This window comes from Odocoileus virginianus, chromosome 23, assembly GCF_023699985.2.
Source record: "Odocoileus virginianus isolate 20LAN1187 ecotype Illinois chromosome 23, Ovbor_1.2, whole genome shotgun sequence".
Taxonomy (NCBI): Eukaryota; Metazoa; Chordata; class Mammalia; order Artiodactyla; family Cervidae; genus Odocoileus; species Odocoileus virginianus.
This window is the reverse complement of record NC_069696.1, coordinates 32370716-32590876: the sequence shown is the minus strand read 5'-3', so window position 1 is coordinate 32590876 and position 220161 is coordinate 32370716. Positions and strand designations below refer to the sequence as shown.

Genomic DNA, 220161 nt, shown 5'->3' with positions numbered 1-220161 from the left:
GCTTTTCTGCAGTTTCTTGAATTAAAGGAAGTCTTCAGCTAATGCAAGTAATGCGCTTTAAGGAGAGAGGCAGTATCCAATAATAAGTAAAAGGATGGCTTCTTGAGCCAAACTACTTAAGTACAGTTCAGTCTCTCCCTGGTATCCAATTCTTTGTGACCCCATGGGCTGCATGATGCCAGGCTTCCCTGTCCATCAATCAGTTCCCGGAGTTTACTCAAGACTCATGTCTGTTGAGTCAGTGATCCCATCCAACCATCTCATCCACTGTCCTCCCCTTCTCCTCCTGCCTTCAGTCTTTCCCAGCATCAGGGTCTTTTTAAATGAGTCAGGTCTTTGAACCAGGTGGCCAGAATATTGAAGTTTAAGGTTCAACATCAGTCCTTCTGTTAGGGGATGCACACTGATTGAAACCGGCCACCCTGGCCAGGCACCATAGTAACCATTTCCATGAGTTTTTTTTATGACAGGAGATCCTGATAAGGAATATGGAACTAATAAGCCACCACCAACCAGAAGAGTTCAGGAAAGGTTGAAAGGAGACACTGCATGTCCATCCACTTCCCAGAATCCCTCTCACTAGCATCCATCTTGGCTGAGTGATGGGTGCGCCACCAGGAAAGACTCTGAATTAGAATGATTGGCCAAAGACCACCCGGAAACTAATCCCATCACCATAAAACCCGAGACTGCGAGCCACATGGCAGAGCAGTTCTCCTGGGTTCCCTTACCCTGCTGCTCTCCACCCGGGTGCCCTTTCCCAATAAAATCTCTTGCTTTGTCAGCACATGTGTCTCCTCGGACAATTCACTTCTGAGTGTTAGACAAGAGCCCAGTTTCGGGCCCTGGAAGGGGGTTCCCTTTCCTGCAACACTCCCAATTAATATTCAGGACTGATTTCCTTTAGGGTGGACTAGTTGGATCTCCTTGCAGTACAAGGGACTCTCAAGAGTCTTCTCCAACACCACAGTTCAAAAGCATCAGTTTTTCAGTGCTCAGCTTTCTTCACAGTGCAACTGTCACAGCCATACATGACCACTGGAAAAACCATGGCCTTGACTAGACGGATATTTGTTGGCAAAGAAATGTCTCTGCTTTTAAATTAGCTGTCTAGGTTGGTCATAGATTTTCTTCCAAGGTGCAAGGATCTTTTAATTTCATGGCTGCAGTTACCATCTGCAGTGATTTTTGGAGCCCCTAAAAATAAAGTCTGACACTGTTTCCACTGTTTCCTCATCTATTTGCCATGAAGTGATGGGACCAGATGCCAGGATCTTAGTTTTCTGAATGTTGAGTTTTAACCTAAGTTTTTCACTCTCCTCTTTCACTATCATCAAGAGACTCTTAAGTGCTTCTTCACTTTATGCCATAAGGGTGGTGTCATCTGCATATCTGAGGTTATTGATATTTCTCCCTGCAATCTTGATTCCAGCTTGTGCTTCATCCAGTCCAGCATTTCTCATGATGTACTCTGCATATAAGTTAAATAAGCAGGGTGACAATATATGGCCTTGACATACTCGTTTCCAGACTTGGAACCAGTCTGTTGTTCCATGTCCAGTTCTAACTGTTGCTTCTTGACTTACACACAGATTTCTCAGGAGGTAGGTCAGGGGGTCTGGTATTCCCATCTCTTTCAGAGTTTTCCACAGTTTATTGTGATCCACACAGTTAAAGGCTTTGGTATAGTCAATAAAGCAGAAATAGATGTTTTTCTGGAACTCTCTTTCTTTTTCTATGATCCAGCAGATGTTGGCAATTTGATCTCTACTTCCTCTGCCTTCTCTAAATCCAGCTTGAACATCTGGAAGTTCACAGTTCACCTACTATTGAAGCCTGGCTTGAAGAATTTTGAGCATTACTTTGCTAGCATGTGAGATGACTGCAATTGTTCGGTAGTTTGAGCATTCTTTGGCATTGCCTTTCTTTGGGATTGGAATGAAAACTGACCTCTTTCAGTCCTGTGGTCACTGCTGAGTTTTCCAAATTAGCTGGCATATTGAGTGCAGTGCTTTCACAGCATCATCTTTTAGGATATTAAATAGCTCTACTGGAATTCATCACCTCCACTAGCTTTGTTCCTAGTGATGCTTCCTAAGGCCCACTTGACTTCACATTCCAGGATGTCTGGCTCTAGGGAAGTGATCACACCATCGTGATTATCTGGGTCGTGAAGATCTTTTCTGTTTAGTTCTTCTGTGTATTCTTGTCACCTCTTCTTAATATCTTCTGCTTGTTAGGTCCATACCATTTCTGTCCTTTATTGTGCTCATGTTTGCATGAAAAGTTCCCTTTGTATCTTTAATTTTCATGATGAGATCTCTAGTTTTTCCCATTCTATTGTTTTCCTCTATTTCTTTCAATTGGTCACTGAGGAAGTCTTTCTTATCTCTCCTTGCTACTCTTTGGAACTCTGCATTCAAATGGGTATATCGTTCCTTTTCTCCTTTTCCTTTCACTTCTCTTCTTTTCATATCTATGTGTAAGGCCTCCTCAGACAACCATTTTGCCTTTTTGCATTTCTTTTTCTTGGGGATGGTCTTGATCACTGCCTTCTGTACAGTGTCACAGACCTCCATCCATAGTTCTTCAGGCACTCTATCAGACCTAATCCCTTGAATCTATTTGTCACTTCCACTGTATAATCATAAGGGATTTGATTTAGGTCATACCTGAATGGTCTAGTGGTTTTCCCTACTTTCTTCAGTATAAGTCTGAATTTGGCAATAAGGAGTTCATGATCTGAGTCACAGTCAGATCCCAGTCTTGTTTTTGCTGACTGTATAGAGCTTCTCCATGTTTGGCTGCAAAGAATATAATCAGTCTGATTTCAGTATTGACCATCTGGTGATGTCCATGTGTAGAGTGTTCTAATATTTGGAAGAGGGTTGAGTTTAAAACTCGACCTCACCATCTTTAGAGTGTGATCCTAATCCATCATATATCTGGGTATAATATTAGCATATTGATCCCCTGTGTCATTTAGGCTTTGAAAATTAGAAAGTGGAAAAGTTAGTCTCTCAGTTCCGTCCAACCCTTTGAGACCCCCATGGCCTGTAGCCTGCCAGGCTCCTCTGCCCATGGAATTCTCTAGGCAAGAATACTGAAGTGGGTGACCCTTCCCTTCTTCAGGGGATCTTCCGAACCCAGGGATTGAATCTGGGTCTCCTGCATTGAAGGCAGATTCTTTATGCTCTGAACCACTAAGAAAGTGCCTATAGGCTTTCACGATAATCAGTGATTCTGTTAGCTTGTTTGCAGATCAGGTTAGAATTACAAAAAGGGAGAACTCATCAGGACCTAGAAAATGATGGTAATCCTTAGAGGAGCTCTCTTATTTTCTACCCTAGGATGGATTAACATACAACCCTTAATAAAATTATCCTCTATTTTTTTCAATCGATGTGTATAATACTTAAAGTACATGATTATAATAAGAACAACTGGAAACAAACAGAACTGAGCCCTGTTAAGCGTATCAGGTAGAGCAGGTGTGGAGGTGTCCCATAGTCGTCTAGCTGGGAACAGTCAGTGTGCTGTGGGCATCAGTAAGCATGCAGCATGATAACAAGAAGTATTTGTAGTGATCACCTTCCTCATCTTTTCTGGCCTCTTTATCGTCCCATTATTGTTCCAAAGTGGAAGTACGGTGTATTAGATGTGTTTGTTTCCTAGGGCTGCTATAACAAAGAACCAGAAACTGGGTGACTTAAAACAACAGACATTAATTCTCTCACAGTTCCGAAACTAGAAGTCCAAAATCCAGGTGTTGGCAAGAGACGGTTCCTTCTGGAGGGTCTGACAGAGAATCTGTTTATGCCTGTCTCTCTCCTAGTTTCTGACAGTTGCTGGCAGTTTCTGGCATTCCTTGGTTTGTAGACACATGACTCTAATCTCTGTCTCCATCTTCACATGGTATTCTCTTGTCCTCCATTTTTAAGATTTAAAGCTTGGCCTTTAAGTCAGATGGATGTGGGATTTGAATCCAGACTCTGTTTCTTTGTGATCTTGGGCAAGCCCACCTAAACTCTCTTGAGCTTCAGTTTCAGAGAAAATGGGAACAGTATCATCTTCTTGAAAACCCCTGTGATTAGGTGAGTAATGTTTTCAAAGCCATAATATAAGAGGTGGCCATTCAAATTAAGCTTAGGGTCAATGCAGCAACCACTTTTTCTCTCAATTTTGTATATTTTAGTAGAATAAAGTGCAAGTCCTATCCCATAGACATTTAGGGACAAATGTGAATGAATCCTTAGAGAATTAGTTCATGTCCAGAGACTTCTCAGTTTCTAAGCAAGACGTTAAGAGATTCAGTTCCTCGTTCAAACTGCTTATGATTTCTTCCTTTTGTTTTACTCTCTTCCTAAGACTAAAGTAGATCAATGTAACTGGAATTAGAAGAGCCAGAAAATTCTTATTGTTTTCTCTGACATCAAATACTATGAAATTTGTTCTATATTGAAAGTCAAAATGTCACTTGTAAAGCTATAAATGGGCAATAATGCTGTTTCATGCAGTATGAAGAGTAAAGCATGTACTATCATGTATATAGTAGTAAGAATAACATAATTTTTCAGTTAGAAAAGATGTTGGAGGTATAATCACTCAATCATGATAAAAAATCTTTTTTTGACCCTTCATGACCAAATAACCCAACAAAATGTAGAAGTCAGGTCAGTTTCGTGGGCTTGTGACTTACACATAGAAGAGCCCTGTGCTTGGCTTAATATTTGTTGTCTCTGTCTTGAAATTTTTTACAAAGGGCTCTGTATTTTCAGTTTGCCTTTGGTCCCACAAATTATGTAGCCAAGTCTGTGTAGGTCAATTTTAAATATTGTTTTTTTTTTTACAGTTGGTTTTTGCTATATTTGAAATCTGCATTAATCCAATGACTGTCAGGGAGCTATTTTTAATTAAAAAAATAACATAAAAAGTAAGTGAATCAAATTTACAGTTATAGGATAAATAAAGTACTAATGATGTAATGATGTAATGATAACATGATGATTATAATTAACACTGCTGTATGGTAAAATTGAAAATTGTGAAGAGAATAGATCCTAAGAGTTCTTGTCACCTGGAAAAATTTTTTTTTCTTTTTTCTTATATCTCTGAGATGGATATTAAGTAAACTTATTGTGATAATCATTTCATAATGTATTAAGTCAAATTATGATGATGTACACTTAAACTTATCTTGTGCTGCATGCCAATTATATCTCAGTAAAGCTGGAAAAATGAATTCAAAAATAAATACATGCTTACCAAAAAAAGACAGCGAAGTATGTTGATTCACAAGCATGTTAAATAGACAATATGTAAATATCCAAGTATGTGGATAGACTTCGGAACCCAAATATCCATCCAGATAGTACACATTAAATATATCATGGTGTATACATACAACAGAAAGGACTACTTAGGCATATCTTAATCCTAGTTGAACATTATAATTACTTTAGGAGATTAAAAAAAAAATCTGTCTTGGTTCCCTCTGAGATACTGATCAGTTAGTCCAGGTGTGTTTGCAGCCTTGGTGTGGTTTTTTTTTTTTTTTTTGGTTTAAGTTTCCCAAGTGAATCTAATATGCACGCAGGGTTGAGAACCATTGATGTTAGCCCAGAAAAGAAGAAAGTGAATATAAACGTATTAACGTGGAAAATTGTCCACAATATTCAGTGAAGTTTTTTTTTTAATGTAGGTTATAAGGCATTTGTAGATCATATGATTACACTTGTGTAAAATATGTTTAATACACAATACAAGTTCTGGAATGGTAAACAGTAAACTGGTACAGGGGTCAGTGTAAGACTCATGAAGAAGTAACTTTCTATTCTTCTGTACTTAAATTTTTACACAAAAATGCTGATTTAGAAAAACATGAGAATACAGTATTTTTAAAATCAGTAAAAGTTTCACACCTTTATTTTCATTAAAAAAAAACATGGTGAGTCTTTGATTTATATCTTCCAGCTCTTTATCACATGAATACTTACAATTTGTACTAGACACATCAAAATTTTGGTAAGCTTACCCTTCAATAAAATAGAAAAGTGTTGTCACAAGCATTGTCTCTTTTGAATTAGCTGAAGTCATTCACCTTTCACAGATAAAAAAAGAGTTAAACCTCTAGATTCTACTTTTAGAAAGAACTGAGACTCAAACCCACATCTGATTCCAAGTTGCATACTCTTTTTTACTCTATTATACCACCTCCTTGATAGCTTGCTCTACACAGCACTGATGCAGACAGGGGTCACTCTGTACAAGGAAACAGAAATTGACTGAGTAGTATAACCTTCCAGGCATATTCCAAGTAGGAATCATTATAGGGGTATTTGTACCTATTTATTGAAGACAGAGGGCTAAAATATTTTCCTTGAACTTTTGGTTTCCTGGAATGAAGCAATGTCATATTTAAGAATGTCATATTTAAGAAGTTTGGAAATAAATGTTCTAATTGTGATATATTGCATCCAATCATCAGCAAATGATGCATGCTTTACCATCAACTGTTCCTAATCTGACCTCTTCACACCTTCTCTTCGGCCACTTTGCTTGAGGCCACTCTTTTCTCTCATATGTGTATGTGACTGTGTGTGTAAGCATGCATGCATGCTCAGTTGTGTCCAACTCTTTGTGACCCCATGGACTGTAGCCGACCAGGTTCCTCTGTCTATGGGATTTCCCAGGCAAGAATACTGGAGTGGGTTGCCATTTCCTTCTCCAGGGCATCTTCCTGACCCAGGGATTGAACCCAGGCCTCCTGCATTGGCAGGAGGATTCTTTACCACTGAGCCACTTGGGAAGCCCCAGGTCTTTTCTCACCTGAGTTATTAGAATAGTTTCCTAGCTTCCCGTGGGCTCTGCTGCTACTCTTTCCTCCTTACAGTCTAGGCTCCACCCAGCAACTGAGTGAGGGTTTTAGTGTCTAAGTCAGATCACGGCCTGTCTGTCCCCATAGCACTCAGAATAAAATCGAGTCCTTACAAGTGTGATCTGCTTCTCCTGTTTGCTGGCTCCTTCCCCGACCGTCTCCTGTCAGCCTTCTCCCTGCTCACTCTGCCTGTTACTGTGTCTCGAACACATCAACTCCACTCCCAGGTCAGGCCCTTGGCATCTGCAGATGCCTATGTCTAGAACACTTTCCCAGATACCTGCACTGACGATCTCTCTCCTTTCACATTTCTGGTAAATTGCCCCTTCTCTCTGAGGCCTTCCTTAACCACCTTATAAAATAGTTATCTCCTTTTTCTTTACACCACCCCTGACATTTATTTAAATATGCATTTAAAATACATGCAGGTATTTATTTATCGTCCATCTTCCACCATTAACAGGGAAGCTCCCTGAGAGTGGGGACTTTGTTCTTTTTACTGCTGGACTGGCAAGGCATAAAACAGGACCTTTCAAGTAACAGGCATTTAACAATCATGTGTGAATGAATCAAGCTTCCCTTTACACTTTTAAGCATTCTTTTTGCTTCTGTCCTCTAGAAGCAGAGGAAAAATTATTTTTCCTTCCAAAGAGTACTGTTTTAATTCACCCCAGCTTTTAAGTAAAGATAGTTTTTATATATGAATATAGTTTCCTTACTACAAATGCTAAATAGATATTAATCATTATTACAAGGGATTGTGATCTGGGTTAAAATCTTAAGTAAAGCTAACACTCAAACGAGTCCCAGAGGGATCCCACCAAGGCCCTCTCTGCAGAGAGCAGGCAGCTTGGGATGAGGTGGGAGCTTGGGTAGAGAAGAGAGAGTAGGCTCAGGTTTGCTTATGTGTCCTGAATTGAAACTGGTTTTTATTAATAAATACAACTAAACCTGTTCTGTAGTCATATGCACCCCCTTGTCCTCCCCACCTCCCAGCCACAGCAGTCAAAACCCATTTTACACTTTTAAATGCTAGACTTACTCTTATCAAACACAATTTGTTTTCAAGTTGAACCTGAAGGGTGACTTTATTATCCTTTTCTCCCACTTTTATTGTTGAATAATAAATAAAAGATTAAGCTAAATTTTTCCATTTTCCCTGAAATACAGGTAGGCTTTTTTTCTGTCCATAATCATGACCCTAGGATGCTTTGACCCAGGAGGTGGTTTTCATACAATGTGGGGTAGGGGGGAGGGGAGGGAAAAATCCCATGAGGGGATAAACTTGCTAATTAGAAGAAAATATTTTTGTTTCCTTTTTATCTTACAGGCCAGTCTCATCTCACACGGCCAGTTCAGAGGATGCTAATATAAACCTTGCCCACCTCTCTCAGCCAGTCTTTCTTACTCAGACAGTTTCCAAGCAGCTCCCTGATGGAGATACAATCTTCGGTTTCCAGAATGAATCGCGCCACAGCTGTCCCTCCTGGCAGATGACCCTTCATTGTCTCTCTCTTGACACTGTCCAGGACAACTCCTCGGATGTCTTTAGGGTTTCCTGGCACACCAAAGATGATACACAGGCCAACGCAGTCCTCTCCTATCAGGTTACAGAATTCTTCCAGCTTGTCAAACCTACTTGTCTTGCTGGAAGACTCCTCTGCCTTGGACTCTGGGTTGGAGGGGTCAGATTCCACAGGAGGAAGGGAAGCCATCTGCAGTGTCTGCACGGCCAGCTGGAGCTGTATTTGCTTATCAGATCCCCAGAAGGTCCAAACCCAATCTGCCCCGAACATGAAGGCCTGGTGCGTGGTCATCTTGGTGGTGGTGAGCCACTTGTCAGCTCCTTTCTCTTGGCAGAAAGTGACAAAGTGGATTAAGAAGATCTCATTGAGAGTGTTTGGAGCTGGGCACAGATTGCTCAGCGTGTCTTCAAATCCAAGATAGGCCTTCAGTTTCTGAGCCGCGTGGATGATAGCTCCACTGACCACCTCACAGACGCCGAGAACCTCTTTGTCCTTTGGAGCCAGCTGTTGTGATGGTTTCTGCCCCATTTCCCTGCACACGCTGAACACTGCTTCTAGATATTGAGCATGTGAACTGTTCTTTTTCAGAGTAAAAATTTTGCAGTGAAGTCACATCTGTGAACGTGGTCCAAGTTTTCGAACTCTACAAGCAAGCATATATACACACAGCTAAACAAACATGTTAGGTCTTCCTGTTTGCCAACTGGGTGTGTTGGACTCATATTGAGTCCTGCTGGCTTATTAAGTCAGAGATCCTAACTTTCACAAAAAATCATATGTCTTCTAGTTATATTCACCTAACTTTAAATATTCGGTAACCTCTTCTGAGACAGGTTTCCTTTTTTCAAGTTTTAGTTTCATTAAAAAATACTATTTAGTTCTTTAAAGAAAGAAACATATGTATATAACTAACTTCTTTCCACAACTAACTTCTTCAAACTTGTAGGCAAGTCATTTCTGTTTGCGTTTCCGATACCCCTTTGCCATGATTCCTCATCCCCCAAGCTCAGCTGCCTGTGTTTCCTTTCATGAGAAAGTTTTTGAAGCAAAGGCTTTAAATTTTCACCTGCTGATACAGGCTATGCATGCCCAGTGGCTTCGGTCGTGTCCAGCTCTTTTCGACTCTGTGGACCGTAGCCTTCCAGGCTCCTCTGTCCATAGGATTCTCCAGGCAACAGTGCTGGAGTGGGTTGCTGTGTCCTCCTCCAGGGGGTCTTCCTGACTCAGGGATTGAACCCGTGTCTCTTACCTCTCCTGCTTTGCAGGTGGTTCTTGACCGCTGAGCCACCGGGGAAGCCCTGATACAGGTTATAGACCCCCCTCAAACAAATTTCTGAGAGTTTGTGAGCTGTAAAGAGTTGGTGTTACTATTCTTTAGATCTAAAATAAAGGCGACTTGGTTATCCCCAGTAAAGGAAAACAAAGTAACACACAATGAAAATATGAGGCAGGTATCAATTGACTTTATTTCTTTTCATATGGTAATACCAGCAGTGTAAATATCTTGTAAAAAGAATATATATCATCAAAAAAATTTAACCTTATCACATATCATCAGTGATGTTATACTGTCCTGAATAAGGAATATCTGGCATCTGTAACAGTCTCCTGGTATTTTTAACCAGGATTGAATAACAAATGGTTTTTCAAATGGTGACATATGTTCACATTAAAATAAAACACAAATACAGAACGTCCAATACAGTTACCAAATAGTGCATAACAGGGAGCAAAACTATTATTAGCAGAGTCATTTTACTTATGAATAAATAGTAATTTAGTATCACAGGGTTCCTTGATAAGAAACTTGGAAACTTGCTAACTTGAAAGGTCATACCACTGACATTCAAATAATTTATTAGGCAAGTCTTTGGACATATATTGAACTGCCCACCCTACGCTAATTTTTCAAAACCTGTCTTTACCACCACTGACTATCATAAGTAATGACACAGTAGTGAACCAAAAACTGGATATTTTTCTGATTCCTCTAGAAAATAATAAACACAATAACAGTTTTTATTGCAGCTTTCGATTTTCTTGATAAAGAATATTTGGAAAAAAAATATTTGGGCCCTGTGCTACAGAAAACATGAACTGCATTTTATCATCACACTATAGCTATTATGAAACTAATTTTGCAGTCTTTGAGTTACTGAAATCTGAGATAAAATGTTCAGACAAGTATTCAGCTTTTTAAAAAAAATCCATTTGCTGATAGTCTGAGAAGTATGCAATTAATAACATTAGGCAGACTGTTAGTATTTTGATGCAATGATATGTTTAGCAAAGATCAGAAGATAAGAAGCTCAATACTGTAAAGGGTTTTGTTTTGGTTTCTTCAGGAATTATTTCTACAAATTTTGGGGGAGTTTCTTGAATGCACTCAGGTTACTAGCACTTAAAATGTCCCTCAGATTCTTCCTTATGAGTTAAGAGGATCCAAGACTAAGGCTGAAATTCTTAAAAAGCTATTCAACAATTTTGTGAGGTGTCATCAAAGAAGGGGTATTTCACATATGTTAATTTAGTCTGAATGATCAACATGATTAGAATTCAGTTTGGGGAAAAGAAAGATCATTTGAACCTCTCCAAGAAACAGCTGGTATATGAAAATTTTGATCACTGTATTTTTTTAACGTGATCTTTTTAACATCTTCCTTATGTTACAAAATAAAAGTTCTATTTTCTATGTACTAAGTATATACATATATTTAGAAAAATATATAAAAAATAGGATAATGAGAGGCAAGTGGAGGTGTGGCTGGCATATAGTGGGCACACGGAACACCTAAGAAATCCCACAATTTGATTTTGAAAGCATGTAACGTCCTGCTTCGAGGGCCGCAGTGGTGTCACATCAACAAGACAAAACTCATTCACATACTGGTCACTGCTTCCCAAATCCTCCATGGTGTGAGTGTGGATGGAAAGACTATGGTAAAATACTCATATTAAATGCAACACTTTAAATATAATATATCACAGATTTTTTTTTTTACATTAAATAGAGGAGAAACAATTATACTCTCATTCACCAGTGTCTCAATTGTCATGGCAACTTTAGAATCAGCACCTATTCCCTGCTTTCCATCTCCACTTCCACATGAGAAGTGGGAATGATAAACAATATACAGTCTGTGGCTTGCTGTCGATACTGTGAGTGTCCGAGGGATAAAGTGGAACAAAGATGAAGGGCTCCCTGCTCTCATCCAGGTGCTATGGTCAGACGTTTGAGTCTTCATCAGTGATGCTGGCACTGGGGGAACGGGCAGCGAAATCTTTAAACATGTCATCTTCCTTTAACATGTGCTGGAAGACAAGGAGGTGGGAGTCACACACACCAGGCACCTTGAGCTCTCCGCGACACAGGCAGTCCCCTTTGGGGTGACTGTCAAGCTTATTTTTAGAACATTTGAAATTCGTTTTACAACTTACAGTTAGGTTGTTGATGCCCTCAGAGAATGCACCTATCTGTCTCACTGTCCCTTCTGAGTCTTCCATCTGCAATGAACACACCATGACACGACAGACGCATTGGCACAATTTCAAGAAAAATGCAGCAAAATGAACACAAGTCTAAGAAGAAACAGTGCAAGTGGCACTGAATGGGGTGGGAGCAACAGAACACTTCCGATGCCATCTCCTCCTACGAAGGCAACTGGACGTTAAAAATGAGAAGAAAAACGCTTTGCTGGCACATGGAGCCCAAAGCTCTGATGGTGACAATGGCACCAAAGAATATTCATTTGAAAGCAATACTCAGATCCATGACCTGATACTGAAAAGGCTAAGGAGTATGCGGTGTCCATTCCTGACTTGTTCTAGTATGCAGACTTCCTTAATACTGAGATAGGCATAACACAAGTAAATAGTACAAGCTTTGAAGCCAGGCTGGCAGGCTGGAATCCCAGCAATTCTACCAGCTCTTCTGTCTTAAGTTACTTAACCATTCTGTGCTTCAGTTTCCTTATCTCTAAAATGGGAATAACAATGCTCCCTATATTTTAGGATACCCTGAACATTAATACATGTTATATGCTTAGGATAGTACCTGGGATGTAGCAAACAATCTGTAAAAGCAAACCAAAGCAAAGCCACTCAGTCGCGTCCGACTCTTTGCGACCCTGTGTACTGTAGCCCACCAGGCTCCTCAATACACGGAATTTTCCAGGCAAGAATATTGGAGTGGGTTGCCACTTCCTTTTCCAGGGGATCTTCCCAACCCAGGGATCGAACCCGGGTCTCCTGCATTGCAGGCAGACGCTTTACCATCTGAGCCGCCTGAACTGTGGTAAACAATCTGTAAGTGCTTGCTATTATCTTACTATTATCTTTATTATTAGGTATTTGAGGAAAACATCTTTAGTTAGTAACAGCACACAAACTTTTCATATAATGTTTAAATACTGAAAGAACTTTGAAACAGGCCTATGGTGTTACGTTTACCTGCTCTAATCGGTCCAGGTCATCCTCATCATACAGGTGTACATCCAAACCAGGCTTAAATCCTTTCTTAGATGTCCCTCCTGATGCCTGTCCCAGCTCCATCGGACAAACATATTCCTCCCCATCTTCCTGTTTCTTCTTTCTCAGGTTCCCCAAATTGCTGAAGGTAAGCTTCTTTGGCTTTAAAAGAAAAGCAAACAAAAACAACCAGGGACTTGATAACATTCACATGACAAAGGACCAGTAACACATATAATCTAAGTATTCACACCACCAAGAGAAGCAATCCGATGACTGAATGGGTATAAGAAAAACAAAGACATCTCAGGCATATGATTCACACCCAAATATGATAAATGATCCTCATTATGAATCTCAGAAAGTTAAGCTTGTTCTCCTTACATCACTAGCTGGGTAGTCACTGCTGAAAAGCCAAGAGCCTTAATTGTAATTGACCTTAATGCAATGAGATTTCTCGGGGCTGAATCCAATTTTGCAAGGTCAAAAAGAGACACGAGCTATTACTGTATTTTTTTTTTGAGTGAGGCTATGATTATCCATACCAGTAACTGCTGAAAGAAGCCCTCATTTTCCGGGAGAAAACTTTGAGAGAAGAAAACAATCCATCTTTTCACTGGATAGTACCTGAGACTGTATTTAAAGGAGATGCTGATGTTGAGAATTTATACAGAACAGACTCAGAGGTTTCAAATCTGATACATTTTTTAAGGGAGAAAGGGAGCTAAAGAGAAGGTACTGAGTGGGTGGAGGGAGTGGTTTTGTTTTTCTTTTAAAAGGGGTTAGTGGAGGGACTTCCCTGCTGGCCCAGTGGTTAAGACTCTGAGCTCCCAATGCAGGGGGCCCAGGTTCGATCCCTGGTCAGGGAACTAGATCCCACATGCTGCAACTAAGACCTGGTGCAGCCAAATAAATGAATAAATATTTTTTTAAAAAAAATAAATAAATAAAAATAAATAAATAAATAAATAAATAAATGTGGAGGAGCCACATTTGTGGAGGAACTGATAAACCCTATCTTCACATTAACTTAGTTGATATAACAGACTCAGAAGTGTTCACAGAAGAGTGATTTAAAAAACAAAAAGTGATCTGAACTTGGTGTGATCCATGAATCCAGGTAAATCTGAAGATATCTACTCTGTGCTGGTCTACCTTGAATCACTGCTTGAGTATCCCTTCCTAACTTGCAAGTCTGGTTATTTATGAGAAAAAAAAAAAAAATCCTCCTCTTATGTTTGATTTATCCATAGGATAACAGCAATCAATATTGGGCCCAAGATATGGACTTTCTGCATTGGCAAAAAAGTCAATGGTAGACGTCATATCATGTTCTTTACTCCTGTTAACTCTAATAAAATAAATAATTTGAGCAAAGATCCCTCCAGGAGGAAGCCTTCAAAAATGCATTTTCCTAATTACTCTTAAAGAATCATTTACCTTCAACTCATCCACAAAACTTAGAAAACCTAAGAAAATGGGATAGCCAGGTAACAGCCAAGACTGAGTCTTTGCTATAGGCAATTATAAAATGTGAGCCTGAACCAACCTTCACTTTGGCGGTTGCGGTTAGAAGCACGTAATCTGGTAACTCCATGGCGTCCCGCTTCTGGTGCTGGGCCTCCGCACCGATCAGAAGGTTGAAGTGAGTGGCCAGGTGTCTTCGCAACAGGGTCTTACTTGGTGGGATGTTCAGTAACTGAGCCATTGTTTCTACATTAAAACGAGGTTCTAGAACCTACAGGAAAAATTAAGATTGTTGAAGGCACCATGGATCACACATGCCTGGATCGTGCTTTATAGTCTGCAAAGCTCTTTCATTTAGTTATCTCCAGTGACTCTCCGGACAGCCTGGTGAGGACAAACTGTGGACTTTGATCTTCAATTTAGGTATCTTTTCTTCGTTTTGCCTAAGCTAGTGAGCAGGGCTGGTTCTGACACCCAAGCATTACAAAGTTGGGGCTTCTACCTCTGCAGTGGCACCTTTGGGAACCAACTCCTCAGGCAACATCAAGGTGCAGCAATGCAGTATCCCTCCAAGGGTCTTAAAACAGGATCGTGTGCAAGCCGATGGCCAGGCATTATCCAACATCAGTGAGGACAGTAAAAGAGAAATCAGCTTAAATTCAATCCAGATTATATGGTGGTGTTAATTTTAAAATATGGGGAAGAATCTTCTCAAAGTAAAGATTCACTAGAAATGGTGCCGAAAGGTTCAGTTAGGTGACTTCAGGATTATGACAATCAACTGATAATCTCCTACTCATTAGACTAATGGAAACAAAATGATAAGGAGTCAATTTTAAATGAAAGCAGTTTTACCATGAGCCCACCATGGACACCACTGCCTCTGAGGTTGGGGGCATATTCTGCCAGGTCCACAGAGCGCAGCCACTCCATCACTCGATGATTGGTCCACTGCTGAACTTCCGATGGGGTGATGCTGTTCTATGGGGACAAACAACCACCCAGAGCTTTAGTCACTGACTACGGGATTCCAAATATTAAACCTGCCTGCCAATTCTACAGAGCCTGCCTCAGGGGAGGAAGCCTCTTTAAGAAAACAGGTTAAACATTTTGTTAAAATTTTCCATCTTAATTCATTTCTGCAACAGCTGATATCTAGCTGTCCTTTTTATAAGAGTGAGAACTTTCTCTGTCGTATCTGATAAACGTTGTCTAGGTTCCATTGCCAACAATGTGTTATCCAAAATGCCAATTTAGTTTGTAAAGATGGAACTCCAGGTTTTAAGTATGTATGCCAGACAAATAGAAATGGTGAGAAGATAAGAATATAATGTGAAATAAACTCAGTATTTTAATAAAGTAAAAAAAAAAAGTAAAGAACCTGCCTCATGGAGAGGAGTTTAGTGTAAAGGTAAAAAGGTTGTTTGCTAACTTGAACACTCCTTTAATGAATCTATGTCCCAGAGTTTTAAGTTTTTTACATACTAGTAAAGCAGTGTTCTAGGAAAGGAAGTCTTCATAGTGATAGTTAACTTTGTGGCTTAAAGAGGCAGAAAAATAAAATGTTCCCAAGAAAGGAGGAAGTACATCTAAAACACAGTTCAGTTACCCAGGCAGAACCATCGTGGGAGAAAGGAAGAAATGCGTGTGTGCTCGGTTGTGTCCAGCTCTTTGTGACCCCATGGACTGTAGCCCACCAGGCCCCTCTGTCCATGGAATTCTCCAGGCATGAGTACTGGAGTGGGTTGCCATTTCCTCCTCTAGGGGATCTTCCCAACCCAGGGATTGAACCTGGGTCTCCTGCACTGCAGGAAGATTCTTTAGTGATTGAGCCACCAGACAAGCCAAAGGAAGGAATACAGAAGTACAAAGCCTAAGAAGTAAACGAGGCTGGATTTGAGGCTCTGAGGGAGCCAGAAGTCTCCCTTCTGTGTAGGCATCGAGAAGAAAAAATGGGTCTTAGTTTTTCCACCCGGCCTGTCACACACTGGAAAGGAGGGGCTGCGGAAACCTCAGCCTCAGGTGCTACCTCGTCAGAGGGTCGCCTCCGTAGACAGTTTGGCTCAAAGTTATTGATCCTTAGGACCTGGATGGCCCTTTTGATACTGAGATGGTGCAGCACACTCACGACCTTCAAAGACAGTAAGTCATCCTGCAAAACAAAACCAAAAAACTGAGATGGCCTAGAGCAGGAGCACCTTCTCGGGAAGATCTCAGAAAACTCAAGTAAAAATAGAAGGGCCCCTCCAATGGGTCTCGAGGGCTCGTCAGGTTTTTCAAAGTTTTTATTTGGTAACAGAACCCTTTTTCCTGTTCTGAACAAAATTTTCTCCAGGACACCAATATATTAATAGAAGAGAACCAAAATTCACATTGTTCCAACTGAACTTGACTTCTACCTGTTTATCTCTCTTCTGCTGAGGTAAGATGTTAGGCCCAAACAGCTCTGAAACACGCAGTGTGAAAAGCAGTAGCTAAGCCACTATGAAAAGTGACCTGCTTTGACGTGATCTGATAAAGCAGATAACTGGGTGCAAGTGATCTTCACTGATGACTGAGAGCTGGTTCTCTGAGCTGCGGCATAGCACAGTTTGGAGGGAAACCAGAAGACTGTTCCTGTTATACCATCCCCCAGCCTTAAGAAATCTCTGGTTCTAGATTACTATGCTTTATCCAGCGGACAGTGTGAACAGTTTGGGAAAAGTTATCTTAATCAATGCAAAGCTTTTGGTGAGAGGTAGAGAGAGAAGAGAAATGAAGATGTTATAAGTAGCAACATATATCGCCAAGCAATTCCTTTAAGGAATAACTTTCACCAGTCTGTGGCTATAGGGAACTTCTCAAACACACCAAAACAAAGTATTTTACAAGAAGGTGATGGGGGAGGCAGTGTCAAGGTAAATACCAGTCTACTTCCAAACCCACCCAGAAAATAAAAAAGGAAAATGTCCACTTTAGGCATACTTTACAGAAAACACATTTGTTTTCTTTTCTTTAAAAAACAAAAACAAAAAAACTTTTTATTTTGTATTGGGGTATAGCCAATTAACAACGCTGTCATAATTTCAGGTAGACAACAAAGGGATTCAGCCAAACACATGCATGTATCCATTCTCCCCTGAACTCCTCTCCTATCCCGCCACCACATAACATTGAGCAGAATTCCATGTGCTATATAGTAGGTCTTTGTTGGTTATCCATTTTAAATATAGCAGTGTGTACATGTCCATCCCAAAGTCCCTAACTGTCCTTTCCCCATCCATCCTCCCCCCTTGAAGTTCCATAACTTCAAGAACACATATCCTATATGGGAAAAATTAACCTATTACAGAGATATTTTAAACATAAAATGATAAGACAGCTTAAATCCAAGCAAAAATAATTTCCTGAGCTTTCTTCTAGATTAAGTTCTTTTTTTTTAATGTAACTTTTATTTTATATTGGAGTATAGTTGTGTATCTTTGTGTTATTAGGCTGACTTCTTAAAAGCAGTGCTTGATGATAAGTCAGAAAGGGCCTTTACCATATTTTAATCTAAGATTGACACACCTATTCAAAACATTTCCACGTGGGCTATTCTCAACCAACTGAAGTCTGTCAGATTGAAGAGAAAAATCAAAATGCATAATGTTTATAGTGTAAATAAAATGTTAATTATTTTAGTTTAAGGGATTTTAAAAGTCGGGACCATTTTTCTTTTCAATCAAAACACACTTTTTTGAGGGGAGGATTTTTTTTAAAAATCCTTTATTTTTAAGTGATTTTAGATTCACAGAAAAGTTGCCAAAGACAGTACAGAGTCCCACACACCCTCTGCTCAGCTTGCTCTAATGTTAACTCTATATGCCATGCTCTATACAACCATGAGAGTCAGCAAAACTAAGAAATTAACACAGACAAGAATGAAATTCAATTAAACCCAGGCTTTACACAGACGTCTCCACTTTTTCTACTAGTCCCTTTTTCTGACCCAGGATTCAATACAGGACACTATACAAACAGATTTTTTTATCACTTAGGATTTCTGGGGTCAAATCTTCTAAGGCAATTTATTCTTTCATAGACATGAAAATTATGCTTGCCTTTTGTGATTTTCAGTCTGAATTTGCTCACATTCACACTGTTCTCAGTCTGAACATCCTCATTCCTAAGCAGGCAGGCCAACGGCCACCAATGCACTCTGACTTTCCACTACTTTCTAACAGTGGCAACATGATTCAGTTACCTGATTTCTCAGTCTTTTGTTTCCTCATCTAAAAGCTGGGCATAACAGAGTGCTAACTCGTGTATTGCTGATACCTGAGCATTAATGATGAGTAGAGTTTAAAAGAGTGCCTGGCACACAGCAAATGTGCAACACACCACACGTTGGTGTTATTTCACCTGTAATTTACATGATGTGCCCACCACGGTTCAAACTTTTGTTTCAGTGATGGAGAAGAAAATGAGCTGGACCCCAACTTTCTTTGATATTGAAAAATTCCTCAATAAATTAGCTCTTTGAAACTTTCCACTTATTTTAAAAAGATACTTGTCTGAATTGAGAGAATATCATCGATATATATATATACACTGCAATGTGTAAATCAGAAAGCTAGCAGGAAACTGCTATATAATACAGGAGTTCAGCTCAATGCTCTGTGATGACCTAGAGGGGTAGGATGGGGGTGGGAGAGGGAGGTCCAAGACAGAGGGGATGCCTGTATACCTATAGCTGATTCAGTGTTATACACTAGAAACTATACAGTAGAAACTTTACAATACAGTAGAAATTGTAAAGCAATTATATTCCAATTAAAAAAATAAAGCTATTATATAAAAAATAATGGAAAGTTAATATGGGTATATGATTCTTATACAAATTAAGATAAAAATATACTATGACTTTCATATTTAATTTTAAAATTTTGTTCAAAAGTAATTAGAGCAATTTTTAACAGCTTTCACCAAATAAACAGCAAGGTCCAAGTCAATAAAATTAACAGTTTCCACTGTTTTAAAAAAAAAAAAAAAAGACACTTGTGGTAGCTGGATCCATATCCTAGACCACAAAAAAGCCATTTAAAAAAAAGTATCTTAAGCAGGACACTCCTAGTACCATGGAGTCTAAAACAAGTTCTCCTGCAACCCATCTCTCCCTGCTGTTGTAAAGTAGGGAAAAGTTTTTCTATCCATTGGACAGAAGGCTAGAAGTACACAACAGTAAGGAAGGAATCCGAGTGAAGTCCTACCTTTCCCTGTCTCTTCACTCCAGCAGAACTGGGCTGAAGTGAGAAGGGCTAGGGGGTTTCAGGAAATAGTTCTCAAAAGTGGAAGGGAAGGGAAAAGACAGTTCTAGCAGAACTGTCAGAAGGGCAGCTTTTCCAGTGGTCACTACTAATAGGAGTGTACTACTTAGAAAGTGCCAGGGCTGCAAAACTCTACTTTCAATTTTAAATCTTTTTATGGGATTGCTATTCTATATCATAAAACGCAACCATTCAGAAGTGTACACATCAATGTCTACGTTGTTGAATATATATAAAGTTTTATGTAGCTTAAGTCAGGGTTTCAAAATTTCCCAAGCCTACTACAATCACCAAATCCCACAACATAGAAAAATCTGCCTGCCCCTCTCCTCAAGTTAAAGCAATACCTTCAAAATCTGGTAGAACCATTGTGAAAAAACTGTATTTTGCTTACTCGATTTCTGTACTTTTCAGAGAAAAGCAACTTTAGCCTCCCCAAACCCCAGAAGTGAGTCACTTACAACAGTCATGTAATGAAGCATTCGACCATCTACCCGTCCTTCATCAAACTGGGTCTTGTACTGGGGGAGGCCAATATCATCCAACCATCCTATGGATAGAAATGAGTTCCGTTAAGGAGACAAAGAACATTGGTTCTTGTGATGAAAAAGAAAGAGCAGCTACATATGTGTGTGTATGTGTGTGCGTGTGTATACTTTTATACACACTCATTCATGAATTGAAAACCTCTTACTGGTGACCCAGTTGAAATCCAGCTTTCCATGATTGGTTTCTTCTTCAGATCCCAGGGCTTGCAGTGCCAGCTGGAGTTTCTTTCGATGAAGGGAATGCTTGATTCCAAGCTCCTGAAATAGTGAACAGAAACACCAGCATTATAGCTCTGTCAACATAGGCGGGCGGCCATTGGCAAAGGATGCCAGTACCTCCCAAATCAAGCTAGTATTGAAAACTCAATAATTACATTATTTAATTACATTAAATCAGAATACTAACTCCAGCTATAAAATGTTGCTGAATAAAAGGCTCCTGGAAAGCCAAGACCACAGAAGTTGATTTAGTGGTATGTTAGACATTCCCACTAGGTTCCTTCCTTTGCAAGACTGGAACTGCAGGATGCATAACACAAATTCTACTACTCATTTTGTGCGTGTGTGCTAAGCTGCTTCAGTTGTGTCTGACTCTTTGCGATCCTATGGACTATAGCCCACCAGGGTCCTCCATCCATGGGATTCTCCAGGCAAGAACACTGGAGTGGGTTGCCATGCCCTCCTCCAGGGCATCTTCCCAATCCAGGGATTGAGCCCACATCTCTTATATCTAACATGCATTAGCAGACAGGTTCTTTACCACTAATGTCACCTGGGAAGCCCATTCTTATTTTGTACCAGATGTTAAATAATTGGGAAGAAATGTTAAATAACTGGACATAAAATGTGGGGCTTTTCTCCCTTGTGCAAAGTGCAATTGAATTGCACATATTACATTGAGAAGATGGACCAATGATAAAGCCACAGAATGGTTTTAAGAATATGAACTGAAACTTTATGATTATGGCTCTACAATTATTCTTTCATTAAAATGCCCAGTGGCTTAAGTGTCTCAAGGGAATCATTAAGACCGGGTCCTCCATTTTTAAGTCCACGAGATAAAATAAACACAAAGCAAGAAACTCAAGCTTTTTGCAGAGTACTTACTAGACCTACCCACTTCCCTTTCTAGAAAATAAAACAAGCCAATATTCACATTTTCTCTCTGTCTTCACTGCATAAACAAAATAGAGGCATTCACCTTCTCTAGGTCTTGTTGAGAAGCCTGCAAAAGTGTCTGGCCAGATGCAATCCAGTGCTTGCCAGAATTCAGGTAGGACCCCAAACCCTGTTCCACCAGCCAACTGCAAACCTGATCCTTGGTCCACTTGGCAAATGGCATATCCAAGTCACTATGGGAAAATGAATAATCATATGAAAAAACAATTCAAAGCCAATCCTGTAACTTATCATGAGGGCAGAACAACTGCATGTTCAATAGATACAGAGATTCCCAGCTGACTATGAAAAGTCTAATTTTGAGGATGCATTTGGTGAAGGAAATGATACTTCCTCACAAGGGAGATGAACTCTCCCTTGTGTCAAACAAAGCCACAAAAGATTCAACATGATTAAACAAGACCATGTCCTATGGAAGAAGACGGAGTTAAACGAACAGATCAAGGTTGTATACTAGTATCAACCAATGTTGTTTAGAGGTTGAATCTTCAGAGAACACTAGATCAGACTGAAAGAAACTCAAGTCTAACCTGAATTAACTTTAGTAGAACTACGATTTCTCTCCACATGGTATTCATTGAGAAGAGGGCAATGTGCCATTACTGAGTATGAGAAAGTGCAATCAAAGTAAATTTTTGCTTTCTTTTGCTTTTTTAAGTTAATTTTTAATCTGGAATCTAGTTGATTTACAATATTGTATTAGCTTCTTATGCTATTTTTACAAATAGCATTCTTGTTTGGAAAAAAACAGTGTGGCAATGAACAAGGAAACTTCTTTTTAGAACAGCACAAAGAGTTCCTCTACTGTGTACAAAGAGAACATATGGCAAACGAGACTGCAGTGTTTGAAGAAGGCCAAAGAGAGTTTCCTCCTTGATGAAACTGGTGCCCAGTGTTCTGCCTGGGTGGGAGGGACCATGTGTAAAAGGTTTCAAGCCTATTCTCTTTTTAAAGATTTAGTATCAATGACTTGTGCTATATGTTTGCCAACCACACCCTTTGATGTTTAGCGAGTCTGTGGAGCAGTTCCAAACCAGCCCTAAACTGGGATAAAGGTGTAGGAAAAGTTCTTAGAGTCTTAACAGATAAAACATTATACAGTCCTGGTAAAGTGAATTCCAATAGAATGTATGTCTTTTTAAGTGCTTTCACAGAATCTATTAACGGTTAATGTTTGGCGGTTTAGTTGCTAAGTCGTTCCCCACTCTTGCAACCCCACGGACTGCAGCCCGCCAGGTTCCTCTATCCATGGAATTCCCCAGGTAAGAATATTGGAGAGGGTTGTCATTTCCTTCTCCACAGGATCTTCCTGACCCAGGGATCAAATCCAGGTCTCCTGTGCTGCAGGTGGTCTCCTGCATTGCAGGCAGATTCTTTACCGACTAAGCCACCAGGGAAGCCCTGTTAATGTATACTGAACAGTTATTTTTTTGCCAGATACTTAAAGCATATTCACTCATTCAATCACCACAATAATCTTTCTGGGGTAAGTACTAATTCATACTATGGGAAACAGAGGCAGACAGCATGAAAGTAATTGGTTAAGGTCACTCAGCTTACAAGAAGTGGTGAAGTCAGAAATCAGATCCAACCAGTTTATCTCTAGAACATATTCTCTCTTTTTTTTTTTCCCCTTAATTATAGTTGAGTTACAATGCTGAGTTAGTTTCTGGTGTGAAGCAAAGTAATTCAGATATATAAATATATATATATACATATATATATATATATATATATATGCTTTTTCATAGTCATTTCCATTAGTTTATTATAGGCTTTTGAATATGGTTCCCTATGCTATACCGTAGGACCTTGTTGTTTGTCTATCATATATATAATAGTTCGCATCCGCTAATCCTAAACTTCCATTCCATCCCTCCTCCTCCCCTTGGCAACCACAAGTCTGTAGAACCTATTCTTACTACACTTTCCCATCTTTCCACAGCTACACTTTAGAGTTCCTATAATGATTTTTTATGTAAAATTTAAATCCAAAAGCCATTCTAGTATGGATGTTGCTGACATCTCAGCTCAGGTTACTCGCCTAGCTCACAGAGCCCTCACCTTCTGTACAGTTTCTCATTAACCACAGTCAAATGGCACCGCTCTAAAGATGGCAGAGGTTTCCACAGGCACAGCAGTAAGCAAAGGATTCGGCTGTCTAGCCCAGGGTCAATAATAACACTGCAGATGCTCATGAGACCTTGATGCTTGGGAGGTGATGCACATGTCCACGGGTGTGGCTGTTCCTACCTGTTAGACTGTCCCAAATCACGAGACCAACCCAATCGGGGCCCCGCAGTTGCCCTTGTCCCTCCTCTTTTGAATTCAGACTCAGACATGTCATCTGGGTTGAATGTAGTGGACTGACTTCTCCTAAGTCTGTAAAGAAGACACATCACATTAGACCTGAAGACGCCTTTGACTTTAATTTGAACATTTTAAACTGATGCTTGTATATGTATGGTTAGAAAGGACATTTGGATTTAAACTTTGAGACTCAATGAGTTAATGAATCCCAAGTCACAATCTTCCCTCTGTAAAAGGATCACAAAAGCCCCGAAGTTTTGTAACCATTTTTAGCCAGTTTTCCAATCATCCCTACATTTGAGCCACATATAAGACAAAGCTCTGTTACTTACTTTCCGAAGAGTCTCATAATACCCCGGGATTTCTTCTTGGAATCTGGAGATGGTGGAGACATCTGGAAGGGACTACTTCCCTGGGAATTTTTCGGCCGAGAAGATACACCAGCCAGATCTAAATGCTCGGGTGTCTCCTTTTCCGTTTCAGCTATTCCAAGAACAGAATACATACTTGATGAAATTTAAAATATGAGATGAGCATGCCTAGATGTTAACCTCCTTGGTTTAAGCAACTGTTAAGAATTCTTCTTCTGTTGATCTATAAACTGGTGACTTATGAAGAGCACCCTGTAAATATTAAAAATGGAACACAAATCTACATCCTTCTCTACCATCTACTTTGTTGTGTATCAAGTTTATTAACTTGGAAATTACATCTTCTTTGAGATAAAAGGTAAAATAGCATTACCATACTCTTTCCTTGACTGATTTGAATCCATAATGAAATTATTTTCAAAATTACTGCAGTACTCGGTACTGTTGACTACTTCCTACAAAGCCATCCTCTCCTTTGGCTTCCTGACACGACACGTTCCTAGATCTGTCATCTGAAAGTTTCTTTGCTGTAGTGCTGTTTTCTCTTTCTCTTTCACTCCAAGATTCTCTCCTGGGTTCCTTCTGCAGGATCTTTTGACAGACTCACCCACTCTATGCTCAGCATGAAATGATGGCTTTGCTCATTTCATGAACAAAGCAACGGGTTATCAGAATCTCTGAGCCTGATAATCTCTCTCCCCAGCTTCAGTATCTGAATGTCAGCGGATATTCCCAATTTGGTGTGCCAAGAGTACCTGGGACTTAACAAACCCATCCAATTTTCCTGAGAGTCTTCTTTTACATTTTCTTATTTCATATTTCATTAATACCAGGTAATTTTCTCCCTGTTACTCCAGTGCAACATCTTTGTCATTTTCTTTTCATTCCCTTCTCCCCTTTGGCATTTACATCAAATTGGTTACCAAGTTCTAGGAATTCTTTATTTAAGAAATTTATTCTTAATTATCACCTGTTATGTTCCAGGAACTGAGAAAAGAATGAATTGGATAGTCATAAATTTTTCTTATTTTTTATTAAATTTTTTTTATATGAAACTAGTGCCTGTTGATTTTGCCTTAAAAGAATAACATCCAAATCTGCTATCCTCAGACTTCCCAGCATCAACTCTCCTCATTTGTTTAGCTGTCGATCTCACACTAGCAAAGACAAGGATGCTGATTCCTCGATGTGAGAATATGCACTTTTACAGAGCAAAGTAAAAGTTGTACAAAAATCACAGGGACAGTGTTTCAGCAAGATCTAAAAGTTGCAGAGGCTGACTTGTCTATGAAGCAGAGCTGTGACTATAGGTTATGGTAAGCAGCACTGATTGGCTTCTCAGCATCAACAATACATTTCTCCTAAGAAAGATGCAAACACATTTGAGAACAGTTGTCTGGATAGATCATTTTCATTCACCCTGTGTATACGCTGGACATTTAAGTCTATGAAGAGAGAGAAGTCACTCTTGTTGACCCATATTAATGTGTATATTACCTACACAAGGTAATAGGACCTATTGGGAAAATCCAATGTAATCTATCCATTCAAACCCTATAGCCATGAGAGAGGTACTGGGGTCTCTGAAAATGCTGCCCAGCTCCCCCTCATTTTAAAAGCATTGTGTTTTTATTTATTTTGAGGATAACCTCCCTACCACTGTATTCTTTAAAAAGAAAACTGAGCTTTCCCTCTCCTAAAATCGCTTTGGGGGTGACTCCTCAGATATTGCTGTAACTAAATGTCACCTCCATCTTCAAAACAATATGTCAGAAGGATGTTCCTCTGAGAGAAGTAAGTCTAAAATGATCATTTTTGGTGTCTTCCACAGACCTCTTCAGCTAAAAACATGTCTTTCTGGAGTCTGGGGAAATGTTACCGACAAGGAGGAGCTGCAAGGCCCTGGGAGTTAGAGTGATGTGATGTACTTTGGGGTGAAGGAGCTGGATTTATGACGCCAGGACACTCCTGCCCTGCACTCTGCCAGGCGCTGGGCACATTTGGTCCTCAGAGAGCTGCTTGCAAGGTGCCATTAGCATGGGTTACAGCAGCATTTAGGCTTAGAAGCGGAGGCTCTACAGAGAGTCCTGGTGAGCGGAAGGTGGAAGGAACACTCTGGAGCATATTGTGATGCTGCCAGCTCACTGTCTAGAGATCAAGATGCCAAGAGCAGGGATTAGCTCGGTTGGGAGCACAGCGCTGGCGAAGGCAGGCATGCAGGGGTACGGTACCTAAGGTGGGTGCACTGGCACTTCGTTTACGATCTTCAGAAATCCCAACAACGCACACAATCACACGCAGCGCAATGGAGAGAACACAGGGGAATGACAAAATGAAACACAGATCAAACTCCTACTCACAAAACGCACAGTGAGAGGGAGGGCGGGCGCCACACTGCGCTTCCGACGCTACACAGACTCTACTGGTGGTGTCAACATGGGGTGAATCTATCCGGTTTCAGAGCGGATGGGAAGCTGTTTGCAATGACGTCAGAGAGAGCCACGGGTTTTGGTTTTTCCTCTAAGTTTACACCCAAAATTGGGAGCAGAGTAAGAGAGTCCACACCAAGCTATCTTTACCTCTGAATTAAGCCTGTGGAAGCATTCTTTGTTGACTTCCCCCCCCCCCAAGTCATTCACCTTCATTTCTGAGAAAAAGAAATGTACAAATAGATGAATAAGGGAAGAGACTGATCTTTTCCTGACTCTGGAAGAATTAAGGAAATGGCATTTTGGCCACACATACCCAAGTTTGGCGCGCTTGCTGTCCTCTTGTTACTTTTAATTTTAAAAAAACCACGACCAAAGGAAGATCTGGCTTTCCGAGTGCCAAAGGGATTGTCATCCCCGGAGGCATCATGTCCTGGAGCTTTGGGAGGCAGGGTCCCAAAGGGACTGCTCTCTACTGGAGCTTTATCCTGAGAGAGAAGTAGTGATGAATGTGAAACAGCATGAACATGCGTAATTACTGGTGCAGAGCAGTACTAAATACTACACACGTGATTTTAGCTAAAAAAGGATAACTGAACCAACACATTCATTATGAATGTCAAATGTCCTGTTAGGAGTTTAAAAAGTCAATTCTGATTTTTACTTAAGGAACAACAACAAAAACATGGTCATCACCAATCTTAATCCATGTGTTTAGGGCTTTAAGTATTTAGGATAGATATAGACATTCTCGAATTTTATTTTAATTTAATTGCCTCATTCCCTCAAAGACAGAGATAAAACATTACATCACTGGAGTAGCAGCAGATTTCCTACTTTCCTAATAATCATGACAAAGATCTGGTTATGATATAGTTCACAGTCTTTATAATTACAACAATAAAATCCCAATATAATGTAATTATTCTATAAAGTAGACATTAGTCCTGACCTTCTATACCAGCAGTATAAGAACTCCAGTTATTTCTACTCCACGTATTTTAAATATTTTCTCTCAAAGAATTAATGATAAAATGAAAGCACAAGCAGCAACTATTTAAGGTATATAATTTTGAAATGGGATTTTGGGTTATATCTCATATATCACCTGCAAGTCATATCTCACCTGCAAGCTACTAAACATGGATCACTGGTTTTCAATGACTGTGATAGATTCAAATATGATTAACCATTAAAACGAAATACACTGAAATTAAATTTATCTTGATTGATTCAGAAGCCACTTGAGATCCTCACAATATTTCAAAATCCTTTTCAAGAATTTTAACTGTGATTTTAAATACAGGTATACCTCATTTTATTGCATCTCCCTTTATTGTGCCTTGCCGATATTGTGTTTTTAACAAACTTCAAGTGTGTGGCAGCCCTGCATTAGAGCTATTTTTCCAACAGTATGTGCTCACTTTGTGTCCCCATGACACATTTTGGTAATTCTCACAATCTTTCAAACTTTTCCGTTAATATTATGTTTGTTAGGGAAATCTGTGATCGGTGACCTTTGATGTTACTATTGTAAAAAGGTGACAGCCTGCTAAAGGCTCAGATCATGGTTAGCATTTTCCAGCACCTTTTAATGAAGGTATGTACATGGTTTTTGTTCGTATCATGCCACTGCAGATGTAATAGATTATGGTAGTATAGTGTAAATGTAGCTTTTATATGCACTGGGAAGCCAAAATGTTTGTGTGACTCACTTTATTGCAATATTTGCTTTATTGTGGTGGCATGGGCCTGAATATATAATATCTCCGAGGTCTGTCTGTAACTTAATTTTGAGCTTTCTGGTTATTTAAATTGGTAATTATACTGTTTTTAGTATTATCCAAGGATTCTTTTGTCTGCATGTTCTCATTTCTTGAACATCTCTTGTCCTCTCTCTTTTCTGCAGAAATAGAGAGAAGGGCAAGGAGCAACAAGCTTTTAAGGTGGATATTTTTCTCTACATTTCTACCATTCATAGTAACCAAACATGTACCGATGGCACAATTCAGTGATTCTCTTATCTATGTCTCAATGCCCTATGTCAACATCATTTCACACCACTTACTGAATTAGCAAGACAAAAAGAACAATGACATGAATTGTGGCTGGATCTACTTTCTGTGCTTTGTTAGTTACACCTACTCATGACTCAAGGCAGTTAAGAGCCAACAGTGAGAGACTGCATCTGGAGAGAGTGCTTACCAGACTGTGCAAGGTCAACATTTGAAAAAGAGAAGAAAGAAGAGCCAGAACCCATGCTGACGATGTCTTTAAAATACCAGAATGTCTGCTGTGGATAGACCCTGGTTATATAATACAAACAGCTGGTGACCTTTCTAAGAAGGGCTTTTTGTGAAGTGTAAGGAAACCCAGGTTTGGTTGTTATTGTCATCAAGTAGCATAACCAAGAGTTTGGAGCTTCGCTTTTATTTTGTTCTTATTGACGTGAAAGTCATATAACATTAAAGTAACTATTTTAATTTTTGGCTGTGCCACATGGCTTGGGGGATCTTGGTTCCTCAACCAGGGATCAAAGCCATGACTCCTGCATTGGAAGTGCGGAGTCTCAATCACTGGACCAGCAAAGTCAAAAGTAACTATTTTAAAGTGAGCAAATGCAGTCGCATTTAGCACATTCATAGTGTTGTGGAACCAACACCTCTACCTAGTTCTAAAACATTTCCATCATTCTAAAGTAAAACCCCTTATTCACTATGCAGTTTCTCCCCATCCTCTCTCCTCCACCCCTGACAACCACAAATTTGTGTTCTATCTCTATGGATTTACCTATTCTGGTATTTTACATAAATGGGATCATATAATATGTGACCTTTTATGTTGAGATTCATTCATTTGGCATGTTTTGCAGGTTCTTAGAATTTTACTTTATTGAAGACATTTAAGTAGTCTTATGTTTTATATATTAAGCAATCTTATGCATTATGTATTAAGAAGTCTGATGTATGTATTAGAACTCTCAAACATTTCTACATTGTAATCTGGACATAAAACTTACTTCTGAAGGCTTTGGAATAGACTCCTTTTCCTGTTCAAAACAACAACAGTAGTTAAATATTGTTATAGGAATTAATCTATTTAGAATTTCTCACATATAATTCAACAAATTAAAATAAATTTACATCTATTTCAGGGCTACAAAATCTCATCTTTACTTAATTTCTACAATACTTTATTAATGTCTCCACATTTGACTTTATGTATTACTTTCAATCCTTTACACACATATTCCTTAATATTTATCATTAACTGCAGTATCTAATACTTTTCCATTACTGAAACCACAAATGGGACAAGATGAAGATCCCTAAATATTTCGCCTCAGGGTAACAGACAGAAAAAAACACAGGACCAACCCCGTCTGATGACTCTTTCTTCAGATTGCCCAGGCTGCTAGATTTCTGCAAACTTGAAGTTCTAAAAATAACAACAATAATAATTATGATTAATAGTAAGTGGTTCTGGTGCCATTGCTTCTAAGTAGAATGCATTGGAAAGAAACTAAAATTGCATGTGAATGGAGTCCTGGTAATAAAAGAAAATCTGGATTCAGACAGTCATTTATGTACTTAACTAAATTATAATGTTTAGTTCTTTTAAAAGCAGGGGTGGTTAACTGTCCCGCCAATAACTGTAACTGTCTTGCGCACGTTAGAATGGCTGGAAAAACACTTAGGACTATCCTGTGATGTCAATATTCGAAAATAAACCAGTGTTTTCCACAGGCTAGTGGTGCATCCTTTGCATATACACATTTACACCAGGAACTTTTAAAATGGTTGTGTACTTTTTATATTAATCCTTCAAATGAGGTTAAAGGATGAAAAAGTATTACTTTTCAGTTCACAAAGGAGTCAGTTTTCTGAGTCTGGCAAAGCACTTTATTTCCAGTCCTAATCAAGCATAATAGAGGAATCCCTATTGCGATAACTCGTTTAAAACCTTAGTGAAGGCACAGTGACAGTGTGAACACCTGGGAAAGTCTTGCTCTTCTCATAAGTTGCATTCAATTATACGCAGCTGTTGTTACTCAGAAACTGAAGGCAGGAATATCTGACCAGTTTAAAAACAAGAGCGAATAAATCACTTTGCTCTAAGATACAGGATAATGGAATATACTAACAAACTTTAAAAGGCATTTCTCATGTATTTATGTGTAAATACGTTGCTAGAAATGTCAACTACCAAATAAAGAAAAAGATAATGGAGAAAAAAGATCTCATCTTTGAGTATGGCTCTGAAAATATTTTCCTAATTTCATCCAGACTTTAACTTGGATAAATGTAACCATTAGGTCAGCTTATTAAGCTGAAAGTACAAAATACCATGGCAGCCTTACCAGCTGCTGTGATGCTTTTCTAAGACATACTCAAACTACAGGTCAGTACAAAAATGAAATTTAAAGCACTGAACTTCACATGAAAACTGATGAAGGCAGGCTCAAGATCAGCAGAAAGCTGGTATGAAATAACGGTAAAAGAGCAAGTATTTATTTGTTTCTTTACAACCCCCACCCCCACCCGCTCTGGTCGTTACGGCTGCATTCACTCATGCAGGCCTCAGGGTCACCTGCTTCTAATACTAGTCATTGTTAGTGTAACAGACACTTTTTGTGTCCCAAGCAGCAAACATATTTTTCACATTTGATAAAACAGAACTTACGCAAGACTATCACACAGTTGAGCTTCAGCAGCAGAACCAATTCCATCACTAAAATATTGTAAAAAAAAATTTTGATGAGTTTCATGAAGAAAAAAAAAAGACTATATTTCAAGCGAACAAAACTGTCAATAACAAAAAATTGTTCAAGAACAGTTACTTCTCTCTCTTCTAATATTCTACTTAATTTTATTTAGTCTAACTGGAAGATTAGGCAATTAATTTGGGAACATATTCCCCCCAAATTCTATTTGCCTAGGGAGAGACTATCGGATCCTCATCTTGGCTCCTTGACAACATCTTCCAAACAGCCTCAGGAACATGACTGTTGCTATTCTCCTTGCAGTCCTTTGATGACCACCTGGGACCTAGGATATACAAGCCAAGTTCCCTCTCTAACCTGATCAGCATACTTCCCCAGCCGAGCCTCCAGTTACTTCCTGCTTCACACCTCTTATTTTAATAACAGAGAACTGCTGTGGGGCTCCCTGGCCCGTGTCTTGCTGTTTCTTGCTTCTCTGGGTTAAAGATTATGTCTATAAATAAATGCAGCCCACTCCTGCTTTGGTGGATCTACTTTTCTGAGTATTCATATTGCAGTGTTAGGTCATAAATGATTTTTTTTTTTTTGAAGTCGCTCAGTCATGTCCGACTCTTTGAGACCCCATGGACTGTAGCCTACCAGGTTCCTCAGTTCACGGAATTTTCCAGGCAAGAGGGCTGGAGTGGGTTGCCATTTCCTTCTCCAGGGGATCTTCCCAACCCAGGGATCGAACCCGGGTCTCCCACATTGCAGGCAGATGCTTTACCATCTGAGCCACCAGGGAAGCCCAATAAATGACATACCTCTCCTCAAATGGAGTCTCTGGCTTAGAAGGCAATTTTGCTTTTTCAGAAGTTTCCAAGCCTTTAGATGCTGGCAATAATGAAGGCATTGAAACTTGCAAGATGCTTGTGTTGAACTGTAATGTAATAATAAAAAACCTCAAATCAATCCATCAAACAGAATATAATGCACAGAGTAACAAGGAGATAAATAAGACAATTGAGTGGTCTACTGCTAAAATTTCATACACCTGTGTTTAGAACTCTATCCTTATATTGATAAAATGGTTTTAGGACATAAACATCCAGACGTGGTAATCAGAGGAAACATTCAGAAGAAGGTAATTTTTGAACACGTTTTTGAAGACGACACTGAATATTGAGAAGAAGACAATAAATACCATTAAGAAAGTTAACAGAAAATCCTAACCATGTTAAGTCCTGATTGACATCTTGGCCCTGACACACCTGACTAAGTGAATTTGACCTTAGGTAAGTTAACTGTACACTCATTTTCTCCCCTGTAAAATGACAACGTCAATGCCTACCTTACAGGGTTGCAATGATTGTAGATGAAATTTGGTTAAAGAGTTTTGTAAACAAAACACTATTTGCACTTTAATTTCTACCATTAGTTTAATATGGTAGTTAATTATTCTATACGTGCACAGGTTAACTAACTTCAGTTAACAGAACTGATGAAAAGTGTCATTAAAACAAATTATAATAGATTTTGTGGCAACACTACTTAAAAAAAGCTTAGTAGTAACAATATTATAGCAAAAACAACAAAAAAGCATAATACATTTTACCCCCCCCCAAATGCTTTGTATATCCTAAGGATGGATTGTGTGAAAGGCTTTCTAAACACTGGTTTTCAGTAATTTCTGACAACCAGAGAGCAGTTAGATTGTGAGCCACACCGTGAAGTAATAAATGAAGCACTTTAAAAAAAATTCCAGTAAAAAATGAAAAAAACTTGCCTCAATGAACTCACTTTTGAAAGTCAGCCAATCCAAGACAGCTCTTGGCTTCTGGGAGTAAGTTAATCAGGTAGGGACCCACACCAGGAACACACTTCTGAGTGTCAACCAGTCAACAACAGCCTCGCCTTCACAACCACACACAACTGATGCCAACTCACTCCTGCCACTGAAAGCCCAATGTCCTTGACCAACCAACAAACTCAAAAATAAGCAATGAAAACAGCTTTGTGAGATTTGTTTCAGTTACTGAGCAGCAGTCCCAACCTGTGATACTAGAAAAAGTTATAAAATGTGAAGTCTGTTAAAGATTGGGCACAAGATGGAGTCATTCATGCTAAGCCCTATATTAGCAAGCCTGGACGTAACTACATTTCCTATGCTCAGCTTTCCAAGAAAAGGAAGGACTAGGTCAACCAGTCAGCACTTCCTGTTCAGGACAAGTTACCTGGCTGGGGCCCAAGACCTCTATTCTATGTAAGGGAATAAACCTTCGTTAACCAATCAGCACATGCCAAGTAAGATTTCCCTTTTCTGCTCCACTCTGCCTATAACAGTTGATGGGATGCTGCTGGATTCATGAATAAAGCCAACAGATCTTTAAAATTTACCCAGCTGAATTTTGTTCCTTAACAAGTCATATTATTATAAAATAGGTGATTAGTTCACTATCACTTTTTTCAGTTTGAATTTTTATGATTCATTCTGGGCAATTTATTTAACCACCATACCCATTTTCTGATGTGCACTCACTTCCTTGGGTTCCTTCCTTGGGAAAAATAGCTGCACTAACAAACTGACCCATTTTCTAGATTTCTTTCCAAATTTAGGGCTTTCACTCCAACCTCAAATTGCCCTCCTGACTTTTCTTTAAAAATGTGGCTGAACATCTTCAATCATCCTAAAATCATTCTTGTTCCAAACTTATTATCTGTCATTAAACTGCAATTCACACAGTGAAGACTTTTTCTTTTTGGTAAAGATATGAGGTTATCTGGGTATGTCCCATATGGAACAGCACCTGCTCTCAACAAATAGGGCACATGCCGAGGCCATCATATTTTTTCTTTTAGTGTAAATATTTAACAACTAGAGAAATTTTCCCTCTATACTAATTCTTATTCCTTAACTAATTCCTTAGGTTTTTTCCTTTCAGTTTTATTGAAAAAAAAGCTATGACAAACCTAGACAGTGTATTAAAAACTAGAGATATCACTTCACCAACAAAGGTCTAGATAGTCAAAGCTATGCTTTTTCCAGCAGTTATGTGCAGATGTTGACAGTGGGACCAGAAAAAAGGCTGCGTGCCAAAGAATTTACGTTTTCAAATTGTGGTGCTGGAGAAGTCTCTTGAGAGTCTCTTGGATTGCAAGATCAAACCAGTAAATCCTAAACTAAATCAACCCTGAATATTCACTGGAAGAACTGATGCTGAACCTGATGCTCCAATACTTTGGCCACCTAATGCGAAGAGCCAATTCACTGGAAAAGACCCTGATGCTGGGAAAGATTGAGGGTGGGAGGAGAAGGGGGCAGCAGAGGATGAGATAATTGGATGGCATCATCGACTCAATGGACGTGAGTTTGAGCAAACTCTGGGAGATAGTGAAGGACAGGGAAGCCTGGTGTGCTGCAAGTCACAGGATTGAAAAGTCTTGGACACGACTTGGCAACTGAACAACAACTGACATATAGCCACTGTGAAAGTTTTAGGTGTACAGGATAATGACTTGACTTACATACACTGTTATATGATTGCCATAGTTAATTAAATTAACATTTATTACCTCATATAGATAGGTGAAGAAAAAGTTTTTCCCTCATGACGAGGACTTCTAAGATATACTCTCTTATCAACTTTCAAACACACAATACACAGTGTTAACTGTAGTCATCATGTTGTACATCACATTTCTAGTACTTACTAATAGCCTTTGTACCTTTTGACTACATTCATGCAATTCCCCTTCTCATTAATACCTTTTTAATGACACATTTCAGCTAAGAGAAATGTTGTTTTCTCATTGAACTCTTTCTCATTCAAATGAAATTTCATATTTTCATTATGTAATTATGAGCAACATATATAAAAAGATGCCATTTGATTCCTTCTCACAATTTCCTATAATAAAATGTTAGAAGAGAGATGACCAAAGAAGGATCTGTTAAATATAAAGGAGCGAAGATTTAATTGAAAAATCAAACTGTTTCTCATTCCTAGTTTCCCTAGATGGAATACTACATATCAAAATTAAGAAATGGTTTCAAGGCAAAGATCAAACACAGGTGTTGTCAGGAAAACAGCCTTAAGATGAAGCCACAGGTGTGACTTTGTTAAGAGAGGAAAATCTGAGGTGGTGCTCTCCTTGAACCTTTCTAACAGGTCAAAAAACTCTAAAGATAAGGGGCTATCTCATAGCGGCCTCACAGGGAACCTAAAGTAATGAAGGGTTTTTTTGTGAAGATATTTGTGGATATGATTTTATCTAAAGGAGTGAATTATACATTGATTCATAAGAAATTCCAAATGTTTAAAATATTCTGTCAATTTAGACTGAAAGGAATATAGCTAGTAGAAAATGAGAAGAAATGAAGGCTTTGTGACCTAAATGGACACTCAGCAGAAAACTGCTCATCTGCAAATACAGGCTTCTTCTTATTAAAAAGAAGGATGGCTCAAAAGGAAGCCAAGAGCCTAGAGGACTAGCCTCCATGGAATTGCTAGGGACTAGTGACACATGTCTGCCTTGTATTTCTCTATTTTTCAATGGGTGTGCCTACAGCTGCTGCTGCTGCTAAGTCACTCAGTCGTGTCCGACTCTGTGCGACCCCATAGACGGCAGCCCACCAGGCTCCCCCGTCCCTGGGATCGTCCAGGCAAGAACACTGGAGTGGGCTGCCATTTCCTTCTCCAATGCATGACAGTGAAAAGTAAAAGTGAAGTTGCTCAGTCATGTCCAACTCTTCGCGACCCCATGGACTGCAGCCCACCAGGCTCCTCTGCCCATGGGATTTTCCAGGCAAAAGTACTGGAGTGGGGTGCCGTTGCCTTCTCCGGCCTACAGCAGCTACATTATGTCTATCCCACCACTGTATACTGGATGTGTGGGGGACAGACAGCTTGTCCTTTAAGTTCCAGGTTCCTTAAATAGAATGGGATGGTATTCACAAAGCTGTGCCCAAGGTAATGTCCCTAAAAGCTTCATCTATAACTTGACCTGATCGGTATGACAAGATCCAGGGATACTGATGCCAAACTGGAATGAGGCTGAGGGGTCTCTGAAGAGGGGATGAATGTTATTTTCCATGGGAGAGGGATATAAATTTTTGGAGCCAGACAGCCAAATACGGTTGCCCCAATATATCCCATCCCGTGTATTCTTATGATATTGGCACTTGTTCATCAAGAGGTAGAGTGTATGTTCCCACTCCTTGAATCTGGATGGGCCTGTGACTACAGGAGAAGAGATTCTACATGACTTCTGAGATACATCACAAAAGGTGGTAAAATCTGCCCAGTCCTTTCCTTGGGAAGCTCATCCTTACGACCCACCACCACACTGAGAGGAAGCTAAGCAATCACATGTAGTTGTTCCAGTCTGAGTCTCAGCTGAGGTCCTAGTCAACTGTCTGCCTCAACCACCAGACACGTGAATAGAGTATCCTTCAGATGACTCAAGCCCCTAGGTTTCTCACCATTCCAGCTGATGTCCAAGGGAGCAAAGACAAGATGTTCCTGCCAAGCCCTGCCCAAACTGCAGATTCATCAGCAAAACCAATGTTGTGGTTCAAGCCACGAAGTTTTGGGGGTGGTGTGCAACAGATAACAATAATAGATTTTGGTGCCACTTTGAAGTGAAAGTAATATAAGCGAGTTTAAACTGTTCATTCCCCTCTAGCTGCTTTTTTCAAGTTTAACAAATTGAAGGGGAAATTTTCTTCTTCTTTGTTTTTAATTTGAAAGTAGTCACTATTTATTAACTGATCAGATTACAAAAATAATCATGGTAGACACCCTAGTTCAAAAGGCCTGTTGATCTGGTCTACTGTACTGCCAGCATCTCCACCTTCTATGAAATAGGTGTCTTTCTCTTCATTCCACCTTGTGAAGATAATTAGCAGGGCTGTAGGAAGGTGTTTCGGAGAAGGCAATGGCACCCCACTCCAGTACTCTTGCCTGGAAAATCCCATGGATGGAGGAGCCTGGTGGGCTGCAGTCCATGGGGTCACTAAGAGTCAGACACGATTGAGCGATTTCACTTTCACTTTTCACTTTCATGCATTGGAGAAGGAAATGGCAACCCACTCCAGTGTTCTTGCCTGGAGAATCCCAGGGATGGCGGAGCCTGGTGGGCTGCCGTCTATGGGGTCACACAGAGTCGGACACGACTGAAGTGACTTAGCAGCAGCAGCAGCAGCAGCAGCAGCAGCAGGAGCAGGAAGGTGTTTGCTGCTTTAAAGCATTCTCCAATACTACAGATCCCATGAAGCAGATCCTCCATGCAGATGATACCATATTTACCAAGTGATCAAGCAACCGATGTGTAATCTGTCAAGGCAATTTGCTTCTTATTGTTTTGCCATAACTATGCTTGTAGATAACTCATTTGCTGACTTCCAGTTGGGATACCTCCACGAAATACATGACTCCACAATACCCAGCTTGTTAACCGAAGTCCATCATCTTTCTGTGTTACCATCACAAGTGACTAAAACTTATATAATCTCACTTTGCCCCTACTTTATTCATTGCCTACTTATTTTTTAGTAAGTAGATTATAACCTCATATTGAAGACTACATCCATCTCCAAAGGATTCATATGTCTTCCTTGAATTATATAAGTGATTTTGACATTGCCCAAGTCTTTATTTGTTTTTTTCCTTTTCAAACTTTTTATTTTGTATTGGGGTATACCCAATTTACAAACAAGGTTGATAGTTTCTGGTGAACAACAAAGGGACTCAACCATACATATACATGTACCCATTCTCCCCCAAACTCCCCTCCCATCCAGGCTGCCACATAACACTGGGCAGAGTTCCATGTACTATACTGTAGGTCCTTGGTGGTTATCCATTTTAAGTATAGCAGTGTGTACATGTACATCCCAAACTCCCTAATTATCCTTTCCCTGATCTTTTTCCCTGGCAACCATAAGCTGCTTCTCCAAGTCTGTGAGTCTGTTTCTGTTTTGTAAGTAAGATCATTTGTATCCTTTCTTTTTGGATTCCACACATAAGGGATGCCATGTGATACTCCTCCTTCTCTGTCTGACTGACTTCACTCAGTATGACACTCTCCCGGTCCATCCATGTTGCTGCAAATGGCCCAAACTTTTATTTATTAAAGAGGAGGGGGGGAAGATGTTTCAAATAAAGACCCAGAGGTCATAATGACTGCCAAGACAAAGCAAGTCAGTGATCCAACTCAGAAAAGAACTCAAGTCTTTGATGTTGTCAACGGCACTTTAACTTTCAATGACAGAGTCTCTTTAACATGGAAAAACAATAAGGCTGTAAATACCTCTTCTGGAGCACTTGTGTTAAATGGGTCATGACTGGGAGAGCCCCTTACTGGCGTCAGCGACAGGTTTTTCTCCAGATCACTAAAGACCTGCGGGTCCAGCAGAGTGGAGAAGGAGCCGGACGGAAGCAGGTCTTCCAAGTCGCCATCTTGGCCTAGGAACAACAAAGCAGAGAGGACACCAACAGCTTTTCACTTTGGGAGGAAGATAAGAATCTTGAACATAAAGAGTTTTCTGATCCTTAAAAATCAGAGTCAACATCTGGCATCCCTAAGAACAACAACATGGGCCCTAGGAATAGCATCTTAAACCGGGAGCACCTAAGGCCCAGGGGCTCTTGGGCCATGTGAGTATCCAGCACTGGTATTGATAGAGGTAATCAATTAATCAATAGTGGTTTAATAAATGTAACTATGGACTCACAGCATTGGCATTAAAGCTAACTGAGTCTGACAACCCTTCTATAATTTTGTGTCAGCACGTGGGGCTTTAAGTATTTCACTTCAGAAATAACCTATGGAGGAATTCCAGTAGTACAACTAAAGTGATTCTAAACAGCAACAGAGTCACACTTAACTCCATTTCCATCACTACTTTGCTCTTGAAAAAAAATATGCAAAGCAAAAAGGGAAAAGAGAAAAGATGATGACTCTTGGTCCCTCTTGAGAGGGTTCTTTATGCCATTCATTTCATTTTAAAGCAGAAAGAATAATGACATAATGGAAAAAAGCAACCACATAACCAGCAAAGTAGCAACTCTGAGAATTTTTTTTTAATGTGTTTAGAAATGAAAAGGATTAAGTGCTGAACAACAGTGCCAGACATTCTTTTTTAAAAACAGAATGGTCCTTCCAACTAGTCTTTAAATAACACAGAATGGCAAATCATTTACTTGTTTAAAGATACTAACCAGACATAGCTTTTAACTTAGGTTTTATTAGATTTTTACTCTAATTTTATTAGAATTGAGGTATTCTTAGAACTGCCTGAGGATTTTCTAAATAAACATAAATCCTACTGAGAAAGCACTGTTGATGAAACTCTTCATTAGAACAGGACATAATTTCCAATGGTTTATAAAAATCTTTCTGTACAGGGTTAAAAACTCTCTCTTTTAACTATACTATTATATGCATAGATTAAAAAGGCACAAAGAATTACATGAAAATGCCCGTAGTGACCATGCCAGTGCAGTTATGAGTGATTTTTACCCCTTTTCCCTATTTTCTAAATGTTTTACAATATAGTCTAATTGAAGAAATTAATCTGCTCTTTTTTAATTTTGAAACATTATAGTATTGAGATTCTATAAAATCAAACAATGTTACAAATACTATGACTATGCAAAAATACTATGTAAAATATTTGCATAATTTTTATGTAAAAATTAATTAGAGAATCTGTAATATTCCTTAAAAGATACTCTTGTGAAGGCATAGAAAATGCTGAGTAATGAGAACTGTCATGACAATTAGAGGTTTATTTGCTCATTCAGATAACTATAAAGTCTTAATACATGCCAGGCCTCATGGACAAAAACATGAAGATCCATTTTGTTCAAAGATCCTGGTCCAAAGGATTTTCTTTCTTTGTGAACCCATAAAAATTAAAATTTCAAAATCCCAAATGTTCCACAAGTACCTTCCCAAAGACTTATTTTCATCACTTACTTTTAAAGTAAATAGCCCCACCTATGCAGTGCTAATGAACAAGAGAACTTCAAAGTTCTTAACATTTTTGCTTGTTTTGAATGACCCCCAAAGCTTTGTTGTATTTGAGGATGGCCAATTGGCCCATCAGCAGATAAAATAATAATAAATACAACAAAATACAGGCTATTTTTACTTAGATGTTTTACAGACTTTTTAAAAAATATATTCAAAGCTGGACACAATACCCCTCAACCCTGGCAATGTTTCTCCTCTAGATTCCCCCCTCATGGTAAGTGGAAACATCCTCTGCTAGTTGCTTTAGCCAGAAATATTATCTTTCCTGATGCTTTCTTCTTCTTCACTTTGCTAATCTAACTCATCATACTATTAAGTCAAGGATAACACCAAAATAGATTTCCAATCAGCACTATCACATCTTCCCACTGTAATACTGTAAGGTTATCTTGATTGGTTTCCCTCCCTTCCAACACTGCTGGAATAGTCCCAGTGGTCCATAGTCAAACACTCCATCTGTCATGTCACTCCATCTGTCATGTCACTGACTTGTTAAGACCCTTCAGTGGATCCTCTGGGCTGGAATGAGAGCTGAACTCCTCACCTTGCATGATCTGGCTGTGTCTCTTCTATTATCTCATCTGTCTCACTCTGCCCTCTGCCCACTACCTTTCAGGCACATGTGTCTCTTTTTTTTTTAAATTGGAGTAGAATTGCTTTACAATGTTATGTTAGTTTGCTGTACAATGAAGTGAATCAGCTCTATGTACACACACTGAGGTCCTTTTCCACCAAGGCTCTCGCACATGCTGTGATTCTCTCTCTCTCTCTAGAATATCCCCTATACATGGGGAGGGCTCTGTCTGAACAATCAAACAACACTGCACTCAGCAGCCTACACTTTTTCTGGCAGAGAACAGATGCCTAATAACACTGCTGAATGAATGGATGAGCCACCTAATTTGAAATAATAGCAATTGAGGCCAAATGTAAAAAGTTTACAGCCACGTAAAATCAACTCAAGTAGAAAAGCTCTTAGAGCTACATACCTTTTTTACCTGGAGCCAAAACCACTGTTTCTTGCATTTTCTTGTACCTGTTCAGGCACTGTCGAAGATCTTCTATTTTCCGATCCTATATAATAAAGTAATAATTTTTAATATTATGATTTTTAAACAATAAAAGTAATTGAAAAGAATGAGCAGACGTGACTTATTTACATTATTCAAAGAATAGTTCTAAACTTTAGTAAAACTGCTAATGTCTAGAATATTTTTCCTACATACATCAGAGATATAGAAAAAGTACCTCTAAATTTAGAGATCCTATCCTTCAGCTGCCATCTTTAAAAAACAAAAACAAAAACAAGGTAATAAGATACAAAAAAATGCCGAGAAAAAAATCAACTTTAATTACTCTCCTCTCTACAATAAGTCAGAGCTGGAAAGGAAGATCTATACTTGCTATCTTCATCAGCCACCATTAATCTCCATCTGGTTTTTCCCTTCTCACAACATTCCGTCAAAGTTTCTTCAGTTAGTCATCAGGGACCTTTCTCTTCGGGGCTTCTCAGGTGGCACAGTGGTAAAGAATCCTCCTGCCAATGCAGAAGCCGGAGGAGACACAGGTTCGGTCCCTGGGTTGGGAAGCTTCCCTGGAGTAGGAAATGGCAACCCACTCTAGTATCCTTCCTCGGGAAATCTCATGGACAGAGGAGCCTGGCGGGCTACAGTCCACGGGGTTGCAAATGTCAGACACGCTGAGCACACACACACAACCTTCTCTTTACTAAAAACAATGGACACTTTCCATCCTTTTCTGAATTTGATCTCCAGATGGCACGTGATTGACCCCCACTTTCCTTCTTTCACTCTTCTCTCCACTCTTTCTTTTCTTCTGTCTTGATTTGTTAATCCTTGAGCAGATGAATATTCTACTTCCATTACCCACCCCACTCCACCTCACGCTAATGTCCCGAACAGAATATGAAATGTTAGAGCTTCAAGGTTTTATCCTTTACCCTCTTGTCTTCTCCCAGGCCCTCAGAGTGGTAGATTATAAACACAGGCTCCCGGCTCCCTCCAACATAGATTTGGGGCATGACCATATGACCTACTTAGGCTAATGATACATAACAAATGAGGTTCAAAGCAAAGGCTTGAAAAGTAGTTGCACGCTGGGGCGTGCCCTCTCTTGCTGCCCTAGGAACTCTGAGACCACTACGTGAAGAAGCATAGGCTAGCCTAATGGAGGTAGGGAGATCATTTGGAGAAGACATAACCCAGCTGGGATCAACCTAGACCAGTCTGTCAATCATCAGACATGTGAATTACACCATCTTAAACTATCCAGCCCCATCCAAGCCACCAGCAAATGGCAGGGGATCAGCAAAGTCAGCCCAGACTAGAAGAACAATCTAGCCATTCTACAGAAGTATGAGAATTAACAAATATCATTTATTATGGGGCAAAAGCAAACTGATATATCAACTATAGTTTCGTCCCCACCCATCTATATATTTCAACTCTATGTTTCTCCTAAAATTGACAGGGTTCTCTGCCCACTAACTTATAATCCTACATTAATCCTGAAATATAGATTCATTTTCCAACTTTCTACGAGAAATCTTTTAATGTCCCACAAACACATCACAAATTGAATACATCTAAAATGAAGCTCATTATTCACCCCTAGTACTTGAGTCTCTGCTTGGATTCCCATAACTCTTTTATGGGTACCCTCATTCAACCCACTGCCCAAACCAGAAAATTTTCCCCAAATCCAAAGATTTAAAAATCTTGTTAACCAGTGAATTTCTCTAAAATCCGACCCTCTTATCACCTCACTGCCACTGCCTTCTTTCCACAGCTTCATTTCTCACCGATTTTAAAAGCCTCTTAATTGTTGTCTTCATTCTCTTTCTTTTATTCTTGCTTCTGCCACCAGAATTGGCTTTCTAACATGGCAATTTAATTATGTCACCGTTCCAGGTCTAAAGCTGAGACTCCAAATCACTAAATCATCAGCTTCACTATAGCACCCCCTCATACACCCACGTCCTCCACCTGTATCTCATGGCTCCAGAACTTTCCCAGTATGCAGTGGCTGTTTCAAGACTTGGTTTTGACTGGTGATTTTGCTCATGGATCTTGTGCCCAGAACATTTCATTTTCTTGATGAATGACTCTTGCTCTCACTCAGGATTTGCCCAAATATGTCCTCTTTGAAGGCTTCTTGGAACCACCAAGAAGTTAGGTCACTCTTGGTGCTCTTAGAGAAGTCTGAGCATCTAATAAGCCCTCATTCAACACTGGGAGTTTTGCTTGTTATTGTTGCTTTTTGAGGGAGAGAAATGAAAACAAAACGAATTTTAGTGTTGTTTTTGGTTTTTTTTCAAATTCAATCTATGTGGACAGCTTGCTAATGACTTTTTATTTGATGTGGGGAGGACTAACACACACAAATAAACCTATATATGGGTGGGTGGGTACAATGAGTTTATTTCCATTGAATAAAGAACAAAAAGTGTGAAAGGCAATAAACAGAGTTAGGCAAGAAAGAGAAGGAAGCTTATGATGAGAGAAAAAGATCAAGACAAAGTTCTTTAGCATTGACTTGGTTTTTATTTCCTTGAAGTTACTCTTTTTTGTGGGAAAATGTCTCCTTGTTCTACTCATTAAGGGACATGACGGGGGGACAGTTCTGGTGACAGGATCTGAACCTGCCTGCTGGGTATGTGGTTGGTCTGGGAAGCCATGAAGAGACACGTTACTTTATTAAGACCCCACGTCCCTGCTCTGAGCAGAGTGCAGTGAGGAGAAGCCCTCCTGGAGACGTTGGCACTAGGCCAGTGCATCTCAAACCAAGCCTAGTGCCATCTTGATTACATGGTGCCTGTGCCTGTTTCCTGGCATCTCACCACGCAGGAGAGCAGAGACAATCCCAGACGTGAAAGAGGCCAGCAGTGTGAAGGAAGCAACATGTTCACAGAGATTAAAGTCAACATGATGCTGAAGCTAAAACTGCCATGGCTACCTCCTTCAGAGTTCATATGGTGGCCCAGAATTTCCAGGGACCACAGAAAGGATGTACTATGGACTATGTCCTTTCTCTCATTTGTCACTTGAATGTAGAAAGCTGATCTGATAGCTTGAACACTTTCTAAATTCAAGATGGTGGGCTGTTGAGGGATGGATTCTCAGTAGAGCCAGAGCTGCTGGTCTCCATTCCTATCCACATAGCACAAGTATGTCACTGACCCGCTGAGAGCAGGTCCACTTGGGCAGGAAGGGAGAATCCATCCCCTTAATGTCAGTTGTTTAGGGGATGTTCTTTCAAACTAGGCTATCTGATGAAAATGCATGGAACGATCAAAATGATGATGCAACATATCCAAATAAACAGTTAAATTTCACCTACGTACCTTTTCTTCATTTGCTGCCATCAAAGACTCCACGGCCTTTTTCATTTTTTGTACTTCAATATCTGAAATATCACAGTATCAAGTCAGAAATCTGTTTTTTTTAAACATGTGTGAAAATAACAAGAAACTACTGACTCTTCACGTTGAAATGTTTTAAGGTAAAGATGTTAATAATTTATTCTGCTTTTTTTTTTTTTAAGGCACATTTACCATTTATATTCTCTTTTAGGGAAAATCTGAAAAATGAACACTTTCTATTATAGCTCACCTTAATCGTCGTCATTCTAGAAAAAAAAACAACTGCCCTCTCTCAAAGCAAGGACAAAATCCTGATAAGAACGTTGAAGATGAAATTTCAGTGCCATAACAATAAAAACATGGAATTTTCAAAGAAGAAACTTATAATAAAGCAGGTGAAAGTGATGAATGGCATATATATATGACAAAAGCAGAGAAAATGTTCAGTTATAACTGAGACAGAGACACAAATGGTAACAGCCTGATGGAATGTGATATTTACATGAATGTCATGCTAAGAAGCTAGCTGTAGATTCCATACAGAAGGATAAGTACTTTGCTTCATCTATAAACTTCATTTCCAATACCATCTTAAAATACAAGGGTCAAAGTAAGTGATTCTCCTTAATACTTGATATTCAAATAGAAAAGCATGCTACTTTAATCATAAAAACAAATATTTTAAATATGAAGTCAATCCCAAATGAGATCACAAATTAAAAAAAATTAAAACAGAGAAAAAAGTTCAGCTAAAGTTGTCTCCTTCTAAGAGAAAAAAATACTACTGAAGGTGAATTTTAACACAGTGATGAGTCATCCAGCAGAGATATAACACTTTCAATTACGGTATACTCTGTAGGAACTGCTTTTATTATTTTTTAAATGGCAAATTTCCTGAAGAATTTAACATCTGGAGGAAAGTCCACTAAGGGTTTATCTTTATCCTGCATTAAATAATCTAGACTCTGTTAGTCAGCCTGGGTACAATTTCTTTTGTAACACAAGCGCGTACGTACGTTTATAGAAACCCCTAATATAGATCTCAGTGAAAAAGTGGGCTACAAAACACTGGAAAGCAAAAGCAAGTTTAAGATGATTGTTAACTGTGGTAAATTTTAAAAACAGTAGGTTTTGACTTTCCTGGTGGTCCAGTGGTGAAGAACCCACCTGCCAATGCAAAGGACACGGGTTTGACCCCGGGTCTGGCAAGATGCTACATCCTGAGGAGCAACTAACTCTGCGCACAACTACTGAGCCCAGGCCCTCAAGCCCCACTGCAGCAGAGAAGGCCTGCATGCAGTAACAAAGACCAGTGCAGTCAAAAATAAATAAATGTGTTGTTTTTAAAAGCAGATTTTCACTGGAGTATAAACACTGTTTTCTCCTCTGAGCCTGTATCTCAGGCCACAGAGAAAATGCTTCCTCCCCTCCACCAGTCTGGGGGCTCTGCTGAATCCTGCAGAGCAAGGGGGCTGACTCGGGTACAATCTGCAGAATGGTCTTTGACTCCTGCTTCTATCATCGGTTAGTTACCCTCTATTTGGTACATCCTGAAGAAATGAGGAGCTTATTGATGAAGCAATTTTACATCTCTGGTGAGAGAAATGTTTTAAAAATGCATGCAAAGAACAGTCCAAGTAGTACTTTGGGTGAATGTGAAGGCTGATGGAAATACACCAAAAACCTTACTTTTGTCTTTGAGCTTCTTTTTAAAATTTTCATCTGTGCAGGAAAACCCATTGAATTGGAAGTTAGCATATATTACAATGATAATATTTTAAAAGCACTATAATTTGGTCTCCTTTTACCTAAAATAAAGAGACTTTAATCTCATAAAGACTGAATAGGAAGCATTACTTTATGACTTTAGGACTGGCACTATAATGCCATAATGCTTTCTGTGAGGTTAGAACCTCATGTAATTAATGAGAAGATGTAAATCCGAGTTACTACCTCTGTTACTTCATCTTTCTGAGACTTGATTTTCCCACATTAAAGTTGGGCCTTCCACGTACAAGTGCTTCTTAAACACTGTGATGAAAACACAGCTAAAGTTGCATCAGCTGCTTTTTATATTCCCATTAGAGCCTGATCTATGACCCTCCTGAACATGATGAGGACACTGCTTATGTCATCTCCATCTCACCATTGAAGTTTAACAGCACTGAAATGATCCACCTCCTGTTCAACAAAATCAGTCCACTGATCATGCAGTTAGATGTTATGTTAGCATCAGATTCCATGAAGTTTCTAAACACTAGCTCTTAATGCCTGTACCTGTCTGGTACTGCTAACAAGTGGTTCACAGACCAGTTCACTTCAGTCCAGTCACTCAGTCGTGTCTGACTCTTTGCGACCCCATGGACTGCAGCTCCTCAGGCTTCCCTGTCCACCACCAATGCCCGGAGCTTGCTCAAACTAACGTCCATCGAGTTGGTGATGCCATCCAATCATCTCATCCTCTGTCCTATCCTAATCACAGACCAGTGCTGGCCCTCAGATCTGACTTTGGGTTGCATTACTCTGACGTAGCCTCTGTAGTTCACAAGTCCTATGAATCCATTTTTCTCTTACAACTCGTGAAAGCATAACGTGCCTGTGAATGTCCCTGAAGAAAGTACATCCTATACACGCAGAAACAGAGAGGAAAGACGCATTTCCCTCAATGTTGGATGGACTGAATTTTCAGATGGACAGGGAGTTGTGATACCTGCAGATAAATAAAGCCGGGGCAATCTAGAGCCAAGAAGACTATGGAGGTAATCTAATTCAAGCCCCTCACTGTACAGACAATTGTAATTTGGACAAGAACTCTCTCATGATGAGAATTTACCATGTAATAATTAACCATGTAGGCTTCCCTGCTCGTTCAGACAGTAAAGAATCTGCCTGCAATGCAGGAGACCTCGGTTCAATCCCTGGGTCGGGATGATCCCCTAGAGAAGAGAATGGCTACCCACTCCAGTATTCTTACCTGGAAAATCTCACGGACAGAGGAGACTGGTTGGCTACAGTTCATGGGGTTGCAAAAGAGTTGCCCCAAGTGAGCAACTAACACTTAGACCAATGATTAGGCTTAATCTAAAATAAACATCCACAAAAGTACAGAGGTGCCCTCCTCTAGCTGCTCAAGAGGAAGCTGACGGATGCCCAAGCACAGTGAAGAGCCTCAGAGGAGTCCCCGGGCTCAGATTGCTGTGGCTGCTCCTCTCTCTCTTTGATGCTAATGTTACACATCATCTAACATCAACTTCTTTTACAGACTGTGATGGTTTTAACAAAAGAAAAAAACAAATGTTTGATACATATTCTTACCTTGATCAAGAATTTCAACCCCTTCTCCTTTCATCTGGCAAACCAATTTTTCTTGTAGTCTTCTCACTTCAGATTCCTTCTCTTCCAGTTGTTCTTTTAGAGATGCCAGCTCCTCCTACAAATGATAATTCATTCAAAAACAGTAGATTATGACTAAAAGGGAATATTCAGAGAGTCTGTTAACTCTTGAGTCAATAATTAGTTTTCATGAATGAAACAAAAAAACTACAAGAATTTAGACGCAAACTTCAGAAATCAGTGGCAATGATAAGCAGGAAGCAAGACAATTAATGAAAGTCCAATTTATAATAACTATGGTATAATTATTTCAAGTTTCTTTGTGGCCAACTTAAAAATGAATCTTTAAAAGTGTAATTAGGACTAGGGAAGCCCTAAGGTTTAAGTCTTACGTTAAAAAAAATATCTGAGCAAGTTAATCAAAGAAGATAATCAAATTAGATGCTTAGTGTCATAAAAGCAAAACAAAATACAAATTTGAAAAAATATCTTAGACTTGCTTGACATTTATTCAGCATTTCAAGATGGTACTCATGTTCCCTAGACAAGATAGAACTTAATTAGTGGATAAGGCAGCAGGCAATAAACAACTTTAAGTCATGGGACTAAATAATTCCTTCTCATCACTAAGGTAAAAGAATAGAATCTTCTACAACAATGGGAAAAAAAGAGATTCTTTAATCTTAAAAAAAAAAAAAACTACACAACTATTTAAGACCTTAAATCCAATGTTCTATTTACTGAAGTTTGTTTCAGCTTCATTTTGGTAAAGAATTACTAGCTTTAGCAAACTTAAGTTTTGCTGGTTATATTTAACACAGGAAATAAAGCTATGCAATGCTAATAAGTGTGCCTTTATTTTCAATATAACATTTTTTCAGTTGGTAAAGATATCTATTATGTTCAGCATTATGAGAAGATGTAGCTCTCCAAAGCAGCTAAGTTGGCCTATTATAGTTTTTACTTATGGTGGGAATGGACACCAAATATGAGGAATTTTTAGTAGCATTGTCAAGAAGTGCTGCCATGAGCTCACTATGCTTCTAAGCAGTAACATCTACTCACTGCCATGATAGAGTTAACTGCTGTATGCATTTACCTTTGAGAAAGTCTTGAAAGAACAAGACTGTTTATTACTGATACCAAAGAGAAGTCTTTCCCAGGTGAACTTTTGCAATTTTTTTTTTACCATGCTTGGATCTCAGTCTAAGAGAATGAGATTTAATTTATAAACAAATACTTTCATTTTACAAGTTTATTACTTTTCACTATTTCATATGCTTCTGAAAACAATGTTAGGGATCGCAATGTCCCTTTAATTAGCTTTACACATATTAAAAAAAAAACAGGGGACACACACAAAAAAATGAATGCGCACACCACTAAAAACACCATCACAGCAAAACAATGCAAGCCAGAAAGCAACAGGCCATGGACCCATTACCCAAGGTCTACTACACCTTCAGTGACTCCCACTTTTGTTCCATCCGCTGCTTTTCATACTGCATCTGACCCACCTTGATTTTCATGCTAGAAAGTTTGGCCATTAAAGACTGGTAGAGAGACAGGAGTGAAAGAAAACTACAGATAGAAAAAGACAAGCTAAGTAACCAAGAACACAGTATCAGTTTATAAAGGAGGTTAGATAACCGAGAGAAATGACAGGTTATGTTCTACCAAATTAGTTAAACCCTGATTCTTATTCAGAATTGTTGCTGTTCAGTCACTAAGTTGTATCCAACTCTTTTGGGACCTCATGGACCTACAGCCTGCCAGGGTCCCCTGTCCATGGAATTTTCCAGGCAAGAATACTGGAGTGGGGTGCCACTCCCTTCTCCAATTATTCAGAACGTTAAAGTCACTCAGTCGTGTCCAACTCTTTGTGACTCCATGGACTATATAGTCCATGGAATTCTCTAGGCCAGAACACTGGAGTGGGTAGCCTTTCCCTTCTCCAGGGGATCTTCCCAACCCAGGGACTGAACCTAGGTCTCCTGCATTGCAGGCAGATTCTTCACCAGCTGAGCCACAAGGGAAGCCCAAGAATACTGGAGTGGGTAGCCTATCCCATCTCCAGCAGATCTTCCTGACCCAGGAATTGAAACAGGGTCTCCTGCATTGCAGGTGGATTCTTCACCAACTGAGCCACCGGGAAGCCCTTATTCAGAACAATAGTGTTTAAATTCTAGATGGTCTCCAGCTTGGGGAAAAACTTTGTTCACTTGTAAAATGCCTTAAAATGTCTTCTTTATCACATTCTAGTAGAAAATGTATTTTATCTATATTATTGATCATGGATGAGTAGTGGAGCCACTTATATAAAAATTTTTGCCATTATGAAACCTTACCTTGGTAGATTTCAGCTTTTTCTCATACTGAAGTCTTTCATTTTCCATTTCACTGACTCTTAACCTCAAATCATTGATCTCCTGCATTAGGCCCTGTCCAAAAAGAAACAAGGAAATACATTAGGAAAGCAGTAAACACCTATTTACCTACCAAAATAGCGGTTTGGAAATCCTCAGTCAATGGCTCTTGGGTTATAGCTGGATGAATGAGATTAGACAAATTGGAATGAATGAGCCTCCTTGAGAATCTTTCCACTGAATCTTCCCATGGATCCATTGAAAGATCCGTTGAATCTTTCCATTGAAAACATGGCCTCCACCCTAAAATGATGGGATTGATTACGGAAATGAAAAGTGATGATAATTTTTAAGAAAGGGATGGTGGAGCCTGGTGGGCTGCCGTCTATGGGGTCGCACAGAATTGGCCACGACTGAAGCAACTTAGCAGCAGCAGCAGCAACTGATCACTTGTTATCACTGAGCAAATATTTCTAGATTAAAAATCACTATATGAACTCCATCTTTTTAAAATAATCCAGAGAAATTTTCTTTAGTAAAGTCATTTACTTTTAGGGCCTTTTCAGCAATATATGGGTATTTATAAAAATATTTTTCTAATTTCTTAATTTGCCTACAAAAGATACATATTGTTCCTCAACTCAATCTGGGAGAAATGAACGAAATTTAAATACTTTATACCAAGGATTCTAAATTTGAGGGTAGATGAGAGCCCTGTCATTTACAAATATATTCAGTATCATAATATAATTTTATGTTTGGAAAAATGCAAAAGAAAGCAACCCTAATGTTTTCATAATACAATCACACACCTTCTCTACTTTCATTTTAAAAAATCTAATTTGTTTGTAAACATTGTCTAAATATTCTGAGCAATAGTGACATTTTTGTCCACAGGCCAGAGAGTAGGAAAAAGAAATTAGAATGCAAAACAATACAAAGTCATCCAGAAGCAGGACTCAAATAATCCGTGAAGACGCCTTTTCTCTAACAACAAGGTATGAAGCTTCCACCAATGGTTAACATGTTTTTGTTCCTCTCAAGACATTTATTCCTGAGCCACAAATTCACAGGTAACAGAAAAGAATTACACGAGAATGCTATAAAAAACAAACAGAACAATGCTATTAAAGTGTAATGAGTCAACCTCACAGAGGCCAGGAAAAGGATGCTCTAGTGAAATACACTTCTCAGAAAACCTACAGGTTTTTAAATTGTAGTTTCTTATAAAATGGGGGAAAGTACTACCTAGTATTACATAATATTTATAAATATTATAACTATTAATACAATGTTTCAAAAAGAAGCTATTTTCTGTTTATGAATGACATAAATGTTTGATATCATTTAATAACATTTTAACTGTGATTAAGTTGTGATTTAGTTTACCTGTAAGTTCAAAATTCAAGTGAAAGGAAAAAGTCAGTTTCTCCCATTCATTTATCTACCACTTATTAACCACTCTTGCATAATACGAGTTCTTAGTAATCTTCTTTAATCAATCTGGTCTTCCACAGATATATTTTCCCACTTATTGTTAAAAGTGAATTCTATTTGGATTAAAATTCTATTTGGATTGTTTCAATTCTGTTGTTGAATTGCTGACTGCTGGAATTTCTCAGCTTTGAATTCTATTTGGATTGTTGTATTTCACCACTTCCTTTAGAAATAGTGGCAATTTGTAAAGAAGAAACAAACGAAGAAAACAGAATTATAAATTGGGGTCATTTTTCTATTAAAAAAGAACTATCCAATTATCCCTTGAGGTAATACTGTAAGTATGAACATAAATTTTTAATTTGAAAGAAGCCCTATCGTTCCACGATAACTCAAGCTAGAAAATCTGGAAGCAGCTCCTAAATATGAAACCTTAAAAAATGTAATACAAATTATTTCCAAATAATATCTTATCAGAAGTTCATTACTTTTAAAAGTGAAAATCTTTGTTATCTTTCCCTTTTCCTTCGCAGAAAACTAGGGCTCCACAGAAGCTCATTTCTGATATCTGTATTCTTACCAGAAGGGGGCACTGTTGAATGATGCTAACCACCTATCAACAATTCCTGGGCTAGGCAAGTCCTGTCTTCCAAGGTTTCAAGACTTCTACCCCTCATCTTTTGGAAGTGCCTATACTTCTACTTCTTCCCCACACTCCACTGGTTTCTTAGAAACTAATCTCCAGATAACCTAAAATCTTAAGACAAAGTTAAAGAATTTTGGATTCATGAAACAGCCAGAGAAACATTTCAACTAAGGGGAAAGGGTAGGAAAATGAGCATATTCAATTTTAAGTTTTTTAGTTTCAATCTTAAAGACTACTTCAATTATTTTCATATATAAAAGCAGTTTATAATATCCCATAATCTCTAATCTCTAAAACGCATGCTACATCTTACCAATAGTGCTGAATGTTTATTAGAAAGTTATCAGGGATTGAAGTTTACTAGAGTTTTGGTGACAAGATCACCTCACATATGATTGAGGCCATGCAAAAGTAAAGCAAGAAAACACCAAAAGAGGTTTTACAAAAAATGCAGACAAGCTCAAGAGATAATAAATATTGCTCTGGGACCTTACCAAAAAAAAAATCATAAAACAGCTAGCTACTTCAACTTAGTCCTAATGGTTGGTTAACATCTTGTATCCAAATTAGCCACAGTGGTATGAGTTAAGACTTTCCCTAAACTTTGTATGTATAGTAAGCCCACTCCTTAATGCTTCAAAACTACTAACTTCTTTCCTGACACCAGAGTTAGCTCTACTGCACCTTACCTACCTGTTGACTGAATTCTACCACCATTTTACACAGCAGCTGTGGAGTCAGGGAAGGACAGAAAGGGAAAAGAAACAATATTCAAACAGATTTTTAAAGAAGCACAAAAGCAAGAATTTTAAGGAAACTAAGTAGTTTTCTAAGCTTTAAGACCTCCAGTCTCAGTTAAATGAAAAACGTACTAACATAGGTGACTGATAAAGAGTTTTAAGATTAAAACGTGAGCTAAAACCCAGATGCCCATCAGCAGACGAATGGATGAGGAAGCTGTGGTACATATACACCATGGAATATTACTTAGCCATTAAAAAGAATTCATTTGAATCAGTTCTAATGAGATGGATGAAACTGGAGCCCATTATACAGAGCGAAGTAAGCCAGAAAGATAAAGACCATTACAGTATACTAACACATATATATGGACTTTAGAAAGATGGTAACGATAACCCTATATGCAAAACAGAAAAAGAGACTCAGATGTATAGAACAGACTTGTGGACTCTGGGAGAAGGCGAGGGTGGGATGTTTCAAGAGAACAGCATTGAAACATGGATATTATCTAGGGTGAAACAGATCACCAGCCCAGGTTGGATGCATGAGACAAGTGCTCGGGCCTGGTGCACTGGGAAGACCCAGAGGGATCGGGTGGAGAGGGAGGTGGGAGGGGGGACCGGGATGGGGATACATGTAAATCCATGGCTAATTCATTTTAATGTATGACAAAAACTACTGTAATGATGTAAAGTAATTAGCCTCCAACTAATAAAAATAAATGGAAAAAAAAAAATAAAACGTGAGCTAAGCTGGGATTTCCTTCTGCTACTGAGGAAGTAATACATATACCAAGACTTTCCCGTATAGTTATATATTTGACAGAAAATTTAACTTTAAATATAGCAATGGAGTATTTACTGTTGTTGTTCAGCCACTAAGTCATGTCTGACTCTTTGCAACTTAAGAGTATAAACCTTATTAAATTCAGATCTATGAAGGACTTTCATACAGTGGAAAACATATGTAATATAGCTCATATCATGATGGCATGCAGTCAGCATAAAATAAATACTTGATATGAAAACAGAGGGGAAGAGTAAGTAAATAATTTCTCTTCTCTCCTTCTTGGTGCCCATTTTGTAGCTAAGTATGATACTTCTCCATACCCAACCAAGCAAACAAAATAGAGAAAAATGAAGAGAAGTCCCTAGGAGAGAAAAAAATTTCTACAGCTCTTTATATTTCTTTTCTAATGAGTAGATTTCATATGTTCTGCATTGCACCTCCTGAAAAAAAGCAGTTAACCAGAAGACCTAGAGTAACAATAAACTAAGTTGAACAAACAAGAAAGCATGTTTAGCCACGAAAATGGGTACTTCAAGGTGTAAAATCTACCCTGAATTTCACAAAAGTATAATCGGCTGTATTTATTAACAACTGGAATGACTTACATGTGGAATAGACCAAAAGTAAAAGTCCAAATTAAATGACCTCTAAAATCTGTGATTCCATGAGTACATAATGAAAGCATGTTTGCTATACCTACTTAAAAATTTATTATACAGTGAATAATCAATGTGCCTAAATAAAAACTATTAGTAAAGTCATGCACTTGAATCCATTATTTCCACAATGAAGAGAATCAGTATGGATGAACAGATGAACGGACAGACAGACAGATACATGAATGGCAAAGAGATAGACAGAAACTCCAAATGTCCTAAAGTCAAAAGTATTTTTAAAGGCGAGTGAAAGGATTAATATTTCATATCAAAACTCTCAAAATAAAAATTACTATTATCATTTAGTGATAAAAAGTCAATGTAAGCTTATTCTTAAAAAGAAGTATGGATAATGAGGGCATATAGTAATTAACTGCCTCTTCTTCACAACTCCAAGGAATTTTAACTTGTTCTAGAAATATATGTGTGTGAGATATATAAGTATGCATATATATAAATTAAAATGAAAATGTTAGTCGCTCAGTCATGTCTGACTCTTTGTGACCCCATGGACTATAGTCCGTCAGGCTCCTCTTGTCTATGGAATTCTTCAGGCAAGAATACTGGAGTGGGTGGCCATTCCCTTCTTCAGGGGATCTTGCTGACCCAGTGATGGAACCTGGGTCTCCTGCTTTGCAGGAGATCTCCCTATGGATTGTAACCCACCAGGTTTCTCTGTCCATGGGATTTTCCAGGCAAGAATACTGGAGTGAGTAGCCATTCCTTTCTCCAGGGGCTTTCCTAAGCTGGGAAATGAATCTGGGTCTCCTGCATTGCAGGCAGATTTTTTAACTGTCTGACCAGGGAAGCCCTGTATCTATATATATACGTATGTGTACATATATATGCGGTTAAGTCGCTTCAGTCGTGTCCAACCCTTTGCGACCCCATGGACTGTAGCCCACCAGGCTTCTCTGTCCATGGAATTCTCCAGGCAAGAATACTGGAGTGGGTTGCCATTTCCTTCTCCAGGGGTGTGTGTGTGTGTGTATGTATATGTATATAAAGCGAGAGAAAGGGCATCACTTACCTCCGTGTCTCTGAATCTATCTTCATAATCCAATCTGTCCTTCTCTACAGCTGTCAGTTTTAACTTTAAGTTAGATATTTCAGCCATCAGGTCCAACTTCTGAGTTTCTAAAGATGTCCTACTCAGAAGCTCCTATTAGGATTGAAGAGATACATGCAAAAGCTGCTTTATTATAAACAGTCACATATGGATGTGTCTTTCTTATGACCATAAAACAGTATTATTAAGTAGAGGATGTGAAGATTAATTCTAAACAGAAACATCTGGAAAAATTATTTGCTTAATTAACCTTCACTGAGGTTAATTAAACTCAATGAAAGTTAACCTTCATTGAGCCAAACTAGTGTTCAATAAGCAGTACATGTCTGCTTTGTGGGAAGACATATGTTCTATTGACAAACACATATATGAACTTAAATATTCTTAAGCCTGTGATAATACTGATGATGATATTATGTTTGCTATGTGAAAGGTACTGTTCTTACATGTACTAAGTGGGTCAATCCTCAAAACAACCTTATGAGATAGAAACTCATTAGGATAACCCATGAATTATCCTTGTTCAAAGGTTGAGCCTCTTGATGAAGGTGAAAGAGGAAAGTGAAAAAGTTGGCTTAAAATTCAACATTCAAAACCTAAGATCATGGCATCCGGTCCCATCACTTCATGGCAAATAGATGGGAAAACAATGCAAACAGTGAGAGACTTTATTTTCTTGTGCTCCAAAATCACTGCAGATGGTGACTGCAGCCATGAAATCAAAAGACGCTTGCTCCTTGGAAGAAAAGCTATGACCAACCTAGATAGTATATTAAAAAGCAGAGACATTACTTTGCCAACAAAGGTCTGTCTAGTCAAAGCTATGGTTTTTCCAGTTGTCAGGTATGGATGGGAGAGTTGGACTACAAAGAAAGCTGAGCGCTGAAGAATTGATGCTTTTGAACTGTGGTATTGCAGAAGACTCTTGAGAGTCCCTTGGACAGCAGGAGATCCAACCAGTCCATCCTAAAGGTAATCAGTCCCAAATATTCACTGGAAGGACTGATGTTGAAGCTGAAACTCCAGTACTTTGCCCACCTGATGCAAAGAGCTGACTCATGTGAGAATACCCTGATGCTGGGAAAGATTGAAGGCAGGAGGAGAAGGGGTCGGATGAGATGGATGGATGGCATCACTGACTCAATGGACATGAGTTTGAGCAAACTCTAGGAGTTAGTGAAGGACAGGGAAGCCTGCCATGCTGCAGTCCATGGGTCACAGAGCGTCAGAAACAACTGAACAACTGTAACAGTTGAGGAAGCTAAGGAACAGAGAGGTTAAGAACTTGCAGAAAGTCATTACAGCAAAGAAATGGCAAAGCGCAGGACTAAACAGTCCTATTCCACGTGCAGTGTACCCACTGTATTACAGGTCCTCTAGTAGACAAGCATCATACATGTGTGTGTGCCCATATACGTTATAAATTATGTCCACTAAAAGTCATATAATGTACTTGTGTGTTAGTCACTCAGTTGTGTCGGACTCTTTGCAACCCTATGGACTGTAGTCCCCCAAGTTCCTCTGTCCATGGAGTGAATAGCCTTTCCCTTCTCCAGGGGAATCTTCCCAAGCCAGGGATCGAATCTGGGTCTCCTGCAATGCAGGCAGATTCTTTACCAATCTGAACCACCAGGGAAGCCCTTTTTCCTAATTCTAAAATATACATTCATGGTTGGAAATGAGGCAACCGTATGAAAGCATAAAGAGGAAAACTGAAATCATGTACAATCTTATTAATATTTTACTCTAGACACTAATTGCAATGAACACTTTCTATTGTGTGTGTTTGGAGACCCACAACTCTAGGTTTTTGCTTCTAATAAGCCAGTCTAAGTGAATCATGAAATTCACCACTGTATCAGAGCAAACACAACATATAAATGTAGCATCTCCAACAGGTCAGCAGGGAAACCCTACCTCTGAACATACCTGCTGCAGCATTTCCTCTGTGGCATTCAACTTCTCTCTGTGCTCTTCAAGGCAGAACTCCAGATCGCGTATCTTCTCTCCTTGAGCCTCCACTTGGTCTGTCAGCACACTCACCTGTACACAGAGCAAAACACTGTCACGGATTAGGAAGAATCTGGGTCCCACTGTCAACGTTATTTGTCTACACAGAACAAAAACTGGGATGATGTTACCAATCATTTGGTTGTTAAAAAAAAAAAGAAAGAAATCTAAGCATTAATAAGAAACCAGCCCTTCACACGCTTATTCTTATCATGCATGTTGGTTTGGGGATTCCTCTTCAATTTTTAAGGAAGTTCGGGCTGAACTGGGGATGTGCAACACTTTCTAGGATAAAAACACTGCAACTCTTTATGAGAAAGAGCATGTACACAAATTATCTTTTTTGGAGGGGCCGGTGAGGATGGGAGACAGTATTAGAGATTAAGAGAGGAAATGGAGTTAATATTTGAAACAGAAGTCCTCAAGGACTAGTTCTGTTTTATTTCCCAAAGCGGTCCGTGGAGGGCTTCCCTGATAGCTCAGTTGGTAAAGAATCCACCTGCAATGCAGGAGGTCTGGGTTCGATTCCTGGTTTGAGAAGATCCCCTGGAAAAGGGAAAAGCTACCCACTCCAGTATTCTGGCCTGGAGAATTCCACGGACACGGAGTCGCAAAGAGTCAGATATGACTGAGCAACTTTCACTACCGACTGAAAGTGGTCTATAGCATTTACTTACTGAAGTAAAATATTATAACATTATATTAGTTTTAGGTGTACAATGCAATAATTTGATACTTGTACACACTACACAGTGATCGTAACAAGTCCAGTCACCATCCACCACCATACCATTGACGCCCTTCACTCATTTCAACTATCCTCTGATACCTTTCTTCTCTGGTAACCATCAATCGGTTCTCTGTATCTATGAGTTTTGTTTTTTGCATTTGTTTTGTCTTTTCGATTCCGCATATAAGTGAAAACAATTGGTAGCTGCCTTTCTCTGTCTTGACGTTTCATTTAGCCTAATACCCTCAAGGTCCATTCACATTGTCACAAATGGGAAGATTTCCTTCTTCTTTTATGACACAGTAGTATTCCACTGTAAATATATATATACTATATACCACATCTCCTTTTTCTTCTTTTTAACTTAAACTTTTTGCTTTGTACTAGGGTACAGCATATTAACAACGCTGTGACACTTTCAGGTGAACAGCAGAGGGACCCAGCCATACATATATTAATACATGTATACATTCTCCTGCAAACTCCCTTCTCAGTCAGGGCTGCCACAAGGACTATTCAATTTTGATACTTGACAAGGAATACAGAAAAGAATCCTGGGAATCCAAATTCTGTGAGGTCTTTCATGATCCCACCGTCCACAAACGTGTTCAAAAGCCAGGATGCAGCTCAAAGGTCCAAGAGGAGCCACTAGGTTGGTCTCTCATCCTCAGTATTTACTGCAAATCTCTGAGCTTTCCTTCCAAGGATCACCAGCCTACTAAATAAGCTTGGTTTTTTTTCTCCCCTACCACGCAGCTTGTGGGATCTTAGTTCCCTGACCAGGGATCAAACCCAGCCACAGCAGGGAAAGCATCGAATCCTAACCATCAGGCCACCAGGGGATTCCCTAGGCTTCAGTTCTTTTAGTTCAAAATACCAAAGTAAAACTCTTTGTCAAGGATTTAAAAGACGGTGAAGGAGAGGAAAACTCAAATTTAACCTACAAACAGGACTCCACTACCCACTTTGCTTTGTTTGGTCCATGGCATCATTTTTCAAATTGAAAAAACTAAATATATATTCAGATTCAGAAATTCTTATTCATATTTATGAAATAGATATATGAACATACAGACACACACATATATACATATATAGTTACAAAGTCAGAATTTCTGCCATATATATGTATTTTTTAAAAAAAGATCATTTATCAGAAAATCAGATGACATTGTGGCTATCACCAAACTGGCCCTTGAAGAGCAGAGGCTAAGGGCCGCTCACTCTAGACGGGGTATGCATACCCTTGTTCCGTCACAGTCCTCACCGGTCCCTAATGTGTATAGATGGCCCCGTACTTATTTCTATTAGCAGTCTGGCTCCTGTAAGCAACTGAATTTGCCACCCCAATTTAAAATGGTCTTTCTAAGTTAAGTCATGAGGGGAAAAAAGCATTTAAAAATCACTTGCCTGAAGGACGAGGGATTCTTTATCATTTTCTAAACGGGCCAGTCTTTCTTGATACACATCTCCGTTCCCAGGGAGGTGTCCATTCGTCTGAAAAAGGAAGTGATACATGTAAGCCTGACCCTCTTTAACACCGAACTACTGTGGGAAAATAAAAACTGCGTATGTTTTTAATCCAAGGAACCTGAATCGAATTCAGCACAGCTGTTACTATTAATACAAAATATTAGAATGCAACATAGTTCATATAAAAACAGCAACAACAACAACAAAGCCCTTCTCATCAAGCAGAAAACCATGACCCAAAAGGGACAGTGACTCCTGAGAGTCACTGGCAGTGAATACCCACCTGAGACATGCAATGCTTTGTGAGTGTGTGGTTGGGCACAAAATCCCTCTTTCTCCTGAATGCCATGATCAATGGGAATGTACTGAGGGGGCCGTCCGTTCCTCCCCTCTCCTCTCACAGTCCCAAATCCAGGGCTGCAAATGCGAGACTGCAGGCTTCTTCCCGCTACTCCAGTCTCCAGATCACAGAACAAGTGTTCCCTTTCTCCCTGAAGCACTTCTCTGTTTTTCTTTTCAAGACTTTAAACATTGAGTCCTCCACTGGCAGCACGGGCCAAGCTCACTGTCGATTTATCATGTTCTGGTACAAATGCCAAAGGAAATACAGATTGGGGGTGGAAGTGTGGATTTTTTTCTCAGCCATCTTATATGTGCAAGTGATTAAGGAGACACATTGAAAAGGCTTACAGAGTGCAGACAACATAAAAACGTCATTTTGAAACACAGCAGTATATGTGATGTGTCCCTTGGTATCTCATTTAAATAGTTCATAATCACATAATGTGTAATCCCAATAGAATTTTCTGATTACTCATTCAAATACAACAGAAATACAAACCAGTGGAGTCCAAAATGGTTAAACGGGGCCAACCAGAGTTCAACTGGAAAAGCAAATAAACCACCCCAGACTTAGAATCAGAGAAAACACACACTCTACATCCTTACTGCCCAGAACATAGCTGATGTGACAGCCATTATTTTTCCAGAATCAACTGCTTTTATCATTCTACCTTTCCAATTAATGCATTTTCTAGTATAAATTCTGGAAATACCAAAAGCTATGTATTGGGAAGGAAACAAATACAAACAAAAATGGAGAAATAATGAAAAAGAAAATTGCACAGCATTTCTTCTAAAAATATATACATCCCATAAGACCACAAGAGAATCTGAAACTAGGTAGTAAGCACACACTATATGGGTGCAATTTTTAACATCAGCTGCTTGACCACATACCTGCACAATAACCACAGCATAATCACAGCCAGAACTAAATTACAAGTATTAGAAGGAGACTGATGGAGTGGCTAGGACGACTTCCATCCCTGAGGACTACCAGGAAAATGAAATTTACCTTAACCTCTTGAGGATTGCTTTTGGGGAAAGAAGCAGGATGTGTAATGCATGTTCTCAATCTGAGAAAGTTGCTAAGACTCACCCTACATGACTTTAAATCTCCCATTTTGACCATGAACATTAGCAGGCATCTGCTTTTAAAATTACACAAGCAATGCTTTATCAACAGACATGTTCTCCTGGGTAGGAAAAAAAAAAAAAAAAAAGCTTTCTGCTTAGTGAGGACAAAAAAGTAAAAGTCCTCTTTCTCCTGACTGAAGGAAACTATAGCAAGATCAGAACTGTTTCTAGAGCAAGTTCTAGAAGTGTTTTTTGAAGCTACTGCCTATGATATGGAAATAAGCTGTCCCCCAAACCAGTTCTACAAAATGATCCATTTAAAAAATACTAAAAATTGACCACAATGAGCTCATGTTTCTCAACACTGTATTTACAAGCAGTCGTAACACTCATGAGTAGTTTATTTTTAAACACTAAAATAACTTAAGGAATAAAAGACAAATGAGCCACCACAGGAATAGTTATGCACTTCTGAAGTATTCTGTTGGTATATTCAAGTAGATAAAGGTCTGTTCTGGTCACACTTAATTTCTGCCATTTTTTGTTGCCTTTGCCTCAAAAATGCTAGCAAGAGGCACATCCCACTAGGCAAACGCCCTGCTGTCTCTATCCTTCCTCCATCTGCTGCGCCCTTCCTCCCAGATCACTCCATGCCTCCCCAGACCCGGCATGCTCTCTCAAACACTAACTCTATTCCTTCTGCATGGACTGCATCTCCCACGCCTTCCCTCCTTGTTCCATCTCATTCCTTAGGATCCAGCTCAACGGGGGCTTAGTCTGGAATGTCTCCCAGGAGTTGCCTGTTCAGTTATATGCTAGTTAACCACACCCAGACAACCCTTTGTTGCAGCAGGCATCACACTGAATGGACTAGGCTAGACTTGACTGCATACACAACTCTCTGTACCAACAGACTCTGAATTCTTTGTACAGTCCTCTCAATCTGATGCACAGTGGGTGCTAACCGACTGCTGAATGAACACTGATCGATGTTCAATAAACACCAGGCAAATAAAAGATGAATGAATGTTTGGTTTTATCCTGGCCTTCTTCCTTCTGAGCAAGGCATTTATTCACATTTCCTCTACTACCTGGTATGCACACACCATGATCACTAGCTCCTTTCCCCTCAAGTCATATCCTCTCTTCCTACCATATTTAAGAGGTGACTTCATAGCTTTTTTTTTTTTTCATCCATGCCGCAAGACTTGTGGGATCTGTTTCCTGACCAGGGATTGAAGCTGGGCCCTTGGCAGTGAAAAGTGCAGAACCATAACCATTGGCCCTGCAGAGAATTCCCTCCAGAACCTTTTCAACGGTCAGTAGTTGAGGCCCTCTTGCACGAACTCCCTCATATACTTCCTTCTTCGACACACAGTATTGCATATCGCCTCCTACATCTTCCCTGTCTTTCTTCCTGCCAGTCTCGGGAGAACTGATTCTTAACTCCTTCTTACAAGCTTACCATTCTTCTACTTTGGATCCTTGACTTTCTTTTTTCCCTGTGAATTGACCTACACTTATCGCCTCCATCCTTATCTCATCAGTTTCTTTCTCTCAATGAATTTTCATTCTCCTTTCCAAGATCTAACTCCAAGGCTCTGTGCCCACCTCCGTACCAGCTCCCACTTCTCTCTGCCTACAGAAATCCACCTTTCACAGCTGCTTCCCACCTCCTCTTTCTTATACCATGTTATTCTCTTCTCCTCTACTGAATTCTCTTCCACGTCTTGCCTTGAACTTCATGATTAGCTTTTCAGCATATTCTGCCATATTGTAAGGGAGGGCTTACAAGTGATTTTATGCATCAGTCATTTATTCTTCCTAATAGTCTTTCAGTGCTAATAGAAACTTTATTACATTTATTTTGATTCTCCCACAATGCTTATGAAATTCTAAGCCTATAATTAAAAACATATTTGGTATAAACTCTTGCTGGGTGAATTTAACATCCAATGCATTGAAGACCAGCCAGCCCAAATTATTTTACTCAAAATCCCAGAGATGCCTTCAAAAGAACTCTTTCTAGTGCCACTCACGATGCAACCCTTTACTGACCACATTCAATCCAGCTGAGAGTTTAGGTCATAACTGGATCAATGTGCAGATTTTACCAATGCAGTCTTCAACTAACAGTGGGTGTGGAGGGGCGGGACTGGAATACACCAGGGAGGGCGGGGCAGGAGAGGCAGCTGGACTGTAATAGTGATACTTTAATTAAGGGACTTAAGGAGTTTGCCAGATTTTCCTGACATTATGTCAGGATGTGGAGGGATATGTCTAAAAAGCTTTATTCCTCACAGAATTATAGAATCCTACGGCTAGGCAGAAACCACACCCAAGAACATGAATTGCCTGAATTCACATGGCAGGTGCTACACACACCATCTACTTTACCCTTCACCATCTAAATAGAAGCTCTTCTCTTTATATTAATTTCCCTGTAATCATCAAATATAAATACACAATCAAGTAAAAAGATGTTACAAATGTTAACATTTTGCATTATATGATTCTCTTCTTTAAAATGTTTTATTACAGAAAGCGTCAAAATATATATAAAAATAAAGACGACAACGACAAGACCCTTTGTTCTCAAACCCAGTTTCAGCTTCACAACAGGTGGGAGTCTTCTGTTATTTTTGTAGAAAGTACCATGTTGTGTTTTTGTCTGAGTTTCTTAGTTTTATTGGTTTGCACTGGCCTACACCTAGCTCTCTTTTCTCCCCAACCTTCACTTTTGGTTTGCTGTTCTTTCCTGAGCTCTGTTGTCCTGTAAAAATCCAAAATCAATACACCAGTCGTGATTTGCTATGATTAAACTTATTTATCTTATAATATAGAACTCCTTTGGAATACAGCATTCCCATATCAAAATGGTAACAGAATTAAAATGGAGAAAAGAAAATCAGTCCAATTTAATAGATAACAAATATTTAAAAAGAGTTGGATTAGCACCATCTCTTTCTCTCACACACACACACACACACACACACACACACACACATTCACACTCTTCTCATTCTAGCTCTCTCCCCACCAAGTAAATATACTAGCCTCTTTTTTTTTTTGGTCTAATCTTTTGGCCATACTATGTGGCATGTGGACTCTTAGTTCCTTGACCAGGGACTGAACCCGCAACCCCCTGCATTGGAAGGTGGAGTCTTAACCAGTGGACTGCCAGGGAAATCCCATAAATATAATAGATTTAAAACTGCCATACACTTATGATTTCATGATTCTATTTCTTAAAATTCAATATCAAGAAAGGAAAGTGGGGAGTTCCCTGCTGGCCTAGTGGTTAGGACTCTCGGCTTGCACTGGCGTGACTCAGGATCAGCCCCTGGTCAGGGACCTGAGAGCCCTAATCCTAACCCTAACCCTAGGCCTAACCCTAACCCTAGGCCTAACCCTAACCCTAACCCTCCCACAAGCCACACGGTATGGCCCCCCAAAAGAAAGAAATAAAAAGGAAGGTGTGTTCAACTAAAGCTCATTTAATTAAATGTTATCTTTAGCTGCCAAATGATATATCTAATACAGGGTCTTTCATGTCCTAATCACAGTATTAATATTTCTACCACTGCATGCAAACATCCATTACCTGCTTTCCACTAGAGGAAAGACTGAAATAAGACTTGAATCTTTCAGCCACAAATATCACAGTCACATTTCATTTGGGTCCAACACACAAGACAGCATCTCACACTCTTGTACAAAGAGTCAACAATGTTGGAAACCAATCCCCCAGGCAGGAGCAGGGCTCTGCTGTCTGGTCCTCACACTCGATGTGGTGTGATTAGGATGGAGAGGCCTGCTCCTGGGCTGTAAACAATCATCTCAGGGCAACATCGCTACCACGCAGGGCCACTGGAGCAGCCCCTCCGCCTGGCCAGCGCCCCTTTGTACTATGGCACCTCTGACTCCAGGGCCATCTTGCAAACGCCCCACTTACATTTTCCTCCTAAATTTCTACTGAAGTTCAAAAGAACAGCCTCTTCAGGAAGCCCTCTACTTATTCCAAAATCTCACCATCTCCTCATTTGCTAAGAAATCCAAAAGGGGAACTAATCTCACATGCATTTTATCATACCCCCAAAACTCAATCATGACCCTTCTCCTAGAAAGACATCAGTTTATTCAATGTTGTCAGAAAGTACATCAAAGACTGAAAAGCAGAATGATCCTGAATATATGCTGTACTTTCCAAGTCAAGATTACAGACATGACAGAATCAGACTATGGCTTCGGGGTTTTGTTTTTCTGGGTTTTAATTTTCACGATGCTTGTTTCCCAGAGACAGAAGGCATCTTCTTAACTAAACAGTCAGCTGGAGCAAAAACAAGTGCTCTGGAGCAAGAAAAACCACAGGAGTAGGTCAGCCTCTAAGACTCACTACTCCAAAAATGTAACTATATCTGAAATGCTGGCGAGAACAGCAGATGCCAAGGGCTTTCATTTGCCAGTCTTTTCAGAAGTATCATGAGTGCGCTTCCCTCGGAGCATCTATGCCACATTAAACTATTCACGGCCACGAGCAGCGGCTGTCCTGTTACGTGGCCAGGGCCCGCCTGCATCCCCGTGTCTGTGCATCCACGGCCAGCACCGGGTGAAGAGACAGACTGCTTCAGTGTCTCCTAAAGAGTTCTTTTAGATCCCTGAGAAGGGAAGATGGGCTCTACCCCTTCCTCACCTTATTTTCAGGCCTATCACGACGCTCCCGAAGCTTTTGTAGCGGGCAGAGGAGTACACACTGAGACTGCAACATTATCCCAGTCACAGGTATGCTCCCAAGCCCCATGAGTTCCAGACGTGTGGAAAACAGAAGTCCCCCAAAGCTAAAGCCAGCTCCTATTCTAGGAACAAAACACATTCATTTGTTCACCCATTGTTCATTCCTATATTCAGCATTTATAAAAATCCAAGACACAGACATAGAGAACAAATATATGGAGATCAAGGGGTTAAGGGAGGGTGGGATAAATTGAGAGACTGGGATCAACATATATACACTATTGATACTATGTATAAAATAGATAACTAATGAGAAACTATTATATAGCACAGGGAACTCTACTTAATGCACTGTGGTGACCTGAAGGAAGTCCAAAAGGGATGTAATATATGTATATGTATGGCTGATTCATTTTGCGGTATAGCAGAATCTAACACAACAATGTAAAGCAACTATACTCCAATGAAAGCTTATTTTTTAAAAACCCAGCTATGTGACAGGCTGCAGACCTAGCAGAAGAATCTCTTTTACTTTGGGAAGGAGAACTTTGAGATCAAGGAAAAATGCTGTGTCTACTTTTTTTGCCACTTATTCTTTCAGGGATCCCTTGGAGGAAGGGATGGCAACCCACTCCAATATTCTTGCCTGGAGAATTCTATGGACAGAGGAGCCTGGTGGGCTACAATCCATGGGGTGGAAAGAGTCAGACACAACTGAGTGACTAACACTATTCTTTTTTAACTTACTTTTGTAAAAGAATAGAGGAATCTTTCTATTCAATTCCAACAACTACCGGCAGCCTGGGATTTCACTGAAAGCGCCTCTCTCACTGTTCACACACTGGCATCTTTTGATGGAGAACTCTGCTGACTTGGTCCATGTGCTTTCCTGTTTCTATGGACCCTTTCCATGGGAGTTTTCCAGAAGCATAAGGGAAAAACAGGTTTAACTTCAGCTAGGATGTCTCAGTGAGAGAAGAGGCACAGCTCGTATAATTGTGACCACACACAGGATATAACCTTAAGATGTATCTTGTTTGCCAAGGCTGGAAAAACATTCCCTGGAGGCACACAGGAAAAGAGAAAGAAGCTGGCCAGAGACTAGCAGGGATCAGAGGGTGGCGGGGTGGGGATGGCGTGTGCAGCTGGGGGTCAAGGACTTGGGGAGAACAGCTAGAAGCCCTGGAGAGAACATGCCCCGTGTCTGAACTCTTTAAATAAATTATGAGTATTGGTATTTTTACGAAACATTTAACCCAAGGGACACTTAGGATTAATATTATCTTTTTCAACATAGAGAAAAGATAGAAATGCATTATAATGGTTTAACAGTTCAGAAGTCAGTCAAGAGCACTTCATTTCCCCCACTGATATACTACTGGGTTATTATGCCTGATTTGCAGTTTTTACCATGAGTATTTTCATTCACTTTGTTGAAAACTGTCTTTTTTTTTTTTTAAGGGGATTCTTTTTTAAATTAATTTATTTGACTGTGTCGGGTCTTAGTTGCAACATGTGGGATCTTGTGCTATGTGCATGGATTCTCTAGCTGTGGCACGTGGGTTTAGTTGCTCCACAGCACGTGGGATAAGTTCCCCCGACCAGGGATCAAACCTGCATCCCCTGCATTGCAAGGTGGATTATTAACCACTGGACCACCAGGCAAGTCCCCCAAACTGTCTTTTTCTGTAATTTCTGCTGACTTTGAGATTGTGTCATAATTAAAGCTCCCAAACAACCAGACACTTTCGGATTTCAGGATCCAGTCAAGGTCATGAACCTTGCCTCTATCTATTGGAAAAAGCATTGTAAGGATGTTCTAGGGCAGTGCATCAAGTTAGATCTAAAGTAAACAAAAACTACTTGCTAGGCTCAAAAAATTAAGACTTTTTTCTATTTGCCCTCTTAAACTTTGAGCTTAATAAAGTACATAATTCTCTGTTATTAATATTTGTGTTAACATACATTTCACAATTGAAACAGAGAATTATACCTCAGTAGTTGAACAAATATGTCATATTTAACCAATTTGTTGCTGCTGCTGTTTTACCACAGGAGACAAATCTCAAGTCTTAAAAGAAACTTACTTCTTAGAGAGCTACATGTTTAGCTACCCAATTAAAACAAATTCATTTTTATAGATTTAACTTCACTTCACTGTAACAGTCTTACTATTTTCCATTTTCTTATCCCGCTTCTGATCATCTAAAACAATTAACAGGGCAGCAGAAATTAGTAGCGAAGAAATAACCTGCACCCTGCAGGAAACCAGGGCATCTTCCTGGCCTGGGTAAAATAGTAATTAGAAACGCAAAGGCCCAGTTGCACTAATGAGAAGCTTAGCATCAGTCAGTCTTAAGTAAATGGACTTTCAGGTTGGCTGTCACTAAGCATGAATGAAATATTAATTATGTAACTTGTATCATTAATAAGTTCTTCTAAAACATTGTGGAAGCTTCTCCATAGTGGGAGAAATGTCTGCACTCTTCTGTGAAAGAAGTAAACTATATAAGTAATTGGTAACCGTCACCCCGCCCCATAACCAGGCTCAACTCCTTTCTTTCCTTCGTTGTAAAAGGTCCTGCTAAATGTTTCCCTCTACTCTCTACAATCCACTCTTCACTATGACCTTTTTGACTAATCCTCTGCCAGGCTCACCGACAAGCACTCAACATACGTTAGCTAATAGGATCTTCACAATCCTGTGTGGCAGAAGCCACCATTCCCATTTGACAGATGAGGAAACTGAGACAAACAGCTTAAGACACAATCGGGAGAATCCTGTGTTCCTTCAATTCTAAGATGCCACCAAATTTTAACAAATTTCTAATTTAAAATTTTTTGATTAGGATAAAATACACATAAAAATTTACTATTTTTATATGTACAGTTCAGTGGCAATAAGTACATTCACAGGTCTGTGGAATCATCACCATCATCCATCTACAGAACTCTTTTCATATTGCAAAACTCAAGCTCTGTATCTACTAAATATTAACTCCACATCCCACCCTTTCTCCCGCCAATGCAACCACTATTCGATTTTCTCTCTCTATGAATTCATTTGACTACTCTAGGTATCTGCATGCATGCTCAGTCATGTCCGACTCTTTGTGACACCTATGGACTACAGCCTGCCAGGAACCTCTCTGCCCGTGGGACTTCCCAGGCGAGAATACAGGAGTTTGTCGCCATTCCCTTCTCCAGGGGATCTTCCCAACCCAGGGATCAAACTCAGGTACCCTGCACTGCAGGCAGATTCTTTACCTTCTGAGCCACCAGGGAAGCCCAAAACATGTACAGATACCACTTTTAAGATCATAAAACACATCACAGCTTCTTAGATATCAAATGGGAGACATCTATACTATCAGCAAATCATTAAATTGCAAGCATAAGACCTTCTACCTGTTGGATTCTTAATACTGCCTCAATTCCCTTTGGTTCTAAAATTAAAGTCTACAATAGGCTAAGCTCTGACTATTCATGTCACACCCATGCCTTTTTGTTTAGCTTATTTTTTATTGAATTTATTGTAATTGTTCAATTACAATACAGTGTTAGTTGCTACAGTATAGCCAGGTGACTCAGTTATACATATATATACACACAAATTCTTTTTTATATTCTTTTCCATTATTGATTATCACAGGATACTGAATATAGTTCCCGGTGTTTATGGTAGCTGGGACTGTTGTTGGTATTAAGTCACTAAGACATGTCCAACTCTGTGATCCCATGGACTGAAGCACATCAGGCTCCTCTGTCCTCCAGTGGGGATTAGCAGATGTAAATTGGTATATCCAGAAGGATAAACAACAAGGTCGCACAACCTATGTCTTCATTATTCCAAACACTCACTCCCACTCTCTCCTTCTTGCTTTGGGCTTTGCCCTTTGTCATCAATCTTTTTTTTTTTAATTTCATTTTCTATGTGCTTGCAAAAATACATGTAATTTGGAAGGACTGGATTTCACATGAGGGGATGGATATAAATCAGTTGTACAGATATAAATAAGTTTAACCCAAGAAAACTTACCCCTCTGGAGTTAACATTTAGTTAGTTTTTTAACTGCCATTGTTTGGGATAAAAACTGAATCTTTTTAAGGTGTGTAAAGTATTTGTCCATTTTGTGGATACATAACTTTAAAATGTTAGATATTAACACAAAGAGCAACCAAACCACAAATTAACAAGCTATTATCCATCAAGTCAATAAATACAATAAATAAATGCTATTTTAATAAATATTAAATTCAGTTCATTCAAATGTATATACCATTTTATCATTCATGGAGCAACATTCATCACAAATGTAATTACTGACCATCTACTGCATGCCAAGCATTGTTCTAGGAACCACTGATGCAGTGGTTTTGTTTTGATTTGTTTTAAATACAGTCAAAAGTCTCAGTGATACTTCCATTCCAGTTGGAGAGACAAAAAAATACAGATAAATATGGAAAATACACAGTACATAAGAACGTGGTACATTCATAGTAAAAAAATAAAAGTAGGGAGATGTACTATGAAGAATAACTATGTGAAATTTTAGATCGGGTGGGCAGGAAAGGCCTCACGGAGAGCACAACTTTTAAGTAAATGCAATGAAGCTAGTCATCCAGATAATCTGAGAAAGGAATTTTCTAGGCAGAATAAACAGCCAGTGCAAAGGCCCTGAGGCCCAGTTTCACCAACATGTTTGAGAACCAGTGAGGAAGCCCACGTGCCTGAAGTGGAGCAAAAGAGGACAATGAGCTCTGAGGTCAGAAGGCAACGAGGAACAAGTGCTAAACTAAAGGGCTTGCAGTCCAGCAAGCACTGTGGTTTCTAAGCCACATGTGACTACCACCGTAGGTTTCTCAAAAAGGCATGGATGACATGATTTACGTTTCAGGAAACACCACATCACTTTCAATCTTTTCCAGAAACACTTTAACAGACTGAGCACCTTATTAATGGAGATACTTTGGACACGAGTGAAACACTTAACCACAGTGCCCTCATGTTCTGGCTGCACTGGCTGCCTCTGAATGCAGGGTGGGGATGGGTTCCTCTAAGTTCCCTCCCCAGAGTGTGCTGAATGGTCAGGAAAACAAGCAGTAAAGAAGGGGCAAGGGAGGAGGTAGAAACAGCCTGAGAAATATGCCAGGAAATCTCTGGTTTCAGAGCATGAAGCAATTCCCCAAAGAAATCAGCAGACCTGGATACTTAAATCTCTAGAGGAGAAACTTGCAGAAAAACTAAAGGTGCAATAATTAGGTATTGTGTATTACACAAAGTAAAAGATACAAAGAAAATATCTAAAATACTAGCATACAAAGTAAACTATCTCAAAGTAAGACATGCAAAGTAAAATACTTATGCGTATTTTACCCTAATCAAGGTTGCGGAGATGCGCTAAAAGATGGACTGTACCATTGCGCTAAAAGATGGACTGTACCATTTGCACTTGAAATGGGGAGGTACGCTGGCTGGAACAGGGGGGCATTGGTGTTTGTGTCACATCACATGAAAATGCTTTAGGTGCAGGATATACTGATACCATTAAGCTTCCCAAAGCAAACAGCTGACATTGGCATCACAGACCAAAAATAGATTTTCATTCTTTCATGCAATTTTCATTAACTTTTATATAAAGACAATTAACTTATAAGCTTATTCATGCATTTTCCTGAAAATCTATCCATTAAATATTTACAAACTAAACACTTTTTCTAGCTCCTCTTTTGAATATTTTTGTGACATTCTGTGGATTTTGTGTGTTTAACACATACTAAAACATAGCATTTACCATTGTTTTCAGGGGAAGGGCAGATCTGCCATGCCATCAGTTTTCGAGAAGGATGCCTAGAAAGAGGCTCATTGTTCAGTGACTAAGAACACCATTCAGAGCCCAACCCACAGACTCACTCATGTACTGGCATCGAGATGACTGTCACAACCACTAGATGGCGCTTGACACCACATACTGCCACCAACCCGTCCCTTATTAGAATCTAATCACTGCTCCCGCTGCAGTCCACGGGGTCGCAAAGAGTCGGACATGACTGAGCAACTCAACTACAACATTCACTGCACTCCCTATTTTGAATCGCTATCGGGCCCTTTCAAATAAACTTCCCAATATTACCAGTAAAGCATCTATTAAGTGCAAAACTCTTTCCCTCACAGGACTATTTGTTTTAAGCCACAGCAAATCATTCGAGAACAGTTCAAATGCTAGTCTACCTTTAAGGGCAAAATCAGGTGACCAGCTGGCACATAGGAAATGTATACCAACATCAATTTGTAAAAAACTATCTTTAGAGTCAAAAGGAAATCAGAATCTCTTAATGGATAAAGTTGGGGCAAACTTGTTGCCCTGTAGCTGTTTTTTCTTGTTCGGATCAGCTACTTTGTCTTCTAAGTTTTGGACTAAGCAATGGAAGATTCAGGGTGTGGGGCTGGTAATGAGCGGATATCTACCATTTGACTCTGGAGCCACTCAATGAGCGTTTCTGCCGTGGAGTCCGGGATCTGACACCTCAAGCCTTCCTTCTCGTCTGCTTCCATCATCTCCAGCAACCCGCGCAGGTCTTCCACAAGGTGCAGGGCTCGCAAGCTTCCCATGAATGGGGAGGTGGGGGACTGGCAATCAAAAATCCCATTGGAATATTCCAGGGCCTTAGAACCTAGGTTTAAAAAAAAAAAAAATCAGAGAGAGAGCAATGGGATTTATGCTGGATAATATACCAAAGCTGAAGGTGGCAAGCAAGTCTAGTCACAGTGAGGAATGACCAAACAAGTAGGGAAAAGAGAATTCAATCACGTAAATCTCTCCAAGGGATAGTCATTTGGTGAAAAAGTAAAAACTATGTAATTGATGAGAGATTGTTGCTGTTTAGTTCTTGTATCCAACTCTTTGCGACCCTGTGGACTGCAGCCTGCCAAGCTCCTCTTGCCAAGGGATTTCCCAGACAAGAAAACTGGAGTGGGTTGCCATTTCCCAAATATCAGTGGTAAATACCTAACAGGGAGGCCAGCTGTGTGGCATAGTAAGAGTAGGATGGGTCTTGGTATAAGATGAGCTGAGCTCAAGAGACACAGGCTAAGAAGAGAGCAGATCAGTTTGTGTGGAGCCATGTATTCCCCAAAATAAAAATTTTAGAAAGCATAAAGTTTTTAAATCCCCCTAGAAAGAAGCTGCATATTGAGGTGGAAATTGCAAAGCATAATTTCAAAGGTAAGAGAGCCAGCTCTCAGTTAACTGCCTAGAATTTAATGTCTGAAGTTCAATACCTTACACACGTACGTTGTATATGTACAAGGGAGCATGTGTGGATAAACACTTTCCCCCGCAATTTTGTTTGCAGCCTAGCATCAAATGCTCTTGCTAATGTTAGCTTCAAAATATAGTTTTAAAGCCATTTTTATTTTCTATCACTTCTTACGGAAAACAGTCTACTACTTAAATACATACACTGACTCACAGTGCATTCTGAAAGCACCCATAGACACCTCTACATCTCTTTGATTTTTAGTTTTTGGTCTATCAAACATACCATCAAATATATATATTAACTTTATGCTTAAATTTCAGCAACTATGATATTTAGGCCATCACCTCACAAATCCGGGCTTCCCTTGTGGCTTAGCTGGTAAAGAATCCGCCTGCAATGTGGGAGACCTGGGTTCGATCCCTGGGTTGGGAAGATCCCCTGGAGAAGGGAAAGGCTACCTACTCCAGTATTCTGGCCTGGAGAATTCTATGGACTGTACAGTCCATGGGGTCACGAAGAGTTGGAACCAACTGAGTGAATTTCTCTTTACTTCTCACAAATCTAAAGGTCTTACAACTGGATGAGACCTGTTAGCCAATGTGTAAGTTCTCTCCTCAGCTGGCCACAGGGTTGATCAGTTCTAACAATGGGGAAAGGAATTCTCTTCCAGCTATTTAATGCCATTGATGTCCCTGATCAGCGGACTACAAGATTTGGATCAAACATCTACCAAACTATGATAACGGTAACCACTGATATGTACAGTGATGAATGCTAATGGAGCCACACAACCATCTAAATCAGCCTCCTCAGGAAACCCTGCACAGTTGAGATGAGAAATCAGAAAAAAAAAAAAAAAAAAATAGAGGTGAGAATGTCAGGAGGGGGGAAAAACAGAAAAGCAGCAAAACCCAGACAGATTATAATGTCCTATATTCCAGCACTTTTAAGTATTAGGATCATGCAACTTAATGATTTAAAAAACATGTGAGCCCATGGTAACCCTCTGTTCTGTTCGGTCTTCAACACAAAACAAAGTGGGAAAAGGGGAGAGGTGTGTATTTAGAAAAACTCCCAAATGTTTGTTGTCAGTTCTCCTCTTCTCCCTCTTACCTCAGTTGGAGAAATACTGATGGTAATTTGAAAACATAAATCCAGATCCCACCCACAAAGCTGTGACTGACTTAGTGTGAGATGAGAGCTGGGGAATCTTGTCTTAATAGCTCTAGTATTGCTCCTGGGGCCCTGCCAGGACTGAGGAACAAGGACACAATCTAGTGGAATGTGCGACATATAATCCCTCAGAAATATCACTTCCCTTGATGAGAGGTAAGGTTATATATAATCCCTGGGAAGAACCTAAAATTGGTTCTAATTATTTTATTTTCTGAAATTGTGACAGAGTAAATCTATTCTCATTCCCATATAACAGGCCTTAAACTAATTAAAAGCATATATCATAGAAAATGGGGCTTTCCTGATGGCTCAGTGGTTAGGAATCTGCCTGCAAAGCAGGAGATGCAAGAGATGGAGGTTCAATCCCTGGGTCGGGAAGATCCCCTGGAGGAGGAAATGGCAACCCACTCCAGTATTCTTGCCTGGACAAGGAGACTGGTGGGCTACAGTCCCTGGGGTCCCAAAGAGTCGGACACAACTGAGTGACCGAGCGCACACACATCCTAGAAAACAAACACAACAGGGACCCACGTAGAGCACAGGGAACCACACCCAATACCTTATAAAAACCTATAATGGAAACAAATCTGAAAAAGAAAGTATGTGTACGTGTAACTGAATTACTTCATTGCATACCTGAAACTAACATACCACTGTAAATCAACTATATTTCAATTTTCAAAAAGGCAGTTAAAACAGAAAAAAATTTTTTTAAGAGTTAATAAAATAAAACCATATATCATGCCCCAAGCAAGAATACACTTTCCTAGATTATACATAACTAGTTCCTTAGTTTGCTAAACTCTTCACCTTCATGCTTACCTTCTCTAGATAAGTTTTAGTTTGCCAATGACACTGTGAAAATAATATTCTAAGAACTGAATATAGTACTCAAAATGTGGTCTAATCTACAAAGGAGGTCAAATTGAAAGAAGGTCTCCAAGACATAGAAGTATAATAAAGAGACCATGCAGGTCACTTCCTTGAAGAGAAGAACCTTCGGAAGAGGAAAACACCTTTGGTTTCTCCAAACCACCGAAGTTGAGTAGGGTCCAATTTGTGACCAGAAAAGAGAAGCAGCTGGGGCCAGGACAACTATATCCTGACCCTGGTCACTGGTCAAGGCCAACTCTAACAGGACCCTGACCACCAGGTGCGTGCAGGCCAACCCATTCAGACATCTCCTCGTTGTAATTGGTTCATTCCCAAATACATAAAAGTCCCTCTCTTGAGACAAGACACAAAACGTGACAGAAGAGCTTGGTTTAGTGGTGGTTTAGTCACTAAGTCCTGTCTAACTCTTGCAACCCCGTGGAATGTAGCCTGCCAGGCTCCTCTGTCCATGGGATTTTCCAGGCAAGAGTACTGAAGTGGGTTGTCATTTCCTTCTCCAGAGGACCTTCCCAACCCAGGGATTGAACCTGGATCTCCTGCACTGTAAGCAGAATCTTTACCTACTGAGCTACTAGGGAAGCCCATGGAAGACAGAAGAGCTTAGGTAGCCCTACTCCTGGGGGATCTGCCAGGGGATGAAGGGGCTCATCTACTAGTCAGTCCCCTCACCAGGATGAGAAAACAAGGAGATAATAGTCTACTTCTTTTGCTCAGCTTCTGTAACAGAGAATTGCTGAAGATTCTTAAGGAGGATGATCAGACTGGCATTTTATTTATTTTTTAATTTATTTTTAATTGGAGGATAATCACTTTACAATACTGTGCTGGCTTCTGCCATAACCAACATGAATCACAGGTATACATATGTCCTCTCCGTCTTCAACCTCCTTCTCACCTCCCACCCCCCTAGGTTGTCACAGAGCACCAGATTTGAGCACCGAATTGAATGAATTAGCCATTCAGCAAATTCCCACTGGCTATCTAGTTACACATGATAATGTATATGTTTCAGTGCTACTCTCTCAATTCACCCCACCCTCTCCTTCCCCCACTGTGTTCACAAGTCCGTTCTTAATGTCTGCGTCTCCACTGCCGAGACTGGCATTTCCGAAAAAAAGATTCTGGTGGTCTGGAAAAAACGATGGACTAGAGCAGGAAAGCAAGTGCGCCAAGGACATCAAGTGGGAGGGTTATTTAGATAGAGCAGGACAACGGTAGCACAGACACAATAGATTTTAGAGAGGATAAAAGGGACTGGGAGAATTTGGTAGGAGGCAGAACTGACAGAATTTGACTAAGTGGGGGAACACATGGGTTGTGTCTAGAATGACTTAAACTGCTTTGTGAAAGTGTATAAGAGGGAGGACTATGAGATTAGCCAAGATAAAGACACCATATGTGAACTAGATCGCCAGTCCAGGCTGGATGCATGAGTCAGGGTGTTCAGGGCTGGTGCACTGGGATGACCCCGAGGGATGGGATGGGAAGGGAGGTGGGAGGGGGGCTCAGGATGGGGAACACATGTACACCCATGGCGGATTCATGTCAATGTATGGTAAAAACCACTACAATATTGTAAAGTAATTAGCCTCCAATTAAAATAAATTAAAAAAAAAACAACTAGAGGGGCTTCTGAGAGAAGACAGTGAGCTCAGTGTTTCAAATGATGACACTGATGCATCTATAATAAGACACTGCAGTGGGGGTTATCTGGTTGGCTGGTAGATATAGGGACCTGAAACTTAGCAAAGAATTGGAAAAATAAATAGATGTGAGCGTCACTGGTGGGAAAGTGAAAGTCGGATTTAAGGGAAAAGATGAGAACATTCCCGAATATTGGGTAGAGCAGTAATCCCTCCCTCCAAGTGCAGTCCACAGACCACCTGGACCAGAGTCACCTTTACTCTGGATTGGAAGCCCAGGAAGGTACCACAATTTTTTGATGTTTTAAAACAAAATTTAAGAATGATTCTGGCAGAAACTGGAGAAGGACAAAGACTGAAACCATGGGGAACCTAAAGGTACTGGAGAAAGCCAATAAATGAAAATATCAAAGTGGAGAGGTAATAAAAGAGTTGCAATAAAAAAAAAAGCCAAGAGAGCCAAGTAAATGCCATGACTGCATCTTTTAGAGGATGCAGATTACCTGCTATAATCCCATCCATCTGCTCCAGCGCTGCAGCCAACATGTCACTTGCATCACTCATCATCTTGTTATTTGTCAAGGGCAAATTCCAACCTAGATCTGAAAAAATAATGATATTTATCATTACATCCTTCAAATGATATATGCTTCCTGGCAGGTTTGATAATTCAACATTAAACTGTAACTCCACCTAGCAGTGACATACAGAGAATTGTGAAGTATCAGAGCTGAATTAAGTGAATCATTTAATAAACTGTGACCAGTCACTGTGTGCCTACTCTACCGCTGGATCTCAGGCTATGCCCGATCAGTTAATAAAGTAAGTATGACTCAGTTCTTGCACCCACAGTGTTTAAACTCCAGTAGGACAGTTTCCATGCTGTCCTCTGGAGAGCTCTAGGTCTCTGTGAGGGCAACAGAGGTGGCTGTGGAACCCTGCTCGGGGCCATGAGAGATTGCTAGAGAGATCAGACTTGGTTCTATCTGCCCTGGCTCCACCCAATCTCTGCTCTGTCAGTTTTGCCTTTATTTTTATTTTTCTCCTCAATAAGGAATTACCATGAGATTTGTCTAAGAAAATGATTCAGGAACATACATAACAAGTACACACACACCTACTGGCATTTTGCACTGTAAAAATGACTATCCTGTATTGAGTGTCTATGAGTGCCTATTCTGTACTGAGTCCCACACATTAACATAAATTACCATAATCCTTAGTCATGAGAGGAACCCTATTAAATGCACAAATCCCTCTTCATTTTATAATGATCTTTGCCTATAAAGACTGCAAGTAAATATAACAAAAACAAGTTTACAAAGATCAGTTTTTGAACTAGAGCTATCTGATTTCCACTGTAATATTAAATTTTTATTTCTCTGATCCTATCAGAAAGAGTAAGGCTGAAATTGTGTCACAATCTACTCACTCTTTTACCAGCTAAAAAAATAAATTAAAATTATTCTTGCGAAAAAATTGGCCATTAACAGGAAAAAAGGCAAATTATGTGATTTTCAATATTAATTAATGCATTTCAGGTACCAGCTAATCATCCAAATAAATTCTCCCAACACACTCAAATAAAGCTCCTACTACTTAGCAGTTACTGTGGTGGAGCAAACACCTGGGAAATAAAGCATATGCTGCTTAACAGAAAACTTTGCCCTCTGTTTCCAAGCAACCTAGGCCTTACCACTTTATTTTTACAAACATATTTACAGTTCTGATAAACAGCTGCTTAGATCAATTCTCTATTATGCATTCACTCTCATAAAATGCCATTAATCATTGTGAAATCTTACTCTGATTGGATAGTTTTCATATATTTCATTTAAGAATTTCAAAGGTTAAAGTCTCTGGCTATGTGGATCACAACAAACTGGAAAATTCTTAAAGAAATGGGACTACCAGACCACCTTACTTGTCTCCTGAGAAACCTGTATGTGGATCAAGCAGCAACAGTTAGAACTGGACATGAGACATCTGACTGGTTCAAAATTGGGAAAGGAGTATGACAAGGTTGTATATTGTCACTCTGCTTATTTAACTTCTATGCAGAGTACATCATCTGAAATGCTGGGGTGAATGAATCACAAGCTGGAACAATCTACAGCTTCCACAAGATTGGTGGAAGAAATAGCAACAACCTCAGATGTGCAGACAATACCACTTTAATGGCAGAAATTAAAGAGGAAAGTGAAAAGCTGACTTGAAACTCAACATTTAAAAAAAAAAAGATCATGACATCTGGTCCCATCACTTAATGACAAATAAAAGGGGAAAAAGTAGAAACAGTGGGAAATTTTATTTTTTTAGGTTCCAAAATCACTGTGGACAGTGACTGCAGCCTTGAAATTAAAAGATGCTTGCTCCTTGGAAGCAAAGCTATGACAAACCTAGAAAGAGTATTAAAAGGCAGAGACGTCACCTTGCTGACAAAGGTTCACATAGTCAAAGCTATGGTTTTTCCAGTAGTCATGTATGAGTGTGAGAGTTGCATCATAAATAAGGCTGAGCACTGAAGAACCGATGCTTTCGAGCTGTGTTCCTGGAGAAGACTCTTGAGAGTCCCTTGGACTGCAAGAGGATCAAACCAGGCAATCCTAAAGGAAATCAACTCTCAATATTCATTGGAAGGACTGATACTGAAGCTGAAGCTCCAATACTTTGGCCACCTGGTACAAAGAGTCGACTCATTAGAAAAGACTCTGAGGCTAGGAAAGATTGAAGGCAAAAGGAGAAGAGGGTGGCAGAGGATTAGACGGTTAGCTAGCATCACCAACTCAGTGGACATGAATTTGAGCAAACTCCAGGAGATAGTGGAGGACAGAGGAGCCTGGTGTGGTACGATCCATGGGGTTGCAAAAAGAGTTGGACGTGACTTGGTGACTGAACAATAACAAAGAATTTTCCAGAATTCACTCCCTTCAGAAGGTATAAAATATCACTACATTTTATGTAGAAATACTACACCACAAAAACACCCAAGGCGTGCATTTACAGTCACCCAGAAATCAAGGGGCTAATAAGTTAGGTTATAAACCTAGGTGTTCTCAAAAATCTACTAGCACATTTAGCTAGTGCACAGTGCAGAGAGGTAGGGCAGAAATTTAATGATCACACTTCAGGCTTAAATACTCAAGAAACATGAAGGATTAAGCCAAAGTGTGTATGGTCCTTGAGTTCCACATAATTAAGTGGCCTACATTCCCTTTCATTTTAAAGTTGAACTTCAAAGAGCTCTAGATAGATGCTATCTATCTATCTGTATTTGTGTGTGTGTGTGTTTATAAATAAGAGAGACAGACAGACACATGCCAGGCTCAGCTATAAACATGGGGAATACCAATAAAATTAAAATAATGCTCACATTAGAAAAACTCTCATCACCCCACTAAATCTTTGCGGGTAACTGTAATTTGTGTAGAGCAAGAACACTTTTTCAAGAAAGACAGGTAGTTATCTATTTCTTCTCTGTTCCAATGAACCTTTCAAATGCTAAGACACGGAGGTACAAGAACCTAGGCAATGCTTTTCAAAATGGTGGAGAAGAACCAATTTTTTAAAAAAAATTTCCAGTTTATTAGAGAGCAAGTCTTTGTTTAATATAATATGATGAAAACATTAAAGTGTTATAGAAGTTTATAGATGCTTACTCTCAATCTCTATACCTATCACATAGCAGCCTACATGTAATAAGGAGAAGACAGTAAACACAATTAATAAATATGTACATAATATGGCGAAGGTGGTAGGTGCTAAGGGAGAAAATTTGAGCAGTTATCCTCAGGGAGGCAAGGGGTCAGGAATGTGGAGAGGTCCCTGGTGGCTCAGTGGTAAAGGAACCCGCCTGCCAATGCAGGAGACACAGGTTCTATCCCTGGGTCGGGAAGATTCCCTGGAGGAGCAAATGGCAACCCACCCCAGTATTCTTGTCTGGAAAATTCCATGGACAAAGGAGCCTGGCAGGCTACAGTCCACAGAGTCTCAAAGAATCCAGCATGACTGAACGTCTGAGCACACACACACACACACATGCACACAAATTAAATCGAGTTGTCAGGAAGAATGACAGACTCAAAGATCAAAGACGTCTTTAAATTTAGTTAAATATAGGTGGTAGTTCAGTGGTTTCCAAGTATAAAATCACTACAAATTGATTTAAAAAATGGGAGAGGTAAAGACATGAACAGACATATAACAAAAGGGAAACACTTTCACCAATATAAAATATGAAGAGATGCTTAATATTAATACTCAAAAAATTTAAGATAGCAATGTGATATCATTTTATATTCAGTCAGTTGGCAAAAAAATGGACACTACTAAGTACTATACAAGGATGTGAATTCACAGAATCTCTTACAGAATGGTAATGGGAATGCAAAATGGGCTAAAACGAAAACAAAAACAGGTAGAATCTATGGGGAATTTAGCTCTTGAGTAAAGGTAACTGTGCATAATGAGTGAGGGTCACATTCACACATCTTTTCACTTGTGGGCACTCCCCCGTCCACATGATGCAGAGTGATTTGAGTTTACGGAGGAAATCACAATCTTACTGGCTCAATGGATAGAAGAGGGTAAAGTTCTTACACTATCCACAAAGATGCTCAATACCAACTCACAGCAGGCTATGATAAGAATATGTAAAACAATCCATCCAAACTGTACAAAGTAAAAAGCCAGTTGAGTTGATGAGAGATAGAATACTAATAAAATCCTCAATTAATCGAAAAGAAGGAAGTAAAGGTGAAACAATGCTGGGAGAAAAAGACATCAAATGACAAATGATAAACTTAACAATCATATAATTTACTACTACATTAAATGTAAATGGAATAAACTTTTAATAAAAGCCCAAGACTGTCAGACTGGTTAAATGTAAAGACATATAAAATATAAGAATGAAAAATAAGATATTACGCACACAGTAAATAAGTGTGGGGAAGGAGGATTGGCCATATTAATGTGTGAAAAGTGACTTTCAATCAAGTATTACTAGAAAGAAGGATATTTTATAATGATAAAGAGTCAATTCATCACAAATGTTTCTGCAACTAATAACAGAGCTTCAAATAACATGAGGCAAAAACTGATACAACTCAAGGAGAATTACACAAATTCAGTCCATTTATATTTAATAATCAATACAGTTGGATTTAAGTCTACTGTCCTGCCATTTTTTTCTGTTTATCCCATCTTTCATTTGTTCCTCCTTTTTAACCTTCTTTTGGAATGACAGACAAGATAGGAAAACAAATCAGGGAATAATACAGACTTTAGCAACACTATCACCCACCTTGACCTAATTCAATTTATAGAACAAAACATCCAAATGCAGAACATATTCTTTTCAACCCACATGTTATACACACTAGGCCAGGCCATGCGTGTATGCAAGGCTACAAAATAGGTCTCAATAAATTCCAAATGGGCATTAAAGGATTATACAGAAGAGTAAGAACAGCAACCGAAAGTGGTAAAGTACTAATATTAAGAACAGAGCTTCCATATTTATTAAAAGTCTGACTTGTCCATGCCTGAGCTATTTTAGTGGCCTCCTAACTTCATTGAGCATCTGTGTTAATAAGGTTATGTCAATTTTTATGCCTGAGTCAAAGTATTTTAAAAAATAGAAAAATAAAAGGCTTCAGAAAAATCTCATGCTATATCAAGATCTTCCTATATTCTCAGAAACATTTCTGAGAGGAAGATTCTCCTGGGCATCTTCACATACTTAATACAATAGAATATTACTGCAATACAATGGAATATTCCTCCACAGTGAAAAAGACTAATAAATATAACATTACTTGGAGCAAAAGAAGTCAGACATAAATGACTATGTATTGTGTGATTCCTTTTATGCAAAATTCAAAAATAGGTAATCTATGGTGATAGAAAGTAGAGCAATAATTACTTGCAGGAAGTGGTAAATGATTCAAGGAAATTCTGGGGACTTGCTGTTCAATATCTTGATGGATATATACAAGCTTATACATTTGTCAAAACTCCTCCAACTGTACATTTAAGATGTGTTCATTTCCCTGTATGTAAGCTTCACCTCAAATTTTTAAAATTAGGGTTGAAGATGGCTGTTAGAAATTAGAAATGAAACAATATTTTTATTTTTTAGAAACAATATTTTTAAATGAACCAAATAAATGAATGAATGTAAGTAGGATATGCAGGCCTTATATGATAATATATCATGAATAAAGAATAATGAATAATCCAATTATATGCACCTGAAGTCTAAAATTAAACTCAGACTATCCAGACTCTTTCCTTACCCAGAAACCTGCTGATTACAACTTCATCTTTTGGACACACAAAACCACTTTGAAAGTAAAAACTTTAATATCTAATAATTCCCTGGATTCTAAATAGCTAATATACACTTATTTGAATGACTTGTTGAAGGAAAAGGCACCAGAAAATACAACTACCAACAACAAAAGAGTGTGGTTTGGGTTCAAGGTCATAGTTCAAACTGGAGAAAGCCCTTACTATTGGGTGATGTAAACAGAGATCAGTTCCACTTTAAGGAGTCCTTAATGAAAAGAAGTTCAGAAAAGTTTTGGAAAAGCAAGCTCCTGGAGGTAACATTCATACAGTAATGGTAAAGGAATACCAATGAAGAAATATTTTGGGTGTATTTCAAGCTTGGTCAGGACCCATTTAGAGTAGATTTGAGTAAGGTAAAATATCAGGGAAAGTTCCAGCAATGGGTGTGGTGGCTTAAAGGTTGGCAGAAAACCACAACTTTTACAGGGTTGTTGACTAACTGATGTTTTAGGTCAGAAGAGCTACGCAGTCTCTCCGTGAAGTATGAAAGAAAGACTATAAGAAAACTACAGAATCTGTTTCTAAACTTTGGTGAGAATGACATTTGTCCTAACTTTCTCAGCTTTCCTTAGGTAAAATGTTTTAAGTTTGAAAGAGAACTTTGAACCCTGTGCCCAGAGACAGATACCAAGGACACTTAAAAGAAGAAATCCCTTCAGTGAAGGAGAGAATGTTTACACACATTCAACTAGGCTGGTGGAGCACCATGTTATTATGTGGCCATTATGAAAACAATATAGTTTCATGTAAATTACCCAAGATCTCTCATCAATTTTTTCCCCCAAGATGCTCATGAGGGACGTCAATCAATTACAAGATGATTTCCCATGCAGGCAGCAATACAACCTTAGCAAAGAAATGTCTTAAAAATTGGAGTAGGAAGGACTGCTGAGTGGTTCTCAAAGTGTGGGGACTGCCCAGCAGTGGCCCAGCGTCAGCCGTGAGCTGGTTCAGACGTAAATCCTTGGCCAAGATCTACCGAATCCGACCTCTAGGAGCAAGGTTTCGTGAGCTGGCACGTGGCTCTGATGCCCACTCAGGCACTGTGCCAGAGCACAGGCAGGCCTCTTTCCTCCTGGAACACCAAGCCCCACCCAGACGGGTCGGGAACAGGCTACCAAGGTAAACAAGGGCCGAGCTCCTCTCCCCACCTCCTGCTTCTACTTTTGATCTGAAAAAAAAACAGCTCTGAAGAGGCAACTCAGGTTTTAACCAGTAAAATCTCTCCCTTTAACTTCAACTACTAAGTTGTTATACCTAAAACTTTTAAGACTCATAGAATCCTTGTTTCCTGGCTCTCTGCTATGTATACATTATCACATATTTCCTCCTCCACACTGTATTATTAGTCCAAATCCTCTCACCTCCAGTCTGCTCTAACGTCCCTAGAAAATGAATTCAGAATCAACTGAAAAGGGCAGCAGGGTAAGAAGTGCGGGTTGAGGGGGCAGGAAAAGTGCTGAGAACAGCAGAGATGTTGGCAGTGGGGCTGATGTCAATGTTACAACACACATGTAAAAAGTCTGGTCAAACTGTAAAAATAAGGATAATACTGATGACAGAACTGGAAATATGAACATTGTGTATTTGGCGATATTAAGGAATTATTTTAGTGTTTATGGCACATTAGGGATGACCAAATATTCATGGATGAAATGATACGACATCTGGAATTCGCTTTAAAAGAATAAAGGAGAACTTCCCTGGTGGCCCAGTGATAAGACTCTGTACTTCCAATGCAGGGGGCATGGGTTTGATCCCTCGTTGGGGAACTAAGATTCTGTATGCTGCAAAGCACAACCACAAAATTAAGATAAAACTAAAATAAATAAATACAATAAAAAGAAGGGAATAAAGGGTAAAGATACAGATGACACAAGATTAGTCATGATTTGATAATTGTTGAAGATGGGTGATAAGTACATAGGGTAACACTATACTATTTTATCTACTTTTTCATATATTTGAGATTTTCCATAATAAAATACTTAAACTTTTTCACCCATGTCTTCAGACAATAGGATTTTCTAACACCCTTGACCCTGATACAATTGGCTTAAATATTTTATTTTTCTAGCATAACCTCAAGCATACCAAGAGCTCACCAAATATTTACAAATCAAATAAGAAAGTACATGTTATGTTAACCACCTGCACAAACACAAACACATACTCAGAAAATGGAACAGCCTCTCACAGAGAGGTAAGGCAAAGCACAAAAGAGGGCATGCTAACGACTGCGTGTTAGAAAAAAATTACTCTTGTGCTCACTAAAATGAAGAGCCATGAAAAATGGTTAAGTACTCAAAAAAACAAAGCAGCAAGGAAAACAGGACAAAATTAAAGGAAACGAATGTTCTGGCTCTTTGCTATCAATATTTAGGAATGATAACAAGAAGGGAGATGATTTCAAAAGTTCATTACAATAAGCCAAGATCTTTCACTTCTTGCATAAAAGGATAATGCTGCTATTTGAAAAACTAACGTGTATTAGATGCCCATAAATCTGAAGATCTTGTGATAAACTGAAAGGATGTCCTATTTCTCTCTGCTCCTGCTGCTGTTCACTCAGTCATGTCTGACTCCTTCCACCCCGTTGACTGTAGCCTGCCAGGCTCCTCTGTCCTCCACTATCTCCTGGAGTTTGCTCAAATTTGTGTCCATTGGGTTGACGATGCTATCTAACAATCTCATCACTCTACCCCATTAGCTATTATGATGACTGCACTAAATCATGGATTTGCCCAATGTCACTCAAGGAGAGAGATTTAAGTCCAAAACCTAAGTATACTTCTCATTCATTCAACAGGTGCTTATCAAATAGCTATTATGCCCTGACTAGGACCAGCAGCTTTGACCAGGATCACGAACCTTGACCTCTCATTCGCTTCCAGTCCACATTATATACCACCTCCAGGACACCCACTCCTGCCTGCCTCTCTGCACAGCATACCCTGCTCTGGACACACCCTGCTCTCTTATCTCTGTATTGTCACCTCTCTCCTTGAACCATCCCTTCTATACTCTGGGGCACATACTGTCAAGACAGCTCAGGCATCCTTTCCTCCAAGGCCTTTTTGAGCCCACCACGAACATTCTACCAGGATGACGTCACAAGAGCCCTAATTTTACAGCATCTGTCTCTGTGACTGCACTGTGAGCTCCTTGATTACAGAGACTGTATTCCTGATCTCTGCATCCCCAGGGTTGCAAGTGATGGACATCAAATGCTTGCAGCACAGATGCACATGCCCAGGGGCCCCCAAACGTGCACACTGTCATGTGAGAACTAGCCTTGCTCCTAGGCTCCCCGGTTTGGAGAATAGTGTGAGCTTCTTCTGAGCTGCACAGGCCAGAAAACTATCTTCTCACTTTAACTTTTAAGATAAGTCTTGATAAATTTGATCACTACTATCACCCTTGTTAACTACAATCTCACAAAATGAATGTTCATGCTTTTCAGGAGGTAGATGAACCAAGTTTACTGTGCTACTGTGGAATGATGTTATTCCTTTAAGTCTATAAACTTTGTTCCCTGTATGATGGAGAACTATTTGTGGCCTGAGCGGTTTCAACTTCTAATTTTTTCACCCACTCTAATTTCTTCATTTTAGGTCTTATAACCTCGTGACTCATCTCTCTCCTATTTTCCCACCCAGATCTACCAACCTAGCCTCAGCTGGCTCAGAGGAAAGCAGCTCTGGGGTACATGAGATCCAGACTTATACTCCTAAGGAAGGTAGGGATGGGTAACAGCTACTCAAAGCTCCCAAAGGGAGGGAATGGACAAGGGGCCTATACATGAGCAGTCTCTGAAGTAGTGTGTTATAAACCCTCAGATTAAAAGGTAATGAAAAAGTTTAGTCTTATCATCATTTATTTTAATAAAATAGAAGTCATCAAAATGTCTCACAAGAAGTAAAAGTATAATTTTGTGAAACTTCTGATTTTGTTTTATATATATACCTGCCTGCAACAAATACTGATGGAAGGCCTACCATGTGCATGGCCTAGAAGCAATAGTGGAAAAGAGAAGCAAGAAGAAAAATCACTCTGCCTTTAGGCAGCTGACATTCCAGTGGTTTCTGTGTGTGTGTGTATGTGGACATACATGCATATGTACTGCATCATGAGATAAGATAGTGTATCTTACATTGGGTCAAAAACATTTGAAAATTACTTATTTCTCTTTGCAGGTAGATTCTTTACCTTCTGAGCCACCAGTGAAGCCCCTCTTTCTCCTAAGTGGTGCTATTTAAAACATGGTCTATGAACTGGTGCTAGTTCACCAACTGTTACTGGTCTATTATAAGTACAGAAATTCAGAGTAAGTATTCAGAAATTTTATAGCAACATGATCTTGCTGTGATATCCAATTTCATGATAATTTCGCTGCTAAACCCAATTATTTTCAAACTGAATTTAAAAAAAAGAAAAGAATCAATCCATGATGGACTGAAAATAAGAAAAAAACAACAAAAAAAACCACAACCTTCATCTTCACCAGAGATGGCCAGAGAAGCACTGCTATGAAGGACACGCTGGGTGGGGGTCTGGGGGACAGATGTGCACACAGGACTTTAAATAAGAACTGTGGCCGCGGAGCACAGACAGAAGGACACATTGGCAAGAGGACTCCAACAAGCAGGGAGAATAGTTCAGGTCTGTTCTCTTTCCAAACACGTCAAATGGTTAAAATAACTAAACGGAAAGTAGAAAAGTGTTAGCACTGACAACGATGCTATATGGCTAAATTCAGAAGAAGTGAAACAAAACACATTTGTGTTAAAGTAACATCAATGGCAGGCATACACAGGCATGCCTCTTTAACTTGCTTCACTTTTATTGTGCTTCACAAATAGCAACAGCTTTGTGTTTTTTTTACAAACTGAAGGTCTGTGGCACCTCTGCGAAGAACAAGTCTATCAGCACCATTTTTCCAACAGCATTTGCTCATTTCATGACTCTGTGTAACATTCTGGTAATTCTAGCAATATTTCAAATCTTTTCACGGTAGCCCGCAACGTTACTATCAGACTTGCTCTGGGGCACCATGAACTGCATCCGTGTAACATGGAAAACATAACTGACAACTGTTGTGTCTATTCCGGCTGCTCCACCGACGGGCCTTCCCCCATCTCGCTCTCCTCCTTAAGGCTCCCTATTTCCCAAGACACAACAATATTGGAATCAGGCCAGTTAATAACTACAGTGACCTCTTAATGTTAACAAAAAGAAGAGTCGCATATCTCTCACTTTAAATCAAAGGCAAGAAATGATTAAGCTCAGTGAGGAAGGCATGTTGAGAGCCAAGATAAGCTGGAAGCGAGGCCTCTTGTGACAAACAGCCAAGTTGTGAATGCAAAGGAAAACTTCCTGAAGGAAATTAAAAGTGCTACTTCAGTGTACACACGAATGATAAGAAAGCGAAAGAGCCCTATTGCTGACTGATACGGAGGAAGCTGCGGTGGTCTGGATAGAAGATCAAACCAGCCACAACATGTCCTCAAGCCAAAGCCTGACACAGCAAGGTCCTAACTCTCTTCAGTTCTACGAAGGCTGAGAGGTGAGGAAGCTGCAGAATTTCAGTCTGAAGCTAGCAGAGGTCGAAGGAAAGAAGCCCTTTCTATAACATACCAGTGCAAGGTGAAGCAGCAAGTGCTGATGTAGAAGCTGCAGCAAGTTTTATCCAGAAGATCCGGCTCCGATTATTAATGAAAGTGGCTACACTACACAACACTAATGAAGATGAAACAGCTTTCTATTAGAAAAAGATGGCATTTAAGATTTTCATAGGTAGAGAAAAGCAGCCAACGCCTGGCTTCAAAGCTTCAGAAGAGAGATTTTCTTTCTAAGAGCTAAAGCAGCTGGTGACTGTAAATGGAGGCTAATGTTCATTTACCATTCTGAAAATCCTAGGGTACTTCAGAATTATGCTAAATCAGCTCTGCCTATGCTTTATCAATAGAACAACAAAGTCTAGATGACAGCACATTTATTTACAGCATGTTGCACCGAATATTCTAAGCCCATTCTTGAGATCCATTCTTCAGCCCATTCTCGAGAAAAAGATTCCTTTCAAAATATTACTCTTCCTTGACAGCATACCTGGTCACCCAAGAATTCTGATGGAGATGTACAATGAGATTAATGTTGCTTCCATAACACAGCAGCGATTCTGCAGCCCATGCATCAAGGAGTCATTTTGACTTTCAAACCTTATTATTTAAGAAACACATTTCATAAGCTTATAAAGCTGCCACAGACAGTGATTTCTGGGATGGATCTGGGCAAATTAAATTGAAAACGTTCTGGAGATATTCACCATTCTAGATGCCATTAAGAATATTCATAATTCATGGAAAGAGGTCAAAACATCAACATTCAGAAAAGTTTGGAAGAAGCTGATTCCAATCCTCCTGAATGACTCTGAGGGATTCAAGACTTAGCGCAGGAAGTCACTGCAGATGTGGTAAAAACAGCAAGAGAACTAGAATCAGAAGTAGAACCTGAAGATATGATTAAATTGCTGCAATCTCATGAAAAAACATGAAGAGATAAGGAGCTGCTTCTTCTAGATGAGCAAATAAGTGGCTTTTTGAGATAGAATCTGCTCCTGGTAAAGATGCTGTGGATATTGTTGAAATGACAACAAAGTATTGAGAATATTACATAAACTGAGTTGATAAAGCAGTGGCAGGGTTTGAGAGGATTGACTTCAATTTCAAAAAGGATTCTACTGAGGTTAACATGCTATCAAACAGCATTGCATGGTACAGAGAAACCATTTACGGAAAGAAGAGACAATTGATGAGGCAAACTTCACTTTTGTCTTATTTTAAGAAATTGCCACAGCCACTCTGATCTTTACCATCCACCACCTGATCAGTCAGCACCCATCAACATCTCACTGAGGCAAGACCCTCCACCAGCACAAACATGATGATTTGCTGGAAGGCTCGGATGACAGCATTGTTAGCAACAAAGTGCTTCTTAATGTATGTACATTTTTTTTTTTAGACCAAATGCTCCTACACATTTAGACTATAGTCTACTACACTATAATATAGTGTAAACATAATTTTCATATGCACTGGGAGAGAAAAAAATTTCTGTGACTCACTTCATTTCAATATTTGATCTAATGCAATGGTTTGGAACTGAACTCACACTATCTCCAATGTACACCTGTAAGGAACCACTTACATGTCTAATTACAAAGCATCACAGCCACAGAGAATGTATCCCAATCATCTCTGTTTTAATAAAGCAATAAAAGCTATTATATTTTTCACTAAGATTTCACAGACTGTCATTTCAAACAACACGGCTAAAAAAAAATTTTTTTTTAATTTTAAAGTGGAAGAATCTTGCCAGCATACCAGGAAGAGTGGTAAAAATTGTGGGCTTGGGAAATAGTTTTATACAGAAACAAGACTATAATAATTTTAAAAACTAAACTGTTTGTCTAATAGGTAATTTCTATTGCTTTTCTATTTCAACTGAGTTGCAGTTACATTCTTAGCTGTATGAAAAATAGAATGTCATCATTTTTTTCCTTTATAGCATACATAATCGGCAGTACAGATATGTCTCCAGCTGTTGTAGAAAAAAAACTGAAAACCAGAGCCCTGAAATTATACAGTTGAAAGTATAAAATATATTCTTAACACTGTTATTCACTGTTAAGAGATTGCCCCAATACAAAATTAAAAGTTTAAAAAAAAATAAGACATATGGAAACTGTGTACAATTAATGAAGATTGAGACAAGTAATTGATCAAAGATTGAAGGCACAAGAAGGGGACAAGAGAGGATGAGACAGTTGGATGGCATCACCGACTCAATGGACATGAGTTTGAGCCAGCTCCGGGAGTTGGTGATGAACAGGGAAGCCTGGCGTGCTGCAGTACATGGGGTCACAAAGAGCTGGACATGACTGAGCAAATGAACTGAACTGAGCCAAGTAATAAGAGGTAATATAATGCTTTTCAAATTACTAATACTCCAGGGTTGTGTGACTAGCATTAATCGCTGCAGTAGGAGATTTGCTTAAGGAAGGGATGATGAAAATGAGGAAAGCAACACTCCCAATGCAGGCGGCCCAGGTTTGATCTCTGGTCGGGAAACGAGACTCCACACGCCACAACTAAAGATCCCACGTGCTGCAACTAAGACCCAGGGCAGATAGACAGATAACAAATAAATAAAAGCAAAGCCAAAATTTATTTCCCAGCCCACGGGTTAGCAAACTATAGCCCATAAGCCAAATCTGGCCCTCTGCCTGCTTTTGTAAATAAAGTTTCCCTGAACACAGTCACACTCATTTGTTTCTGTAATCCTTTAGGCCACTTTCATGCTACAACAGCAGATTTGAACAGCTATAAACACAAAGCCTAAAATATTTACCATCCGGCCTTTTTACAGGAAAAGTTAGCAGACCTCTGCCCCAACCCCTTTCCTATTTGCACATTTTCTCATTGATAGAACAGTATTTACTGACAACATATAATATATCAGAGGGCTTTACAGGTGGCTCGGTGGTAAAGAATCCACCTGCCAATGCAGGAGACACAGGAGATGAGGGTTTGATCCCTGGGTTGGGAAGATCCCTTGGAGCAGGAAACGGCAACCCACTATAGCATTCTTGCCTTGGAGAATCCCATGGACAGAGCCGTCTGGTGGGTTACGGTCCAGGAGTTGCAAAGAGTCAGACACGACTGTGGACTCACACACACATAATATATCAGGCACTATTCTAAAGGAGGAGGGTAAAGCAGTAAAGAAAAAGAAAGAAAATGGAGAAAGAAAAAAAGGAAATAAAAGGCTGGTGCTCTGAGGAGGCATATATTCTAATGGCAAGAAACCATTAACAAATAAGTGGTTGAACTCTATAGTAACTCAGATGATGATAAAAAATAAGGGTAAAACAAAGCAGGTAAGATCACATTAGCTTACAACATATCAGGGACTGTTTTACATGCTTTTAATGTATGAATACATTAAGCTTTCACAACCCTACTGACATGAGATTCATCTCTCTTGTTTTTGTTTAGCTGTGCTGGGTCTTCACTGCAATATGAGGGCTTTCTGAAGCTGCAGCATACAGGCTTCTCTAGTTGTGGTATGTGGGATCTTAGTTCCCACATCAGGGGTTGAACCTCCGTCCCCTGCACTGAGACGCAGATTCTTAAGCTCTGGACAACCAGGGAGTGCCCTCATCTCTACGTTATAGGTGGTAAAACTGAGGCACAGAAAGGGTACCTGAGTCAAACAGCTAGAAAACAGATTTGAAACCAGAGCCCATGATCTTAATTGCACATCCTGCTGGCTCTTTGTGCAGAAAGAGACTGAGAGGAAGCTACCATTTTAATATGATAATCAGGGAAGACCCCACTGACAGAATGATACTGAACCAAGCCCTGAAGAGGTGAAAGAGAAATTCATGTGAATATATAGGAAGAACCCCTAGGTTGCAACAACAGCCAGTGTGAAGGCCCTGAGGAAGGAGAGTTTCATGTATTTGGTATTTGAGGCCCAGGTGGGGAGAGGGGAACCAAGAAGTGGAATTCTGTTGTTGTTGTTTAGTCACCAAGTCATGTCCAACTCTTGGGTGACCCCACGGACAGTAGCCCCCCAGGCTCCTCTGTCCATGAGATTTCCAAGACAAGAATACTGGAGAGGATTGGCATTTCCTTCTCCAAGGAATCTTCCCAACCCAGGGATCAAACCTGTGTCTCCTTCATTGGCAGGCAGGTTCTTCACCACTGGGCCACTACGGAAGCCCAAATGGCAATTTACATAGAGTGAAAGGCACAGGGCTTAACTTCATAGTTTGATGAGTTCTAAGGAGTACACACCTAGGTAACACACACACTAACAAGGTAACAACTTTCCTAACATTTTGTGTTTATTTTGATGGAAAAGCTAATAGAATTTGATACATGTTTAGGAAAAATAAAGAACCCAAGTCAGTGGCCTAATCCATAGAGAGATGGATTGCCATTTACTGAGGTGAACCACTTGCTCCCAAACCAAGCGTGACAAGTAGTCCTTCCATCTACTTAAGGAAGGAAGCAAGAACTATAAAATGATCATCCATCAAGAGTCATCCCCACCATCCTTTACACTAAAGCCTAATGAAATAGCCAGATCTTGTATATGAAAGCTGTGTATCATGGCAGATTGCCCAAGGAAAACCCATACGTCAGCATCAAGCACTCCCATAACACTCTTTTGTTTTTAAACCTCTATAACCAGGTACCACATGCACCACTGGTTATCTTGACAAGACACTGCACTTGGCTTAAAAAAAAAAAAAAGATGTCTTTGAAGGTTGGGCTCACTTGATTAGGTCCGTGAAATGCTGTTTCTGCCAGACTGAATTTGTTTTTTTAAAAAAAAAAGTCCTGGGACTTCCTTGGAGGTCCAGTAGTTAAGACTTCATGATTCTTCTTGCAGGGGACATGGGTCTGATCCCTGACCAGGGAATTAAGATCCTGCATGCTGCACAGTATGGCCAATAAATAAATAAAAATGCTATTTTAAAAAGAATTAAGGTCCTGCTCTTAATAATAAGCTTCTATACCAAGCTTAGCTCATATCATGTACTTAATAAAAGTGAAGTGAGTGAAAGTCACTCAGTCGTGTCCAACTCTTTGCCACCTCATGGACTATACAGTCCATGGAATTCTCCAGGCCAGATCACTGGAGTGGGTAGCCTTTCCCTTCTCCAGGGGATCTTCCCAACCCAGGGATTGAACTCAGGTATCCCACATTGCAGGTGGGTTCTTTACCAGTTGAACCACAGGGAAGCCCTGTATTCAATAAAGGTTTGATAAACAGCAACCAGCCACTATCAAACATCCATCAACACAAAATTATTCATTAATCACCACCAAATGTGCTATAGAGTATTACATATTAAAGAACAGTACATTAATGGACTTGTCTGGACAACCACTAACATGGGTGGGACTGTATGATAAACAGCTCAGAGCCTTGCAGTGGCTTCCTGTGGCTTTCAGGACAAGCTTAGGGCTTTTAGGGTTTGATGAGCTCTTCTTCACTCTGGCTTCCCTGGTGGCTCACTGTAAAGAATTCGCTTGCAATATGTTTCAGATCATCAGCAGAGTTTTTTAAAATTTACTTTTAATTGGAGGATAATTGCTCTACAATATTGTACTGGTTTTTGCCATACAACAACATGAATCAGCCATGACTATACATATGTCCCCTCTCTCTTGAACCTCCCTTCCTCCCGCCCCCTACCCATCTCACACCTCGAGATTGTCACAGTCAAGCCAGATTTTTTTTTTTCATTGTAATAAAAGTTCTGGCAATCCAACAACTTTCAGGAGAGAGTGAATGGGGAGACAGAGAAGAAAAGTGGAACAAATAAAATATGTTGAACTGTCTCAACAGGAATCTGAAAGCTTGCTTTCAGTGTAGCAGTAAGTTGAATGCCTAGGGTAGGGCTACCAAATAAGCAATATAATCAAGATTCTCCATACTTTATCAAGTAGAACTACTACTTCAAAATGACATGGCTAATCCATCCATTCATTCATACACACATATATACACTTATTCAAAGGATACTGGTCATTCACCCATCATGTACCAGGAATTGTACTAGGCACTGAGGAACTTTCATTCCAGTGACAATCCCCAACTGCTACCTTTGCTTTCCAATAAAGTCCATCTCACGCACCTGGTTAGGTGAGCCCACCTGCCAGACACATACATTTTCCTTAGCCAACTATAGCACTGGTCTTATTTTCAAGAGGCAATCCCAAACTAGGGCATTCTACTTAACCTAATGATTCGAAGAGCTGTCTCATTGGAAAAGACCCTGATGCTGGGGAAGATTGAGGGCAGGAGGAGAAGGGGACGACAGAGGATGAGCTGGTTGGATGGCATCACCAACTCAATGGCCATGGGTCTGGGTGGACTCTGGGAGCTGGTGATGGACAGGGAGGCCTGGTGTGCTGCGGTTCATGGGGTCGCAAAGAGTCGGACACGACTGAGTGACTGAACTGAACTGACTCAACCTAGTGACTGCCTGAGCTTAAAAACAAAGCAAGGGAATAACATACTTTTATAAATATAAAAAAATACCTTTTTACTATATATTCAACAAAATATACTATTTTTACAAAATATAAAATATATAGTGTTTGTATATTTGATCAAGTATTAAACTACTTTAATATGTAAAAGTAATACTTTTTACATTTTTGCTGTTTAAACCATGTGTATTGAATGTCTTAATCTCAGGATGCCTTCAAGTTCTGCCTTCTGCCAGAACTTGATAGAGCATTAAAAATGTATTGCTCTTTATGAAATGCCCAGTTGTGTCTTGATTTCATTCTACTGATCTGTTAGAGGAAGCTAGGTTGGCTCCACTTCAAATGCCTGCTATCTAATCTCAGCAGGGCCCTTACTGTTACTCAATGATCCTTTATTCACCACTATTTCCTGCCCTATCACATTTCTCATAATGGCTGTCTCTCAAAATTCCTACCAAACTCTCCCCTAATCTATTCCTATTCCTCTCTACCCTTAATCTCAGTAGATTCCCTCATAGCCTGCCTTGCTGAGAATCCCAGGGCACTCTCCTCTATCTAATGTTTCTGTATACAACCATTTGCCTGTTTCCTTCTGTCATGGGAAAACTCTCCACCGTGTTCTCAATGACATTCCAACCTTTTCACATTCACTTCCTCATTCCCTCATATCTTCAGTCTTTGGCATTCATCTGTTTCCTTCTGCTCAACCGATAAACATTTTAAAAACATTCTAGACCTAAAAATAGCACTCAAAAAACAACTCAAAAATTCTTCACTACCCTTCAGAAGCTACAGATCTATCTCTGACTCTTCACAATTGCCCCAGGCCTCTCTCTACTTGGGGATAAGTCAATAGCTCAAGTTTCTGTAAATAAAAAGAAACCAGCCAGATACAGAACTTCTGGGGTAGAAATCTGTTTTTAAAGCAGGGGTCCCAAACCTCCAGGATCTAATGCCTGATGATCTGAAGTGGACCTGATGTAATAATAATAATAGAAATAAAGTGCACAATAAATGTAATGCACTTGAATCATCCTGAAACCATCCACCACCGCCCCTGGTCCATGGAAAAATTGTCTTCCATAAAACCTGATCCTGGTGCCAAGGAGGTTGGGGACCACTGTAAATGAGAGCTAAGATGGCTGATACCTTTACTAATAAATAAATACATTTCTTAAATTCTATAATATTCTACTTCATCTTAGTAGTAAAGATTACTTGGACCTTTCACACAAAGTCAGAAAATACTGTTGACCCTGGTCTCCTTCCACGTTGCGAGAGATGATGATGATGCCATGCAGTATCTGTCCTTTGCTACTCAGTTGTGTCCGATTCTTTGTAATCCCATGGACTGTAGCCTTTTTTAGGGATGGGAATGAAAACTGACCTTTTCCAGTCCTGTGGCCACTGCTGCATTTTCTGAATTTGCAGGCATATTGAGTGCAGCACTTTCACAGCATCGTCTTTTAAGATTCGATATAGCTCAACCGGAACTCTATCACCTCCACTAGCTTTGTTCGTAGTGATGCTGCCTAAGGCCCACTTGACTTCACATTCCAGAAAGTCTGGCTCTAGGTGAGTGATCACACCATCATGATTATCTGGGTCATGAAGATCTTTTCTGTATAGTTCTTCTGTGTATTATTGCCACCTCTTCTTAATATTTTCTGCTTCTGTTAGGTCCATACCATTTCTGTCCTTTATTGAGTCCATCTTTGCATGAAATGTTCCCTTGGTATCTCTAATTTTCTTGAAGAGATCTCTAGTCTTTCCCATTCTATTGTTTTCCTCTATTTCTTTCCACTGACCACTGAGGAAGGCTTTATCTCTCCTTGCTATTCTTTGGAACTCTGCATTCAAATGGGTATATCTTTCTTTTTCTCCTTTGCTTTTTGCTTCTCTTCCACACAATTGCACTCATCTCACATGGTAGCAAGGTAATGCTCAAAATTCTCCAAGCCAGGCTTCAGCAATACGTGAACCATGAACTTCCAGATGTTCAAGCTGGTTTTAGAAAAGGCAGAGGAACCAGAGATCAAATTGCCAACATCCGCTGGATCATCAAAAAACCAAGAGAGTTCCAGAAAAACATCTATTCCTGCTTTATTGACTATGCCGAAGCCTTTGACTGCATGGATCACCACAAACTGTGGAAAATTCTGAAAGAGAAACCTGTATGCAGGTCAGGAAGCAACAGTTAGAACTGGACATGGGACAACAGACTGGTTCCAAATAGGAAAAGGTGTACGTCAGGGCTGTATGCTGTCACCGTGTGTATTTAACTTATATGCAGAGTACATCACGAGAAACGCTGAGCTGGAGGAAGCACAAGTTGGAATCAAGATTGCCGGGAGAAATATCGATAACCTCAGATATGCAGATGACATCACCCTAATGGCAGAAGGCGAAGAACTAAAGAGCCTCTTGATGAAAGTGAAAGAGGAGAGTGAAAAAGTTGACTTAAAGCTCAAAATTCAGACAACTAAAATCAAGGCATCTGGTCCCATCACTTCATGTCAAATAGATGGGGAGACAGTGGAAACAGTGTCAGACTTTATTTTGGGGGGCTCCAAAATCACTGCAGATGGTGACTGCAGCCATGAAATTAAAAGACGCTTACTCCTTGCAAGCAAAGTTAGAACCAACCTAGAAAGCATATTAAAGAGCAGAGACAGTACTTCGCCAACAAAAGTCCATCTAGTCAAGGCTGTGGTTTTCCCAGTAGTCATGTATGGATGTGAGAGTTGGACTGTAAAGAAAGCTGAGCGCCGAAGAATTGATGCTTTTTGAACTGTGGTATTGGAGAAGACTCTTGAGAGTCCCGTGGACTGCAAGGAGATCCAACCAGTCCATCTTAAAGGAAATCAGTCTTGAATATTCATTGGAAGGACTCCAATACTTTGGCCACTTGATGCAAAGAACTGACTCATTTGAAAAGACCCTGATGCTGGGAAAGATTGAAGGCAGGAGGAGAAGGGGATGACAGATGATAAGATGGTTGGATGGCATCACCAACTCAATGGACATGAGTTTGAGTAAACTCTGGGAGTTGGTGATGGACAGGGAGGCCTGGAATGCTACAGTAAATGGAGTTACAAAAAGTCGGACACGACTGAGCAACTGAACTGAACTAAACTGGAGTGCAGCCCTCCAGGCACCTCTGTCCATGAGGATTCTCCAGGCAAGAATACTGGAAGGGGTTGCCATGTCCTCCTCCAGGGGATCTTCCCAAACCCAGGGATCAAACCCAGGTCTCCTGCATTGCAGGTGGATTCTTTACCATCTGAGCCACGAGGGGAGCCCAAGAATACTGGAGTGGGTAACCTATCCCTTCTCCAAGGGATCTTCCTGGTCCAGGAATCAAACCAGGGTCTTGTGCATTGCAGGCGGATTCTTTCCCAACTGAGCTATCAGAGAAGCCCTAACCAGCTCTAAATTCCGCTTCCTGCAGGGATGGGTAGTTTTATTAGCAGACTGCACAATGTGTCACAGTTTATCACAATGATCTGCCAGAAAATTCCGCCATAAATTCCTGGAATACACAGTCAGTCCAAAGGACTGGAGAGGTTTGAGTGTCAAAACCACTCAGCTAAACAAGGCTTATGGGGAAAATAAAGTCTATGCATAAGCAGTGTAGCTAAGGCAAATGTCAGGTTACAAACACACTATAGATCAACATGTTACAGGACTTTAAATTTTGCAAATGTGGAATGGGTTAGACAGTTTACTGGTGGTGGACTTGGGTGAAAAGGGTGTGTCAGAAGTCCCCTCCTAAAAAGCGCTGCTCTCATATTTGCTTTAATTTATCCAACACTTTTTGACCTCATGACTCATGAAATGACTGAGAGAATTGTTAACTGCAGAAGCAATACCACCAAAGCTAATTCAGCTAATTTACAGATTTTCTTTGGTGATTTAAAGAAGATTCCAAAGTAAGTATAGCTTGATTTCTGAGGCTCATCTGTATCAAAGCTCAGCTATAATTATTGGTGGGATGGGTTGAAGTGTTTCTATCCCAAATTCCTATGTTGAAGTCCTAGCCCCCAGCTCCTCAGAATCTGACCTCATTCGGAGAGAAGGTCTTTATGGAGATAATGAAAGTAAATGGGATCATTCAGGTGGGTCATGTTCCATTCTGATTGGCATCTTCATCAGTTCAGTTCAGTCCTCAACCGTGTCTGACTCACTGCGACCCCATGAACCGCAGCACACCAGGCCTCCCTGTCCATCACCAACTCCCAGAGTCTAGCCAAACCCATGTTCATTGAGTTGGTGATGCCATCCAACCATCTCATCCTCTGTTGTCCCCTTCTCCTCCTACCCTCAACCTTTCCCAGCATCAGGGTCTTTTCCAATGAGTCAGCTCTTCGCATCAGGTGGCCAAAGTATTGGAGTTTCAGCTTCAGCATCAGTACTTCCAATGAACGCCCAGGACTGATCTCCTTTAGGATGGACTGGTTGGATCTCCTTGCAGTCCACGGGACTCTCAAGAGTCTTCTCCAATACCACAGTTCAAAAAGCATCAATTCTTCAGCACTCAGCTTTCTTTATAGTCCAACTCTCACAACCATACATGACCACTGGAAAACCATAGCCTTGACTAGACAGACCTTTGTTGACAAAGTGATGTCTCTGCTTTTTAATATGCTGTCTAGGTTTGTCATAACTTTTCTTCCAAGGGTAAGCGTCTTTTAATTTCATGGCTGCAATCACCATCCGCGGTGATTTTGGAGGCTCCAAAAATAAAGTCTGACACTGTTTCCCCATCTATTTGACATGAAGTGATGGGACCAGATGCCATGATCTTAGTTTTCTGAATGTTGAGCTTTAAGTCAACTTTTTCACTCTCCTCTTTCACTTTCATCAAGAGGCTCTTTAGTTCTTCGCCTTCTGCCATTAGGGTGATGTCATCTGCATATCTGAGGTTATTGATATTTCTCCCGGCAATCTTCATTCCAGCTTGTGCTTCCTCCAGCCCAGTGTTTCTCATGATGTACTCTGCATTTAAGTTAAATAAGCACAGTGACAATATACAGCCCTGATGTACACCTTTTCCTATTTGGAACCAGTCTGTTGTTCCATGTCCAGTTCTAACTGTTGCTTCCTGACCTGCATACAGGTTTCTCAAGCGGCAGGTCAGGTGGTCTGGTATTCCCATCTCTTTCAGAATTTTCCACAGTTTATTGTGGTCCACACAGTCAAAGGCTTTGGCATAGTCAGTAAAGCAGACATCTTCATATAAAAGGGGCAATTTTGACAGAGAGACATGCATAATGGCAGGTGATAGGAAAACACAAGGAGAAGACCGTCATCTATGGGTCAAGGAGAGAAGCCTGAAACAGATGCCATGCTCCGAGGACTCCCACCATGCCCACATGCTCATTTTGGACTTTCAGCCTGCAGAACTGTGAAAATGAATTTCTGTTGCTGAAGCCACCCAGTCTAGTTGGCTTACTGTATCACAGCAGCCTTAGCCAACTATCTCAAGTGGTGAGGCCTAGCATGAGATGCTGGACTGTGGCAGGAGCAGACTGACCAATGGTCAGGGTAAGCAGACACAGGATTACCAAGGTACAGGGCTTCCTAGGAGGCAGAGTTTAGAATGCAGCAGGCCTGAAAAATCCAGCTACACCTCTGTATATGAGTGAGTTTTCTAAGGCCACGATGTGCTGGCCATGTTCTGCTCTTTTCTGTGACAACATTCAACAACAGTCTTTATGACCCAGTAATGAGCATGATACACTAATTCAATTAGATACAGAATACTCAGCAACTGCAGTATCATAACAAACATTTACAGAGCAATCGCTTGCTCTCAGACTCAAATTCTATTCCTCCTGAGAGACCCAGTAACCATCTGCAGGGAACGTCCATAAGTCTTTTGAAATTACGAAAGTATCAAGTATACATGATTGTTTTTCTTTTATACTTTCTTATACTCCTCCCCAAGTAAGATTTAGAATTCCCATAAATCTGAAAAAAGATGCACAACCACCTCCCCTGAATATTCAACACTGACTTTAAACACAAGAAACAAAACTGCCCCCCAAATCAAAGGCAAAATTATGGTAATAATATGTTTTCAGCATTTGTTCAGGGAGAGGTCTATGCTAGGATCCTGACAGAGGACATGTGGATACATAACACGTACATCAAAGCAATCTAGGATTGAGGAATAGTTTTGTACCAACAATGAAATTGCTTAATAAAATCATCAATTTAAAGGTATAATAAGATGACTCATGCCCAGCAAGAATTAGGTCCCCTCCCATCTCTTCTGCTGCCAGCTTTCAATTATTTCAAGTCACTTTCACAAGAGCCAACACGTCGTATGAAGGAATGCTGCACCTCTCCACCAGGTTGGAGGCCTTCCTCCAAACAGGAAAACTACAGTAGTCTGGGGGTATCACACATTCACTTCCAAACTTAGATGCTAACAGATAGCTACATTCTAGATTGAAAGTTCCTCCTGAGCTTCAACTATGAGACAAGGCTCCAATCAGGCAGCACAGATAGAACCATGCTGGCTTGAAAAGACACATACATGTCATCCTGATTATGCAAAGAGCAATTTCTACAGCTTTGTGGTAAAAAGCCTTCTTAATATTTAAAATTATTACTAAGTCACTGGGCTATCAGGGATTTTCAGAAGTTGTCCAATTTTCTGCTTCTCAATAGGACAAAGAGACTTATTTTAATTTGGAGATAAACCAAGTGACATCTTCAAGTCAGGTCACCCTTCTGGCTGTGCAGGTTGGGTCCTGTACACGGTTCCCTGCCCCAGTGAGTGGAGGCTGAACCCCAGCCTGTTCCAGCCCGGAGGGCAGCCATTTTCTAACTGCACAGAAGCTCTCTAAGACCAGTGCCACATTCACCTTCTGCATGGGTACCCTTGGGTATAAGTCTAGGATCACTGCAGTGAACAGCGGTGGTTTTAAACATATTTAGTTCAGGAAGTGACATACCAGTGTGCCTGGAATTTAGAGAATAAAAAACAGTGGCAGGTAGCACTAGTGGAAAAGAACCTGCCTGCCAATGCAGGAGACTCGGGTTCCATCCCTGGATTGGGAAGATCACCTGGAGGAGGGCATGGCAACCCACTCTAGTGTTCTTGTCCAGAGATTCCCATGGACAGAGGAGTCTGGTGGGTTATGGTCCACAGAGTTACAAAGAGTCGGACACGACTTAAGCAATTTAGCATGCACACATGCAAAATGAGGAGGTGTTGGCCTGGGCCACGATCGGCAAGTCATGTGGGCCATTTTGAGAATTTAGAGATTATCCTACATCCAGAGGGATGATTCTAAATGGTCTTAAGCATGGGGATGACCTGATACGATTTGTGTTCCTAAAACAAATCTCCCTTGCTCCACAGGGAGCCAGAGAGAGTGTGAGAAGGTCCAGGTGAGACCTGGTGGATGGATCAAGTGATGAAAGAGAAGTGGACAAACTATACAGGGAGACTGAATTGATGGGACTTTGGGAATGATTAGATGGAGGCTGAAAGTATGAAAGAGAAGGAATACCATCCTGGATGATGTACAAAAAACTGGGCAGATGATGGATGTCATATATAAAAAACACTGTAGGAGGAGTAAGTTTGAGAGGTTATGGTCATAGGTTCAGTTTTAGAGATTTTCATAAAGCAGTGGGTGAATATTCTAGTAAATGCTCGTCTTCAAGTATGATACTTACATGTATTTAAAATAAAATCTGACAAATACAGTTTCAACCAGGGTTTTGGAAGTATTCTGGGCTGAATATAAGGTTATAGTTCTCAAATTCTTCTCTATGACCACATTCCTAACCCCACCCCAGGGTATTTTCGGTTTGACCACTTGCTCTGAGGGTAAAGAACTCTCTGAAGAAAAACGGGGTAAGACAGCCTACTTGTAGGCATTCTAGGCACAACATGCTGACAGCCATCCCCTTCTGTCTTGCCTTCATAACTTGTTCCAGTCCTCATCTGTGGACTACTGATAAATCAAGACACCAAATTCACGAAGAACAGCAAGTCTCAGGGTATGGTTCCCAGCCCAGACAGCATCAGCAAAACTTGGGAACAGAAATGAAAATTCTCAGGCCCCAGCCCTGACCCACGAAATCAGAAACACTGAAAGTGGACCTGAACAATCTATACTTTCACCAGTCCTCCCAGTGATTCTAATGCACATTCAAGTTTAAGAACCACTGACAAAAACCAATCAGATTTCCTCCAACTGTTTGCTTCCTAAGTTTCATAATTCTATTTCGTGCAGCAATTTCCTCAGTCCTCCAAAATTATAGTCAACATCTAAGTTAAGACTCCTTCCCCAGGTGAGGCCATCTCCCTTTTGGGTCCCACACTATCTCCCTCAAGGTGTCCAGACACCCAGTTTTGCCTCCACTAACCTGAACCCTACCTACACCCTCGAGTCCACTGTTGGTGGCACTGCCCTCCTGCTCTGAGCTCTCTCACTTCATTCCAGCTGGACCACTCAGAATGTTGCTTTGTATTACACACTATGTGTAATACACACTACTGGGATCCTGCCTTTTAATGGAATTCAGCACAGTGTCTGATATAAACAGAAAACCTAATCAAATCTAAACGGTTGTTATGGATCAGTGTTTCTCAAGGTGGGGTCTACTGGCAAGTGTATGTTGGTTGAGAGGTCAGGGTCTCAGCCCCATTTCTAGTCTATTAAACTAGCAACTTCTACACACGGGGGTCTGCTCCCTCAGCGCACACTGGAATTCCCCTGCTGCAGATGAGATTCACTTGTTAACTACAGGCTTAGAACTGCTTCTTGAGTACAACACTTAATGAATCCCTGAACTAAAATAAAACGAAATGACAAGAGCTTATCTTGTTCCTAACCTGTGGTCCACACCGTAAATGTATTCTTCAAACTGTAAAGTTTTAAAACAATGATAATCACACTTTATCCTCAACAAATACTGTGGAATAATTTCTGACCAGGGTCTCTTCCCGGCCTACACTCATGGAACGGATTTTTCAGTCCTAATGAATTTTATTTTTCAATTGTTGGTCCAGATACCAGGGCTTTAAGACCACTTAGAAAAGATCTTTTTCATCTATTTCTCTTAGAAGTATTCATTTGTAAATTGTTAATGTAAGCTTCAACAGAATGTAAACATGGAATTTTAAGTGTAAAAAGAAAATACCAAAATAGCTGTCAAAAGGCAAATGACATTATTTATAACTAGTGACACATCTTCCCCCGGCCAAAAATATTTCCTGGCTTTAGTTATGAAAGTTAAACTTAGTCCCCACAACCAACTGCTCCACCACTCCCTCACATCAAGTGGGTACATGAGCTTCACCCCTGATCTCCCCAACACCCCCAAAATGCCTGCAGACCGACAAACCCAAGGTCAAAACAGTTGCTACAGAGCATGTTATATAACAGAAGCAGAAGGAAAAGACATGTGAGTTTTAATAGCATTGTAAGAGAAATGGCTATGAAACAGAAAATGACAGGCTCTTTCCTAGAATTAGCGTTGGGTCTTTCTTAAAACAATTTGTGTTCATCTTTATTTTGTCAAACACATGCAAATCCTTTGCTTTTAAACTGTACTAATTCAATTTTCACGATCCCTTTCTAAACTGAGGTACAAAGTGGAAAACACACACACATCTGAAATCTAAAATAATTAACAGCCTTGGAGGTTCTGATGTACGTTAACTTTTATTCTTAAAAAATTGCCAAATTCCATTTCTGAGATGTATTTTAAAAGAAGTTTTATAGTTGTTCATGGATGGAACCTATTTTTGCTCATTCTGGCAAGCAGGAAAATGTTTCTCTTTTTAATGGATACACAATTTAAATAAAGTAAAAGTAATCCTTTTTAGGTACACAACTCAATGGGTTATTTTAAATGTTCATAATCATTATTTTTTTTATTTTTATTTTTTATTGAAATATAGTTGACTTACAATGTTTCAGATATACAGCAAAGTGACTGTTATACATACATGTTTTCTTTTCCAGATTTCCATTATAGGTTATTACAAGATATTGAATATAGTTTCCTGTGCTAAACAGTAGGTCTTTTATTGTTTATTTATTTTATATATAGTAGTGTGTATCTGTTAATCCCTAACTCTTAATTTATCCCTCCCCCACCCTCTTTCCCCTTTGGTAATCATAAATTGGTTTTCTATGTCTATGAGTCTATTTCTGTTTTATAAATAAGCTCCTTTGTATCTTTTTTTTAAGATTCCACATATAAGTGACAACATATGATTATTTGCCTTTCTCTGACTTACTTCACTTCACATGATAATCTTTAGGTCTACTTTGTTGCTGCAAATGGAATATTCATTCTTTGTTATGGCTGAATAATATTCTGTTGCATATACACCACGTCTTCTTCAGCCATTCATCTGTCCATGGACGTGAGCTTGTTCCCATGCCTTGGCTCCTGTACATAGTGCTACTATGAACACTGGGGTGCATGAATCTTTTTGCAATTCAATGAGTTTTGATAAATGCATGCAGTTATGTAACTACTACCAAAACAGTATTGAGCTGTGCTGCCTGGTACAGTTGCCACAGGTAGCTAGTGAGCCCTTGAAACACAGCTGGCCCAAAGTCAGAGATGCAAAATATAAGACTTCAAAGACTTGGTTTTTAAAAATGCAAATGCATATATCTTATTAATATATGGTGAAATAAATATAATATTTTTCATATACTGGGTTAAATATAGTACAGTTTAATTCTACCTTTTCCCCCTTTTTTAGTGTACTTACAAGAAAAAAAAGTTAAACGTAACTGGCTAGCATTTGTGGCTCAAATCACATTTTTATTGGACAATGCTGATACATTAATAGATTATTTCTGTTCCCCAAAGAACGCCCTCGGTCTCCTCACAACACATACCATTTCCCCTTTCCTGGCTCCTAATAATGACTGATTTCCATCCCTAAAATTTTGCTTTTAAAAACAATGGGTTGGTCAAAAAGTTTATTCGTGTTTTCCCCTAATACCTAATGGAAAAACCAGAATGAACTTTTTGGCCAACGCCAAATTTCCTTTTTGTGTTTCTCCATAATTATTTCATGATGTTTTTAGAGCTTTTAAAAAAAACTACTTTTAACATTAACATTAAACTTTTAACATTAAAAGATTTGAAAAAGTCTTACCCGACAATTTCCTATAACTTTCATTAACCAATATCCTTTTCATTAACCAGTTCCAAAGCCAGCAGGGCACCACAAATGCATTCTGGGTAATAAACCATCTTCCAGAAGGAGATGTGCACAAGTGGTTCATAACTGAATGGAAACTATTGTGCAGACACACAACAGCATCCATTCACAGATGCTGCAGGAGGTGAAGAACCTCCCATAGCATAATTGTATTCAGCCTCAGGGAAGTGGAGAGAAAGCCTTATCTGTGCTAAGAAAAGACTGGACAAAAATGTAAGGCACTGAATGGGTAAATCATTTAAAGGTGGGAGGAGAAACAGAGACAGGAAGTGGGGGCTACAGGGAGTTTCCACTGGTGGGAACTCTGCAGCGGCTGATGATAATGGCCAAAGAGATGTAGAGAGACATCCAGTCCACAACCCACCCCAGACTCCACTGTTCCCATTCTGCTTTTCTTCTGATTCCCTTCAAATTAAACTGAAGTTAATTAGTATTTATAGCAGGCTTTCACATTTCCTGCTCCTATTCACATTCACAATTCATTCCTTCTTCAGACACTGTACACCATCTTTCTGATTTTCCAAACGTAAGAACAACACTGTAGATGAGCTCCTATCCATGTTTTCCCCCACTGAGTTACTTAGACTGCCAGTCTGTCTGTCTCTGAACTCTTAGGGTCCTTCTGGATAATCAACCTTAGGCACATCTCCTTAGACTTCTACCCCTGGCTCCCACCTCCACTCCTTTCCTTTGCAATCTCCTAGAGAATGTGAACAAAGGTCTTTGCATGTTGAACATTTTACTGCAAGTCCTTCAAAGAAAGGCAGTAAAATGCTAACTAGGTTCTTTGAGCTGGGGTTTCTTTTTCCCTCTGAGATAACTAAAAGCACCTGTGGGGAATCCCCTGGTGGTCCAGTGGTCAGGACTCTGCTTTCACTGCCATGTTGTTGCTGTTTAGCTGCTAAGCCGTGCCCAACTCTTTGTGATCCTAAGGACTGTAGCCCGCCAGGCTCCTCTGCCCATGGAGTTCTCCAGGCAAGTGTACTGGACTGGGTTGCCATTTCCTTCAATCCCTGACCCAGCCATCGAGCCCAGGTCTTCTGCTTTGCTGGCAGATTCTTTACTGATGGACCAGGTTCAATCCCTGGTTGGAGAACTAAGATCCCACAAGCTGTGTGGTGCGGTCAAAGAAATAAATAAGAGCACCTGCAGAGATTACGTCTTCCCACCTCTCCCCCATAGATTTCTTGTGGAAATTTCCACCAAAGGGACTCTACCCGTTCAGAGCGGATGACACTCATTTTACCAGAGCTCAGCCCCAAAAGATCCTTCTGCGTATTTCCACCCCAACTGGAGAATGCACTAGAAATGGAAAAGTCTTCAGGGTGGCTCCCATGTTAGTGGCACCCTGGGAAAGGAGGGTTACCCATGACCACAGAATCCCAGAGGGGTTCACAGATCTGCCACCATGCTGGCAGATGCAGACACTACCCAGAATGACAGACAGGGACCTGCCCTGTTCTCCTGGAGGCTCCAGTTCATTTGGGGGGGGGATATTCAGAAAACCAAGTATGGTATTAAATGCACACATGATTTTAATAGACAATTAGAATGGGCAATGGGTTTATTTTTGAAATTTTAAAATAAAACCAAAACATTTTGCCCATAGGGGCAATGCCAGTGAAAGAGAAAGATGTTTCAGGTTCCTCAATTATGGAATGAAAACAACCATCTGCCATGCATCCCATATATACAATCTCTAATCATTATAAAAACTTGGCAAGGAAGATATTATTGTCTCTAGTGTATGGATGAAACAAAGCCAGGTTAAAAATGACTTAGATGCTGCTAGAAGTGGCCTGAAACTTGGTAGGCTCTCAACTGGAAATGTATACAGTTGTTTATTTCCAAAATATTAAAAAATAGAGGACATATTTTAACAGAGAGGTAGGAAAGGACTATAGGTTCTCTGTGTTTGGTGTTGCACAAGGCACTATCAGTCTTGGCCTGAAGTAGGTATGAACCTTGACATTAAGGAATAAAACAAGAAAAATTATACATTTACAGTTAGCAACTGTACAAATGATTTGTACAGTTCTCACTCAAGAAATAAAAAAGCTGATGCTATCATGTAACAGCCTGGCCACAGGACGTTGGGGAATTCAATCAAGCCACAAATGGGGTTAATAACTGCAATGCCTGCCTACTGGAAAGGGATGCTGTAAAGACTGAATGAGACAATCTATACACAAACTGTTCATACTGTCTGCAATGTTTCAAAATACTTCAACGTGAACAAATTAGCAAAGCTGATGATTATTTTTAACCTGTACGCTAGGGCAGTTGGCATTTGAAGAACTAATCAAAAGCTCATATAGCTGACTATAAAGTCAACTATAGTTCTCTTTGATGAAAACTACAGGGTTTTTATTTAGCATAATGGCTATCGCACATGATTTTTCATCAATCAAATGATCTTCATGATGGACTCTAAGTACTGTTCAGACATTGCCACTCTTGCATAAACTGAATGTTAAGACTCTATGCAAACCAGCTGTCTAAACCTTTCAAAACAGTGCCCTGGGTGGGCTTCCCTGGTGGTTCACTGGTAAAGAATCTGCCTGCCAATGCAGGAGACACCGGTTCAACCCCTGGTCTGGGAAGATCCCACATGTCTTGGAGCAATTAAGCCCATGTATCACAGAAACTGAGTCTCTGCTCTAGAGTCCAGGAACCCCAACTACTGAGCACCCTTGCCACAACTACTGAAGGCCAAGTGCCCTAGAGTTCATGCTCCAAAACAAACAAGCCACCCCAGTGAGAAGCCCATGCACTGCAACTAGAGAAAAGCCCACACAGCAGTTAAGACCCAGCACAGCCTAAATACATAATTTTTTTTTTAAAGCAAAACAGGGTCCTCATCTAAAGATTCCCACTAGTTCTGTTTCTAGACACTTTGAAGGAAATTTTGCCACTCAGTCCTAACAAAAAAGTTAACTAAATCCCAATAGATTAGCTAGAGTATTGTTCCATCTGGCTCTAACAAAACTTTCTTTCACAGTGTTATCCAAATGAACAACAGGACAGACCACAGGATCTTTCAGAGTAGCTCTGTCCAAAAGAACTTTCTATGATGTCAGAATTTTTTTTTTTTTTTGCCCAGCACAATAAGGTAGCCCACAAGCTACTAAGATTCATTTCAGTTCAGCCACTCAGTTACGTCCAACTCTTTGCGACCCCATGTACTGCAACACACCAGGCTTCCCTGTCCCTCACCAACTCCCGGAGCTTGCTCAAACTCATGTCCATTGAGTCAGTGATGCTATCCAATCACTTCATCCTCTGTTGTCCCCTTCTCATCCTGCCCTCAATCTTTCTTTTCCAGCAACAGGGTCTTTTCCAATGAGTCAGTTATTTGCATCAGGTAGCCAAAGTATTGGAGTTTCAGTTTCAGCATCAGCCCTTCCAATGAATATTCAGGACTAATTTCCTTTAGGATTGACTGATTTGATCTCCTGGTCCAAAGGACTCTCAAGAGTCTTCTCCAACAGTTCAAAAGCATCAATTCTTCGGCGCTCACCTTTCCTCATGGTCCAACTCTCACATCCATACATTACTGGAAAAACCATAGCTTTGACTAGACAGACCTTTGTTGGCAAAGTATTGTCTCTACTTTTCAATATGCTGTCTAGGTTGGTCATAATTTTTCTTCCAAAGGAGCTAGTGTCTTTTAATTTCATGGTTGCAGTGACCATCTGCAATGATTTTGGAGCCCAAGAAAATGAAGTCTGTCACTGTTTCCATTGTTTCCCCATCTGTTTACTAAGAAGTGCTGGGATGGGAGGCCATGATTTTCATTTTTTGAATGATGAATTTTAAGCCAGCTTTTTCATTCTCCTCTTTCACTTTCATCAAGAGGGTCTTTAGTTCCTCTTCATTTTCTGCCATAAGGGTAGTATCATCTGCGTATCTGAGGTTACTTATATTTCTCCTGGCAATCCTGATTTAAGCTTGTGCTTCATTCAGCCCAACATTTCACATGATGTACTCTGCATGTAAGTTAAATAAGCAACGTGACAATATACAGCCTTGACATACTCCTTTCCCAATTTTGAACCAGTCTGTTGATCCATGTTGGTTCTAACTGTTGCTTCTTGACCTGCATACAGATTTCTCAGGTGGCAGGTAAGGTGGTCTGGTATTCCCAACTCTAAGAATTTTCCAGCTTGTTTTGATCCACACAGTCAAAGGCTTTAGTATAGTCAATGAAGCAGAAGTAGATTTTTTTTTTCTGGAATTCTCTTGCTTTTTCTATGATCCAATAGCATGTTGGCAATTTGATCTCTGGTTCCTCTGCATTTTCTAAATCCAGCCTGAATATCTCAAAGTTCTTGGTTCACATACTGTTGAAGCCTCACTTGGAGAATTTTGAGCATTACTTTGCTAGCATGTGAGCTTGCTGTAAGGTAGCAGTAAGGAGACCTACCGCTATTGTTAGTTACAGGTAGTCACTGAGCACTTGAAATGTGATGAGAATGAATGAAAAGCATTTTTATAACTTTAATGGTTGCATGTGGCTACCCTGCTGCACAGCACAATTCTGGGGCTTACCGATCAAGACTGTACGATGTTTTTGTGCCTGCCATTAAACAGTTGTATCTGTGGCGGAAATTCAATCTATGAGCTGCTTTCACGGCAACACTGGTTGGTGAAGTTGTGGGAGAGGAGACCTATAATTCTCACCACTGTTATTGTCGACTAACAATATTCAATATTTATGATGGATAAACAGATTCCTTGAAGTTGGAACCCAGTAGCAGCAGCCTGGCTCTAGGGGACCACTGGACTTCAGAGGCAGACCTGGGTAATATAAACTGCAGAAGCTAAGACTGGGGTGAAAATACACAACTCAGAGGACTGTCATGAAAATTAAATCACCACACCTGTGAAAGCACCGCTGAACTTTGCTAACACCAAAATGCTATTTTCACCACCGTTCTTCTTTAATTAAGTACAGGAGCTTCGATAAAGCTTTATCTGTTTGGGAATGGACATACAAATAGAACATAGGAAATTACACCCATCCTCTCCCTAATCCCTTAAGTAATTTCAGCTAAGAATTCGATCTGGAAAAAGGATATCCTTGTCACAATAGTTCTTTTTTTTTTTTTAGTTCTACCAGTTTATTGCTACCAACTCACTCCACCCTCGTGCACACATGCTCAGTCATGTAATCCCATGGACTTCAGCCCGCCAGACTCCTCTGTCCGTGGATTTTTCCAGGCAAGAATACTGGAGTGGGTTGCCATTTCCTTCTCCAGGGCACAACAGTTCTTATAAGCAAAATAAACCATGGGGACTTCCTCTTTTTCTAAAGAGTATGATCTGTGGTCCATTTAAGTTATATTTATGTAGTCCAAGTAAATCTATATTTATGTTGGTTTTTGTCTCCAAAGGTAAAATAATACATTAATATGTAAAACCACATTGTAGCAGCACAAGATAAATAAAACAAATTCAGGACAGTGATCCTGGGAAATGTGGGGAAAAATGAGGATCAGGGAAGGAATACAAAGGGACTTAAGTTTCATCTCCAACATTTCGTTTCTTTTCACAAAAACAATGGGTTAAATATGCCAAAATGTTGACTTGACCAAATTTAGTTGTAAGTATTATAGGTATTAAATCATTGACTATAGTTTTATCTATTATATTTCAAAAATTTATTTTGACCTAATTTTAGATGCACAGAGAAGTTGCAAATACAGTATCCATGTATCTTCACCATGCTTCCCTTAATGTTAACATCTTATGCAACCATAATACAATAATCAGACCAGAAATTTAACTTCAGGACAACACCATTAACTAAAATTAAAAACACACTGAAGTCTCCCCAGGTTTCCCACTCATGTCCTTTTCCCATTCTGATAATTCCATCTAGTTATTTTTCTCTAGTCTTCTGCAGTTTCTCAGTCTTTCCCTGCCTTTTATGGCCTTGACACTCATTATTTTGTTGAGTATCTCAAAAATGGGGTGTGTCTGATATTGTCTCATTATTAGGCTGTGATTACACATTATGGGCAAGACTACCACAAAAATGACGCTGTGTCCTTAGTGTACTATATCACAGGTTTGTGATATCTTTTTATACTGTCAAAATATTTCATAATTTCAAAAGATGAAAAATCAGTAGCTATATTAGTCTCAGTTCTCCAGAGAAACAGAACCAATAGTACACATATGAATGTGTATATATATCAACACACACACACACACACACACACACATGAATGACAGAAGAGGTTTATCGTAAGGAATTGGCTCATGTAAGTTAGGGAAGTTGAAAAGTCCCAAGGTGCACCCTTTGCAAGCTGGCAACCCAGAAGAGACAATAGTGCAGTTCCAGTCCAAGTCCAGTGGCCTAAGCATCAGGAGAACTGATGATGTAAGTTCCAGTCTGAGTCCAAAGGTAGGAGAAAACCAATGTCCTAGCTCAAAGACAGTCAGGCAGAGAGAGCAAATTCTTCCTTCCTCAGTCTTCTGTTCTATTCAGGTTTCAAAGGATTGGAGGCCAACCCACACTAGGCAGGGGCCATTTGCCTTACTGAGTCTACTGATCCCAAAGTTAATCTCATCTGGAAGCACCCTCACAGACACACCCAGGATAATGCTGAACCAAATATCTGGGTACCCTGTGGCCAAGTCAAGCCAACACATAAAATTAACCATAATAGTAGCTTAATTTCTAAGTCAGAAACTTGCCACTTTATATATTTAGACTCTAAATCCCATCAAGTCAAATGGATTTGAGGAAGCATTCCAATTTTTAAACTTATCATTATTGGCTTCAGTTCTAAAACATTGTAAATTCACCTCATACTATCATTTTTAAAACCTCAAGAGCTTTATTATAGATGATTCTGCTTCAAGAGAAAAGTAATGAGCCAGCTATACTATTTAGATAATATACCTGTGATCCAAGGAAAGGTAGGTCACCAAGTCAAAATAAGGCCCTAGGAAAGAAATGAACACAAGTGGTATTGTTAATGAGGACCCTGAATCCTCTGATTTGTTATCAGATGTAAAAGCTAAATCACCTTTTAGAATTGATTACACTCCTCAGCATGGCATCCTAAATATGTGTTGTTACTTCAATGATGCCTTAGGAAAAAATATCAGAATAAACTATGTAATATATGGGGGTGCCCTGGTAGCTCAGACAGTAAAGAATTTGCCTGCAATGCAGGAGACCCAGGTTTGATTCCTGGGTCAGGAAGATCCCCTCAAGAAGGGAATGGCTACCCACTCAAGTACTCTTGCCTGGAGAATATATAACAAGCAATTAACACTGATTATCCTTTTTCTGGGGTAGGTGAGAAGGCAAGTTTCAGGGACTTTGAGCTGTATATGAAATATATACATAAACATATGCATTTAAAATGAAATATATATGTATACATATATATACAAACACACATATACATATTGAGAGAGAGAAAGAGTATACTAAGAAATGGCAGTATGTACAAACATATAAGATTTCAAGTTTTCTCTGATGCTTCCCCTGTGTGAAACTCTTTGCTCTTCAAGATGATTCTATAGTAGTTTAGGCTGAGAAATAATTTTTTCCCACTTAAATCTTTATGTTTAGTTCAAAGCATTCCATTTGCATGGGTAACGGTATAGCACACAGCTTCTTCCAGACCTTCACTCCAGCTGCATGGAAAGAAAGCTACTCATGAATCCTTTTCTAGGCTCCCAGCGCCCTGGGAGGCAGTCATAGAGTTTTTATGAAAAGCCAGAGCAGAGGAATCCAGATCTCATCATGCCAAAGAGGAAGCTGAATATTTATTTTAAATCTCATTTTAGTCTGCTCCAAATGTGGATGCCATTGCTTGGGGCCAATCCTGTGGACTACATACTTAGAATACACAGTTCCACTCAAAGGAGTTTCTTCCAAGGCACCAGAACACAGGTTTAATTTTGGCCTAAGTCCCAGGAATTTTTCAGGAAGGAGGCAGGTGGTCAGCCTCCCGAGAGACAGGAGTGTGTAGAGGGTAAGGGTACGAGCTCTGGAGCCAGACTGCTTATGTCTGAGCCCAGGTTCTAGGGTTTATGGTTTGGAGATGTGGGGAGGGTACATAACTGCTCAGGCCTTGGTTCCTTTGTCTGTGGGTGGTGGTGGTTTAGTTGCTAAGTCATGTCTGACTCTTGGGACCCCATGAACTGTAGACCACCAGGCTCCTCAGTCCATGGGATTTCCCTGGCAAGAACACTGGAGTGGGTTGCCATTACCTTCTCCAGGGTTCTTTGTCTATAAAACAGGGCAACTAACGATGCTTAACTGATTGGGGAGCTGTGAAGATTAAACAATAAGCACATACAAAGTGCTTAGAACAGGGCCTGGCATGCAATAAATGGCCAATAAATGTGACCTGAGCTCCCCAGAATTAACCTAGGACCCCAAACACTCATGGAATGTGTGGCATCTGTGGTCACCTGCCATGTGACCTCTGTAGAGTACAGATGGCATCTCCCCAATTCCAATTCTGCCTATTTCTCACACCAGGACATCATAACTCCTGAAACAGACTGACCAAAAACAATCTAACTTAACAAAACCTAGAAATTTAACCAGTGGGACTGACCAGGTGGTTCAGTGATAAAGAATCCACCTGGCAATGCAGGAGACCTGAGTTCAATCCCTGGGTTGGAAAGATCCCCTGGAGGAGGGCATGGCTACCCACTCTAGCAATTTTGCCTGGAGAATCCCATGGACAGAGGAGCCCAGTGGGCTACAGTCTATGGGCTGCAGAGTCGGACAGGACTGAGTGACTAAGCAAGAGCGTGAGAAATTTAACCAGTACAACAGCAAAAGCATTGTACTGATACAGAGCAAATGTAGCAAACGTTAAATATAATCTTGTTAAATGGAAATAAAGACAGAAAAATGTTTGAAAAAGATCTTTTAGCAACTAATAGATTCCAATGAGCTCAAGTTCTTTAAGTCAGATCAGTGTTTCTTGGCTTTTCTCCTTTTCGTGTGTGTGTGTGTGTGTGTGTGTGTGTGTGTGTGTGTGTGTGTTGAAACCTATGCTTTTTGTTTGGATAAATATAAAAACCGTATGGTTTCTTTTAATGCTGTTTGTAACTTGAAAATTTTTTAAAAAGTGACCCAAAAAAGTTCTAAGCAATATTAATTTAGGAACATGCCTTTTCAACATTGTAAATCAACTATAGTTAAGTGAAAAAAAAATTTTTTTTAAACATAACATGTACTTTTTCCAACTACGTACGCACTCCATTCCTTGGAAACTCTGAGTGGAAGACCTACTCCCTTCCTGAGAGTCACTGATTGACCCAGAAACAGTACCCCACAGCCCCACAGTTTAGACCAGGCTGGCAGTCGCTGTAACTACATTTGTTAAGATGATTCTACTGTTGGAAAGGTTAATTTTTGTTTAGCCTCTGCAACCGACTGACTGCCTTCAATCCTATATGACCCACAGCTGTCCTCAGAATTTGCACATTTGGGAAGCAGACAATGAAAGACTTACTGCCTCCACCCATAAAGTGCCCCCAGAGACCTCACCAATCCCCTCATAATTCCATGATGCCATTGGGAAGGGGAGGGCAGACCAGGAAGTGGGAGGACCCAGTGAGGTCAGCAGGGGTCTCAGCAGAGGAGGATGACAAGGAAAAGCAAAGCTCCAAGTCTAGAAGAAACCAAGACCCCTCCCTCATGTTATTGAAGAGACTGTCAAAGGAGATAATACAGAGGACAAGGACAGAGATCCAGGTAACAGAACTGGTGTAAAATAATACAGACAACCTCAGGAATAAGGCCGACGCCCAGCTGGGAAGCTCAAAGAAGAATATAGAGGTCCTCAACAATGCATTCCTCTATACCTGTCCACATCCATCCTCACTTTTTTTCTTCTAACACCGGGAAATAACCAAGTATTATTACAATCAAGCCCCCTGCCCATGCCACGTATCCCACCCTTACTCTCCGAAAGCAGCAGCCAACCTTTTAAGTTTTGAAGCTGTCCCCCAGTACTGACTGGGCCCTCTTCTGGATGTGGGGAGGGGGTGCAGACACTAAGCTGCCTCTGCCTCCTCCCTCACCTTCTCACTCAGACACGGATGAAGTAGAGTCCAGGCCCACTGGTACCACCTCGTCTCCTCCCATCCATTTCTCAACCCAGGGCAAACCTGCTGACTCCATTCTCGTGGAAGCCAACCAGTAACATTCACGCTGCCAAGTGCACTGAAGTTTTGTTGTGTTTGCTTGTTTTCATCATGTTGAGCATTCAATATACTTTGAGTTAACTGGAAGAACACCTAATAAATGAAACCACTACCTGAGTATGTGCTCATAGGATAAAAACCATCTTCCCTAACAGGGGTGAAAGGCTTTCCATGATCTTAGTGACCCTGTTTACCACTTCATGATTGATCTCCACCCCACACCTGGCTGTTTCTCACCTGGGAGTCCTTGCTCACGTGTCTCATCTGCTTGTAAGGTCCTCTCCCCCAGTCACTCCCTCCTTTTCAGCTAACTTCCACACCCCACTAAATACTGAGACCAGAGGGACTCTCCTCTAGGAGGCTTCTCCTGATGCCCTCTCCTGAATCTCCACCCTGGCTGCACAAGGTACCTCCTTCCGTTCTCCCATGACATTATTTTTAAGTTCTGTTGCTGCAGTTACCATTCAGTCCTATAAACGGCTGTTTATGTCCATTTCACCAAATAGGTTCTAAATTCCCTCAAGACAGGAACCATCCTGGACACCGACATGACAAGAGGAAAGGAAGTGTCACGGCGTTTGTCCTTCTGCCATCGAGAGGGAGTCTTGTCAGCTGAGTTGATGAGGGGATGGGATATTTTGAGAGCAAGGCACTGGCTCCTGTAGCTTTCGATCCCTTTCTTCTCTCTGCCCACACTTCTGGCTATAACTTGGGTTCTTGTGTTACCATGGTAACCAACAGTCCCAGAACACAGACTTCCGGCAGTTGGACTTCTAGCTACTGAGACTCAGGACCTGAAGAACTTCTCGTGTCCCCAGTCTATGGCTCAGGAGTTGGCAGCACCCCTTTCACGTGGGCAGCCACCAGGGCAGAACCTTACAGAGACTACAACAGGTGCATGCACGTGTGCGTATGGATTCCTACCCTCTCCCCCGGTTTCTATGGGACATCACAGAAAACGTGCTATCAGATGGTGGAAGGATATGCATCTAAGTTGCTTCTGGGAAGCAACTTGGTATCAACTATTAGGAGCCTTTAATACATTTGTGGTCTTTGATCGATTAAACCCACCTATAAAAACATAAAGGGAGACACAGAGACTTATTAACAAGGGGTTTTACTGCAGATGTATCTATTAAAGACAATAACTACCTAAGTCATTAATAAGAAAGCGGTTTACAATGACAGAAGGGCCATATACACGTTTAATGCAGGCTGTGCCATCAGTTCAGTCAGTTCAGTTGCCCAGTCGTGTCCGACTCTTGGCGATCCCATGGACTGCAGCACGCCAGGCCTCCCTGTCCATTACCAACTCCCAGAGCTTGCTCAAACTCATGTCTATCGAGTCGCTGATGCCATCCAATCATCCCATCCTCTGTCGTCCCCTTCTCCTACTGCCTTCAGTTTTTCCCAGCATCAGAGTCTTTTCCAATGAGTCAGTTCTTTGCATCAGGTGGCCAAAGTATTGGAGCTTCAGCTTCAGCATCAGTCCTTCCAATGAATATTCAGGACTGATTTCCTTTAGGATAGACTGGTTTGATCTCCTTGCAGTCCAATCTGCCTGCAGTGCGGGAGACCTTGGTTCAATCCCTGGGTTGGGAAGATTCCCTGGAAAGGGGAAAGGCTACCCACTCCAGTATTCTGGCCTGGAAAATTCCATGGACTGTATAGTCCTCAAGGTCACAAAGAATCGAACAGGACTGAGCAACTTTCACTTTCACTTTCAGGTTGTGCCATAAAATATAATAATCTCAGTTTCAACTGATGTGACTTTCATATCTACATATACACATGACTGTACATATATATGTATATATGTACACATATATATATTATTGTATACACATAAGTACATATAAATAAAAAGAAAAGATTATAAGGAAATCCACCAAAATGTTTTCATGATGATTATCATTATCTCTGGACAGGGGAATCACAAGCATATTTATTTTCATCTTCATACTTTTTTATATTTTTCAAATTTTACACCATGATCATTTTTCTTTTATGATACAAGTTTTTTCAACTGTAGTAATAGATGATACGAGGCATCCAGTGAAGATGCTTAGTGGAGAGGGTTGTATAGAGCAGGTTCTTAAAGGGAGAGGGCTGCCTCCTTTGTTCTTCATTGGAGATTGTAAAACAGATGAACTTCTCTCAGAGTGGGATAGTTCCAAACAGAAAAAAGAATGGATAATGTTATTGGGTAAGTACCATATTACCCTCCTCTTCTCCCCAGTCCCACTTAGATTTTCTCTTTTGAAGATCCCTGGGATGAGGGAGACCTGAGATTTGAACCTTCGAACTCCATGGTGCACTCATTCTCCAGCAGCTCTGAATCAAACCTGAGTCTCTCTGTGGGCTATTTCCCCTGTGAGGACATCTCCTCCTGTGAGAACACCCTCTCCTGTGAAGACTCATCTGCTGAAGGTCCATCAGTCCACTTTGTCCCTCCTATCCAAGGGTCATGGTGGACTGAAAACACAGGGAGGCTTCTAGCGAGACGAGACCAGACACAGGACGGCCCAGAACAGTTCTGCAAACTCAGCATCACCCTGGCCTGGGATGTTGACGTGGCCTCTAACAATTCAGACTCGGCTGCTAACTGTGACCTAAGTGGAGGCAACAGAGACAAGCACCCCAAAGAGAAGACAAAGATGACTCTCAGCAAACTGGACGGTCTTGTGCAAAAGCTTGAGAAATTTCTAGAGAACCAGAAAGATGACAAAGATGATGACTCTGTGTTCCCTGAATCTGCTCAGGAAGAAGACTCCCAGCTGCCTAGCAGCTCCCTTCCAGGTATGGCTCAGGTTAGTCATCAAGAACATGGTAGCTGTCAAGATTTGGCCAAGTTCAACCCACTAGAACATGAAGATGTTATCCAGTTTCCACAGATTCATCCAAGGCATCAGAACCAGGAGCTTGCTAAGGTGAGCAGAGAGGTGCCTCACAGGCAAGCACAGGACAGGCTTGGTGGAGGGTCCAGGTGGGAACGCATGGAGCATTACTCCCCACTATAGAAGGGACAGCACAGAGGTGAAGGCAAAATACCAAGGAGCCCTGAGAGAGAGAAAAGGGTAGGAATGTAAACCAACAATTATGACCAAAATACGAGTGTGTGTGTATGTGAATATTAATGAGTACTGAAACTCAGCATATGCTGGGTTGTGTATTAGTCATTCAGTCATGTCTGACTCTTTGTGACCCCCATGGACTGTAGCCTGCCAGGCTCCTCTGTCCATGGGGTTCTTCAGGTAAGAATACTGGAGTAGTGGGTAGCCATTCCCTTCTCCAGGGGATCTTCCTGACCCAGGGATCAAACCCAGGTCTCCTGCACTGCAGGCAGATTCTTTACCCTCTGAGCCACCAGGTAAGCCAGTTAAAGGATCTGAGCTCCCTAAATGGACAACACTGGCCCCACTGTCGCCCAGGTTGCACAATATCTAACACTCGTCCTCTTGGCAGACAATAAGCGAGGCAACTGGCAGCCAAGGGACAGATATTGCAGAGATCTCCTCAGTCTTATCAGGTCTACCAGAGGAGGAGGACACTCACTCCAGCACAGAAGCCCTCTCATGTCTGAATTTCGGGTGCGTCTTCCGCTGGCTAAGGCACCAAGTCCTCCCCTCACTTTTGGGGAGAGAGGATCCCAAGAAGGCCACTGAGCGTCCTCGTGAACTGGCACAAAAGAAGAGATTCTCTCACAGAAGCAAGAGAATCCAACCTCAAGAATCCTTCGAATTAGGACACCCCATACCACCAGATTTTTAAACTTTCTGATAGTCCCTATTCTACAAGCCCCACAAGTTGTTTTTCCCAATAAACAAAATATATATTCTTTTAAAGAATTTACTTATTTAGTTATTTATTTTTGGCTGCCCTGGGTCTTCATTGCTTTCCAAGGGCTTTCTATAGTTGTGGGGACTGGGGGCCTCTCACTGCGGTGGCTCCTCTTGTCTCAGAGCATGGCTCCAGGGCACACAGGCTTCAGGAACTGCTGCGTGCGGGCTCAGTAATTGTGATTCTTGGACTCTAAGGGCACAGTCTCAATAGCTGCGGCACACAGGCTTAGCTGCCCAGCAGCATGTGGGATCTTCCCAGGCCAGGGATCGAACCAATGTCCCTTGTATTGCAAGGTGGATTCTTAACCACTAGGCTACCAGGGAAGCCCTCCAGCTGACTTATTATTTAAGAGAAAAGTCATGTAAACACATGACTATAAAGGGTTATGGCAAGTAAGAGTATGCACGTGGTCCATATTGAATACTAAATAACCAATTCAACACGGGTAGGTTGATTTTAAAAGGTTGCATATATAAGGTTCTTTGAGTCACAAATACGGTTAGTCTAAAATGGAGGATTTTACAAATTGGCATGGAGTTTAAAGTGTTCAATCCTGGCAGGTTATACATGACAGACACTGACAAGAATGTTGTCCCAGGAAAAAGATTACTATGGGAATGAAGAAATCAAAGAATAGTGCATTTTTAGCAATCTATGCCCATGGTTACACCCTGAGTCTCTGCACAGCCGACTCCTCACTTTATCTACCTCTGAGAAAATTTCCCATTCAACTAGCTCACCCGAATGCCCTCGTTCACCTTCCACTGCTCCCTGACTTCACCAAGACTTTGAGTTCATTACCCCATGAATTTCATTCACTTCCTTCCAGGAGCAGACTTTGCCCCTCCTTCCCAAGCCATGGCACATCCACCACATCCACGGGCACTGGCAATACTGCCCTTTTCTTTTCCCAGATCTTTTCATCTATATTCTCCAAATTCCCCACAACAGTCTTCCTTCTCTCACAAGAGCCAACACACAAACACAGAAATTACCTTCTCCACTTTTCTGGAGAATTCCCACAATGTTTTCTCAAGTCCCCCATGGCCTGAGACACTCATCCTTAAAGACACTGCTCCAGGGTTGCTAAGAGGCCAAAAGTGATTCTTCCAGTTGACATGGTCAACTTTACTTAAGCTGTCCCCCAGCCCCCACCTTCACACCATGACTGGTATGTTTCAGCTCTCTGGATATGACTGTTTTACCTACAGACTCTGACCTCTTGAAGACAAGCACCACGTTTTGGTTTTTACTGCAAGATCTTAACAGAGTCTGCTATAGAGTGCCCTATCTCTATATAATCATTTTAAGATCTGAATATATTCTATTTCTCTTTTTTCTCCTACATAATTTTTTTAAAAAATGAAATACAATAGCTTAGACTTGCTATTCCTTAAGTCAAAAAAGTTACTGGTCAGCAGGTTTAAGAGTAGGAAAAGAGGGTTGGGGGAGATAGGAAGAAGAGAAAATGGCAATCTGCAGAAGGTCAGGGGAGGTAGTGACCTACAGACTGAAAAACTAAGGCCAGAAGAATTTAGCAACTATTATTAATTTGAAAATTTAATTCAACAAATATACACAGAGCCTTATTGATTGCTTTAGATGAGACACTAGAATACACCTAAAAGAAAGATGACAACTCCTACCCTCGTGGAACTTGTAACCAGTCTTATTGTCTGCTCAATTCTTTATTAAATAAGTCAACCTCTAAGAAAAACTCACCCCAAGTGAACTACTATAAGATTGCCCACATTAATAAGAAGCCCTGTTCATTCGTAAGATTTCCAACATATTAGTGTTTATTTTTCAGTGTTTGAAAACCTGTTTGACAAGTATGAACCCACCCCTATGACTCAATGTACTTTACAAGACTTTATAATAAATATTCTTTATAAAAAATTGTAATTCCAAATACTCTTTGAGATTGTTCTGCTACATCTTAGAAAGTGATTCAAAGTGTTTAAAAACAGGAAATATTTCAGCACCTCCTCATTTATTATAGTGTCAAATATGCTACGAAGCTCTCAGTTGCATGCCAAACTAGGACCAGGTTCTCTGCTCTGTGTTGTATCCAAGGGACTGGGCTGGAGGAGACTACCACAAGGCCAGAGAACTGACAGCAAATTTGGCATGGTCATGGAGAGACTCCAGCTCTGCAGAAACCTCCAGACTCTAGGAGAATGGCTGTTCTTGCCAGGCAATGTGCTATTTTCTTCAAGTGCACTGCTCAGTCTTGTGATAAAGTTCAGATGCTTGAAATTAGCAAGGTTTTGCCTTATTCATATTCTAGACTCTGTAACAACACAGTAATACAATGCAAGGTGAGAAATTATCAAACAAATGTAAGGAATATTCAGCTGTCTCCAAACATAGAATTAGGATAAGTTAATGTAAATTTCACAGACCACCTCATGCCACACCAATTTCTCACTCAGCAAGATCTCAACAAGACAAAAAAGTATGTGATCATACCATACCAGCAAAATAGAGGCAAATCACTTTTCCAAACTTCAAGAACATAACATGAAAATGCTCAAAAGAAGCAAGGGGTCCAAGGTCTACCTGATCACAAAAATAATGTCCAAAATCCTCTTACAAAACAATGAAAAGAAAAACAAAGCAAATTATAAATGAATTCATAGAGTTCTGGTAATGACCCCAGTATTCAAGAATAGTTTTGTCTAGGCAGGAATGATAGTTAACGAGCTTCAAAAATAGGTCTTTTCATCAAGAACTGCAAGCAAGAGAACTGATACTGCATTCAGGGTACTCGTTAATCTCAAGATGGATGGGCGGGTTTTCAATTGCAATGTCCAGAGTCAATCTTTTCCTGCCTCCTCTTACTACCTCAACAAAGAGAACAACACTTTGCTTTCAGAAGTGAAATGAGATCCTCATCAGATAACACCAAGTCACTGAGTGAGCTGCTCATGAGCAGGGTAGGTATAAAAGCTTTAGGATAATTCTTGAAAGAATTCCAAGCCTAGATCAAAGGATCTCCCCTCCTAAACAATTTGTTTACTATCTACCTTTCACAGGAATTTCATGGTTGAGATGCCCATTTGATTTCAACTAACATGCCTTTACTGGAGAAGGCAATGGCACCCCACTCCAGTGCTCTTGCCTAGAAAATCCCATGGATGGAGGAGCCTGGTGGGCTGCGGTCCATGGGGTCACTAAGAGTTGGACACGACTGAGCGACTTCACTTTCACATTTCACTTTCATGCATTGGAGAAGGAAATGGCAACCCACTCCAGTGTTCTTGCCTAGAGAATCCCAGGGACGGGGGAGCCTGGTGGGCTGCCGTCTATGGGGTCGCACAGAGTCGGACACAACTGAAGTGACTTAGCAGCAGCAGCAGCAGCAACATGCCTTTAAAGAACTATTTATAAAGAACATTTTCAGACAGGAGGGCAGACATGAAATATCTTTTCAGATTGTGGCTGTTGAATGAAAATTCATCTCATTATTAATTGAATGCTCTCAGTCTAGAAGGAAATCAGAAAGGTGATTTGTTTTGTTGTTCTTCATCTGCACCAACAAAGATTTATTACTTTAAGGGCAAATCCCCCAAACTAAAAGACACACCTCTCTCCCTCTCTCTTTCCCAGAACTTTCTTCCTATACATCCACTCACAAAATAAAACACTTCTGACAATGAAAATAATAATAATACGTGTTTGCATAGTTGTTTCTGAGTTTCACTTTTGTCGGCTCCTCAGCCGCCTGTCTTTGGGGTCTAGATTTTTTCCAAACAGAGATGGGGGTAAAAAGGAGAAATTTTCTTTAGTAAAGTAACTTTCAAAAATTCAGTTAGTACCATATTGCAACCACCAACCTGGTCACTGATTCACATAACGATCCAAGATGAATGTGAAAAACACTGGATGAATGACTGAGTATGGGGGAACAAGATATGCACATGGTCCTGAAGAATTACCCCACAGATAACTTATTAAGGGGATTAGGTACCTGTACAATGAGAGGTGCCGTGAACACCAACTTAATCCAGGGATTAAATCTAGCCTAACCACTATCACATACTTTCTAAAGAGAAGCGGTATACTCTTCCTAGCACTGTTGAATCTGAATCTGGTCATTAGGAAACCAACAGTCAGATGAACCCAGATTGAAAGACATACTTTGAGATAAATGTTTTAGACTTTTCAAACATGTTACTGTCATGAAATACAAAACAAGAAAAAACAAAAAAGGGAGGGAGACAAGATAATTCAAAAAAGACAAAAAGAGATCTAACAACCAGTTTCTATTTACCATCCTTATTGAATCCTCCAAATCTACAAAACTATGATAAAAGACATTTTTTAATCATTGGAGAAATCTGAATGGGGGCTATATATTAAACACTTTCAAGCAATTCAGGAAAAAAAAATATAAAGTAGAGAACGCAAAAACAAAGATGGGGAAAAAAAAAAAAAACTCCAGTAAGTAGGGAATCCAGATCTCTGTTATTAAAGTATCATATTTGCTGTGCCTGTGTGATGTGTTAGTTGCTCAGTCATGTCTGACTCTTTGCGACCCCATGGATTGTGGACCACCAGACTCCTCTCTCCATGGGATTCTCCAGGCAAGAATACTGGAGTGGGTTTCCATTTCCTTCTCCAGAGGATCTTCCTGACCCAGAGATCGAACCCCAGGTCTCCTGCGTTACAGGCAGATTCTTTACCATCTGAGTTATCAGTGATAGTAACATCTTAAAGGTGTATATATTTAAATCATTAATATTTTTCACTCTGAACAAAACTTAGGTATTATTCTGATTTCTCAAGTGATATAAACCAGGCAGTTCGTTAATGTGGATTCATTCATCTGGATACCTGCCTTTGAATTCACTGCTGGCCACAAGGAATTCTCAGTCTCATGGATTAAAAAATATTCGTCCCCTAAGTCCCTCTAACTGTAAAAAGACAAACCGGAACAGTTGAAAGAAGATTAGCATCTAGGCATTTTTCAAAAACATTTCAAATTCCAGGAGTTCATTTAGCTTTTGTAAGAATGATGTTTGTCCAATGGAGACCCAGGCTTTCTGCCTTCAAATTATCACAAATTTTGGGACTTCCCTGGCAGTCCACTGGTTAAGACTTCACCTTCCAAAGCTGGGGGTGTGCGTTCTATCCCTCGCTGGTGAGCTAAGGTCCCACATGCCTCACGACCAAAAGACCAACATAAAGCAGAAGCAATATTGTAACAAATTCAATAAAGATTTTAAGAAATGGTCCACATCAAAAAAATCTTTTAAAAATTATCATAAATTTTAAGGTCTGGATAGCTCATGTTTACTCTCCAAAGAACTTCGTGAGCATTTTCCATGTTTCTCACAGATCAAGAAGAGCTTGCCACTCTAATACTATAATAACAATTCCTACAAACTGTTGTGACATTTCATTTTGAGTGGTGCTATATTCTTCTGCTTCTTCCAATGTAAGAAGCAACGTAAGCCTAAAGCCACCGTTGAACATCCTGAGGGACTTCTGAGAGCAGAAGAGAGGGCTACCATAGTCTTTATTAATTAAACTTTTATGGAACATACTTTTTCATATGATTAAAGCTTTAGATGTTCTCTTAAACAAATGCACACATTCATATATACCAAACACTTTGCAAACAACTGAGAAAGTTCAGACTCCCTAAATTCTACACATTCAGGTTCACAACCGAGTTCTTAAATAAAACTTGCTGGCTTCGAGTCCCAGGTCCACCACTTCTTTGTGGTAGATCCCAGGAAAGTTACTTAAATTCTCTGGGCTTTCCATTTGATCTGTAAAATGTGATACTAATAGTACTCATCTCAAAGTGCTGCAGTGAGGATTGAGTAAAAGTGCCTGACACCTAGTAAATGTTGACAAATTTTAGCAGCTGCTCTGGCCGTCTTATACTTCCTTTGTTTTAAAACTCTGCATGGCTCCTAACGACTACAGCATTAAGTCCAAGCAAACTGCCATTCCGCTTCTTTCCACCAGATTATGATGTGCTTTCCCAGTCTTAGTTAACAATGCTCCTCCCTCACCCCTGCGATCCCAGCACTACTTGTCCCTGTATTTATCCCTGCTGTTGCTCCGGGTACTTTCCTGCCTCAATGCCTTTGTTCACACTGTTCCCTCCCCTTGGAACCGCTCTCACATGCTCTTCCTTCAGTCTGCCCTGCCACCTACCTACTCCCAAATGCACCCTTTAAGGCTCACCTTAAATCCAAGCTCTTCTGTGGAACTGAGCAGGTTGAAAATAAGTCTCAGCTTTTCTTGTGCTACCATCACTACCTGCAGTAAGTGTACAATTTATCCTGTTTTACAGAAATGTGCTTCCACGTCTTTCATCCCACTAAACAAAAGCCCCTGCATCCTGCTCATCTTCTCAGGCGTCAGAGCCCCTGGCCCAGTTTCTAACACATAGTAGCTCCATGATGAATATTTGGAACATTTGAAATGGTTAATCTGCAGGAAATAATTGAAACAGATAATATCTGAAACTGAATGTCATTTCCGCACACATAAAATTTCACTTGCTTCTGCTTTAATTAAGTCTAGTCCCTGGATGTTTATACTGGAGGCTGTGGAGTGTGGCCGAGTGTAGGTGTTTCCTGAGTGGAAAAGCTCAGTTCTGTACAACAGACAAAGCTAGTTAACAAAAAGGCAGCCACAGCTTTTTACTTGCCTTAGTAGAAACTGAGGTCTAGCCTCTCCTTTTTATTTTAAAGACCTTTCAAGCCTTCCTATTTCCTCTAGATCAGGGGTTCTCAACCTCTCCCTGAGGACCTGTACCTCTCTTCAGATCAGCAGAAGCATTAGATTAGAAATAAAGTACACGACAAAAGTAATACACTTGAATCATCCCAAAACCACCTCTCACCACCCCCCCGCCCCCCACTCCCTGGAAAAGTTCTCTTTCACCAAATCAGTCCCTGGTGCGAGAAAGTTGGGGACCACTGCTCTACATAATATTTAGATGCACTGACTCATTCAAATATGTTTATTGAACATTAACATGTGAGTCTACTTAGGGAGAGATAGGTATCTTGCCAGACATAGCACAAGGGCTGTAATTTGAGCTAGGACTGAAAGGAAGAGCTGGGTGAAGGAGCAGACAACACTATGCAACAACTGTAAATCCTAAAGGGCATGGCTGGGTTCCAGTGATGGGTCCAGTTTAGCTTGAGCATGGGTGCAATGATAACAGACTGAAGTCTGAGGTAGAGGGATAGAGCCAGGTCACTAAAGAGCTTTGAATTGGTTCTTAGGGGAGAATGGAGTTCTTGAAGCAAGAGACTGACATGATCAAATCCATGTCCTAGAAAGAAGTTTCTAATAACAGCAGTGTGGGAGTGAGGTTAAAGTGGAGAGAAGTTGGTATCAGGAATATTAGAGAAAAAAATGCTGCCAGCCTAGCTCCACAGTGAGATGGAAGAAGAAGTCCAATGCAGTTCCAGCTCTTTTTAGTAGTTTTCTCAAAATGGTTGGTGGTACTCCTGTTCCATCCTCAGGCCCAGCTACGATGCCAGATCCAAGACACTACTCTCTCTGATGGTTAATAAGCATTTACGTGAGTTAATCAACACAATGGACAGGAAATTATCTAAGTTGAAATGATGCATTAGATTCCTATTGTGCCCTCAAGCACCCAGGCACCATGGAGCAGATTTCTCCTGGCTCTTTCGTTTATTTAGTGTTCATTCACTTACTGAGGTTCCACTATGTATTGGCCATTATTACCCTTCAGGCCAGGGACAGGAAGATACACAAGACGCTGTTCCTATTCTACAGGATGTTCAAAGTGCATCAGAGGCGTTAACTGTCATTTATATTCTACAAAAGGAGTCATTAATTAGCCTTCATTTTACTTGAAGCTGGGATTACCTGGTGGCTCAGATAGTAAAGAATCTGCCAGCAAATGCAAGAGAGCTAGGTTCGACCCTTGAGTCGGGAATATCCCCTGAAGAAGGAAATGGCAACCCACTCCAGTATTCCTGCCTGGAGATTTCCATGGACAGAGGAGCCAGGTGAGCTACTGTCCATGGGGTAGCAGAGTTGGACATGACTAAGTGATTAACATTTTCATTTTTTCACTTTTACATGAAGCTGTTTAAAAAATGTGTTCTGGATATTGGTCATAGCACCAACTTGAAACACATTTTTACCTTGAATGACTGGTTTTCTACAAGAGCTATGAAGCTGAGCTGAGGGAGATTCCTGCTATAATATCTGGGATTATTTTGCTTATACTATACAGTAGATGTTTATGAATTTTCCCACTAGCTAAAATTTATTTGTAACCCCAAAACCATTATCAATGGTGCTTCTGCTGTTGTTCGTGGCCATACACAGAGCAGCAAAAAATTTGAGTGCCCGTGCACAACCCCAGCTGAGGTTGAACAAGGCCATGCTCTGCCTTCTTGTTTCAGCTCAGCTCTCCTACTACAAATAAGTGTCCCAAGGACTTCCCTGGCAGTTCAGTGGTTAAGACTCCAGGCTTCCACTGAGGGGGACACAGGTTTGATCCCTGGTCAGGGCACTAGGATCCCACATACCACGTGGTGCGGCCAGAAAAAAATTAAATAAGTGTCCTTTCCATGGTCTATCCTGTGTCATGTTTCACACTCACATGCTTTTGGTTGGTGATTTCAGTGTTTAAGATGGTTCCCAAGCACTTCAGCATTTCTAAGTGCAAGAAAAGCTGTGATGAGCCTGGTACAGAAAATGCATGTGTCAGATAAGCTTAGTCCAAGCATGAGTTACAGTGCTGTTCATCATGAGTTCAATGTTTCTGTATCAACAACATAAAATAAGGTCCCTTTTAACAGAAACAAGGTTATGCATTGGTCAGTTGGGAACAGACTGTGACAGAAGCTCACAGGCACCTAAGCCTGTGTATCGCCTAGGAGCAATGGCTCAGTAAGCACTAATTCAGAGTTCTGGCAACTTTACAGAAAGTAACTACTACAAATAACAAGAATCAGCTGGATTTTCAGTGCAAAGAACGAGCCATAACACACTGATTTTTTTTTCCCCCCAGCTCTACCTCCTGAGGATTGATTAAAACCACAAAGTAAGGAAGCAGAAATCACTTTCTGCCAAGTGAAAAAAGTCAAATATCACATAATCTCACTTATATGTTGAACCTAAAAAACAAACAAACAAAATGAAAACAGACTCAGACATAAAGAGGACGAATGGCTGGCTGTCAGAGCAAGAAGGATGTGGAGGTGGGTGAAATCGGTAAAGGGGATTGAGAGGTACAAACCTCCAGTTATATATCAAGTAAGTCTTGGGGATGTAACACACAGCATAAGGAATATGGGCAATAGTGTTATAACAACCTAGGGGACAGATGGTTCCCAGACTTATCACTGTGATCATTTCACTGTTGTTGCTGTTGTTCAATTGCTCAGTTGTGTCTGATTCTTTGCAATCCCATGGACTGCAGCACACCAGGCTTCCCCATTCTTCACTATCTTCCAGAGTTTGCCCAAGTTCATGTCCACTGGTCACTTCACAATGTATGCACATGTCAAACCATCTTGTAAGTATATCTAAAACTAACATTATTGCATGTCAACTATATTTCAGTTTTTTTTAAAAAGAAATGACAATAAAGAAAAAAAGAAACCACCTTCTGGGTCTTATAACACTTCAATAGAATTAATTGGTTTTTTTCTGTCCCCGGAGAGTCACTCAGACATAATCTCTCAAAGAAGGTCAAAGTAAATGGGTATTGGGGGCATTACCGTTTTCTCTTGAGAGATGTCTTATGCTTAAAGGCCTGATACTCCTTGAAGACCATTTATTTTCTGCTTTATACAATACTTGGTTTTTTAAGAACCCCAATAATCTGAGTGAAAGCTCCCTGAAAGGAGTGGTCTGTACCAGACCTCAGCTAAGATCAATTTAGACCCTGAAGAACCAAAAAGCTCACTTTTTTAATCAAATAATCATTCTTTAATTTATAAAAATTTATAAACAGTAAAACCATTTAAGTTCCACCAAATTATGCAAAACTTTTGAGAATGCCCCAGAATCCCACATTTCCCTTGTAAAAGCTAATCTCAAAGCATGAAACAATTTCCCGACATGAGTATACTATACTAAGAAGCCAGACACCCTGCTCCAGGGATTTCATGCCTTAGATCCAGAAGCATTAATGGAGAGTTCCATCCTGTCATCTTGACTCTCTCCCAAGGTTGAGATAGTGTTTATCTGTTAAACAAAACAGTCATCCAAACAGATCTCTTGAAACGCTTCCAGGCAAGATGAGAGGCCAAGGCAAGGAGAAGGAACAGCTAATCAGAAACCAAGAGCAAGAAAAGCTGGGTCCAAAATAAATATAGTACAAAATGCCCAGAATAGCTCAGAAAGACAGCTGATGACCTTTTCTTTTAAAATCTCTTAATATCATAGTATCAAATGGCACAAGTATCCAAAGCCAAGCATAATTACTACTACGAAGGTAAGAGAATAAAGTAAAGATGAACATACAAACAAGAAAAGATGATGGTACAATAACAACTTGTGTTTTGAAATACAAAGTTAAAACACAGACAACAAACACAATTATTGTACCGAACTCAGGAGTCAGTTATCAGCAAGTCATTACACCTCGGTTCAAGGTAATGGTCACAGGAAGCTGTCAAGGCTATTTCAAACTCTGAAAGCAACCATAATATTTAAAAGAAGATAGAACACTTTCTTTTTGCCTGAAGACTACATGGATCCTGCTACAATGGCTGTGAACTGCCACACCCCTAATTTAAGTCTCCTCTTGGTTGGGGCATCTCTGGGAGAGGCCAGCATTATAGCATGTAAGGAACACTGAACACATCCTGAGGATCCAACTTCAGTTCTGTGATTCTGATGCACAAAGTCCTGTGCTTGTTATTGTTCAGTCCCTAAGTCACGCCTGACTCTTTGCAATCCCAGGGACTGCAGCATGCCAGACTTCCCAGTCCTTCACTATCTCCCGGAGCTTGCTCAAACTCACCCATTGAGTCAGTGATGCTGTCCAACCATCTCATTCTCCACCGCACTCTTCTCCTTTTCCTTCGGTCTTTCCCAGAATCAGGGTCTTTTCCAACGAGTTGGCTTGTCACATCAGGTGGCCAAAATATAGGAGCTCTAACTTCAGCACAAAGCCCTGAGCTATTGCTAAGTAATGCATTTAAGAATGACTGAAGACACTTATCTCACTTCTTCACTCTCAAAGCAATGGAGACCCTGGCTAACTGAAATTCTGGTGCCAGAACCCAGGTTTCCCCAAAACATCACGATTTTATTTATTTTTGTTTTGTATTGGGGTATATAGCCCATTAGCAATGTTGTGATAGTTTCAGGTAAACAGCAAAGGGACTCAGCCAATACATAAACTTTTATCTATTCTCCCCCAAATTCCACTTCCATCCAGACTGCCACATAAAATTGAGTAGAGTTCCATGGTCCTTGTTGGTTATCCATTTAAAATATATCAGTGAAAATATCATAATTTTAAACCATAGATCCAGTAAAATAAGAGTCAGAACTCCCACCAACCCGCTTCCTCCTTAAAGCACTGATTAAACTACATACCTGAGTGCCATCATAGATGCTAGGGCCTCCTCGTTAACTGTGGATATGCATGGCAACTTACAAGAAACAGATACCACCAAGCAGTTACAGAGCCTGTGCATGCACAAGCCTGCACACACATGCCCCCTACATATTGGTTATTTAAATATGTAAACATTTCCTTCTCTCTGTCAACAGTTACCCTCTTGCATATCTGGATTAAGGAGAGAAAAAGTCAAAGGCACTGACCACCAGTTTCCCAAGAGATGAAGGGGAAAGGAACAACCAAGAATAGATGACTATGACTTCAGCCAGTTGAGACAAGAACTCAGAGCAGCCCTTGAACTCTATCTACTCACGCTCACACTCAGGGATGCTTAAGGGATTCTAACAGCCCAACTACATCTCCATTTGACTGCAAAGGTGATCTTAGATACTTCATGAGACAGGGAGAGATTACTAGAGGGAAGAAAAATGGAAAGGAAAAGCTTTTGTAAATTTAATGAATAAACTTATTTATGTATTATCTCAAGCTATGATGAATCAAAAAAGCACAAGACAAAACCAGATATGTGACACATGACTCCAAACAAGATAGTCATCTCCAAGCAGTATTTTCAGAATGTTTAGTACAAATTGTCTAGAATAAGGAATATTTGGTCCAAAATATGTAGTCAGGAGCTAGAAAACTTCAAATCCTATGAATAATTAAAGTGATAGGGACCTCCCCTGGTGGTCCAGAGGTTGAGTTCACCTGCCAATGCAGGGGACACAGATTTGATCCTTGGTCCAGGAGGATTCCACATGCCTTGGGGCAACTAAGCTCATGCACCACAACTACCAAAGCCTGCACGCCTAGAGCCTGTGTTCCACAACAAGATAAGCCACTGCAATGAGAAGCCTGCGCACCGCAATGCAGAGTAGCCCCCACTTGCCACAAGCAACGAAGAGCCAGCACAGGCAAAAGAAAAACAAATAAAATGATAGAGACTGGAAGAAGGGTACAGAGAGAGAGCACAAAGGGGCAGTTCTTTGGGAAAGGACACTGTCTCAGTGGCTACAAATCGCCTCTTAGAAACCACTGCACAAGCAGGTAGAATGATCCCATGGGAGGCCTGAGGAACGACCTGCACATTCCCACAGCCTTCCTCCGCCTGATGAAGAGGTCTTGATGAGCCCCCACCTCATTCCTGTACTTGGTCTATTCAGCCTCAAGGCTGGTATAACCAGACAGCTTTCACCACCATCACCCGTGATTACATCAAAGAGACCAGGGTGTTGCCTGCACACTAGGCAAATGGTATTTCTTCTGTTTGCCAGTTGCCAGAACAATTAAATGGGTCAAAGCACAAATATTCCAAAGTTCTGTTTACTTTAAATATTTCCTATATGTCCTCCTGCATCAGCTATTAGCATACACCTGGGTGTACAGATATGAGAGTTGGGCCATAAAGAAGGCTGAGTTCCCAAAAATTGATGCTTTCAAATTGTGGTGCTGGAGAACTCTTGAGAGTCGCTTGGGCTACAAGGAGATCAAACCAGTTAATCCTAAAGGAAATCAACACTGAATATTCACTGGAAGGACGGATGCTGAAGCTGAAGCTCTAACACTTGAATACCTGATGTGAAGAGCTGACTCATTGGAAAAGATTCTGATGCTGGGAAAGACTGAAGGCAGGAAGAGAAGGTGGTGACAGAGGATGAGATGGTTGGATGACATCACAAACTCAACAGATACGACTTTGAGTAAACACCAGGAGATAGTGAAGGATAGGGAAGCCTCACATGCTGCAGTCCCTGGGGTTGCAAAGAGTCAGACACGACTTATGGACTGAACAACAAGAACCCTTGGGTATAAGAAGTTAGAGCTCAAAACTTAAAAGCAATTATTTTGTGTATTACTTAAAAGTAATAGTGATATGTTTACAATAGCCAGGACATGGAAGCAACCTAGATGCCCATCAGCAGACAAATGGATAAGGAAGCTGTGGTACAGATACACCATGGAATATTACTCAGCCATTAAAAAAAATTCATTTGAATCAGTTCTAATGAGATGCATGAAACTGGAGCCCATTATACAGAGTGAAGTAAGCCAGAAAGATAAAGACCAATACAGTATACTAATGCATATATATGGAATTTAGAAAGACGGTAATGATAACCTGATATGCAAAACAGAAAAAGAGACACAGATGTACAGAACAGAATTTTGGACTCTGTGGGAGAAGGCGAGGGTGGGATGTTTAGAGAGAACAGCATAGAAACATGTATATTATCAAGGGTGAAACAGATCACCAGCCCAGGCTGGATGCATGAGACAAGTGCTCGGGCCTGGTGCAGTGGGAAGACCCAGAGGGATCGGGTGGAGAGGGAGGTGGGAGGGGGGATCAGGATGGGAAATACATGTAAATCCATGGCTGATTCATGTCAATGTATGACAAAAACCACTACAATATTGTAAAGTAATTAGCCTCCAACTAATAAAAATAAATGGAAAAAAAAAGTAATAGTGATAACATTATTTAGGATTCTTATTTTATCAATTCGATTGAATCCAGTATTTCATTTTCAAACATCATTTTTAATATATAATTTCTTCAACATGGGGAACAACAAAACAAACTCAAATTTGTGACACACCCAACTGTGACACTGTAATGTGAGAACTGAGAATTTACATATATACATGAGATAAAGCCAAAGCAGTTTCCATAATCCAGTTATGCCATAGACAATATCTTGAATATTTATTTATGTTGTTTAACATAAACATCCTTTCATGAATAAAGCAAGTATATGAAAGCTGGTTAAAGTTAATGCCACTGTGTAAGTGAATTTATATATACTCACATAAGTTTACATCAATCACAACAGTTGGGTCGTTTGTTTTTTACCTGCAGTGGACATTAACTGTTTTGTGAACTTAGGTCATATCTTAAAACCGCTCCTTCCTCTACTATCGTTAAGTGCCAAAATCAGCTGTTATAAGACCTTCTGACTTGGGAAAACCCATGAAAGAATTCAGCTTTTAGAAAAATAAAACTACACTCCAAACTAGATACTACTAAATTTAGAGATTCACAGAATCTTCCTTTGCCTCAAAGTCTAACTTTCTAATTTTACGAATGAGAAAACTGAGACCCAGGATTAACACTATACCTGAAGTGCCACAGATCATCTGTAGAGAAGTCAGAACTAGAATTTCAGAGTCTTGGGTCAAATGTTGTCTTAGACTCAACTCACTCTAAAAGTTTCCTTCATAGAACAAATATTCATTTGTGAGGTCATAATCTAACCGAGGGCAAAATTACACTTAATCTACAACAGATGCCCCAATAGTTAGTCCAGAATTTACCAACAGGTGGAAAGGTGTCACTAGCTACAGTCAGTTGGAATGGACACCCTATACCAGCTGCGCTCTGTAGGGAATCACCCACAGAGCCTCTCACTAAACCTCCCTGCTACATACATACACTTGTTTGCAAAATGCCTGTTATGAGTTGAGAGTGAAATAAATAAAATCATGACTTCCCTTTGTGCAAAATGACCCAGCTCTCTTGTGAATCTTAGCTCATCTGGTCTCTTCTTGAAACAACCAAGTAAAGCAGTTGCAACAATCAGAAGTGTCTTTACTGACTCACGCTGGGGAGGGACCTGCCAAGGACACAGACAAATGTTTCCCTTCAGCTTTCTTCTGAGTTTCAGTTTAAGGCGAGGCAAGTTGGAAAATATTTTTGTTAGTGTTCTCCACACTTTAAAAAAAAAACTATGTTACTCTCATACTTTAAAAAAATAATCTGAAAGCTTCTACCAAGTATCCAATGCAGTCAAACACATAATCTCAGTCACAGTAAAAATCAGAAAAATAATAAGAATAATGGCTATCATTTTTAGTGCCAGTGCAATGCACCCAGCAGCACACTCCTGGTACTATGGAAGTACCCTGTCACAGGAAACCTACAAGTTGGGTGTGTCAATATCCCCATTTTACAGATCAGAAAGCTGGTGGGAAAGATTACAGGGAAAGAAAGTGAAGCTGTGATCTGACACAGAACAGTCTCTTGGCAAAGCCCACATGCTCACATTCTGTATTTGCTTGAAAAATACATTTGTTCTTAGTTTGGTAATTTCATTAAGTTCATTCTTGACTCAAGATTCATACTTTAGGAACTGGTTTTTCAAAGCTTCCTTAAAGCAGGAGTTAGACTTAACAAGGGCTTCCCTTGTGGCTCAGACAGTAAAGAATCTGCCTACAATGCAGGAGACCTGGGTTCAATCCCTGGGTCAGGAAGATTCCCTGGAGAAAGGAGTGGCTACTCACTTCGGTATTCTTGCTTGGAGAATTCCACGAACAGAGGAGCCTGGTGGACTTAAGTCCATGAGGTCGCAAAGAGTCAGACACAACTGAGAGACCAACAGTTTCATTAGACTTAATAAATTTGTCTAAAAATGCTTTGAGAGCTCCTGACTGCCTGCTGAAATCAATTTTTATTTCTCTGTTCATTTCCTAGACTCTTCAGGTCTCGTAAGCTGGTTCTTCCCCTGGGTTATCACTTTTCCAGATTCTTGATCTGGCGGGTAACATACCCTAACCATTTCTAGGGTAGCCCAGACACATTTGTCTTCTGGATCTATCTTCTCTCCTCTGTAGTCCCTTCCTGAAACGAATCAAACCCCTCCTCTGCCAGGAGAGTAAACCTTACCACATCACCCACTTGCCCAGCCACACCTTCAAGAGGAATCCACATTCCTGACCAGCAATATTCAGAACATCATGCTGAAGCAGACAAATCACCTGCCTTCCTAAAATCCACTTGTCTGCTTTCAAAGACGCTTACCTCAACATCACTCCACAGGGCTGCTGAATTCAAATTACTTGAATTTAGTCCCTGACCAAAATAAAATCGTTACTAAAAGAAGTACACAAAAACATCCCCTGGAGCACTACCTGTAATACATCCAAACTGGAAACTACCGAAATGGCCAGCAACTATAAAATACATGTACAACTGAATACCATGATAGTTAAGGAGAATGTAATAAATTAACTATATACAATATCATACAGGAATTTCACAAACATAATAAGCAAAATAAGCCAGACACAAAAGAATATAAACTATATGATTCTATTTATATAAATGATAAAAACAGGCAAAATTGTATCAATGGCATTAGCAATCAGGAAACTGGTTACTCATGGGAGCATTAGGGGAGGAGAGTTGGAGGGGCTGCTAATTTTCTATTTTCTTGCACTGGTTACACAGATGTGTGCACTTTGTAACAATCATTCCATCAAGCCATCCACTTACAATTTGTGTACTTTGTTCTGTATATAAGATACTTCAATAAAAAGCCTACTGAAAGAGACCCTGGAGAACATCTGGTCTGTTCTCCTTAACAGGCATAATAGTAACTGTCTCCTGTAGATGTTAAGTATCCCAAAGACACACAGAAATTCATGGAAAGGTCAGTCTAGACATTAGATCTCTTAACTCCTCCTCCAGATACCAAAAGTACCTCTCAAACTTGCGAAGACATTTCTCTAACTTCCTTTCTTGTTGTGACTACAGCCAAGGTTTAGAAGAATCAGGACTCCATTCCTATTAAGAACACAACCCAGAAGGTTCCAGTCTCCAACAACAACTGAGCCAGGATGAGGATTTCAACATTATTTAGAAAATGGCAAATGAGAAAAGTCAGACAGCATGGTGTTCACTCTAGGTTCCTCCCCTTCCTAGCTGTGTGATCGTCTGTAGCCTCCTCACCTCTCTCTGAACCTCAGTATACTCAGCTGGATCACCATCACTAAAATATGGGCTCCTACTTTGCAAGGCTGCCTCAAGTGTAGCACAAGGTGATGGTGTCAGAGCAGTGCCTGGCACATGACAAGCACTCAGAAAAAGCATTTGCTGAATGAATATTGATTGAATTGAATCAGTCGAGTGCTTGTCTTTTAATAGAAGTTCAATACATAGCTAAGTATCACTACCAGCACAGAGCAAAAGACACAAGGAGGAAAGGATAGATACGCTTATACTGGAAACACCTCACTTCTCTAAGTCTGTGGTTGACCATCAATTCTCACTGACTTACATGGTGTGCTAAAAGAACCTGCAGGGTAAGGAGCAACAAAAGGTTTGAGAAAAGGGCGGTGCTTCTTATGTGCTGCCAGGTCTACTTTCCCTCTTGACACCAAAGAAAGATTTACTCACTGACTGTCACAACATGTCTAAGTTCGACAATCACCTATGTTAGTCATATTACTTTTAGAATTTAAAAAATTGTAAGCAGAGGAATGGGTCATGAATTATCATACTCTTTATGAGTAGACTATGCAAACAAGCAGCTTTACTACTGGCAAAAAAATTTACATAATGAAAGTACAGAAAGGTAATTGCAGGCTATGAAGATGACACAAATGAATAATCGTGAGGAGACAGTTTACTCACATTTTAAAAAACAAGTTTAATGGTGAATTTTTTTTTCTTCAGCTCTTCAGATCTTCCATGTACTTATTAGCAATATGATCCATGAAGCTCTTTTATACTGAAAAGAAACAAATATAAAGGAGATAAATTAAAACCAACTTCAAACTATGACACACCATAAAAAAGACCCTATAGATGGGGAATTATTATATAAGCAAAGAACATCAAACTAGATAACATGTGTGCAATTAAAAAAAAAAAAACAATAAAATGTGGGACTTCCCTGGTGGTCCAGTGTCTAAGACTCTGTGTTCCCAATGCAGGGGATCTGGGTTTGATCCCTGATCACAGAACTAGATTCCACATGCTGCAACTGAAGATCTTTCATGCCACTATTGAGATCAAAGAATCCATGTGCCACAACTAAGACCCAGGGCAATTAAACAGATATTTTTAATTAAATAAAAATTAAAAATGAATAAAAACAATAAAATGTGTTAAGGACCAACAGATTTAACTAATTTCCTTCCACCTATCCTTCCACTGTTCCTTCCTCTCCCATCCTTTTCTTCCTTCCCCCCTTCCAGCATTCATTCTTACTTCCTCAGTTACTGGCCACAACTTCATATATTCCTTGAAACCTGAATTTCAGCAGAAAACTACTGTCATTAATTTTTATACCACAAAGTACCTGGAATAGGTTAGCTACCTTATGTTTCCTGAATAAATGAATTAATCATAGTTCACCAATGCTTACTTGTTAAGGTTTTAAAAAAGGAAGAAACTTTATTATTTTCTTATCCAACAAGAATAATACATAAACAGTATGTAGAAACACATACACTGCTTTTTAGACTTGTGATTCTGATTCTCGTATTTCTTTTAAACTGCATATACTTAGAAATAAATTCCCAGTACTATATATTTGGGCATGAATATCCTCACCATTACAGTAGTATCATACATTCTGGTCATGAAGGAATATTGAGGAATAGTAAATGTCCCAATATCTCATAACTACTTTCAACCAAATGAGAAAGTTGAGTGTCTCCATGTCAAATGCTAGAGGCATGATCTCACATGTGCTTTTCAAATGTACATATGATCAGGACCAGTTCTAGACAAAATTGTGAAGTAGGAGTTTAACTGTTTCCTTCTCTCTGTCCTTTTGAGGAGCCAGTGACCTCACATGCTTAATTAAGCAGAGAAGCAATGGGATCAGCTCAAAGATTCCAACAACTTAATGGATATGGATCTTGAGAACATTTTCATTAAACAAACAAACAAAGAGCTTCAGAAGAGGCAGGTGCTTAACACTGAAATAAAACCAATGGAATTCAGGCATGAATGGGTGGATAGAGGCTGTCTTGAAGGAATTTCTCAGCTCAGGTAAGCTTCTGTCCATTCAACCTCCCCAAAAGCTTACTTCATATATACACATACACTTCACACATACACACCAATCCAGGTAAATTTTAAGCAATTAATGATGCATACATAAACAAACCTGATTTTAAGACTACTGTGTGCTCCAAAAGTGAACAGGACTCTTCATCAGCAGTTTTTAAAGTGAGTGTCTGGGAACCCTATCCAACAGGTGTTTCTAAGAACAGAGGCGGAGATGAATAGATGTGTGGTAGCGGGCAGAGTAACTGCACTTTTATCTGTTTTATACTTTAATCCAAGATTTAAGTTGGAGAATTGGTTCCTTGAGCTGCTTACAGAAGGGTTCAAACTAAGCAGGGATTGCATTAAAAGCTAGGGCAGAAATCCCAATGAGCTGATAACACTGCTGATCTAGAAGCATAATCACACCAAATCCCAACCACCATCTCTAACAGAGCCCCTTATGGGAAAATGTGGGTTCCAGCCAGAGTCCCAGAGCACAGGTCAGCCTGTGTCTGAGCCGACAGGAGCCAGGCCTGCCTTTCCTTCCCACCCAGTGCCCTGAACAAAGAGCAGAATGAGGGCACAAAGCCAGGCTGGGGAGGACTCGTGGATACTGCAGAGGTGGGGAGACCGGCAGTGGAGGGGGGTCCTTGTTAGAAATTACATGTACAAGGTTTAGATGCTTTCCATGTCAGGACTACCTGAACAGGAACAAAGAAGGAGAAAAAATAGTGAAACAATTTAAGGAGAAGAAAAAGACATAGCTATGTTCTATAAGACTCACCTCGAAGTCACATGTAAAATCAGAAAATGATTTTTTAAAGAGAGTATTATAAGAAAGTGCTGCCTGAACTTGCTCCAGAGGAATTCATGCTAACTATTAATAAGCAGCACTGGGAACATTCGAGCGTTCCCTCAGCACAGAATTCTTGATTATTGGCCCAACCAGGACTGAATACATAATAACATTTATAAACATGAACTATGAGACTTTTTTGAGTTTCCATCAGTGAGCCTTGTTTAAGTAAGTCAAAGATACCCTTTGTGATGCAGTTTTGATCAAATTCAAGAGACTTTAGTCATTTCCTCAGAAACAGACGTAACTATAAATACAAACTAACCAACAGTCAGCCGCTCACAAAGAGGCTGACTGACAAGTTTAATTTAAAAACAAGAACACATTATTAAACTGAAAAGTTAAGCCATCAAAAAATCGAAACCCATGCAAACTACATTCCTAGCAGAAAAACCCTTAGTGTAATGACAAGGATAATTACAAACAACTTTTTATATGACTCACAAACCTTTCCTTTTCAGAGATTACAAAAAAAACACAAAAAATAAAAAAAGCAAAACCCAGTATATTTGCATCCATTTAATAGTACAAACCCGAACATCCTGCCCAAATCTCAGATTTCAAATGCCAAGAAAATTCTCCAAACCACTAAATAAATGACTTCTGTATATCCCTTTGAGATGGAAAACACATTTATCACGACTGTTTATCTTCTAAATCCCTTTGATCTTGCAAAGCATGACCATCATAATGGAAAGTAACATGTCAGACTAATAATCGTTAGGAAGGGAAGTGAAAGTGTGAAAGTCGCTCAGTCATGTCCGACTCTTTGCGACTCCATGGACTGTATGGTCCATGGAATTCTCCAGGAGTTAGGAAGGGAAGTTACTGCTTATTATAATAATGCCACATGCCATACTTTAAATGAAATTTGAAGCTCTATTCACATTAGACAAGCATCTAAAGCAGGAGTCTGTATGCAGGGCAATGTGGTCTGCCACCTGTTTTTATAAAATTTTATTGGAACACAGTCAAGCCCATTAATTCACATATTGTCTATGGCTGCTTTTGCAGAACATAATGACAGTGTTGAGAAGATGCAACAGAGACAGTAAGGTCTACAGAGTATAAAATATTTGCTATCTGATCTGGCCTTTTGAGCAAAAGTTTCCTGACCTTTGAACTAGGAAACAGCTATTTCTGTGGACCAAATCTTGAAATGAGAAACACTAATCCTAGAGTGGGGCTTCCCAGCTGGTTCAGATGGTAAAGAGTCTGCCTGCAATGCAGGGGACCAGGGTTCAATCACACACCACAGAGGATCAGTTCTATCAGTTTGATCACGGGGTCGAACTCCACCACAGAGGAGACTGGCAGGCTACAGTCCATGGGGTTGCAAAGAGTTGGACACAACTGAGTGGCTAAACAACAATCTAGTGTAGTAATCTTGTTGGGTACCTTCACCTTTAGCTGCTTTCCCTCATTTACAACACAATAAGAAGTCATATGTATTGATACCAGATACTATTCTAACAACTTTTAGTAAATGAACAATAAATTCATTCATTTAATTCTGGCAAAGACAGAGAAGCAAATTATTATCTCCATCAAACAGATGAGGAAATTGAAGGAGAGGGGTTAAATAACTTACAAAAGATCACATTGCTGTTAAGTGGAGAAACTGGGATCACAACTCAGGCAACACGGGTCCTGAGCTGGTATAATTAATCTCTGTGCTGTACTGATAATAATTTTAATTTCATCAAAGTCACAGATAATAAAAGGAAACCTCAAATGGTTTGTTAGTTAGAAATATTACGCAAGTACAATGAAGTATATCCTGTATGGTTTAGGATAAGATACCTAAAATAACAATATAAATGTACAGCCATAGACATTTAAAGACCTTTCTGATTTGCTAGCCTTGGCATATTGGGAATATAAAAGCTACAATACTCTTTATTCTGTACCATGACTAATGAAAGAATCAAATGAACTGACCAATGTCTATCTTTCCCTTGGTGAATAAGGCCTCTCCAGGTAGTTCAGGCCCTTTAGAAAGCCTTCAGGATAAAAACTTACCAGAGGGATCCTAGGGCTTCCCCAGTAGCTCAAACGGTAAAGAATCTGCCTGCCAATGCAGAAGACCCGGGTTTGAACTCCTGGGTCCAGAAGATGCCCTGGCAAAGGAAATGGCAACCCACTCCAATATTCTTGACCTGGAAAATTCCAAGGACAAAGGTGCCTGGTGGGTTACAGTCCATGGGGTTCCAGAGAGTTGGACAGGACTGAGTGACTAACACTTTCACTTTCAGAGGGGATCCTAAATCTTCCAAATTTGTTCCCATCCCATCTTATCCTCCACCTCTTTTCCATTTGGGAAAAGGCTGAGGGAACATTAGCAGGAACTTTGGTATGACTACTTTTCACACTGGCAGCAAGACAGCGCTATCCAGATATCCACCATCACATGACTCAGGAAGACGTCCATCCCCTTAATCAGTTATCTACCACTTTCAGAAAATCTCCAGGAAGTCTAGGGGAAATGTGTCACCTAAAATGTGACCCAGTGCTCTTTTGTACTGAATGACAGGTTGAAATGATCCAAATAAAATAAGGGGAAAATATACTGCTAAATTCCTCATCATCAATTTCACACTTAAAGATGGTCTTCATCATCTTCTTAATCAAGCCAGTTTTCGATTGGTTCCCACATCTGCAGAGTAAAGTCCAAATCCTCATTTTATCCCTTACCTACTCTTCCAATCTCACTCTGTGTTTGGTCTTCTGTGTAACCTGGACGGTCTTTTCTTTCTCTTTCATGTCAACTCCTGCTTCATCCTACCGACTCCTGCATCTGAGGCAATACTCACATCATATTACCCTTTTTTCTCTTCTACTGCCAACTCTCACATCCAGCGTTCAGGCCAAATCTCTGTACTAACTATTACGGGATATAATTTGTATTTCCCATGAAGGTTGGATCTTCACAATCCAGGAGGGGAAACAAGTACATAAAGACTAAACTAAAGCTGTATGTTAAAGGGCCAAAGTGGTACAGGACCCAGATCAGGCGATCTGAAAAGACTTTGGGGAGAGGCCATCACTGTGTGGACCTTGAAGGAAGTGTTGTTGTTGTTCAGTTGCTCAGTTGTGTCCGACTCTGCAACCCCATGGGCAGCAGCATGTCAGTCTTCTCTGTCCTTCAGTCTCTCCTGGAGTTTGCTCAAACTCACATCCATTGGGTTGATGATGCCATCCAACCATCTTCATCCTCTGTCGCCCCCTTCTCCTCCTGCCTTCAATCTTTCCCAGCATCAGGGTCTTTTCCTGATGTAGGAAAAGTAGGCTCTTTGCATCAAAGTGGCCAAATTATTGGAGCTTCAGCTTCAGTCCTTCATTACAGACTGGTTGAGTATATAAAGTTATAGGAGTCACCACATAGGATAAAGCTTTACATCATAAACTTTAAAGTCAGATAGTCCTAGGTGCAAAATCCTGGCTCCCTTTGACCAGAAATAGGGTGTGTAGGAATTACAACCAAATAAATCAGGTGGATGCTTAACCATGCTCAAAATCGTGTTTGTAACCAGTCCTCACATCTTGTTCAAATAATAAAGGCTTTCATATTATGCCCCCACGTCATCTTCCCATCTCTCACTGCCAATAGCATTTCATGTTTCAACCCATGCATTCATTTGAGCATCTAATGACACATTGATTTCCACTGTTTATACATCCCTGAAGTATGTTTTGCCTCCTCAGTAAGACTTGTTGTCAAAGAAGACCCTTGGCATTTTCAAATTTTAGGTGCAAGGTCCCTGATGAGTAAGGCTAGTTGAGCTGAGAAGCAAATGTAAATTACAAGCTTGGGCTGTTTGGCTAGTTACATGGGGCCCAGCCAACCATAAACATCTGTATTCCAGCATGGTTTTGTTTCCAGTCTATCCAGTAACTCAGATGAACAAACTGAAAACATTTCTTTGTGGGATGGTCAAAAAGCTCATGGCTTAGGGCTACTAACAGAAGTAAAGATCAAGTGAAGCAGTACAACAAAGTGATGACTCTTGGCCAAAAAATAAACAGATATTAAAGAGCTGAAGAAATTATATGTTATAGTTGATTCACAAATCTGAAGTTGGACAAAGAGCTTCAAACTAATCTTTTCAGTGTTAAAAAGATTAAGTGTACAGTTTTTTGTGTCTTCTCAGTACCGAGCACTATGCTGTAAATACCAGGTGAATGAATAATCTGATAATCTCTGATGTCCCAAAGTCCTCAATGAACTCACTTTCCATGCCAAAATCAAATTTAATACAGTCAAACTTCCCTTGAGGTTCTAAAACTGTAGCAGTCACAGTGTCTACTGACATGTTACATCAAATAAAGGTCACATGTTTTTAAATTAACATGTTGCTTCACAATCATATTTGCAGTGTTTAGTAATGGCTTGCTGTTTATCTAATTCTAAAGTTTTATGCCCAGCTTTTCCAATATTGGCAAATTATTTTTTTACTTCCCACAGAAAGATTCTAATTCAAAGATTCTAAGCAATTCTGGAATTCAAAAGTTGTTATTCTTTGAACACTTTTACTGAACTGATTGAAGTGATGAAAATCCACCATGAAGTTTTATATAAAAAGAAATCTATGTACAATTGCATGTGTTATGAGGCAGGGGGTGGGGATGAGAGAATGAACATAGCTCAGCTTCCAAACACACCAATTTTCCTTTGTGACAAATATTTAAACTTCATTTTTTAAATAACAAATATCATGAGCCACAGCAAAAATCTTATGTAACATATTAAAACCCCATATGAAAAACATTATGAACTACAAGGTAAAATACATTTAAACAGTGGGTTCCAATTCACTTGGGGGCAAGAATTTTAGAGTAGATGTTCCCATTATTTGCACAATTCTTTTATTTTTAAATTAATTAATTTATTCTAATTGGAGGCTAATTATTGACAACATTGTGTTGCTTTTTGCCACATGTCAACATGAATCAGCCATGGGTATACATGTGTCCCCCCATCCTGAACCCCCTTCCCACGTCCCTCCTCACACCATTCCCCTGGGTCATCCCAGAGCACCAGCTGTGAGCGCCCTGCTTCATGCGTTGAACTTGCACTGGTCATCTATTTCACATATGCTAATATACATGCTTCAATGCTATTCTCTCAAATCATTCCACCCTTGCCTTCTCCACGTAGTCCAAAAGTCTGTTCTTTACATCTGTGTCTCTTTTTCTGTCTTGCATATAGGGTCATTGTTACCATCTTTCTAAATTCCATATATATGCGTTAATATACTGCATTGGTGTTTCTCTTTCTGACTTACTTCACTCTATAAAATAGGCTCCAGTTTCATCCACCTCATTAGAACTGACTCAAAAGTGTTCTTTTTAATGGCTGAATAATATTCCATAGTGTATATGTACCACAACCTCCTTGTCCATTTGTCTGCCGATGGACATCTAGGATGCTTCCAAGTCCTGGCTATTATAAACAGTGCTGCAATGAACACTGGGGTACATGTGTGTCTTTCAATTCTGGCTTCCTCGGTGTGTGTGCCCAAGAGTGGGATTGCTGGGTTGTATGGCAGTTCTATGTCCAGGTTTTTTAAAAATCTCCACACTGTTTTCCATAGTGGCTATGCTAGTTTGCATTCCCACCAACAGTGTAAGAGGGTTCCCTTTTCTCCACACCCTCTCCAGCATTTATTGTTTGTAGACTTTTTGATGGCAACCATTCTGACTGCGTGAGACGGTACCTCATTGCGGTTTTGATTTGCATTTCTCTGATAATGAGTGATGTTGAGCATCTTTTCCTGTGGCTTCTTTGGAAAAATGTCTGTTTAGTTCTTTGGCCCAATTTTTGATTGGGTCGTTTATTTTTCTGGCATTGAACTACATGAGCTTCTTGTCTATTTCAGAGATTAATTCTTTGTCAGTTGCTTCATTTGCTATTATTTTCTCCCATTCTGAAGGCTGTCTTTTCACCTTACTTTTCATTTCTTTCACTGTATTTGCACACTTCTTGAAGCAGAGGGGTAGTTTGGTAGAAATCAGACTGCTGACTATAGTCAGTCATGTCTTCAGATGGAAAATATTTTATAAATATTCTGAAATATGTTCTTTTTCAAAAATGTAGGAAAACAACCATACTACCCCTACAACTCTGGCCTCCATACCCAAGAAATGCTGGAGAATCAAGTCCTTCCACTTCTATCTTTATTTAATGTGTTACTGCAAATATCACTCAAAAAATATGAAGTCAAACCACTTCTATCCCATCACATTCTGAAAGAGTATTCTGAACCAGTGTTAAATGTGTATAGTGATTGTTTGAATAAAAACAATAACCAGCTCAGTGATATATAACACTTTATCACACCAATAGAACTCTGTGAACCAACATACCCCAGTGAGGTAATTATAGCTCTAAAAAGTGGGTTGGCCCATTATGAACTCTATCATTGCTGACCCAGCAGTAGGGGCTCTTCCCATTAAACTGCCCCACAAGGAATAGATGTGTTTGCTTTACCAGACTAGGAACATGATCGCTGCATCATCTGTGTTTAGAAAGAAATGGATTGGTGGCTTCACTGACCTACGTCCCTGAGAATTACACTCCTGAAACACAAGTTACTGGATATATATATATATTCTCCAATTTCTCCATCTCTTTTTTTTTTTTTGTTGCTCTTTCTCAAGCCTTTATCTAGTAGAGAAAAGCTTTTGTATACATACATATATATAAATATGTATAACATGTATTTTAGAAATCTTATGAATTTTTGCCTAAGAAAATTATGACATTTTGATTCCATTTGTTTGATTTAGTATGAATAGGATGCTAGATTATCTAATTAAAAACAGATATGCAATAAGCAATAAAAATTTACTGTACAGCACAGGAAATATAGTCAATATTTCATAATAACCTATGATGGAAAATAATTTCAAAAATAATATGTGTATTTGTATAACTGAATCACCTTTCTGTGCACCTGAAACACTGTAAATCAACTATACTTCAATAATATATATATATATATATTAAACATATAAATAATTTAAAAATTAAAAATTGATAGAGAAATCAAAAGCGTTTCAGACACACAGAAGTTTGGAGCATTCAGTACCACTAAACCAGCTTTACAACAAATGTTAAAGGAGCTTATATAGTCAGGAAATACAAGAGAAGAAAAAGATCTACAAAAACAAACCCAAAACAATTAAGAAAATGGCAACAGGAACATATATATCAATATAATATTACTTTAAATGTAACTGGATTAAATGCTCCAACCAAAAGACACAGACTGGCTGAATGGATACAAAAACAAGACCCATATATATGCTGTCTACAAGAAACCCACTTCAGACCCAAAGACTGAAAGTGAGAGGATGGAAAAATATATTCCATGCAAATGCGAAGCAAAAGAAAGCTGGAGTAGTAATCTTTGTATCAAACAAAGTAGACCTTAAAATAAAGAATATTACAAGAGACATGGCAGGACACTATGTAATGATCAAGGAATCAATCCAAGAGGAAGACATAACAATTGTAAATATATATGCACCCAACATAGGAGCACCTCAATACATAAGACAAACACTAACAGACATAAAAGGAGAAACTGACAGTAACACAATAATAGTAGGAGACAATAACACCCTGCTCACACCAATGGACAGATCATCAAGACAGAAAATTGATAAGGAAACACAAGTCTTAAATGATACATTAGACAATATGGATCTCATTGATATCTTCAGGACATTCCATCCAAATGCAAAAGAATACACCTTCTTCTCAAGTGTACATGGAACAATCTCCAGGATAAACCACATCTTGGGTCACAAATCAAATCTCAGTAAATTTAAGAAAACTGAAGTTGTATCAAGCATCTTTTCCGACCACAACACTATGAGACTAGATATCAATTACAAGGAAAAAACTGTAAAAAACACAAACACATGGAGATTAAATCATACATTTCTAAATAATGAACAGGTTATTGAAGAAATCAAAAGGGAAATCAAAAAATTCCTAGAAACAAATGACAATGAAAACATGACAACTCAAGACCTATGGGATGCAGCAAAAGCAGTTCTAAGAGGGAAGTTTATAGCGATAACAATCCTACCTCAAGAAACAAAAAAAAAACATCAAATAGACAACCTAACTTTCCACCTAAAACAACTGGAAAAAGAACAAAAAAAAAAAAAAAAACCCAAAATTAGCAGAAGGAAAGAAATCATAAAGAGCTGAGCAGAAATAAATGAAAAAAAAATGAAAGAAAAAATAGTAAAGATTAATAAAACTAAAAGCTGGTTCTTTAAGAAGACAGACATTGACAAACCTTTAGCCAGACACACCAAGAAAAAGAGAAAACTCAAATCAAAATTAGAAATGAAAAAGGAGAGGTGACAATAGACAATGCCGAAATACAAAGGATTATAAGAGACTATTATGAACAACTATCTGGCAATAAAACGGATAACCTAGAAGAAAAGGATAGATTCTTAGAAAAAGTTCAACCTTCTAAGACTGAACCAGGAAGAAATAGAAATTAATGAACATCCCAATTACAAGCACTGAAATCAAAGCTGTGATCAAAAATCTCCCAAAAAACAAAAGCCCAGGACCAGAAGGCTTCACAAGAGAATTCTATTAAACATTTAAAGAGCTAATGCCTATCCTTCCAAAACTCGTTCAAAAAATTGCAGAGGAAGGAACACTTCCAAACTCATTCTATGAGGCCACCATCACCCTGATACCAAAACCAGACAAAGACAACACAAAAAAAGAAAACTACAGGCCAGTATCACTGATGAACATAGATGCAAAAATCCTCAACAAAATTTTAGCAAACAGAATTCTGCAACACATCAAAAAGCTCATACACCATGATCGAGTTGGGTTTATTTCAGGGATGCAAGGATTCTTCAATATATGCAAATCAATCAATGTGACACACCATATTAACAAAGCGAAGGATAAAAACCATAGGATAATAGATGCAGAAAAAGCCTTTAACAAAATTCAGCATCCATTTATGATTAAACTCTTCAAAAAATGGGCACAGAAGGAACCTACCTCAACGCAGTAAAGGCCATATATGATCAGCCCACAAAAACATTACTTTCAATGGTGAAAAACTAAAAGCACTCCCCCTAAGATCAGTAACAAGACAAGGGTGCCCACTTTCACCACTATTATTCAACATAGTTCTGGAAGCCCTAGTTACAGCAATCAGAGAAGAAAAAGAAATAAAAGGAGTCCAGATCAGAAAAGAAGTAAAGCTCTCAGTGTTTGTAGATGACATGAAATTGTATATAGAAAACCCTAAAGATAGTATCAGAAAATTCCTAGAGCTAATCACTTTAGCAAAGTTGCAGGATACAAAATCAATACACAGAAATCACTTGCATTCCTATAAACAATGAAAAATCAGAAAGAGAAATTAAGGAATCAATTCCATTCACCACTGCAACAAAAAGAATTAAATATCTAGGAATAAACTTACGTAAAGAGACCAAAAAAACTATACAGAAAATTATAAGACATAGATGAAAGAAATCAAAGATGACATGAACAGATGGAGAGATATATTCCATGTTCCTGGCTAGGAAAAATGAATATTGTGAAAATGACTATAATACAAAATGCAATTTACAGATTCAATGCAATCCTTATCAAATTACCAATGGCATTTTTTTTACAGAACTAGAACAAAAAATTTCACAATTCACATGGAAACACAAAAGACTGCAAATAGCCAAAGCAGTCTTGAGAAAGACGAATGGAGCTGGAGGAATCAGCCTTCCTGACTTCAGATTATCCTACAAAGCTACAGCCATCAAGACAGTATGGTACTGGCACAAAAACAGAAATATAGACCAATGGAACAAGATAGAAAGCCCAGAAGTAAACCCATGCACCTATGGGTACCTTATTTTTGACAAAGGAGGCAAGGATATACAATGGGGCAAAGGCAGCCTCTTCACTAAGTGGTATTGGGAAAACTGAACAGCTACATGTAAAAAAATGAAATTAGAACACTTCCTAACACTATACACAAAGATAAACTCAAAATCGATTAAATATCTAAATGTAAGATCAGAAACTATAAAACTCTTAGAGGAAAACATAGGCAGAACACTCAATGACATAAATCAAAGCAAAATCCTCTATGACCCACCTCCTAGAGTAATGGAAATAAAAACAAAAGTAAACAAGGGGGACCTGATTAAACTTAAAAGCTTTTGCACAGCAAAGGAAACTATAAGCAAGGTGATAAGACAGCCTTCAGAATGGGAGAAAACAGCAAATGAAACAACTGACAAAGGATTAATTTCCAAAATATACAAAGCAGCTCATACAACTCAATACCAGAAAAACAAACAACCCAATCAAAAAGTGGGGAAAAGACCTAAACAGACATTTCTCCAAAGAAGACATACAGATGGCTAACAAACACATGAAAAGATGCTCAACATCGCTCATTATTAGAGAAATGAAAATCAAAACTACAATGAGATATCACCTCACACTGGTCAGAATGGCCATCATCAAAAAGTCTACAAACAATGCTGGAGAGGGTGTGGAGAAAAAGGGAATGCTCTTGCACTCTTGGTGGGAATGTAAGTTGATTCAGCCACTATGGAAGACGGTATGGAGATTCATTAAAAAACTAGGAATAAAACCACCGTATGACCCAGCAATCCCACTCCTAGACATATACCCTCAGGAAACCAAAATTGAAAAAGACACACATATCCCATTATTCCTTGCAGCACTATTTACAACAGCTAGAACATGGAAGCAACATAGATGTCCATTGACAGACGAATGGATAAAGAAGTCGTGGTACATATACACAATGGAATATTCAGTTCAGTTGCTCAGTCGTGTCTGACTCCTTGCGACCCCATGAATCGCAGCATGCCAGGCCTCCCTGTCCATCATCAACTCCCAAAGTCTACCCAAACCCATGTCCAGTGGAATATTACTCAGCCATAAAAAGGAAAGCATCTGAGTCAGTTCTAATGAGGTGGATGAACCTACAGTCTATTATACAGAGTGAAGTAAGTCAGAAAGAGAAAGATAAATATCATATAATAACACACATATATATGGAATCTAGAAAGGTAGTACTGAAGAACTTCCTTGCAGGGCAGCAATGGAGAAACAGATATAGAGAACAGACTTATGGACGTGAGGAGAGGGGAGGAGAGGCTGAGATGAATGGAAAGCATAACATGGAAACTTACATCACCATATGTAAAATAGACAGCAGGAATTTGCTGGATGGCTCAGGCAACTCAGACAGGGGCTCTGTATCAACCTAGAGGGGTGGGATGGGGAGGGAGATGGGAGGGAGGTTCAAAAGAGAGGGGATATATGTATGTCTATGGCTGATTCATGTTGAAGTTTGATAGAAAACAACAAAATTCTGTAAAGCAATTATCCTTCAATTAAAAAAAAAGAAGTGTCCAAGTATATCCAAAGCCAAGGGTTTTTTACCTAAGGTAGGTCCAACTTTGCTACCTCCTGTTAAAACTCTTGTCAACCAAGATAACACCTTGCAGCTTAGTATTATTTTAGAAAAACAGCAGTTAAAATACCTAGTTGATTTTCAGCTTCCATAATCAGAAAGACACAATGACCTATAAATTTTCTAAATCTCAAAAGAGAATCCATAGCAATTCTAAAAAAGGACATAGGAGAAAACATTTAGTACTCCAGTCTTCACATACCCCTAACATTCAATAAAAAAGAAAACAAATACAAGGAACAATATGCAGTTCACCTCTATCATGAGAGGTTCCAGTTCACAAAAAGGCAACCCCACTTCCTTCAAATCACACTATCCAAGGCTGACACCCTGACTTTCCCATCTTTTTTCATGCCATTAAAATATTGTTCCCTTTCTTTTCCTCTCCTTTCCTCTTTCTCATTTTAACGGGAGCCAAACTGGGAGATAATTTTTCCTAGGGAATATTGGCAACTGGCAATGGTTATCGTAGGCCTTAAAAATGTAATAGTCTTTGATCCAGCACTCCATACTAAGCTAAACTAAATGTTTCAACAAGTGAGCAAAAATTTTTGTATTTAATTTTCACAATATTATTTATAATCTTAACAAGAAAAATGGCAACAATTTAATTGTGTCTAGCAATAGGTACACTGAAGTACATCCATCAGACAGAACACCAAGCAAGCCAAGGTTAGAGGGCTATGGTTACCAATGGTTAATGACACCAAAGGACCTTCATGATGCATTGATTGATTTTTGTAAATACACAGGTACACAGGGTGAACAATCAGGAAGGATAATCATCTACGGTTTTCAATATTTTGTTCTTCCTCTTCATCACTGACCCTGCAGAAGTCTACTACCAGTCACATATCTTTCACTAGAGAGAAAGGGGAAGCGGGGTATAGTCGCAAGGGCTTCCCAGGTAGAACACTGGTAAAGAATCCACCTGCCAAAGTAGGAGATGCAAGTTTGACCCCTGGGTAGGAAAGATTCCCTGGAGGAGGAAAATTGCAACTCACTCCAGTATTCTTGCCTGGGAAATTCCATGGACAGAGGAGTCTGGCGGGCTTCAATACTTGGGCTTGTCAAGAGTCACACACGTACACACACACAATGGCAAATGAAGGGACAGGTGTTCACATGTTTTTTATGGGATCTCGCTAGTGGTTCAGCAGCTAAGACTTCAAGCTTCCAATGCAGGGAGCCCAGGTTAGACCCCTGGTCAGGAAACTAGATCCCACATGCCGCAACTAAAAGTCTGCATGCCACAGCTAAAGATCCTGCATGCTGCAATGGAGATTGAGGACCCCACATGCCACAACTAAGACCTGTCACAGTTGAATGACAAACAAATAAATATATTTTTTAAAAAACCCTCTCCTACTCCCAGAGTCTGTCTATGATAGGTCTTCTCTCTTCCTCTGCGATATACTATCACAGCCTAACATGCTGACAGCGGTGGAATATCAGATAAATATAACTTTATTCTCCTTTTTGATTATCTGTATAATTTTACAATAAAGATCATATATTATTTCTGTCAAAGGGAGCAGAACATGATGACTAAAAGTGTAGACTCTGGAATAGATCAGCCTGGGTTTTAATATTTCATGTCCATAACTTTTTATCTATATGATTTTGGTCAAGTTACTTAACCTAAGTAAGCCTCAACTTTCCTCATCAATCAGATGGAAAGAATAACATTATAGGCATCCTCTTATTAGAGATGCTAGTACAAATGCCATATTGGATAAAAGAAACGACTACTATAGATGATATAAAATACAACTTTATTTATTTATTTATTTAAGTGTTTATACATCTAAGGAAAAACAAATTTAAGCCCCAATCTCATAGGAGAAAAATATAAATTAAAACATGGGAAATTTTCATTCAAAATGGTAACCAAAAATGTATATTAAGCAGACTTGAGTTACCATTTTACACATATCAAAAGAAACAATCTGTCTAATCTTGTCTTAAAGTACAAAATTAAGAGTTTTAATTTTTAAAGCCCTACTAAAAGTAGGAAACTGAGGCATATTCCCATTCTTTTTTAAAATAATTCATTAACATTAAAGAAGAAGATAATAGCTACCACTTATTGATGGCTTACTGTTTATGGATCAGGCATCAGTGCTTGATATGTGTTAATCATTCAATCTATCCCAGATGAAAAAACTATTATTTCCTCATTTCACAGATACAAAAACTAAGATACAGATTAAGCAAAGTACCTAATTTAGTAAACAGCCAAGTCAGGATTCTAGTCTTAACCCCTCAGAATACTACACTAGACTGCAACTGACTGGCTGACTTCAACCAAACTTTTCTGGAGTTGATGGATTAAAAATGAACAAGTAGTAGCCACTGCATGTCTCCCATCTGGATCTATATGTACCTTATAAATTAACTTTTTCAGTGATGACAACTTAAAAATTTATAACTACATAAACAAACTGAACTTTGAAACAGATGTTAAAATTACTGTACAACAAAGTAGAAATAGATTTTTTTTTCAATAAAGAAGGATTCTTCTCACTAAAATTATTACTGATTCAGAGAGAGAAAAAATAAGAGCCAACAATTTTAAAAACAGAGTATTTACTTTAAAACATTATATCCTATTAATTCCTACTGCTATGTGTTTATAATATCCAATACATTCATGCAATAGTATGTATATTAATTATAATAAATATACACAGACAGGAAGAGATGCTCACAAATTTAGTGACAGCAGTTTCCTAACAAAGTTTTAGAGACAACTGTAAAAGGCTTTAAAGCTGGAGAAAAACATAATCAAATTTCATTTTTAAAAGATCATTCTGGAAACAATATCAAATTTGGAAGTAAGGATGCAACAACTGGCTTCCAAAGGCGTGAACTAGCAGAGAAAATGGAGGGGAGTGGCAGGCTGAGAGAAGCTTTAGGAGACTTATCAAAGGATGAAGCAGCAGGGTCAACAACGGCTCTGTGGTTTCTGATGTACGGTGACAGAATGCGGAAGAGAACAGAAAACAAAGTGTGTGCATGTGTGTGTCATATGGGGGGTGACAATTAAATTCTGATCATGCTGCAACTGCAATGCCCATCGAGCCACAGGGTAAACACATACAACGTAGTTGGCAGAACAGGTGTGGAGTTCAAGAAAGAAGCCTGGGCTCATCTGTGGTTGGGCCTCATCAGTTTGTAAGTGGTCACTGACAAGATGGCTTTAGCGAAGTGCCAGGGAGAATACCTAAAGACCAAAGGGTGCCAGCACTGCAAAAACCAGCCGTGATAACAAAGCCACTGAAGAATTTTACTTGCAAACAAAAATACAGACATGGACAGTAGAGAACAGTATGTATGGATACCAAGGTGGAAAAGAGGGACAGAATAAACTGGGGACTGGGATTAACATACATACACTATTAATACTGTGCATAAAATAGATAACTAAAGAGAACCAACCTCATAGCTCAGGGAATCCTACTCAGTGCTGTGAGGATTAAATGGGAAGGAAATTCAAAAAAGAGCAGGTACAGGTCAGTTGGTAAAGAATCCAACTGCAACGCAGAAGACGTGGATTTGATCCCTGGGTTAGGAAGATCCCCTGGAGGGGGGCACGGCAACCGACTCGAGTATTCTTGCCTGAGATAATCCCATGGACAGAGGAGCCTGGCGGGCCACAGTCCATGAAGTCTCAAAGAGTCGGACATGACTTAGCAGCTAAACCACTACTACTATATGTAAACATACAGCTGATTTACTTTGCTCTACAACAGAAACACAACATTGTAAAGCAACTCTACTCCAATAAAAATTTTAAAGAAGACCTTAGGAAGGAAGGAAGGGCCTGGGAGAAGGAAGGGGTCCTGGGGAGGGAGGCATGAGAATTAGAGGCCAGGAACCAAAGGATGCTGAAGGCTGTTGGGAGAAGGCTGTGCAGCTGTGTGACCCACCACACCCACACACCATCAGTGAGCAGAGAACATCTGGCATCACACCTGCTTCCAGACCAAACTGAGGCCCCTCGGCCACCACTCCTCACCCCTTAACATGTTTAGGAAGCTGAACGAGAGGAGCTCGGTAAAGAAAGGCATGATGCTGTCAGCTTGATATTCTACAGAAATGAGTGAGGAAGCATAATTCACAGTCAGAATCAAGATGTTGGAAACCACTTTGAGCAACGTGTCATTATTAGAAAAAGAACATTTTCCTTAAAAACCTTGATTTTTAACAGTCAGCAATAAAAAAAATATATAGAAATGCTTTCTAAGAGAAAGAATGAAACCTGCCCAAGACCCAGAAAGTGAAAGTCACTCAGTGGTGTTCAACTCTTTGCGACCCCATGGACTATATAGTCCATGGAATTCTGCAGGCCAGAATACTGGATATACTGGAATACTACTGTGGGTAGCCTTTCCCTTCTTCAGGGGATCTTCCCAACCCAGGGATCGAACCCAGGTCTCCACATTGCAGGCAGATTCTTTACCAGCTGAGCCACAAGGGAAGCCCAAGAATACTAGAGTGGGTAGCCTATCCCTTCTCCAGTGGATCTTCCCGATCCAGGAATCAAACCAGGGTCTCCTTCATTGCAGGTGGATTCTTTACCAACTGAGCTATGAGGGAAGCCCAAAGACCCAGAAAACATGAAGAAAAAAAAAAAACTTCTGATCCTACTCTTGTTACGTATGCTCAGCTGCCTGACCAGCCGTAACTGATTCCTCTTTCCCATCAGACCCTAACAACTCTCCTTCATGATGTGAGGATAGGCTTCAGGTTTTGGAAGCAACTGTGAGTCTGTTCAGTGTCCTCTCTTAAGAAGAAATAGAAGCCAGACTGAAGGCAAATTTTACTATTTTTCCAATGCCCTTAATTTTTTTTTTTTAATTTGGAGTTTCTCCATAATGATCAAGAGATATAAACTTTATCTTGGGTTTGAATCAGTGTCTGATTCTACTTGGTCTGAATACTGAGTCAGGATAAATCCTGAAGAAGGCTAAACAACTCCTTGGACATAGAAATAGTACCATAAGTTGAATTTACCTGTTCACTTCCCCCCCAACTTTTATTATGGAAATTTTCAAAGATATAAAAACATAAGCAGATCAATCCAATGAGTGCCAGGTGCCCATTACCAGCTTCAACAATCAAAACCCACAGCCAATCCCATTCTATCTACACTCTCTTCCACCCATATTACCTTGAATTCCATATTACCTTGAAGCAAATCCCAGAAATTCTAACATTTCATCCATGGATATTATTGCATCTCTAAAAGATAATATAACTATAAAACTATTATCACATCCCCCAAAATTAGCAATACTTTTTATTGTTAGGAAGAGGAATTTCTATTTCAATACCACCACATTTCCAGTTAATCATATTTCCAACTGTCTCCAAGAAGTCATATTTTAAAAGACTATTTCTTTGTTTGCATTAGGAATTCCTCAGAGTCCACCATGGTGATTGGTTGATAGGTTTCTTAAGAATTTGGGGAGGTGTGCATTTTTTTAAAGACTACTTTTTAACAGTCATTGTAGGTTTTATAACAAAATTGAGGAAAGGTACAGACATTTCCTATGAAGCTTTCCTAAGAATTTTTAATCTATAGGTTTCCTCCTTCATCTCTGTACTTTCTCCTGATAAGTTATTTATTGAAGAAACTGGGTTGTTTGTCCTATAGAGTGTCCCACAGTCTGATTTTATTCCCAAGTTCAATTTTAACATGATCCAGTTCACTTTAAACATTCAAGTTGGTTAATTTTTTCCTGCCCTTTGTTGATAATTAGGTAGATACAGGTATCACATGGTACAAGGAAGAAAACCAGCATGAGGTGGGCGGGGGCTGGGGGAGCACGACTCTAGAACAGGCTGTTGGACTGAATCCCAGCTCCACCACTCTCCAGCTGTGCGGCCTTTAACCAGCTTATGTCTCTTACTTCAGGGTCCTATGTGTGAAATGGAGATAATGCTTTACAACTGGGTTTCCCAGGTGGCTCAGTAGTAAAGAATCTACCTGCTGACATAGGACACGCAGGTTTGATCCCTGGGAGGGAAAGACCCCCTGGACGAGGAAATGGCAACGCACTCCAGTATCCTTGCCTGGAATAATCCCATGGACAGAGGAGGCTAGTGGGCTGCTGGCCATGGGGTCGCTAAAGAGTCAAACACGACCTAGCATGCATACATGCACAACTTCACAACTACTGTGGGAGATTCTTTGAGTTCATTGAGAAAAAGAAGCCAGCACACAGTAAGCTCTCAAACAAACAAACAAAGCTGTCATTATTATCCTTTTTAAATCATGATTACCTCTAATTAAAGTGAAAGTCTCCTCCTCAAAATTAAAGCTCAACCTTAAAGTGTCCCCTCTTTTCTTCCCCAACTAAGTGACTACTCTAAACTGTTGAGTTCTTGCCAATTTCTGTTTAAACAGCACTTCTGAACAAAAACTACCCCTGCAGTGTGATAATGTATTTTCCATATTTTGCAAACAGTAGGCAGAATCAGCTCTCCTTGAACAGCCACAGAACTCATCTACTTGCCCGTCTAGGAAGCATTCAAGTGACGGGCAGCAACTTCTGTTTACTTTCACAAAGAGCCTATCGTGTGTCAAGCATGATGTTTATTTAGCACAGACACTTCACGAATTATCTGCTGAATTTCAGTGGGGAGGGGGGCATTCAATGGTCTATGTTTTAATTAGTAATAACCCCAAAGTTCTCATTTAAAATAATATTCAGTACCTACCACTGGGCTACGTGCTGCAGGGAATGAAAACTTAACAGTAAAGCACAGTCTTTAAAAAGAAGTTTATAGTCCATTAGGAGGGAAGAGAAGTACACTAATTATCCGTAATGTAATGTAACATGAGAGGGGCAGATAAAATGGTAGGAAAAAAATCAGGTGGGGCAAGTAACTTAGAGTTAAGGGTAGTTATGGGGGCACTTTTTAAAAAAGAAGATGATGGGTAGGATGAAAGTTTACACAATGTGTAGAAGTTTAACAGACCACAGAAAGGAGTAGAAGAAACAAGGAGACAGAATTTCAGAGAAAACAAGAGCACGGGGGGGTTCAGAGAATGGCAGTAGTTCTGACTGGATGGAATGAAAGGAATGAAAGGACAGTGAGAGAGGTGGCTAGATTCTAAAAGCCTCTGATGAGCAGTAGTCAAAAGACGGGACCAGATTTGGCAAAAAAACAGGTTTTCTGAGCCAGTGAGTGGCATGGTCAGAGTTTCATTTTATGTAAATTAACATGGACGTGCGAGGCAGGAGGAGATCACCTCTATCCTAATTTAGTCAAGTAAAAGGAAAGAAGACATAAATATCAGTTATATTATGTATGGAGAAAATACTACTATAACCTAAGAGAAGAGATGGAGGAGAACTCAAACATAGCAACAAAGTTTGAAGCTAAATGTCTGGGGAAAATAGTGGTGCCACTAATACTGATAGAAATCAGTTCAAAGAGCTGCGGGTGGGAGAGAAGTGATATAATAAATTCTATTGGAATATGTTGAATCTGATGGACCAGCACATTACAAACTGTGGGCTACAGAACCAACAGAAGTGTCGAGAGCGGGCCAGTGAGAAAACCTCAGAGGAAACATGTTTAGGGTATAGCAAGGTGGGCTAGTGAAAACAGATGAAGAAGCATTGTTTAGAGAAGAATACTCAGGTTAGTACAGATGGTTGAACCCAAAGATGAAAGAGGTTCAGAGGAATCGTGAAGACAACGGACAGATGGGAGAGGTTAAAGGAGTGAGTGAGGAGGTAAAAGCAGTGAATGTCACCACTTGTTCAACAAACTCAAAAAGAAGAAAGAAAAGATGGGATATAGACAAGAGCACTGAAGAATTATTTGTTCTTCTGGAAGGGGGACTTTCTGAAGGTCCTTGTGCAGATCAGAGGTGATATGGAGTTAAGTTATACGTAGAATCAAAAAAGAAATGACACAAATGAACTTACAGACAAAAAAGAAACAAACTCAGACTTGGAGAATGAACTTATGGCTGCCGGGGGAAGGATGGGGGAAAGGGATAGTTAGGGAGTTTGGGATGATCATGTGTACATGGCTATATTTAAAACAGATAACCAACAAAGACCGACTGTAGAGCACATGGAATTCTGCTCAATGTTATGTGCCAGTCTGGTTGAGAGGGGAGCTCGGGGGAGAATGGATACATGTATATATATGGCTGAGTCCCTCTGGATGTCCACCTGAAACTATCACAATATTGATAATTGGCTATATTCTAATATAATATAAAAAAAAATTTTTTTTAAAAAAAAGGTGATGTGAGGAAACAACTGAATACTCAAGAAAGAAAACAAGTGACCCTGGAGATACAAAAAAAAAAAGAGAGAGAGAGAGAGAGGCAAATGAAAAGACAGAAATATGTTAAGGCAGAAAAAGAAAATGAAGCTTCAAAGTAAAGACGATCAGCTGTCAGATGTGCTTTTTCAGCCTCCAAAGAATTTTTAAAAATATGACTTAAATTGTAGAGATTTCACCTAGAAAACCAGACTCTTGATTTTTCTAGAGAAAAGAGAAAGATGGGCAACACAGGGCCAGGCTTCCACAGGACAACTACCGTGGCTGTCACCTGCCCATCTCCTCTTTCATTTCAGTAATTCAGAAGGCCTCTCTGGGCAGTTGAGTCTGTGATCCCTGACCTACATCCTTTCAATTAAAAAAAGGAGATGATGTCATCCTTAGATAGTGAGGACACTAGACTGAGACTGGAAAACTGTGAAAAGCCATTGTAATAGTCATCGAAGGAAATGGGTTAGGAAGTCAAACAGGAGATGAATAACCAAAGAGTTATGGTCTATTGGTCCGCTAAAGAGAGCAGGGATTCATCATGTTGCCTGGCAGGGCCTACAGCCTGAAAGCAGAGACCTCAGGACAGTTGTGGCAGAAGACAGCAGGACAAAAGGTCCTAGGGTGATGGGGGACCTCAGTGAGAAGACCGGCCCTCGATGGAGAGTCCAAAGGGGTTGGTGTCCTGGGAGAGTGAAGAGGAGATATTGTGGGAACACAGAGTGGATTAGGAAGGGAGGGGGGGATGGAGGAGACCTGGAAGGCAAGATAAAAAGAGTCTTCCTGGAATTTTTCTGGCAGGAACTTGAAAGTATCATCTGTATAAAAATATTAGAGGACAGATCACATATCAAAGGTTAAATGGAAGAACTGGGAGACTTTGGGAGGAAAGTAAAAGCTAGTATGATTAGTACAAAAGGGAAAAGTTAGCTCTGCAAAAATTTGCCTTTAGTACATCTTCTCCCTGCTATTCAATTCCTAGAAAAAGTGAAAATATAACTGAGCTTGGTAACCAATGATAAATTAAGTTCAAAGAATTATATTTTTGTGAAATGAGCCATGTGAATGTCAAAGGCTTTTCAACTAGACACTTGACTTCCTTTCAAATATGATTTTGGAGATAAAAATACACTCATTCTTTGTTCTTATATGCAGAGGACTGTATACATTATCTCAAGTTCTCGAGAAGAAAGGAGACCAAAAGTTTGAAGTTCAGTAAGTTCTCGGTGTCCCCCAAAGCACAAGCATGTATAGAGGGAAGGGACCCAGTGCTCACACCTGCTGGCCCGGTGCCTCAGCCTATGGAGTCTACATATGCCCTAAGTACCTTTATGTTAAACAGAAACACACACAAAACAAAATGACATATTAAATGCAGAGACTAATCCTACAAAGTTAACCCCAACTGGCAGCCTAGCACCTCCGCCGGGAACAACAAGCACGGCAGTACCACCAAGGAGCAGGGGTGGGCTATTAAGGCTTTATCTTCAATGTCTGGGCTATTTGCTCTTATGGTGAGAATGTATTCCTTACTGAAAACAATCTTAATTAAAATTCAATGAAATGAAACTAAATCAACCTTTCTAATCATCAAAGAAATTACATTTAGATGAGATCTCTTATTTCAACTATCACTAAAGAGACTGGTGAGGCAGAATACCTGTAAGGTGTGGGACCAGAGGAAATGCAATGGTGTGGCCACTGCTGTTTTTCTCTGAAGAGATGATGCATGCCCAAAGCACAACATTTAAAAGATACGAAAGAACCTGTTCTAAAAATTAAGTGTCAGGACCTCCCTGGTGACCAACGGTTAAGAATCTACCTTCCAATGTAGAGTACGTGAGTTCAGTTCCTGGTTGGTGAACTAAGATCCCACATGCTGTGGAACAACTAAGCCTGTGTGCTGCAACTAAGACCCAACACAGCCAAAAATAAATAAAACTTTTTTAAAAAAATAAAAGTTTTCATCTGTCTCCTATACCCTAGACACCAGTTCCTCCTCTTAAAATCTACTATTACCAAGTTTCTTAGGTGTCCTTCAAAGAATCTACTAAATCATGGGCAGGAGTGTAAATCAATACACCTTACTGAAAGAAAGCTTAGCAGTATCTATCAACACTTTAAATACACATACCTTACTAGCTTTCAACTCTACCCATAAGATTCTACCAAAAAAACGATCTATGTACCTAAATGCCCATGGCAACATTTCAGAGGTAATGAATAATTAGAAACAACATAAATATAAAAAATACAGCATATATGTCCAATAGCTGGAGAAGAATCCCATGGACAGAGGAGCCTGGTGGGCTACAGTCCATGGGGTCGCAAAGAGTCGGACATGACTGAGCGACTCACACACACACACACACACGTCCAACAGAACACTGTGTGTGCGTGTGCACTCAATTATGTCTGACTCTGCAGCCCCACAGACTGTAGCCCACAAGGCTCCTCTGTCCTTGGGATTCCCCAGGGAAGAACACTGGAGTGGGTTGCCACTTCCTTCTCCAACAGGACACTGGAGAGTCATTATCAGACCTGAGAGCTCTATATACAGCTGACCCTTGAGCAACATGGAGGTGGGAAGGTTAGGGGCACCAATTACCTGCACATTTAAAAATCTGCATATAACTCACATTCAGCCCTTGGGATCTGTGGTTCTGCATCCAAGGATTCAGTCAACAGGGGATCATGTAAACAGTGTGGTACATATTTAGTGAAAAAAGTTCCTATGGTTCCTGTGTAAGTGGACCTATGCAGTCCAAACCCATGTTGTTCAACAGTCAACTGTATACAAACATGGAAAGATGTTTCATGACACATAGGAGAAGGAAAAAAAGGGAGCTTCCAAGAAAACCAACAGTACAACAGTGTTTCTGTAAATTAATAAAAAATTCTGGATTTGCATTATTTGTATGAATGTTGCATATGTCTAGGAGGATATTCAAATAATCTTTAATTGTGTTAATTACAGAGGATTTGGAAGGGGAGAAGAGTGGAAAAAAGAATAGGGAATGGTTTTAATTTTTTAATACTATGATATTATTTGCATTACAATGAGCACATAATACTTTTGTAACTTAAGAGTTTTAAGAATTAAGGTAAAAAAATAAAGCTGACAGAAATCAGTATTACATGGATGAAAATCATCATCTGTAAAAACAGTTTTGCATGCATGTTATTAAAAAGACTAAGATATGACAGGTAAGGATTTAACTGCCAAGAGCTGCCCCGAAGGCCCAGGCATGAACTAACATATGATTATATTGAAGGATGAATAAGAATCATGCATTCTAAGAGCTGCCAGACACAGAGTCCCAAAGCTGTGGAGCGAAGTCAGAAGGGCCCAGTCATCCCAAAAGGCAAGTTCTTTTCTCTTCTTATAGACCCAAACTCAGTAAAGAAAGGTAATGGACATGGAAAGAAGGAGAGCTAAGTAAATAGAGGTATTAAAAAATCCAGGAATTTCAGATTATCTACAAGAATAATCCTAAAATCCAGGAATAATCCTAAGGTCCACTTTCTAAATTTCAGCCAGAAGCCAAAACTTATTTTCTGAAAAGGTGGGCATCAACTGTAGAATTTAAACTTTAATCCAAGAACACACAGTACACTGGTCATGAGAAAGGAACACGATGAAAAAGCTGACAAAAAAGGACAGACAATTAGAAGGCATGGAGTGTCCTTCTATCTCCAGCACTGATCATGAGAAAGGATGCACTCACTGATTCCATGGAAGTTTCACAGCCTTTCCAGCAGATAATCCTCTGGAAGGAGAAAATGCTGAGACAACGTTCATTCAGAAATGCTACAGCTAAAGATTACAGCAGCTGTGGCCAAACCTCCTTCCAATACTGGCCTTATTTCTCAAACTCACAATGCTAGTTTTCTACTGCTCCCACAACAAATGACCACAAATTCAGCAGCCTGAAACAACACCTATCTGTCATCTCATAGCTTCTGTGGATCAGAAGGCGGGCACCGTGTGGCTCGGCTGGGTGTCTACCCCAGGGTTCACAGGCAGAAATCACGATGGCGGCAGGGCTGCGCTCCTCTCTGGAATCTCTGAGGATGAGCTCATTCAGATTGTGGGCAGACTTCATTCTGTGGTTGCAGGAGTGAGATCCCCATTTCCTTCCTGGCCCTGGGCCAGGGATTGTTCTCAACTGCTGGAGACCACTTGGCTTGGTGCCTCACACAAAGTCAGCAATGGCGGGCCAGGTCCCTCTCAGCTGCCCTCCTGCCTCGCCTCTCCTCCTGCCTCCTCCTTCTGCCCCATCTCTCTGAGTCTTCCATTCGTAAAGGCTGAAGTAATTACTTAAAGTTTGCCCACCTGGAAGGTAAACCGCTGCAGCTACTATGTAGTATTCCATGAAAATTCCATAAAGAACTAAAAATAGAGCTACCATATGATCCAGCAACCCCACTCCTGAGTATATATTCAGAAAAGACAAAAACTCTTTTAATTCAAAAAGATACATATACCCCATGTTCACAGCTGCATTAGTTACAACAGTCAAGACATGGAAGCAACATAAATGTCCACTGACATGATGGATAAAGAAGACATGGGACATATACAAATGGAATACTACTGAGCCATAAAAAAGAATGAAATAATGTTATTTGCAACAACATGTATGGACCTAGAGATTATCACACTAAGTGAACTAAGTCAGAGAAAGACAAACTATCATTTGATAGCACTTATAAGTGGAATCTTTAAAAAATGGAACAAAAGAACTTCTTTACAAAAAGAAATAGAGAGCAGAGGTAACTACATTCAGTATCTTATAATAATCTATTATGGAAAAGAATCTGAAGAATATATATTAACATATGTATAACTGCATCTCTTTGCTATACATCTGAAAACTAACACAACATTGTAAAATAAATATACTTCAACAAAAAATTATTTAATGCTGAATTCTGCCACCTGGACAATTGAGGCTACTCTCCCTACCTTACAGAATGCTATTCCTTCACAGCTGTACTTGGATTAGTGCTGACTGAACAATCAAATGACAGGAAACCTGGGAGGACATCTTTAGGATTATGCCTACCATACTCATTTATATTCTGAGGTTAAAAAAAAAAAGATGACACTAGTAATCCAATCTAACTGGATTTATCAGTGTATAATAATGACCTGGCACTGCTCTTGAGTTATTTCAATTAAACCTGAAAATAACTCAGCTAAATAAATTATTATCATAACCATCTTCATAATCAACAAAACTATGCCTCAGTGAGAACTGCATGCAAGTGAGACAAATCAGAATTAAGCCCAATGCTGGCTTCTAAAGAGCCCATTTCCTCTAATATTTCTGAAAACATGGCACAACTATGACTTCAAACAAAAGAATGGCTAAGTTAATAGTAATGAGAATAAGGAACAGTGATGTTTAAATTGGAGAGGGAGGAAATCCAATAGGAGTTAGCAACTAATCGGTTCTGTGAATTAAAAGTAAAGGAAAAAATAAAATCAAAGTCAACTACTATCTGAAGGACAAACTGAGGTTTACAAATCATGTAAGTCCAAAGAAACTTGAGTAATTTCTACCCAGAGGATGTGGAAGACAATTTACATTACCAAAAGTCCTAATAATTTTGAAAATTACAAAATAGTCATACAATGGAATACTAGCCCTAACATACTAAGGAGGCTACAAAACACCATGTCCAAGACTGTGCACATTTGTGTATGCACGCACATGTGAACATACTGACACACTTTCCATTTATCTTATTCAATAAATATGTATGGAGCATCGCTTGTGTGCTAAACATGTGTCTAGCTGCTATGGATATAGCAATAAACGAAACAAAGTCCCTGCCTAGAAACAGCAAACACACAAATAAACAAGTGAAAATATAAGAGATAGTGATAATACCATGGAGAGAAGAAAGCAGTGTAAGGAAACAGGGAACTCACTGAGAAGGGTTGTTATTTTGTGTGAGCTGGTCAGGGAAGGTGACTCTGATACGGTGACATCAGAACACAGCTCTGATGGAAATGAATGAGCCATGTGGTTCTCTGGGGGTAAGCTTGCAGTAAGCCGAGAAAACAGCAAGTCCAAGTGTCCAGGGGCAGGAGAACTAGAGGAACAGACAGGAAGCAATTGTGGCTGCAACCAAGTAAACCAGGACGGAAGGAGAAGGGGGAGAGGTCAGAGAAGGCCAGGACTTCTGCGCTATTTTAAGGACTTTGGAAATGAGAAGGCACCAGAGGATTCTGCATATAAGAAAAAATATACAGTTTATCCATAAATAAAGAACTGAAGGGACTTCCCTGGTGGTTCAGTGGCAAGACTCCATGTTCCCAGTGCTGGGGGCCCAGGTTCAATCCCTGACCAGGGAACTAGACCCCACATGTAGCAACTAAGAGGTTGCATGATGAAACTAAAGATCCAGCATGCCACAGCTAAGACTTGGAACAGCCAAACAAATAAAATATATAAATAGCATTTAAAAAGAGCTGAAATTCAAAAATACTAAGTGTGAAAGTGTTAGTCACTCAGTCATATCCTACTCTTTGTGACACCACGGACTATATAATATAGCTCACCAGGCTCCTCTGTCCATAGGATTTCCTAGGCAAGAATACTGGAGAGGGTAACCATTCCCTGTCCAGGGGATCGTGCCGACCCAGGGATCAAACTCCGGTCTTTTGCATTACAGGCAGATTTTTTTCTTCACCATCTGAGCCACCAGGGAAGCCTCAATCTAGAAACAATTCCCTCTTCATAATGGGATGATAACTGGAACTTTTGTTTTCCCATTTTACTTATTATTCAGAAGAAAAGGTTTGGTGTGTAGAATGTCAAGTTAGTTTTCAAGTGGACAGAAGTGAATGATCAGTGGTGCTCTGGGGACAGCGGTTAGTCTCCTGGGTTCTGGATCAGAAGAGCTGAATTTGGTTTGCTCACTTCGAGTCCACTCGATTTACCCAATGTGCATTAACCTCAGTCCACTTAGCTTAAACTGTAAGTAATAATAACCACCTCTTCTGGCTGTTCTGATGGAAGGAAAGCACTCGCACAGTACTGAGCGTATAGTAAGAGTCCCTGGGGTCCTATATCTGTTAGCATCACCGCCCAGCAGATTCAGCCAGGTCTGCCTTATGTACGAAACAGCTAAAATGTGCCTGTCATCTGTAGTGTGCGTGGGATGCAGACAATGTGTCAACCTAACCTGGGCTTCCTCCCTGCATCTCCCTCTGAACACCAGTGCAATCCCAGAGATAACACAAGTTCAACTCAACTTAATTTCCAAAACCCAAACTGAGAGAATCCATGAGGCTCTGCAGCTAAGGATGCCAAATCTAAACCACAGAAACAAATGAACTTACTTCACATTTAATTCATTTCTGAGGTTTGGTAAACTCAGCTCTCAGGCAAATCTGTAATCCTTTATTCCTTTAGTCTTTATTTTTCTGTCAAGATCTGAGACACCCAACAATTCATATTTACATTTAAAATTTATATTTAAAATGCAGGATTACTGACTGCAGCTTGAGAAGAAAAGAAAAAGCTTTAATTTTCAAAGAATAAAAATGCAATAGTATATTTTACAAGAGGACAAATTTCTGGGTGCAAATTTTGAAAACAGACGTGTCAAGTTTCCCATGTGTAATTTTTAGCTGTCAACACAAATTCTCTCCACAGATGAAGAACATTATTACAAAGACTTTATCATTAGGAAAAGTCTCAGCTACTTGCATTCAACATTCTAGTTTAAATGACAATTACAGTGTTTTGTTTTCTGAGGGGGAGGAATAAACAACTTTACCATCTCGTAGTCTGTGTGTCCTCTCTAAATGTCAACTTGGCCCAATTACATTTATTTTTCATGTAGGGAAATAGCAGGGTTTATTCCACATGGGTGCTGGGTATGTGCACAGAAATTTCACCATTTAATTTTCGTGTCTGGAAGGAAAGGAGCTTATAATTACACCATGAGGTATAACTATAATTAGGTTCTCAAATACCATAGGTATCCCTATGATCCAATTGTGAAATAACAGAGAGTTCTGGTACTGTGTGACTGGCTTGGCTTTTTTTCCCCCTTGAGCCATCACATTCCTCTAACCTCAGGAAGAATGAGAAAATCTAATGGTTGAAAAGGTTTTTTTTTTTCTTTAAAGATAAAAAAAAAATAGGCTAATACAAAGCCATTACTATTACTCAGCACTGATGAGACTTTCATATATCCTTGTTGGTGCTTAAAAAATCATTATAGTGGCTATGAGTTATATTCTACAAAACAGGTTAATGGTAAGTTTAGGTAAGTACATTTAACCTTGTTACCTCTGGTGATGCTAATAAGACTTGGCAATAACGTAACTTCCTAGTTTCGGTAGTACAGTGCCCTCTACACATGGTCCTTCATGATTATTTTGAGAAGACACACACATACAATTTAAAGGTTGTACTCAAGCCTAAGCACCATGTTTGTGTTTGTGTATAGGTGGTTTTTGTGTGTGGAGGTGAGAGGCAGGAGGAGCAGTATATACTGAAACAATTTTCCCCAAATGCCCTCAAGAAATGAGTAAGATATTAGGTTGATGAAAAAGTAACTGCAGTTTCAGACTGTGAATTTTAAATCATTGTAACTAGGCTCAATTCAGTCGCTCAGCTGTGTCCGACTCTTTGTGACCCCATGGACTGCAGCACGCCAGGCCTCCCTGTCCACCACCAACTCCCCGAGCCTACTCAAACTCACATCCATTGAGTCGGTGATGCCATCCAACCATCTCATCCTCTGTTGCCCCCTTCTCCTCCTGCCTTCAATCTTTCCCAGCATCAGGGTCTTTTCTTTCTGGCTTACTTCGCTCTGAATAATGGGCTCCAGTTTCATCCATCTCATTAGAACTGATTCAAATGAATTCTTTTTAATGGCTGAGTAGTATTCCATGGTGTATATGTACCACAGCTTCCTCATCCATTCGTCTGCTGATGGGCATCTGGGTTGCTTCCATGTCCTGGCTATTATAAACAGTGCTGCGATGAACACTGGGGTGCATGTGGCTCTTTCAGATCTGGTTTCCTTGGTGTGTATGCCCAGAAGTGGGATTGCTGGATCAGGGTCTTTTCAAATGCGTCAGTTCTTCGCATCAGGTGGCCAAAGTATTGGAGATTCAGCTTCAGCATCAGTCCTTACAGTGAATATTCAGGACTGATTTCCTTTAGGATGGATTGGTTGGCTCAAACACATCTTTATTAGTCAAAATAGGGACCATTACAATCAATACATTTTTGCCAACAAGAAATAAATTTGTTTATTCCCATAGTGTAAAAATCCATGAACTCTTAGATTCGATGAACTCTTAGAAAGCATTTTCTGTCTCCTGCTGGTTGTAGAAGCATTTTCCCTGCAAAAAGTTGTCAAGATGCTTGAAGAAGTGGTAATCAGTTGTCGAGAGGTCAGGTGAATGTGGCAGATGAGGCAAAACTTCGTAGTTCAATTCGTTCAACCTCTGAAGTGTTGGCTGTGCGACATGTGGTCAGGCCTTGTGGAGAAGAATTGGGCCTTTTCTGTTGATCAATGCCAGCTGCTGGGGTTGCAGTTTTCAGTGCATCTCATCGATTTGCTGAGCATACTTCTCAGATGTAATGGTTTCACTGGGATTCAGAAAGCTACAATGGATCAGACAGGCAGCAGACCACCAAACAATGACATAACTTTTTTTTAGTGCAAGTTTGGGTTTGGGAAGTGCTTTGGAGCTTCTTCTTGGGCCAACGACTGGGCTGGTTGTTGCTGACTGTCGCTGTTGTATAAAATCCACTTTTCATCTCGGGTCACAGCACAATTGAGAAATGGTTCGCTGCTGCATAGCATAAAACACGACGCTTCGAAATGACAATTTTTTTTTTAATTTTCGGTCAGCTCATGAGGCACCTACTTATGTTGATTTTTCACCTTTCCAACCGGCTTCAAATGCTGAATGACCATAGAATGGTCACCACTGAGCTCTTAGGCAACTTCTCATGCAGTTTTAAGATCAGCTTCAGTGATGGCTCTCCACTGGTCACTGTCAAACTCCGATGGTCAGCCACTAGGCTCCTCATCTTTAAGGTTCTTGTCTCCTTTGCAAAACTCCTTGACCCACCACTGCACTATACATTCATTAGTAGTTTCTGGGCCAAATGTGTTTCTGATGTTGCGAATTGTCTCTGCTGCTTTACGACCCATTTGAACTCAAGTAAAAAAAAATCACTCAAATTTGCTTTTTGTCTAACATCAGAATTTCTATAGTCTAAAATAAATTACCAAAAAAAAAGAGCGAGAAATGTGCATTAAAATGATGTATAACATAACCACATTTAAGAATGTATTGCAATACCAAATACCAAAGTTCAACAATTCAAAACTACAATTAGTTTTGCACCAACCTAACATTTCTTGACCCACATAGGATAGTGTGTGATATATAATATAAAATACCCTATATAATTACACATATTCCTACTTTTCTGTACTGCTTCCATTCTAGAAAGAAAAAGATAAAAATAAGCACTCTCAATTCTGGGGTGGATGATCTTATTACTGGAAGTAACCCTTTTCATTTAAAATCAATTACAGGCTCTAAACACCAAATAACCTTGGAAAGACTGGGAAATTCTTTAGGGAAAGAGAAAAAGTATGAGAAACAACATATGTGAACATGTTAATAAAGCATTTGTAAAATATAAAATGCCTAGTAATTTTATCCCCAAATATTTTGAGAGCCAACTTCCACTCAAACATACTCAATACTACTGTATGAAGTGTACACAACTACTCAAAGTCACATGGAGAATGGTGGGGCTTTGTTGAAGCAACATGGTGACTCCAAGAAATATGGAAATAGAGCTTCAGATAAGATGAGATTCTTTAAAGAACTGAGTGATTCTTAGCATCCAGAATTATCAGAAAACAAACTTATTTAGAAATCTATAAGAAATCGATAACTTCTCTGAATACTTGAAAATATAAGAAAGCAGTTCACATTCTAGTAGTTTCAGGTTTGTCCCCAATAAGTCTGTATCACTCATTTTGCATATAAAACTATTATCAGGGTATTTAGCACTTAGACAAAATATATCTACAGTGTCAAAAATTTTTTATGAACTGACCAATCTGTAAAAATTACATGAGTACAGAAGCTGATAATGGAAAAGACAGAGCTCTTGTAGGTGGTAACTGTAGCATGTAAACATCACGCTGTGAAAGTGCTGCACTCAATATGCCACCAAATTTGGAAAACTCAGCAGTGGCCACAGGACTGGAAAAGGTCAGTTTTCATTCCAATCCCAAAGAAAGGCAATCCCAAAGAATGCTTGAACTACCGCACAGTTGCACTCATCTCACACGCTAGTCAAGTAATGCTCAAAATTCTCCAAGCCAGGCTTCAGCAATACATGAACCATGAACTTCCAGATGTTCAAGCTGGTTTTAGAAAAGGCAGAAGAACCAGAGATCAAATTGCCAACATCTGCTGGATCATCGAAAAAGCAAGAGAGTTCCAGAAAAACATCTATTTCTGCTTTATTGACTATGCCAAAGCCTTTGACTGTGTGGATCACAATAAACTGTGGAAAATTCTGAAAGAGATGGGAATACCAGACCACCTGACCTGCCTCTTGAGAAACCTGTATGCAGGTTAGGAAGCAACAGTTAGAACTGAACATGGAACAAACAGACTGGTTCAAAATAGGAAAAGGAGTACATCAAGGCTGTATATTGTCACCCTGCTTATTTAACTTATATGCAGGGTACATCATGAGAAATGCTGGGCTGGAAGAAGCACAAGCTGGAATCAAGATTGCCGGGAGAAATAGCAATAACCTCAGATATGCAGATGACACCACCCTTATGGCAGAAAGTGAAGAAGAACTAAAGAGCCTCTTGATGAAAGTGAAAGAGGAGAGTGAAAAAGTTGGCTTAAAGCTCAACACTCAGAAAACTAAGATCATGGCCTCCGGTCCCATCATTTCATGGCAAATAGATGGGGAAACAGTGGAAACAGTGGCTGACTATTTTTCTGGGCACCAAAATCACTGCAGGTCATGATTGCAGCCATGAAATTAAAAGACACTTACTCCTTGGAAGGAAAGTTATGACCAATCTAGACAGCATATTAAAAAGCAGAGACATTACTTTGCCAACAAAGGTCCGTCTAGTCAAGGCTATGGTTTTTCCAGTGGTCATGGATGGATGTGAGAGTTGGACTGTGAAGAAAGCTGAGTGCAGAAGAATTGATGGTTTTGAACTGTAGTGTTGGAGAGGACTCTTGAGAGTCCCTTGGACTGCAAGGAGATCCAACCAGTCCATCCTAAAGGAGATCAGTCCTGGGTGCTCATTGGAAGGACTGATGCTGAAGCTGAAACTCCAATACTTTGGCCACCTGATGCGAACAGCTGACTCATTGGAAAAGACCCTGATGCTGGGAAAGATTGAGGGCAGGAGGGAAAGGGGACAACAGAGGATGAGGTGCTTGGATGGCATCACCAACTCAATGGACATGGGTTTGGGTGGACTCCGGGAGTTGGTGCTGCAGTTCATGGAGTCGCAGAGTCGGACATGACTGAGTGACTGAACTGAACTGAATCATCGATAAGAACTATCATTCTACAGACTTTTTAGATACTTGATAAACACCTACACCGTTTAGTTTTTTCAGATTATTCCCTTTTCTTATGGAAAAGAAGTATTATCACCATGAAAGTGAAAGTGAAGATGCGCAGTCGTATCTGACTCTTTGCGACCCCATGGACTGTACATAGCCTACCAGGCTCCTCCGACCATGGGATTTTCCAGGCAAGAGTACTGGAGTGGGTTGCCACTTCCTTCTCCAGAGTATCTTCCCGACCCAAGGATCAAACCCAGGTCTCCCACATTGTAAGCAAGACGCTTTACCATCTGAGCCACCAGGGAAGTCCTATCACCATGATGTTACTTCTAAAAACTTTAGTTTGATACAAAAAGTTCAGCAGGAGGAGAACATTTTTTTCCTTTATTAATTTAAAAATAACTCAAGCTATTAAGAGATTTCTAAAGCAGACTCCCTTTTTCTCCCCACCTCAAAAATACATATACAGCCCAAAGCAGGGGATTATCAAATGAGAGAACTTAACACAATTTCTGATTTTGAAATTAAAATCTAAGGTCACCTGGACAAGTCAGTAAGCCTTGTCTCACTCAAAGTGGTTTTTTTGGTGGTGGTTGCTCAGGGGGACTCGTAAAAGGGAGGTCTTTGAAATTTTGAGATTCTTAATCCCTTTCCCCCTTCCTCCAAATATTATGCCTGAGCAAATGTAAAATAACCTTCTTAGAACTGCAGGCCTATGTAGATTAATTTATTAGCCTCCAACAATTCCAAGTGAGAAGTGAGATGATTTATGAGCAATTCTGCAAGCCATTCTTCTGATGTGCCCTCTCCTAGTCAGTGCTGGGTGTCAGGGCTGGGTTTGCCTGAAAGCAGCCTACAACAAGAAGAAAACTTCTGAATCAAGACAAATCCAGACTGCCCACAGCAAAGCACAACAGACATTTCCTGTTCCTTCTTTAAATGACAACAATCCTAATGCGGACGACATTCCAGATTCTCAGGAGAAAGAAACAGTAAACACGAGATTCCATTTTGAATTCCTACCTCCAGTAAACTTAACCTCAAATCAAAGCTTTCACAAATCTGTATAACTAGTAATGTAAGCTAAGCCCACAGGACCTGGCCTTTTATCAGTTAGGGGTATTACTATGATGGCTTCTGTGTGAGGATATCCCCAAACAGGTTTTTCATTCTGTGATAATGTTATCACTGGCAAAAATGGAAACCTTCATAAAGACTCAAGTTTCTTTCTTTCAATATCTTTTTCATTTAAATACAGAAATGAATGTTAATGGCCATAGGAATGGCCACATTAGCCACCTGTATGTCAGAATTCTTACATTTAGGCATGTAGAAAACCAAAAACCTGTCTCAAACTTTTAATTTCTCCAAGCAGGTCTTGGAACCAGCAACAACAAGATGACTCAAAACTGTTATGTTATTATACTAAAATATACTCCAAAAGCAACAGATGTAGTCAGGAAGTAGTTTTATTTCAGTAGGATAGTTGTTAATTTCAAAATATTCTATATTCATTTCTCATAATTCAACTTTTCTCACAATTTACGTTTTAAACATTGAATGAAAGAGTAAACTGACAAATGAATAACTGGAATTTCTCTCCAATGCATAGCCTCTTTCAACCATAAGACAATGATTTAAGCTATTCATAATATTATGTAAAATGGTACCCAGCATACTTAAAAAAGTAAATATACTTGATAAAAAAATCAGGACCACTATCATAAAACAGGGTTTTTTTTTTCCCCCCAAAACAATATTTCTTAAAAGGATTTGAGCCAACGAAAATACATGCTTGCTAATAGGTAAAAGGCTTTAATACTTTAATTCTGTTTTGTACTGCTGTATCATAGCCAAGTGACTGTCATTCCTTAGAGAAAGGGGGAAAGTTGGGTTAAAATTTTTTTTGCCTTCAACCATGATTTATGATTTCCTCTAAAGAAAAGCACAATTTTCTGCCAAGAAGAGGAAAACAAGGCTTAGCTTTCACATCAGGAAGGAAAACAAACAAACAAGCCGGTAGCAACCTTTTTTTTGCTAAATAATCACTATTATTTAGCCCACTCAAGTCAAACATAAAACCAAAGAAAGGAATAAGGAACGTATAGTCTTAACAGGATCTGCAGAAAATAAGAAACAAGAAAAGTCATGTTTAGAAAATTTCCAGAACTTTTTCTGCTCTCATCAGAAACAAGCAGTTGTACTTTCCATAACCGGTGCCACAGGAAAGCGATGCCTTTCTTCCACCATGCCTTTCTTCCACCATGCTAGCTCTCCAAATAAAACGATTTTGGAGAAGAACCAGGAGGAGCTGGCCAATTTACAAAATCATAGAACCTTATTGTTGAAGGGGACCTGAGCCAACATCTACATTCAGGCTCCCACTCAAAGCCTGAATGTTTTCTATTACATCTGGATGAATCCTACCACCTCCTCTAAAGGGCTAGATTTACTCAGTTACTGGAAGGGCCTGCCTTCCCTGAGTCAGCCTGCCTGCTCCACCCAGCCTCATTGACAGTTTAGGACTGCCCGTGGGGATCAAACAATACAAGCCTATTCCCTCTCCTGTTTGGCAAGCAGACAAGTTCTATAATAGCAGCCCTGTCTCCCTTAACTTCCTAGGACATCAAGTCCCAGTTCTCCAAACCACTCCTAACAGAATGTGATTTCCAGACCCCTGGTCACACTGTCTCTATATCCCACCACCAGAAACCTTCCGATTTGGCAACATTCCTCTTAAAATGGGATATATGGAGTCCAGCACTAGGATCTCTGACCTGGAGCACAAAAGGACCATTGTCTCCAAGAAACTGGACATGAAACCTGCTGAATATGGTAAGGTCCCCTTCCTTTAACTTTCTGTTAGCACAGCATCACCATCTTTGCACTTGAAAACAACCTCCAGGAAGCTTGTCAAACCAAGTTACACCACTTTTAGCTTTTTAAGATGTAAAGTCACAACATGACCCTGTTAATTAAAATATTATCAGCTCAAAAAATAAAATATTACCAGCTTCACTTTACCATATCATGTACAGATTATTTTCTGGATTCTGACTGTCATCAGCTGTCTCTCCCAGCTATGTTTCAACCACAATTCCCAACACTGATGAAAATGCTGAATAAGAACACTGTGGTGAGCTAACCTCCAAGTCATTTCCTCCTAATGCACATCTTTTTTTTTTTTTTTTTGTAACCAAAGAAAATACAAATTTTCATTAAGCAAATCATTTTAAATAGAACAATCAGCTTCACAAGGCTGAGAGAACTGGTGAATGGCAACATGTAAGGAATAGCTGATTAAAAACAATTTTGTTAGCCCCAGCGTGGAGCTCTCACCAGCACCAGCGCTGACTTTTGTTTAAAACAATGTTTATTTACTCCGTTGCATCAGGTCTTAGTCGTGGAACTCGGGATCTCTGTTGCATCATGTAGGAAGTGCTTGTTGTGGCACAAGGACTCTCTAGCTGTGGCACAGTGTTCAGTAGTTGAGGCGCGCAGGCTCTGTGGCTCCAAGGCACATGGGATCTGAGTTTCCCTGAACAGAGATCAAGCCCATGTCCCCAGCATTAGCAGACAGATTCCTAACCACTGGACCACCAGGGAAGTCCCTGGCGTTGTCTTCCCTTGGCTACGCGTTATCTCCAGAACTTAGCTGGAGCCTCAACAGGACGGCCAGCTCATGTCTACAAGCTGCCAGTTTTAAAGCATTCACCATAACACATCTAAGCACTCGGGGTTAACCAGATGGGGATTGTTAAGCAGTCCTGGTATCAAGTTAACCTTTGTTGAAACATCGGCATTTCCCACAGTGGCCTTTTTGTGTCCTCCTTCATTTGTAAGACAGCAGGTTTATACAGCGCACCTAGCACTTATAACTGCCTCTCCAGTTATTTAAATAATGCGTATAATTCAGAAAGCATCCTAGCTCTTCAGTTTGGGAGACCTGGAGAAGAGAAAAACAGTAGGAACTGAGAAAGGAGACAGAAGGGCCCCAGGCTAAACAGTTTCCTATGGACAGAAACTCCGTAACAGCAGAGACTCCATAAAAGTAGGATGATGGAGGAGGCTGGGCACTGCCCAAAGAAGAGACAGCGACCACATACTTCTCCTTCTTGAAGTTATGGAGATCCTTCTGACTACACATGCACAGAAAGGCTCCCTGGAGGTCAAACAGGAGGGGGCGTTACCTCACAGCGAGTGCTGTCAACCTACCCACAGATCTCTTGGCTAGAATCCACCTTTGCTAAGAGCTATGTGCACATGTGGGAGGACCCTGAGATACACCAAATAGGGACTAAGAACCAGGCGAAGCCAGATGACTGGTCAAAGGAAACCCAGAAGAAATGTCCCCTAAAAGTGATTCAAACCACCACGAGGGCACAACTCCCTGAGTCTGCCCGCGTCTATCCACACCTACTGTACTCATTTTCCTCCTAATAAACACTTTACTTGTTTCACTACAATCTGTCTCTAGGTGGAAATTCATTTCTACACAGTGAAGGGCCAGGGCCTTGTCACTGACCACTGGTCCCTGGTGGTCTCATGGTTAGGATTCAGCACTCTCACTGCCTCAGCCCGACCTCAGTCTCTGGGTGGGAACCGAAACCCTGCTTCAACATCTGCAGGCTGAGGCCACAAGAGATCAGAACCATTTGATATTGGCTTCCCAGGTGGTGCAGTGGGAAAGAATCCACCTGCCAATGCAGGAGATGCAAGAGACACAGGTTTGATCCCTGGGTCTGGAAGATCCCCTGGAGGAGGGCATGGGAACCCGCTCCACTGTTCTTGCCTGAAAAATTCCATGGAGAGAGGAGCCTGGCAGTCTACAGTTCATGGGGTTGCAAAGAGTCAGACACGACTGAGTGACTTAGCATGCACAGCCAGTTCCATCTCCCTGTTCTAACAGAGGATACTCAAAAATGGTCTCAAAGGTATGCAGAATTACTAAGGAAATCAGATGAGGGCCAAGGATGTAAGTGATGTGAATGGCTCCCCCAGTGCATGCTGAGTCCCTGAGTATAAGGCCCAAAGTGATCAAGGGGCATTCTTAAGGATCTTTTCTTTATCGTATCATTGCAGATAAACTCTGCAGACAAGAACTGTTTTCTATTCAATTCACAGGTCATCAATCGATAGGTAATCACGACCCCTAGAGAGCGAGCCACATAATGTGAAGGCTGCTGAGAATTCACCAACCACGGGGACTTTCCCATCACACATCATGCAACATGGCCCATAATATGCTGGGTGCCTTGGCTTCTGCAGGGCAATTTATGAAGTCTGCTCGTACATGGTAGATGGGCTGGTTATCCAGCAGGGCAGCCAAAGGCCTCCAGCCTCCGGACAGCTAAGACAGCAGTAAGGGCACGCTATCTGTAAGCCAGAAAGGGCGCAGGAAAACACAACACAGCAGGGCACAAAACAGCATTCAAACAGCGCCCTGGTGAGCACAATCCCCAACCCAGCTGGGCTAAGCCACGATAGAGGCGGCATTGTCGAGGGCCCGCAGGAGCCATCAGACTTGTCAGTCACCGATGGGAAGAAGCGTCGCCTGAGTTCATCTCTATTTTCAATCACCCCCTGCCCCCCACCCAGGGCAGTGACCAGGGTCATGCCACAGTATATTAGCTCAGTGTCACCAAACAGCCTTGAACCAGAGGAAAGGAGAAGAAGCTTTCCCCGGTGAGACATGGACTTGGAATCACACTCTGGTCCAGTAAGCTGAATATGAATGCATTTTCCTCTCCCATCCTCAGCACCATCTATCCCTTTATCCCGACCTCCAGGTGCCACTGCCCAGCTGGACCTCAGCCAAAGCTACCCAAACAGTCGTTCTCCGTTCCTGCCCCTCCTTGAAGCCGACCCACAGCATCAGTGTTCCTGACCGCAGTTCAAGGCAGCCCAGCGAGACACTAGCTCTGGGGTCACCGGTCAGGGGCTGCTGAGGCAAAGGAGCATCTTGACCTCCCAAACCTACTGCAGCTCAATTCTCTTCATTAACAATGAGTCTCTCCATTCAAAAGACGGGGAAGAAAAATGTCCACACTTTCCCTTTGAAAAGCAGCCTACAGGTGACCAGAATTTAAAACATAGTATCCGTTGCAATTCACTGACAATACAATTCACAAAGGAACAAATTCAACACTGGCTTTAGGCAGGCACCCTGGTGAATCGAAACAAAAGCCATGTTACAACTTATTAGATATGTTTGAACCAAAAGGCTTTAGAGCCTGAGAAGTTTGGGGATATCTAACGCACCTCCCTTGTTTTAAAGATAACGAAACTAGGGGTCACGGGTTCCTCAGGAGCAAAAACAAACCTGGAATACAGATTGCTAATCAGAATTCAGGACTCCATGTTCTACAGGCACTTTCAAAGTCTTTAAATATCTGTCTACTTATGCACTGGAATCTGTCAAAATTTATTTTTAAATGACAGAAAAATCTATCCATTTAAATATATTCTGCTTTATTTCTAGATGGCAGCTTGGCACACAATCTTCACATTCTTTAGCAACACATCAACTTGAGATAAAAATCTCTAATTCCATAAAAGGAATAGGAGAAAAATGAAAAGCCAAGTACTAGTTGAGCTGCTACAGAACTCTGGTCAGTTGGTGGTAGGTGAGCACAGACGGGGTTCTCCCAGGGCCTGAAAAGGCAGGACTCAACATGAAAGCTGTCAGATGATGACTTGGCCGGTCATCTGCAGGTAACTTGAATTACACAATGTCATCAAGTGTTTTGGTTTTATTTTCCTATTTGGGGAGCTCCAAGAACTTCCATAGAGTCAGTCTTCTAGTTCTCAAACAACTTCCTAATTTACAGTGTTCCTTCTAAACTACATCACTTGCTCTTTGGACATGGAGAGGATATAAATTATAAATAAAGTCAGTTCCTTCTAGTCGATGCCAGGTTTGGAAAGATGGGACTAGCTGAGGTCTGTAACCTAGGGGAGCCACGATTATTTTTGGCGTCACAGTGGCAGCGAATGGAGAGATGACATTCCCGTCCTGGCTGAGGTGCCACACCCTTGAGAATTCTTCCTGACCCAGGGCTGGGGTAGGTGTTCCCAGAGGACAATGAGCACTCCTCCTTCAGATCACACTCTTCTGGAACCTTAGTCAGATCTGGCATGATTGTAAATAAATTTGAACTTTTAACTACCACGTTACAGAATTCACCTTCAGTGTGAGGTTATGTGACCTCAGCAAGTTTTCTGCGTCAGTTTTCTCATGTGAAAATAGGGATGAGTACTTACCTCAGTTTCCTTGTTTGTAAAAAAGAATATAACAGTATCTACGTCAAAGTGCTTGTAAAGATTAAAATGCTCTTGTGAATTACAGCACAGAAAAGCCTTGCAACATCATATGCGGTCAATAAACACCAACTCTTATGATGCTGCTCCTTGTAAGTCCTAACTAACACAATAAGCAAGTAAGTGTAGTCGCTCAGTCGTGTCCGATTCTTTGCGACCCCGTGGACTGTAGCCCACCAGGCTCCTCTATCCATGGGATTCTCCAGGCAAGAATACTGGAGTGGGTTGCCATTTCCTTCTCCAGGGGATCTCCCGGACCCAGAGATCAAACCTGGGTCTCCCGCATCACAGGCAGATGCTTTACCCTCTGAGACACCAGGGAAACCAATAATTAACACAATAGTTGTCCTCTTCTCTGTGGTTCTTTAAATCTTTACCAGATAAGCTCTTACCTGTGATGGGGGGGGAAAAAAGTCCACAAGATTTGAAATCAGACAGGAATGGGGTAGCATCCAGACTCTGCTATTTACTACATTTCATTAATTAAAAAGATATACTTTTTCTCATTTTAACCTTGCTGAAACTGAAATGTGTCTTACATGCAGTGAAAGTGGGCATTATCTCCAATCTTCAGCAAGCTATTTAACCTCTGTAAAACTACTGATATTACCTTCCTCTCTTAGGGTTGCAGTAAGGCACAAAGAACATAATCATGCAACCTCCTGACATACAACAGGCAGCCCTGACATACATTTTGCTCTGCACCTTTATAGATTCAGTGCCTTGTACATAGGAAATGCTTAGGAGGTGAATCAATATTTACATATATTTAATGGAACAACCCATTATCCATGGATATTTAAAAATAGGGCTCAGACCCATTCCAAACGAATGTGTGTGGATGTCCCTGCCAGAACTGCCTACAGAAAAGGTCAGAGGCTTTGAGAACAAGAGCCCTCAGGAGGGGCCATGGATGGACACTCAGAGCCCTGTGCAAGGACATGCAGGTGCTTTCAACAACCCACCCAGGGCTTCGGATTACTGTCCAGCTCCACACAGGGCCTCTGCTAGTGTTTAAATCCCTGCTGATGCCAAGGTCAGGTTCAAAGTTCATATGGTAGAGAGTTCAGGAAGGTGCTTTTTCCAAATCCAGTTATAATTCTTTCAGTAATAACAGTTACACGGTTTGGAGCACTTACTTCATTAAGCTCCACTAAACTTCACAATAACCCTATGAAACATAACTGACTTCATCAGCATTCCTTCTTCCTGAGGCCCAGTGTTTAAGTCACAACTTAATAAGGGGCAGAAATCCACCTGGTCCCTAAGCTTGTGTCCTTAACCACCACGCCTTATCTGGAGGAGGTTATGAACATCGGCTGCAGAAGGAGGCAAGACTCTCTCCAAGGTCTCACTTTCAAAACAGCCCAAGAGCACCCTTCCCAGGAGCATGTCAGACCTCCTGCTCCAGGTGGATGGAGGCAGATGGGGTAGACAAGTGCGGCAGTTCTGTGTGAAATGAGTTTCAGTGAGTTTCCAAACCTAGTGGTGCTGCCTCTGCCCTGGACTCTAGCCAGCCCTAACAGGCAGTGTTTTACATTTGACTTTTTCCATTTCACTTGTTCGAGATTTATTTCCCACAGCTCCAAGCAGCACCTTGTAGCTCACCTCTGGACCTTCTTCAACAGGCTCCCTCTATCTTTTTCTTTTCTCTCTTTCTAAGTTTTACTTATTACCTTTGGTCGCCCTGGGTGTTTGCTGCTGCACGTGGGCTTTCTCCAGTTGTGGCGAGCAGGGGCTGCTCTTCATCGTGGCGTGCAGGCTTCTCACTGTGTGCTTCTCTTGTTGCAGAGCACAGGCTCTAGGTACATGGGCTTCAGTATTTGTGGCACGTGGGCCCTAGAGTTCCGGCTTAGCAGTTGTGGCACACAGGCTTAGCTGCTCCTCGGTAAGTGGAATTCTCCCGGACCAGGGATCGAACCTGTGTCCCTGCACTGACAGGCAGATTCTCATCCACTATGCCACAGGGGAAGCCCTCTTTTCTGTTTTTTTAAAACTTCTGGTTCTTTGAGAGTTTCTCTCCAAATAGCAATTATTTCTCTCTCAGCAGGACTGCACTTCTTGGTCAAGAAATTCTTCTTTATTCATCCTTTGCAGATGTGAGTCACAATGAAAAGCCACAGCTGGAGATTCCTCTTCTGAACTTTCCAGAAAGTCGGTGATAAATACACATGTGCAGGCATGTTTAGAAAGATGGAGAAGCCAGAGGAAGACATACACAACATTATAATTTTCCTTGGCCCCAAGTAGGATGTCTGTTCGTTGCACTAGCAAATCTGCACACCAAGGATCACAGGGAGAAAGATCACTCCAAGCGGAGGGTTCAGGAAGGTTCACCTCGAGGGCCCGTGTTCCACAGTCTCTCCTCCAGCCCTTCCTCCATGGCCATCACTGTGTGTGTGCTCAGTCGCTAAGTTGTGTCCAACTCTGTGCGACGCCATGGACCGTAGCACACCAGGTTCCTCTGTCCATGAGATTCTCCAGGCAAGAATCCCGGAGTGGGTTGCCATTTCCTCCTCCAGGGGCTCTTTCCAACCCAGGGATCAAACCTGCGTCTCCTGCCTGCATCTCCTTCATAGGCAGGTAGATTCTTTTACCACTTGAGCCACCTAGAAAGCTATGTTGCATTAATTTCCTTCTCAGCTGAGGAAACCTGGAGAGCTTTTTATTTCATGTCATCTACCATTTCTACACAATAAAGTTAGCCAGACGGTAAATCACGCAACCACTGAATCACTGCATTCCTCCAAGAGGTTCAGAGATGTGTGTTTTTTATACAGAAGCTAAGGCCAAGGCAGCTGAATTGCTCAGTTTCTGAATAAGGGACACTGACCTATTTCTCTCTCCATTCCATCCATAATGGAAAGAGGCTGGTAACATTTCCCATGACTAGGCATCACAGAGTTCCTGGGTGATAATATTGAGCTTCAAAGGTAGCAACAGCGGTAAAGAACCCGCCTGCCAATGCAGGAGACTTAAGAGACATGGGTTCGATCCCTGGGTCAGGAAGATTCCCCTAGAGGAGAGCATGGCAACCCACTCCAGTATTCTTGCCTGCAGAATCCCATGGACAAAGAAGCGTGGCAGGCTACAGTCCTTAGTGTCACACAGAGTCAGACATGACTCAAGTGACTTAGCACAGCACAGGTGATAATGCAGACTCAAGTAAAGAATACAAGGGCTACTCCAGAGCTGAGAGGGATTCACTGGAAGTGAGGTCCACGGGTCAGGACACACAAACTCTACCACTTTTGCTGGTGCCAGGCCCAGACCATCCACAACACACCCAAACTACTGAGATGATGAATGGGCAGAACCCACCACCCACCTTCACTTACTAAAAGAAAATGCAGTCTTCAGTTTTGCAGATGACTTGATCTGCAGTTGGAAAGATATTATGACTGACTGACTCTGGCCTTGTTTACTCATCCCACTCACACCACAAGCCATGCCAGACAGTCTCAGACGCTTGCTGAGCACAACTGGCTTTTGGAAATGCCAGAAAACTGATTCATTTTTTCAAAGCACATTAACTTACCCTGTGGCAACGTGACTCCTAAATCATTATCCTCAGCCATGACTAAAGTGCTTTCGACAGAAGCTCTCCCATGTCTACCCTCCATCCTGAGGGGCCCCTGGAATGTTCTGAGTTTCAGTCTGTGTGCCTCACCTGCTTTTTGTGGTGGTGACCCACCGATCCTATAAATTCAACATGAATTAAGGATCCCAGAAACAACTGCATTCATATAGACATACGATTAATATTCCAAATATGCAAAATAATTCACACTTGGGAAAAATTACTCAATTACGGGTCAGCCATTTCACAAGTACAGAAGCTGGCCCTGGCACTGTAACCAGGTATAAATATTATCCAAGTGTCTCAAACTTCGGAGAGGCTAGAGATCTGTTTGATTTATCAGTAACGAAGGGGTATGACCTCTTCCTTCAGTTTTGCTAAGGGATCAAACTTTCTAACTTTGCAGATAAAAGGACTTACCACACTGTTGGGAATCTGGTGCTATGTATTTTGTTTGCTTCTCTCTTAAGGGGCTGGTTAGATTCTTTGGGACAGGGTGCTCCAGCCAGATTTCATTTTTAGGGCAAGTATACCCATCCCTGGTTGCTGCTGGCTCACAGAGAAGGTCCTCAGGTAATGCCCCTGGAAGGGGCAGCCAGCTGCCAACCACTGGCTGATCCAATAACACACAGGTCCAGCCCTTTGCCTCAACAGAAGACAACCGGGCAGGGCCACCCAGGCTCCAGAGCTCCCCATAAGGGCGTGCAGGGCTTCAGTTATTCCCACATTACCAGTCAGCTTGTCCTCTGCCCAATCCTGCCACCGTCTTTTCCTGGCCCCTAAATTCCTTCAGCATCCACCTTCTGCTGTGCTTCCAGCCAATCCAACCAAAGACAAGCTGTTTTCTAAGTGTAGAAAGTTATTTCTTAAATCATGCCAAGGAAGTTACAGGCCCTAGAGAGGCCTTTTCTATCAGAGGTCCTGTGAAGGCTGAACAGTCTCTGAAAAATACCTGTGATTCCATTCAAAAATTATACATTTTTCATAACCAGCTCAGGCCGCTTTCTGAACACCAGCCCAATGCGGTCAACAGGGACAGGAGTTTAAATAGCCCAGGAGCACCACAGCTTCGCAAGTCAGGGAGGTGAAACATCGCCAGGTGAGCGATCTGTGTATCACAACATTACGTGACCCTGGACACTGATACCTTGACCATCGGAGTGTACCACTCCCCACATCTGACACGCTTGATTGATAACTTCACATTCAAAGAAATCTTTAAAGCTACCTGAAAGGGCCTACATATAAGTATGACAGTGAGACCTGAACCCTTTATCCCCAAACTTCCAAACTTTTAGGAACAAGAAACGATTCCTAGAGCTGAGTGATCACTGATGATGTTGTATGCTTTAGTGCATCCCCGAGAAAACAGATGGCAGACAGGCCTGAGCAGGGAGCAAGAGCTACTGCTACCGTGTTGCCCAGGGGGCAGAGGACCATCTCCAGAAAACCTCAAGGAACCACCTCGTCGTCATCCAGGCTCCAGTGCAGCTTAGGGTCCGGGGATGAGGTTAGAGATGTCTCAGGAGTAGAAATCAGAGGAAAAGCAGGTGCCTGCACAGTGTATTTTATCACCAGAGGGGCGGGTTCAGAATGTTAAAAATGTAGATAATGTACTCCCTATGAAACACTCAGGTTAAAACTACTGCAGGGACTTCCCTGGTGGTCCAGTGGTTAAGACTCCATGCTCCCAATGCAGGGGACAGGAGTTCGATTCCTGGTCAGGAAACTAAGGTCTGGCATGCCACAGTTCAGCCAAAAAAAAAAAAAATTAAACCATACTACTACTTCATGTTTTATAGCCTGTTATGCACTATCTCATCTGACCCTCACAACTCTTCCTATGAGGCCTGGGCTGTTATTATAATCTCAACTTCATGTCTGGTTAAGTGACTTACATGTGGCTTCCCTGGTGGCTCAGGGAAGTCAGTGAAGAATCTGCCTGCAACTGTTTATAATAGCCAGGACATGGAAGCAACTTAGATGCCCATCAGCAGATGAATGGATAAGAAAGCTGTGGTACATATACACAATGGAATATTACTCAGCCATTAAAAAGAATATATTTGAATCAGTTCTAATGAGATGGATGAAACTGGAACCCATTATACAGAGTGAAGTAAACCAGAAAGATAAACACCAATACAGTATATTAACGCATATATATGGAATTTAGAAAGATGGTAGCGATAACCCTATATGCAAGACAGAAAAAGAGACACAGATGTACAGAACAGACTTTTGGACTCTATGGGAGAAGGCGAGGGTGGGATGATCTGAGAGAACAGCATCGAAACATGTATATTATCAAGTGTGAAACAGATCACCAGTCCAGGCTGGATGCATGAGACAAGTGCTCGGGGCTGGTGCACTGGGATGACCCAGAGGGATGGGGTGGGGAGGGAGGTGGGAGGGGGGTTCAGGATGGGGAACACATGTAAATCCATGGCTGATTCATGTTAATGTACGGCAAAAACCACTACAATATTGTAAAGTAATTAGCCTCCAACTAGTAAAAATAAATGGAAATAAAAAAAAAAGAATCTGCCTGCAATGCATGAGACCCGGGTTCAATCCCTGGGTCAGGAAGATTCTGCGGTGAAGGGAATGGCAATCCACCCCAGATTCTTGCCTGACAAATCCCAAGGACAGAGGAGCATGGCAGGCTGCCATCCATGGAGTCACAAGAGTCGGACACGACTCAGCAACTAAACCACCAGCACCACCGGTGACTTGCCCAGGATGACACTGCTGATCAAGGCTGGGATCAGACTGGCAGATTCTTGGCCTCAGGGTCCTTTCATATATAACTCTGCCAATTTGCAGCATGTCTACATATTTCTCCAGGCTTGTGTACAAAGCCCCCAAACCTTGTCTCCCTCCTCCTGTCTTTCTTTACAGCCTCCACCCTCATATACACATCTCTATTTCATGGGAACAAGGGCTACCGATGACATGAGTCCTGAACAGGGTCACAAATCACCGTCAAAGCTCTCTCAGTGACTCCAAACACTCCAAACTCTTTGTTGATACAGACCTTTGGAGTATGGCTGACAAGAGTATAAGGGATCAAGTTATAAGATGACCAGTATTCAGTGCCTCTGACTATCCGGGTTCATGTCAGTCACATACACAAGAGAGGGTAGAGAAGAAAAAGCTTTAAACTGTTCACTAATTTCTCGGGCACAGTAATTCTTCCTAGGAAACCCTTCCTATCCTGGTCAATAGGTTTTGCAACTATTATTTGAGGCACTTGGTGGCGTCTACTCTTGCCAAGTCGGCATTCTGTTTCTGCAGGACAAAAATGCCGGGGCTGAAGGGATCAGGTGGGGCTGCTACGGTTTCAGGACCAAAGGCAAGCATTTCTGTGCCGCAGGTGGATGCATTACAGATACGGGCGTGCTAATGAGCACTTATTACTCTTCCTACTCCACAAGCCAAACAGCAGCAACAAGAAATGCCTTATAAAACTCGCTGGGTTCTCAAGCTTTGATCAAAGGGCTGGTGCCACAGTGATTTGGTTGAAGTGACTGGCACAGGGCTGAACTGGATTGTCATCTCAGGATCACAAAGCCTCGTCTTAAGTTCTCTGTATCCTGTAAATCAGTAGTCAGGTCAGCACCAATTTTATTCTTCCAGACTTAACCTACTCTCTTCACCAGTAACACCGCTAATCCCCCTGACCCCAAATGTCCACTTTTGCTGATTATTAAGAAACCAAACAATGGACCTTGAATTTTAGGAAAATAAATGCCTACTGGTCATTAAAATGGGGTGTGGCATTCTACAGTGTACTGCACTCATTTGCAACAGTCAAAAGATTTGGCCAACAGTTCACGCACTTTGATCCTTGAACTCGAGACATAAAAGGGAACTCAGAAATCATGTAAATTTCACTTAACCACTTATATTTAACTTTAACCATGTTTTCTGTAAAGCATATACATATGGTATTAATTATATAAAAGTATAATTCTAATTTATGAATTTAAATAAATTATATTTTAAAAAGGCTTCCCATCCTTGTCTCTTCATTGCTACTAAAGCAACGGTAGGGAATGGGAAAATACATGGCTACAAATCTAAATTTCTCAGAGAAATTTATTTAAAATATCATCAGCTATTAATCCAATAAAGCCCCATTCTTGCTCACTTTTCCCCATTCCAATACTAGGTTGATGTATTGTGGAAAATGCAACCATGGCTTCAGGGACAGAAAAAAAATAAGACGACCCAAGGCATATTCTAAAGAAAATTCCTGAAGAGTGCTATCTTTAACTACACAGAAACAAAACTGTGTTGGGTTATAATATAATTCTACAATACCAACTCTTGTAATTATTTGACTCAATTTATTAAAATGGAAAAGTCAGAATAAACATACAATAGAAGTCAAATGGCAAGACAACTCTCATGTTGAAATTCTTTAGGCAGAAGTAACAATAATATTAGCAAAGTTTTTTCTTTTTTAAGTGGTTCACAAGGTCTAGCCTAAGGAATAGATCTAACCCAACTTTTATATGGTATGAAAAAACTAATGATTTATTTAACAACTCTTCTGAGTTATTTAATAACTTTGTCTTTTCTTATGATTTTTCTGTAACTTTTTTTAAGGCTGCTCTGTTACCTGAATGTTTAACAATTCATGGACAAGTAACAACTCCATGAATAATGCCAAAATTCTCAACTATGTGTAAAGGAATGCCTGGGTTCTCCTCTGACAGTTCTCCTCTAAAGAACTGTCTGTGCTTTTTACATAAACACATAGACAAAGTATGTTTTATTTTGGCTGCGAGTATAGTTCTAAACTGGGTGTTTATCATAAAATTCTCCAAGCAAAAGGATTTCAGAGAAGTAAGTGACTTAGCCACACCAGAAGAGAAAATCTACTGAACAGGAAAATAAGTAGAGCAGATAAAGAAATGTTTCTTACATTTAAATATAAATAACATTTATTAAAATTTCACAAGTCTGAGCAGATTTACCAGCTATTCTGAAATTTTTAAACAAAAAAAAAGATAGCATTTTCAGCTTTGAGACTAGGAAACAATCATTACATCTGAGCTCCCACAATAAAAGGGCCAGGTGCTGTGCTGGGTGGCTTGCATGTACTATCTCCATTTAACATTCCTACAAGGCAGACACTGTTGTTTCCATTTCAGAGATGAGAAAACCAAGTCACAGTGCTATGATATGACTCTCTTGGCATTCCATCCAAGACATGTCTGACTTGAAGATCTGAAACAGTTGCTGCTACCCTCTGCGCAATGGCATCGCCAAGAAATTACACCCAGAAATTACAACGAAGGAATTGTTTCATAAGCAGAGGATCAGCTCTGCAGTCAGAAGCTCCAGATTTTAATTATGCTTCCACTGAGTGGTGGTTTCCTCCAAGTTAATAGAGATGAAAATAGTGTTTAACCTCATAAAGTTGAGGTCAGAAGCACATTAAAAAGCTCGAGTAAAAGGGCTTTGCAGAAAGACCAACCAAGTGAGCACTGGTTGTTATTGCTACCTCTCTCTTCAGGCTTTCGGCTAACACAGCTGCTGACCCGCAGGTGAGCAGGGCCGTGGGCTCCCAGGAGCCCACCCGCAGGGCAGGAGCCACTTCCCCAAGGCTGAGCTGCACACAGCCTGGAGCCTGAGAGGGTGGAACGTGATGGTGAGGTGTGGAGGGGCCCGACTCTGCTCAGCCCACCTTCTCCTGCACTAAACAAACAAACTGTTGTGGGCCCACTCTGCGCCCAGGTACAAACACCATTTGCTCAGCCAGCTGCTGGTCCCTGGCACTCAGCCATCTGGGAACCTCGAGGAGGCCCCCTGCCGGCAACAAGATCACTCCCATCCTGAGGGAAAGGAAATTTAAAACAAAACCAAATGAGCAGGGGCCTAACGAGAGCCTCATCCTTTCTCATCACCTCATCCTTTCTCATCGCCTCATCCTTTCTCATCGCCTCATCCTTTCTCATCGCCTCATCCTTTCTCATCGCCTCATCCTTTCTCATCGGTTTTCCTTATTCTGTCCCTCTCCACCCTCCTCTCTCTCACACACACATGCGCACACACGCTGGTGTGATTGGATTCAGCACTTTTATCCTCATTAGGAAACTTGACAGCAATCTACTTTGGGATAGAATTTTAAACACTGATGACTGAACACAGTGACTTTCAGAGCAGAAGGGGTTCATCTGAGTAGAGGTGAAGGAAGGTTGAAGACCCAGGTGGAAATCAACAATCAATAGATTCGACTACACAAAATTTTTAAACTTTCACTTCACTAAAATCAAAAAAATTTTTATCAGAAAAATTAGGGGAAAAAACTAGGTGAAAATATTTCCAATAACTATGAGAAAGGGTTGGTAAGTGAAATACAGAGTTCATGACAAATGACAGCAATACTAATTCCCAATTGACAAAATGGGGAAAGTATATGAACAGTTAAACAGGAAATACAGCCAACAGTCACATACATGGTTGACCTCATAAATATCAAATAAATAAAAAAGAAAAAGAAAATATCTTTTCTCCTAGAAAGTTAACAAACGTTATTAAAATGAGAATTTCACTCTGCTATGTTTTGGTTAACTGTATCAACATGGGCCAAGACATCCATGCACGGTAATCCACATCCTTTGATTCTGCTTCTTGTTATCTCTTGTAAAGATGGGAAGGATCTGAAATGCAGAAAATGCTGACTGCCGAAAGATGCTCAGCAAACAGTGAAAACAGGCTGTGTGTGCTGTGATAGGCTTAAATAAACCATGACACACCCAGAGATGGAAGATATTACAGTCCTGAGAAATAATATTTAGAGATACTGTAGTCGTGTGAGGACATGCAAATAAAACAACATTAAGAGGAATTCCTTGGCGGTCCAGTGATTAGGACTCGGTACTTTTACTGCCATGGGCTCGGGGTTCATTCCCTGGTCGGGGAACTAAGAACCCATAAGCTGAGCACTACAATGGGAAAAAATTTTTAAATAAAATTAAATAAACAAATAAAACAATGTAAGTAAAAAATAGGACATAAAATATACATTCAGAATACTTCAAATATGAAAAAATATATACGATTGTAAAAAAAAGGAAGGAAACACAACAATAGTAGTTGTATTTTTGTGTGGCAGAATACTGAGGACTATTTTTTTTTAACTGTATCTTCTTTATGTTTTTTTCCATATTATTCAAATCTTCTAGAAGGTGCATATATTATTTTTATGACTACAAAAAAACAGTCTCAACTTCAAATTAAAAAAAAAACAATAGATAGAAATCCAACAGTTCTTCAAGTCACTTCTACAAGTGCCAAAACTGTGCAGCAAGCAGGTAAGGCAGTAAACAGGGAGAAAGCGGCTTTGTTTTAAACTTAGGGTTATGAAAACAATAGGCTTGTTGATGTGAAAACAAAAACTTTTCATGTCCTACTTATCAAAACATAGTTTGGAAATTCACTAATCAAAACATTTTCCAACAGAGGATTTAAACTCACACACCAAAATTATCTCTAGTTGGGCAAGCAGGAAGTTTACCAGGAACACCCTAAAAATTAATAATTGTTTTTATAGCTTTGATAAATCCATGCCAGCTCATGTTAGTACACAGTGTAACATACAATCTCCAGTGAGTCTGTCACTTCTAAACAGGAAAGCATGAAATCCTTAGCATAAAGCTAGAATAACAGATGTTCTGAAGTGAGGCTTTTTAGGGTTTGCTCCCCACCCCCAAAGGCTGGTTTCTCAGTCTTTGAGATGGTTTTCTTAGAGTGACAGTTAACTATGCCAAACTCATCACACTCATTACCTTGTTTCATTTTCTGGAAGCTACAAGGAAGGGTCTCTCATCCTCGGCCCTGCTGACATTTGGGGCCGGGTATTTCTTCATTACTGATGGGGGCAGGGGGGGAGCGCCCGTGCATTGCAGGGATGTTTAGCATCATCTCTGGATTTTACTTACTAAAAGCCAATCTTGCCTCCGCCCCAGCTGTAACACAAGAAGTGTTTTCTGACATTGCCAAATGACTCCTACAGGCCCAAATCATCCCAGTTTAAAACCATGGCTACAAAATACTATTACTGATCCCATTTTACAAATGAAGAAACTGAGACACAGCCATAGGTCCATCTAAATCCACAGCCCAAGATCAAAACCCTATCCTGTCTTTGTGCACAGTAGGTGGTCTATCTTAGAGTATAAGATACTACTCAGGTCTCCTCTGCATCCCCATGGAGGCTTGTCTAGGCCTCAATGCACACTGGCCAAAAAAACCATTATTCTCATCACTAAAACATTTACTGATTCCTGATTGGGTAGTAGGGCCTGGCAACAAAGGCAGTCAGGGCCTTCAACAAGTATATAATCTATTTGAAGAAATAAGCTATAACTAGAGATCAGCCATTTGGAGCACCAGTTTTGGAGGAAACTGTTTCCTCATCAGTAAGAGGAAGATAATGGTAGTGCCACCCTTATAAGTAAGTGAGATGACATAAGCAAAGTTCCTATCACAGAGCACAAATTCAAAAAACATCTAGGTAACCAAACGCACAGTAACATATAAGCACAAGCATTGGAAGAATTCTGGCTTCTCAGAATCACTGGGCTGGGAGGAACCTTCACAGACAACTTGAACTCACTGTCCACTTAGTGCTAAGTCACTTCAGTTGTGTCTGACTCTTTGTAACCCCATGGACTGTAGCCCACCAGCTCCTCTGTCCATGGGTTTCTCCAGGCAAGAATACTGGAGTGGGTTGCCATTACCTTTAGCATTTAAAATTTTAAAGATTTTATTACCTGCTTCCAGCAAGAGTGTGTAGGCTGAGCTCAGACTGAGGCTCTCAGCAAGGCTCTCCTGATGAACTGCATTAAGGGGGCCTAGAGGAAAGACAAGGGTTTAAGCAGGGACAAACAATAGGAAAAGTAGAAGATCTGAGAAGACAAAGCATTCCAGGGGGGCAGAGCCTGGGTGTGAGCACAGGAGAGCAGCTTAGAGAAAGAATCAAGATCAGATGAGGTCACAAGTGACCTCAGTGACACAGTGGTGACACTGAGCAGGTGAGACCGAGGAAGTATTTCTCCTAAAAAGCAATCAACAGCTAAAACACAAAACAGAACAAAAAAGAAAACAACGGCTGCTACAAAGCATACACCCAACTTACATTATGAGGCTGGAGAACTTAATTTCTCAAGTTAAAAAATCAGCATTCTAATTCCTTCACAGCATTCCTTGAGAACAACAGGCAAATGCATGCTCTAGATCCACGAAAGTGAAGGTTTTGCCAGAATAAAGAGTCAATCTTGGGACTTCCCTGGTGGCCCAGTGGTTAGGAATCCTCCTTGCAATGCAGGGATGTGGGTTCAGTCTTTGGCTGGGATACTCAGATCCCTATACATCATGGGGTAACTAAGCTTGTGCCGCATAACTACAGGGCCTGCACCTTCTGGGGCCCACGAACCACGACTAGAGAGTCCATGAGCTACAATAAAGGTCCCACGTGCCACAACTGAGACCCAACGCAGCCAAATAAATATTTTTTTTAAAAGTCAATCTTCCTCAAGTCCACAGGTGGTCTTCCTGTTCAAAAACAAGAGTCCAGAGTAGCCAGATCTTCTCTTTGTTAAATGTAAATTTCCACTGGTGAAGTCACCAAAAAAATTAAGTACTGGTGCAAATTTCTTAAAATACTATGTAGTTCAAACCATACCTGTCTGCAGGCAGTCTCCATCCCAGACCTACAAGTCTGAGAATTCTGCTGTAAGGCTGAGCCCGCAGGAGGTCAGAGAAAGGACCAGGCAGGCCTTGTACCAAAGGTTTATTTGGAAGATCTGTCTAACCACAAGGTGCAGAATATAGGCAAGAGACTAACTGCACGGTCTGTATCAGAGATGATGAGGGTGTAAACCAAGGCACTGGTAGAAGGAAAAGTCATTCAGAAAACACTGGAAAGGCAAAAATGACAGGGCTGATGGCCAGGTGAAGGGTCTCTAGGACCACTCCATACAAACCTGACCCATTGTAAACTTTGATGATGAAGCTGAGACTTCATGATCAGCAGGTAGCTCGAGCTTAAAAGTGAGTTGTTTAACTTCCCAGAACCAGGGCAATCTTCACAAACTTGTAATCTGTAGTCACATATAGAACCCCATGCTCAGAAAGACCCCACATCTGGTTTAACACTTTGCTGTCATCAAGATTCCTAATAATTTAAACTTTGAAAATTCCTCATAATTTAAACTTTGAACTTGTGTTCTATAAACAAGGTCAGATGCCACAATGGAGCATGCATGTGAGCAGAGGAGATCTGTTTAATAAGAGCAAAAACAGAAGAGAGGATAATTTTCTTTTTAGTTATTTATAAAGTTGGTGTTAAACATTGATTTTTTTTATCTTCTGTAAACTGGTTTAAAAATCATTTTTCTATTGAAAAAAAAAAAAGAGTGGCCACCATTCTTTGCCACCCTATTCATACACAATGTTTGCAATGCCCCAAAAGCACAGAACTTTGGTAGGCTCATGATGCGTTGAGTTCAGCAGGACTCAAAAGCGAGTTCAAGGTAAATGTGCTACAAACAACTAAGTGAGCAGGTGGGTGGGTGCTGACAGCCACAAGAGGCCATGCTTTCCTTTCCATCCAGAATCCGCTGTACATGCAGAAACAAGGCAGTGTGTTTCTAGGAAACACAAACAACCAAACACTCCTTTCATATCTTCTCTTACTCCTGTCACTCCCCTGTATTAACCAACCACTTGAGCTGACAATGATGGCACAGAAGAAGGAAAGACAGAGCAACTCCATGGTTCTTTTTCCTTTCAGTCTTTCCTTCCATAAGCCAAGACTAACAGACTGCGCAAATTGAGATGTGAAATAACAGGAGCCAGTTTTGTGCGGAGTTTCCTCTGTTCTGATAAAAAGAACATACAAATGCATATACAAACCATGAAACACTATGAAATGTGATTTCAGTAATTCTGCATATTTGTTAAATGCTCTTATATTTGCATTTCACACTGGCATTGCATAATAGAAAGATGAATAAAATTCATGCTTATGATCTTTATTTTCACTTCACTCAGAATAACACTAAAGCAAATAAACACCATGACACGTAAAGAGAGACTATGGAAGAAAAAGAAAAGCTTTTCCTGTTAGTACCTTTCACAGTACTTTTTCCTGCTTTTTGAACAAGAGGGTCACACATTTTCATCATACACTGGGCTCCACAAAGTATGTAGCTGGCCCCACTGAGAATCACTGAACTCAAGAACATTATGCCCAGATCTAAATATGCTGCCCACACCTGGATACATTTATACTGACATCAGTCAAAGCAACCCCCAAAGGACCCACCTATGGACTGACGGGAGTGGTGCTGAGTTTTAGTCCCACACTCTTAATTATTAGATTGCTTCAGTCCTTTTCTCATACAACTCACATCACTGCAACAACAAATTTGCTGAAACACTGCAACCCAATGTCTTTCAGCCAAAGATCTTTCTGAGTTCCTCTCATGACCTCTTGAGTTTGGTTTAGACTTTAGTTACGTTCTAAAGGCAATCAACATTGGCATCCTCATCTTTCCTATGTCATCTCTAACTTCAACACTCTGGGGAAGGGTCCCGGGCTGGGCGGGCTGGGCAGATCCCTATCTCCCTCTACCAAAGATGCACGGAGCCAGTTAAACCGGAGCATGTAATGATGCAGAGGTCTCTCTGCTGGACACCTCCCTCTTTCAGAGTACTCCCTGGTGCTCTGTGGTTCAGTGTTAACCAAACCTAGCCTGTGGTCCCAGACCCAGGCTGCTTTCCCGTCACTCAGAGCTCTCGGATTTCCCCTGGGAAGTTGTTCTGCGAACCATTCAGTCTGGTGTCTAAAAATTCCTCCTTCACATTCAGTCAGGTATCCCTTTGTCTCATTTCATTCCCCTCTTCTTTTTTTGTACCACTACTTTCCACTTCAATAAATTTCTTGCCTGGAGATATATCCTGGCAAATGTGTCAGCTTGCATTGTTTAGATGAGAGACTTCTGTCATTCTTTCAAATGTTTCCTCTGTCTCAATAATCCGGAGAGCTCTGGGGAGCCTGAGTTACTTGTCTACGAATTTCCTCTCACCACCTCCTATTAGACTGGGAAAAAAAAAAAAAAAAAAGCAGACTGCCTGGGGCGAACTCACTCAGCTCTTATCTCTTCCAATCACATTTCTTTCCTCAATTTCCCGCATCCTTTCTTTCATTCTATCTGAAGAAGTATTCTTAGGGATTTCAAAGCTAACTGGGATTTCAAAGCTAACCCGCATTCTCCACCTAATTTCAATTTATCCCTTTCCTTCCCCCTTCTTGTTTGCTGCTTTCATATTACCCTCTCTGCCTGGACCAGCATCAAACCCACATTGTCAGAGCACCTCTCTCCCTGCTCAATTCCTTGAAAGGCTGGACTAACAGGACAGCCTCAGGTTCATCACCTCCCATGTCTTCCTCAATCTTCTGCACTCTGGATTCCACAGCTACTGTGCTGAAACTGCTCTCCTAGCCCACAGATGACACGGCAGCTGGACTGGGGGCCATTTCTCAGACTCGTCCTGTAAGAGGTCTGCAGCGCTGAATGGTGGGGATGGTCCACTTGTGTTGGGCATGCTTCATTCCCTTGCCACCAGCAACCTCTTCCCTTCCAACCTCCCTGGTTATTCTTGCTCTATCACCTTTAATAACTTCTTTTCTTTGGCCTGACCATGTCTGCATGTCAAGAGTTCCCTGTGTGCTGTGTTCTTTCTTCTCTTTTTATTCTACATCCTCTTCTTCAGCAAGCTCACCTACTCTTGCTCTTTACGTAGCAACCCTACAGAGACGGTCTATCACTTGAGGGTTTTACCTACACTCCAAACCTAAATGTCTAAATTCATGCTCAACATCATGATGTGAATAGCGTGAATAACTAACAATTCTTCGCAGCTTTTAAGATGTTAAGTACAGAACTAAGCCAGAGGCAGTAATATGAAGTGACTGAGGTTACTGACCCTGGAGACTGTATCTACCTGCATTTAAATCCCTGTCCAACACACAATCTGTGTGACCTTGGGGAATTCACTTAGCCTCTCTGTGCCTCAGAGTCCTCCTCTGTAAGAATAAGAACAGTACCTTTTCTTAGGGATGATGTAGGGATTAAATCTGAGTTGAAATATGTCAGACACATAGAACAGTGCTTGGTACACACCAAGTAAGCATTAGGTATTATTATTACTGTTGCTGTTATTCTCCTAAAAACCTAGTAAGGCAGGTTCTATGATTTAACCCATTTAGACAATGAGAAAATCAAGGTAAATTATCATGGGTCACAATGAATTGCAAACTCTAGATGTTTAAATCTTCTTTTTCATTTGCTTAAATCTTAATTCATCATATTTCCTATTTAAATTCAACTTTTGCTGTGTGCCTTTCTTGATTAAAGTTGTTCTATCTGTCCTCACTCCATTCGCCACATATACACCTCCTAACATTCAACATATTATTTCGAGTCATTTTTATAAAATGATAATAGTTCTAAGATCCCTCCCTACCTTACAAAAAAAAAAAACACAACTCATTTTAAAGCATAGTCTTGTCACTCTTTTTAAATCCCTCTAAGATCTGGCTTTAGAATATCTTACCTTTATTAACAATACTGATCTTCCTATCTTTCTCTAAAACTATATTCTACGTTTTGTTCCAAACCCAAGGATGTTCGTGTTCCCCCAGTGTCTCCTCAACATTTCTCACTCATCCCATTCAAATCCCACCTTCTCTAGTAGGACCCCTCTAAATCCAATCCTTTACTATTTCATAGCACCATCTTCTTCCAAGAAACCCCACAAACTGATTCTTTAAACTTTAATCCTCTTTATATTTCAAGAGTAATGCATGAGGCTGTAAAACAGACATAAAAAAATTAAAGGCCCCTCATCTTTCCCATCATCTTCATCCTATCTCCCATAAATCACTCCATTTAGCAACTTTTTCCTGCACTGACAAATGTAACTTTTATATGCATGCTTGGTGACTTTTTTCCTTAAAATACATAATATAAACATTAAATCCGTATATTTTCCCCCAACTTTCTCACAACTAAGTAGCTTTTAAATCTGCTTTTCATTATGGTTATGTGTAAGGAAGATCATTCCATTTCTTCCCCTATCTTCTCTATATGAATATCTTTAAGGGTAAAGACCATGTTTTATTTGCCCTTATATCTCCAAGAGGACCTTGTACCAAGACCAAGAACTGTTTAACAAAATATTAACAATATCTGTCATTAATCCAGTGTTCACTGTATGCCAGGAAAACCACTGTTAATGCTTCACATATATTATCATATGTAATTCTCATAACCCACCCAATTATTCCCATTTCACAGAAGACAAAAATCACATAGTTAAGGACAGAAAAGTCTAATTTACATTCGTCTGACTCTGGAGCACATCTGCTTCATCTCTTTGCTCATAGGTAATAAAACTGTCATAAGAACATCTTTTGCTGTTTTGACCAAAGTTTGGAGAACAGAAGAGTTCCCAGTATCCAGTGTAGGCAGATGGGGCTGAAGATACATAGATGGGCCTTGGAATGAATGGTAAGTAGATGGAGGCAAGTGGCTGCAGCCATAAAGCTAGCCCACCATTCAGTTGTTCAGTCTATGTTTACTGAGAACCTACCAGAAGTTAAATTACTTAACTCCCCTTCTTCAGGTTCCTCACTATGGTATTCTTTAGTAAGAGCTGCCATCATTTATTAAAAACCTATGTACCAAATGTGTCATTATTATTTCTATTAACATTTTCTAATACTGACAAAAATTCCATAAAACAAACATCAGTACCACCATTTACAGACAGGAAAATGGAAACCCAAAACCGTTAAATTTCTTGTCAAGATTAGTCTGTAATGAATAGCAAAGCCAAGATTCAAATTGAGGGTATGCAGGGTTCCAAAGTCCGACCCTTTTTTTTTTTTTTTTTTTTTATCATCCAGGGTGGTGCCTTTTAATTCTGAGAGAAAAGAACTATGACTTCTTTAAAATTTAAACTCAGTCAGGATCCCATCTGGCTTCAAGTAACAGACCCAACTTCTGTGGTTGATCAAATGGAGATTTATTTTTCTCAAAATAAATCAAAAGGTGGGCAGACCAAGTCTGGTACAGTGTTCCAGAAGGCCATCAGCTTCCCAGCCCACTTACCCCTCAAGTTTCTTGAATTTGGTCACAAGACGGCTTCTGAGGTTAGAAAACAGCATCCATTATCCTGGAAGAAAGAACGAGAAGCACGAAGAGCAACAGCCTAACAGGCAAGAGAGTCTGTGGGAGAGCCCCTGCATCTTATTGGCCAGAACGATGTCATTTAGACACCGCCCAGCTGCAAGGGATTCTGGGAAATCAAGAATTTGCTGTGTGGGTTTTTTTTTTTAACTGACCACCAGTGAAAAGTGGAAAGGATGGAAACAACTGCGCACCTAGCTGTGTCTGCTCCACAGGGTAATGTAGAATGCAAGTCATCCTAGAGAATCAAGGTACCTTGAGAAGAAAGCAATAAAAGAACTTTAAGTCTATGTTTAAAAGCCCTCTTGGTTGGGCAAAGTCACCCGCTGATGGGGGTGGAGGTCGGAAGAATGTGAAAGTTTTACAGACGCATCCAAGCAGCTGATCCAGAGGAAAAACACTGAAACCCAGGTAACTTCTCACGAACTGTCCTGGCGCGCACACAAGTTCAATCAGTGTTTCCTGTTAAGCCGTCACTGTTTCCCTTCCTCCCACTCACTCGCTGTCCAGTTACTTTAGAAGAGAACTTAACAGGCTCTTCCATCATTCGTAAGAAAAGTAGAGGGTGCTCAAATTTCAGTTCAAGCAAAATAAAATCCTCGACCATGTGTTGGTAGGAGAAGCATTATCTTTACAAAAAGATAATGGTTCCAGGGATATTATTTATGCAACCACAGCCACACTCTCAAGCTATTGTATTAAGAAAGTAGGCCAAAGAGCTTTAGCCTGTTTACATTTTCTTTCAAAGTTCAAACTTTTCTCATAAAAACCTCATACAATTCTGTGATGAGAAAATTTTATTTGTGAAAAGATATATATGGAGAGAAGAGTGACAGAAAGCCAACAAAAGGACTTCTGTGAGCTATATCCTAGGCTCACAGGAAATACAAGATGACATGAAACCATATTCAATAATATGGTTCAGAGTAACATGCATGCAAAGGAGGTGGTAAAAGAGATCCCCATGGGCCTACCTACTTCTTCCCAAGAACTACCTGTGTGCCTAAAGAATTTGGCCACTTACTTATGAATGGACTTGTCACTGAAAACAGCATCTTTAGTCTCTCTCTCATCAGGTAAAATTAAGTTTTCCTTTCCTACCCCACACGCAACACTAGGAATCAGCATATCGGCTCTCGAACTTGCATTTGTTTTTCTGTCAAATGCTTAATTTCTGTAAGTTAAAGGAGAGGTAAAAAGACCTTACTCTGGAGTTCAAAGGATGTCCACAAAATCTACAGCCAGCCCCCAAAGTTATGGTATTTGACCTCCTTCCTTCATGGACCGTATCAGTGAAACGAGTCTTTACCAGAATGACTGATATTCAGTGCAATCTGAGTTCGCACAATTCCTTCAGTCATGGGCATTTTTAGGTGCACCACCACCCGGAAACCACCACCTGATGTTTCTATTCTGAACTCATTACGTTTGCCAACAAAAACAAGGACGTGAATGTGGGCCAGTCAAACTGTGAGTCACACCAAGTTCCAGGAGACACGCAACCAAAGTTCTGTCACAAACTAAGACAACACACCCACCTGGATCCCTCAGAGCCCAAACCCACATTTCAGAAACAGAAGCTCTCCAAAGAGAAGTGGTAGAGGTTTCACTCAAACCCTCCTCTTCTTCAAAAACTGCCTAATGAGTGTATAAACTTAAAACTCCTGGAAGGGCCCACTTTTTCATCTAAAATCCAGTTGTTTGGTGTCTTAGATCCTTAAACATGGGGCAAAGTATTAATGTAAAAGAAATCCTCACCACTTGGCTTTTTGAAACATCAACCAATGCCAAACTGGCATCAATAATTACTGTTTAAATAAAGAGTGTAAAAGAAATAGAAGAGTCTTTGTATTTTCTAGGGTAGGTTAGTTCAGCTTTGTTTTTTTAATCCATTAGCTCCATTTAATGAAGCATCAGTCTTTATGGTGGTGATATATGTGACAAAAGTTGTAGGTTTTTGGCTAAGAAAATCATTCCGACATGCACGGAGATGCATTTGAGAAACTGATGACATAATACACTACAGATTCAAGGAACTACGTAAGCCCAGAGCAGTTACTGGATAGTGTCAACATGGGGGCAGTTTGATGACTGATTTAATTGTGAAATTATCAACGTTTAGTTGAAGGGAAATGCTGGCCAGAGGACAGACACTTTGTTTCCTTTGTCCTAAAACAACACCCAGTGTCAGTAACCTTAAAAGCTTTGGATCTCATACTTAAACCCATCTGTTCCATCATGGTTAAAAAACAACAGTAAAATGGTTTCCTGAAAGATTGCACAATCAGATGCTCAACTGGGATTTTTTTTCTTACTTTCAAAACTAATAATATGACTTTCTAAGGAAATCTTTGGGAATTAAAAAAAAAGTCATAATTATGTATTGGGTTGGCCAAACAGTTTATTTAGGTTTTTTCCATGTTACAGAAAAACTCAAACTTTTTGGCCAACCTAATACTATCTCTTGCCTATGTGTGCACCTTGAAGGAACATTTCTTTAGTAAAGAATCAAGACACAGACCCAAATGTGAATGGATATTCATACATTCCCTCATTCATTCATTCACTGTTTTGAAAAGGTAATTCAAATCAGATTAGAAACATGTAATAATATCTCTGAAAAGACAAGAGTGATGAATGAATAGTTAACAGTTTGAAAGATGTGCTTTTGAGGCTATAGGTGTTTTTAAAAATGGGAGATGAGAACCTCAAAAAGTTACTTTTAATGTGACAAATTACCAACATACTCTAAATTAACCACAAAAGTACAAATAGTTCATGAATATGAAAGGTTTTAAAAAGAAGTCAGCTAGTCAGTAAATGAGGGGGTGGAAATGACCTTGTTCTGATTTATCTCCTGCAAGCACAGTGAGTGACAGAAAGACTACCTAGACAGTTAATGAACTCTCTCTCACTGAACTTGTTTCCAAAAAATGACTAGAATGCCCTTGAAATTAGGCACTATTGATATGTAACAACAATGTGTCCTGAATTTCAAGTCAACATCTGTCCACAAAGGCCAGGTTATCCCATTTTTCAAAGGAGCTATAGTAACTATGATAGTTGTTGGTCAAAGAATTTAATCAAAACCTGATCCTACCTTTCTCAATAACTCAAACATCTTTCAAGTTTTGTCCTTTGAACATATTGTGTTTTAGTATGCCACATCTGCCTCCTACACACAGATGGAGAAAGAGAAATGTTGGTTAAAAATAAGTATGTAAACTTAAAGGTTGCTACTCAAACTGTGAATGCAATTTAAAGCTTTGTTATATTCAAGTCCTTAAGCAAAGACTCATTTCTTGGAAAGAATTATAAATCTGGAGAACAAGATAACATCCTAAAGATACTACTTGACTGGTTTTTGCAGCTTTCTTTGGGTATTACAAGCAGTAGTCTGAATACTCCATCAGTCAAGCCTTCAGAGAGTTCTCACCAGCCCACAGGAATTCCACCTCACCTCCTGGATTTTCCTGCTGAAAAAGTGCATTGGAAAATACAGTGTGTTTTATGTACTTCTGCTCAGATGGTAAATAATCTGTCTGTAATGCAGGAGACCTGGGTTTGATCCCTGGGTCAGGAAGATCCCCTGGAGAAGGAATGGCTACCCACTCCAGTATTCTTGCCTGGAGAATCTCATGGACAGAGGAGTCTCGCAGGCTACAATCCACAGGGTCACAAAGGGTCAGATTGGACTGAACAAATAACTCTTTTCACTTTCACAGAACATAAATAGCAAAGATTCAGTCACCATTATTTCAGTGGCAATTTCTGTTTCTCAATCCAAAACACAGACCAAAATTAAAATATACAGGCTTTTTCAGTGAAGCACACCTCATCTTTGCAAAAAAAATCTACCCTTAATCCATCCTGTGCTAATTAAAAATTTTAAGAACAATACAGATCCAGGTGTCTTATGCATGCGTGCATGGATGTGCGCTCAATCGCTTCAGTCGTGTCCAACTCTTTTGCAACCATTTGGACTGTAACCTGCCAGGCTCCTCTGTCCATGGGACTTCCCAGGCAAGAATACTGGATCGGTTTGCCATTTCCTCCTCAAGGGGATCTTCCCCACCCAGGGACTGAACTCGTGTCTCTGGTGGTTCCTGCACTGCAGGTGGATTCTTTACCACTGAACCACCAGGGAAGCCCTTGGGTGTTTTATAAACAACAGCAAAACAAAACACCTCTTTTTTGTCCTGCAACCTAACTGGTATCTGGCTAGAAAGACGGAGGACCCCATCAACAAAGTCCTGTGTCCCCACACTTCCCAACCTGGGTTTATTAGATGCAATATTGTGGCTTCTTTCTTTCCTCCTCTCCCGGAAATGCCCTGACGTACAGGCACCTGGGATGCAGCTTTTGACTCACAAAGAAGTCCACGCCCGTTTCCTCCCAACCTGGCAACAGAAGGATCCTCACTGCTGAGGCACTCCGGTGAAAGAAAAGGGAAACTTGACTCAGGAGTCCCAGCCTAAATACTTTCTTTGCTTCCCCAAAAGAAAGAGCCTTCAGCATTGGTTAAGTGAGGGTTCTCAATCAGTATACGGGGTCAATTTTTTCCCCAGAAAGTCAATCATACCCAGTTAGTGACCTGGGCACACAAAATCACCAAGCAAGAAAAAGCTAAAGGATTTGAAACCAGAAATAAAACAGAAAAACAGAGTTCTATACTACTTATCTAAATATCCTTTTGCTCCCAACAGGCAGTTCCTTTCCCTAAATACCGAACTGGGACACGAGATCAAGTTCTTCTTCTATTGCTCCCTGCAATTTTTATTGAAAGGAAGGATTTGTTTTGGCCCCACATGTTGAAAAATTCATGTTCCTATAATTAAGAGTTTGTTTGCCACGCCTTCAGCCACATTTCCCTGTTAAAACTCCCTTCTCTAAAAAGGATCCATGAAAACAACTACCAGCCCTCATTCTTCTCTCAAACAGCCACAGAAAACAGTTATGAAGGTTCTCAACAGCCTATCTAACCTTTCCAGATCACAACGTTGGCAACCAAAGGGATCCTCCGTTAAGATGTCAGAGAAAAAGAACCGGCGTTGAAGCATGCCCCCAAGAGACCGGTTTTCCCACAAGCTCATAATTAATACACTCCAAGTGAATTTCTCACGTTCTGACGGAACTATAGAAAAGGATCTCATATTATGATATAAAAAATATGAATATCAATGACAGACTTTCATTGAAATCAACATGTAATAGACCAGAGGGGAGCCAATAAAACACAAAAACTTTTGTTCTCTCTCATCATAATTTTTGAGTCGATATTTCATAAACTTTTTGTGACATTTTAAAATAACACCCCCCTACACACACACCACACACACACACACACACACACACACAGACACCACACTTCTCTGACTGGGGTTCTCAAGTATTATTAGGAGAGTGGGGAGGGGGCGGTGTTTAAGGACACAGACAAGATCTCACACGTCCAATCCTGAAGGTATTTTTCACCTGAAAGCTAGTTGGGAGCCCCGGGAGTTAAGCTCTACCCCACCCACCAAAAAGTGCCCGCTCCCACTGGGAAACTGGAGTGAGCTGGAAAAGGAAATCGAGCGGGGAAAAGGAGGAGCAGCTGCAACCACACAACGATGCCACTACCCTCCGGTCCCCGAGAGGAGCCCAACGCCCTTACCTGGGGGGAGCAGAGCCGCCAGCACGAGTTGCAAAAGTTGTGCTTCACCTTCGCCCGGAGTTCAAAGCGCCGGCACTCCGGCCCCGCCGCAGGCTGGCTGCCCCGAGTCCTCTCTCGCCCCGCTCCCGCCTTCCCCACCCTCTCGGCCCTACACCATGTCAGGAATCCGGGCAGGCACCGAGCTAGGAGCTGACATCACTCCCAGTCCCAGGTACCTCCCCTCCCTCGTGCCCTCCCACCGCCCTCCCCGCGGGAATGAGCCAAAGAGAGCGCGCGGGCGGGGTGTCGGCGCGCCGCGGTTCGCGCTGATTGGGCCCGCGGACTGTCACTCAGAGGAGCCCACTAATTTTACACATTCCTCTCTGAGCCCGGCGCTGGGCTGGAAGTGGGTGTTGATGGAAAAAAATGCTGCCTTTCCTGCTATCTGTAAGGGAAGGAGAATCATGGTACGAGGAAGATCCTTGCGGGTGGTGTTTTAAACTTTTCTTGGCGCATTTCCCAATCCCCCAGGTCAGAAATGAAACTAACCTATCCAAGCCCTCCTTTGAAGGAAAAACAGTCGCCTGTGTGTCACGGGCAAGTCCGAGTCCGGCGGCGCGTGCAGCAGAAAATGGCTAGCTTGAAGTCAGACAAATAAAGGAAACCGCCAGCTCGCTCAGCTCCCCTTTTATCTTGGGGTTGCTGGGCGTTCCTTTAGAACGGGAAATTTAGAACTTCAAAAGCTCTTCGAGAAGATAGGGAGGACAATCCTAGAAACTGCGACGCAGCTCTAGATTGTTAACCCTGGGGCGTTATCGACCATGCGGTTTGCTTTTGCTTTTAGTGACGAAAATCACAGCACGCGAGCTTCCAGGCAAATAAAACTGAACCTCTGAAGTAAGAAAAATTACTGTTTACCTTTTTTTAAAGACCTCAGGGCTGCTGTTTTTATACACAACTGAAAAGGGGTGGAAATCTCACAATTGAGTTCAGCAAGCCACATGAGAATAATTATTGTTGAATGGAATCAATTGCAGTGGCTGAGCTATCAATTAAGAATTAACTAACATTTACCCTGCCAGCTATCAGGCTATACCCCTGGCTAACAGAACAGAGAGATTCTCAGGAAATGGGTCTTTCAGCTTGCCTAATAACTGCCTCAAGGCAGGACTGAATTGTGAAACGTGGCCCTCTTTACATGAGATAAAGATAGATTATCCGTTATCTTCTGGAATTACAATGAATTGATTACTGACTTTCTCTTCATTTTTATTGTTTGTTTTCTGGTGGATGAGGACGTGTTTATTTGGCCATTCTGCCACAAATTGTAGAAGGGATGCAGAGTCCACCAGTGTGTCTGAATTAATTCCCACAACCATCCTGTAAATTGAGTGTCATTAGCCCCGTTTCAACATAAAGGAATGAAAGGCTCAGCAAGGTTACATAAGTAAATTGCTCCAGAACTGCAGTTGAAACCAAGGTTTATTGGATTCCAAAGCTATTTCTTCTCTCTAGAGCAGTGATTGCCCACAATCTACACACATATTATAATGCCAAAAAAGAAAAAAATCCACCGCCCCCAGCAACTGCTCTCACAGACCAGTTTCTGTATTATCAACATTATACTGTTTGTCAAACCTACACTGTTCCAAGCTCCTAACTACTGAATCCATCTTCCCCCAGCTCTAAGTCCTATGCACTACTTCCAAATGAGTTTGCTAAAACACTGTTTGGTTTTGCTGTCAGTATCTTCCCCTTCTAAATCGGGTCCCTCTTGCCATTGCAATTCTTTGCTGGCCATTTAAAACTCTCTGATCTGGGCTCTATGTACCTTTCCCACCTTGTCTCCCACTTCACTCCTGGGAAACATTTCACTGCAAACTGGTCTACTCCCAGATTCCTGATTGCATCTCACCTACTGGCCTACCTGGAATCCCCACTCTTCTGTCTGGGAGAGCTTTGTGGGGTGTTTTGTTTTGTTTTTGAGAGTTTTAAAGATATATTCTCTTAGTAACTTTCAAAGATGTAATACTGTGTTATTAACTATAGTTACCATGTTGTACATTACATCCCTATGGCTTACTTATTTTGTAAGTGGAAATTTTTAACCTTTGGATCCCCTTCTGTGTGCTAAGTCCTACCCTTCTCTCAAAGCCTTAAGTCCTTGTCCTTGATGTGCCCTACAGCAGACAGAAAAGGGGGTCCATTGTCTAGTTCTGCACTTGCTTGCTGTGTAACTTTGTGCTATGCTGGGCTAGGTTGCATCAGTCATGTCCAACTGTTTGCAACCCCATGGACTGTAGCTCTCCAGGCTCCTCTGTCCTTGGGATTCTCCAGGCAAGAATATTGGAGTGGGTTGCCATTTCCTACTCCAGGAGATCTTCCTGACCCAGGAATGGAAACTGCATCTTTCACATCTCCTGCATAGGCAGGCGAGTTCTTTAACACTAGCACCACCTGGGAAGACCAAGTCATTAAAATATCCATCAGAAACCTAATCACCTCTTTTATAAAATGGAACTAATAATACTCACATCAAAGGTTATTACAATCCTTACTGAAATTGTATAGATGTGTTAACGTATGGTTATCTATGTCCAGTTATATTCATTTCCTATCTTCCCAGACTCTGAGGAGGCTGCTCATGCCTAATACTTCTGTATTCCTTACCCTCAATTCAAGAAAAACATTCAATAAAAATATAGGATGGAAAATGGATTAGCAGATCACCTCTAACCCTGCCCCCTTCCTTAAATGCACCCAACCCCAGACAATCTCATAGCTAGAAACCATAACTACGTAACTGTTCTGTACTTAGTCATGTCCGACTCTTTGCAACCCTAAGGACAGTAGCCTGCCAGGCTCCTCTGTCCATGGGGATTCTTCAGGAAAGAATACTGGAGTGGGTTGCTGTGCCCTCCTCCAGGGGATCTTCCCAACCCAGGCATCATACCCAGGTCTCCCACATTGCAGGGCAATTCTTTACCGTCTGAACCACCAGGGAAGCCCAAGAATACTGGAGTGGGTAGCCTATCCCTTCTCCAGGGGATCTTCCCGACTCAGAAATCAAACAGGACTCTCCTGCATTCCAGATGGATTCTCTACCAGCTGAGCTACCTTAACTCTCTCTCCCCATTTCCCTCTCTCAATCTTAATGCCTTGGCAACAACCCCCTCTTCTTACTCTCCCATTATTCATGCAGCAACCCTTCACGGCCTCAGGCATTTTCTGCACCAACCACTTAACCTGCCTCTTAGCCACCCATTCCTCCTTGTCCCTCAGCCAGGGACACACTTGTCTGGAGCCTGCTCTGCCTTGCTCTCCCAGATGCTCTCCAACAGTGGCTGGATGGCTACCAGTCATTCTTCCAGGCCCAGTCGTAGGAAGCCTGCCTGGCTCACATTCTACAGCCAGCAGCAGGAGGAGATGGGGGGAGGGACTGTCCCACCCCCACAGGGATGGCAGGATAGAATAACAGGAAGTTGCCTCCCATCCCCGCTGCAGCTGGAGTGATAACAGCTGTCATCTGAGTCCAGAAAACAGAAGACTCAAGAGGAAAACAACAAACAGGCAGGGCTGGAACAGTAGTGTTCCGACCAGGGGTTCCAGAGTGGGTGAGAAAGGAAGGAATGGGTGAGATTTCAGCCTCCTTCTCCCCGTCTTAATTAGAGTTACAGCTCTTATCTATTCTATCAACACATTTGCAAGTATGCAAAGTCACTTCAGTCTTGTTCGACTCTTTGAGACCCTATATAGATTGTAGGGCTCCTCTGTAGACCCAGGCTCCTCTGTCCATGGGGTAGGATTCTCCAGGCAAGAATACTAGAGTGGATTGCCATGCCCTCCTCCAGGGAATCTTCCTGACCCAGGGGTGGAACCTGCAACTCTTATGGCTCCTGCATTGGCAGGAAGGTTCTTTATCACTAGCGCCACCTGGGAATCCCATCATTTCATTTAGGCTTCACTATAGTGCTTCATTTGGCAATGAGATCTAACTCTTCAATAAATAGATTGAAATCGCTGGCCTCTGGGTATCTTGGGGAAGCCCCAAAGAATCAGGACATTGCGGGGAGCAAAATAGGATGCCCGATGAGCAAGTATCCAGAGTCTACCCATTATTCTGGATCTTAACTTATTTAATGGAAAATTATGTTTGCAGCTCCTGTGGTTTCAACACCAATTAACTCTGAGAGTCTAGATACATATTTTCTGTCAAATTATTCCTATGATCAGCCTGACCTATAGTACCCATGAATTTGTCAGATAATGACTGTGGGGTTGGGAAGGGGACACTGTGAAAACAGGGAGAAGAAACCTGCAGAGAATAGCAACACTAGAACTTGAAATGGACCCTAAAGGTCATCTGATATAACCACCTACTGGATGCCAGATCCCTTTCTACTGTGGTCCTAACAAGTGGCCTTCTGAAGTTATCTGGCAACAAGGGGTACACAAGCTGAAAGAACATACCACCACTGAAATTCTTTCTCCTGGAAAGCCATATCCTGCTTTTCTGACTATTTTCCTAAAGACCTCTGTCTTGTGTCTCTTAATCCTCACAACCATCCTGTAAGGTGAGTGTCATTAGCCCCATTTTAACATAAGAAATCAAAGGCTCAGCATGGTTACATAAGTAAATTGCTCTAGGACACCCAGAGCTGGGATGAAAACCAAGGTCTCCTTGACTGCAAGCCATCTTTTCTTTATCTCTCCAAAGCACTGATTGTCCGCAATCTGCTCTTTCAGCTCTGTGCTCCGGAGTGGCAGAGAGCAGCCTGTTTTTTTTGTTCCTCCCACCCCCAAGCCTGTGCAGGCCCAAAGTTTATTTAGATACAGACACCAGGAGAGGCTAACCCCACTCATAAAGGTTATGTCCTTCACTGACTGGTCTCTATAGGCTTCCATCTTCTGCTCTCCAAAGCACAGTCATGACCACTCTTGGTACTTTCAGAACAAGTGAACATCGCCCAAACTCCTCTCTGGCATCCAGAGATCCTTACATCGTGGCCACCAACCTACCTTTCTGAATGTATCGTCTTCTCTGCTTCATACTCACACACTCTGCAAATGAATGACTTTGCACCCATATCCTCTAAGAATCTTTTCTCAGTTAAGAAAGATCCTTGCTCATTTCTACTAAAGTCCACCTCCCAGGGTGGTTGTGATGATCTGATGTCATACGCAAGATAACAGAACACGTTGCCTGACACATAATGAGTCATTAGTAAACATCTTCCTTTCTCTTAGGACAGAAAACAATTGTACTATTATTTTTATATATGGCTTATGGCTCTCACTGACTGTAAGTTCCTTACAGTTCTTAAGGGCAAGATGCCAATTTGCTTCATCTTTATGTTCTTTACAGAATTTAGAACCATCCATTGTCCTATGGACATTCAATAAAAATTCACCAAATGAATGAATGAAGCTGCCTTTTGCTTAAGACTTCTAACCTACTGTATGCTGTGTCTTTAAAAGTTCAAGAAAAACCCCCACTAGCATTATCTTAGAGGACCTGGGTACCTCAAATTCTTCTCATCCTAGTCACATTGCCAAACACAGAGGGCGTTGAACACATGGTATAAATCATGAACTCAAATTCAGATGAAACAAGCCTAGCTTTAGAGTTCCTTCTTAGAGGAAATTGCCGCTTATTCTGTCTGATTCTATGCACAGTGTTGGTAATAACCTGGATACCATTTTAATATCCTTTAGCTGAATACTGAGTTACTGCTCAGCTGTCACCACTGGCATCATTTATGAGCCCAGTTCTCCTCCCCATTGCCTGCCTGCCCATGGAGGACAGGTTAGAAATAGGCCCAACATCTCATTCCAAGAAGAGTCTTATTTTGTTTTAAACATTTTTATGTGGATCATTGTTTAAGTCTTTATTGAGTTTGTTACAATATTGTTTCTATTTTATGTTTTGCTTTTTGGCCATGAGTCATGTGGGAGCTTAGCTCCCCAACAAGAGATTGAAGCCGCAGCCCTCTGCATTGGAAGGCCAAGTCTTAACCACTGGATGGCCAGGGAAGTCCCAGCAGTCTTATTTTAATCACCCTTTCCTTGCAACCCAGGTTGTGGTGGTTTTTCTTTGGCTACCCACCAGAGAATCCAAATACCTAGTTACATTCAACATCCCCATTTTACTATTCTATTTATAAAAGGAAAATTTTAAACTAAAAATAGAAACTATTTTTTCATGATATTTGATTAATGTTCAATTAATGGTTCAGTTTTACAGTAAACTAATATTTAAAATTCTCCAAGCCAGGCTTCAGCAATACGTGAACCGTGAACTTCCAGATGTTCAAGCTGGATTTAGAAAAGGCAGAGGAACCAGAGATCAAATTGCCAACATCCACTGAATCATCGAAAAAGCAAGAGAGTTCCAGAAAAACATCTCTTTCTGCTTTATTGACTATGCCAAAGCCTTTGACTGTGTGGATCACAATAAACTGTGGAAAATTCTGAAAGAGATGGGGATACCAGACCACCTGACCTGCCTCCTGAGAAACCTGTATGCAGGTCAGGAAGCAACAGTTAGAACTGGACATGGAACAGCAGACTGGTTCAAAATAGGAAAAGGAGTACATCAAGGCTGTATATTGTCACCCTGCTTATTTAACTTATATGCAGAGCACATCATGAGAAATGCTGGGCTGGAAGAATCACAAGCTGGAATCAAGATTGCTGGGAGAAATATCAATAACCTCAGATATGCAGATGACACCACCCTTATGGCAGAAAGTGAAGAACTAAAGAGCCTCTTGATGAAAGTGAAAGTAGAGAGTGAAAAAGTTGGCTTAAAGCTCAACATTCAGAAAACTAAGATCATGGCATCCGGCCCCATCACTTCATGGCAAATAGATGGGAACAACAAGGAAAATGGTGACAGATTTTATTGTGGGGTGGCTCCAAAATCACTGAAGATGGTGACTGCAGCCATGAAATTAAAAGACACCTCTCCTTGGAAGGAAAGTTATGACCAACCTAGAGAGCGTATTAAAAAGCAGAGACATTACTTTGCCAACAAAGGTCCGCCTAGTCAAGGCTATGGTTTTTCCAGTGGTCATGTATGGTTGTGAGAGTTGGACTATAAAGAAAGCTGAGCACCAAAGAATTGATGCTTTTGAACTGTGGTGTTGGAGAAGACTCTTGAGAGTCCCTGGGACTGTAAGGAGATCCAACCAATCCATCCTAATGGAGATCAGTCCTGGGTGTTCATTGGAAGGACTGATGTTGAAGCTGAAACTGAAACTCCAATACTTTGGCCACCTGATGCGAAGAGCTGACTCATTGGAAAAGACCCTGATGCTGGGAAAGATTGAGGGCAGGAGGAGAAGAGGATGACAGAGGATGAGATGTTTGGATGGCATTACCGACTCAATGGACATGGGTTTGGGTGGACTCCGGGAGTTGGTGATGGACAGGGAGGCCTGGCATGCTGTAGTTCATGGGGTCGCAAAGAGTTGGACATGATTGAGTGACTGAACTGAACTGAATGGTTCAGTTGAACAAATTAAAATGCCTTTGAACAATTCATCCCATTTACAAATACAGTTAATTCAGTTTCATAAAAGTTTCTGATTCCTCTACTCAAAGAGAGGTCAACAGGATGGAGAGTTGGATCATTCAGTATATAACAGCAATTCTTATTTTCCGTTCCAGGCAGATGGTCTTCTTCCCAAGCAAGTCAAGCCTTTTTGCAGGCTGTCAGGTCTTTCCTGGTGTGACAGGTCACTGCCGTTTCTTCCTACCAACATGCACTGTGCACAGACCTCTTTAGAGGTCCTGGGAACATGCTCAATCAACAATAGGGCATTACTCATAATCAGTAACTCCCACCTAGATTTTTCACCTGCTACAATATAACTAAGGCTCATTTTTCAAATAATATATCATAGCTTACTACTAATCAAAATGTATCTAGTTTGACATAGTGGTGTGCCCTATTCTCTGGAGCGTGCCTCCAAGCGAAAGTGAAAGTTGCTCAGTTGTGTCCGACTCTTTGCGACCCCAGGGACTATACAGTCCGTGGAATTCTCTAGGCCAGAATACTGGAGTGGGTAGCCTTTTCCTCCTCCAGGGGATCTTCCCAACCCAAGGATCGAACCCAGGTCTCCCGCAATGCAGGAGGATTTTTCACCAGCTGAGTCACAAGGAAAGCCCAGGCCTCCAACTGACGCATTAATTCCTCCTCACTCACCTTTTCACCTGGACAATCATTAAGTTACTGTTGCTTTATTCAGTCTCTCCTAATCTTTAATGAGAATTCTTCTACTTAACTAGAATTTATATTTTAAAATGACATGTCAGACTTCAATCCAGAAGCTTCTGTCTACCAGGATTACGAGGAATGAGTTTTAGCTAAAATAGATATAAGATGAGGATGGGACATCTGGTTTAGACAGATGTTTTCATTAAAGGAACTTTCTTGCAAGTTGAAACAAGTTGCTGACAAACTAATCTTCAGGCTGGAGCATCTTATCACTCAAATCCTATAAAAACTGTGTTTCTCTGCTACTTTCTCTTGCTCTTTCAGATTCTATCTCCAGAAGAGCCTTTCCACTGATGATTGCTGATTGTGTAACACCTGAATTGCCGGATAATTAGTACTGTGGTTGGTTAAACTAGCCAAGGTATGAAGGAAGCAAAGAGGAAGTATGACAGCTATCACTTGTGTGTCTGTCTTTAAAATACTTTAAATCTCTTCCCTCTTATTTTACCTTATATAATCTCCATGTGACCCTACATTGTTTAAATTCTGAATTAGATGTAACAGAATAGCCATAGAAAAACTACGTTTTACATTACAAGATGCCATCTCTGAAAAAGATCATCACCCATTCTTGAATAAAAGGAAGTGTAAGAAATAGCACCTCTTATTTGGCAAAATTAAATAAAGCACTTCATGTACTCTGAGTTATAAGACCTAGGACCACTTGACATTTTTGAGTTTCAGTTTTTTGTCTATAAATGGGATAGCAATAATTCTAAAGAAAAAGTGCATTCAGGGTGGTGCCATGACACTCTGAATGAGACTACCCTTCTTCTGGTGGAGTCTAAAATGTTTACCTACACACGGGATTCTCAGTTAATATCCTGAGACCCTCGCTACCTTGAACAGTACAGGTTGAACCATGGACGTCCACTCAAATCAAAACAATCCAGTATAAACTTGGTAGCTGCTGCTGCTGCTGCTAAGTCTCTTCAGTCGTGTCCGACTCTGTGCGACCCCATAGATGGCAGCCCACCAGGTTCCTCTGTCCCTGGGATTCTCCAGGCAAGAACACTGGAGTGGATTGCCATTTCCTTCTCCAATGCATGAAAGTGAGAAGTGAAAGTGAAGTCGCTCAGTCGTGTCCGACTCTTAGCAACCCTATGGACCGCAGCCTACCAGGCTCCTCCATCCATGGGATTTTCCAGGCAAGAGTACTGGAGTGGGGTGCCATTGCCTTCTCCGAAACTTGGCAGCAGCCTGGGACAAACAAGCATAGGACTCTTCTGCAGAGCTCCATACTGACTATTTCCTAGAGGGCCCTATCAAATCCTCTCTCAAGACATTGCATGTGAGACACATAGAAAACCAGATGATAGGGGCTTTCCTGGTGGTCCAGTGGTTAGGAATCTGCTTGCCAATGCAGGGGACATGGGTTTGATCAAGGAAATGTCAGTCCACTCCAATATTCTTGCCTGGAGAATTCCAGGGAGAGAGGAACCTGGCAGGCTACAGTCCACGGGATCACAAAGAGTCAGAGACGACTGAGTGACTTTCACTTCACTTCACTTCTTCTGGGAAGATCTCACTTGCTCCAGGGCAACTGAAAGCTCTGTGTCACAACTACTGAGCCAGCGCACCCTAGAGCCCATGCTCCGCAACAAGAGAAGCCACCGCAATTAGAAGGCCACTCCACCCAACAAAGAGTAGTTCCCACTCACCTTGGCAACTGGAGAAAGCCCACGTGCAGCAACAAAGACCCAATGCAGCCCAAAATAAACAAAAAAGTAAATAAATCTTAAAAAAGAAAACAAAACCAGATGATGGAGTAGAGCAGAAAAGAGCAAAGGGGCCTGCAGAATGAAGGCAATAAACAGAAGCATGAATAACTAGAAACATGATGTAAAGAAAATGAAGTCAGAAGAAAGTCACTCACGCAAAATTTAAAGCAGAAAGGGATGGATGCTGAGAGTCACACAAAAAAGTGGGTAAAAGAGCCTCACACAGAAAAGGTAATAATCAAAACATAAAGTGGTAGACACTGTGAGGGCAGTGGACAGTAGTTGCAGAAGTAGTAAAAAATATAATGACAATAATAAAAATGATAATGATAATAGGAAATTCCAATTTCTGTGTGCCTGGTACTATTTTTAATGCTTTAAATATATTAACTTCAACCCTGTGAGGTCTGTTTCCATTTCACAGGTGTGGAAACTGAGCCAGAGAGTTTAAATAGCTTCCCCAAGGTCACAGGCTTCCCAGGTGGCATTGGCGGTGAAGATCCTGCCTGCCAATGCAAGAGATGGAGGAGACTCGGGTTCAATCTCCTGGGTTGGGAAAATCCCTGGAGGAGGGCATCGCAACCCTCTGTGTTATTCTTGCCTGGATAATCCCATGGACAGGGTCGCCTATCAGGCTACGGTCCACAGGGTCGCAAAGAGTTGGACATGACTCAAGTGACCTAGCATGCATGTACACCAGAGGTCACATAGTAGGAAGTGGTATGACTCAACCCAGTTTGGCATTAGAGTTTATGCTGAGAGAGAAGCAGAGTTACAAGGATGATAGACACGTAGAGATCCTGTTGAATCCTTAACCATGGGCAGGCTTGCTGGTCAAGTGATTCCCTGCCTTTTCCTTCATTCTCCAGGAACTCACACTAAATCTCTGTCACCCAAGGTAAACTGAACACGCTCTAATGCCTTCCCACTTGAAAGAGGCTAATACCATGACTTCAAATGAGATAACAAATGAGGGCATTTTACCTTCCCTGAAATAAATGGGACAAGTGAAGTGTTTTTATTCTGAAATGAGATAAAAGTTCTGATCACCAGATAGGGTCTGGTGATATATTTTGCCACATGCTGTGGGAATTTCAGAACGTATTTGTTTTCAACATGTAATTATCATTACATATTAATTAAATATGATTATATTAATTACATGACCCTGTTCTACCTCATTCCTTCTCTAAGCAACTAGAATGAAGAGCCTGTGATTACGGGGACAATGAACAAAGGCCAAAGGAAAAGGAGCTTAAATATTGCTTTATCTTTCTACTACCTCTCACAGCAGCAGCCAGCTCACTTAGGGCCTTAAAGGAGTTTTAGATGTATCCTAATTACAATGAGAACAAAGTCAGGATATATCTTGCTACCATCTTCTTGTTTCCTTAAAACTAAAGCCTTCTCTCAATCAACTCCAATTTGCTTTCATTGAGTATCTTTGTGAGAGTGACCACTGGTCCAAGGACAGACTCAGTTTTCTAGTAGGATTCATCTGAAAGGGTCTAAGCTTTGCTACCAAAAGGGCAATCAATGCATATTATGAATCAGTGATTCCAGCATCATGTTAAAAAGAAAAAGTGTTGGAACCTAGATTCGACCCTGCTTTAGGAAAGGTTATTTTACTAAAAATTGAAATCTACTGAAATACTTCAGAAGATTAAGAATGTCTTGTACCAGAAATTATTTCTGTATGATATTATTGCTTGAAAAAATATTAGTGTTGAGCATTTTATTCTAATCCATTCAAACCAGCTGGCTTTCAAAAGTTAATAAATATGTCAAAGAAATTATCTGCCCCTTTCCAAAGTGCCACTCAGAATCCCCTGACTTTCTTTACCTCCTAATGAGGATTAAATTTATAAGGATCAGCTTTATTTTTCTTGCCCTATTTTAGGCATCAGGGTTGTGCTCAGTTGCCTTCTAAAGCTTTATTTATTTATAGAGTAAAAGAGTCATATGTGTGGAAATAATAACACTTTTGTCAGAAAGTCAGGTAGCAATACAGAAGCTCCGGGGGTCCAAATGCCGCTCTCAGTGGAGCATACTTCCTCGGGAGCAGGAAGAGAGAGAGGGGAGGAGAAAGAAATTTCATGCCCTGCAACAGAGATCCTAAGACCATAAATAAGCAAATTATCAGACAGTCTGCACTGTTCACCCTAGCAGAGTCTCTCAGCTCTGAGACGTCCCTGTCCCCTTCCCCTCCCACTGTCCCTACCCCGACACACACACACACACTCTCCGTTCTCCCTGACTGATGGTTCCTTGGCCATAAATAAAGAAAACAAACTATTCTTTTGATCCTGGAGCTCATCTCAGGCAAGACATTTAATGTTACATTTGAACACCTTTCTCGATCACCATTCATGTTCACTGAGAACTTTAGTCCTAGAATTCTCACAATTCTGGAGGCTAGAAGTCTAAGATCAAGGTATCGACAGCACTGCTTTCTTCTGAAGCATTTCTTTTTGTTTTGTAGACAGTTACCTTCTGTATCATCACTTGATCTTGGGATTAAGGCCCACCCCAATGATCTCATTTTGGGATTCCTTGGTGGCTCAGATAGTAAAGAATCTTCCTACAGTGCAGGAGACCCAGGTTCTATTCATGGGTGGGGAAGATCCCCTGGAGAAGGGAATGACAATCCACTCCAGTATTTTTGCCTGGAGTATCCCATGGACAGAGGAGCCTGGTGGACTACAGGGGGGTCACATGGGGTCACAAAGAGTCGGACACAACTGAGTCACACACACACAATGACCTCATTTTAACTTAATTATCTCTCTAAACACTCTATCTGCAAATTTCCTCATATTCTGAGGTATGATTAAGACTTCTGCATCTGAATTGCAGAAGGGTATACAATTCGTTTCATTCACTCTGCTCTACTTGTCCTCACAAATACCTGTATAAATACGTGTGTGTGTGTGTGTGTGTGTATATACACGCATACCTGCACTCAATCACTCAGTCATGCCCGACTCTGAGACCTCATGGACTGTAGCCCACCAGCTTCTTCTGTCCATGGGATTTTCCAGGCAAGAATACTGGAGTGGGTTACCATGCCCTTCTCCAGGGGATCTTCCCAGTTCAGGGTGTGAACCAGGTTCTCTTACATGGGAGCAGATTCTTTACTGCCTGAGCCACCAGTGAAGGCCCCATATAAATATTTACACCTGTGTAAATCTGTGAGCTTGATTCTTCTTACCACCAGGAGGAAAATCAGAGGTGCTGAAAGGTCAGTACTTGCTCTGGCTGAACAACATGGCAATACAGGAGCTATATTAGTATAATGATAGCGCTGGGTCCAAACCTCAGCTCTCCTGACACTGAATCTATCACTGGGCCCCGCCTGCGTTTTATAACCTGCACACCCAGACACCACTGCCAGAAAACACAGTCCCTCTCTACAATTATAGGTTCTTGGATGGTCTCTGCCTAGGTTTCAAAATAGCACAGTTAACTCTGATTCTAGCCAGGAAAAAAAAAATTAGTACTCTTCTGTTCACACAAAGGCACCTTTGTGGAGTGCAACCAGCATGCCAGAGTGTAGCCTCTTTATCTCAAACTTTTACCAGCTCCAAGCTGTAAGCAGTAAGCAGTGAGAATTTTGCTGCGATAACCGGTGAGTAAGGTAACTCATTTAAATGATAAAACAGGAAACCATTTCTAGTTTAGACATAGATAGCATTTTAATGTGAACAGATCTGGAGTCTGGGCGGAAGACCTGGGAGTATTATAGTACAGAGTGGCAAGGAGGGGAGCCACCAGATTTCTTCTTTCCAAGGAAAGGTTCTTTGGTGACAGGTGGGCCAGGAATGCTTTTGTTGTGTTTTGCTTCCAGGTACAGTGGGATGGGAAGGGTGGCAGACCTCAGACAAGAGTATACTCTGGTCTTAGAGACTAACACTGGGCAAGTTTCTTTACCTCTTCACACCTTCTCTTCTCTGCAACTTGATGCTTTAAAGCCCCATTCTACTTCTCAAATTCAGCAATCGTCGATAGGGTATACTGAATGTTCTTTGTACAACCAAGAGCATGACATATTATTTTTATTAAATTATGAAAATATGAAAAAATTCATATATGTATGGGTAAACCAGACAACATCTTAACCAAGTGATTAAAATTAGCATCACCAATAAGGACCAGTTGGACTTGGTATGCTTAAAGATAAGATGCAGCGAGGACACATTATCACTTAGGTAATATCCTGGACTCCAGTGCATAAATCTGAATCTAATCTTGAGGAAGCATTAAACAAACCTAAGCTGGGGACATAATGCAAAATAATTTGTTTACTCTTAAAAAATGTCCGTGGCATGGAAAACAAAGAAAGCTGAGAAAGCCATCCAGATGAACAAATAAGACAAGTTATATATGATCCTGAGCTAGATCCTGCTGGAAAAGAATTTCTATAAAGGACAGCTGACACAATTCGAATATGGATAGTAGATTAAAGTAATGCATCGATGTTAGATTTCCTAAATTTTATAACCATACTGTTGCTCTGGAACAGAGCATTTTTGTTTTTAGGGTATATATATTCAAATATTATAGAGTAAAAAGAAGGATATAGGCAGGCTTTCAAATGGTTCAGAAATTTTATTGAGAAAGAAATTTATAAAGCAAATAGAGGCAAAATGTTAAATACTGGTGAATTGGGTAAATGATATGTGGGATTACTCACTTAGCAAATTTTCAATAAGTTTAAAATTATTTTAAGATGAAATCTTTTTTAAAAGTAATACATGTTCACTGCATAAAATTTTCTGAAGAAGGAAAATCACTTGCAATCCCTCCAGCCAGAGATAAACATTAACCTTTTGTATATTTGGAGTTTCTTTGGAGGAAATTCACTGGTGACAGCTGCATGGGATGAGTATTTGTTGTGCTCACAAGTACAGGGGAGTGTGGAGGGTGGCAGATCAGGACCAGTAATTGGTTTGTTAGGGCCTGTGATCCAGTCTGGCCAAGGGTTCACAGAGGAAGCCTGCTGGGAATTTCTTGGAAAGATGTTTTTACCTCTGTTGTTTTCTTC

The 220161-nt window shown here is 40.4% G+C and overlaps 3 protein-coding genes across 14 annotated transcripts; 1 reads left to right on the top strand and 2 right to left on the bottom strand.

Moving 5' to 3' along the window:
- Positions 1-1726: 1726 nt before the first annotated feature.
- Positions 1727-9350, bottom strand: REP15 (RAB15 effector protein). The gene has a single exon (XM_070453850.1). It carries the CDS (start codon positions 8929-8931, stop codon positions 8233-8235), a length of 699 nt encoding a protein of 232 aa, XP_070309951.1. The 5' UTR covers positions 8932-9350; the 3' UTR covers positions 1727-8232.
- Positions 9351-9844: 494 nt separating this feature from the next.
- Positions 9845-205305, bottom strand: PPFIBP1 (PPFIA binding protein 1). Of its 12 annotated transcripts, none has more exons than XM_070453840.1 (32): positions 205137-205305; positions 199406-199469; positions 138649-138745; positions 77467-77565; positions 72457-72662; positions 59772-59858; positions 57551-57664; positions 55583-55714; positions 50266-50358; positions 49378-49470; positions 47900-48014; positions 46274-46306; positions 44567-44628; positions 41193-41277; positions 38476-38630; positions 31989-32104; positions 31146-31193; positions 29840-29900; positions 29482-29511; positions 26779-26950; positions 26265-26297; positions 23995-24145; positions 23606-23734; positions 21375-21525; positions 20320-20431; positions 20087-20175; positions 16367-16489; positions 15193-15318; positions 14420-14608; positions 12853-13032; positions 11842-11907; positions 9845-11715 (listed from the first exon to the last, which is right to left on the bottom strand). In XM_070453840.1, exons 4-32 carry the CDS (start codon positions 77528-77530, stop codon positions 11629-11631), a joined length of 3102 nt encoding a protein of 1033 aa, XP_070309941.1. In that variant the 5' UTR covers positions 77531-77565; positions 138649-138745; positions 199406-199469; positions 205137-205305; the 3' UTR covers positions 9845-11628. The 12 variants fall into 12 exon arrangements, with proteins under 12 accessions (XP_070309941.1, XP_070309940.1, XP_070309938.1 ...); XM_070453839.1 differs by lacking the exon at positions 199406-199469 and adding an exon at positions 192998-193078; XM_070453837.1 differs by lacking the exon at positions 199406-199469 and adding an exon at positions 113520-113562.
- C23H12orf71 (chromosome 23 C12orf71 homolog) lies at positions 117325-120638 on the top strand. The gene is made up of 3 exons (XM_020910863.2): positions 117325-117694; positions 119066-119730; positions 120266-120638. The coding sequence occupies exons 1-3, from the start codon at positions 117622-117624 to the stop codon at positions 120569-120571; spliced, it is 1044 nt and encodes a 347-aa protein (XP_020766522.2). The 5' UTR covers positions 117325-117621; the 3' UTR covers positions 120572-120638.
- Positions 205306-220161: the final 14856 nt, after the last annotated feature.

Coding starts and splice junctions, on each gene's coding strand:
- C23H12orf71 (XM_020910863.2), top strand. CDS start 117,622: ATGGCTCAGGAGTTGGCAGCACCCCTTTCACGTGGGCAGCCACCAGGG. Junction 117,695..119,065: donor CCTTACAGAGACTACAACAG/GTGCATGCACGT, acceptor TCTCTTTTGAAG/ATCCCTGGGATGAGGGAGAC. Junction 119,731..120,265: donor AGAACCAGGAGCTTGCTAAG/GTGAGCAGAGAG, acceptor TCCTCTTGGCAG/ACAATAAGCGAGGCAACTGG.
- REP15 (XM_070453850.1), bottom strand. CDS start 8,931: ATGGGGCAGAAACCATCACAACAGCTGGCTCCAAAGGACAAAGAGGTT.
- PPFIBP1 (XM_070453840.1), bottom strand. CDS start 77,530: ATGATGAGTGATGCAAGTGACATGTTGGCTGCAGCGCTGGAGCAGATG. Junction 59,859..72,456: donor AGTGGCTCCAGAGTCAAATG/GTAGATATCCGC, acceptor TTCCTTTTTCAG/ACGAATGGACACCTCCCTGG. Junction 50,359..55,582: donor ATAGATTCAGAGACACGGAG/GTAAGTGATGCC, acceptor CTTTTTGGACAG/GGCCTAATGCAGGAGATCAA.